This window comes from Gorilla gorilla, chromosome 19 (assembly GCF_029281585.2).
Source record: "Gorilla gorilla gorilla isolate KB3781 chromosome 19, NHGRI_mGorGor1-v2.1_pri, whole genome shotgun sequence".
Taxonomy (NCBI): Eukaryota; Metazoa; Chordata; class Mammalia; order Primates; family Hominidae; genus Gorilla; species Gorilla gorilla.
Genome location: NC_073243.2, coordinates 36,781,725 through 37,052,818, shown reverse-complemented (window position 1 = coordinate 37,052,818; position 271,094 = coordinate 36,781,725). Strand labels below are relative to the sequence as shown.

Genomic DNA, 271,094 nt, shown 5'->3' with positions numbered 1-271,094 from the left:
CAAAAATACTATGTAAAAAATATAGGTGGGCAACTTTCCCCTCTGGCCAAGATGAAGTAACAGGGAATCACTTTCTGCTCCCACCTGAAACAACAGAAGCCAGCAAAGCATATGAAACCACTGGGTCAGCAAGCTCCAAAAGCCAACCTTCCAGGCCATGGTTTCAGGGCTTCTGTGATCAATTCCTGCAGGATCTCAACTTTAAACCATTAAATACATCCTCTCTCTTTGCTTGAATGTACAATATAGATTTACAGTTTGCTAAGGGGTGCTTCCATAGGAGTTGTGATGTTGATGTCGTAGTTACTTTTGGCCAAAAGTGATACTGTCAAGCCCTGATAAAGTTCCTGGAATTGTAAACCTGGCATGACTGAAATCCTTCTGTTAAAATCAGTGGATTGTACACTCTGCTGACCAGAGAGTTATGAGAGGCACAATGGAAAGATAGCACATAAGCCAAAAATCAACAAAAAAAATTTATTGAACGCCCACTATGTGTCTGGTTATAGAGGTCAATAGGTCACATCTTCAAAGAGCTCAGAGACTAGTAGGGGTGTGGTCTAGTTGCAGGCTTCTAAATCAGTGATAAGGCCATGCCCATGCCAAACATCTCAATTTCCCATGCAAAAAAAAGATCAAGGTGTCACTTATCCTATGGACACCAGCTTGAGGGGCTCCAGGTGTAGACAGTGAGTCCTCCCAGCTCCATCCTGGTGAAGCTGCCGTCACTCCCTTTGCCCCACCCAAGATCATGCTTGTGGACCCAGGTGTAGCCAGCTCACACTAGGTGCCCCTGAGTGTGAGGAGCCAATGCATCTCTGGAATGTGGCTCAGTGAAAACATCTGTCTCCAATACAGCAGGTATTTATTTACACCAGTGCTTCTCAAACTTTAATATGCACACGAATCACTTGGGGAACTTGTTAAACTGCAGATTCTGATTCAAGAAGTCTGGGGTGGGGGCAGAAATTTTGCATTTCTAACAAGCTCCCAGGTGATGCCGACACTGCCGGTCTGCAAAACACACTTGAGTCCAGAGGCCTGACAAGACGCAGCATTGCAGAAGATGGCTGTAACCACAGAATCACACGAAGACATTCCCACGAGATGTACTAACAGCTCCCCAATTCCCTGAAATAATGCCTCCTTGGAAGTGAGGTAAACCCTCATTGGTTAAAAGGGTCCAATATATACATAAATACATTGCATACAGTGTAGAAGAATGAGAGACTTTCTAGGCAGATGAGGGAAGGCTTTCAGGAGGAGGTGATTTCTGAGCTGGGTATGAGAGTTTAGTGGATCTAGAGGGGGAAATGAGGAATAAGGAATGAGCCTCACAAGGCACATGGGGCCTAAAGCCACAGGGAACCTCTGAAAGGTTAAACTAGAAAGACATAATCGAGTATTTTAGAGCAACACTCTGGGCTGCCATGTGGGGAGTGCACTAGAGGGGAGCTAGGCCAGGCCAGGGGCAGCTGTGAATTGAATGCAGGCAATGATGAGGGGCTACACTAAGAGAGAGGCCGGGAAGCAGGACACACACAAACTGCAGATGATGCCATTGACTGGGACAGCGGGGGAGTGGAGAGATGGTGAGCTCAGGACCGCTGAATCTGGGAGGTGAAATGTCCAGGGACCTGAAGCTGGTGTTTGAGCTGCGGACGGATCTGGATCCCACAGGCCCAGGAGCAGGGACCAGGGCATGGGAGCAGGTGAGCCCCCCAAGAGAGGCTCCCAGAGAGGGTGGAGGTGAGTGTAGCACTGGGAAAGCCACACTAGTTTCTCCTTGGTTTTGAGTGCCCCTTCTCATCAGCAACTGCACCAGGTATCTGTTAAGAAAGGGATAGAAAATGACATGGTTGTTCATAACAGGCACTAAAAAGGGCAGCGATAAGAACATCAAGCTTTTAAGAATGTTCTAACCAATACCTGGACAAACATGGAGATAATAACCCTTCAAGCATTAAATTTTTTTTTTTTTTTTTGAGACAGGATCTCGCTCTGTCACCCAGGATGGAGAGCAGTGGCGCGATCTCTGCCACTGCAACCTCCATTTACCAGATTCATGTGATTCTTCTGCCTCAACTTCCTGAGTAGCTGAGATTACAGGCCTGCACTACAATGCCCAGCTAAGTTTGTTTTTTTGTTTGTTTTTTTAAATGTATTTTTAGTAGAGACAGGATTTCAGCACGTTGGCCAGGCTGGTCTCAAACTCCTGACCTCAAGTGATCCGCCTGCCTCAGCCTCCCAAGTGCTGAGATTAGAGCCATGAGCCACTGCTCCTGGCCTCAGAATCATTCATTTTAATTATTTCTTGAATTTTCTCCACATGTATTTAGTGAGCATGTTACTCTCCAAATTGCTAATTAAAAGAAATCAGTTAAAATAATGATTGTCATTTGCATTACTTTTTACATACACAATATCTTTTTATCCTCAAAAATTCTGAATAGAATTTTAGAAAAAATTATCTCCATTTATAGGTAAGAATACTGGCACTTGGAATGATCAAGTGACATGCCTGAGATAATACAGCTGTCAGTAGCAAATTTGAGATTCCTGCTGAGATTACCTGTTGCGTGATGACAGTTGCGTAAATATTCTGAAGTGACATAATTCTTCAAGGAAAAGGAAAATATTTAGAATTGACCAAAAAAGGCTATTAAGTAGCTAGTTCATCAATCATTTCATGGACTTTGTAAACAAAAATGAATCCTGAATAAAGCTGGGCCACCTTGGGGTTGGTCTCTGCTGAGCATTGTGTCCAAAAGAATCATGACTCCAACTCCAAAAAAGCCTTGCAACTTAATGTAAGAAGTCCCTTGGAGGCCGGGCACAGTGGCTCACACCTGTAACCCCAGCACTTTGGGAAGCCTAGCCGGGTGGATCACTTGAGGTCAGCAGCGTGGATCACTTGAGGTCAGCAGTTCGAGACCAGCCTGGCCAACATGGTGAAACTCCGTCTCTACTAAAAATACAGAAATTAGCTGGGTGTGGTGGTGGGCACCTGTAATCCCAGCTACTCGGGAGGCTGAGGCAAGAGAATCACTTGAACCCGGGAGGCGCAGGTTGCAATGAGCTGAGATCACACCACTGCACTGAAGCCTGGATGACAGAGTGAGACTCTGTCTCAAAAAATAAAATAAAATAAAATAAAAGTCAGGAGAAGCAGATGAGGAACCACATTGCACACATTACATGACACAGAGTGGAACGTTCTAAAATCTTTTTGTTTTGAGATGGAGTCTCCCTCTTTCGCCCAGGCTGTAGTGCAGTGGCATGATCTTGGCTCACTGCAACTTCCACCTCCTGGGTTCAAGGTTCAAGCAATTCTCCTGCCTCAGCCTCCTGAGGAGCTGGGATTACAGGCACATGCCACCACACCCAGCTAATTTTTGTATTTTTAGTGGAGATGGGGTTTCGCCATGTTGCCCAGGCTGGTCTTGAACTCCTGGCCTCAGGTGATCCACCCGCCTCAGCCTTCCAAAATGTTGGGATTACAGTTGTGAGCCACCACGTCCAGCCTCTAAAACCTTTTTCCAAAGTCTCTCTCATCTCAGTAACAGCCCCCCTTGCTGCTGCTTCGTTGGCTGTGCCCTCTGGATTCCATTTCTTTCCACAGTCACTCCATAACCTTTCTGATAGGAACCCTTTAGCCTCTCAGCTCCCTCTAAAGCTCTTCCACAGTCACCCCTGGTCAACACAGCGACAAGAACAGGAGGCAACACAGAACCTCCCAGACTGTTGGTGGGGAGGGGCCGTGTGTGTGAATTTTTGTTGTCCCTGATAAATGTACACTTTATACCCTCCAGTGGCTTCCATCTCCTTTCCATGAGCCACAAGGCCCTACTTATCCAGTCTCATCTCTGTTCCAGCCACACTGGCTGCCCTGTTTGTCCCCAAATACCCACCACTCTCCAGCCTCAGGACACTGGCACTTACTGTTCTTCTGCCTGGAACTTTTACCATAAATAACCAAGTGACCAGGTCTTTCCTTTCATTCAACTCTCTGCTCAGATAACTCCTATTAGTGAGGCTGTCCCTGAGCTCCTGGTCTAAAATAGCAACCTCCTTGCTCTCCATCCCTTCACCCTGCTGGATTTTCCTTCGGAGCACTTATCACCACTTCACAATGTCTGTTTATTTATTATTTACAACTCCCACAAGGAAGCAAGCTCCACATGGGGAAGAACTTTGTCTATTTTGCTCTCGGCTGATTCCTCATGCACAAAAAATATTTGTTAAATAAAATGAATGGATAGTTAGCTATTCATCAAAATTTTATTAGAAAGCTAATAAACCCTTAAATAAGAATGTGTTTTCCTTTGAACACTTGACGCTTGTTATTTGTGTAGTCACATGGTTTCTAAACATCTCTGTGTCCTAGATGCTCCTTTTGCTGCTGTTGTGGCCTCTGTGCCTCACATGTCGTGTGGCGTCTTCTGATCTCAGCCTATGTTACCCTTTTGTTGTATATAACAGCCTATGTTACGCTTTTGTTGTATATGAAGTCTAGGTTTTTTGGTCCAGTTTCCGATTCAAGCTACTTGGTCTCTTTGAATCCCCTCAGCCTTTGCTCCCAAGAATCTCCAGTGCAAGTGTTCTCAGACTGTGACCTAGTTGATGGCAGGTCATCAGCTTCCAGAAATGTCAACTGCCTGTGAATCCCTAGGGTACTGGCATCTTGAAATACTGAAGGCCCCAGAGCCCTTGCCTTGCCAGCACGTCTGATGTCTGTGAGCTTTGGGAACTAGCAGCACTGGGGGCTTCAGCACATGTGCCTCCCAGCATTAGGAGGGCATTCCTGGCGAGAAGGAAAATGGGCCTCAAAGCAACTGCATTTGAAGGCTGGCACCCATGAACACATTTCCTCCTCCAGAATGTCCCTGATGGCCTCTCTTACTGAGCACTCTCCCAGAAGCACCACCACAGATGTCAATAATAACTAAAAAGCAAAGCATCCTGCATGGTAAAGAATTTCGCCTTGCCCAAAGACAGGTCAGCCTTTGCCCTGAGCTGCTTTCTTTGTTTAGGGCAGGGCCTGGACCCACCAGATCTTAGGATGGAGCCAGTCACACCAGACAGGCCATTTATGTAACTGAGAGTAGAGGTTTTGGGTCACATGGTATCAGTTGACCTAGAGGCTAAGATCAGCTAGGTGGGCAATCAATCAATCAATCAGTCATGCATATGTCTTGGGGCCGCAACAAAACTCCTGAACACCGAGGCTCAAGTAAGCTTCCCTGGGTGGTAATATCCCTTATGTATTATCACTCTTGGGTACCAGGGAAATAATGTGTTCTAGGAATGACAGAAGATTCACTTTTGGAACCTTCCTAAACTCTGCCCTATGCATCTCTTCCTTTGGCTGATTTTAATCTGTATCCTAATCTGTATCCTTTTCCTGTGATAACTAGGAGCATAATAGCTCTTGGTGGGTTCTGAAGTCCTTCTAGTGAATTCTCAAATCTGAGAATGATTTAGGGAACCCACCCTCTAAACTTGCAGTTGGTGTCAGAAGTAAGGCCAATCTTAGGTACCATGTCCTTGAGCCTCACAGTTTGGCTAACTGTGGGTATATCCCCACACCATGAGAAGACTGGAGCTTCTGCTCCAATATGTTTCAATTCAGTACAATATGTAGCTTTCTCCTTGCATTTAACTTTCATTTGAATATATCTTTATATCACATTTAAAAGCTTTTGTGGGAAAAAGAGACTTTCAAAACTGGAAAAAAAACTTGTCTTTGGTACTTATATGATATTCGCATCAGTAATCCCAACATACTTTGAGAATACTGAATTTTGAAATTATTTCCCAGAGATGTATAAATTTTTCACCATAAGTCACCTGCCTGAGACCCCACAGCGTTCATGGCAAAACTAAGAACAGAACATGCAGTGCCTGATTTCTTAGTCTGCCCAATAGACCATGGTCAGGGCCGGGAGCACATTAAGCTTGAAACACGCTGGACAGCACACGATCCCCAGTGCAGGGCAGGTGGAGGGCTGATCCTGGAGGAGACAAGGCCACTTGTCTGCCTCAGGGAAATTACAAAAATGATAGCGGGGAAGCCACAGGTGATTCTAAACTCAAAGTGATTGCAGGGTAGTGAAATATGAGTCAGTTAGCAGCAGACATGAAAGTAGAAAGAAAAAATAGAAGGTGTAAAGAAGGATGGGAAGGTTCTTAGAAGATGTGAATATGGAGAAAAAGTGGGGTGGGCCTCCAATAGAAGAAAGGTAAGCATGAGAGCTGGAGAATAAGCCCAGCTCATTCCTGCTCTGGGAAAAACCAAGGATTTTGCTAAATTATTTCTCCCTTATCTTTTCAATCAGCCAACACTTAACTCTAGGGGACTTCAGCAAAAACTAATATTGCACATGAAGTGCTCTTCTTCAACCCAGGAAATTGAATTTTGATGAGAATAAATGAAATTTAAGCCTTAAAACTTTGATAAATATCTGAAGTCAAAGCAAACTCTTAGCGTAGAAATAATGTTCTTTTCCACCTTGAAGATGAAGGGCAGAAGGGGAGGGTGAGGGGAAATGCTCTGTCTATAACTGATGGAATGGAGAGGATTAGGAGACAAAGGCAGAGAGGACATCACCACCTTTACTCAGCAAGAAGCAAAGGGAGAGGAGAGACCCTAATCTTTGTAAAAAATAAATGAATAAATAAAGGGACATTTGGAAAAGGAAGAAAGAGGAGGACAATGGGGTGCAGGGACCCTCAGCTTAGCTGGGCTCACTCATCTCATGCCCAACAGCCATTCCTCCCTGATAGCCAAACTCTAATTGTATCCCAAACAATATGTTCAGCCCTAAATAATGACTTGTGATTGATCAAAGCCAATGATTACAATCCTGTTCCTGTTACCAGGCAGTTGATTTCCCAGCCTCCCTTTTAATGAGGAGTAGCTGTGTGACTCAGCTTGTGACAAAGAAATGTAAAAGGAAGCCTGCTAGGAGGTATCTGGGAAATTTTTTGCTTTTCTGTTCAAAGAGGCTGATATGGCTGATGCCACCTCTCTCTCTCTTCCTGCTTCAAACATAGGTCATGATGCCTGAAGCTGTGGCAGCCAGCTTGTAGCTATAAAGGACAAAACAAGAGTGTCACAGGGACACCAGCCATAATATCATCAAGCCACTAAATGGAGCCATCAGCTCCCACTCCAGATGCTCCCAATCCTAGTCAATGAGAAAAATTAGAACTTGTTTGCCTAAGCTACCCTTGGTTGTATCTGTTCTTCCTAGCAGCAGCTGAATGCAATCCCAATACAAAACTCATATTCTAAGAAAATGTTGCCTTTATGACTGGTAAAATCATATTTTGATTACCGCTGGAAAAAAAAACATAAAAAATGTTCTAGTGCTCACAGATCTCATCAAAGAGGCCTCTGATCCCTGGGGATACACAAATTGCCTTTCGAGAAGAACCAAACTAAGCCAGAGAAGCAACTACAGACAAGTAAGAAAGACAAGGCATTGACTGGAAGAAAAAGATCAACTCGAGAAAGCAAAAATATAGGAAAAAGACACCGGGCATAACAGCATCTCACTGGTAAAGGGAACATGGCAACAAGAAATCCATGGGTCAGTGAGAGAGAGAGAGAGAGAGAGAGAGAGAGAGTGGCCTTCACCCTTCATTCCAGACAGCACCAGCTGGAGCCAGTGAGCCACATGTCTGTGGGCATCGGGGGCTGCTGAGAAGTTGCCTCTCTGGCTTTTGGGATGACAAGCCCAGAGCTATAGCACAGACCAGTTGCTTCTGTAATAAGCATTTGTTAGATCACCCTAGACTTCCAGAAGCTGAACATAAATCGAAATCCACAGTCCTTGAAATCAAGAGTTATCCTCTGACTGAGAACGAGAATGGGGTGAAATCAACAAAAATGGAAAGGAAAATCAGGAAAAACAGGAGGCAAGCCAGCTGGGGACCCATGTCTTCCTCTATCTTCAGAAATCTTTACTCCTTTAGTCCTGAACAGCATGACTCATATTTTTTTAAATAATATTTTCTATTGTTTTAGTACCTTTTGATTGAAGACAGTGGTGTTACAACAAAGAAGTCATGAATTCATTTTTTCTCTGTGTGTGTGTCTCTCTCTCTCTCTCTTTCATCTTGCCAGTGTTGCCTAGACTGATCTCAAACTCCTGGCCTCAAGGGATCTGCCCACCTCAGTCTCCCAAAGGGCTGAGATTAAGGGTACAAGCCAGAACATCTGGCCTGCATGACTTATATTTGAAACTGAGTTCTACTTAAAGGAAATCCAATATGTAAAATTCCAAACCTACAAAACAAATTGAAAGATCAATAACTTTTTAAGTGGATAGTTCATTTTCCATACTGCAGGTTTTCTTCATAAAATGAGCTTTCCTAGTACATTTACTCCAAGATTTGAATTAAGCAGGAGTCTTGAGCAGCCTGGCCACATGTAGCCAAATAGCAAGTGCTTCCTGGTTCACAAAATGACCTGTTTGTCCTCACGACAACCTTATTTGATCTTTATGACAACCCTACGATTACGAGACGAATAGATACTCTTTCCAGAATGTGTTTTGTTCAAAGAACAAACATTCATTTAAAATATAGGCTTACTTTTAGCTGAGCATTAAATAAATGTGTTCATTGTAGAGAAGCAGAAAGAAAAAAAGAAATCCTCCATACCCCAAAGAAAACCAGCATGATTTTAAGCTTTTTTTTTTCAGTCTTTGTGCTGTGCACAGACATGGTAACACTCATTAGACAATTTTATTTTCAGACTTTTTTCACCTAACATTATAACATGAATATTTTCTCAGGATATTCAGCTACTCTTACTGTCATTTTTCATGATTGCACAGTATAATTTCCATAATTATTTCTAATAATTGAAATGCTTCTTTACCCATTTTGTTTTGAGTTACTCTGTCAGTGTCATTTAAGCAAAAATGTAAATGAATTATGCTACTAGAAAAGGTAATAAGCTAATCATTCTCCCTATTGTTGAGGTTTGCTTCCCACCAATTATTCTCTGATCAACATCTTTATGTATAACTCTTTTTCTATATCTCAGGTGAATTTTTTTAGAATAAATTACTGGAGATGGAGCTACTGGTCCAAAAGGAATAGATGTTTTAAGGTGCTGTTTGCAAAAGTGCTTCCCAAAATGACTGTACCAATCTACATTCTCAAAATATCCCTTTGACCACACTGTCATCAGCATGGAGTAAGCATTTTAGGAAACATTTGCTTATTTATAGGTAAAAATCATATTTTATTATTATATTAATATGCACAGTTTTATCTCTGAGTTTGAACACCTTTCCAGAAATGTATTAACCAGCTATAATTTGGTTTTTTGTAAAGGATGTGGTCCTAGAGCAGAAACAAACCTCATTTTACTGCTGAGGAAACAAAACCTGGAGGAATTTAAGCCATTTCCCCAAGGCTACACAATTACTAAACTGGCTAACTGAGGAATCCAACTCAGGCTTTTTGAAGCTGACCTAAGTAATTTCCCCTCCCCACCACCATCATACGGATTTTTTAATTCTTCAAACCTATCTGCAAGATTTAACAAAATAAGTACTTTTTAAAGTACACACTTCCAAGTCATAGCTTCTCTGCCAGTTTAGAACTCAGTAAACGAAGACCCAAGAACGCATATGGGCATCTGCTACAGACCTAAAGTCAGTGTCTAATTACAAAGATGACCTCTTTCTTTCTTTTTCCTTTTTTTTGGGGGGGGTGGGGTGCGGTGGTGGAGTTTCACTCTTGTTGCCCAGGCTGGAATGCAATGGTGCGATCTCGACTCACTGCAACTTCCACCTCCCAAGCTCAAATGATTCTCCTGCCTCAGCCTCCTGAGTAGCTGGGAGTACAGGCGCCCGCCACCACACCTGGCTAATTTTTGTATTTTTAGTAGAGACAGGGTTTTGCCATGTTGGTCAGGCTGGTCTCTATGTCCTAACCTCAGGTGATCCACCCGCCTCGGCCTCCCAAAGTGTTGGGATTACAGGCATGAGCCACCGTGCCTGGCAAAAGATGACCTCTTTCTAATCATGTGCTGCCTGACTGCTCTTAGGCTTAAGACTTTAGATGCTTGCACAATGGAGATTCATACCATGTTGAAATACAATGGGCAAGCTAGGAGCAAAATGGAAAAGAATTAGTTTCTAAACAGAACTGTTGGGAGTCAAGGGTTTCAAAGTCAGGCAGAATTATGATTTGCAATCAGCAAAAATAGATCAATCCTATCCATTACATATAGATCAAGGGGGAAGAAATTAGTGAATTATCCGTGAAAGTAAATACATTTAAGAAAGACCCAGATAGAGAAATAACCTACACTCTCAACGTTTAAAAGATGGATTACTTAAAAATGGAATATTGGGGCCAGGCATGGGGGCTCATGCCTGTAATCCCAACATCTTGGGAGGCTGAGACAGGAGGATTGCTTGAGCCCAGGATTTCAAGACCAGCCTGGGCAACATAGTGAGATCCTGTATCTACAAAAAACTTTAGGCCAGGCGTGGTGGCACACGCCTCTAATCCCAGCACTTTGGGAGGCCGAGGCAGGTGGATCACCTGAGGTCAGGAGTTTGTGACCAGGCTGACCAACATGGTGAAACCCCGTCTCTACTAAACAAAAAAAAATTAGCTGGGTGTGGTGGCACATGCCTGTAATCCGAGCTACTTGGGAGGCTGAGATAGGAGAATGGCTTGTACCTGGGAGGTGGAGGTTGCAGTGAGCCAAGATTGTGCCATTGCATTCCAGCCTGGGCAACAAGAGTGAAACTCCATCTCAGAAAAAAAAAAAAAATTTAAAAACTAGCCAGGTGTGGTGGTGCACCCCTGTAGTCCCAGCTACTCAGTACACAGTCTGAGGTGGGAGGATCACTTGAGCCCAGGAGATGAAGGTCAAAGTAGCTATGATCGTGCCATTGCACTCCAGCTTGGGCAATAGAGCAAGATTCTATTTCTAAAAAAAAAAAAAAAAAAAGAGAGAGAGAGAGAATATTGAATAGATGGTGCTGTTAACCATTTAAAAAAGAATAAATTACATTCTCCCATTTCATGTAGTATGCCAAAATCAGTTCTGGATAGATTTACGTTAAATATAAAAATGAACTATAAAAAAACAAATTTAAGAAAAGTGGAAATCGATAATCTGATTTCAAGCTGGGAAAGCTTAAAAACTGAAAAGGACTCCATAAAGGAAAGGGTTACAGAGAGAAGTTTAAGACTTCTGAAGAGTGTCAGAAGGAGGGAGAGAGGGAAAAAAATCTGGCAAAACAAATAAAATTGTCCAGCTCATCGTCCAAGTTAAGAGGCAAGTATCAAGCTAAGGAGACAATGACAATTAATAGGGCAGGAAGAGGATGAATATCTTTACTATGGAACTGTTCCTAATGAGAGGACCTAGCACCTGCAGGAAAACAGGATGCTCACACTCTCGTTGTGGGAAGGCACGACATATCCCATTACGCCCTTGGAGAAGTGCATTTGGGACAGTGCATACTAAAACAGACTCAAAAATAAGAGCTCATGCCCTTTGATCCAGTAATTCTACTTTTAAGAACGAATCAGAGGTCTACAAAAAGATTTTCACATAAAGATATTTATCACAGACTATGGTAGTGAAAATGTCTGAAAATTTAAAATGTCCCCAAATAAGAAAGTGGTTCAATAAAAATTAATCCATCCAGACTCATACCTTAAGGGAATATTTTATAAAAGGAAAAAGTTTGCTGGTATTTGCGGTGATAAAAGCAAGTGACAAAGCAATATAGGAAGCATGGCTAAAATTCTGTAAAATGAAAAGTACATAAGTAAACAGTGGTTATAACTGAATAGAATTCCATAGGATTTTTTAAATTTTCTTTTTTGTACTTTTTTTCCTAACTTTCTAAAAATATATATGGATATCTATACATGTCCTCATGCCCACGCACACTTTTCTCTCTCTCTGTGTGTGTGTGTGTGTGTAGGAGGAGAGTTGTGCAATAGCAGCCCCATGGACAGTGTTCTAGGCATCTCCCATGCCCCTGCTTTCCTACACACACATGTTAAAAACATCTTGTTGGAAACCTACAAAGGACTATAAAAATAGAGACTACACAGGTGGGTTACCAGCTAAGCTTTCTTAATGAGAAACTGGGAAGAAGTGAATAGCAAGTTTGATGAAATCATATCTTCAGAAAGCTATAAATATTACAGAAGACAGATAAGAACATAAACAACTGCAAGATCAAAGACTCTGTGGAACAAATTCACTAGGAGAGAAGGGAAAATTTATATACCGAATTCTTTTTTTTTAAGCCAGTTCCCTGTGAGTGTCCAGTTTAATGACTGTTTAAATTATATCTGCAATTTTCTGAGTGGTTCCCTTACTTTTCAAGTTTATAAACCAACACATCAACAATTCTCAGTCAATGGAAGAGCATTTCTCTGGGGAGCTATGAAAATATACCTTGCATTTTAAATGCAATAAAAAGCATGACTAAACATGCCTCTGTTCTTTATAACACAGAAGTACCACATCTGGTCATTAAAAAAATGCATTATACAGAGTTGTACGGATGCCAGATACTTATTACAGAGAACTGTTTTATCCATTTAGCCCAATTTTCCAGATGTTTTATTACTTGGAGACAGGAGAATTGTTGAAACTGATGATTGAAGCCCATTTATTTCCAGGGGCTCGACTGCAAACCATAGAAAGCATTTGAGGAACAAGTAATTTATGACAGGCCACAAGGCAATGCTTGAGGAAGGCTGTCATCTCAATGGGTCACAAATAATACCAACAAAGGACAAAACACCCTATTTTAGTAACCGCAGGCTTCATTTACAAAAATTGCCTCTTAGGCAAGCACTTAGTTGTCATTTCACATGCAAATGTGTATGCACGTAATTGGAGCAATTTTCATAACAGTAGGTCAAGTTGGCAGTGACATTGAAAATGGCCCAGGTTGGCTCTGATTGGAGGCCTGGTTGTCATTGTCTGCAAGCTGGCAAAATTCTCACCTGGATCAGTTGGAAGTCTTGTCCTCATAAAGACAACAGGATCAAGTTCAGCAGGGGCAGGTGCCGCTTCCCCATCCCTTCCCCAACTCCCCCACTCCCTGCTGCCCCCAAAGTCACAGCCCTAAGAGGCCCTGCCTGCACTGCAGAGCAGCAGTCTTGGGGCATTAGCAGAGCTGGCCTTGGCAGCCACAGTCATTGCTGCTAATTAGAAGGCACCTCACCATGGTCAATTCTCTCCCTCTGTCAATCAACCTGCTCAGAGCAGAAATAGGGACTAGAAAGGGGAGCAGAATCTTTTCTAGCTTCACTCTTCTGCAGCTAGAAGAGTGAACACACACACACACATAGAGAGAGAGAGAACACACACATATATATACAGGGAAAAGCTCTCAGGACATAATGGAGACATGTTCTTAGGCCACACTGAAAACTCATCTAAGTCAATCTGTCTAGCAGCAAGTGTTGGGGAATTTAGTTTTTCTATGTTGCTATTTTTGTAAATGCTGGTAGCCTCTGGCATTAGAGACAGTAGGGTCTATAGATCCTCTCCCTGACAACCTTGCTACCAGGTTGCGTATATTACAGTGAAAGGGAATCTGACACCACATTCTGCCAATATTTGTTAACAAGCAGGTATTAATTTAAAAATTATTGGCCGGGCACATTGGCTCACGTCTGTAATCCCAGCACTTTGGGAGGCCGAGGCGGGCAGATCACCTGAGGTCGGAAGTTCAAGACCAGCCTGACCAAAATGGAGAAACCCTGCTCTACTAAAATTACCAAAAAAACTATCCAGGCATGGCGGTGCATGCCTGTAACCCCAGCTATTCAGGAGACTGAGGCAGGAGAATCACTTGAACCCGGGAGGCAGAGGTTGTGGTAAGCTGAAATCATGCCATTGCACTCCAGCCTGGATGAGAAGAGCAAAACTCTGTCAAAAAAAAAAAAAAAAAAAAATTACCATACAGTCCATTCTTGTGAGTTTGGGAAAGGTCTCATTTGTCTCTGCAGGCATTACAACAATTCTTTGCCTGAGAGCTTCGCTCCAAGGAGGAACAAAATATTCTAACCACAGAATTAGTCAGTTTTCAAGTTCAGTCAGGAGACAGAGTCCACAGGGAAGTGGGAGAAGACAGGGTCAAGTGAATGTCCAGAAGTCAAGTGCTGCTGCAAAGGCTCGGGCTGGGCTTGCTGGGTTTGCTTGTGTGAGGGCAGCAGGGCTGGTACAGTCTTTGTAGTCAGCCACAGATTTCAACTTGCATTTCACTAACTGATCCAATCATTCCCTAACCCCGTGTCGTTAGATTTCAACAACAGTATTCAAATCTGTACTTCTGGAGTGCATCTTCTTGATTAGGGCACTTCAGAGTCACTAATCATCCCTAAGTGTGGATTCCTGATTAAGGGGTCCTCAAATACTAGCCACCATCACCCCATCACACTGTCTATAATAGATTATATTAACATAAATTACCACACAGGTTATATAACATCCACTGTCCACAAGGAGTAAGACTGGGAAGGGATAAATGGTTCTCAGGGGACAGACAACCTGTCCTATTGCTCCATAAAGTGATAGAGCCTGGCTCTTCAATATCCAGCCATAAAATGCCTTAATTGTGATCCATTTGGAGACTGGATTACCTGATAGGGACAAGAAACATTTACCTGGGAGAGGGCTTCAGGAGAGTTGCAGCCATATGCCTCTTCCAGCAGCTAGGTTTTTTATTTTGTTTTATTTTGTTTTTTTGTTTTTGTTTTGTGTGTGTGTGTGTGTGTGTGTGTGTGTGTGTGTGTGTTTCTCAGCACCTTTGTTCTTTGATTTTGAATTCTGCTTTTCTCTTTTCAGTTCTGTTTTTTTATAACTTGTTCATATATCTTCAGGACTGACGGTGGAGGAGGAAAAAGCAGTGCAGATTCAGGCTGCAACAGCAGAATCTAACTTTTTCTTTGCTATGTAAGAGAATTTCAGAGAGGTAGCCTGGCCCCCATGGCAAGAGAATAGGATGTGTAGTTAGGCCAAGTGGAGTTCAAATCCTGACTCTCAGACTTCCTAGTAGTGCCTCTCTGAGCTTCATATTCCTCATGTGTGAAACAAGACCAGTCCTATGTACCCTGCAGCGTTGTTATAAGGGTTTGAGATACTGTGTGTAAAGAATCTGCTATATAGCAAGGCTGTAAAAATAGTGGCTTTTATTAGCCCCCAGGGACCTCCTGCTATAAGCAGTGGACACATCAAGATACAAAGAAACACAAGTCATGATCAAGAATAGGTAACTATAGTGTAATTCATTAAATGTTCTGATGGTCTCCAATCTTGAGTGATTTAGTCTATGAAGGATTGTGTCTCCTTTTTTAAACTGTACACATATTCAAGTGCAGAAACTGAGACTAAACATTCATCTCTATGTTCATTAAACAATTGCATTTCCTTATTTGGATGCAAGTCCTCTGTCTATTTTTCTACAGAATGTTTATTGGTTTGTGCGGGCATTTTTTTCTTTTCTTTTCTTTTTTCTGAGACAGAGTGTCGCTCTTGTTGCACAGGCTGGAGTTCAACGGCACAATCTCGGCTCACCACAACCTCTGCCTCCCGGGTTCAAGCAAGTCTCCTCCCTAGTAGCTGGGATGACAGGAGCACACCACCACGCCCTATTAATTTTTTGTATTTTTAATAGAAATGGGATTTCACCATCTTAGCCAGGCTGGTTCCAAAGTGTGAGCACTTCGTATAGTAAATATACTATGCCATCACTAGCTGTGTTTGCCATGGTATTTTTTAAAGTTCAAAGAGTACCTTTAAATTTAGGTTTATTTTTTTGACACACAAAATTTAATTTAACTATTTTTTTTCAGTTATGAGCATTATTCAAATCTAAGCTAAAAGGGAGACAGTCCTCCTTCTACCACAGATTTGATAAATATGCACTTTCAATTTCTTCTAGGTTTTAAGTAACTTACCTCATCAATAAATCTGGAATTAATTTTGGGAGGACTGAGATAATTATCTAAATTGATTTTTCCCTAGGGAACTCATCAATTCTTCCTTTGCTATTTATTGAAAATCCTTCTCTTCCTCCCTGATCTGTCATGTCTCCTCCAGCATAAATTAAATTTTTACACTGAATAGGATCTATATCAGGATATCAATCCTACATCATCGATCTGTTTGCCTCTTCTTAAACCAGCACCATGCTGACTGTAGAATGTTGATAAGCAGAGCTGGGGATACAGGGTGCCAAGTGGCTGGCAGAGGAGAGAGGGAGGATTTCCAGGGAAGACAGTGTGGTCTTGGCGTAAAGACAGCAAAACGGAAGTTCAGGGCCTCATAAGACAATGAAAAGTCATATCTCAATTTGGCTGAACACTGGGGGAAATAATTAAGAGACTGGGGAGAAAAAGAACTAGAAGGTAGTGGGCGATGCAGAGACAGGCCAGGAGCCCCAGGTTAACAAGAACTTCCCATGTGCAATACCGTAAGTGATATAAAACTGTGGAAGACATGTTGATAGCAGCAGGAGGCAGACCAATCCTAGGCAGACAGGGGTGGGTCCCCAGTGAAACCTGACCTTCAAACCAAAGAGAGTTTGAAGCCTGAAAGCCAAGGTACTAGTCTTTCATAAATCCATGGACTGATTGAGAACCTCTCTTCCTGTTTGGTGCACTTTCCTCTGATTGATCCCCACCCTTCACCTATTTTACATATACCTACGCTTCCCTAATTGGTTTTTTTTGTACACTCTCATGCCCACCTGTGAGTGGTGCCTTTGTTTTAGCCTCTTTTTTTTTTTTTTTTTTTTTTTTTTTTTGCCTACTCACAAACCAGTCAGTACACACTCCTTATTCTGAGCCCATAAAAGCCCTGGACTCAGCCACGCTGAGAGAAACCATCAACTTCAGGTGGGGGACCACCCTCACGTCCCCTCTCTGCTGAGAGCTGTTTTATTGCTCAATAAAATTATTCTCCACCCTCCTCGCCCTTCAATTGTCAGCCCAATTTCATTCTTCTCAGAGGTGGAACAAGAACTCAAGACCCACCAAATGCAAATACACAGAAGGCTGTACTACTGTGGCCCTCTGCCCTCCGCCAGTGAAGGGCAGCTGCCTCATGCAACAGGAAGTAGCAGCAGGGCCAAGCCAGCCCCCAGATCTGCCAGCCAGGGTGGGGCAAGATGCTAACAGAACTGTTAACATGCTGTCAGTCAGGCTGTGGATGGCAAGACTAAAAGAGCTAATTAGCACTCTGTAACACCCCCTCTGGGACTTTGGGGTCATGGGTGCACCTGCCTGGGCGCCACTGCATTCCTCTTGTTTAGATGCTGGAGTCCACTGTGGGAGTGGTTTGCAACACGCCTGGTCCAGCCACAAGACCCACACAGAGCCTGCTCCTGTGCTGCTTGGAACAATTGGCTGGACCCTGCAATTGCTCACTCACACACCCCCTCCCACCAGGGGCCAAGCACATAGTCATGGTGGCTGCAGGATCTGCGCCAGAGTGCAGGCCGGGTGCAGCCCAGGAGGCCAAGTGGACAGAGCATCTCTGCAGCAATCCCAGGTCCCAGCAAGGCTGGCAGGAAGTCTCCTGACAGGAAGTCTTCAGCCAGCAAAGTGACCGAGAAAAGTCCTATATCAATATTATTGTTATCCTCAAGGGATAGGGTGGTACACAGAAAGACTGACGGTAAAAAAACAACTACAGTAAGGGACAACAATGCCACAAGAGTACTAGCAATAAAGTGTTCCAAGACCCATAAAAATAATAATCGTCTCCTCATTAATCTTATATATTCATCAGACCTTACGTCCACTGAACCCTTGAGTACTGGAAACAACCCAAACGTCCATCAACTAGTAAATGGATAAACAAATTCCACACACTGAGTACTACTCAGCAATAATAGGAATAAACTGTGGATACACACTACAACCTGGATGAATCTCAAAATAATTATGCTGAGTAAAAGAAACCAGACCAAAAAAAAAAAGCCATATGATACATTTGTATACAATTCTAGAAAATGCAAACTAACCTGTAGTGACAGAAAGCAGATCAGTACTTGTCTGGATGGAAGGTAGGGCCGGGGGCAGGGAGGGGAGAGAAGGGTGAAGCAGAGAGATTGCAAAAGGGCCTGAAGAAACAATGGGAGTGATGGGTATGTCCAATATCTGATTGTGGCAATGGTTCCACGGCCATGTATCTAAAACTTACCAAATTGTATACTTTAAGTATATGCAATTTATTGTATGTCAATCACACTCAATAAAACTGTACAAATAAATTTTATCTTATACTTGCTGATTCTTTTCTAATAGATCTGGGCCAGAACTCAAACACTGATATTTTTTCAAAGCTCTCAAGATGAGCCTGATGCACAGTGAGGTTAAAAATCCCAGGTCCCACGATACCTGAGATGCTTCCTGGGTGTCTGATTCTGTCTGTCTGCAATGGGAGGACTCCTTGGTGAATGCTAGGAAAGTATTCTCCTCACACGGAGACCGGCGCCTTGGTGAGAATAGGTGGCGGCCACTCGTTTGCTGTTGGTTATTCCTGCTTCTGTGCCTCACACTGGAATTTGGACTGATGAGGTCTGTGTGGTTTGTTCCTGCAAAGCTTGCAGTCTGATCCAGGCTTCTGCTATCCCAATATATCTGATGCTTGTTCTCAGGCAATATCCCCCACCCTGACCCCTCTCTAGCGTCATGACATCGTGAACTGTCAAAGTGGTCACCACATGCCCCTCATCCATCTCCCTGCCTGTGGTACACACTGCGAGCCCTTCAGGGAATGTACTCCTTGCTCCGATAGGGCAGCCCTCCAGGGAAGCCCACTGTCCCCTCAGCTAACCAGCATATCTTCAACAAAAAAGCAGTTATTTTTCCACTTGCTTCTGGAGGCTTCCAGCTGAGCTTTCTGGTCCTTTGCACACTGCACAGCTCTTCGTGCCAATATTGCCCAGAGCACTTCCACCAGTGCCAGCTGCCTGCCTGTAAGTCCTGGTGAGAAGTGAGCCCTCGCTCCATGCCCCAGAGTCAGGTCCACAGCCTCTGAAGCTACAGACCACACTGAATGCCTCTGACAGAGAGCAGAACCAAATTCCAATCCCTAACCCCCAAGAACATTCTCTCTCACGAAGACAAACTCCCCACCTCTCTCTAGACTTCTTTAAAAGGGAGGAGAGGGCAGGCTGACATGCCAACCGATAGCAATGCCCTCTTAGCAAACCCTGCACTGGGTAGCTAGTGCCATTTCTGCTTCCCTGAGAGATGTCCTTTCACACCTCCTTGTTCATATCCACACGTCAAATTAAGTCCCTTGTCTATTACATTTCCCAGTCCCCTCCCGGTTCAGCTTTCTCCATCATCTTTTATACAAGACAAATCATAGAGGGTGGAAGGAAGGTTAAGAAGGACTATTTTTAAGAGGGGTAGGAGACATGCAGTTGCCAACATGAACTTTGCCCCCAATCTGGAGACTTTGGATTTAGAAACCTTAGAAGGTTTGCTTCTTGTGGCATCAGAGCAGCCTTTGGTCACCAAAATGTTTCTAGATGGATTCAGATTTTTTTTTTCTTAGCATCTTGGTACTTGGTCTGCATTAACAGATCAAATGAATACCCAAATTATATAAATAGTATTCATTAATAGAAAAGGTAGAGAATTGGGGAACAAGAGTGTGGATTCCCACCAGATGGCACTGTTTAATAGATAAGGAAGAGAAAGTTGTTTTTGTGGCTAATTTTAGCAAAGCAGGGAGAAATGCTTGCTAGTTGCCAGAGCAAGCATAACTCCAAGCCCTCCAAGCAAGCAAGATTTAACTCCAAGCCCTCTTCTTGCCCTTCGGGACAGGCCAGTTTAGCTCCCCCTTGCCAAATGGCACTCAACCTCAGTTTTCACAATTGCAGTGACAGAATTCACAAATATTTCAGGTTGCTTATGGATATGTCATGAGAGTAGAAAAATGTGATCATCTAATTTCAGGAGCTCCGTCCCTGCCACAGAATGTTCCCACTTCTGCAGGAGTTAGGCAGCTTTGCTTGCTTGTCTGCCCAGGTCCTAGGCTGTCCACCCACCTCAACAAATTGTATCACTGTCCATGGGGATGCTGAAGTGGCTCACTAGGCATCCGTCCATCTCCCCTCCTCCCAGTGTGTCCTCCTGTAGAACAGAGGCTGGCAACTACACTTCCCAGACTTCCTTCCTGCTGGGGTTCCCTGTTCTTTAGTTTCCGCTCATTAGATGTGATTGCATGAGCCTTGAATTCAGAAGTGAGTTAGGTGGAGACTGAGACAGGGCATGAGGTATCCCTTTGCTGTGTAGACTGGAGCTGAAATGGTGTAATTCTAGAGTTAGCACCTATAGCAGAGGCTTCTCCATCCGGCATGCAGCTTCCTGGTCATGACAAGAGCAGTTACTCGAGGAATTTCAGCCAAGAGCCAAGTTCTTCAGCTCTCACAAGGATTCTGTGAGCCACTTGATACTCTGTAGTTAGTTAATTCCTCCTAAAGCTAGCTGGAGTGGATTCTGTTCTGTCAATCTACAATAATCAAAAGGGTCAGAATTTAGTTATACTCAAAGTGTGAGGATTAACCACCCAGAAACACCAACTCCAAAGGAATGGAGTTGGCATTCAGAAGTAGGGAAGTAAATATTTCATTTGTATACGTGGGAACAGAGGAATTTTCAGCAGAATTACAACATTATTATTCATGTGAGTCTGGCACATTCTTATAGCAATTTAATTGGCTATAGGCCATGTTTCTTTTTGAGAAGGGTACATTTGACATTTTTTAACAGAGGGTGTAATAATCATTGGTTGTTTGTCATTTGGTCTAAACAAACTAGAACAAAGGGGAAGTTAAATCTATAACAAGAGTCCAAGGTCATCAATTAAGAAGAAAGGAGGTTTTCAGCCAGGCGTGGTGGCTCAAGCCTGTAATCCCGGCACTTTGGGAGGCCGAGGTGGGCAGATCACAAGGTCAGGAGATCGAGACCAACCTGGCTAACACGGTGAAACCCCATCTCTACTAAAAATACGAAAAAATTAGCCAGGTGTGGTGGCAGGTGCCTGTAGTCCCAGCTGCTCAGGAGGCTGAGGCAGGAGAATGGCGTGAACCCGGGAGGCGGAGCTTGCAGTGAGCTGAGATCGTGCCACTGCACTCCAGTCTGGGAGACAGAGCAAGACTCTGTCTCAGAAAAAAAAAAAAAAAAAAAAAAGAAGGAGAAAGGAGGTTTTTATCTCAGATGCCATTTATTTATCTCTAGTCATTATACAGAACGAGAAAAATAAGAAAGCAAGCTAATCTATAATCTGAGAACAGAAGTTGTAAGCATATGTGATGCGGAGTACAGTCACATCTCTGTCAAGGCTTAAGGCATTTTTGGAGGTTCCAAAAAGCTTCTAAATTTTATTTATTTTCTCAGTTCTCTGTAACTAAGCATTGAATGACTGATAGATTATCTACCTATAAGTCTGAGCTAGAAATCTGATAAATTTCCTAAATTCCTCTTTTCCTCATTTCCCATAGCTAGCTGATCCACAGATATTGTGAGGATATTATCTAAATAAGTTGTGGTGAAGAAAAAATTATTTGGACACTTGTTAAAATGATAAGGAAGCCTTTATTCAGGACTATTCCAATAGGTGTCAAGACTATTGCAACATGGGAGTCAGATCAGGCTGAACTCTGAATATTGCAAAGACAGCTGGAGATTTATAAGCAACCAGCAGAGTGAGGGGGTCAGTGGATGGAAATTTATTAAAAGGAACCATCAAAGGTAAGAGGATTCTTGCTGAAGGCAGGCCAGGGTGATCAGACATCAAGGATGGGGATGAGAAATTTAATCAGGTATCAAGAGCAGTTAAATATCAAGGGTGGGGGATTCTTACTAAACTAATTATCTGGATTCTTGCTAGAACTGGGCTATGGAGGTCCAGGGAGAATGGGGGCCAAAGTCGAAGTCTAGTCCAGAAGAGGCTTAGTCAGGTCTCAGAGCCTGACTAAAGTTTGGTCAAGAGAGGGTCTTTGTCAGTTGATACATAAAAAAGTGCTCAGCACAGAGCAACAAGAGGCTCCACTAGTTCTCTTTCTCCTCCTCATTTTGCTATTATGTGAGGCCATTCTGTGAGGGAGGAGAAAGCTCGGTGGATTTAAGTAAATGAAGGTCACTGCCCCTGGAGCACACAATTGAGGGTGCAAGTGATGTGGTCAGAGAGGTGGTCAGATGCCAGATTCTGCCACACTGTGCAGGCCATATTAAGGATCCTATATTTTATTCTAAAGACAATGGGGAACAAGCCATTGAAATGTTTTAAGCAAGGAAGTGATATGACTGACTTCACATTTTACAAAGATGACTTTGTTAGCTGTGTTTCCACAGCTGACTGGGGTCGGGGGGTGAGGTGGTGGTATAAGCAGCAAGTGGAAAGATCTCTCCAGGCCAACACCTAAAGTTCTACTTCATTCTTGTATAATCTCTCAGAGGAAATTGAGTGGGGAGGGAATCTTATGAATAGCAGCAACAAAAAGAATGAAGCATGCCTAACAGGAAATGTGAAAGACCTAGGTAGAGTATAAGACTTTGGTGACAAGCATAAAATAACTTTATAAATTAACAGAAAGTATTTCTAAGTGGAAAGCCCCAATATGGCAAAGATGTCAGTTTTCTCTGAATTGATCTATAATGTGAATGCAATTCCTATCAATAGCAGTTTTTGTTTTTTGTTTTGGACCTTGTCAATCAAGTCTTTAATTTCATATGTAAGGAAAAATTATTGTTATTATTATTATTAATACAAGTAGAGGAGTTTATTTGGGCCAAGCTTGAGTAGTGCAACCCAGGAGCATAGATTCAAATTGCCCTGAATATACACTCTGATTACCAACAGTTACAAGTGCACTTTATTTCTTGTAAAGACAGTGTCTCACTATGTTGCCCAGGCTGGTCTCAAACTCCTGGCCTCAAGCAATTAATCTTCCCACCTCAGCTTCTGGACTGAAGTCGCAGTCCAAAGTGCTGGGACTTTAGGCATGAGCCACCATGCCCACATGTGAATTTTTAAAGGGCAAGAAGGGGCTGGGTGCAGTGGCTCACTCCTGTAATCCCAGCACTTTGGGAGCCAAGGTGGGCGGATCACTTCAGCCAGGAGTTCAAGACCAGCCTGGCCAACATTGTGAAACCCTGACTGTGGTAAAAATACAAAAATTAGCTGGGCGTGGTGGCACACGCCTGTGATTCCAGCTACTCGGGAGGCTGAGGCAGGGGTAGTGCCTGAACCTGGGAGGCGGAGGTTACAGTGAGCCGAGCTTGCACCACTGCACTCCAGCCTTCATGACAGATGAGATTCTCTCAAAAAAAAGGGGAGCGGTGCGGGAAGGTGCAAGAAGGGGCAGTTCCTAGTTGTTTATCCAGAATTTACATTAAAATAACATAAGCTATTGATTGGCTATACATTGTTCTCTGGTTTTTTGTTTGTTTTCTTTTGTTTTGTTTGAGACTGAGTCTCACTCTGTCGTCCAGGCTGGAGTGCAGTGGCGGGATCTCGGCTCACTGCAAACTCCACCTCCTGCGTTCATGCCATTCTCCTGCCTCAGCCTCCCGAGTAACTGGGATTACAGGCGCCCGCCACCACACCCCGTTAATTTTTGTATTTTTAGTAGAGACGGGGTTTCACCATGTTGGCCAGGATGGTCTCGATATCCTGACCTCGTGATCTACCCGCCTCAGCCTCCCAAAGTGCTGGGATTGCATGAGCCACCGCACCCAGCATACATTGTTCTTTGCATCACAAATTCCAGAAACATGAAGATAATGAATGAAGCAGCTAGAAAAAAACAAAATAACTTTAAACAATTGCCCCCAAGCATAAAGGGAGGCCAGTTACACATTTGCATGACTAAGTTCCAAACTCTTGCCTCTCTGGGCCTGCAGATTTCACATAGGTCAGACTGCTCTGAGATATTTTCATTTTCTCTGGTGGTAAAGGAGAGATATGGTAAATATCAATTTTACTCTCAGATTCTATTGGGGCAGGACAGCTGTATTGCATTCTATTAAAGAGTTTGCATTTCTTTTTTTCTTCTTTTTTTCTTTTTTTTTTTTTTTTTTTGGTACCACTCTCAGAGGTCCCTGCCAAGTTCAGCTCTCTTTGCCAACACCAGCAATTCAACAGTGCACCTTCATAACAGGTCTTTATTTAATCTTCTCCTTTCCTGTCTCGCTCTCCCCACTGTCACTGCTTCTTTTTGGAATTATTTTCCAAACAAACTACCTCAAATTAAGTCTTTTTTTATTATTATTTTTTATGCTTTATTCCAGTAGCTTTTGGGGTACAAGTGGTTTTTTGTTAAAAGGATTAATTATATAGCAGTGAATTCTGAGATTTTAGTGCACTGGTCACCTGAGTAGTGCACAATGTACCTAATGTGTAGGTTTTTTAGCTCCTTTCCCACCCTCCCCTTTCTGAGTCTGCACAGTCCATTATATCGCTCTGTATGTGGAAGGAAAAATTATTTAAAATAGGAAGAAATTTTAGAGATGAAACAATGTGTGTGCATGCTCTTCAAGATATCAAAGCATAACTCAAAATTATAATGATTTAAATAGTGCAGCCAGGAGCAGTGGCTCACGCCTGTAATCCCAGCACTTTGGGAGGCCAAGGCGGGTGGATCACCTGAGGTCAGGAGTTTGAGACCAGCCTGGCCAACATGGTGAAACCCCATCTCTACTAAAAATACAAAAAATTAGCTGGGCATGGTGGCAGACACCTGTAATCCCAGCTCCTTGGGAGGCTGAGGCAGAAGAATCACTTGAACCCGGAAGGCGGAGGTTGCAGTGAGCTGAGATCGTGCCATTGCACTCCAGCCTGGGCAACAAGAGTGAAACTCCATCTCATAAATAAATAAATAAATAGATAAATAAATAAATACCATGCAATATTGACTGCATAGCAAGTGGCCCAGAAAGAAATATGCAGACCAACAGAACAGTATAGAGCCTCATCAGAACTACACAGCTTTATGAAAATTTAGAAGAAACTATACAACATGTTTTAAATCAGTGAGGAATAGCCTATTCAATATATGACATTTTCATGATTGGCTAGCCATTTGGGAAAAAAAAAAAAAGCCTTACCTTAACTATGTACAAAAATAAACATCAGCTGGAATAAAGCATACAATTCAAAAACAAAACTATAAAAGCCTTGGGGAAAAAAAGGGAATTTTTATCATCGTTGAATGATCATGAATCCTAATCAGGACAAATCCCAAAACCATAAAAGGAAGACTGACAAATTTGATCTAAAAAAAAGTTAAAAGCTACCGTAAGACAACATACCACATAAATAAAGGTAAAAGAAAATTAACAGGAAGGGAGAAAATATTTGTAATATACAGCACAGATGGATACTCCATTTAAAAATCACCCATACAAATCACTAGAGAAAAGAAAACAACACAAAGGGCATAAAAAAGGTTCTCAGTAGAGGTTATAAAATGGTCATTTTATTCAATTTCACAAGTAATCAAAGAAGTGTAAATTAAAACAACTTACAAAATTGAAAAAGATTAATAATGTGGAATGAGGTTGTAGAGAAATGGATACTCATACACTGTTGCCGTTTTTGGAGGAAAAATTGGCACTGTCTACTAACATTGAATTGTACATATCTTAAGCCTTGGTAATTTGCTACACAGCAATAGATAAATAATCCTTGGGATATATAAACTGATACTTGGAAGTAGGATGCAGCCATAACAAACACCTTAAATATGGGAGTGATTTTGGAATCTGGCAGTGGACAGAAACTGGAATGACATTGAAGATAGGGTTAGTGAAAGCATGAGGTACCTTGAAAAGACTTTTAGTAGAGGTATAGGCTTGAAGAGACTCACTTTAAAAGAGTGAGGACAATATTATTGGAAACTGGAGAAATAGATCCTTCTTATGCCATGGCAGAAAGATTGGCAACACAGTAGCCAGCAGTAATGTAGAAAGTAGATGTGTCCACCTAAGAGAATTTGTTATCTAACTAAGGAGATTGCCAGCTAGTGTTCAGGGTGACTTCTAGCATGTGAGCAGAGCAAGATATGCTAAAGGGAGGACTGTTGGCCAGGCGCGGTGGCTCATGCCTATAATTCCAGCACTTTGGGAGGCCAAGGTGGTGGATCACTTGGGGTCAGGAGTTTGAGACCAGCCTGGCCATTTGAGACCAGCCTGGCCAACATGGTGAAGCCCTGTCTCTACTAAAAGTACAAAAATTAGCCGGGAGTGGTGGCCCACACCTGTAATCCTAGCTATCTGGGAGGCTGAGGCAGAAGAATCACTTGAACCCAGGAGGCGGAGGTTGCAGTGATCTGAGATTGCACTACTGCACTCCAGCCTGGTGACAGCGTGAGACTCCGTCTCAAAAACAAAAAAGTATGGCTTTCAGGCAGAAATCAAGTCCAGGCAACCCCAGGAAAACATGGTCTAAATAGGAAACCCAAGTTGTAATTATAAAATCCCTTAAGACCTCAGAAAAATCTATTGTGGTGTCTTAGAGTACCTTTCAATCAGACAAAATGTCCTCTAAATATTTTAACAGTATGACTGACAAATCCTCTCAAACAATAGAGCGTATCTTGAAGAGATGTGTGGAAGTGGCTTTTGTCTAATGGCATGAACTTCAGTAAGATTCACAAGGAACCAACACAGTCTTTAACAGCAGAAACACTGCCAGCATGAACTGAAAGGGATACTATCTTTCATGAAAAAGGAAGGATGACTCGCAAATCAGAACTGCCCACAAGGTGACATCAAGAGCCATAGGGAATTATTTTCAGTCTTTGAATCCGGATCAAGGAACTTCAACATTTGCCTGGCTGGATTTTGGAATTGCTACAGACTCGTTGTTGCTTCTCATTTTTCCCTTTTTGAACAGGAATGTTTACAGTGGTTATTTTACACCTGTCCACCACTGTATTTTTGTGTCGGGGAGGAGTGGGAGGCAGATAACTTGCCTTTAGTTCACAGGTCTTCACACTAAGAGGAACTGTACTTGAAGAACTTTAAGGAACTGTATCCTAGGAATCTCATCCACACCTGGATGTAATTTATATGCTAACATTCTGGATTTCAAGCTGCTTTTCTAAAGGGATGAGACTTTTGGGGTTCTTGGGAGAAAGGGAATGTGTTTTGCATGGAAGAAATAGAAATAATTTGTGGTCAGAAAGTATACTCCTCCCTTCAAAAGGTGGAAGCTAATTCCCCTCCCCTTGAATGCGGGAAAAATAAAAGCAAGGGAAAAATAACAGCAGGTACACATGTTAGGATTCCATTTTGGGGATATTTAGCACGCAGTGCACCCAGGTGGAAAAACTTGATTCAGATTCTGATTAGACTACTAGGTTGATGGTCTTTAATTAAAGGTTTGATTTTACCCTATAGAAAGTAAAAATCCAGTGATGCATTTTAAGCAATGGTGTTATGTGTTTAGAAAGGTACTCAGGGAAACCAGATACCATACAAATGAATTCAGTGGAAACACATTTGCTGTAAATCCATAGTGGTCCACTTTTTCATATTTCAGTCATCTAGGGAAACTTTGTTTCAGCTCCATGTTGTTTCAATTCCATGCGTTAGCTTTAATTAGCTGTGGTATCGTGAGCAAATCATTTAGTTCTTCGGGGCCCTGGAGCCTCAACATAGTCCTCTAAAATGGGGACAATAAAACCTACCTCTTAAGTTGTTTGGGGATAAAATAAGAGGATGATAATAATATGTCTGGCACCTTGTTGTTGGTGAATAAGTTGTAGTGATTATTGCTTAGACTAATGGTGCTCAACAAGGTGATATTTGGCAATATCTGGAGACATTTATGTTTTTTACCACTGAGGCTCAGGGGTTGGGGGTGGTGCTACTGACGACCAGTGAGTAGAGCCCAGTTGCTACTAAACATCATATAATGCACAGGACAGCTCCCCAGAACAAAAAACCATCTAGCCAAAAATGTCACTAGTGCTGAGGTTGAGAAACCCTGATTTAAAATGTAACCCAAGCTGGGTGTAGTGGTATAGGCCTGTAGTACTAACTATTCAGGAGGCTGAGACATGATTGCTTGAGCCCAAGCCCAAGTCCACCCTGAGTAACATAGTGAGACCCCATTTCTAAAAAATAAAATATAACCCAACCATGAGTATGTTAATATTGTTCCCGTGTTATAGCACCCTTTTAAATAATGAGTCAGAGTTAATAATGGGGTGCAATAAAAAAGAGATCTGATACCTTCACAAGATCTCAGGGCTTGGTGAATGTAACTCCAAATCTTCCTGAAACCACCCTCCATCACCCACAGTCATTCCCACCGATAATTTATCTCTTCCTAGTCTTCTAGCCTTCAATTTCCTTGCATCTGAGATCCACTCTTAAACTCTTCGGTGACTTACTTCTAAGGAATATAATGTGGTAGCAGTGATGCATGTCACTTACAAGATTACGCTATATAAAGGCATTGTGGCTTCCTCTTTGCTGTCTTTCTCAGATCATTTGGTTGGGAGAAGCCAGCTGCTATATTGTGGGTATGGCAAGTAACTCAGGCTTTCAGCCAGTAGCCAGCAAGAAACTGAGATCTGTTGCCAACAGCCATGTAAGTTAACTTAGAAGTAGATCCTCCGGGGCCGGGTTCGGTGGCTCACGCCTGCAGTCCCAGCACTTTGGGAGGCCGAGACGGGCAGATCATGAGATCAGGAGATCGAGACCATCCTGGCTAACACGGTGAAACCCCATCTCTACTAAAAATACAAAAAACTAGCCGGGCGTGGTGGCGGGCCCCTGTAGTCCCAGCTACTCCGGAGGCTGAGGCAGGAGAATGGCGTGAACCCGGGAGGCGGAGCTTGCAGTGAGCCGAGATGGCGCCACCGCGCCCCAGCCTGGGCGATAGAGCGAGACTCCGTCTCAAAAAAAACAGAACAAAACAAAAAAAAGAAGTAGATCCTCCAGCACTAGCCAAGCCTAAAGAAAAAAACCTTCAGACAACTGCAACTTCATGAGATAATCTAATCCAGAATCACCCAGCTAAGACTCCTAAATTCCTGAACCACAAGAACTGTGAGATATTTATCTTATTATTTATCTGTTGTTGTTTTAAGCTCCTAAATCTTGGAGTAATTTGTGACACAGCAATAGATAGCTAGTATGCAATGTGAAGTTGTAATTAAGTATATAGTAATTGCAACAACATAAATTGATGATTGAATCTTGGAAACATTATGCTGTGCTTCCATTGACAGTAAAAAGTGGCAGTAAAGATGGATACTGCAAATTATATTTGTCTTAATTATAAGAATAGGGGAGAATAGTGTGCCACTGAAGTTTTCTTTTATGGAAGAATTTTAAACATGCACCATGTAGGGGTGGAAAGATGTGATACCTTTCCTCATCCATCATGAGTCATGGCTGACACTCTTATAACAAAAGAGCAGATTAACACAAGGAAAGCATAACAGATTTATTTAATCAGTTTTACATGACATGGGAGCCTTCAGAATGAAGGCTCAAAGACCCAGGAAAAGCTGCCTATTTTGATGTTTAGGTTTGATGCAGAGCAGACAGCCAGGCAGAAATGCGATTGGGCAAAAAGGATATGACCAACCTAATGGTAATAGAGAGGAGAAACCTGGCAAGATGTGTCTGTTCAAATTCTTCTTGGCCTCTCTGTGTGGTATTCCTTCCTCCAGGATACGGTGCAGGGCCACTCTGGAACAAAAGTCTTGAGAGCCACTATCAGACAAGGTAGGTCAGAGAACCTCTTTATGGCTGGCTCCTACAGAAAGACACGGCAAGATTAGAGTAATATTTCTAGATTTTATGACTGGCTTTGGGGGCATAGGGGCTCTAGTTTCTTCTTTTTTTTTTTCTTTCTGAGACAGAGTCTTACTCTGTGGCACAGGCTGGAGTGCAGTGGTGCGATCTCGGCTCACTGCAACCTCTGCCTCCCAGGTTCAAGTGATTCTTGTGTCTCAGCCACCCAAGTAGCTGGGATTACAGGCATGTGCCAGCACATCCAGCTAATTTTTGTATTTTTAGTAGAGATGAGGTTTCACCATGTTGGCCAGGCTGGTCTCAAACTCCTGGCCTTAAGTGATCCAGCTGCCTTGGCCTCCCAAAGTGCTGGGATTACAGGCGTGAGCCACCATGCCCAACAGTGGCTCTAGTTTCTGTGACCCATTTTGAAAAAGAGGAATTCTAGTTTCTATGGCTTGCTCTGGGGAAGAAAGGGGAGCAGGAGAAAGAAAGGCAGGAGAAGGTTAGAAAGATCTTCTGACCCTCTTTTCTTCAGTTCCAAGTATTCAACATGCCAAAGTGCCACACTTTGGGGTCTCATTTTCTGAGGCCCAATAATCATTACATTTCTTTTCTTTTCTTTTTTTTTTTTTTTTTGAGATGGAGTCTTGTTCTTGTTGCCCAGGCTGGAGTGCAGAGGTGTGATCTCGGCTCACTAAAACTTCCACCTTCTGGTTTCAAGCGATTCTCCTGCCTCAGGCTCCTGAGTAGCTGAGATTACAGGCGCCCGCCACCACGCCCGACTAATTTTTGTATTTTTAATAGAGACGGGGGTTTCACTTTGGTGGCCAGGCTGGTCTCGAACTCCTGAACTTGTGATCCGCCCTCCTTCGCCTTCCAAAGTGCTGGGATTTCAGGCGTGAGCCGCCGCACCTGGCCTAATCATTACATTTCTTTGAAGTCTTTCCTTAAAGCTCTTCCACCCTCATTTTCAGAATACTTATATAGCAGATCTGTGGTTTTGGTCTGCCTAGCGTTTTCTCCTTCTGGTAAGAGAACACCTCTTCTCCCTTTGGCATCTCCAGTCCGTGTTCGTCATGTGACTTCACTGGCTCTTCCTTAGGGATGGGTTATGAAATCAAACTTGTCAGTTGGGATCCTTTATATCGGGACCGACACAGATGAGCCAAGACGTTCTCTCTCAGGATTTCTTGGGCATGCTCTGCCCCAGGGAGTTCTGATAGGAAGGCTTTATTGACCACAGCTGAAGTGCTGTTACAGAAAAGCCTAGACTTCGGAGCAAATAAACTCAGCTCTCATCTCGGTTATCTGGTGGTTGGGCTGAGAGGAGAAAGGTGCTCCCCAAGCTTGGCTTCTCCAGCTTCACCGAAGCCAGGGACCCACAGGAGAGCGCCCGCGTTGCCAGCGTGAGCGGCGACCCGGTGTCGGCCTGGCGTCCCGAGCCTGTGCACTGGGCCCTTTTCTTTTTCTTTTCTTTTTTTCTTTTTTTTGAGACGGAGTCTTGCTCTGTCACCCAGGCTGGAGTGCAGTGGTGCGATCTCGGCTCACTGCAACCTCCGCCTCCCGGGTTCAAGAGATTCTCCTGCCTCAGCCTCCCGAGCAGCTGGGACTACAGGCACCCGCCATCATGCTCGGCTAATTTTTGTATTTTTGTAGAGTCGGGGTTTCACCATGTTGGCCAGGCTGGTCTTGAACTCCTGACCTCAGGTGATCCGCCCGCCTCGGCCTCCCAAAGTGCTGGGGCTACAGGCGTGAGCCACCACGTACGGCCAGCACCGGGCATTTTTCTTACTTTAGCCATCCCGTGTTTGAGGTTGCTGTCTGGGCTCTGCTCCTACCCGAGGGCACCCCTGGAGGAAATTCTCGAGGTGACCTGGGCAGGGCGGGCTGGGCGAAGACTCGCCCGGGGCCTGGAGGCGGAGTCGGGGGCGGGGCGCGCAGTCATCTGACTCGGTGACTCACCCGCGCCCGCGCTTCCTCTGACCCGGGCCGGGCGGGAAGTCGGGTCCCGAGGCTCCGGCTCGGCAGACCGGGCGGAAAGCAGCCGAGCGGCCATGGAGCTGTGCGGGCTGGGGCTGCCCCGGCCGCCCATGCTGCTGGCGCTGCTGTTGGCGACACTGCTGGCGGCGATGTTGGCGCTCCTGACTCAGGTGGCGCTGGTGGTGCAGGTGGCGGAGGCGGCTCGGGCCCCGAGCGTCTCGGCCAAGCCGGGGCCGGCGCTGTGGCCCCTGCCGCTCTCGGTGAAGATGACCCCGAACCTGCTGCATCTCGCCCCGGAGAACTTCTACATCAGCCACAGCCCCAATTCCACGGCGGGCCCCTCCTGCACCCTGCTGGAGGAAGCGTTTCGACGGTGAGCGCTCCCTGCCCGGCCGGGAGTTGTCCTGGGGGAGGGGAGAGGCGGACCACCCCGGGGCGCTGTGCAGACGAGAAACCGCTCCGGAGCGGGCAGGCGATCTGCCCAGCGCCACATGGACTGAACCCACGCTCTTGCCCCCACCCTCCTACTGCTTCTTAAGGGACACCTTGGGTGCTCAGGAACCCTGGTTTGAGAGCCGGATAGTAAGTGGAAGAGGGAGTTTGCTCTGAGGCCTTGTTGGGCAAATGACATGGACGGAGGGGACACCGGAGCTGGGGAGGAAAGTGACAGCTCCTTATTTGAAGGACGTTCAAAGGGATAAGTTACCCGAAGGGCTTAGACAAGCTCTCTTGAGGGACCAGGAATTCCCCAAAGCTGACTGTCATTTATAGGCCAGTTTTGCCCCCTTACCTCTCCTCACATCTCCTGGTAACAACTCAAATGGCAGAAGTCCTCAGTTTCGAGCACTGCCTAAAACTGCCCTCTCTCCTAAAATCTCTTCCATATAAAATGTGACATGTTTGCATCTGACTACGTTTCTGCGGTCAGTGGTTAGGCAGTATCCAACTTTGTTTCTCAACACCAATCATGTTGCCTGCTCTCCCTGCTTCTTCTTTTACAGACCCCTAGATAGCGCCTCTGTCTCTCTCACTCTTTGGCTGCAGACAGGGTGAGTTTTGTCATGGGAGTCGGCCAATCACACCATAGACAAGGCAGGTTCCCCTGGGGAGATGTTTGAAGAAGCCACACACTGTCCCTTCAGTGTGAGACCTGTGTAGGTGGGACTGTCTTGAAGGCATATCGTGCCCTGCAGAATTGTAATTTGGTGCTAACTGTACTGCCTCCTGGCATTCCCCAAGCCTGTCGCTGTACCCAGTGGATACTGTAGAGCTTAAGTGTGCTTGCAGGACACTGAACAGGTGGGGAGGGAATGTAAAACTAACTGAATAATGTGTTCTGACCCCAGATAGGACAGGTGCCTAGGCTCAAGCTGCAGAGGCCCAAGATGCTGATGGCAGAAGTGGTTCATTCTCTACAATCAGAAGGCTCATGGTTTCCTTCTGTTTTGTACAACTAAATGGGTATTATCAGTCTCTATTTTAGACACACACACTAATGAGCCTTTGGTATCCAATCTGCTAAGGCCAGAGTGGGGTTAAGATGTAGAACCAAAGTGTTTGGTTGCATTGGGATATTCAGAAAGATTGCATGGAAAGTACATGAAGGTTGTCTCAGAAGATCATGATTAGGGTTGGAAATCTTTTTAAAAACAAACACCCTTATTATGTTTGCCTTGGAGTTCAGCTTGTAGAATTGGATTTTCCTTCTGTGTCATACTGCTAAGTAAAACAAGGACTTGGTAATACGCTGAACTGACTGTGACAAGAAAGCATGGGTGATGTAAGTTAACAATAGGTAGATAACCAGGACTTAAATCAGCTGAGATGGTTCGAAGGCAAGGCTTGGTATTTCAAGGCAGGTGCAGGTGATTACCTGAAGAGTTTGCCTAACTCATGGCCTCTGAGTGAAGCAGCCATTAATTATGCCTGGCATTATTAGGAAGCAGGTCATAAAATGTGTTGGGCCTTATGGCTAAGACTTGAAGGCATGCATGTGAGCATTCTAGGAACTCAGGAGGAGCAGCAGGTATCTCAGAGTAAAAGCACAGTGGAGTTGGAAAGATTTGGAAATATGGGAGTGTTCACAAAGTGCGACGTGGTCAGGAACACACAGTCTAGGCCCCAGATTGTTCAGAATCACATAGCCCCTGTCTCTGAAGAGCCCAGGTTGTATCACAAACCTTGCTTTGAAACAGTATGCTTTTTGCAGGCAGAGTCTGGCTGTTAGATGCATAGCTGCTTCTTTAGCTTCTAGAACAGCGTTCATCACATGCTAGTCACTCATTTTTAAAAATAAACAAATAGCTTCACTCCTTCATTTCCTGGAAGGCTAACCTAACCCACATACCTTTGACATACTGCCTCACAGCCCTTTGAGTTTTCTGTTAGAATTTTACTACCTAGAGTCAAGGTTCTAAGCCAGCTTCCAACTCTGATCTCAAAGCTGCCAGCAGCTTTAATTTCTTTTTTAAAAAATTTTTAATTAAGGAAAAAATACACATAACATAAAATTTACCATCTTAACCTTTTGTAAGTATGTATTTCGGTAGTCTTAATTTCCTTTTTAATCTGTCAGGGTTTTCCTATGAGAAGGGCCCTCAACACCTACATCCATTCCATTCTCTCATTGGTTAACTTCCATACACTTCCAAACATGTCAGAACTTTCCGACCTCTTCTGCGAAAAAGCATAAGACGTTCTTACACATAAGTAGCATATATAACCTTCTGGCTTACCAAAATCTGTAAAATATTATTTAAACAATTGCCCTGAAGCCTATCTGATCTTTTTTATTTAGTGCCTTTACATTTTTATTTAATATTCTGATTTTTGGATACCAAAAACAATTGCTGTGAAGCCTATCTGATCTTTTTTATTTAATGCCTTTACATAATTTTTATTTAATGCCTTTACAGAATTTTTATGTATTTAATATTTAATGCCTTTACAATATTTAATGGCTTTACAGAATTTTTATTTAATATTCTCTGATTTTTGGATACCAACAAAAGGTACTTTTTTGTATTTAATATTTAATGCCTTTACAATATTTAATGCCTTTACAGAATTTTTATTTAATATTCTCTGATTTTTGGATACCAATAAAAGGTACTTTTTTTTTTTTTGAGATGGAGTCTCGTTCTGTCACCCAGGCTGGAGTGCAGTGGTGCGATCTTGGCTCACTGCTGCGATCTTGGCTCACTGCTGCAACCTCGGCTCACTGCTGCAACCTCCTCCTCCCGGGTTCAAGCGATTCTCCTGCCTCAGCCTCCTGAGTAGCTGGGATTAGAGGCGCCTGCCACCATACCCAGCTGATTGTTTGTATTTTTAGTAGAGACTGTGTATTTTTAGTTTCACTATGTTGGCCAGGCTGGTCTTGAACTCCTGACCTCGTGATCCTCCCGCCTTGGCCTCCCAAAGTGCTGGGATTACAGGCATGAGCCACTGCGCCTGGCCAACAAAAAGTAAATTTTAAAGGCTCTGGTGAGACTGCTGGACCTTCTTTTGGGGCTTTATATGTAAGCTAGGATACTTTTGCAGGAAGGTAACAGGAACTCTGACTCAGTCTGGCTCAAACAATAGGAAAACTTATTTCACACATTAGGATGTCCCAAAGTAGAGATGAATTTAGGGCAAGTTGACTAAGTGGCTCAACAGTGTTACCGGGGATCCATATTCTTTCCGTCTCTGCTCTGTCCACTTTAGTGTAGTGGCAACTAGTCCAGCTCTCACATACAGAGAAATGAAGTTTTCTTGTGATTTGCTCAGAACTCTCCCTAACCCCCACATCCTATCACTGGTCAGAATTGGTTTTTCATTCCCAAGAGTGATGGATTACCATGATGGTTTCATTATTGGTTCTTAACAGGGGCTTCATGTGTCACTTCAGAGTGTGGGGAAGCATTTAAAATTCCCATGCCTGAATCCCATTCTCATAGATTCTGATTCTGAAGGCATGGACGTTGGGATTTTCAAAAAAACTTCCCAAGTGATTCTAATGTACAGCTTGGGGTGAGAATCTCTAGTTGGACTTACAATGGGCAGCATGGATTTGAGGAGTTAACTACAATGTTACTAGCACATCTGTTTTAAAAATTTGGCTAAAATCCTTTTAAAAGGTGTTTACATTTATTTCGCAAACAGATATCATGGCTATATTTTTGGTTTCTACAAGTGGCATCATGAACCTGCTGAATTCCAGGCTAGAACCCAGCTTCAGCAACTTCTTGTCTCAATCACCCTTCAGTCAGAGTGTGATGCTTTCCCCAACATATCTTCAGATGAGTCTTGTAAGTACCTATGCAATGTGAGTGTATTATATCCCAGGTGCTCGCTGATGGACTTAAGTGCCAAAAACTGACTCCATGCTAGGAACCACTGTGAGTTCTCAACCAGTGAGTTTATGATTCCTATTTTAAAAATAACCTTTAAAGTCTGATTATAAAAGTAGTATATAGTCTTTGTGGAAAATTTATTAAGTACAGTAAATGCAGAAGAAGAAATAAATCACTCATAATCCCAGCAGACAGAATTAATCACTGTCATTTTAGCTGTATTTTTTTGCAGAGTAAAACATGTAAACATTTTACATAGACATAAATACAAACATGATAAGCATTGACATGAAAATGGCAGTAATTCTGTACATGTGCTTCTTGTATTTTTGTTGTATTTTTATATCATGCTTTTTTGCAAAATACATTATAAATTAAACATGAATTTCACTAGTTTTCTGTGATATCATTTTCAATGGCTGAATAATGTTCTGTCACTATATGGATGAGCTGACTTGGCTAATCTCTTTTGGCCATCTAGGTAATTTCTTAACTTTTGTCTTTGAAAACATCTGTATCCATGATCTCTATTTATAATCTAATTTTACAGAAAGATAATGCAGAGCTGGGGGAGAGGGTGGGTACAGCAGTTTCATTTGTAATCTGCTGTACAATATAATCAACATTTAGCTGTATGATTTTTGTTCTCGTTGTTGCCTAAAACGTTATTCTCTAGGGCTTTTCCCAAATTGTTGTAGAACAAATAAGTGGGCGTGCCATTTCTGTAGGGTATACTGCCTGAGAATAATGTGGAATTGCACCAAGGAATCAAAGAAGGGCAGTATAAGGACATGTGTAATATAAGATTCGTGCAAGAAAGAGCAGACAGGGGAACTAAGTGTAAAGATAGAGGCCGGACGCTGTAGCTCATACCTGTAATCCCAGCACTTTGGGAGGCCGAGGTGGGTGGATCACTTAAGGCCAGGAGTTCAAGACCAGCCTGGCCAATATGCTGAAACTGCATCTCTACTAAAAAATACAAAAAGTTAGCCAAGCGTGTTGGTGCGTACCTGTAATCCCAGCTACTCGGGAGGCTGAGGCAGGAGAATCACTTGAACCCAGGAGGCAGAGGTTGCAGTGAGCTGGGATCATGCCGCTGCACTCCAGCCTGGGGGACAGAGTGAGACAGTCTCAAAAAAAAAAAAAAAAAAAAAAAAAAAAGATAGGATGCCACAAATTTAGAGAAAAGAGCAACTCCATTACCCCCAGACTGCCTCACAGTTAAGTACATGTCTTCATCCTGCTGGTTTAGATGAGATTTCTCAATAATACATCTCTTTGAAAGAAAGCTTTCTTCCTCTTCAATTCCGTAGCTGTTCTTAGAAGAGAAATAGGAAAATTCACCAACATCAGGTATCATTTCAATTGATACTCAGCACTCAGACACCATGTGAAGTAGGTTTTGCAACCTGAATTCAGATGGAAATGGTCATTACGTTGCCAAGGAATCTTTGCTGTCCATTGGCAATACAGATAACAGATGGTAAATTCCACAAAATGAAATGTATCGAGACTAGAGAGTCACAGCTTATCTTTCAGTCAGTTCTACAAACCCTCTTTATTCTGAAAGGGAAGTTTCTTGAGACAAGGTGATTGTGAAATTTTCAGCTGAAGAATAAACTAGTTTTTAGTCTTTAAACTAGTTGATGATGATGATAAAAGTAACACATATGAATGGAAATAACAAGATATCAAATGTCCAGAGTGGGAGGACTTGTTGGAGGAGGTGACACATGTTAAAGCACCACTATTTATTAAAAATAAAAATATGCATGCCCTGAGAAGTGGACTAGTTTTTACTGCAGATAAATGGACACATAAATCAAGGAGGTTTGATGAAGTTTGCCTGTAATGTGAAGAACTGTCAATAAAACTCAATGTCCATCAATAGAGGAATGGCTAAATACACCTTGTCAATCTATACTAAACAGTATGATCACAACAGTTAAGAATAAAGAAGCAGTATTACTGAGAACACACATGGAGAACTGACAAGATAAACTGCTGAGCTGAACAAAGGAAGCTGTATAATTATGTGTAGAGGTGGACCCTGTTTATATATCAACACACGTGCAGGAACACACGCAAAAAGCAATACTATATTTTCTCCTTCCGTGTACATCTATGTCAAGCCTAAGAAAATGCCCGATAAGTATTTCCTCTGAGGAAGGTAGAGGGAGTTGGGTGAGTATCTCAAAGGAGATTTTAGCCTTATCTATATTATATTGCTTTTAAACAGAATATATAGATATGTCATTTGTATATTCACCCTCCAAAACAAATGTATTTATGGTGCAAAAAGATACAGAATGGGCTAACTGAAAGGTCAATGATATAATTCCTTTCACACTTCAGGGAAGTGATCATTGTTAACACTAATAACTTGGTTGTGAAGTAAAAATGGAAATTCTGTAGCTATGTGTCCATATATTTAGAAAACCAAATTTCTAATTGTTATATGTATTTTCCACTGAGTTGAATTACAGTCCTGTTTAATATCAGCCAGTTGTCAGCTATTAGAAAATAATTGGTATCAAGTATATGCAATATATTAATGTTTTTTAGGTGACTGTGCTATTTCTGGAAGATCTCAAAACTAGAATGTGGCAAAAAAATGTTTTTAAACAGTGACCAATGGAGCAGTGAGCTCTAGGTAGCTGATTAAGAATTTGATACAGGCTGGGTACAGTAGCTGACACCTGTAATCCCAACACTTTGGGAGGCTGAGGCCGGTAGATGGCTTGAGCCCAGGAGTTCAAGACCAGCCTGGGCAACATGGCAAAACCCTGTCTCTACAAAAAAAAAAAAAAAAAAAAGAAAAGAAAAATTAGCCAGGCGTGGTGGCACATGCCTACAGTCCTAGCTGCTTGGGAGGTCGAGGCTGCAATGAACCGTGATTGTGCCACTCCACTCCAGCCTGGGCAGCACAGTGAGACTCTGTCTCAACAACAACACAAGAATTTGCTATAGATGTAGAGGAAACATAATTAGACTATGCTCATAAATAGCAATATAGTTCTTAGCCTGGCATTGGCTAACTCATCTAATGGAGTGTGGTTATCTAATGGAAAAGGCTGTCTTGTCAGAAGACTATCACCTGAGATGCTCACACTACTGATAGAGCACTTTTGCCTACCTGCAGCTAACTATTCTGTGAGCATCTGAATGGTGGTGATGGTAGAAGGTGATAAACCACCCCAGAGGACACAGTATTAAGTCATTAATCTCCAGCCCGTCAGTGTCTTTGCCGTGGCAAAGTCCAAAGCTGTTACACCCTTTAGCTTTCAATCTCTTTACCATCTGTGGGTTTACTATGTGGTTGATTCCACTCCAGACCTCTCTAAAAGACTAAATGACTATTGGGCCAACCTTAGAGTGTGCTTCAAAGATTGAAAGATTAGCCTCTCACCAGAAGCAGCTAACTGGAGTCCCATTCTGGATGATGTGAATTTTTAATTGAGTGGGACAAAGCTGAACTAAGCTAAAGGGATTTGGAGAGTAAGTCTTAAGGCAGATTTGGATGATACTGAGGGAAGGTGGGTACAGGGCAAGTAGAAAATTCTGAAGGCAAAAGAGTGGAGATACTCTCTGGCCTTAAGGGGAGTAGATTTGAGTGACACCTAGGGCATTACCAAGGATTAGGAACTGAGGAATGTTTGCACTTTCAACTAAACTCTTAGCTTAACTAGGACCCTACTCTGTTGAGGAGAAGTTGGAGAGACTAACTCTCTTGGGAAAATGAGGAAACATCGAGATGACACCCAAATTCCCGTTCTGAGTGACTCAAGTGACTGGATGGTGGTGCTGTGACTCACTGAAATGAGGAACACAGAAGACCAGCAGGTTGAAGTGTGCGGAGGAGGGAGGGAAGAGTTCTGTTGGGGCATGTGGAGTCGAAGGAATCTGCAGGACATCCAAATGGAGATGTACAGGAGGCAGTTAGAGAAATAGGTCATGTGCTTGGGAGAAAATAATAGTCCAGAAATATCAATGACATGTTTAGGAAACTTATTGTGTGTCATTGAGGGATTAACAAAACTGTGTGTGTGATTTTAAATCCTCAATACAGATACTTTACTTGTGAAAGAACCAGTGGCTGTCCTTAAGGCCAACAGAGTTTGGGGAGCATTACGAGGTAAGTTCCATGCAGTTTCATTGTTACTTTCCAGTAAAGGAAAATTTTCAGTTGGTGCTTTGTGAAATTAAGCACAGCAAAACTTTGCCGCCTTAGATCCTTTACAGAATGCTTTGTTGTGTAGTTCCAAAATGATTTCCATTGAACATGTACTACATAAAGCATGGGAGAGGTCAGCACAGTGGCTCATGCCTGTAATCCCAGCACTTCGAGAGGCTGAGGTAGGTGATGATTGCCTGAGCTCAGAAGTCTGAGACCAGCCTGGGCAACATGGTGCAACTCCATCTCTACAAAAAGTACACAAATTAGCCAGGCATAGTGGCGTGGACCTATAGTCCCAGCTACTCTGGAGGCTGAGGTGGGAGGATTGCTTGAGTCCAGGACATTGAGGCTGCAGCGAGCCTAGATCACACCACTGCATTCCAGGCTGGGCAACAGAGCAAGACCCCTGTCTCAAAAAAATACAAATAAATAAATACAGCATGGGAGAAAACTCATTTGACCTCTCAAAAAATGTTTGAAGGTTATTACATTCCTACAGTGCTGTAATTCATTGATGCTCTTGGGACTGTAATGTTTATAGCACTACACATGGCCCCAACCTGTCCTGATTAGGGAATTTTGTTTCAGCTATCACTTCTGTTGACTTCAGAAGCAGGCATCTCTCTTCCCTAATTTTAAATTCCTGTAGATTTAGAAACATAACTAAGTTTGTATAAGGAACAGTGTCAAAAGGCAAATATTATGCTATAGAGTTGGTTAGAGGCAGTGGGCAGGGAGTAACTTGAAAAGCTTCTCATGAGAATTTCAGGGTCTGAACTTCAAAGTTTGACCTCAGGACATTTGCTGTTCAAAAGTTTCTTTTACCTTTCTTTCTAGGCAGATAAGATACTGTACTGACTTCCAAATAGCAGAGTTTTTAGAAAGGGAATTTAAAAAAACATGAACTAACCAAATTTAGTCATTAAAATAAAGGCTTGGGGTTGATCATAGTCACTCACACCTGTAATCCCACCACTTTGGGAGGTTGAGGCAGGCAGATCACTTGAGGTCAGGAGTTCGAGACCAGACTGGCCAACATGGTGAAACCCCATCTCTACTAAAAATACAAAAAAAAAAATGAGCCAGGCATGGTGGCGCATGCCTGTAATCCCAACTACTTGGGAGGGTGAGGCAGGAGAATTGCTTGAACCTGGGAGAGGGAGGTTGCAGTGAGCTGAGCTGGCACCACTGCATTCCAGCCTGGGTGACAGAGCAAGACTCCATCTCAAAAAACAAAATAAATAAAGATTTGGAATCTGACTCAGAGTGTTACCTAAAATAATCATTGTTATGCTATATATTTTATACCATAAGATTATAATTTTATTCAAAATAGAATACGAAAATATCTAGATATTTACTACAAATGTAATTTTATTTATGTATAATATTAGTGATTTTAAGCTTTTATTAGTCCAATCTGCCTGTCTCATCTGTGTCTGCTAAGGAGAAGAGACGCTTTTTTTTTTTTTTTTTTTTTTGAGACAGAATCTCGCTCTGTTGCCCAGGCTGGAGTGCAGTGGTGAAATCTCAGCTCACTGCAAGCTCCGCCTCATGGGTTCATGCCATCCTCCTGCCTCAGCCTCCCGAGTAGCTGGTACTACAGGCGCCTGCCACCACGCCTGGCTAATTTTTTGTATTTTTAGTAGAGACAGGGTTTCACTGTGTTAGCCAGGATGGTCTCGATCTCCTGACCTCGTGATCCGCCTGCCTTGGCCTCCCGAAGTGCTGGGATTACAGGCATGAGCCACCGCGCCCAGCCAAGAGACGCTTATTGATGTTTGTTCTGATCCATACCAAAATAAAGAACTCTAGCAAGGCTGGGCACAGTGGCTCACGCCTCTAATCCCAGCACTTTGGGAGGCCGAGGCGGGTGGATCACTTGAGGTCAGGAGTTGGAGACCAGCCTGGTCAACACGGTGAAATCCCATCTCTACTAAAAATACAAAAATTAGCCGGGTGTGGTGGTGCACGCTTGTAGTCCCAGCTACTTGGGAGGCTGAGGCAGGAGAAGTACTTGAACCCAGTAGGCGGAGGTTACAATGAGCCGAGATCGCGCCACTGCACTCCGTCCTGGGTGACAGAGCAAGACTCTGTCTAAAAAGAAAAAAAGAAAAAAAAACCACTCTTGCGAGTATGCAGTGACTAGATTTCTAGTCCAAGAAGTCCGTATTTTCTGTTTACCATCAGACTTTCAGAGTAATGTACTCTAAACTGATCATTATTGAATGTAATGTCACTTAACAGAAACTTTCAGAGTTATTCTTCCCAGCATGAACCTGTACTTGATGAGGTTGGGGAGAGAGGAAGGCGTAGCAAAGATGACTGAACTGTTCTTAGGTTAAAAATTCCCTGGCTATATAGCCGTCAGCTAGAATGAGGAATCTGAATAAAGTCAAGGCCAGTTAGAAGAATTAGCCTGTCAACTAGTATATTAAGGGAATAATCCACTTGAGTAAAAAATGTTCAGAAGGTAGTCTTTGCAGCTATAAGTAAAATGCTGTATATTGTAAATTGGCCTTTATTTATAGTTTCATGGTTTTTCCAGCCATTTTTCCCTGTTACATTTAGATACCTTCTAAAAGTGACTATATTTGATTATAAAAATTCTTTCTCATTATGCCATAAATTTATTAAGGAACCAGTATTTTATTAAATTACTATTCTTCTTTTGTGTATATTGAAACAACCCCCAGGGTATGGGTACAATGAAGTAAAGCACTTTTATTAGATGAGTAGAGAAGTGCAATGGATTTTTTTTTTAATTTGGCTTTGATTTTAGAAATTATGGTAGAGGGTGTAGGTATAACAATATATTTTAGAGGATAGAGGTATAACACTATATTCAATTATATTTGCCTTACCTGGTTATGAGTCTGTTTGAATAATATAACTTTTGTCATCTCAATTTGTTAATTTATAAATTAATGCAATAAATTTTACTTTCCTCAGGTTTAGAGACCTTTAGCCAGTTAGTTTATCAAGATTCTTATGGAACTGTAAGTATGATTATTATATGTTATTAAAAATTGTTAGACAAATTACTAATAGAAAAAAATGTAACCTGTTTAGCTATTGCTTCCTGAAGATTTCACTTCCCCAGATATTTGTCTTAGCCGGTAAATGTAAATTTCATACATTTTTGTTGTTCTAAATTAATATTTTATGAAATGCTTGTATAAATGTAGTCTTCATTGAGTTCAAGACAACAGAAAATTCTAAAACTAAATCAAAATTTTATTTTGTCATAGTTCACCATCAATGAATCCACCATTATTGATTCTCCAAGGTTTTCTCACAGAGGAATTTTGATTGATACATCCAGACATTATCTGCCAGTTAAGATTATTCTTAAAACTCTGGTAAGTAATTACTTCATTCTAATCTATTGTCTGTTCTGAAGATGTCTCCTTTATGTTGTAACTTTATGTTGGTTACTATTGTGTAGGTTGGAACAGGGGAATTTGTATAAGCACTGGGCATTCTTTCCTCAGTTCCTAGGGAAGTGTATTTCCTCAGCTGTGACGTGGAGGTCCCCTTGAGAATCACCCTCCTGTTTTCAGTGCAAGAGCCACGTATAACATGTATTTAGCCAAGACTGTTAAGAGAAGGACAGTTTAAACACTGCCCATTGGCCCTTTACATATACTCCCATTTGTCAAATCATGTGTCTAGACTTTTGGTTAGGAATACATGGCCACCCAGGTGCGGTGGCTTACACTTGTAATCCCAACAGTTTGGGAGGCCGAGGCAGGTGGATCACCTGAGGTCAGGAGTTCGAGACCAGCCTGGCCAACATGGCCAAACCCCATCACTACTAAAAATACAAAAATTAGCCAGCCGTGGTAGCGTGCGCCTGTAATCCCAGCTGCTAGGGAGGCTGAGACAGGAGAATTGCTTGAACCCTCCCCAGGTGGAGGTTGCAGTGAGCCGAGGTCACACCACCGCACTCCAGCCTGGGCGACAGAACAAGACTCTGTCTCAAAAAAAAAAAAAAAAAAAAAGGAATACATGGCCACCACACCATACTTCTAGTTAGTGCCCTTTAAATTTTGTGACCTCCTCTTACTTTTTTGGTAAGTGGCATTAGAAAGGAGTCCGGGAGCTCCTTTATACCTAGGGAACTATTCCAAAGGAATATGGAACCTCAGGGGTGGTATGGGTTAGGAAGAAGGTTGACAATAACTGTTTTCTCCTATGGGCTTTTTTTTATTGGTTAATCCCCACCATCACCTGCCAATTTGTAGGGGTGGGGAGGTTTCCTCCCATGTTTTTTTGCACCTTCACTTGATCATTATGATGACACTATGCTATTTAAAAATTATTATTATTATTATTATTTTTTTTTTTTTGAAACGGAGTTTCGCTCTTGTTGCCCAGGCTGGAGTGCAATGGCACGATCTTGGCTCACCGCAACCTCCACCTGCCAGGTTCAAGCAATTCTCCTGCCTCAGCCTCCCAAGTAGCTGGGATTACAGGCATGCACCACCACGCCCGGCTAATTTTGCATTTTTAGTAGAGACGGGGTTTCTCCATGTTGAGGCTGGTCTCGAACTCCTGACCTCAGGTGATCCGCCTGCCTCGGCCTCCCAAAGTGCTGGGATTGCAGGTGTGAGCCACTGCGCCCAACCAAAAATTATTATTATTATTATTTTTTTTTTTTTCTTTTTAGTTGAAGTCTTGCTCTGTCGCCAGGCTGGAGGGCAGTGGCGCAATCTTGGCTCACTGCAACCTCCGCCTCCCGGATTCAAGCAATTCTCCTGCCTCGGCCTCCCGAGTAGCTGGGATTACAGGTGCACGCCACCACACCCAGCTAATTTTTGTATTTTTAGTAGAGACAGGGTTTCACCATGTTAGCCAGGATGTTCTCGATCTCCTGACCTTGTGATCTGCCTGCCTCAGCCTCCCAAAGTGCTGGGATTACAGGTGTGAGCCACCACGCCTGGCCTAAAAATTATTTTTACATTTACATTAATACTCTGAATTTTTTCTCCAAAAGACACTCTTGTCACTTTTTAGAAATAGATGCTTAGTGTAAAAAGTTTAAACAATATAAATGTGCATAAAATAGGCAGTCATCCCATAATTTCATTTGCCAAAGATTGACATACATTTTTATGTCCTACTTGTCTCATTTTAGACTTAAAAAATGAATATACTAGGTGGGGTACGGTGACTCATGACTGTAATCCCAGCACTTTGGGAGGTGGAGGCAGGTGGATCACTCAAGGTCAGGAGTTCGAGACCAGCCTGACCACCATGGTGAAACCCGTCTCTACTAAAAATACAAAAAATTAGCCCGGCGTGGTGGTGCACACCTGTAATTCCAGCTACTTGGGAGGCTGAGACACAAAATCGCTTGAACCTGAGAGAGGGAGGTTGGAGTGAGCCAAGATTATGCCACTGCGCTCCAGCCTGGGCAACAGAGCGAGATTCCATCTCAAAACAAACAAAATGAATATATTAACATATACAATGTGACTTTTTAAAAAACTTAAATGAGACTGTACTTTTGCTACCCCCCACCCCCCCTTTTTTTGTGTGTGAGACAGAGTCTCGCTGTGTTACCCAGGCTGGAGTGCAGTTGGCACAATCTCGGCTCACTGCTACCTCCGCCTCCTGAGTTCAAGCAATTCTCTTGCCTCTGTCTCTCGAGTAGCTGGGATTACAGTGCCCACCACCACACCCGGCTAATTTTTGTATTTTTAGTAGAGATGGAGTTTCACCATATTGGTCAGGCTGATCTTGAACTCCTGACCTCAAGTGATTTGCCTGCCTTGGCCTCCCAAAATGATGGGATTACAGATGTGAGCCACCACACCTGGCCTTTGCTACTCTTTTAACAGTTGAATATTTCATTTTATTTAGTCTCATGCTGATGGACATCTAAGTTAATTAACTATTATCATAAATACTACTGCAGTGTTCTTTTATACATATATATTTGTACACTTGCTAAGATTATTTCTGGAGGATAAATTCTTAGAAGTGAATTTCTGGGCTTAAGATGTATATATTTTATTTTTTGGTACATTTTAACTTTTGGTATATACTGTCAGGCTGCCTTCTAGACAGGTCGGTCATAGCCACATATGCTTGGCCAACAGTGCGGTACATCTTTGCCATGTTTGTTGCTGGTCTAATGATAAAATATATCTCCTTGTTTTAATGTGCACTTCCTTGCTTTTTAGTGAATATAACCGTTTTTTTTTTACATATTAATTATTTGTATATTTTATATTATAAACTGTAAGTTTCCTTTTTTTTGAGACAGTCTTGTTCTGTTGCGCAGACTGGAGTGCAGTGGCATGATCTTGGCTCACTATAATCTCTGCCTCCTGGGTTCAAGTGATTCTTGGACCTCAGCCTCCTGAGTAGCTGGGATTACAGGCATGCACCACCACACCCGGCTAATTTTTTGTATTTTTAGTAGAGACAGGGTTTTGCCATGTTGCCCAGGCTGGTCTCAAACTCCTGAGCTCAGGCAATCTGCCCACCTCGGCCTCTCAGAGTGCTAGGATTACAGGCATGAGCCACTGCGCCCAGCTGTAAGTTTATTTTCTATGTTTATTTTGTTGTCTAGAATGTGAATACCTTCTTTATTGGTTTAATGTTTTAATGTTATAGTTGTCTATAGATTGTGCCACTGATACTTTTATATTTGCTTATATATATCTTATTTTTAAAATTTAATTAATTTAAATTTTTTATATTTAAAAAAAATTTGTGTAGAGATAGGGTCTCACCATAATGCCTCAAACTCCTGGTGTCAAGTGATCCTTCCACCTTGGCCTCCCAAAGTGTTGGGATTATAGGCATGAGCCACCACACTCCACCTTATATTTATATTATATACTTACCCATCATATGTTGTTGTGAATTTTTTCTACATTTCTAAATTTGTTTTAATAACTGTGTTTATAATGCCTGTAGACATTTACATTTTATTTATTTATTTATTTATTTATTTATTGAGACAGAGTTTTGCTCTTGTTGCACAGGTTGGAGTGCAATGGTGCGGTCTCAGCTCACTGCAACCTCCACCTCTCGGATTCAAGTGATTCTTCTGCCTCAGCCTCCTAAGTAGCTGGGATTACAGGTGCCCGCCATCATGCCTGGCTAATTTTTATATTTTTAGTAGAGGCAGGGTTTTACCATGTTGGCCAGGCTGATCTTGAACTCCTGACCTCAGGTGATCTACCTTCCTCAGCTTCCCAAAGTGCTGGGATTACAGGCGTGAGCCCCCATGCCTGGCAAAATTTTTTTATTTTTATTTTTTAGCAAAGAACCCTGCTAACTTTTTTTTTTTTTTTTTTTTTAAGAGATGGGGTTTTGCCACATTTCCCAGGTTGGTCTTAAACTCCTGAGCTCAGGCGATCCACCTGCCTTGGCCTCTCAAAGTGCTGGGATTACAGGCATAAGCCACCCATGCCCAGCCACAAGTTCTTTAAAGGAGTAGTATATTTCAATGTTATCCTTTCTATCATTTTTGGCTTTGGGAAGTATGCTGAGAATCCTTCTCTACAACAAGGATATAAATATAAAAATAACCTCTTAAATTTTATTTTAGTATCATTATACTTTTTCTTATTAAATTCTTGATTCTATTAGAATTTACTTTAGTGTATCAAACCTATTAGGCATTTTAATTTTACTTCCCAAATGGTTAGCCAGTAATCCCCTCATTTCTGAGCAATCTACAATTCCCTATTGCTTTCAATGACAATTACTAAATACTAAATTCAGTTATAGTTATTAAATACTAAATTCCAATAAATACGGAAGTTACTTTCTGAAGTCATAATCTTTACTAGTTTATCTTCTTGGGCCAGTACATGTGGTTTTAATTTCTATAGCTTTAGCAGTTTTTATTTTTGTTTTTGTTTGTATTTTGAAGTCTTAAACTTAGGGAAAAGTTGTAAATAGTGTGCAAAGATCTCCTATATACTCTTTACCCAGATACTCCAATTTAAAATTTTTATTGTATTTATTAAATATTAAATTTATTTAAGCTATATATTTGCTTTATTCTCCCTCTCTAAAAATACGTTTTCTAAACCACATAGGCACATATGATGCATCAATACCCCCTTAATATTTCAGGATGAATTTCTTAAAAAAAGGACATTTAATAACTTCAGTACAACCATCAAAATCAGGAAATTGACATAATACTGCATCTAATATGCAGACCCCATTCAAATTTCGATTGTTCCAACAATGTCTTTTATAGGTTCCACATCCCATCCAAAATCAGGTGTTCCATTTACTTGTATGTCTCTTTGGCCACCATTAATCTGCAACTGACTATCTTTCCTTGTCTTTTAAGACCATGACATTTTTGAAGAGTATAGGCCAGTTGCTTTGTAGAGTATGCCTTAGCTTGTCCATTTTCCAGAAGATAATATTCAGTTATGCATTTTTGGCAGGAATAAAGCAGAAATGATGCTGTGTTCTTCTCAGTGCTTATCAGGTGACACAATGTCTTATTTATTTCATTTCTGGTATTGTTCACTTATAACTTGCCTAAGATGTCATCTGCCAGGTTTCTCCACTGTGATGTTAATTAAAAAGTATTTTGTACTTAACAAGTAATTAAGTATCTTGTAGGAAGAAATCTTGAGACCGTGTAAAATCCCATTCTTCATCCGGCGTTCACTCACTAGTTTTAGCATCCACAGATGGTTCTTGCCTAAATCAGTTATTACTAAGGTGGCTACCGAGTGGTGATGCTTCTAATTCCATCATTCCTTCTATCATTTATTACTTGGCATTTCAGTGTAAGATAGAGCAATTCCTTCTCTTTTATTTAAGTATTCATTATTTTTATCAGTGTGGACTCATGGGTTACTATGTTATTCAGGATTGTAATCTGTTACTTTCCCTGTTTTTTTGTTTGTTTGTTTGAGATGGAGTTTAACTCTTGTCGCCCAGGCTGGAGTGCAATGGTGCGGTCTGAGCTCACTGCAACCTCTGCCTCCCAGGTTCAAGCGATTCTCCTGCCTCAGCCTCCTGAGTAGCTGGGGTTACAGGCATCTGCCACCACGCCCAGCTAATTTTTCTATTTTTAGTAGAGATGGGGTTTTGCCATGTTGGCCAGCCTGGTCCCGAGCTCCTAGCCTCAGGTGGTCCACCCGGCTTGGCCTCCCAAAGTGCTGGGATTACAGGCGTGAGCAACTGTGCCCAGCCACTTTCCTTGTTTAATAGTCAAATTATCCCAGCTTTGGTCACTGGAAGTCCTTCAAGTTGCCTCTTATATCCCTTGCAGTTTCCCTTTAATTTTGGAGCACTTTCTTACTTTTTGGCACATGATGTTCCAGGCCTGTCTTCCCTGTCCCGGTCTTTTCTGTGTCCTCAGACTTTTCTTCAAGGAACGCTTTTAGTGGTGAACAACATTTTGAAACCAATATCTAGGCTCTAGGTGTGCTCATTGCTACTAGGATGTCATTGCTTGTAGACCCTCTGAGCAGAGAGAGCTAGAAAACGTGTGTACCTGTGTATGTATACATTTGCATGAATACACACACATCTTTCCCTATTTCTATATCTGTTTATATCAGGAGTTGGCAAACCATACCCCAAAGGCCAAATCCAGTTCACCATCTATTTTCACAAACATGGGGTTTTGGTCTCACTGTCACCCCCAGGCTGGAGTGCAGAGGTATGAGCTCAGCTTACTGCAGTCTCAACCTCCCAGGCTCAAGCAATCCTCCCACCTCAGCCTCCAGAATGGGTGGGACTATAGGCATGTGTCACGATGCCCAGCTAATTTCTTAAAAATTTTTTAGTAGAGATAGGGTCTCACTATGTCATGCAGGCTGGTCTCAAACTCCTGGGCCCAAGCGATCTTCCTGCCTCAGCCTCCCAAAGTACTGGGGTTACAGGTGTGAGCCACTGTGTCTGGCCTCACAAATAAAGTTTACAGGAATATAGCCACGTACGTTTGTTTACATATTGTCTCACTCTACAATTGCAGAGTGGAGTAGGTGTAACAAACTCTATGGCTTGCAAAGCCAAAATATTTACTGTCTAGCCCTTTATGTAAAATGTTTGCCAACCCCTGGTCTGTGTTAAAAACCATGAGTTTGTATTAATAAGCTCAATTCCAGTTAACACCTATATTTCTGGCTCCCTTCTCTAAGAGTGAAAACCCTCCTTTTATCCTCAATATATTTATCTGCACAATCCCCTTGTATGTAAAAGATGTCCTAACTCCATCAGCCAAATCCCTTCAGCCTTGATGAAGAGGGAGTCTTTAAGTTTTGATGATCTTGTTGGACAAATCTTCTCCCTTATTGTTTTTCATCTTTTAAAAATAGTGTTTATATTTTATATAAATATTATATTGGTTATTCCTCTAGAGTATATATAAAATTAATAACTCAATTTGCCCAAAAATTTCTCTGGGGGAATTGTATTGAGTTTGCAATGAAATTCTTGGTTGGGACTCAAATTTCAGAACTGTGGGAATTATAAGTCCTGGTACTTAAATGAATGCTCCATTTTTCCTTTGCTCTATTCCCAAACACAGTGGCAGCCAAGAACCATTTTGCATTCTTGGCAGACTGCTACATATTGGGAATCTTGCTCTCCTCCCATAGAGCAAAGTTACAACTCACCGTGTAGAATAAATACAACATCTCCAGAGGCTTTTTGTTTACTGATGTGTCATGTGAAGTATATATGATGAAGAATTTCTATTTCTTCTCATTCTTTCTTTGCTTAAAGATAAATTTTAGCTAGGTGTGGTGGCTCATGCCTGTAATCCTAGCACTTTGGGAGGCCGAGGCGGGTGGTTGGCTTGAGCCCAGGAGTTCCAGACCAGCCTGGGCAACATGGCAAAACCCTGTTTCGACAAAAAATACAAAAATTACCTGGGCATGGTGGTGGGCGCCTGTAATCCCAGCTACTCAGGAGGCTGAAGTGGGAGGATCACTTGAGACTGGGAGGTCAAGGCTGCAGTGAGCCAAGATCATGCCACTGTATTCCAGCCTGGGCAATGGAGTGAGACCCTGTCTCCAAAAAAAAAAAAAAAAAAAGAAAAATATTAGTTTTAAAGGAAGCAGACATATTGGAAGCAATTCCAAATGTAGATAGGTAATATGGATTGTATATGATATCTGCAGTATATAATTTTTAAATATGTTTGCTTGCAGGATGCCATGGCTTTTAATAAGTTTAATGTTCTTCACTGGCACATAGTTGATGACCAGTCTTTCCCATATCAGAGCATCACTTTTCCTGAGTTAAGCAATAAAGTGAGTAAATTGTATTGTACTCTGTCTACAAAAACGTTGGGTATAGTTTCACTACAAGTTTGTAGCTTAAATGTTTGTTCTTATGGATAGAATCAAAGTGTAAAAATCAGATGTTTATGGTTTTTAATTTTTTTTGGCTGTGACTTAGCATTTTACATCCATAAAACTTTTTTTGTTATTGTTATAACGGTTACTGTAATTGTTATTGTGAATATAAACAATCTCTGGGGAAGTGTAAATCAAAATTTAACAAGGTAGAAGCCCTGAATAATTCTCAAATTACATATGGTTAAGATAATATATTTATCAAGTTGTCCAACAGTGTATTTGTTTTAAACATAATTGTTTGGAAATCCATAAATGACTATTTTTCTCTCTGAGAAACTACATGAAGTAGGGAATTTTAGAGGTGAGAGTGTTTTCTTAGAAAATAATGGTAGTCTCAGTTAACAGTGTTCAAATTGACTGTATCATGGACCAGTGGATCTGGGAGGGACCCTCAGTGTCCCCTAGTTTAATACCCCTGTAATACAAAGAAGGTACCTGACATCCAGAGAAATGATGTGCCTTGTGTAAAGTTGTGGTTAGGAAGGGACAGAGCCAGGACTCTAAATTCTGTCCTCCGGCCATAATTCCAAAACTTTCTCCAGTGTTAGGTATGTAGGCTAAAATGTGCTAACAGCACTTGTGTTTTTGTTTCCTTTGTTTTACTTTTTATTATGGCAAATTTCAAACATACACAGATACAGAATTGTTTAATGAACTCCCATGTTCTCATCATGCCAGTTCAAACATGAATACATGGTCAACCTTGTATCACTTAAACTCCTGCAGACAAGCCCTGCCCCATCCTGTTGTTTTGAATAAAATCCATCATTGTATCTCACTGTAAAAAGGCCTGTTCTTTAAGAAAAAATAACCATAATACATGATTGCAGCTAAAAAATTAAGAGTAATCTAGACAGCTAATCAATACTCACATTTTGGGGGGAGGAGCCAAGATGGCCGAATAGGAACAGCTCCGGTCTACAGCTCCCAGCATGAGCGACACAGAAGACGGGTGATTTCTGCATTTCTATCTGAGGTACCGGGTTCATCTCACTAGGGAGTGCCAGACAGTGGGCACAGGACAGTGGGTGCAGCACACCGTGCGCGAGCCGAAGCAGGGCAAGGCGTTGCCTCACTCGGGAAGCGCAAGGGGTCAGGGAGTTCCCTTTCCTAGTCAAAGAAAGGGGTGACACACGGCACCTGGAAAATCGGGTCACTCCCACCCGAATACTGCGCTTTTCCAACAGGCATAGGAAACGGCACACCAGGATATTATATCCTGCACCTGGCTCGGAGGTTCCTACGCGCACGGAGTCTCGCTGATTGCTAGCACAGAAGTCTGAGATCAAACTGCAAGGTGGCAGCGAGGCTGGGGGAGGGGTGCCCGCCATTGCCCAGGCTTGCTTAGGTAAACAAAGCAGCCGGGAAGCTCCAACTGGGTGGAGCCCACCACAGCTCAAGGAGGTCTGCCTGCCTCTGTAGGCTCCACCTCTGGGGACAGGGCACAGACAAACAAAAAGACAGCAGTAACCTCTGCAGACTTAAATGTCCCTGTCGGACAGCTTTGAAGAGAGCAGTGGTTCTCCCAGCACGCAGCTGGAGATCTGAGAACGGGCAGACTGCCTCCTCAAGTGGGTCCCTGACCCCTGAGCAGCCTAACTGGGGGGCACCCCCGAGTAGGGGCAGACTGACACCTCACACGGCCGGGTACTCCTCTGAGACAAAACTTCCAGAGGAACGATCAGACAGCAGCATTCACGGTTCACGAAAAACCACTGTTCTGCAGACACCGCTGCTGATACCCAGGCAAACGGTCTGGAGTGGACCTCTAGCAAACTCCAACAGACCTGCAGCTGAGGGTCCTGTCTGTTAGAAGGAAAACTAACAAACAGAAAGGACATCCACACCAAAAACCCATCTGTACATCACCATCATCAAAGACCAAAAGTAGATAAAACCACAAAGATGGGGAAAAAACAGAGCAGAAAAACTGGAAACTCTAAAAAGCAGAGCACCTCTCCTCTTCCAAAGGATCGCAGTTCCTCACCAGCAATGGAACAAAGCTGGACGGAGAATGACTTTGACGAGTTGAGAGAAGAAGACTTCAGACGATCAAACTACGAGCTACAGGAGGAAATTCAAACCAAAGGCAAAGAAGTTAAAAACTTTGAAAAAAATTTAGATGAATGTATAACTAGAATAACCAATAGAGAGAAGTGCTTAAAGGAGCTGATGGAGCTGAAAGCCAAGGCTCGAGAACTACGTGAAGAATGCAGAAGCTTCAGGAGCCGATGTGATCAACTGGAAGAAAGGGTATCAGTGATGGAAGATAAAATGAGTGAAATGAAGCAAGAAGGGAAGTTTAGAGAAAAAAGAATAAAAAGAAACGAACAAAGCCTCCAAGAAATATGGGACTATGTGAAAAGACCAAATCTACATCTGATTGGTGTACCTGAAAGTGACGGGGAGAATGGAACCAAGTTGGAAAACATTCTGCAGGATATTATCCAGGAGAACTTGCCCAATCTAGCAAGGCAGGCCAACATTCAGATGCAGGAAATACAGAGAACGCCACAAACATACTCCTTGAGAAGAGCAACTCCAAGACACATCATTGTCAGATTCACCAAAGTTGAAATGAAGGAAAAAATGTTAAGGGCAGCCACAGAGAAAGGTCGGGTTACCCACAAAGGGAAGCCCATCAGACTAACAGCGGATCTCTCAGCAGAAACTCTACAAGCCAGAAGAGAGTGGGGGCCAATATTCAACACTCTTAAAGAAAAGAATTTTCAACCCAGAATTTCATATCCAGCCAAACTAAGCTTCATAAGTGAAGGAGAAATAAAATACTTTACAGACAAGCAAATGCTGAGAGATTTTGTCACCACCAGGCCTGCCCTGAAAGAGCTCCTGAAGGAAGCACTAAACATGGAAAGGAACAACCGGTACCAGCCGCTGCAAAATCATGCCAAAATGTAAAGACCATCGAGACTAGGAAGAAACTGCATCAACTAACGAGCAAAATAACCAGCTAACATCATAATGACAGGATCAGATTCACACATAACAATATTAACTTTAAATGTAAATGGACTAAATGCTCCAATTAAAAGACACAGACTGGCAAATTGGATAAAGAGTCAAGACCCATCAGTGTGTTGTATTCAGGAAACCCATCTCACATGTAGACACACACATAGGCTCAAAATAAAAGGATGGAGGAAGATCTACCAAGGAAATGGGAAACAAAAAAAGGCAGAGGTTGCAATCCTAGTCTCGGATAAAACTGACTTTAAACCAACAAAGACCAAAAGAGACAAAGAAGGCCATTACATAATGGTAAAGGGATCAATTCAACAAGAAGAGCTAACTATCCTAAATATATATGCACCCAATACAGGAGCACCCAGATTCATAAAGCAAGTCCTGAGTGACCTACAAAGAGACTTAGACTCCCACACATTAATAATGGGAGACTTTAACACCCTACTGTCAACATTAGACAGATCAGATCAATGAGGCAGAAAGTCAGCAAGGATACCCAGGAATTGAACTCAGCTCTGCCCCAAGCAAACCTAATAGACATCTACAGAACTCTCCACCCCAAATCAACAGAATATACATTTTTTTCAGCACCACACCACACCTATTCCAAAATTGACCACATAGTTGGAAGTAAAGCTCTCCTCAGCAAATGTAAAAGAACAGAAATTATAACAAACTATCTCTCAGACCACAGTGCAATCAAACTAGAACTCAGGATTAAGGAACTCACTCAAAACCGCTCAACTACATGGAAACTGAACAACCTGCTCCTGAGTGACTACTGGGTACATAACGAAATGAAGGCAGAAATAAAGATGTTCTTTGAAACCAACGAGAACAAAGACACAACATACCAGAATCTCTGGGACACATCCAAGCAGTGTGTAGAGGGAAATTTATAGCACTAAATGCCCACAAGAGAAAGCAGGAAAGATCCAAAATTGACACCCTAACATCACAATTAAAAGAACTAGAAAAGCAAGAGCAAACACATTCAAAAGCTAGCAGAAGGCAAGAAATAACTAAAATCAAAGCAGAACTGAAGGAAATAGAGACACAAAAAACCCTTCAAAAAATTAATGAATCCAGGAGCTGGTGTTTTGAAAGGATCAACAAAATTGATAGACCGCTAGCAAGACTAATAAAGAAAAAAAGAGAGAAGAATCAAATAGACACAATAAAAAATGATAAAGGGGGTATCACCACCAATCCCACAGAAATACAAACTACCATCAGAGAATACTACAAACACATCTACGCAAATAAACTAGAAAATCTAGAAGAAATGGATAAATTCCTCCACACATATACTCTCCCAAGACTAAACCAGAAAGAAGTTGAATCTCTGAATAGACCAATAACAGGAGCTGAAATTGTGGCAATAATCAATAGCTTACCAACCAAAGAGTCCAGGACCAGATGGATTCACAGCCAAATTCTACCAGAGGTATAAGGAGGAACTGGTACCATTCCTTCTGAAACTATTCCAATCAATAGAAAAAGAGGGAATCCTCCCTAACTCATTTTATGAGGCCAGCATCATCCTGATACCAAAGCCGGGCAGAGACACAACCAAAGAAGAGAATTTTAGACCAATATCCATGATGAACATTGATGCAAAAATCCTCAATAAAATACTGGCAAACCAAATCCAGCAGCACATCAAAAAGCTTATCCACCATGATCAAGTGGGCTTCATCCCTGGGATGCAAGGCTGGTTCAGTATACGCAAATCAATAAATGTAATCCAGCATATAAACAGAACCAAAGACAAAAACCACATGATTATCTCAATAGATGCAGAAAAGGCCTTTGACAAAATTCAACAACCCTTCATGCTAAAAACTCTCAATAAATTAGGTATTGATGGGACATATCTCAAAATAATAAGAGCTATCTATGAAAAACCCACAGCCAATATCATACTGAATGGGCAAAAACTAGAAGCATTCCCTTTGAAAACTGGCACAAGACAGGGATGCCCTCTCTCACCACTCCTATTCAACATAGTGTTGGAAGTTCTGGCCAGGGCAATCAGGCAGGAGAAGGAAATAAAGGGTATTCAATTAGGAAAAGAGGAAGTCAAATTGTCCCTGTTTGTAGATGACATGATTGTATATCTAGAAAACCCCATTGTCTCAGCCCAAAATCTCCTTAAGCTGATAAGCAAATTCAGCAAAGTCTCAGGATACAAAATCAATGTGCAAAAATCACAAGCATTCTTATACACCAATAACAGACAAACAGAGAGCCAAATCATGAGTGAACTCCCATTCACAATTGCTTCAAAGAGAATAAAATACCTAGAAATCCACCTTACAAAGGGATGTGAAGGACCTCTTCAAGGAGAACAACAAACCACTGCTCAATGAAATAAAAGAGGATACAAACGAATGGAAGAAAATTCCATGCTCATGGGTAGGAAGAATCAATATCATGAAAATGGCCATACTGCCCAAGATAATTTATAGATTCAATGCCATCCCCATCAAGCTACCAATGACTTTCTTCACAGAATTGGAAAAAACTACTTTAAAGTTCATATGGAACCAAAAAAGAGCCCACATCGCCAAGTCAATCCTAAGCCAAAAGAACAAAGCTGGAGGCATCATACTACCTGACTTCAAACTATACTACAAGGCTACAGTAACCCAAACAGCATGGTACTGGTACCAAAACAGAGATATAGATCAATGGAACAGAACAGAGCCCTCAGAAATAATGCCGCATATCTACAACTATCTGATGTTTGACAAACCTGAGAAAAACAAGCAATGGGGAAAGGATTCCCTATTTAATAAATGGTGCTGGGAAAACTGGCTAGCCATATGTAGAAAGCTGAAACTGGATCCCTTCCTTACACCTTATAAAAAATCAATTCAAGATGGATTAAAGACTTAAACTTTAGACCTAAAACCATAAAAACCCTAGAAGAAAACCTAGGCATTACCATTCAGGACATAGGCACGGGCAAGGACTTCATGTCTAAAACACCAAAAGCAATGGCAACAAAAGCCAAAATTGACAAATGGGATCTAATTAAACTAAAGAGCTTCTGCACAGCAAAAGAAACTACCATCAGAGTGAACAGGCAACCCACAATATGGGAGAAAATTTTCGCAACCTACTCATCTGACAAATGGCTAATATCCAGAATCTACAATGAACTCAAACGAATTTACAAGAAAAAAACAAACAACCCCATCAAAAAGTGGGCAAAGGACATGAACAGACACTTCTCAAAAGAAGACATTCATGCAGCCAAAAAACACATGAAAAAATGCTCACCATCACTGGCCATCAGAGAAATGCAAATCAAAACCACAATGAGATATCATCTCACACCAGTTAGAATGGCAATCATTAAAAAGTCAGGAAACAACAGGTGCTGGAGAGGATGTGGAGAAATAGGAAGACTTTTACACTGTTGGTGGGACTGTAAACTAGTTCAACCATTGTGGAAGTCAGTGTGGCAATTCCTCAGGGATCTAGAACTAGAAATACCATTTGACCCAGCCATCCCATTACTGGGTATATACCCAAAGGACTATAAATCATGCTGCTTTAAAGACACATGCACACGTATGTTTATTGCAACACTATTCACAATAGCAAAGACTTGGAACCAACCCAAATGTCCACCAATGATAGACTGGATTAAGAAAATGTGGCACATATACACCATGGAATACTATGCAGCCATAAAAAATGATGAGTTCATGTCCTTTGTAGGGACATGGATGAAATTGGAAATCATCATTCTCAGTAAACTATCACAAGAACAAAAAACCAAACACCGCATATTCTCACTCATAGGTGGGAATTGAACAATGAGAACACATGGACACAGGAAGGGGAACACCACGCTCTGGGGACTGTTGTGGGGAGGGGGGAGGGATAGCATTGGGAGATATACCTAATGCTAGATGACGAGTTAGTGGGTGCAGCGCACCAGCATGGCACATGTATACATATGTAACTAACCTGCACATTGTGCACATGTACCCTAAAACTTAAAGAATGATGATAATAAAAAAAAAGAAATGCTTTAAATTTAAAAAAAAATTCACATTTCTCCAAGTGTCTTTTCCTCTTATTTAAAAAATTATTTTAAAAAATTTGCAGTGGGATACAAATAAGCTCCATAATTGTGGTGAGTTAATATGTCTAGTAATTCTTTTTTGATCTACAGGTCCCCTCTTCCCACCTTTTTCTCCTGTAATTGTTGTTGAAGAAACTGAATCATGTGTCCTACAGTTTCCCACAGTCTGGGTTTTGCTGATTGCACCCCATAGTGTCAATTAACATGTCCCTGTATTTATTATAAACTGGTAGTTGAATCTAGTCTTGATAGAAATTTGATTTGCAGTGCTGGGAGACAAGACTGCTTTTCCGCAACTGAGCACTTATAGGCCATAGTTTGAGAAATGTGCTAAGGAACAGCTCACAACTTTAGTTACAAACAATATTGAGTTCTAATTTTTCAAGTGACCTATAAAGGGACTGAGGTAATCATTAAAAAAAACCAAGTCACTTATTCTAGAAACTATATGGGAATTTTTCAAGCTGATAGTAATTCAAGCTGATAGTCCTTTGAAGGACAACAGCTATGCTTTGTAATAAGGTGTGCATTTTGACTCTAAAATTGACAAGAGCAGTGTTTTTGGAAGTTTCACTTTGGAGACATTTGTTTTGTTGTATTCTTACATGGAAGTTGAAACAGCATGATAGTAGACACTCTTGAAACAGGAGGCACTGATGGAGACAGATATTTCTACCAGTAAATCTGCGGTTAGCCCAAAGTATACTGAGAATTTATTGCTAAAATATGGTAAACAAATGATTTGACAAAAGCCCCAAAATGGCTATCATCCTTTGAGTATGTGTGACTTAGTAGAAATTTTCTTTCTGAAATTTTCTACTCCTGAAACTATGGCACTATATTATTTTTAAATGAGTCATCTAATATCACATGAAACTAATACATTGTCATAGTGAAAAAATTAGCTGTCAAATATCAAATGCAAGCACAATTGTTAACAATTTCCAGGATCAAATCTACGTTGTACATTTTAACTTGAATAAATATGGCTTTTACAGGGAAGCTATTCTTTGTCTCATGTTTATACACCAAATGATGTCCGTATGGTGATTGAATATGCCAGATTACGAGGAATTCGAGTCCTGCCAGAATTTGATACCCCTGGGCATACACTATCTTGGGGAAAAGGTAAGGAGTTGTATTTTATTTCATTTTATCTTATTTTTTATTTTTTGAGATGGAGTCTTGCTCTGTCACCCAGGCTGGAGTGCAGTAGTACAATCTCGGCTCACTGCAACCTCCACCTCCCAGGATCAAGCGATTCTCCTGCCTCAGCCTCCTGAGTAGCTGAGACTACAGGCATGCGCCACCATGCCCAGCTAATTTTGTTTTTGTTTTGTTTTGTTTTTTGAGATGGAGTCTCACTCCGTTGCCCAGGCTGGAGTGCAGTGGCATGATTTTGGCTCACTACAACCTCTGCCTCCCAGATTCAAGCGATTCTCCTGCCTCAGCCTATTGAGTAGCTGGGACTACAGGCGCCCACCACCACGCTAATTTTTTGTATTTTTAGTAGAGACGGGGTTTCACCGTGTTAGCCAGGATGGTCTTGATCTCCCCTCCTCATGATCGGCCCGCCTCGGCCTCCCAAAGTGTTGGGATTATAGGCGTGAGCCGCTGCGCCTGGCCAGGAGTTGTATTTTATAAGTTGCAAAAGTGAATATTTGAGGTATTGCATTTCTTATTTTATGACCTAGTGTTTGCTCATTTTGTTCTTAATTGTGATTGGCCTATCAGTAACACTATTGACAGATACAATTCAATAACTACTCTGTGTCTATTGTGAGCAAGTCATTGTGATTAGGTACTGCCTAAAGTATAAAAAAGGGAATAAAAGAAAACAAAAAGTGATTACAAAAAGTAGAACATGATAAGTGAATTCAAGAAATGGTTTCATAGATGAGGTAACACTTAAAATGCTTTTGAGTGATCACAGAATATATTCATGTTTCTGGTAGAGGAAATGGCATAAGGAAATGTGTGCAAAAAGTGTAAGATATGCTTGACAAGTATGTAGCTGGAGTAGAGTGTAGCAGAGTAGGAGGCATTATAGGGTGGTGATTAAGAACTTTGGCTTTGGAGCCAGACAGCTTGGGTTTGAATCTTGCTTCTGCCATTATAAACTAGGTGACCTTGGGCAAGTTACAATATCTCATCTTCAGTTTTTCCATCTCTAAAATGAGAATTAGTAGTAGCTATCATGTAATTTTTTTGAGAATTAAATAATGTAAAGCACATAGCACAGTACCAAGCATTTATAATTGCTCAGTATTATTAGAGTAGACATGGGGAATAGTGAGAGGTAAATCTGGAAAAGCACATTAGCGGGCCTTTGGTGAGGAATGTGAACTTCATTAGGACACACTGGAAACCAGTGAAAATTTCTGAGCAGAGGAGTAACATGATGGGAACCACACTTTGGGAAAACCTTTGGGAAAGTGACAGATTGGAGTTCTGGACCAGGAGGGTGATAGTGGGAATGTAAAATAATGGACAGAACTGAGAGACATTCTGGAAATATCCATAGAATTTGGCAACTGATGGACTCCAGGAGAGAGGAGGTATATACTCTAGGATGACGATGGTACCCTTATTAGAATACGAAAATCAGGAGAAGCTAGAGAAGGGAGCTTAAGGACTGCAGATGTTGTTTTTTGTTAGCTTGTATTTGAAGTACAGCTAGGATATCCAGTTGTATCCAGCAGGGAATTTGAAATATGAATTGAAGCTCAAGAAAAGGGGTTGAGGCAAGCTGAAGATTTGGGAGTTACTAACATTTGACATAGATAAAATCTCAGATATAATGGGAAACAAAGAGGCAAAGAGACAGGATTCAGGAAACCCTTCTTATCTGGAAGAAATTACTAGCTCTTAGTAAACATGTTCATCTTTTGTGTATAAAATCTTGTAGCTTCAATAAAATGACATAGTAAAATCATGTGGAAAACCAGATCTTTATAATGAGTACACTTCTTTTAAAAAGAATCTTAATATTTTCTTCTAGGTCAGAAAGACCTCCTGACTCCGTGTTACAGTAGACAAAACAAGTTGGACTCTTTTGGACCTATAAACCCTACTCTGAATACAACATACAGCTTCCTTACTACATTTTTCAAAGAAATTAGTGAGGTGTTTCCAGATCGATTCATTCATTTGGGAGGAGATGAAGTGGAATTTAAATGTTGGTAAGATGATTCCTTAAAACCCCTTTAAAAAAAAAAAAAGAGAGAGAGAGAGGCTGGGTGTGGTGGCTCACGCCTGTAATCCCAGCACTTTGGGAGGCAGAGGCAGGCGGATCACCTGAGGTCAGCAGTTCAAGACCAGCCTGGCCAACATGGTGAAACCCTATCTCTACTAAAAATACAAAAATTAGCTGGGCGTGGTGGTGGGTACCTGTAATCCCAGCTCCTTGGGAGGCTGAGGCAGGAGAATCTCTTGAACCTGGGAGGAAGAGATTGCAGTGAGCTGAGATCATGCCACTGTACTCCAGACTGAGTGACAGAGTGAGACTCCAGCTCAAAAAAAAAAAAAATGGAATAAAAAACCTGTTGCATTGAAGTAGCTGTAGAGGGCTCCACACCATAAGTAAGACTTAAGAGTAACATGCCTGCTTGTAAGGGTTTAAACTGGGCAACATGACTCCTGAGATGGTAGATTTGTGTAGAATGTACATTTTGGTATGGCAAAGTAAAGCTTGAGGAAAAACAAGATGCAGAAGAAAATGGAGATTCAAAAAAAGACTACTGTGAAATGAGAACACCTTTAGTGAAAGAGGGCAATCAATGATTAAATAGGAAAGATTTTTCAAATAAAAATTCTCTCTGCAAATAGCTTTAGATGGAGGAGAAAGGTGGTAAGGTAAAGAAAGCCATTTTTAAAGGAAATCAGCTTCTTGAAAAAATTGTTTGCAATGGATAATTAAGATAACTTGTAATTAAGTTTTTAGGCTTCTTTTTACTACCTACAAACTTTAATAGTTTTAAGTCTGCACAACTGATGTTAGGCATGTATACTGCTCTAAATAATAAACTGAGCATATCAAACTTCTAATGAAATTTTAATCACTTTTTGCTTTAGGGAATCAAATCCAAAAATTCAAGATTTCATGAGGCAAAAAGGCTTTGGCACAGATTTTAAAAAACTAGAATCCTTCTACATTCAAAAGTAAGTTGTTTGAAAGCCTATTTCTGTATTAATGCTTTTTGTAAAAGTTTATTTAGTAATGTGCTTTATTTTTACATTTTCTCTACATCCTTTGCCTAAGTGTAGATGTGAAAAATCACTAAAAGAGGCAATACCCACTGCTTGCTTTAAATCAGTAACATGGTGACTCCAAGTATTTTCCAATAGCTGTTGAAATATAGGAAGGCAGTCATCTGTTCTAAAAACTCAGCTTGGGCTGGGCATGGTGGCTCACGCCTGTAATCCCGGCACTTTGGGAGGCCGAGGCAGGTGGATCACCGGAGGCCAGGAGTTCGAGACCAGCCTGGCCAACATTGTGACATCCCATCTCTACTAAAAATACAAAAATTAGCCAGGCATGGTGGCAGGTGCCTGTAGTCCCAGCTACTCAGGCGGCTGAGGGAGAATCTCCTAGGAGATGGAGGTTACAGTGAGCTAAGATCGCACCACTGCACTCCAGCCTGGGCAACAGAGTGAGAGTGTCTCAATCAATCAATCAATCAATCAATCCATCAATAAATATAAAACTCAGCTTGAAGCCCTGGCTACCCTGTGAAGTCTTCACTACCATCCAGCCCCTGGAATTCATTCCATTTTGTCAATTCCAGGAACATGTATTTTACTATATACCTGTGCTACCCAATACAGTAGCCATAGCCACAGGTGTCTGTCCATATGTAAATTAATTAAAATTAATGAAAGTTAAAAATTCAGCTACTCAGTTGCATTAGCCACATGTCAAGTGTTCAGTAGCCAGCTGAGGCTAGTGACTGCCATACTGAAAAGTGCATATATATATATACACATTTCCATCCCAGGAAGTTCTACTAGACCGTGCTGCTCTAGAGGGATTGGCAAACTTTTTCTGTAAAGGGTCAGAGAGTAAAGATTTTAGGCTTCATGGGCCACATACAATTGCCCATGGACCACATACAATTTTTTTTTAACTTAAAAAAAAAAACTCAAATTTTAAAACTTAAAAAAAAAATGCTTTACAAATATAAAAACCATTCTTAGCCCATGAGACATACAAAAACAGCCTGCAAGCTGTAGTTGCCAACCCTTATGCTGTACCATTTATTTGGCAAGCCCAGGTCCAGCCTTTGCCTGTTCAGCTTTTTGTGTGATGCATTTAAATGTTATTTATCTGCAGAGCACCTGGCATTATGTAAATATCTGTAAATATTTGTGGACTGATTGTCAGTAACTGTTACATGTAATTTATGTGATATGACAGGCTAGATCATGGTCCCTACCATTTTAAGACAGCCATAAAATTATAAGAGATTGCTGTTTGTACAATTTCCTGAGTTGCCTACCAACTCAATTTGAGGCCACTTCTTCCTATCTTAGGGGCATGTTTAACTCATTCATTCAGCAAATGATTATTAAACCCCCATACTATGTTAGGTTCTGTATCAAGTGCTAAAAAGGAGGAACTACTTGTGACACTTCCCAACTTGAGCTGCTTCTGCTATAAAGCTGTACTATACTAAAAGGCACCTCTCAAAACGCAAGAAATCCTTGGTAGAAAATGTACATGTTTTAAATATATTGTTAAGCTTGTGATCTAAAATAACTATAATTTTTTTGTAATACTAGGGTTTTGGATATTATTGCAACCATAAACAAGGGATCCATTGTCTGGCAGGAGGTTTTTGATGATAAAGCGAAGGTGAGCATTGTGAAGACTGCATCTGATCAATATAAGAGACTTAATTATTTTTCATGGGGCAACTGGGAATTTGCAAGTCTAACTACTAGTATTACCTTTCTAGTGTAGTTAGTGACCACTTTGGACCTCATAGTTCCAAGCTAGGTTTGGTAGAAATAAGACTAAAATGCAAGTCTCAGCCTTAGTTAACTGAACCTATGTGGTATCCATATATAAGCAAAAGTTAAATATTCAAACCTAAGGTTGATGAAACTTTTAAGTCCCTAAAATGAGTATCACATGGCACTAACTCTGAAGAAAAGAGGAAAAAGAAAATGCAGATTTTTTTTAAGGATCTTAGAAAATTATATTCCTAGTAATAATGCCTTAAACTTTCATCTACTGTTCTAGGCCTAATAATATGTGTTGCAATTTGTAATGTTAATAGCTTGCGCCGGGCACAATAGTTGAAGTATGGAAAGACAGCGCATATCCTGAGGAACTCAGTAGAGTCACAGCATCTGGCTTCCCTGTAATACTTTCTGCTCCTTGGTACTTAGATTTGATTAGCTATGGACAAGATTGGAGGAAATACTATAAAGTGGAACCTCTTGATTTTGGTGGTAAGTGAAGCAGTTGGTCCAAGTGTTGTGGGTTACTGTGAAGCTGATGGTAAGTGAAGCAACCATTGTTACCTTTGTTTTATGAGTTTTCTTCCCTAACCTCCCACCCCAGAAGTCCTTACCTAGATATTACCTACCAACTATCTTTTATGTTTGATCCTTGATTTTATGTGTTTTTTTAAGTTCAGTATCATTTTAAACTCTCAAGAAACCATACAGTTGCCTAAATTCAAGAACTTCAAAAGTATTATAGATCCCCTTAGATTTCATCTCCATTTTCAATGATGGCTCCTCACTCTCTACATTCTAAAGGTATTTGATTGCATTAACCTTACATGCCCTCTTCTGAACTGCTTCTCCAATGTGAGACACCTAAGCAAAGCTATAGTTTTAGTTCAGTGGATTTCAGGCTGTGTTGTCTTAGGATTCTGAGGAGTAGAATCCTTGGTGGATGGGACAGGAGGGAACATCTGAAGGGTGGAGCTTCAGGCTCTCAGATCCCCTTCATAAAAAACATTCTAGTTTGTCCAATTTTGTACATTAGCCTTTAGTGCAAAATCATTGAAAAAGGATTTTGCTGTTTAAAAAAGTTTCAACACCATAGGTCTATTAAGAATTGATAATTTTATATACAATGCATTTTATGAGGACCAAAAAGCGATAATTACTGATTTTTAAAAAGCATTAAGTGGCTGGGCACGGTGGCTGATGCCTGTAATCCCAGCACTTTGGGAGGCCGAGGCAGGTGGATCATGACGTCAGGAGTTCAAGACCAGCCTGCCTAAGATGGTGAAATTCTGTCTCTACTAAAAATACAAAAATTAGCTGGACGTGGTGGTGGGTACCTGTAATCCCAGCTATTCAGGAGGCTGAGGCAGAGAATTGCTTGAACCCAGGAGGTGGAGGTTGCAGTAAGCCAAGATTGCGCCACCACACTCCAGCCTGGGTGACCAAGCAAGACTCCATCTCAAAAAAAAAAAAAAAACACACACACATTAAGTATTCAATTTCTGTTTTAAATGCCAAGAGGTAGAAATTAAAGGTAGGCATGGTGGTCACAGTCCACTAAAAAACTAGTATTCCAACTTCTATTCCCTGGCACACTACTAAATAGGCAACCAGGGATTTAAAAAATGGTTTCTGGTGTCCAGATAAGTTTGCATAAAACCAAAATAAAACTCTTTAATACTGGCCCACTACATTAATCTATGGTGCTAACACGTGCTGTGAACCATGGGTCAGGGCTGGGGATAAAGTTTGCAACCATTTTTTTTGGGGGGTGGGGGAAGAGGAGGGGCCATCTTTTTTGTGCCACAACCATTAGCATCTCCCAAGGTCCTGCTAACCACGGGCGAGAAATGTTGCCCTAGGATAAAGATGGAGGAAACAAATCTTGATGAAATTAATATTGCCTCTGTGTATAAGCTTTGAACTTCTGAACTTAATTCAATGATTTTAATTTAGGTACTCAGGAACAGAAACAACTTTTCATTGGTGGAGAAGCTTGTCTATGGGGAGAATATGTGGATGCAACTAACCTCACTCCAAGATTATGGTATGGGATTTACCTGATAACATTTAAGAATTAAGGTGCCTTAGCTTTCCTTCTCTGTCTAAACACAAAAGTGCTAAACATAAATTTAAACTGCTTTGGGGGGGAATGTGTGATTTAAATTTTAGGCCTCGGGCAAGTGCTGTTGGTGAGAGACTCTGGAGTTCCAAAGATGTCAGAGATATGGATGACGCCTATGACAGACTGACAAGGCACCGCTGCAGGATGGTCGAGTAAGAAATCTATTAAGTCCAGTGTGATTTTTAACCTTCTTATTCAGTGTTAGTTTCTTTTGCTATAAATAGAAATGTATGTTATGTAACAAATAGTAATTAGAAGAAACCAGGAATTATTTTTTTGTAGGTAATAATACCTGTAAAGAAGATATATTCAGACTTGTGACTGTTTTATAGATACAAAAAATTTTGGTGTAACTTAGAACTCCATCTTGAGTTGCTTTAATTTTCTTCCCTTATTTTCAGTAACGCTGTGATTTAGTGATTCTAATTTAAGTTTCTAAGATGACATGAATATCAATCTAAATGAATATCAATCTAAAATATCTTTATGAATGATATCAATCTGAATGATATCAATATGATATCAATCTGAATGATATCAATCTAAATCTAAAATATCTTTATTCATATTATCTACAGACGTGGAATAGCTGCACAACCTCTTTATGCTGGATATTGTAACCATGAGAACATGTAAAAAATGGAGGAGAAAAAGGCCACAGCAATCTGTACTACAATCAACTTTATTTTGAAATCATGTAAAATATTAGACTGTTATTAGACTGTTTTTTGAATAAAATATTTTTATTGATTGAACCTTTGACCCTCTATCTTATTACATTTAGAGGCCTGGCATCTTTCTTGTGAGACAAGCTTAAGGACACAAAAGAAACACAACTCTGTGATACCACTCTTCTGAAGGCTACTTATAGTAGTAATAACTTCATAGATGAACAGCATGATTCAGGTACAGTGGCTTCAAAGCACATTTCTCATTATAATTTCTCATTATATAAATTAAAACGGGTGGCTCCAGTGCCATTATCAAAGCTTAAGTTATATCTTTTATCTAGTTCTCTGAATGTACTGAAACAGTACTTATTCGTCCAATAAATAAAGCAATAAAAATTGTTCTTACTGAAAATGAAGTAGCTAGGTGCTCCTTACTGAAAATGAAGTAGCTAGGTGCTCCTGAATTTCTCTCCAAAAACTAAAACATTTAGGTCAAACCACTTCTCCGGTTGAGCAGTGTATTTTGATCTTGAGGATTCATGGCTTGATAAGTAGATAGTTCTAAGGCAAAAGTAGCTGAGCCTGATGTTAGCGTTCGAAGCACAGTTGAATAACCCTAATCAAAATAATTTAAGTCATTTATATTATCAAATTTAAGGCTCAAGTTTCTCTTCCTGCTGATTATCTTTTGACTATTAGGGAAAAGTGATGTTGCCACTTTTGTGGCTTAGCCATATCACTTCCTTCAAACAGATGATTTAACTTTTTTCAGGGTAAGTTGGATATAAAAATATTGAGGACAGAAAGCAGAGTAGTGCAAGTGTGCTGCAGATGTATTTGTTAGATGATGGCTCTGCCCTTCCTACTACTCTGCTGGCAACCCAGGTGCCTGTCCTGGAGCAGAAGAGGCTGATGGGAGAAGAATGATAACTTGCCTTAAAACTGACAATGGTGGAAGTAAGATAAGAGAAGAATGATAACTTGCCTTAAAACTGACAATGGTGGAAGTAAGATAAATGCTTGGCAGGGAAAAAATGGTCATATAGGCTGGTACCACATTTTGGGACTGTAAATACCCCCTTGTAGTGCTATAATCCCTGGATTTCGCCAACAATTTAAATTCAAAGTCCTAACCATTCCTGCTGGTTGAAACTTAACATGTATTCTCTAAATCAAAGCCTTAATGTTTCTTTCAGGTTACTGATTGTCTATTCATTAGCATATAATATCCCCTGAATTAAGAAGAATATGTACTTTCCAGTTACAAAGTACCTACCATAATTTCTGCTAAGGGAACAAATCCAATAACAACTTTGTTGTCCTGGCGAGTCTGAATTTCCTGAATGTTTCCTCTTCTTTGTGCCAGATCTGCCAGGACAGGGCTGAGATAATCTCTAGCTACTGTAACCTCAAGATTCATCAGAGGCTCCAAAACTTGCTTATCAGCTTTCTTCAGAGCCTAAAGAAATTAAAGAATGTTAACTTATCTTTCATAAATAAAAACTTAAATACAGCCTAGAGCTCATACAAAAAGACATAAGCTTGCTTTAACTCTCTCTTTAAAGGTAACGTTTTATAAGACGTCAACAACTATAATATTTGCTTGTATAATAAGCATGATAACAGAATTTATAGATCTTTTGTATGGTATGATGCAAGGGGATGTTTATAAAAAATGCCTGTGAACATGTGGTCAGAGTCACAGAAAGTCCTCCCCTTTCAAAGATTCATTTGTTCATATTTAAACCTCATGTTTCTGTTCCTGATGTCTATAATTACAGTCCATGCCATGCCACATGCCAGAGACAGCAATAAAGGGGAGAGCTTAAAAAAAAGGAAAAATTTAGTGCAATAAGGTAGTAGAAACATTATGTAAAATCTTTTATTTAGAATCTTAGATTTCAAAGGCCAAGAACATGCATATATAAAGAATGTGGAAACTGAAAATGTCTTTCAGAATAAAATAATGGAATTGAAAAGGATGTAAAAATTAAGAGAAAAAAATCCTAAAACAAAGAAAAAGATTGAATTCTGCATATCTAACTAGGGCATACCATGCTCACAGAACTGTTCTTAGTCCTCTTTTCACAATCTTTTCCTGTCAATATTACCTATCTGGAGAGCTTCAAAAACGCCTTCAACATGGCTTCCTCAAAAACTTTAAATCCTATGCAGCCCATAGTTTGAGTGCTCTAGTCCTGTACTCCATTGGCCTGCTTTGGGATAGTGTCTGAATATCCAGCAGCTCTCCAACATGTCCCACACTGAGCTCATCATTTTCTTCTCCAAACACTTCTACGCACATCCCTTTTTCTGATGATGACATCAGTAGTCTTCAGTTCACCTTTGACTTCCTTTTCCCCAAGTAAGCTGTAAGATTTTTTTTGTTTTTCCCATTCCTATTGCTGGCATCCTAGGTCAAACTTAGTCCATTTCCTGTCCTCTACTATCTCTTCCCTATTCAAATCCCTTCTGTACTTTGATACTTCTCTCTTCAAAACCTTTAAATTATGCTCTACCATTCTCAGAACAAAGTTCAAACTCTTTAATGTAGTTTTTAAAGTTTTCTCTACAGTCTGAAACCATTTTACTTTTTCAACACACAACTCCCCTGCCTTCATCTGGTACTACAGTTAAAAGGACTCTTATCTGTGTCTGGAATGTCCCCCACCATGCTCACGTCCTCCAAAATCATCTCAGCTCAAATATAAATCTTTCCAAGAATCCTCCCCAATTCCCTGCTTCCTACTTTCATGGCATTCACCCATTTTATCTAATACTTTGGCTATATTTAATTCCCTTATGAAATCACAAGCTCCTTTAGGTAGAGTAAAATATAATCCTGTTTGTGTCCTTCTCAGTGCCTGGTGAACTATAAGCACAACACAGATGACTCAATAAATACATGAAGCAATTACAAGCAGAGAGAAGGAGATTCCCCATTAGAAGAAGCTTAACAAGGGTAGCAGTACTTCCATTAGGAGTGTTTTGTTTGAAGTAATGAATTAACACTAATGACTAAATGTAAGCCCCCATAAAGTTAATTCTTGTTCTCTGGCATAATCTTATTAAAAAGGCAAATGAACATGGAAATGCAGACTTTATTTTTAGAAGGCATATTACATTTTGAAGGACAGGCCAATATATTGAGGGCTTGGGGTCAATTTAGAAACTGCGTTATTTTTCAGATTACCTTAGTTTCAATATTAAAACCAATTTCCAGAGAAACTTTAAAAATTACTTGGGGATGGGCATGGTGGCTTACACCTGTAATCCTAGCACTTTGGGTTTGGGAGGCCGAGGTCGGCAGACTGCTTGAGCCCAGGAGTTCAAGACCAGCCTGGGCAACATAGTGAGACCTTGTCTCTTAAAAAAAAAAAAAAATTTTTAAAATTACTTGAGGGTGAATTTTCTCAACAATATCGTCATAACTACTTTGCAGGTAACATTTCCAACATACTCTTAGGTGAACAATATTTAAACTTTTTTCAAAGCTTTGTTTTTAATCAAAAAGCTTTTTAAGAAGTATAAATTTAAACTCATGTCGAAGAGATATCAAGTTTGGCTTTCTTAGGTAGGGGTTTGGAATACTTTAACTTTGTAATTTCGGATTCAAATAAAACTACAGAAAATTGGGTCTCAAACACAGTCCAAGTATTAAAAAATGGCTATAAAACCAAGTATAAATAATGCAAAAGCAATCACCTAAAAAATTAGGGTAGTTCAATGCTGAGAAGAATGCATGGAATCAGCATTCAGCATACCACACTCCTCAGAGTTAATCCAGTTCTGGTAGGTTAATGAGGCAGGAAGCGGAGGGTCCACGACACTTAAGGACAAACTCCCCAGATAACCACACCAAGAAGACCACATTGCTTGATGCTTTGAGAAGAGAAGGTGCTTAGCCTGAATCTGTTATTCAGTGGGACTTAACTGGTTTCAATGGTCCTTGATTAAAGCAATCTTTATAATTTAATATAAGTAGAGAAATATATGGAACTCTATAAGAATTTGCATGTCATCCTTGTGCAGGGCCATGCTAATCTTCTCTGTATCGTTCCAATTTTAGTATATGTGCTGCTGAAGCAAGCACTAAAGCAATCTTATTTGAATAACAATCTCCAAAACTGGAACCAATATTGGATCTTCAGTGTTCTTTAGATTACAGTCCATTTTGGGCCAAGCTAACCTCAAATCTGACTTCTACTCAAACCTACCATGCTTGCCTCTAATAGCTGTCTGTCAGGGATGGGGAAAGCAGAAATGTCACTTAAGGAAGCTTGCCTCTTTATCAGAGTATATTCCAATAGCAATCCATGTTACATAGTAATTTCTAAGATCCTCTTTGAAATAAAAACCTGGTGATTAAGAAATCAGAGATTCTCCATGATAAGAACTCTTGTTGACCACAAGGCTAAGGAAGCAAAGACACAAGATAAGGCTCTGTAAACACAGCTGTCTGCAAGATCAGTGGTACTATACTCAGAAGAGTCACCTTAAAGCCATAAGGATTAGGATAGTTCTATACCTTTTGCACGCATCTTGAGACACAGGCAGAAATCATAGTTGTGGAGGTGCCAGGATGAATTGTCAGGGAATGTAAAGTAATTGCTACATCCTGAATTGGGGATCCAAGCAATGGTCCTAGACAAGGGAAAAAAATTGTATCATACTCTGCTAGATGTGAAGTGAGAAGTAACTGAGAAGTGCAAAGGAATAGGGAGAAAACACTAACAAAGTTAGGAAAAAGACTGAAATAATCTGTAATATAAGGAGTGATTAAATGGTTGAGTGTGATACTAATGCTTACTCTCATTTGAGTGTCTTACCTTGGAGACATGCGCTGTGAATTCCATTTTCAATGGCCTCTTGGGAGACCTTCAAAAGGCCTTCATTGATACTTTCAGCATACTCAATCACAGGCATAACAGATGATGTTTCAATTGGCCTTGCTTCCACTTCTACAGTCACAAGATGCCTTTTGTCTCCTAAAGTTCTATCTAAGGTATCTGTAAACAAATTGAATATGGCACCTCAGAGATTAATTCTGGAAAGGTATCAAGGTACTATAAAAAGCAAAATTATCATCAACAAGCTCAGGGTCTCATACAAGATAAAGTGGGAGAGAATATTAACAATGGCACTAAATACAGTATAAAAATCAGAGTAAAGAGCTCTACCAACAAAGCATCTGATTCTATGTTGATCAATGTTAAAAACCTGCTCTGTATCACCTATTGTTTTAACATTAAGATATGTTGAGGCACATGTTACGAAGATTATACTTTTAAACTTTTCAAAATGTCTTGTAGGTGATTGAAATCCTCTTAGTTACAAACTTTTATATTAAAAAAATATATTAAATGATAAAACCTTTACAAATATAAAAGGTAAGCTAATGAAAATTAAACGACTTTAAATCCTGACAACCCACAAAATGTTTTATATTGTGTATTTTTCCAGCAATATTTTATGCACTTACTGTTTACTATTTCTTTCCCAAAAAACCAGTAAAGTGTTTTTGGTAAGATTGAAAACAGCATCTCTTATTTGCTAAAAACCAACAATCTCCAATATTTTACTATGTCTGTTACGAATCTCCAATATTTTACTAAAACAAAACTATGCCATATTTATGTGAGGGACCATGTAATGCAGTGATTCATGGCCCAAATTCAAAACTAAGAATTATAGTCTATAATTCTTCATAATTCCTTTTTATGCTCACGTTTTATACTGTGAAACATTTTCTATTTAAAATTATACAGGCTGGATGTGGTGGCTCACACCTGTAATCCCACCCAGCACTTTGGGAAGCCAAAGTGGGAGGATTACTTGAGGCCAGGAATTTGAGACTAGCCTGGGCAATATAGCAAGACTCTGTCTCTGTAAAAAATAATAAAAATTAGCTGAGTATGGTAGTGCACACCTGTAGTCCTAGCTACTTGGGAGACTGAGGCAGGAGGATTGCTGGAGCCCAGGAGTTCAAGGCTACAGTCAGCTAAGATCTTGCCATTGTATGCCAGCCTGCTCAACAGAGCAAGACATTGTCTCAATATATACATGTTTGTATATGAGTATATATATATTTATATACAAGCTAAAAATGAGCATTCATGAAACCTAAAACTACTAAAGAGAGTATTACCAATATTTAGATGCCTTCTGAAGCAACCACTATCATATGTTATCCTCATTATTTTCTTTAGTGTTATATCACATATGCATGTATTTCTAAGCAATAGTTTACTTCTGCTTCATTTTGAATTTGTTATGCCATATGTATACGGCAACTTTTTTGTTCCACGTGTTTGGGAGAGTCGTCTGCACTATTTTCCGACTCCAGCCCTACTCCCCAACATCTAACAGTCAGCACTTGGCATTCCACTATGAGGAAGACCCCTCCCTCTTCTTCCCTATTTACCTATGTATTATTATAAGTATGAACTTAGAAACTATTTTTTCCCAATGGTCTATACTTGGTATTCAAATTAATCCAGATTTGGCCAGCAGAGTCTCTTCAAGCTGGTTCCTGTGTCCTTATATACCCCCTCACCATCATTTTTTGACCATTTCCTCTCTCACACATAGCATGATATTCCATTATCCTTTTTTATGTTTTATTTCATTTTTAATTAACAATAATTGTATACATTTATGGGGTATGTGATGTTTCAATACATGTATACATCGTGGAATGATAAAAATCAGGCAAATTAACATATCTATCATGTCAAAAAACTTATTTCTTTGTACTGAGATTTAAAATATAAATTATTAACTACAGTCACTGTGCTGTGTAACAGATCATGAGAACCTATTTCTCCTGTCCAGCTGAAACTCCACACCCCACTTCATCAACATCTCTCCTTTCCCCAGCTTTCCAATCCTCAGCCTCTGGTAGCCATCATTCTACTCTTCTACAAGTTAGACTTTTAAAAGTTCCACATATGTGAGATCATGCCCATCGCACCTATTTTTGATAGTTTCTTGTTCCTTACTAACACAAGTGGCCCTTGAATAATGTGGGGGCTAGGCGTGCTAAACCCCCATGCAGTAAAAAATACATGCATAAATTTTGACTCCTCCGAAACTTTACTATAGAATACTGTTAACAGGAAGACTTACCAACAAATAAAGTCAATTAACACGTTATATGTATTTTATATTGTATTTTTACAATAAACTAGAAAAAAAAGTTACCAAGAAAATCATAAGAGAAAATATATTTACTATTTATTAAGTAAAAGTAGAACATCATAAAGGTCTTTATCCTCGTCATCTTTGCACTTAATAGCCTGAGGAGTAAGAAAAGGAGGGATTTGGCTTGCTGTCTGAGGGATGGCAAAGGCACGACAATAATCCACGTGTAAGTGTACCTGCATACATACTTTAAACCCATGTTGTTCAAGGGTCAACTGTACTTTCTATCCCCTCTCTTATTTCTTCAAAGATAGTATTTTATATTCTACATCTCATAATTCCAATAACTGAAGCCTTTGCTGGTATGACTACCTATTGTTTCTATTGCCTTTTTGCTCATTGTGCTTTTTCTCATGGTTTTCTGATTTAATTTTATTATGAGTTAATATTCTTTTATGTGTGGGGGTTTCTTTTTTTTTTTTTTTTTTTTTTTTTGAGATGGAGTCTCACTCTGTTGCCTGGGTTGGAGTGTAATGGCACAATCTCAGCTCACTGCAACTTCGCCTCTGGGATTCAAGCAATTCTCCTGCCTCATCCTCCTGAGTAGCTGGGATTATAGGCACTCACCACCATTCCCAGCTAGTTTTTGTATTTTTAGTAGAAACAGGGTCACCATATTGGCCAGGCTGGTCTCGAACTCCAGACTTCGTGATCTGCCCACCTCAGCTTCCCAAAGTGCTGGGATTACAGGCGTGAGCCACCAGGCCTGGCCATGTGTGGCATTTGAGGCCTGGGTTGATGATATCTTTGGAGAAGCCCTTTTTTCCAGGTTCCTTGGGATACTACCAAGCCATGAGCACTTTACACTAAAGAACTAAGTTCTTCTTGGTCTGGAGTTTTTCAGGGCACACTGGTTCTATGAACTTAGGCTAAAGACCTGTATCAGAAGCCTATGATTACAAATTCTCAGAAATCTTGTTCCCTTACCATACAGCCAGACAAGCAAGTTTCCTTGCCCTCTGCTTTTGTGGAAAGGACTTTTCCTAGTTAATTCTTTCCATGAGGATATGGCTCTCAAGCACTAGGTTAGAGACAATTACAGATTCTTCCAGAATAACTACAGCCTATAGTGCTGACTTATTTTCCCAGATTACTACTCCTGCTTCCTTTTTGACTTCTGGAAAATTCTATTACATTCTAGTCAGCTCAGACATTAAAAGTTGTTATTTTGAGTTCTCTAGCATTTTTAGTTTTTCCAGATAAACAGTCCAGAAAGAGAATGCCTCATGCTATTTGCTCCTGTATTCTGCTTAATTTTTCAAGTTTCAGTGAAATGTAACCATCAGGACTTCTCACAAACTAATGAGGAACTTGAAAGTACCTGGTTATCCTAAACGTCTTTTTTTTTTTTTTTTAAACAATTTCCCACAAACCTTTCCACATTTTCTTCTTGGGGGTGAGTAGCAATAATTGTTGTCATGTTTTTTGGCTTAAGGGAACCAAATTAAAATCATATGTAGAAAAATTGTGAGTTTTTACATTTGGGAATAGAAGTATAAAAACTATAGTTTCTCAAGATTACTATCAGCATAGAATAATCATATTCAGTAAGTACTGAAACTGACTTTCTACTTTTACTTTATAGAGTAAAAATAACACATTGACTTCAAATTCTTAGACTAGTTCTGATAGTGAGGACTGGGACAAGCCATCGACTTCAGTGGCTTACTCTATTCCATGACCACTGAAAAGGACACTTGGTTGATGAGTGGTCATCCAGGACATGTTATGGCTGATGATGAAATAGGGCTTTCTGTATTCAAAACAAAATCCTAAAAAAACAAAAAAACCCCACATACATAAAAACTGTCTCCTCTGATAGAAGACATTAGTGACTGTGAACACTGCTTTCAGCAACTAAATAGAGAAAGAAAGACAGAAAGAGAGAAAAATCAAATCCTAAATGTTTTACTTTTTACCTGTGGCACGAACTGAGTTTAGGATGGTCTCTCGATATGCCACCTGGAGAGGCCCGAGATAGGTCTCCAGTCCATATTCCCTCTTGATTCGATCATGAATAATCTCTATATGTAACTCCCCCATACCACACAGAACAGTCTGGTTACCAGAGGAATGAAATAAAAGATTACGGGTAAATTATATTTATTGCAGAATACTATATAAAAGTATGATGTTAATACGTACTTATTTTTGATTAATTACAGTTTCCTTTGTAATTCTTTTTGGCCGGGGGCTCTTACATCAAAACATTGCTTTTGACTTTTCTGACTGGAATAATGAATCAATAAACAATGAATTACCTGGCCATTCTCTCCTCCTTCTTTGATAGCTGAATTATCTGCTGGGCAAGTAGAATCTGGCTAAGACTAATGATGCCAACACTTAGCTAGATACCAACACTTCCCAACCGCAAAGCCAAATTTCTGGCCAATGGAAGATGAATATAATTGATGTGGACAGCTTCTGGGTGGTGCCTATAAGAGGAGGGTAAAGCCCCTTTTATTTTTTATTTATTTATTTTTTTTTGAGATGGAGTTTCGCTCTTGTTGCCCAGGCTGGAGTGCAATGGCATGATCTCGGCTCACCGCAACCTCCACCTCCCAGGTTCGAATGATTCTCCTGCCTCACCCTCCCAAGCAGCTGGGATTACAGGCATGTGCCACCACACCTGGCTAATTTTGTATTTTTAGTAGAGATGGGGTTTCTCCATGTTGGTCAGGCTGGTCTCGAACTCCTGACCTCAGGTAATCCACCCGCCTCGGCCTCCCAAAGAGGTGGGATTACAGGCGTGAGCCACCGCACCCGGCCAAAGCCCCTTTCTTAACGAAAATGTAGGCAACTGTCATGACACATCAGAATGAGGGCTATACCTTGTAAATGGGGGGAATAACCTTTCTAAAAAACCTTTCCCAACAACATGGGCATTTCCCAATCATCCAGGGCACTTTACAGCTTTGTAAGCAGTCAAAACCTTCAGACTAGCTTGAACCTTCATATGAGGGAGAAACTGACTTTTATCTTTTTTGAACCAATGAAGACTAAAGGTATTAGCTTATTAGCTTGAATCTATGGAAGGGACTGGAGACTAAAGGTCAACTACATGGACAGTATGATCAAGCCCCAATAATAATTCTGGCCACCAAAGGCTCGGGTGAGCTTCCCTGGTTGGCAGTACTCTGCCAAGAGGGTAACATGTCCCTGAGGATAAAGGAAGCATTGTAAATGTTTAAAACCCTCCCAGATTTTGCTCTAAGTGTCTCTTTGGCTGATCCTAATTTAAATCCTTTTGCTGTAATAAAACTGTAATCACAAATTTAAAAAAAAAATCACTTGGTATAGGACTGCTATACTTTAAGTTAAAAAGTGAACTATTTGGGGAAAATAGTTGTAAAATAATACAAATAAAATGACTTGTTTATAGGTATCTATACATATATACTTGCAAAACTATATTATGCTGCTGCATAACAGCACAGCAGAAGAACATATGTTTGGGTAAAAAGTGTGAAAGGCTATTCACCAAGTTTTCAGTGGTTATTCTGCAGAATGAGATGCAGGAACAGAGAAAGGGACTTAATTCTTTACTTGGTAGATTTGTGTATTATTTGCTTTTTTTTTTTTAAACGTAGTGCCAGTTTTTATTTTATTTCATTATTTATTTTTTTCAAGACAGGGTCTTGCTCTGTCACCCAGACTAAGAGTGCAGTGGTATGATCACAGCTCACTGTGGCCTTGACCTCCCAGGTTTAAGCAACCTTCCCACCTCAGCATCCTGAGTCGCTGGGACCACAGGTGTATGCCATCACGCCTGGCTAATTTTTAATTTTTTTTTTTTTTTTTTTTGTAGAGACAGGGTTTCCTTATGTTGCCCAGGCTGGTCTTGAACTCCTGGGCTCAAGCAATCCTCCCAAAGTGCTGGGATTACATTTCGATTATTTAAATAATAGGTTTTTTTAAAATAAAACATTTCTGTTTTAATTACTGTTATCATACTCTTCAGTATCAATTAAACTAAATTACTACCTCATTTGGCTGGCATTTTGGGAAAACAAAGTACTCCATGCTTTTCCAGGTTAACTAAATCAGTTTATCCTTTTTAAAGATAAATTTATAACCTTTTTAAGAAACTCCTTCTAAAATCTTATGTAAACATTACCCTGTCCTCCTAAAAAGAGGATGCAGAATGTAATTTAATTATTTCTTGATGAATCAAAACATCTGTTCTACTGTGCTATATTATACAGCACAGTTCTGCACCTACTTTAAAACTCCACTTCCTCTCACAGTGTTATATTGTAGTCTATCACTTCTCTCCCATTTTAGGTGTTTTACTGTCTTCAAAAGCACCTTCCAATCCTCCTTCTAGTATGCTTCTTTTATAAGCCTTAGCATAAAAGGCTCAAGGCTTTGTCTTGATTAAACCTTATTTCAAAATTTCACAAAAAGCTGTCTTCAGGAAGGGTAAAAAATGTTGGGAAATAGTTTATAAATGTGAAGTGTAATTATATAAGGAAAATTTGCTTATTTAGCTTGAAAAAAAGAAAGGTTTTTCTTTCAGGGCACAGACTTAATGTTTTAGACAGACAGACAGACACACACACACACACACACACACACACACACACACACACACACCCCCCCCCACACACACACACACACACTCTTATAGAAAGGCTTCTGGAGTTTAGTAATAATATACCTACTTGTCCAGAGTCAGGATCTAGCCTCACTTTCAAACTGGGATCTTCACGCTGAAGACATTTCAACGCATGTTCCAAATCTATGGGATAAACAACTGTTATCTTTACATTTCATTTTTTAAATAATTTATTATATGTTCTAGTGGGTAAAACAGATGGATAAGCAAACAAATTTTGAAAAAGAAATTTCGACCAGGTGTGGTGACTGACGTCTGTAATCCCAGCACTTTGGGAAGCCAAGACAGAATGATCGCTTGAGCCCAGGAGTTCGCGACCAGCCTGGGCAACATGGCGAAACCCCGTCTTTACAAAAAAAGAAAAAAAAAAAAAAGACAATTTCAAACAGCCATACATACTGCAGAGACAAAAACAAGCTGATATAATAATAATAATGGGAGGCTAGTTGAGATTGAGTGGTCTAGGAAGGCCTCTCCAGGATGACTTAAGTAAAGACAGAAATGAACAAACTATAAGCAAAATCCTGAAGAAAAGGAATCCCAGATAGAGGGAACGGCTATAGAAGGAACAATCTGCTGTTGGGAAAAAGAGCAAGAAGACTAGCAGCTAGAGATCAGTGGGCCAAAGGAAGAATAGCATCAGATGAGGAAGGAGATGTGTGGCAGGGATCATATCATGTAAGGTCTTGTAGGCCATGGTGAAAAGTTTGGGTTTGCACTGCGAAGCCACTGAAAGGTTTTAAGAGGAACAGTAACATCATCTGATTTTATTTTCCAAATATCAATTTAGGAGCTGACAAAAAAGTAAAATGCCTTCAGAAAAACTGGCAATAATGAAGTGCCAAAAGGAGACTAAAATTACATCATGAATAAACAGGTACTAGTATAACTCTATGATGAATTATCACAACCACTGAGAAAATAATGTATATTTTAGATGGCATTAAGTATGCCATCTAAAGTGATATTTTAATACACTCAATTAACTGATAAGTATACTCTCCCTCTATTTATAAAAGAAATATGTTAGAAGTTCCACAGACAAAGTGTAGCTAAAGAAAAGAGCTGAGCACTGGATTAATGAGCTAACCTTATCAGTCACACATTCAAAGTATCTTAGGTATACAAAGCAGGCCTTTTAGACCCACACTATCCAAATGGTAACCACTAGCCATTTGGGGATATTAATGTTATGAACTGCCAGATGCTCTAAATGTAAAATAAACACCAGGTTTCCGAGACTTACTGTGAAAAAAAGAATGTAAAATATCTCAGTAATATTAATAACTTAATATTGTAAATATTAGTAATTTTAATATTGATTATATATTGAAATAATATTTTGATATATTATGAAAATTTATTTCACCAGTTTGTTTGATGTGGCTATAAGAAAATTTTATATTACATATGTAGGTCACATTATATTTCTACTGGACAATACTGTTCTAGACCCTTGACATCCCAAAGTGGGCTCCAAGGACCAGCAACACTGGTAATGCCTGGAGTCTGAGAGAAATGCAGAATCTTAGGTTCTGGACCTACTGAGTCAGAGTCTACATTTTAACAAGAATCCCAAGAGATGTGTATGCACGTTCAAAGTTAAGAGGCATTATTGTAGATAATATTTTAAGCACATACAGATACTCAAACAGAGTACATGCGTATGACACTAAGTGACTTTTGGAATAAAAATAACTTTTACTGTAAAATAAATTCATTTTAAAATATTTGTGATGTTAGCATTGTAACAGGTATCGAGGGTTATAACTGGACCATGGGGTAAGTACAATAAAAGCACAAAAAAGAAACATGTAGATCTGCTTGAAAGAAGTCTAAGTAAGGGAGCTTTGGTAAATCCCTTCCTCTTGGGGGCTTAGGACCCCTGAGCTAATGCCCATTAATGAGACTTTGGATACCAAACTTTTTCTCCTAAAGTAGTTAAAGGCTTGAGTTCTTAGATGCAAAACTGGCTGGTGCAATTTAACTGCAAGCCCACAATTTGAATTTAGGTGCTCATGCTGCATCTGAAATATAAAATGACTCTCAAATATATTTCAAAGAATCCATGGGTTATTTTGTTTGGGCAGCCCCTGCTCTTAAGTGCCTGGCCACTCCTGATACAACCAGCTTGGTTAACTTTGATATACTTAGGCAGCCAGATGCATCATCACCTGATCCTTTTCCACTAGAATAAAAACTATACCTAACTGTCCTCAGGGCATTTAAAGTAACTGAAAAATTGCTGTTAGGCCCATTTTAACTTAAATGCTATTCCTTCAGCAAGTGGACACAAAAAGGCTCAGTTTCAGTTTCCTTCAGTACTGGGGGCTGTCTTACATCTATACTCAGATTTCTTTCATGTGAACTCCATCTGGGGAGGTGAGCAACTGTAACCTCTACTGGGCTAGGGATCTTCCTTCTTTCTCCCTACAGGGTCCTCAGGAAGACAAGGGGAGGCAATAGAGATTGCTTTTGTTCTCCCATAATCTGTGAGTCCAACTTGTTTTCAAAGGAAAGAGGGCTTCTAATGCCACTTCTAGAACCAGAAGGTCTGTCCTTAAACAAACAGTCTAAGATAGGAATTCAGTGAGAGCCTCATAAAGTGTGATGCTTGAGGTGAGACTTAAAGAAAGGGTAAACATTTTCCAGGCAGGTTAAGTTCATGGGCTACTATTATAATGCAAGAGAGAACAGAAGAAAAGAAATAGCGATGCAAAAAAGAGCGCGGTACCTTCAAGAAATCACAATTATTTTACTGTGGGAGCATAAGATGTGGCTAGGTACTACAGTTTTATTCTAATTTGGGTTAAAGAAGAGGGTCAAAATGAAGGCGGAAGTTTCAAGAAATGAAGCCAGGCAAGAAGCCTGTGGCAGAGACTACTAGCAGCCTTCCACTCTACTCTGCTGCTGCCTACTTAAAAGGCTGCTTTTACCAGACTTCCTTGCAACAGGCTGCCATATGTCTCAGTGCTGGCCAATGACATAGAAGAAATCTTAAGAGAAAAGGGGTATATCTTCTTCCTTCCCTTTACTCCTTTCTGTTGTCAGGAACTCCAAGGTGATGCCCAAGGCTCCAGGAGCTATGCACTCAGGCAGGACAAAAAGATTAGAGCCTGGATCCCTGATAACATTGTGGAGCCACTCTAATCCCTGACTACCAATTCAAGGCTTCTGTTAGGAGACAGAGAGAAATAAATTTTTGTCCTATTAAAGCAATTGTTATTTGGGGGTTTTCTGCTATATGTAACCAAATCTAATTGGAAATTATAATTGGAATCATGGGTTTTACATACCACACTAAAGAGTTTGGGTGTGTGCTAGAAGTAATGAGAAGCCACTGAAAAAAATCTGAACTAAAATGCTAAAGAACAAAGTAACTAACAAAAGGTCAAACAAGATTATCCACAGTATATATATCTTCATTGAGTTCTAGAGGTTGAGGTAGAAAACAAGGTAAAACAGCATTTTTATACATGATGATGACAAACTGAATTGGTTATGAATCAGTTACTGTCTAATCTAATATACTAGAAGGGCAGTTCTAAGGCCAATTACTTAGAATCCCATAGATAGCACTACAAGAGTAAGGAAGAATATAATATGAGAAGAATGGCCAAGAAATAAGAAGAGAAAAAAATGAAGGCATTTGTAAAAATCAAAACATCTTAAATAAAAAATAAGATCAACCACAAGAAATGTTTACCAATATATTCAGATAAAATTTACCTCAATCACATAAGAAATCTCTTGAGAGTATATTGCAACTATGTTATATAAATTATCAGCACACTAATTAGTTGACACACTAAGACCATTTATACCTGGCTGCTTAGACAGTGATGGGGGTTCTATGGTACAGAAGAAAACAGGTTCTGGAATCTCCACTCCAGCCAATAAAAGTCTCTCTGCTTCATTGTTTTGTCTGTGCTGCTTTTCTCCCTCCCGTTCGGCTCTACGAGCTGCAGCTAATGCACTGGACTTGGATGAGACAATGGTGTCTCCAGTGGCAGTCTGCAAGCAAACAAGATGACTTGGAATAAAAGTGGCATTTAGCAAGCGCTCATCTTCCACCAAGAACCACAATATAAGAAAACTTGTTTGTGGCCCTTTCTTTTCATCAGAACTTAAAAGAGAAATAAAATTCAAAAAGCTCATTAATAACTTTGCATAAGTAAAGCTAATTTAACTTGCATAAGAATTCTATCCAAAATACTATTGTAATAAATTCTAACAAACAATAAAACACACACACATACACATCCAAAATCATTTGGCAAAACAAATGTACCTTCCTAAATTTTCAATCATGACAAGACAGGTTAGGGAGAAGTCCATTAGAGTGTTCTACCACCCATAAGAATTTATTCCTTTTTTATAGAAAATCTCCTATTAACTAAAATATATAATTAACCAGAATACCCTTAACTGTGCAGATTTCTGGCTTCCATGTAGAGCCCAATTATCTTTTAAAAACTGTAATTTCACTTTTAAACTTTTATATTGTGAAGTTCTGTGCCAGTTTCCTTCTCTGTAAAAACAATCCTACTGAAGCAATAGTCCGAATGTATTTGTAGAGCTTCTTCAAATACATACAAGGAGCTCCTGCCTTCAGGGAGATAGAGGGGACATTCCAATGCCAGAAGTCCAGTAACCAGCCTATAGGAATTTTCTACTGAAGGATCTTCAAACTTGAAACTAGTCATGAAGAGTTAAAATGTTTAAAATAACAATGTTTACTACATAAAGGTCAATGAGAAAATATTTGATTTAATCCATATAAATGAAATATCCTTAGTTTTAACCCATGAAAAATAAATACAACATCAAGTATTTTCATCGATTCATCCTACAATTATCTATGGAGTGTCTACTATATGCAAGCACTGATCTATGGACTGTAGAGCATTGAACAAAAAAGACAAAAATCCTTGCTCTCATGGAGGCTTTACTAACAAAACATTATAACCTGATCAGTTATAAGTCTAGGTTAAATTTTTTGCAATGCTCAAGATAGGAATAAACCCAATGGGAACAAAACAATATTTTATATAAACTTAAAACACACATATATGTATATACATATATATCCATAAACAGTATGTTATTTTACTTGGATTTGAACTTTATATGAATACAATCCATCCTGTCTGTGGTGTTCCGTAATTTACTTTTCTTCCTAGTAAATGTATGAGATTCAGCTATGTTGACAAATATGCCACAATATTCTTTATTCTACTATTGATGGACATTTGGATTGTTTATGGGTTTTTGATATTACAAGTTGCTTACTTGTAATTAAACATTTAAGCTGTTATTTCCTAGAGAAATCATTTGGTCACTTACATGTTTAAGCCCAACAGTCAAAGCAATGTTACCAGCAGTCAATGAAGGGATTTCTACATGTTGGTCAGCAAACGGCAAAAGCAGACGACTTATTCTCTCCCTGTAAAATCACGATTTTATGTTAGTAAAAGTATTTTTAAAGAAGTGCATACAGTTTTATAAAATAATCTAAGCTTCTACTTACGTGCAGTTTCCATTAATATTATGAATGGCCAACTGGGGTTTTATAGTGCCTGAGTAAATGCGCATAAAAACCAGTGGTCCTCGCTGCTTGTCATGGAGAACTTTAAATGCCAATGCACATAAGTCATCCTTATACCACTGCCTATAAAATAAACATTCCAAAAAGGCCTATAAAATACACTTCCCATAACTGCAGAAACTTAACCTTAATGTCCCCAAAGATCTATTTTATCTTCTAGTAGAGCTACTTAGAGCCACTAAATAATGTCTTTGTTAAGTAACTCTCTTCTTCCACTGACTAAATTACTCAATGGAGATCTTACCATTAATTCCTCAAAACTAAAAATAACGGATTCTCTTCCAAATATTACTTCTATTTGTGAATAATTTCATTGCCAAGAGCTCTCTCCATGAAGGCTATACCTGGGAATATCACACCACTTATCAAGAAATCTGCACAGCGTAAATAAATAGGTACTTTCCAATTATTGCTTTTACGCTCTCCTTCCACTTTCTGTTCATTACATAACCATAAAAATCTATACTATAAACTTGAAATTGTTCACATAACCAACACTCTTAACAGAATGATGTTCTTAAACTGGTAATCACTGGTAAGTTTTAGAATTGAGTTCTCCTGCAATTGCCAAATTTTGCGCATCTAAGGAGAGCTCCATATTTTCATTAGTTTCAAAGGAATTCCTGACTTAAAGTAGTTTAAACACTTCTATGACAGAACTTCTCCAATCTTATTCCCATTCCCTCCAATTTTTAACTTTAATACATACTAATATAGAGCTTACTATACCAGGCACTGTTCTTTGTGCTTTACTAATCATTTAATTCTTATAAGAACACCATGAGATAGGTCCTATTCTTTGCATTTTATAGATGAGATGTTAAGGAACTTGGAAAAGCTAGGATTTAAATCCAATAGTACAAAGCCTGTGCTCTTCACCATCATGCCTCTCCAATTTAGAGATATGAAAAGTTATTAATGTCAGGATTAAGATAATTAAAGTCCATTTCTCTGCCATTTTACACATTGCTTACTCAGATTTTAAAGGACTTGTTACTTAAGTACAAAGCTTTTAGTGACAATAGGAGTAAAACAATGACCTTTCTTTATAGCCACAAAATATTTTGAGCTTGTGAAAAATCCTGAAATCCAGATCAATATAAATATAACTATAGAATATTTAACAAACATCCCCAGGATATCACTTTTCTAAGACTAAGATGGCAGGGTCAACACTTACACTTTTACACAGTGAAAAGACATACCTCTTAGCTCTATGTGTAAGACATCTCTTTTTACAAGAGGTGAAAAATGTTCAAGCAAAAATTACTATGGTTCCTTATTACATCATTTGCAATAACACCACTATTATTCAAAAATGGTGATTTAACTACTTTTCATAAAAGTATTTGCCTACTTGTTTCTTCAAAGCTATAGAATTTTAATATATGTGATTTCATACTTACAGAAATTCATAGTTACGCTCTTCAGGTGAAGGTAAGTACATAGTAACAGCATCTAACAAGGGCTGTATCCCTTTGTTTTTCAGGGCACTTCCACAAAGCACAGGCACTGCTGTCTGAGCTAGTGTCACTCTATGTATTGCAGTCTGTAGCTACAGAGCAGAGATACAAATGAGCATTTATTTTGTGTACTGGTCTTGGCCAGAAGCTCAAAATTAGAGGTTTTCTCTAACCAGCCATGTAACCAGCACTCCTCATCACACCTTCATCATTTTGTTGGCTTAGTTTTTAACACTCATCACTATCTGGATGTTAGATATTTATTAGTTTATCTGTCTCCTATTCGCTAGAATGTAAAATCCATATGAGCATTACCCCTGGAAATACTGCTAAATCCCCAGCAACAAGAAAAGTGGTTAAAACAGGTGCTTAAAAATATTTCTTGAATAAATGAATATACTTCTGATTTAACCTTGATAGTCTAACAGAGGAACTGATCATAAATAAAATATGTAAATCTGAGTTACCATTTCTTCAAATAAATTAAATCCATATTAAACAAAATCCAAGGGAAAAATGAGAAATCCAAGTAGGAAAATTTTTAGAAAGATTTCAAAAAACAAGAAAAGCTTGAGTGTGTTTGCAAGCTATTATTGGTGGGTCAATTCTACTTTAGATTGTGAGCTCTTTGAAAACATAAATCATGTTATGTGAAGATAGGGTACAATAAATATCACATTTAAACTCTCAAAAATAAAGTTTCAAAATTGACATTTCATTCAAAAGAAAAAATCCTTTTTTTCATTCTAACTTATGAGTGGCTCAAAAACATGTTTCAGCTCTTGTGTTTTTAGTTCTTTTAATGACTACTAAGTGAATTTGCTAGGCTCATCTTTGGCTCATTTTACAGATTATTACTTAGAAACACTTTGCTTGGCAACTCTTACGTTTCATAAAGAAAAATAAACAGTAAATTTGCCAAATTCATGGGGAAAGTCCCTGGCAGAACAAAACAGAGTTTCCTTCAAGAAATCTGTCATAATTCAGTTACTATCAATATTTTAATTGCCTCTTCTCTGGCTTACTGTATGTCAAAAGACAAAAACAAAGAACTGTAATAAGTTTCCATGAAAAATTTAAAAAGTTTCAGAAAATAATGTTCTCAGAAAAATGGTAATTGTAGTAGCCTGAAACAACAGTAAATTTTAATATAAACTTTCTGTGATTTCCCTAAACATCCTTAGAGGAATTATCAGAATGAAAAGACTACAGAGAATGAGTAGTTAACTGATGCGGACTCAATAGAAGTTAAACAGACTCAATTTTTAATTTTGTAAAGTATATATGAAAGTAATAAATCACTGCCATTAAGTATTGTATTAGTAGTGACTTTAACTTAATGTTCTCCTAACTTTAAACTTACCACTTTCTAATAATATGCAAAGTTTAAAAAAAAATGCACACACATCAAAGGCAGAGAAATCAAACTACATCCAATTAGTAAAATTTTGCGAAAGCCATTGAATAATAAAATTTACCTTTTCAGCTGGTAACAAATCAAAATTCTCACTAAATTCTTCTAAAACCAAGTCAGCAAATTCATCATCCAAATCTGCAACCTATAAAGAAAGGTTTTAGAGTTCTATAACTTGCATTTACTTTCATTAACTATTAATTTGTCCAAACACCATAAACAGACAATATTCAAATATTTCAAGACAGCTACCTTACCTAGGCCAAGCAACTCTTCACTTCTTCTAAAGAGATAAAGAAAAATGTTTTTCTTTGAAAGGAAAAGAAATGGAAAACTAAAGATACTATTAAGAGTTTCCTAAATTCACAGAAAGCCAGAGCCTGATAAAGCATCTTAATTAAATGCTATCAGTGTGCTCAAAAGAAATCAAAGAAAATGTGCAACTTACAATGATAGCACATACAATGGATTGGCCTTTCTTAGATAAATTTGGAGGTTTTAGTTTATAAAAAAGTTTCATCTGGTTTTCCTCTAATATTCTGAATGTTCACCAGATCTCCCAAGACAATCAAACTAAGAGAATTAATGTTGCTGTAATCCCGCACTGAAGAAATACATTTATGTTAGGGAAGGGAGGTGTAGGCAATATTTCAATAATAAAAATGCAATTGTCTATTTCACATTCTTTTCATAACCATCCGACTATACGAAATGGGATCATTCAGCTGACAAATAATAAAACAGCTTCAAAAGCGTATAACAGTACAAGGGAGCAAAACGTTCAAACTTGGTAAAAAAAAAAAAAAAAAAAAAAAAAAACTACACTGTTAACAGGATTAAGTATAGCAGAAATGTACCTAACCATCCTTCTGGAAAGCACTATATGTGATGGTTAAGCTCAGCTTCTGGAATCAGACTACCTAGAAATGGTTCCACCACTTACCCACTTGTTCAAATTTTGGTTAAGTTATTTCACCTCTCTGCCTTAGTAACTCACAAAGATGATAGTAGTATCTACTTCTTGAGGCTGTTATAAAGATTAAATAATCAATTCAAATTATGCTTTAAGAATATATACTAGTGTATAATAAGTATAAGCTATTATTACTGTGCACCTTCAATATTGGAAGTTGATTCTATTCCACACTAATCTTATCCACTAATTTAAAGGAAAATTTTAAATTATGGCAAAATATAAACAACATAAAGTTTACCATTGTGCACTTTCTTTTTTGATACGGAGTCTGGCTCTGTCACCTAGGCTGGAGTGCAATGGTGCGATCTCGGCTCACTGCAACCTCTGCTTCCTGGGTTCAAGCGATTCTCCTGCTTCAGCCTCCTGAGTAGCTAGGATTACAGGCGCGCGCCACCATGCCCAGCTAATTTTTTTATATTTTTAGTAGAGACAGAGTTTCACCATGTTGGTCAGGCTGGTCTCGAACTCCTGACCTCGTGATCTGCCCACCTCAGCCTCCCAAAGTGCTGGGATTACAGGCCTGAGCCACCACGCCCAGCCCACTGTACTCTTGCACAGTTCAGTAGTGTTAAGTACTTTCACATTATTGCACAATAAATCTCCAGAACTCTTTTCAACTTGCAAAACAAACTCCATACACATTAATTAAACAACACTCTATTCTCTCTGCCCTTCCCCAGCCCATGGCAACTGCCACTCTACTTTCTGTCTCTGAATCTGATTACTCTGGGTCCATGGATTTGGGTTGCTTCTACCTTTTGGCTATTGTGAAGAATGCTGCTAAGAACATGTGTGTGCAAATATCTCTTTGAGACTCTTTTCAATTCTTTTGAGAATATACCCAAAAAGTGGAACTGTTGGGTAATATAGTAACTCCATATTTAATTTTTTGAGGAATCGCCATATTGTTTTCCACAGTGGCCGCAACATTTACATTCCTACCAACAGTGCGCAAAGTTATAATTCTCCACACCTTTGCCAACACCTATTTTCTGTATTTGACAGTAGGCATCCTAATGGGTGTGAAGTAGTCTTATTCTGTGAATTTTATACATACTTATGTAGTTCTTATAATTAGCATATTATTAGCTACTGACAGTCTCAGATTCTTTCTGAGATTTCTGTCACATACTATCACATCCTAGAAGACCATGAGACATGGGCAAGTGTGTGTTGGCTCCTCAACTAGATTACAAGATCCTTCTTAAGTTTATTCTTATAGCTCTTCTGTATTAAAACAACACAAAAAAACTCAAAGAGGAATGAATTATTAATAAACGTCAATTCCACTTTTATATCTTCTATGCTCCCCAAATTAAAAAAGCAGTATAACAAAGCGGGTAAGAGCTTTAGCTCTAAACTGAGATTAACCTGGGTTCAGATTCTAGCTCAGCCACTTTATTAGCTGTGTGACAACTTATTTAAGCATTTGAGCTGCTGTTTCCCCATCTGTAAAATAGGGACAATATAAGGTTCTTGTGAGGGTTTAATTAAAAAGTATATGTAAAGCACTTAACCTAGCACACAGTAGGCCCTCATTAACTCAATAACAAAAATAACAATTATTATGTTAATGATAAAGTTGCAATGATTACTACATACAGTCAGGCATCAGTTAGTGACAAGGATAAGTTCTGAGAAATGTGGTGTTAGGTGATTTCGTCATTCTACCAACATCATAGAGTGTACTTACATAAACCTAGACGGCATAGCCTGCTTTTACACCAAGGCTATGGCCTATTACTCGTAGGCTACAAATCCGTACAGCATGTTACTGTACTGAATACTGTAGGCAACTGTAACACAATGGTAAGTATTTGTGTATCTCAACATAGAAAAGGTACAGGAAAAATATAGTATTATAATCTTATGGCACTGTCAACATTCATGTGGTCTGTTGTTGACTAAAATGTCATCATGAAGTACATGACTATACTTAAAAAAAAAAAACTACGTACAAAAGATAAGTGAAAAAAAAATTAATGCTGAATAAATTTATTTGGACCAATTCAATTTACAAGTGAAAAATCAAGGGCTCTTATTCAAACGTTTTTCTCTACCATAATATTCAAGAAATTAAGGTATGTTTTATTTATTGCCGTATATACTAACAATATAATATAAAATTACAAATATTAACAATCTTGCTATTTTGAAGATTATAATTTTGAAGGTGGATGAGGCCCAGAGCTATATACCAACTATAAAATTGACGGTTTTAAAATTTTCTAAATAATTTGACATCTGGTGAAAAGTAAAGTAAAAGACATGCATATTCTTTGACCTAGCAATGCTACTCCTTAGTTTAATCCTAAAGAAACTATTGCCCATGTGCACAAGTAGATACAAAAATGTTCATAGCCACATTGTTTGTAACAGCAAAAAAGAGAAACAACCTCAAAGCCCATCCACAGAAGAATACCCAATAAAGTGTGGTAAAATCATATATTATAACAATATACAAGATTGAAATGAATAGACTATAACTACACATATTTGCAACATGGATAAAGTTCCAACAATGTTGAGCAATGTCATAAAATACAAACAGTAACATTTCATTTATGTAAAGTTCAAAACATGTAAACCTAAGTTCTTTAAGGATTTATGGTAAACTAAAGAAAACCAAATGAGGCCTGGCGCAGTGGCTCACGCTGGTAATCCTAGCACTTTGGGAGGCTGAGGTGGGCGATCACCTGAGGTCAGGGGTTCGAGACCAGCCTGGCCAACATGATGAAACCTCATCTCTACCAAAAAATAAAAATAAAAAAATTAGCTTGGAGTGGTGGTGCGTGCCTGTAATCCCAGCTACCCAGGAGGCTGAGGCAGGAGAATCACTGGAACCTGGGAGGTAGAGGCTGCAGTGAGCTGAGATCGTGCCACTGCACTCCAGCCTAGGCCACAGAGCAAGACTCCGTCTCAACGAAAAGCAAATGAAAGAGAAATATTGAAATAATAATTTGGGGGACAGGTAGATGATTAGTGGGAGAGAAAGACAAACAAAAAATGGCACATAGCATTTACACTGTATTAGGTATTATAAGTAATTTAGAAATGATTTAAAGTATAGAGGAAGACATGAATAGGTTATATGCAAATACTACATCATTTTATATCAGGGACTTGAGCATCTGCAGATTTTGGTATCCACAGGAGGTCCTGCAACCAATCCCCGAGAGATGCTAAAGTATGACTATATTTTAAGATAAGTGGTGCACACATTGGTGTTCATTTTATCATTCATTATACTTTACTTGTTCAATTAAGGCATTCCTTGCTTCAGTTGTTTCCTTCAGCAATTCAGGATCATTCATTTCCAAGAGGGGCTTTCTCTCAAAGTCTTTTCCATCATTTGAATTGCAATTCCAAAGAAGTTTTTCTTTCGTTACTACATCCACCACTCCTTTGAAAGTTTTGGCTTCACCAATTGGTAACTGTAAGTCAGAGTGAGATTAACATTATTAAATGATCACTCACTGAAAACTACATTGATGACAAGTCTTTTCTAATTGTACCATTTTCCCCAAAATGTCTATTATCACCATTACTATAATCTGTGGCTATTTCTATTTATACCGCAACTTCTTCAAAAATGATGAGATAGCTTTGGAAATGTATATTGTCACAAAATAAATTAATGAGGAAACTGAGAAGAAGCTGATGCTATTAACCAATTTACCTGTAAAAGCAAAGGCTTTGCCTTTAACTTCTCTCTGATGCTTTCAACTGCATACTTAAAGCTGTAGAAAGCAAAATAATTATAGTTAAAAACATGGTTAAAAATTCTTTACCAAAGGTATCAAGAGAGGAAAAAAAACTCTTTCAGGTTTTAAGAATGTTTTCTAAAATTTTAACTCACTTTATTCTCCTTAACGCTATTTAACAGTTTTCCATAGGAAAACGTCTGGAATAAACTTTTATGTCAATTTCAGTATCAGTAATTACCCTAATCCAGCCACAGAGCTGTTTAGGGTATTATTATTGTGAGCTTCGCATAACTATACTTTGCAATTAACACTAAATGAATTGATCAAGGTAACAAGGATAATAAAGTGCAGTTGGGATTCCAATGCAAGATTTGTGATAAGCCAAGGATTCTTTCTTCTACAACTAGGTTTACTACCATACAAGGCTACCAGCTTTCTTCCAAGAGCCTGCCTAGTCTTCGGCATTCTTCACATCATATGCTACGCTATTCATTTCTATGCTAACACTGCAGCTGGCTACCTATAGAACACATGCCATCTTTGGCACACAAGCTGATTTATACATACACGCAGGTCATTCTGGTCCCACTGTTTTTCAGAACCTGCCTATTTTCCAGTCATATCCCTCCCCATTGCCAAAGGCACTGCCTGACAATAAATAAGTACTTCCATCTACCACAAGGAACTCCAAGCAGAAAAGGGTCAGAACTTGAGGCTAGTACATTTTAAAGGTTGCTGGGCTATTACTAATCAAGACAAGGTTCTTTAAACAAACAGCCTCAGAATTACTATAGAGAGGGAGATAAACACAAAGCATATTAATTACTGTGTAGTTTTAGGGGAGGTATAGATTATGTTTCATTTTTGCCATTCTCCCGTCACAGGCCACAATCTCTCCCTATCACATTTGTTCTAGAATTTTTAATATTCTTGATTCTCTCCCTTTCACATTTTCTCCAAATCTTTCAAATATTCTTGATTCTCTGAATTACATTCCCAGGACAATGCATCCACCACTCTGTAAGTCTCTGACCATGACCAATACATCTCAGCATTAACTCTCTTCTGCCCCTACATGCAGGTCTTACAGCATCTACATTCTCTTCTTCCGATTCTTTATTGACAGTATCTTACCCAGTAGCTAAGAAAATCAGAGAATATGGAAGAACACCTTCAAATGCAGGAAACAGTTCTCTTTTCTCTGTCTTTAGCGATGATGGGAAGCGCCATACCTTCAGCAATATAGGGACTATACTACAGTTCTAAAGAGAATCAATGGAATCATCAAGAAGCCACTTTGATCTCAGAAATATGATTCAGTCTCTTGATACTAGAAACAGGATGATTCACCATCTATCAGCTATTAGTCCCAAATTGTTATATAACCTATGGATTAGCTGCTTTGAATTTTTTTATGGGAATAAACTGGGATTCCATGGAATATTTATACCCTATAATACAATAGGAAAAAAATAGCTATTCCTAAATTTAAGTTATAGTTCATTAAAAGCTCAAATTGTAGTTTCACCCTGATAAGCCAATGAAACACATTTCAAATACCTTGCTCCAGTTTTGTCCATCTTGTTTAAAAAACAGATTCGAGGTATATTGTGTTTATCAGCTTGCCTCCATACTGTGAGAGTCTGGGCCTAAAGCAAATATGAGGAAAAAAATACATACTGAACAAAAGTAACTATGTTACTAGACCTGGAATGAAGAGATCCAAAAATCTACTGTCAGATAAATTGGGCCCTATTCTAGCAGAGAATTAGTGCAACTGCACTTATATTTTTAGGGTCACTCTTTAGCTATCAAGTTAACACAGCTGGGAATGTGATGAAGTGTGAAGGGGAGTGTGCTTCAAACCACTTGAGAATACTCTGGGTGAACTAGGTGGCCACACAAAGAGAATTAACACCTCAGGAGGTACTGAGAATCATGGAAAGTGAACTTAACTGAGAATCAGGAGACCTGCTTTTTGTTTGGCTTCACTTTTCCTAGTAAATGTCATATGACACTGAACTCATTTAATGTCAGGTTTCTGATCTATGAAATAGGAATTTTGCCTTAATTATTTCAGACACTTGTTTTGAGGTAAAAGAAATATAGGAGTGTACTATAAAGAAGCCAGTTTATTTTTTAGGTAAAATTTATATACAATAAAATACAGATATTAAGTGTACAGCTCAATGCGTTTTGGTAAAAGTACGTTTGTGTAACTACTACCCCACTTAGAACATAGAACATTCTATTACTCCTGAAATTTTTCTCATCCCTGTCTCCTATAAGCAACCTGTCCTGATTTCTGTCACCATAGCTTCAGTGTCTTATTCTTGAACCTCATACAAAATAGCATGGCTTCTTTGGCTCAACGTGTTTTTAACATTCATCCACATTGTTAGATATTTCCGTTCTTTTTAATTATACATACGTACCAGCTGGTTTTCCTATCCACCTGTGGATGTGTACTTGGATTGTTTCTAGTTTGGAGCTCTTATGAATTTAGCTGCTATAAACATTCTGAACATGTCTTTGGTGGACAAATGTCTTCATTCTCTTGAATAAAGATACAGGAGGAGAACTGCTTGAGTATATGTAAACTTTATAAGAAAATTCCACCAGGTGCGGTGGCTCATGCCTGTAATCCCAGCACTGTGGGAGGCTGAGGCAGGTGGATCACTTGAGGTCAGAAGTTCAAGACCAGCCTGGCCAACATGGTGAAACTCTGTCTCTACTAAAAATACAAAAATCAGCCAGGTGTGGTGGTGCACGCCTGTAGTCCCAGATACTCGGGAAGCTGAGGCACAAGAATCGCTTGAACCCGGGAGACAGAGGTTACAGTGAGCCAAGACTGCACCACTGCATTCCAGCCTGGGTGACAAAGTGAGACTCCTGTCTCAAAATAAAATAAAATTAAATTAAATTAAGAAACTTCCAAATAGTCTTCCAAAGTAGTTGCATTATTTTGCAGTCTTTTTAATTTTTTTTGAGACAGGGTCTCACTCTGTTGCCCAGGCTGGAATGCAGTGGTGCAATCAAGGCTCACTGCAGCCCCAACCTCCCTGCTGGGCTCAAGCAATTCTCCCATCTCAGCCTCTGGAGTAGCTGGGATGACAAGCGCACGCCACCACACCCAGCTAATTTTTTTTGTATTTTATAAAGATGGGGTTTCGCCATGTTGCTCAGGCTGGTCTCTAATTCCTGGGCTCAAGCGAACCCACCTGCCTCAGCCTCCCAAAGTGCTGGGATTACAGGTGTGAGCCACCATGCCTGGCCTCTATTTTGCAGTCTTATCAACAATGTGTAAGATTTCTAGTTGCTCCACATCCTCACCAACATTTGCTATCACTCTTTTTAATTATAAGCATCCTTTTGGGTGTGAAATTGAATCTGTGATTTTAATTTGCATTTTCCTGAGGACTAATGAGATTATACATCTTTTCACGTGCTTACTAGTCATTCACATGTGTTCTTTTGTGAAGTGTCCATTCAAATTTTTTGTCCATTTTCTTCTGGGTTATGATTGATTTACAGTTCTTCATATAGTCTGGATACAAATCCATGGTTATAGATACGTACTATAAATACTTCAATATTTATTTCCCAAGAACAATCATATTCTCTTATATAACCAATACTATTATTGCATTCAGGAAATTTAATATTTGTATAATATGTTTATCTAACATTACAAGTATCTTCTCATAGTCTATTCCTTGTGTTTTTAATTTTTTTGTTTTAATGAACAGCTGTAATTTTGATAAAGTTCCAGGAATCAACTTTTGTTATTTATGTTTCATGCTTCTTATGTCCTCTAAGAAATTTTTACCTACCCCAAGGCTGTAAAGATATTTTTCTTCTAGAAGCTATGTACACATAACTTAACACTGTGATCCACTCCAAATTAATTTTTGTGTATGATGAGGTATGTGTGTGAGGCGTGGAGGGTGAATATCATAAATTTTCAAAGAACAAAAACATATTGCAAATCAAAACAAAAAACTCCCACCATTCCACCTGCCAGCTAAAAGCCCATCCATTGTTTAAAACAAATGCCTTCTCCTTCATGAATTCAGAAACTTCCTATTCAAGCACATTTCAATCTTGTAAGTAATGCAATCTGTTTGAATGATTAAACGTCAAATTTATCTAAAGTTATAACAACAGAAAAATGGAACTATTAGGAAATAAAGTGACCCAGAAAGAAACAGAAATAACAGTGTATAATCAATCTCACACCACAGTGTCTTCTGCCAGAATCCATGAAACTATGGCAGGCTAACTTGTTAGCTCGAAAGTAAGGTAGAATCTCTGATCCCTCAAAGTTCTTGACACTAGCTTTCATATTTCTCCTGTTACTATGAAATATCTGAGATTACATATAGATTACATCTCAATATAAATTCTGATTTCCTTTTACCATTATTTGATTTATGTGAACTTACCAAATAGCTGGTTACAGTTAACTAAATTTGATAAATTCTACTTTTAAAAAATCATGCTGTTCTAATTCCCTTTACTTTGGCAATATTATTTACCTCTACACCAGCAGAGGCATCAAATACAGCCACTGCACCATCCAACACTCTTAGGCACCGCTCAACCTCCAAGGTAAAGTCCACATGACCTAAGAAAAAGATAAGACGTATAATGCCTTCTTTTTAACAAAACCATCATATGATCCAGCAATCTCATATCTCACTCCTGGGTGTGTGTGTGTGTGTGTGTGTGTGTGTGTGTATATGTATATATATAAAGGTATTGAAAGCAGAGTCTCAGAGCTATTTGCACACCCTCCATAGCAGCACTGGTAGACAAAAGGTGGAAACAACCCAAATGTCCACTGATGTATGAATGGATAAACAAAATGTGATATACACATACAATGGAATACTACACAGAATAAAAAAGAAAATATTGTAGCACATTGTCACATGCTACAATATGAGAAAATTTGAGGGCTTTATGCTAATGAGATAAGCCAATCACAAGAGGACAAATACAGTATGATTCCACTTACATAAGGCATCTAAGCTAGTCAAATACATAGGTATACAAAGTAGACAGTGGTTAGCAGGGGTGGAGGGAGGGGGCAAAAGGGAATTGTTGTCCAATGAATACAGTTTCATTTCTGCAAGATAAAAAAGTTCTGGACATCTGTTTCACAGCAATGTGATTATACTTAACACTACTAAACTGTACACTTAAAAATGGTTGAGATGGTAAATTTTGCAACACGTTTTTTTACCACAATAAAAAGCAAAACAAAAACCCCATAAAAACAAAAAAACTCCAAATGACGCAGCATCTCTGTGTTACTGGAATCGTACCATACCTGGTGTATCAATTAGATTGACTCTATAACCTTTCCAATCAAATGTAACAGCAGCTGATTGAATAGTAATGCCTCTTTCTCGCTCTTGGGCCATGAAATCTGTCACTGTGTCTCCATCATCAACATCTAGCCAGGAAAAAGATGATACAGTTTAGTCTTAATAGCAAGTGTATTTTATTCGTGCTCAGTATCTACCTGACACAGTTTAATCTGCCTTAAGAAAAATCTTTGCTAAAATATTTGGTTTAATAGAGCCTTTACTCTTTCACTAAGTAAATCCTCATGGTAGAAAAAGTTTTTCAGCTAGATTAGTAATTTTGCCATAAAAGGAATTTTTCATCAAGATGAAAATCTTTTAAGTTTACTGAACTTATTTTACTTACTTACTTCTTTTATTTCTTACATAGCTTAACTATCATAACCCTCTTTTTATCTGATGTCCCTCCCTCCTGATCCCTTGATAGGAGGCAGAGTGGTACAGTGAAAGAACACAGACAGACATAGCTTTAAATCCCAACTTTACCACTTAGCACTCTATGATCTTGAGGCAAACTACTTAACCTAGTTTGTAAAATAAGGCTAGTAAAGCCATCCTTGCTGGGTTGTTATTATAAGGATGAAAGGAGACAATATATATAAAGTACCTAGTCTAGTAGATGATAAATGATAGCCACACGGAATGAGGTAGAGAAGAAAATTTGAAAGGAGCCGGGCACATTCCTCAGCCCTGGGCTCAAAACAAACAAGCCCAGTACAAACACATCCCATCTTCCCATCTCACCACATATCGCCATATATCTCTCAAACTTCCTGAGCCCAGTACAAACACATCCCATCTTCCCATCTCACCACATATCGCCATATATCTCTCAAACTTCCTGAGCCCAGTACAAACACCACCAGGAAAGTCTCCGATAAAGGGACAGCCATTCAAAGTTTTACTGAAAAAGCAGGAACCAGAAGAATTCCTTTGTTCCCCTGTAACTCTCAGGCTATAAAAAGCAAACACTCGCATTGTTCAGGGCCCTCTTGTATGCTGTGGAATGGAAGGACCAGGTTAGAACTTGTAGTAAAGATCCTTGCCGCTTGGCTTTGACTCTGGACTCTGGTGGTCTTCTTTAAGGAACAAATGGTCTAGGCATAACAAATTCATCCAATATTAAATTATCCTTTACAAACCCATCTCATTACTAAATTTTCCAAAGAGAAGGGATTTAGTTGTACAAGCGCAAGTAGTCTCATACAACTTCTACAGTATAAAGTCACAAAAAAACTATCCTGAACTTTATCCAAAAAGTTCACTGAAATTATTGTGCAGTAAAATTCTGTAGTTGAATTAAGCATATTATTCTAATTAAATTTATAGACAGTAAAAGAAATAAACAGTTGATCTTTACCATTATCATGGCCTTATACTACCATTTATTTCAGCATTAAACCCCTAAAATGGTAGCGAGTTGCCCCATATATGTGTATGTGCATATGTATAAATATGTATACACACACATAATCTAAACACAAGGAGGAAATAGCAAGAAAAATGTATTTGACAGCAACTCAAATATAACTCTATGTTAATATCTATAACTGTATTAGTGTCAGTTATTCCCAACATCACTGCCAAAGAAAATAATATCATTAAGGATACAGACCAAATAACTAACTATAAGTTCTAAATGAGACAGTAAGTTTTAAAAACACTTACACAGTAGTAAGCATTTTCACAATTATAAAGATCTTTATTTCACATTATCTTTATGATTATTCATATGACTAATAAAGTCAACCTTGGATCAGCAAGTTCTACAACAATCTGGATAGTTTTTAGGCTATGGTCTGAACTAGAAAAGAACTTCAAAAGATAGCCGTACAAAAACACATGGACAATCACTGCAGTCTTGCACTCAGAAAGCCCATCCTTAGGGGAAGAAGGAGAGCCCCACATCAAGGGAGCACCCCGTGAAACAAAAGAATCTGAACAGTAGCCCTTAAGTGCCAGATCTTCACTCTGACATGGTCTACCCAAATAAGAAGGAACCAGAAAAACAATTCTGGTAACATAACAAAACAAGGCTCTTTAATCCCCCCTACCAAAAATCACACTAGCTCACCAGCAATGAATCCAAACCAAGACAAAATCTAAATTGCCAGAAAAAAGAGTTCAGAAGGTCAATTATTAAGCTACTCAAGGAGGCACCAGAGAAAGGTGAATACCAACTTAAAAAAACTGTTTAAATATTACAGGATATGAACGGAAAAATCTCCAGAGAAACAGCCAGCATAAATAAACAATCACAACTTCTGGAAATGAAGGACACACTTAGACAAATGCAAAATACACTGGAAAGTCTCAGTAATAGAATTAAGTAAGTAGAAGAAACAACTTCAAAGGCCAGGTGTGGTGGCTCACACCTGTAATCCCAGCACTTTGGGAGGCTGAGGCAGGCAGATCACTTGTGGTCAGGAGTTCAAGACCAGCATGGCCAACATGGTGAAACCCTGTCTCTACAAAAATACAAAAATTAGTCAAGCATGATGGTGGGTGTCTATAATCCCAGCTACTCAAGAGGCTGAGGTGGGAGAATCGCTTGAACCTGGGAGGTGGAGGTTGCAGTGAGCCGAGATTGTACCACTGCACCTTAGCCTGGGTGACAGAGCAAGACTCCGTCTCAAAAAGAGAAGAAACAACTTCAGAGTTCAAAGACAAGGCTTTTGAATTAACCCAACCTGACAAACACAAAGAAAAAATAATTTTAAAAAAATGAACAAAGCCTCTAAGAAGTTTGGGATTATGTGAAATGAGCAAACCTAAGAATAACTGGCATTCCCAAGAAAGAAGAGAAATCCAAAAGTCTGGAAAATGTTTTTAAGGAAATAATCAAGGAAAACTTCCCTGGCCTTGCTAGAGATCTAGACATCCAAATACCAGAAGCTCAAAGAACACCTGGGAAATTCATCACAAAAAGATCATCGTTTAGGCACAGAGTCATCAGGTTATCTAAAGTCAAGACAGGAAACAATTTTAAGAGCTGTGGGGAAAAAACATCAGGTAACCTATAAACAAAAACCTATCAGATTAACAGCAGACTTCTTAGCAGAAACCCTACCAGCTAGTAGGAATTTGGGTCCTACTTTAGCCTCCTTAAACAAAACAATTATCAACCAAGAAGTTTGTATCCAGAGAAACTAAGCTTCATAAATGAAGGAAAGATATAGTCTTTTTCAGACAACCAAATGCTGAGAGAACTCACCACTAGCAAGCCAGCACTACAAGAACTACTAAAAGCAGCTCTAAATCCTGAAACAAATCCTCAAAATACACCAAAATAGAACCTCCTTAAAGCATAAATCTCACAGGACCTATAAAACAATAATACAATGAAAAAAAAAAGGTATTCAGGCAACAAATAGTGACAATAGTACCTCACATCTGAATACTAACATTGAATGTAAATGACCTAAATGTTACACTTAAAAGATAAAGAATGGTAGAATGGATAAGAGTTCACCAAGTACCTGCTGTCTTCAAGAGACTCACCTAACACATAAAGACTCACATAAACTTAAGGTAAAGGGGGGAAAAAGATATTCCAATGCTAATGGACACCAAAAGTGAGCAGGAATAACTGTTCTTATATCAGACAAAACAATCTTTAAAGAAGCAGCAGTTAAAAAAGACAAAGAGGGATATTATACAATGATAAAAAGACTAGTCCAACAGGAAAATATCGCAATCCTAAATATATATGCACATAACATTGCAGCTCCCAAATTTATAAAATAATTACTACTAGACCTAAGAAATGAGATAGCAACACAATAATAGTGGGGGACTTTAATACTCTACTGACAGCACTAGACAGGTCATCAAGACAAAAGGTCAACAAAGAAACAATGGACTGGCCAGGCGCAGTGGCTCATGCATGTCATCCCAGCACTTTGGAAGGCTGAGGCAGGCGGATTACCTGAGGTCACGAGTTCAAGACCAGCCTGGCCAACATAAAAATACAAAAATTAGCCAGGCATGATGGTGGGCACCTATAATCCCAGCTACTTGAGAGGCTGAGGTAGGGGAATTGCTTGAACCCGGGAGGTGGAGGTTGCAATGAGCCAAGATCGCACCATTTCACTCCAGGCTAGACGACACAGCCAGACTCCATCTCAAAAAAGGGACAATGGATTTAAACTATATCCTAGAACAAAAAGACTTAATAAATATTTACAGAACATTCTTCCCAAAAACTGAAGAATATATATTCTATTCATCAGCATGTAGAACATTCTCCAAGACAGACCACATGACAGGCTACAAAACAAGTCTCAATAAAGTTAAGAAAATCAAAATTATATCAGGCACTTTCTCATATCATAGTGGAATAAAACTGGAAATCAACTCCAAAAGGAACCCTCAAAACCATGCAAATACATGGAAATTAAATAACCTGCCCCTGAATGATCACTGGGTCAACAATGAAATCAAGATGGAAATTTAAAAAGTAAAACAAAAAGCTGGTTCTTTGAAAAGATAAATAAAATTGATAGACCATTAGTAAGATTAACCAAGAACAGAAAATATCCAAATAAGCTCAATTAGAAACAAAACAGGAGATACTATAACTGATACCACAGAAATACAAAAGATCATTCAAAGCTACTATGAACACCTTTACGCGCATAAACTAGAAAACCTAGAGGAGATGGATAAATTCCTGGAAATATGCAATCCTCCTAGATTAAACCAGGAAGAAACAGAAACTGAACAGAACAATAACAGTGAGAAGGAAATGGTAATTAACAAGCTGCCAACAAAAAAAGTCTAGGACCAGATGGATTCGCAGCTAAATTCTATCAGACATTCAAAGAATTGGCACCAGTTCTATTGATGCTATTCTACAGATAGAGGGAATCCTCCCTAAATCATTCTATGAAGCCAGTATCACCGTAATACCAAAAGCAAGAAAAGATACAACAAAAAAAGGAAAACTACAGACCAATATCCCTAATGAACACAGAAGCAAAAATCCTCAACAAAATACTAGCTAACTGAATCCAACAGCATACCAAAAAGATAATCCACCATGATCAGGTAGGTTTCATACCAGGAATGCAGGGATAGTTTAACATCTGCAAGTCAATAAATGTGATATATCACATAAACAGAATTCAAAACAAAAATCACACGATCATCTCAATAGACTCAGAAAAAGCATTTGACAAAATCCAGCATCCCTCTATGATTAAAACCCTCCTCAAAACTGGCATAGAAGGGACATACCTTAAAGTAATGAAAGCTAACTATGACAAACCCACAGCCAACATTATACATATATGTGTATATACATATACACATACATGCACACCACATTTTCTTTGAAAATGCATATCAAAAGCACAATGCAATACCACCTTACTCCTGCAAGAATGGCCACAATCAAAAAATAACAGATGTTGGAGTGGATGTGGGGTGGACATATACACCACATTTTCTTTATCCACTCATTGATTGGCATTTGGGCCGGTTCCATATTTTTGCGAATTGTGATGTTATAAACATGCGTGGTCAAGTATCTTTTTCGTATAATTATTTCTTTTCCTCTGGGTAGATACCAAATAGTGGGATTGCTGGATCAAATGGTAGTTCTACTTTTAGTTTTTAAAGGAATCTCTACACTGTTTTGCACAGTGGTTGTACTAGCTTACATTCCCACTAACAGTGTAAAGTGTGTGTGTATATGTATATATATATATACACACACACATATACACACACATATACACACCATGGAATACTACTCAGTCATAAAAAAGAACGAAGTAATGGCATTTGCAGCAACCTGGATGGAACTGGAGACCACTATTCTCGGATGGAATTGGAGGCCAGGATTCTAAGTGTAGTAACTCAGGAATGGAAAACCGACATCATTTGTTCTCACTCATAAGTGGGATCTAAGCTATGAGGATGCAAAGGCATTAGAATGATACAATGAACTTAGGGGACTCAGGAGAAAGGGCAGGAGGGGAGTGAGGGATAAAAGACTACACATTGGGTACAGTGTACACTACTTGGGTAATGGGTGCACCAAAATCTCAGAAACCACTGCTAAAGAACTTATGTAACCAACCACCTGTTCTCCAAAAGCCTATTGAAATAAAAAGTAAAATAAAATAAGCCTTATGGGAGAAAACTGTTAACCTAGTTGCTTTTTAGAATATAAAGTCTAAGATTATCTTTAATTATAAATATAATAAACCAGTTATGATAAAGACATAAAATTAAGGGCAATCACAAAGAAAATGTGTGTGTATATAAAAGAGAGAGAGAACATTCTACGTGGGTTCTATTTTTATATATTCAGTTTCTTGGCATCATAAGATTGTGTACATGTCTAGTTTACCTTGAGAGCAAGGTCTTGATATTCCCCTTTTTAACTGTAAATAAGTTATTGCCATGACTTTTGTAGGTGATTTTTCAGCTTAGTGACTATAATTACTGTAAAGCTTGATTTCCTTCTTGTTATAATAAACTGCATTGGTTTGAAATAAATAAGTAAAAACACATGGAATATTATTCAACCTTATAAAAGGAATCTTCACTTGAGCCCAGTTTGAGACCAGCCTGAGCAACATACTGAGGCCCTGTCTCTACCAAAAATACAAAAGTTAGCCAAGTGTGGTGGCACCTGCCTGTAGTCCCAGCTACTCAGGAAGCTGAGGCAGGAGGATCTCTTGTGCCCAAGAGTTCAAGGCTGCAGTGAGCTGTGACTGGGCCACTGCACTCCAGCCTGGGCAACAGAGCCAGATCCTATGTCTCTAAGAAAAAAAAAAAAATTAAAAAATTAAAAAGGAATCTTGACACATGCTACAACATGGATGAACCTTGAGGACACTGTGCTATGAGAAATAAACCAGTCATAGAAAGACAAATACTTACGATTCCATTTATATGAGGTACCTAGAGTAGTCAAAGTCATGAAGAAAAAGTAGAAGGGTGGTTGCAAGGGACTGGGGAGAGGGGAAAATGGGAGTTGTTTAATGGGTATAGAATTTCAATTTTGAAAGATGAAAATGTTTTGAAGATTGGTTGCACAATAATGTGAATATACTTAACACTACCAAAATAGTTCACACTTAGAAATAGTTAAGACGGTAAATTTTATGGTTTTTTAACTACAATTTAAAAGACAAAAGATAACTTGGTTAAGGATTAACAAAATCCTCTTTGATGTGAAAATTTAACTTCTGGTTACTTTTTTTGGTTCTTTTCTTCTAGAAACCAGATAACAGAGGTATGTCAACTACATTCCTAGGCAATATAACTTATGGAAAAAATAACTTCTGATTGGTAAACTAAATCTGAATTGCGAAGAACTATAAATGAATTATATATATAAGTACCTTATGGAGATACCGAACTCTGGGCTTCCCTGTGTATGGCATATACCTTAGGTGACACCTGGAAGCTATGCCTATGAAGTTATAACAAGAGACATTCATTCCTATGGGGCATGAATCTTCTAAGCTAGGGTGGCTCCTATGAATCTTGTCACCTTGCATCTTATCTATTACTCTGGAGCAGCCAAAGAAGATAGCTCCCAGATAGCTACGGGGACTGCTATAAGGACTCTACTAGAAAGAAACACCTAATGCTGGTCTGTTGGTAAGCTATGGTTCCTGTCCTGTAGCATTCTGAGTAGACGAGTGTCCAGTGGGGCCTATGATAGTCTTATAAGTCTGAATATTTAGTTGAATCTAAGAAGACCCTTTGGTGGGTATTGCAACTATCTTATCTTTAAATTGTGGTTTAGACATCAGTAGCTCTATGCCATATTCAAGGTGTGTAGGTTGACTTGTTAACCAAAATATTTTCCAATGATGCTTTTGCTAATGGGGGGGTGGGAAGAGGAGGAATCCATCCTAACCTCCCAGTGATCTTGTATATCCGGAATAGTACAATATTCTTTCTGTGGTGGTAGTTTTGCCTGCATCAATATGAGCCATAATTCCAATATTACGGATTCTGTTTAAAAGGAAAAAATAAGGTAAACTTTACTAAAATTGTAAAACCAAAGTATATATGCTATCCAAATTTCAAAGCTGGTATCTCTATAATTTATAAAACTGTGTAAAAACTAGAAAAATGGAAAACATTTAGAGTATATCCACATTACTCTGATAAGATAGCTAAGTAACAAAAGGGCTAACTACAACCTACAATTTTGAGACTATCTTATATTCATTCTATGAAAAGTGTGCTGTTGTTACATTAAAAATTTTTAGCATTAAATTGAGAAAAAATAGCTAAGATACATTATCAACATCTACTTAAAATTGGCTAGGGCAGAAAGTCATTGAAATTACAGCATTCACTCCTGTCCATCAGAAAAAACCTGTAAATTTTCGTGACAGTCTATGGAAAAGCATGATATAATGATAGTACTTACTTAGCTATGGGAGGATTGATGATGGAATGAAGGGATTTGATATCATTTCCTATTAAGCCTAATGAAAAGAAAGTTAAAATTGAACTGTTACATTTATGAAATTTTCCTTTAATTTATAAATGAAAGACTTTAAAATAACTTTAAGCAAATACTGTAATTCCAAATAAAGTAAAACTCAAGCTAAATAAATCTAAAATAAACTAAAATTTATTTCCTTGCAATGTATAAGGAAAGCTATGGATGACAATAAAACAAGGTAAAAGTTTTAAACATCAAGTTCTAGATCCTATCCTCAGAAAAATACAGATTCACCCCAATCTCTGCCACCTACTTCACTTCCATTTACAAAATTGTAGAATTAGAATAAATGCTCATAATAATAATCTTAAGGCAATGATCCTGAATCAAAGAAAAAATTTTAAATGCACAGTCCTATAAACCTGCCTTTTCCAGGGTTTGAAGAGCTAAGAGTGATCCTCATGTCAGTTGATAATGAATTATTATACAATTTGGAACTTGCCTTCCTCAGCAATCCCAGGACACAATACCTTTAAAGACAGCCTGGGAGGTTTCACTGAATAGAAGCTATAACAATTTAATACTTTTGAAAGGCCAAGCAGTATTTCTTAAATAAAAAAGTCCATATGGCTTATTCTATGCTTAATATATAGTTTACTAATATTAAGAAGTAATTTCTAAAGAAACAAGGCAGTTACATTTGTAAATTTAATTAAAACCTTCCTGTTATTTAAACCATTTCTCCCATGTTTCTATAATACAAAAAGGAGAATTTTATATTATTTTTGAAACTTCATGGTGTTTTGAAGATCAAAAGATAATCTATACTACTACAGTTAAATTCATATTAGCCAAATTCAGAGACCTAGATACACACCAATAACATAGCCCATTAAATCTGCCCTTGTAAGTCAACAGCCAATCAGTATTTTTATTCTATTATTCTCACATGACAAACACAGTAATGAGAACAGCAACAGAATTAAACCAGTTTCATAGAGTCTACCATACACTTGCTTATTTCAAACACAGAAAGGACATTCAAAAGTAAGTCAACTCCTCCACCTTCCAGCTTCTGATGCCATATATCTAACCTAAACAATCCCAAATACTTAGCCAAACTACTTATAACAATCCTCAAAATAAATTATTCTAGTAAATCTCTCTTGACAGAAAACACTTGCATAAAAAACAGAAATAAACTAGAAAAAAAAATTCACAAGAGCACTCTACAATTACACTCACATGTTAAACTTCCAAACTAGCTACTAAAGCCACCAACCTTTCCTTTGCTCAGTTCATCAGCGTGTTCCTCAGATAAGGAGCACAACTCTACTAGTATTTCCTTCTGGCACCTATCTGAACACTCCCGCCCCTAATAATCTCAAGGAAATAGCCAAGAAGTAAAAAATGGTTACAGAGCCCTAATAAGGGAGATTCTTGCAAACAAGAGAGAGAAAAGAGATAAAGCAAACAGCTTAGATAAAATTAGAAGACGCTAACATTTGTACCTGGTAGAGAACTGCAATTTCTTCCAAGCGGCACATGTGGCTTTAATCTTCTTAAACTTGCTCTTATTTTATAGCAGCATATATTCTAGTAAAGAGAAAAAGAAACTTGACTTTAATTTTATTTTAGCATCACTTATTACAGTGTTAATATTGTAATTATGCTTTGTCAGAAGATAAAATATTTTGTATAGCTTTAAAGTAGTCCTAATTTATTAACTCCAATTCTTTTAAAAAGTGACAATCCAAATATATCCTAGGGGAAAGAATAAGGATAAAATTAATACTGATTTGCTATTCTGAGCTGACCTTAAAACAATGGTTTTCCTCAACCTGCAGCATTAGCATGGGCTGAGGGCTTGTTTGAAAAACATGCTTAGGCTCCACTCCAGACAAGAGAATTAGAAACTCTTGGGGATGGAGCCAAACAATCTGTTTAAACTAGCTCTCCAGGTGATTCTAATAGCTACAGATTGAGAACCACAACCCTAAAGTTCCGAAAGTCAGAAGCTGAGAGAGTCAGAAAGGTTAAATAAGGTATCTCACCCAGGATACACCTTGGTTTTCCTCTACATCTGCTGAAAGGTCTGTAGGGGGCAATGAACTCTAAAACCATTAGTTGTTTTCAGGATTTATTACAGTTACACATTAGAATCATCTGGAAAGCTTCTTGAAGACATGGGGGTGGGGAGAGAAAATGAGAACTGGAGGAACCGGGCAGTGGCATTTAAAAAAAATTCCCAGGGTGTCTCCAATGTAGCATTCAACTGAGAATCACTGAGTTAGAGCAGATCTGCTTAAAGCCAAGCCTACCTCCTCTACCTTAGCTGCTAACCTAACCTTCTCATGTTCTCATGTAAAGGCTGAATATTCTCCACCTCGGTTTATGCCCAGACCACTGGATACACATTTAATAGCTGCCAATGTAGTTGGAATTGTTAGTGTATGTAATGATTTAAGGCCACCACAATCTGCTTTTTGTTTCATGAACTGCATATCTGTGCAATCTATATTATTTCTACATTAGTTACCAAGTTTCTGGCAATAATATGCTACTATCCTCAGAAAATAATTCCACCGCATAATGACTAGGATAAGACCCAGTGTCTATCACAGCGTGCATAGTCTGAAAGTGTCAGCAATAAAAGCACTGAAGAAAAACTGGGTAACTCCTTGGGCCACTTAATGAGATCACAAATGGAATACAGAAATATATCTTCTTCAAAATGCTGCTCAGGTGATTTTTAAAGTAGCAAAAAAAAAATTGTAGATGAATGGTAAGGCTTCTTAGCAACAACAACAAAAAAACTGTAGACGAATGGTAAGGCTTCTTAAGGGTTACAGGTTCTTCCATACAGCAGTCATACCCTATCCACAGGGGTTATATTCCAAGACCCCCAGTGGATGCCTGAAACCTCAGAGAGTACAGAACCTAATTACTGTCAATCAGAACATGGTTCTGGTCATGTCTTCTGCCCACAAATTGAATACCTTTTCCATCTTAACTAAGCTCTTATCGTGTTATGTGACCATAATTTTTGCAGTTTGAAGTGCAACAGTAAAACTAGCAAAAATGTCTTTTTCTTTCTTCACAATTTCATGGATAGAAGATTCATTCCTACCATAGATCTTAGCAACCTCAGCATATGATCTGTTTTTTTCCTTATTAAGCCAAGAATTTTCACCTTTTCACTTAAAGGGAGCACTTTATGGCTTCTCTTTGGCACATCCAAATTGCCAGCATCACTACTCTTGTGCTCTGGGACCATGATTAAGTAAAATAAAGGTTACTTGAACACAAGCACTGCAGCATCACAACAGTGAATCTGATAACCCAGATGGCTACTGACTCATGGGTGGGGAGTGTATACAATGTGGATATGCTGGGCAAAGGGATGACTCACCTCCCAGGTGGGATTAAGTGGGATGGCATGAGATTTCATCACAGTACTCAGAATGGCATACAATTTAAAACTTATGAATTATTTCTGGAATTTCCCATTTAATTTTCAGACCACAGTTGACTCTGAGCAACTGAAACAGCTAACAGCAAAACCATGAATAAGGGGAAACTATTGTACTCCCTGTTAAGTCACTGAAGATAAAAAGAAACAACCCAAACAAGCTTTAAAGTAACCTCTCACTTAGCTATAGATAAAAAGGGTATTATTATGTTTGAGGTTTAATATCTTTAAGTATACTGAAGATGTGATAGTTTAGAAAATAATTTATAGTGTTTCGAAGAGGATTCAGGAGTCAGACCAGAGCTAAAGACTAAAACAATGTTCCTGAGACAAATATCAGATTGCCGAAGAAGTTGGCTTCTAACAGCTCTGCAGAAGACAGCCAAAAGTAGTTGTATCAACCATTGTATAATTATGTTGTACTTTGATATTAAGAGAAACTTTATTTCATAAAAGTCTCAATCCGTGGATACTTAATATTACAAAGCACATTATTTGTTAGTAGTTTAAAGATGTGCATTAAGTGATGACATTCTTAGACATAAAACCCTACCCCTCCTTCAAAAACAACTGGCATTTTAGTACTCCATGAGACCAGGATTTAGCTACAGCTGTTCTTTTACTTTTAAATTAAGGTAATTTCCTCTTATATTTCTTAATAAATTAAGGTAATTACTTTCAAATTAGTTTAGCTTGAAGATTTCCAAAGGTTATGACTCAACTAAGTTTGGAATCAACAGCTGATGAGATATACTGGGCATTTTAGGCAGTAAAGGAGCTGAGGTTGTTAAAGGACATTTAATTTTATAAGAAATGCTTACATTAATATACACACTGGGTATTGTCTGATGACTCATTGCAAATATCCTCAAGTTGGTCAACATCTTGATCCTCCAAACTGTTACTGTCTGAAAAAATAAATATACAAAATCATAAAACTAAACTTACGTATTACATGTCAGCAATGCATATGTAAGTTAGACATACGTAATATGTATGGTAAAATGTATTACTTTTAAAAAGTCGGAACAATATTTTTAGCTACCAAAAATTCAATGCATCATTCAGAAAATGAAAATTCTGATTAAATATGAGAAATATGGTTTTTAGGTTTAAAATGTCCCTTATTTGTCAATGTAATGTTTAAAGAAAGATATGGCGATACAGTAGAAATCAACTTATTGAAATTACAAAACACTGTATCAACCAAAATGCATTGTTATGTAAATGTATAGAATTAAGCATAAAAAACTAAGCATCCACATATTAACTTGGTAATTTCTAATTGGCAGTAAAATTTATTGATTCATTTGTATACTCTGATTTTCCTACCATACCAAGTAAAAACTAAATCATGTAAAAAATATATAAAAGCAAGTCATCTTCCTCTCTGATTATAGAAACTAAGCATCTTTAGTTTAAAAACATTTGCTAAATATTCACTATGTTTCAAGTACAATATCAAAGCTATTAGAAATATAAGGACGCAGCTGAGACTGGGGATGCTGGGGAGACAGACAGACCATGTTAAACCAAGCTTGTCCAACCCGTGGCCTGCAGGCCACATGCGGCCCACGATAGCTTTATATGCAGCCCAACATAAATTCGTAAACTTTCTTAAAATATTATGAGTTTTTTTTAATTTTTTTTAGCTCATCAGCTATTGTTAGTTATCATTAGTGTATTTTATGTGTGGCCAAAGACAATTCTTCCAGTGTTGCCCAGGGAAACCAAAAGATTAGACACCCCTGTGTTAAACCATTGTGATCCATGTTATTAAGATATGTGAAACCTCATTACTACTCCTAAGTCTGTTCTTTTCTGGATCTTAGCTAAGAAACATTCACTACTCTTATTTAGAAAGTCATCTAATACTTACATTTGATTTCCTAAATATATTTGAATCTGTTCCCTTTGTTGTTGTTGTTTTTTTTTTTTTTTTTGAGACAGGGTCTTGCCCTGTCACCAAGCCTGGAGTGCAGTGGCTTGATCTCAGCTCCCTGCAACCTCTGCCTCCTGGGTTCAAGCGATTCTCCTGCCTCAGCCTCCCGAGTAGCTGGAACTACAGGCATGTGCCACCACGCCTGGCTACTTTTTGTATTTTTAGTAGAGACGGGGTTTCGCCATGTTAGCCAGACTGGTCGTGAACTCCTGACCTCAAGTGATCTACCCACCTCGGCCTCCCAAAGTGCTGGGATTACAGGCGTGAGCCACCATGCCTGGCCTTGAATCCATTCCCTTTTCATTGGTAATGCCAAAGTTCAGGGCCTCATAGTCTCTCCACAGTTATGACTGTAATAGACATTTAATAGACATTTTCCTCTTCTTTAACTCAGTGGTTGTCAATAAAAAGATAATTTGCACAACCCAGCCCTCCCCCGCCCAAGCCAATTATTCGTTCCCATTTATTCAACAAGAATTTACTGTGTGTCTGCCTACCCACTGCTTTCTAGATATCAGTGTTAATGCAGTGAACAGAAGACAACAATCTCTCTGCCCTCATACTGCCTCTACTGTAGTCAGGGGATACAGACAACAAACAAAAGTAACGAATACAATACATAGTCTCTCCCATGATGATAGGGTGCTGCAGAGAAGAATGAAGCAGGAAAGAGGAATTGGGACAGTTAGAACTGTAAGTAAAGAGATCAAGGAAGGCCTCATTCAAACAGTGACATTTAAGCAAAGACCTGAAGTAGATGAGGGAGGAAATTCGGGGGATTGAGGGACAGCGGGGAGGGGCGCATTAAAGGCAAAGTGATTATATAACGTACTGTACCTAAAATATACAAATGCTAGTTACTATTTCTGGTTTTAAAGAGAATGATGAGATCACCTTAGAAAATGGAGCCTTAAAAAACTGCTTCAAAGGCCGGGCTCGGTGGCTCACGCCTGTAATTCCAGCACTTTGGGAGGCCGAGGCAGGTGGATCACCTGAAGTCAGGAGTTCGAAACCAGCCCGACCAACATGGTGAAACCCCGTCTCTACTAAAAATACAAAAATATTAGCTGGGTGTGGTGGCGAGCGCCTATAATTCCAGCTACTTGGGAGGCTGAACCAGGAGAATCGCTTGAACCCGGGAGGCAGAGGTTGCAGCGAGACGAGATGGCGCAATTGCACTCCAGCCTGTGCGACAAGCGACAAGATTGAAACTCCGTCTCAAAAAAACAAAAACTGCCTCAAAGCCGGGCGCTGTGGCTCAAGCCTGTAATCCCAACACTGTGGGAGGCCGAGGCGGGTGGATCGCTTGTACCCGGGAGTTCGAGACCAGCCTGGGCAACACGGTGAAACCTCATCTCTACAAAAAATACAAAAATTAGCCAGGCTTCGTGGCGCGAGCCTGTAGCTCGCTACTTTTGAGGCTGAGGTCGGAGGATCGCTTGATCCCGGGAGGTCGAGGCTGCGGTGAGCCGAGCTCGCGCCCCTGCACTCCAGCCTGGGCGACTGGGCGAGATGCCGTCTCAAAATACCCATAAAAACAAAAGCAAAAACAAAATACTGCCTCAAATACAAGCACTAAGAATTAATGAAAGTATTCTTTTGGTACAGTTCTTTTTGTTCATCAACTGAATCACGCTGCAAGCTGTGAAGTAATTAAGGGAACTTCTGCAACTATGCAGTAAAAGGGTAAACCTGGCAGTGTATTTAAGTAGACGTACTTTCTGGTAGTGAATTACTTCTTGACACTAGGGGGCCACTAAATACAAGTCCACTCAGCATTTGATTCGCTGCACCAAAATGCCTCAGAAATTTCTGGAATCAGTCCTGTACCTCCAAAAAACCAGAATGTTATCTTCTTCTTTTCTAACAGCTGCAAAGGCCCAGTAGTTCCATTTTTCTGTACACTAAGTTTTCATTCCTCAGTATCCTTCACAATCATGCACACATTACACAGAGTGACCGGAACAAAGATGAGTCGCCTTCGCCGAATGATAGAGAAAAACTTCCATACTGAGCGAACACCGAGGGGAGTCCGGAGGCCCTGTTGTCCTCCTCCGTGGCTGGCTGTGTCCGTCGCAGCCTGAAAGGTCAGCGGTACCCAGCGCTGTGACAGGGTCACAGGCGCGCGATGTCTCACAGCTCGAAGCAGTACTCACCTGGCATTAGGCCGCGTGCCGCAGGCCAGCTCTCACCGCTGGGCTGTTGAAGCAGGAGGCGTGAGCCGCGCCAAAGTCTGCAACGGCCTCAAGTCTCGACGCCAGCCTAGGGAAAAGGCAATGTATCTAAACGAAAAGAAAATAGGCTTTCTCCGCTCTACCGCCTCGGGCAGCCACACCTCCACACTTCCGGCGGTGTACCGGCCAAATGCCGCCTGCCAGCAACTTCCGTCCTCCTAGCTAAAAGCGGAAAACAGAGGCTCGGAACCGCTGCGTGGTTCTTGCTCTTCACTCGGCCGTTTTAAAGGGTGACCCTTTCCTGTCCCGGCCTGCGTGGCGTGGGCTTGTGGGTCTTTGAGACCCGAAAATTGAGAGGGTTTTCGCACTCCAGGGGCTGCTCCTGGCGGCTCTGCGGCCGTCACCATGGTAAGGAGGATGCCTCGGACGCTCGCGACACACAGCGTCTGAGTTAGTGGGACCTGAGGACTCTGGGGCGCTGGGGTAGGGGGTGAGCGGTGGTAGGCGGAAATGAGAACTGCCAAGAGAAAAGGATGGTAGACCCGTGGGGTGGGCTCTGAGGAGTGGAAACAACTTCACATTCGAGACACAGACGGTATTTGCCAGAACACAAGCTTTGGAGCAAGATTTTACTCTGTCCTGTTTTCTTTTTTCTTTTTGATCCACCGCTAAGAGTCCTAAAAATTCCTGATTTCACCACAAGCGTGGTTATCAGCCCCAGAGCCTAATGGGAATATGGTTGTGCCTTGTACAATCTTAGATGTCAATCCCGCCCCCTTCATTTTACTGCTGAGGAAACTGAAGGCGTCCTTGCCAAAGACCAGACAGCTAATGAATTGCGAAGCCGGGCTTAACGGCCCAGATCTAACTGCCGGGTCCTTTCTCTTTCTGTTACGTCTCTATAATCTGCGTTTCTTTGCAAAAATGGCATTCCATACACCCTTCATGTGATTGCTGCAAAGTTTATGTGATAGCAGTTGGGACACCTTGTTGGTTGTTACTTAACATTGTTCTCTGTGCTGGACTTGGCTTTGTATCATTTTTATTTTTGCAGCCTTAAAATACGAATAGACTCACGCCTGGCCGCGTGTTTAAAACGTGTCTAAAATGCAAAAAGCATCCCATACATTGCTGGTGAAAAGAAAAATAATGCACTTTTGGAAAACGGTCTGGCAGTAAACACACGTCCACATGAAGACTTGCATGCAGTTGTTTATTGCAGATTTATTCGTAATCACCCAAAACTGGGAACAACCCTGATACCTATCATCTGGTCAGCGGGTAAACAGTGGTGTATCCATACAATAGCATACTACTCAACAATAAAAAGGATTGAAGTACCTATACCTGCAGCAAACTGGGTGAATCCCAAAAGCAAGAAACCAGATTCAAAAGGCTATGTACTACTGTTGATCCCTGTTTCATTCTGGGAAAGGCGAAACTATAGGGATAGGTATCAAACTGAGGGTTGGGAAAGAGGATTGACTTAAAAGTGACATAGGGAATTTTAGGGGGAAATGGAAATTCTCTGTATTTTGATTGTGGTGGTTACAGAACTGTGTAGTTAGGAAAAACTTAGAACTGTATACCTAAAAAGGACAGGTTTTACTGTGTGTAAATTATGCTTCAATAAAACTGACTTAAATGTTTTAAATGTGAAATGAAGGTGTTATTAAAAAAGCAAATTATGTCAAGGAAAAAAGATACTGTAATCAGTTCATCCCTTTTGTGGTCCAGTAGATTTTGGACCATTCCCTAATGAGATTATTAGAGATGTAAGCCCTGATGCCTCATATCATTCGAGACCAAAATTTAACTTACATCATGTGAATAGACTTAATGGTGCAAGAATCATTTAAGTAAGTGAACATTTGGATGAAACAGGGTCTTTGTGCTGTGTAAAAGAAAGCATTTTAGAATAATTGTCAGTACTTTAAAAAATTAAAATAATATTTCTTCCATCATTATAGCCACAGAATGAATATATTGAATTACACCGTAAACGCTATGGATACCGTTTGGATTACCATGAGAAAAAGAGAAAGAAGGAAAGTCGAGAGGCTCATGAACGTTCAAAGAAGGCAAAGAAAATGATTGGTCTGAAGGCTAAGCTTTACCATAAACAGCGTCATGCTGAGAAAATACAAATGAAAAAGACGTAAGTGGTCTCATTTATTTGTCATAACAAGTTAACATCTTTTGAGTAATCATTATTAAAACAGATAATCTTGAATCTTTTCTCCTTCTTGGTAGTATCAAGATGCATGAAAAGAGAAACACCAAACAAAAGAATGATGAAAAGACACCACAGGGAGCAGTACCTGCCTATCTGCTGGACAGAGAGGGACAATCTCGAGCTAAAGTACTTTCCAATATGATTAAACAGAAACGAAAAGAGAAGGCGGTAAGCAATAACAATTGAAGTCTTTGTTTTGTTTAGGAGAATTACTTCAATTCAAATTTGAGGTTCTTGTTTCTTGGTTTAATTTCAAACATGAAGTACAGCTATTATTCCCATTATTTAGATGTTGAAGTCTTTGTAAATTTAATAATAAAAAACCTGCTTTCTCATCATAAGGTTTTAAAATTTAAGTTTTAAAAAAAATTTATTAGAATGCCATATGAAATTAAAAAGCTGGTAAGGAGTGAATTTCAAATTCAATATTTGTCTTCCTGTTTGAAAACCCACAGTGCTATGCAGTCATAAAGAAAAATACAAATGCTTCTTATTTGTGCTGCCCTGTAGTGCCAAACTTGGTTAAAAAGTAGAATGGTGGAAAACTCCCTGAGTTGTCACAAAAAATGTGGCTTTTTAAAACACCTATAAATAGATTAGCAGAAATCCAGATAAAAGAATATGCAGTATTTATATTTAAAGAATTATTTTTACTGCCTTACACTACTTCAGTTTTTTCATAGAATTTGCACTCAAGGGAGGCATAAAACATCTGGTGCGGATTTTGTCTTGCTAGTGATCTACAGATCCATCTCGGGAAGAAATACAGAGACATATTAAGAGGTGGAAACACTCTTCCAGTGTTATGCTATTAAACATTAGTAAACACATATACTGCTTATAGAAGTCACCATCAGCTGGGCACGGTGACTCACGCCTGTAATCCCAGCACTTTGGGAAGCCAAGGCAGGTGGATCACCTGAGGTCAGGAGTTCAAGACCAGCCTGACCAATGTGGTGAAACCCCACCTCTACTAAAAATACAAAAATTAGCTGGGTGTGGTGGTGTGTGTCTGTAGTCCCAGCTACTCGGGAGGCTAAGACAGGAGAATTGCTTGTACCCAGGAGGCAGAGGCTGCACAGTGAGCCAAGATTGTACCACTGCACTCCAGCCTGAGCAACAGAGCGAGACTCCGTCTGAAAAAAAAAAAAAAAAAAACCACCACCACATTACAGGTGGTATTTTCTCACCCATAACACAGCATTAAGATTTTTAGCTTAAGCCAACCATTTATTTAACATATCCACGATATATAAACTTGTTCTGTTTAATTTGCAGCTTACGAGACAATACAGACCTCTAGAAGACAGTTGAGCCAAAAATGTGTTGATGGTCAAGCAAAAAAAAAAATAGATCTACTACTTTGTACAACTAAAACATATTTGACTTATTCTCATTGTCCTTTAATAACAATATAAACTTTTAACTGTGGCATATTTTTAGGGAAAATGGGAAGTCCCTCTGCCTAAAGTACGTGCCCAGGGAGAAACAGAAGTATTAAAAGTTATTCGAACAGGAAAGAGAAAGAAGAAGGCATGGAAGAGAATGGTTACTAAAGTGTGCTTTGTTGGAGATGGCTTTACAAGAAAACCACCTAAATATGAAAGATTCATCAGGCCAATGGTAAGTCCTTGGAAGAGTGTAATGACCGAAATATTAGTTCACTTTGTTAAATCGGATAAAGAACATTATCATTTCCTGAAATTCTTTAAATTGATGTGGAACAGGTTGAAAGATATTTTTATGCAATTTTTGTTATTTTAAGTTATTGATAGAAGTTATTTAGTACTTTTTCCACTAGTCAAAAATCTTTAGCCCAGTGCGGTGGCTCACACCTGTAATCCCAGCACTTTGGGAGGTTGAGGTGGGTGGATCACCTGAAGTTAGGAGTTCAAGACCAGCCTGGCCAACGTAGTGAAACCCTATCTATACTAAAAAATACAAAAAATAAGCTGGGCGTGGTGGCGGGCGCCTGTAATCCCAGCTACTAGGGAGGCTGAGGCAGGAGAATCACTTGAACCTGGGAGGCGGAGGTTGCAGTGAGCTGAGATCACGCCATTGCACTCCAGCCTGGGCAAGAAGAGCAAAAATCCGTCTCAAAAAAAAAAAAAAAATCTTTTCAGCTTCGTGAGAGATTTGAAAAAGTAGTATCATAAGACATTGTCAGTGAATTCTGACTTTTAAACATGACATTAGAATCTTCATTTTCCACAGTCATATTTTCCTCATTGAACTAGTGATCTACAATATGCCTGATATTGTCTAGGTCTCAAAACACTTCCTGTCTTTGACAGCAGTTCGAAAACTTGAGTAGGACTGTTTTATAAGAGTCAATTCCAGTTTGATAAGGAAAGTATCTAAATGCTCTTGAAAATCATTGAAAAGCTGGGCGCGGTGGCTCACGCCTGTAATCCCAGCACTTTGGGAGGCCGATGCAGGCAGATCACGAGGTCAGGAGATCAAGACCATCCTGGCTAACACTGTGAAACCCCATCTCTACTAAAAAAAAAAATACAAGAAATTAGCCGGGCATGGTAGCGGGCACCTGTAGTCCCAGCTACCTGGGAGGCTGAGGCAGGAGAATGGCGTGAACCTGGGAGGCAGAGCTTGCAGTGAGTGGTGATCATGCCACTGCACTCCAGCCTGGGGGACAGAGCAAGATTCTGTCTCAAAAAAAAGAAAAAAAGAAAAAGAAAATATTTGAAAAAAGGAAGATAATTTAATATAGCTTAATTTCTGTTGAAGGCAGCAATAGTAATGTGACCCCAAACTTCCCCAACCCTGGGTAGAAACATAGTTGAAGATATATTTTTGCAAAATCCCTTCAAAGAGACTGAACTGTTCTCCCAGTTAGATACACAGCCTCAAAAAAACAAAGTATCAGAGAGAGGAAAGTTGCAACATGCCAAAATCCTAGTGTTCAACCTGAGTAATTTTTTTTTTTTTTTTTTTTTTGAGATGGAGTCTCCCTCTGTAGCCCAGGCGGGAGTGCAGTGGCACGATATCGGCTCACTGCAAGCTCCGCCTCCCGGGTTCTCGCCATTCTCCTGCCTCAGCCTCCCGAGTAGCTGGGACTATAGGCGCCTGCTACCACGCCCAGCTACTTTTTTTGTATTTTTGTGTAGAGACGGGGTTTCACCGTGTTAGCCAGGATGGTCTCGATCTCCGTGATCCACCCGCCTTAGCCTCCCAAAGTGTTGGAATTACAGGCATGAGCCACCGCGCCCGGCCAAGGTGAGTAATTTTTAATAGATTAAAATATTGGCAAATAGCCTGTTTCTGTAAATAAAGTTTTAATGGAACACAGTCATGCCTGTTCATTTACATATTGCATAACCCCTACCCCTAGAATTGAGCAGTTGCAACAGAGGCCATATGGCCTGGCAAAGCCTAAAATGTTTACCTATTGGGTTCTTTACACAAAATGTTTCCCCACCCCGGATTATATCATGGACTCGACTTGTTTTGGTTTCATATTCATATTCTGAATATATTTTGGTAGCCTTAACAGTTCTACAGGGAGAGAATATACAAGTCAGGCTATTCTAGGTTTTCTGTAGTTTCACAGATTTGTCATTATAATCAGATGGCATCCTGAATGGTGTCAGTTTCTTACAAGCTTGATTAATGAGTCTGTTACTAAGAAACTGATTTAGTGATTTTTCCCCCCATCCCCATGCACACAAAAATCAAGACTGCAAAATGTTGTGACGTTTAAAGTACTACACCCTAAAAGACCTTATTAGGTGACTGGGTGACTCCATAACCAGTTTCTGTAACAAAGACTCCTCTGGGCCTCCTCCAGTCTCATATTACCATCAACCTAAAGAAAGCTGACAATCCACTCCTTTTTTCATCATGGAAAGTAGCTGAGGTATATAAAGACTTGGAATCAGGATATTAAGGTTTGAGTCTGTTTACCACTCACCATTTAATCTGGAAACAAGTCATTTAACCTGCTGATCCTTGTTACATCATTCGAAAACAGAGGAGAGGGGATGTGTTTGCTGTGAGGTTATTGTGTTTAAGTGAGCCAGTTGTGAGCTAGCATAGTGGCCTGGTATATATAAAGTCCTTAGTAAGTCTAAGTGTAGATGACTAGACAGTAAAAATCTGAGTATGTTGCTAGGTAGCTATTACAGGGTGAAAAAAAAAAAACTTTCCAGAGGCTAGCTGTGGTGGCCTGTAATCCCAACACTTTGGGAGGCTGAGGTGGGTGGATACGTTGAGAGCCCAGGAGTCCAAGACCAGCAGGCAACATGGCGAAACCCCATCTCTACCAAAAAAAAAAAAAAAAAAAAAAAAAAAAAAAATTTAGCTAGGCATGGTGGCGCGTGCCTGTAGTCCCAGCTACTCGGGAGCCTGAGGTGGGAGGATGTCTTGAGCCCAAGAAGTCCAAGCTGCAGTGAGCCAAGATCACGCCACTGCACTCTGGCGTGGGCAACTGGGCAAGACCCTGTCTCAAAAAGAAATTCTTAAGTATTTGTGTGGGTGTTTTCCCCACATATTTATACTGTAACCATCAGCTTTTTACTCTGTAAAACATATTTTATTAGCTTCTTTAAGGTGACATTATTCAACCATAGTTTTTTGGAGATGGTTGAAAAAGATAAGCGAAAACGACCACTACTCATCACTGTTAACATTTTGGACGTAAACATTCTTATGTTGTGTTTGACTTACTAGGGCTTGCGTTTCAAGAAAGCCCATGTAACACATCCTGAACTGAAAGCCACCTTTTGCCTACCAATACTTGGTGTAAAGAAGAATCCCTCATCCCCACTGTATACAACTTTGGGTGTTATTACCAAAGGTACTGTCATTGAAGTAAATGTGAGCGAATTGGGCCTTGTGACGCAAGGAGGCAAAGTTATTTGGGGTAAGTAAATTTTTGAATACAGGGCTGCTGTGTTCTGCAGTACTAATAGAAATACTATTCAAGTTGATGTATTAATAAAATATACAGCAAATTTTTTTAATGCAGTAGAGCTAAAACATTGTAAATCAGATGTAAATATTTAGTAAAAAATACTTTATAGAAAAAGTAGTTATAAATACAATTGTTTTAAAATTTAGCTTACTGGTTTTAGTTACATAAGGTGTAATACATTCTGCTAGATTTATTTTGATCCTTTTTAGCCAGGCATGGCAGCTCATGCATGTAAATCCCAGCACTTTGGGAGGCTGAGGCGGGTGGATCACCTGAAGTCAGGAGTTTGAGACCAGCCTGGCCAACATGGCAAAACCCCATCTCTACTAAAAACACAAAAAAATCAGCCGGGTGTGGTGGCGAGCACCTCTAATCCCAGCCACTTGGGAGGCTGAGGCAGGAGAATCACTTGAACTCAGGAGGCGGAGCTTGCAGTGAGCTGAGATTGTGCCACTGCACTCCAGACTGGGAGACAGAGCAAATCTCCATCTCAAAAAAAATTTTTTTAACCTTTTTAATAAAAATTATTATAAGGGAAGCAGATGCAAAGTTATAACTAAGAAATATTGTAAGAAAATAGAATAAATTAACCATGAGCAGAGGAAGGGAGGCATATATCAAACATATTTTAAAAGTGAGGTCAGCTTACGTGAAGTATTAGCCAATGACTAAAGATGTCTTCCATAAGAAAAAATTTCTTTTGCCGCAACTTTATATTATGTAAATACTTCTTATATTTACATGCTAACATTAAGAGAAAATACCTATTAAATTTAAAGAAATAGAACTGTCTGTCCCACATAGGTAAACTGATCATTGAAACTGCCAGGAGCGGTGGCTCAGCCTGTAATTCCAGCACTTTGGGAGGCTGAGGCGGACAGATCATCTGCAGTCAGGAGTTCAAGACCAGCCTGGCCAACATGGTGAAACCCCATCTCTACTAAAAATACAAAAATTAGCCAGGTGTTGTGGCCCACACTTGTAATCCCAGCTGCTCCGGTGGCTGAGGCAGGAGAATTGCTTGAACCTGGGAGGTGGAGCTTGCAGTGAGCTGAGATCGTGCCATTGCACTCCAGCCTGGATGACAGAGCGAGACTCTGTCTCAAAAAGTAATAATAATAATTGAAAGTGATTTAACACAGTTTAGTTCGTTCTGTTAATTCCCATTAACAGGTCTCAGAAATCATGTAGAAGCTTCCAGGCTTTAAAAAGCCCCCTTGCTATCTGGGCAGAGTGGCTGACACCTATAATCCCAGCACTTGGGGAGGCCGAGGCAGGAGGTTCACTTGAGACTGGAGTTGGAGACCAGCCTGGCCAACATGACAAAACCCCGTCTCTACTAAAAATACAAAAAAATTAGCCAGGTGTGGTTGCGGGTGCCTGTAATTCTAGCTACTCGGGAGGCTGAGGCAGGAGAATCACATGAACCTGGAGCTTGCAGTGAGCTGAGATCATGCCACTGCACTCCGGCCTGGGAGACAGAGCAAGCCTCCATCTCAAAAATAAGTAAAATAAAAATATTTTGATCCTTTTTAATAAAAATTCTTTATTACAAGGGAAGCAGATGCAAAGTTATAACTAAAAAAAATTGTAAAAAAAAAACAATAAATTAACCATGAGCCGAGGGAGGCATACAACATATAATCACACTAGATCAGTAATAATTAAAACAGAAATGTGTCATGCAGTAATTTTAAACGCCCTCATTTGCTTAGTTTTCTACCTTTAGTACCCAGATCCAATTTCTTTGAAAGGGAAGAATACACGCTACAACTTCTTCAATCATTGGTTTATACTTCATGTCAGCTGACCTCAGTTTTAAAATATGTTGTTACCTTGACTTGAAACTCATTTGAAACTTGATACATTTTCCAGGAAGGATTATGTGAAAAAGTGACAATGCTCAGATCAATCCACAAAAGCCTGTTAATGCAATGTACTAATAACATGGAGCTGGCAATTATTTGCAAAAACACATTTGTATGAAAATTGTATTCAGAACTCAAATTTGTCCTTAAATGATTGAATTTTGTAAAATCTCATTTATCCTTTATGGTTCATTTCTTATTTATTGAAAGTGGTAATTAGAAATATTTTAGGCATGGCTGGGCGCAGTGGCTCACACCTATAATCACAGCACTTTGGGAGGCCAAGGCAGGCAGATCATTTGAGCTCAGGAGTTCGAGCCCAGCTTGGGCAACATGGCAAAACCACATCTCTACAAAATACAAAAACAAAAAAATTAGCCAGGCAGTGGCGTGTGCCTGTGCTCCCAGCTACTCGGAAGACTGAGTGAGGAGAATTGCTTGAGCCCAGGAGGCAGAGGTTGCAGTGAGCCAAGATCACGCCACCACACTGCAGCCTGGGGAATAAGAGTGAAACGCTGTATTAAGACAAAAAGAAAAAAAAAGGCAAAAGTTATATTCTTTAAAATTAATTTTTATTAGCTAACAACCCTCCCTTTTCCCTTTTTTGGTTTTGTTTTCCTTAGGAAAATATGCCCAGGTTACCAACAATCCTGAAAATGATGGATGTATAAATGCAGTCTTACTGGTTTGATAGCAATTTCATATATAATTATTGAGGACTACACACCAATTGAAGAAACTGCCATTACTGTGATGTTTCTGAATACTACCAAACAGCCATACATGTCTGCAATGAAGACATTTATTAAATTGTAAACATTAAAGTGGTCCAGTTTTATAAATGGTCTTTATTTTGAAATATGCTTTGACCCCATGTTCATAAAACTGAATGATTGAAAAAAAGCAAATATACAAATATCCTACTTCATCAATATCTGCATTTGTGAGTGGGTATTCAGCAATTTCCTGAAAAACCACCAGTGTTCATTGAAAATGCCTTTCAAAAAGGTTAATACACAATTATGTGTCTGAGAATTCAACTTAAGTATCTTCTACCTCGTTAATCATTAATCCTAAAAAAGGCAGCATTAATACAGATGTTAAGTTTATAGTGTTTGTTTACACTAGAAGTATGTGAGAAGACACTAAAAGTTCAGAAATCTTAGAGAAATCTTTTCACCTGTGAAATCCAGTACAGCAAAGGTCTAGGGAATTCACATTCTAAACATTTTTTTCATCTCATTTACCATGTATAATAATACCTACTTGGCACTATTTTCTACTTGAATCATGAAAATGAAAAAAATATACTAAAGTCTTTCTTTATACTCTCTTAGCATTTTCTGTATTCTAAACAATATATTTATACTTTCAGAATAGTATTAAGAATTAGTTTAAGTAACTCCAGCTAAGTTTTAAAAGGAAAAAGAAGACTGCACTGATTCCCTGAGGAGAAATTTATTTGCAGTTACTTAGATGATGTAAAAAGGTAAGGATTTAGGGTTGTAACTTGGTGAAAGCACTTTTGTGATCTGTTATATGTTGTGGTTTTAAGGATGGCAGTATGTTACATTAATCTATAATCACCACATTGTTTTAAATTGTTTATTTTTTTTTAAAGAAGTCTGTCTTCAGAGTACAACCAATGTGATTAATTGTGCCTTTAACAAAGTCATTCAATGTCTAAACAAATTCAGTATCTGAAACATCTTCATGAGGAAAACTGAAGGAAAAGAATTTAAAAACACAGACCAGGAAACAATCACAAAATATAGGTTTAATTACTACTTTTAAACTTAAAAAAAAAAAAAACCCCAAGAAAACAAACATAGGTACTCCAGTAGGACTTGCTACTCTGAATAATGTAACATTTTTTCTAAGTTCTATAAATATACTGGAAGTTTTAGAACACATACAGACGCTTAGGAAAAGAAAGGCTAGTTCCTTGGAAATGACGATCCAGGATGATACAATCACTTGATGACAGAAGGTAAGCCTTTCTTACAATTAGATTTTAGCAGATAATTTTGCCACTAATATAAATGGGTGATGTGTGGATCACAAGTTCTAGAAGGCGAATAAAAATATTGACTCCAGGTAATTTCTGGATACTACAAAAATGAAGTTTGCTTGTTTTTTTTTGGAACCAAAAATACTATCTTGTAAGGTACAAAGAAAGCTTGATATTAAGTATGAAAACATAAGCATAACATTTGTAACTAATCACACCCATGAAAGACTAGATGACACCTGAAACATTTTTCAAAATACTGTAACACAGATGAGTAATATTAGTATAAATTTTTTATTTACATTAAGATCTGTTTCAGTTTGCTGGTGTGACCAAACCTTAGAAGGTAATCCCAAGGGATAAAGCAGAACATAAGAGCAGATATTTAGGTATTAGTACAGGCTCAATTTGATGCAATCATAAACCTTCAAGATTTCTAGTCACTGAAACCCCACTGTAGGTAGTGTTCTGGAGTCTGCTATAAGTAAATCTTTAATGACTAGATGTTTTCCTTACCATCTACACTGAATGGAAATACCATGAATATAGACACATTTTAAGTAGAAGACTGACATTCTAAATCATGCTGTTTGATTTTATAAAAAATCATAATAGACCCTCTCACCTTTAAAAGTAGAGGAGCTTTATAATAAATTCTTAAATATACTAATTTCTGTGACGTCTAGCAATTGAATAATTTAAACTTGAAAGAACTAAAATACTGCTAATAACCATCTGCTTTATATTACACAAGGAAATATACACGTATGTACATAAAAAGTGAACTCCCTTCACAAATAAGTTCACAAAGGACTATATGTAATGTGACTGGACATTCAACAACTAGACTAGCCGGTTGAAATCACATTTTCAGTCCTCTGTGAAATTTTTTCTAATGCCTTGCAAAAACTACAGATAACTGATTAAGTTCATGTAGGTTCCTTATTGAAGATAAATTGTGGTATAAATTCTATACTCAAGTTACTGAACATGAGAGTTAGGTTTTTCCAAGTGATCTAACTTTTCCCTCTATAATCTATAAACCCCAAAATAACAATTTCTGTCAGAGATAATCTGTAACACAAGTGTTCTTGTGTGCTGAACAAAAAAATTCTAAATTGTTTACAATTCACTTACTATTTAACCCAAACAAGTTTAACAAGAATAAGTTTATACTGTTAGCCCCCAATGGTCATATATAATTAATAAACATTTTTTGTAAACTCAACTATATTCACACATCAAGAGTTGAGCCAGTGAGCTCAATCTTTAAAAAACTACATTTGTCTAAAGAAAGTCTTTTAGTGCTCACTTCGGCAGCACATATACTAAAATTAGAACAATACAGGGAAAATTAGCATGGCCCCTGTGCAAGGATGACACAAATTAATGAAGCGTTTCCATGTTTAAAATAATTTGAAAAGAAAGTATTTTAAACAAACCCAAGTAAAAATAAAATATCTACAAGTGTTGTTTTCAAATCTAAGAAATGAAACATGTAAAGATTAAGAATTTACTGAATCTTAACAGAATATTTCCCTTTGTGATATTGCCAGAAGTTTCTCATAAAATGTATAAAACAGCATAAATGTTTGGTAGATTCACTAATAGTAGTCATACTTTTTTTTTTTACTTAGTATTAGCATTTGTTGAAAAAATAAATGGCCAAAGTGCTTTAATTTTCATTTAGAATGAAATAATCTGGCTTACCTTTGACTAATTAAAGAAAATATAGGGTAATACAATTGTTCAAAATCTAACACAAATAGGAGCATTTACTATTTTTGTCTGCTTTAAGACTTTAACTTAACTAATTAGATCGAAAATACCAACATCCCCAAACAAAATTTACTGACCTGACATCAGCTTACTATAGACTGAATAAACTTTCAACATCAGTCCTTAGCTACCTCAAATAATGACACAAAGTCTTAATGTTTCTTTTGCATAAGGATCAAGCTATTTTTAAAACAATTTAAATGGTCTCAAAACATTCTCCAACTTAAGTGCAAATTTGAGTACACATAATATTTCCAAAGAGTAGAACTGTTTTTAGATTATCTTTGGATTCTAATAACCATTTTGTCCATTTTTAAATAAATTGCAAAAAATAACAGTTCAGTGTTTTTTTTCTTCAAATTTTCCTAGGCCTTTGCTATGGCAACACAATATACACTTAACAGGCCAGCTTGCAACCAGTACTCAGTACAAATCAAAGGATGATTGAAGCCTCAAATATGATTGAAGCCCTTGTAACCACAGCTCCCCCAAAGGCAGTTTACCCCTGCCATATAGGTCTAACATTGGGGGCAGTTTTACCCCTGCCATATAGGTCTAACATTGTGGGGTGCACCTCCAAACCTACCCAAAAATGGACATCAAGGGCATAAGCCGGCAGGCAGGAAGATCTGTTGATTGGAGAATCACTCCATGAGTTACAGAAGTAGATGAAAGCTGTGGGGGAATATAAATAAGACTGTAGAATTAGGGAGGTGGCAAGATTTAAGGAGATGCCTTAGGAAGGAGCCTCATACTTCTGAAATATAGATGTTAACTGGGTTGGGATAAAAGTAAAATCTCCAGCTTAATTTATCTATCTGATCAGGACCAGAAGTCCAAATTAAACCATGTCTCTAAAGTATAGTTGTGATTTTTACCTGATTAAAGGTGAAAGTGAAGTCTAAACTTCTAGGCATCTGCACATATGCAGACAAAAAAAATTACAGCAAACTAATACTTAAAATGAAATTTTAAATAATTAGTCCCCACATGCCACAGTTAAATCCCTGACAGTACTGTTAACATCAGATGATAGAATGAATTAGAAACAGATTTTATGTGTACCTTTCCATACATAGTGAAGTCAAAGGAAAAAACTGCATCTATATCTAGGATTAAGAGGCCAAAACCAAAATATATTCATGAACCTTTGACCATAAGTTTCTGTTTTTGTGCTCTCATTTACTTGAAGTTATATTTTTTCTAATTTATTGACACTTATTTTTGTTTAGGCATGCCTACATTTTAAAAAATTGGTGATTAGTTTTGAAATTTAAAACTTCTAGAACCCTCACCAAGTTTTACTATTAAAACCCTTAGTATAAAAGATTTCTGTGATCCTTATAAGTAATGGAAATCCTACTACTTTCACAGCTTTTTAATTCTATTTTTGAAATAATGGTCAGATGTACCACCTGATAAAGAAAATATAATATGATCTGGTTTCCCAAAATTGAAACATGGTTAATAAAAATAAAAAATTGCATTTACCAAAAATAGCCTGAAAAATTAAAAACAATGGTGAATTCTACGTTCTAAAGGGAAGCAAAAAACTGCATAGTAAATAAGTTCAAATTGAAATTTTGGAAATTTTTTTCCTGTGCCCCATGCTGTTTATTAATTACCATATTTTAAAAACAACAACTATGTTACAAAGAAGAGGATTTATCATCCACTTTTCTTCTTCCTTCAGGTCAGCTTAGCTTTCTTCTTAGCAGGTCCTTTATGCCCTTTGGCCTTTCTTCTTAAATTCCGCCTGTCTACCACAGGCACTTCCACTTCTATTTCCTCTGAGCTGCTATCCACAGCTTTTTCTGCCAATTGCGTAAACTGATCCAGTTGCTCGGAAGATGCTTCAGACTGCTCCTCTGACTGATTCTTCTGTCCTGCATTCTGTGAAAATGGCACGTCTTCAAGTTCAACCTCTATCAAAGAACTCTGAGGAAGAGCAGTAGATGTTTCCTGGGGCTCAGATACCCCCTCCTCACCCTGGTCTTCCAATGAGGAAGTAGTATTAGGAGACAAATTCTCAGAGACCGGTTCTTCGGAAAATTCAGCTATCACAGAGTTTGGAAAACCACCATCAGATCGTTCTTCATTTGACATAGTAGCAACATTGTCTGAACTCCCAAGATGTGCTTTCTTTCTTGGAAGTAGGGACAGTTTCTCTTCCATGTGCCCCTTTTCATCAGATGTGCCTTCATCCATCAACATTTCTGAGTCAGGTATACGTGGGGTCTGAAAATTAAAAACCTGGTCAACAAATAAACTTGTACTACAGTTCTAAAAATAAATTCTCAGGCTCTAATATGCAGTGACACTGAACTACAATTTAATTCGGTATTCATTACTCAAAATCGAGTATTTTTTTGAATTTCTGTTCTGCTAAATGTGTATATATTCTGAATACAACTCAATTTCTTCAAAATTGTGTCACATGGTAATTTTAATACTAAGTTATTACTTTGAGGATATAATGAAATATTTATTTCATAATTAAGACACATTAAGCTTCATATCAAGATTCTTTAAAACCATGAATCAACTCAGTTTTTTTAGTTTCCTGGTGTTACTGGAGCCAGAACCAAAAATACCTTGGGACTTCACTGTGCCACCACACTTAAGTTTGACTACGATTTCATTAGATAAGTTAGGGCAATGGAAGTTTTATTCTTTTACTTAGGTGAGACACTAATAATGCCATACAACAGTTTTTTAGCCATAAGTTGTAATATTCAAAAGTAACAAAATTAAATTTCTTTTAAAATACTCCAACAAGTTTTTTCCCCCACTAACCTAATCTGTCTGCCTAATTAAAACAAATATAAATTACTGTTTTGGTCACAGTCTATGTAACCAATATAGGTACTCAAATATTTGGTAAATAATGCTTTATCCAATTTTCTAAGCATTTCCTAACTATAAAGTATTAAAAGTAATAAAACTCATTTTGTTACCACATATCAGATATGAATAAGGTTATTATTTGAATTTATAAAATATTACTGATTTTCTTATAATATCAAATCTAGTATAAAAGTTAATCTTCCTAAAGCACTGCACATGTAAAGGTGGAAGCAAATATATATACCATGCACCCTCCTCGCTAATGTCACCAACATTGGTAAGCTTTATTAAAAAATAGCTCATTGCCCCCTTACCTTATCTGGTGCATCTACCTCAGGGGGTTTTGAAGATTCTACCACCAGTGGAACAAGATTTGTAGAGTCTTCACTGGAATTAAAAGGCTGCAATTTTAATTCTTCATCTAAAACTTCACTAGTGGAGTCTTCCTCTTCTGTTATAAGTGAGGTCTTAAGAGAATCGTCCATTATCTCACCATTCATAGGCTCTAATTCAGATTCCTACACCATGAGGAGAGGGGGAAAAAGTAAGGACATGATTACAAACTAACTTATTTGTCATGCATGACGGGTCCCTTCTCCAGTGCCTACCTATCCTACACCAAGACTCAAATTTACATCATAGGACATGGGTTAAAGAACAGTCTTACTGGGGGAAGGAGGAAACTCATAAGGCAGTATCAGCAAAATAAAATAATCCTGAGTACCCCGTACTCCCACTGCTCTTAAGGAAAGATGGGGCAGGACCAGGATGCTCTGTGGACACACAGTGTGGGTCGGAGATTCAATGAAAAGACCCTACCCACTTCTTGTTCCTCCTTCTTAGAGGGCAATCATGGAAAGAACTTTTTCAGGAAAAAGGCACCAGACAGAGTATAGACTTGATGGTAGCTCTTTACATAACACCAGCTGTTCAGCATCTGGAATCTTTGCGGCCTATGGGAAATCACAGTTTTCTCTGCCAGAGGTAGGAAGCACTACCAGTCTTATGGGAATTTCAGTTTGGGTGCTGCATCTTGCTGGGAGGAGAGAGCCCTAGTCTCAGTCAACACCAGGGTCATTTCTGAACAGTCCTGCTCCTTGCATATCATTAAAGTATGGAAATGCTATTTGATAACATGAACTCTCCAATTTCTAAAATTCTCCCAATGTTTATCCATTTACTTCTATTTAATATCAAGTATTTCTAATCCTGACATTCTAATAATTAAGAGGAATTTTATTACCATTATTAAAATTATAAAACTGATGCACTCAAGTGTTCACAAATAGATTTGACTTTGTGTAGGACCCCTAAAAGCATATCAAGGAAATTTTTCCAAAAGAGAAATCACGGATTTTAATTTTTCTATAGTAAAAAATTTATTAAATTGTTCTAAAATAAAAATTGTCTATAAAATATCTATTTTATTATATCAGATGATACATAGAATAGAGTTCACACAGAAGGTAATATAAAGCTCATAAAAATGACCAGAGTGGGAGAGATATATAAATCTAGAGTTACTGGTCATTCCCATATATAAAACAGTTGAAGTCATAAGATTGGATGTATGTTCAAAAAAGAGAAAATGAACCAAAGTTCAGAAAATCAAGGACTCTTCCTAGAGTGTCCACAATAAGGGGGAAAAGGCAAGTAGGAGAAGAGTCAAAAAATAAAAATAATACTTCAGAGACAGAAAAACCAAGAAACCAGCATGGCCAATATGGTGAAACCCCCTCTCTACTAAAAATATAAAAATTAGCCAGGCATGGCGGCACTCGCCTGCAGTCCCAGCTACTTGGGAGGCTGAGGCAGAAGAATAGCTTGAACCCAGGATGCGTGTAGCAGTGAGCCAGAGAGATCATGCCACTGCAGTCCAGCCAAGGGAGACAGAGCAAGACTCCGTCTCAAAAAAAAAAAAAAAAAAAAAACACAAGAAACCAAAGTGCAATAGTGTTATAAAGTGAAGAGACTAGAGAACTTCAGGAAGAGAGGGTAATCAACCCAGGCTAAAAAAAAAAAAAAAAAAAAAAAAAAATTAGGCCTGGCCACGGTGGCTCACACCTGTAATCCCAGCACTTTGGGAGGCCGAGGTGGGCAGATCACAAGGTCAGGAGATCGAGACCATCCTGGCTAACATGGTGAAACTCCGTCTCTACTAAAAAATACAAAAAATTAGCCGGGCGTGGTGGCAGGCGCCTGTAGTCCCAGCTACTCGGGAGGCTGAGGCAGGAGAATGGCGTGAACCCGGGAGGCGGAGTTTGCAGTGAGCTGAGATCGCGCCACTGCACTCCAGCCTGGGCAACAGAGCAAGACTCCGTCTCAAAAAAAAAAAAAAAGAAAATGATAGTTGTCACTGTCACTGGTATATGTCTTACTGATGAAACAGGTTACATGAAGTATGTACAATATAATCTTAACTTTTTAAAAGTGAAAAAAAGGCCAGGCGCCGTGGCTCACGCCTATAATCCCAGCACTTTGGAAGCCAAGGCAGGTGGATCACAAGGTCAGGAGTTCAAGACCAGCCTGGCCAAGATGGTGAAACCCCATCTCTACTAAAAATACAAAAATTAGCTGGGCGTGGTGGCAGGCGCCTGTAATCCCAGGTACTCGGGAGGCTGAGGCAGAGAATTGCTTGAACCTGGGAGGTGGAGGTTGCAGTTAAGCCTAGATTGCACCACTGCATTCCAGCCTGGGCAACAGAGCGAAACTACGTCTCAAAAGAAAAAAAAGAAAAACCCCACAAATACGTATTTCCATAAACATCTAGATGCATACAAATCCTGTTTTTAAAAAATATGTGCTTTTCTTTAACTTCCTATATGTGCTTTTTTTCATTTTCCCAATTTTCTACAATAAAAGTACCATTTAAAAATACAGTTTCCAGCCAGGCGCAGTGGTTTATGCCTGTAATCCCAGCACATTGGGAGGTGGAGGGGAGAGGATCACTTGAGGTCCAGAGTTCAAGACCGGACTGGCCAACATTGGCAAAAACCCCATCTCTACTGAAAATACAAAAATTAGCCTGGCATGGTGGCACATGCCTAATTCAAGCTACTCGGGAGGCTAAGGCATGAGAATCGCTTAAACTCAGGAGGTGGAGGTTGTAGTGAGCTGAGTTCGTGCCACTGCACTCCAGCCTGCGTGACAGAGAATCTGTCTCAAAACACACACACACGTATGTATATATATAGTTTCCTATCAAATAGTGGGATAAGGACATGAATAGATAATTCTCAAAAGAAGATATACAAATGGCCAACAAACATGGAAAAATGCTCAACATCACTAATTGTGATGGCTAATACTGTCAACTTGATTGGATTGAAGGATGCAAGGTATTGTTCCTGGGTGTGTCTATAAGGAGATAAACATTTGAGTCAGTGGACTGGGAGAGGCAGACCCACCCTCAATCCGGGTGGGCACCATCTAATCAGCTGCCAGCACGGCCAGAATAAAAAGCAGGCAGAAGAACGTGGAGAGATTAGACCAGCTTAGCCTCCCAGCCTACATCTTTCTCCTCCTGTGCTGGATGATTCCTGCCCTCAAACATCAGACTCCAGGTTCTTCAGCTTCAGGACTCAGACTGGCTTCCTTGCTCCTCAGCTTGCAGACAGCCTATTGTGGGACCTTGTGATCGTGCAAGTTAATATTCCTTAATAAACTCCCCTTTATATATACATCTGTCCTATTAGTTCCATTCCTCTAGAGAACCCTAACAGGCTTTGGTACCAGGAGTGGTTCTAGAGGAACAGAATATTAAGGATGGAGTTCTTTCGTAGGTTTTGGGGTTTCTGAAGTTGGCTCCTTAATATGATCAGACACCAAAATGCTAAGGACTCTACTTCTAATAGTATGGAGAACACTGATAGTCTTTGGCATGAACTGTTTAGAGTTATGCAAAATAAATGCATTTGACACTCCTGATACACCGCTCGTGAGAGGGAAGAAGTTTGGTGACTCTAAACATAATACCTTTGACCATATGGAGAACCAAGGAACATAATGAAGTTAGTTGGCTGCTCCTAAGTTCACTGGACAAAGTGATGAAAGACAATGATGAACTCAGGGATTCTAACTCCTGGCTTCAAAAGCAGATACTCGCTTTAAAAGCCCCAAGTGAGAGTCTTATCTCCTGTAGACAAAGAGCTGAAATTGTGGAAAATCAGACACAACCTCTAATCATGTGAGTGGCTGACCTGCAACGAAAGGTGCATGCACAGCCTTGCCAGGTGTCTACTCTTAAAGTGAGGGCCCTGATTGGAAAAGAATGGGACCCTGCAACTTGGAATGGGGACATGTGGGAGGACCCTGATGATGCTGGGGACACAGAGCTTGTAAACTCTGATGAGCCTTTTTGCCGGAAGAAACAGCTTCGCCATCCCCAGTAGTGGTAACATCACCTCAGGAGAGGAGAACCAGCCCTGTTTGCTTCTAGACCTATAACTGGACTAAAGTCCCAGTGGCCTCCTAGAGATGAAGTTCAGAGTGTGACCCACAAGGAGGTGTGCTACACTTGAAAAGAACTGCTTGAGTTTTCTAATTTATATAAGCAGGAATCTGGAGAACAGGTGTGGGAATGGATGTTAAGGGTGTGGGATGATGGTGGAAGGAACATAGAGTTGGATCAGGCTGAATTTATTGATTCAGGCCCACTAAGTAGGGACTCTGCATTTAATGTTGCTGCTCAGGGAGTTTAAAAAGGTTCTAATAGCTTGATTGCTTGGTTAGCTGAAATACGGATTAAAAGATGGCTCACTCTGAGCGAGCTGGAAATGCTGATCTCCCTTGGTTTAATGTAGAGGAAGACATCCAAAGGCTTAGGGAGATTGGGATGGTGGAGTGGATTAGTCACTTTAGACCTACTCATCCCAAGTGGGAGGGTCCAGAAGATATACCCTTGACCGATGCTTTGCGAAAGAGATTTTTGAGGGCAGCACGTTAATCTTCAAAGAGCTCTATGATTCCTCTTCTCTGTATGCCAGATCTAACAGTGGGAACTGCAGTCACTCAACTACAAAATTTAGAACGGGAATAATTGGATCCTGAGGTGGCAGAGGCCAAGTGGGAGCACTCAACCATCAAATGCAAGGTGGGCGAGCTACCATAATGGACCGCAGAGGCAAAGCAGCAATCAGAATAATCTGACTTGTGTACAGCTTTTGCACTGGCTAATTAATCACAGTGTTCCCAGAAGTGGAATTGATAGGAAGCCTACTGAATTCCTACTTAATTCATATAAGTGGAAAACTTCCAGGTCGAGTGGACAAAAGACTCATCTGAATTATAAAAAAAGAGAGAGAATCACAGCCCCTCAATTTCCAGACTTGAGCCACTTTATAGACCCAGAACCCCTTGAATGAAGCCCCTTGAGGAAGGACCCCACTACAGTAGAGACAGTAACTGTGCACTGGGGAAAGGGAAATGATCAGACATTTCAGGGACTACTGGACACTGGCTCTGAGCTGACGTTGATTCCGGGGGACCCAAAACGTCATTGTGGTCCTCCAGTTAAAGTAGGGGCTTATGAAGATCAGGTAATCTAATGAAGTTTTAGCTCAGGTCTGACTTACAGTCGGTCCAGTGGGTCCCCGGACTCATCCTGTGGTCATTTCCCCAGTGCCAGAATGCATTAATTGGCATAGGCATACTTAACAGCTGGCAGAGCCCCCACAATGGCTCCCTGACTGGTGGGGTGAGGGCTATTATGGTGGGACAGGCCAAATGGAAACCATTACAGTTGCCTCTACCTAGAAAAATAGTCAATCAGGCTGAGGGCGGTGGCTCATGCCTGTAATCCCAGCACTTTGGGAGGCCAAGGTGGGCGGATCACCTGAGGTCGGGAGTTCGAGACCAGCCTGACCAACATGGAGAAACCCCGTCTCTACTAAAAATACAAAATTAGCCAGGCATGGTGGCACATGCCTGTAATCCCAGCTACTAAGGAGGCTGAGACAGGAGAATCGCTTGAACCTGCGAGGCAGAGGTTGCGGTGAGCCAAGATCGTGCCATTGCACTCCAGCCTGGGCAACAGGAGCGAAACTCCATCTCAAAAAAAAAAAAAGAAAGAAAAATAGTCCATCAAACACAATATCGCATCCCTGGAGGCACTGCAGAGATTAGTGCCACCATCAAGGACGGTGCAGGGGTGGTGATTCCCATCACATCCCGGTTCAACTCTCTCATTTGGTCTGTGCAGAAGACGGATCTTGGAGAATTACAGTGGATTATCATAAACTTAACCAAGCGGTGACTCCAATTGCAGCTGCTGCACCAGATGTGGTTTCACTGCTTGAGGAAATTAACATATCTCCTGGTATCTGGTATGTAGCCAATGATTTGCCAAATGCCTTTTTCTCCATTCCTGTCCATAAGGCCCACCAGAAGCAATTTGCGTTCGGCTGGCAAGGCCAGCAATACACCTTTACTGTCCTACCTCAGGGGTATATCAACTCTCCAGATTTGTGTCATAACCTTGTTCAAAGAGACCTTGATCGCTTTTCACTTCCACAAGTTATCACACTGGCCCATAACATTGATGACATTATGCTGATTGGATCCAGTGAGCAAGAAGTAGCAATCACACTGGACTTATTGATGAGACATTTGCATGCCAGAGGATGGGAAATAAATCCGACTACAATTCAGGGACCTTCTACCTCAGTAAAGTTTCTAGGGGTCCAGTGGTGTGGGGCCTGCTGAGATATTCCTTCTAAGGTAAAGGATAGGATGCTGCATTTGGCCCCTACTACAACCAAGAAAGAGGCACAGCACAAGTTGGCCTATTTGGATTTTGGAGGCAACAAATTCCTCATTTGGTTGTGTTACTCCAGCCCATTTATCGAGTGACCCAAAAGGCTGCCAGTTTTGAGTGGGTTCCAGAACAGGAGAAGGCTCTGTGACAGATCCAGGCTGCTGTGGAAGCTGCTCTGCCACTTGGGCCATATGATCCAGCAGATCTAATGGTGCTTGAGGTGTCAGTGGCAGGCAGGGATGCTGTGAGAAGCCTTTGGCAGGCCCCCCATAGGTGAATCACAGCGGAGGCCTCTAGGATTTTGGAGCAAGGCCCTGCCATCTTCTTCAGATAACTACTCTCCTTTAGAGAGACAAGTGCTGTTTGGAGCCTTTGGCAGGCCCCCATAGGTGAATCGCAGTGGAGGCCTCTAAGATTTTGGAGCAAGGCCCTGCCATCTTCTGCAGATAACTGCTCTCCTTTTGAGAAACGGTTCTTGGCCTGTTACTGGGCTTTGGTAGAAACTGAATGCTTGATTATGGGTCATCAAGTCACCATGTGACCTGAACTGCCTATCATGAACTGGGTGCTTTCTGACCCATCTAGTCATAAAGTGGGTCATGCACTGCAGCATTCCATCATCAAATTGAAGTGGTATATATGTGATTGGGCTTGAGCAGGTCTTGAAGACACAAGTAAGTTACGTGAGGAAGTGGCTCAAACGACCATGGTCTCCACTGCTGCCACCCTGGCCTTCTTTTCCCTAGCCTGCACCGATGGCCTTATGGGGAGTTCCCTATAATCAGCTGACAGAGGAAGAGAAGACTAGGGACTGGTTCAAAGATGGTTCTGCATGATATGCAGGCACCACCCAAAAGTGGACAGCTACAGCCCTATAGCCCCTTTCCTGAAGGACACTGGTGAAGGAAAACCTTCCCAGTGGGCAGAACTTCGAGCAGTGCACCTGGTTGTGCACTTTCCAAGGAAGTAGTAATAGACAGATGTGTGATAATACTGATTCATGGACTGTAGCCAATGGTTTGGATGACAGTCAGGGACTTGAAAGAAGCATGATTGGAAAATTGGTGACAAATTTGGGGAAGAGGTATGTGGACGGACCTCTCTGAGTGGTGAAAAACTGAAGATATTTGTATCCCATGTGAGTACTCACCAAAGGGTGACCTCAGCAGAGGAGGATTTTAATAATCAAGTGGATAGGATGACTTGTTCTGTGGACACCACACAGCCTCCTTACCCAGCTGCCCCTGTCACCACCCAATGGGTCCATGAACAAAGTGGCCATGGTGACAGGGATGGAGGTTACGCATGGGCTTAGCAACATGGACTTCCACTCACCAAGGCTGACCTGGCTAAGGCCACTGCTGAGTGCCCAACTTGCCAGCAGCACAGACAAACACTAAGCCCTTAATATGACACCAGTCCTTGGGGTGATCAGACAGCTAATTGGTGGCAGGTTGATTACACTGGACCTCTTCTATCATGGAAAGAGCAGAGGTTTGTCCTCACTGGAATAGACACCTACTCTGAATATGAGTTTGCCTCTCCTGCACGCAATGCTTCTGCCAAGACTACCACCCGTGGACTCGCGGAAGGCCTTATCCATCATCATGCTACTCCACACAGCATTGCCTCTGAACAAGGCACTCACTTCACGGCTAAAGCAGTGTGGCAGTGGGCTCATGCTCATGGAATTCACTATTCTTACCATGTTCCCCATCATCTTGAAGCAGCTGGATTGACAGAATGGTGGAATGTCCTTTTGAAGTCACAATTACAACGCCAACTAGGTGACAATACTTAGCAGGGCTGCGGCAAAGGTCTCCAGCAGGCTGTGTAGGCTCTGATAAGCATCCAGTATATGGTACTGTTTCTCCCATAGCCAGGATTCACAGGTCCAGGAATCCAAGGGTAAAAGTGGAAATGGCATCACTCACCATCACCCCTAGTGATCCACTAGAAAAATTTTTGCTTCCTGTCCCCATGTCATTACATTCTGCTGGCCTAGTGGTATTAGTTCCAGAGAGACGAACGCTGCCACCAGGAGACACAACAATGATTCCATTAAACTGGAAGTTAAGATTGCCACTTGGACACTTTGGGCTCCTCCTACCTTTAAGTCAACAGGCTAAGGAGGGAGTTACAGTGTTGGCTGGGGTGACTGACCCAGATTATCAAGATGAAATCAGTCTACTACTCCACAATGGAGGTAAGGAAGAGTATGCATGGAATATAGGAGATCCCTTGGGGTGTCTCTTAGTAGTACAATGCCCTGTGATTAAGGTCAATGGGAAACTACAACAGCCCAATCCAGGCAAGACTACAAATGGCCCAGACCCTTCAGGAATGAAGGTTTGGGTTACTCCACTAGGAAAAAAAAACATGACCCACTAAGGTGCCTGCTGAAGGCAAAGGGAATACAGAATGAGTAGCAGAAGAAGGTAGTCATCAACACCAGCTTCGACCATGTGACCAGCTGCAGAAACGAGGACTGTAATTATCATGAGTATTTCTTATTTTGTTAAGAACATGTTTGTGCATGTATACATTTGTACTAAGAAAATATCTTCATTTTATTTCCCTTTTCCTTTATCATGTGACATAAGATTTATTGACATCATATCAGCAAATAAGTGTTTATGTAATATTATTTGGGTTGGGGGTTTCCACTTGTACGAATGACAGTTGTATTATGTTAGGCATAATTATTACCTTACTATTGTCTTTATTTGAAGATTATGTATGATCTCAGGAAGTGTGTATGGGTTCAGGCTGACAAGGGGTAGACTTGTAATGGTTAATACTGAGTGTCAACTTGATTGGATTGAAGGATGCAAAGTATTGATCCTGGGTGTGGCTGTAAGGGTGGTGTTATCAAAAGAAATTAACATTTGAGTCAGTGGAATGGAAGAGGCAAACCCACCCTCAATCCAGGTGGGCACCATCTAATCAGCTGCCAGCATGGCCAGAATAAAAAGCAGGCAGAAGAACATGCAGAGATTAGACTGGCTTAGCCTCCCAGCCTACATCTTTCTCCTGTGCTGGATGCTTCCTGCCCTCAAACATCAGACTCCAGGCTCTTTAGCTTTGGGACTCGGACTGGCTTCCTTGCTTCCTTGCTCCCTTGCTCCCCACCTTGCAGATGGCCTACTGTGGGACTCTGATCATGTGAGTTAAAACCCCTTAATAAACTCCCCTTTATATACATCTATCCTATTAGTTCTGTCCCTCTAGAGAACCCTAATACACTAATTATCAAGGAAATGCAAATAAAAACCACAATTTGATACCATCTTACCCCTGTAAGTATGGCCACAATAAAAAATAGATGCTGGAGTGGATATGGTGAAAAGGGAACACTTTTACACTACTGGTAGGAACACAAACTAGTACAACCACTATGGAAAACAGTGTGGAGATTCCTTAAAGTACTAAAAGTAGAACTACCATTTGATCGAGCAATCCCACTACTGGCTATCTACCCAGAAAAAAAGAAGTCATATGAAAAAGACACTTGCACATGCATGTTTATAGCAGCACAATTTGCAACTGCAAAAAACATGGAACCAAGCTAAATGCCCATCAACCAGTGAGTAGATAAAGAAAATGTGGTATATATAGGCCAGGCACAGTGGCTCACCCCTGTAATCCCAGCACTTTCGGAGGCTGAGGTGGGTGGATCATGAAGTCAAGAGATCGAGACCATCCTGGCCAACATGGTGAAACCCCGTCTCTACTACAAATACAAAAATTAACTGGGTGTGGTGGCGTGTGCCTGTAATCCCAGCTACTCGGGAGGCTGAGGCAGGAGAATCACTTGAACCAGGGAGTTGGAGGTTGCAGTGAGCAGAGATCGTGCCACTGCACTCCAGCCTGGCGACAGATCAAGAGTCCATCTCAAAAAAAAAAAAAAGTGGTATATATAGACCATGGAATACTACTCAGCCACAAAAATGAATGAAATAATGGCATTCACAGCAACCTGCATGGAGTTGGAGACCATTATTCTAAGTAGAGTAACTCAAGAATGGAAAAGCAAACATCGTTATGTTCTCACTCATAAGTGGGAGCTAAGCTATGAGGATGCAAAGGCATAAGAGTGTTATCATGGACTCTGGGGATTTGGGGGAAAGGGTAGGAGGCGGGTGAGGGATAAAAAACTACACATTGGATACAGTATACACTGCTTGGGTGATGGGTGCACCAAAATCTCAGAAATCACCACTAATGAATTTATCCATGTAACCAAACACCCATCTGCTCCCCAAAAACTACTGAAATATTACAAAAATAGGCTGGGCACGGTGGCTCAAGCCTATAATCCCAGCACTTTGGAAGGCCAAGGCGGGCGGATCACAGGGTCAGGAGATCAAGACAATACTGGCTAACACGGTGAAACCCCGTCTCTACTAAAAATAGAAAAAAATAGCGGGGCGTGGTGGCAGGCGCCTGTAGTCCCAGCTACTCAGGAGGCTGAGGCAGGAGAATGGCGTGAACCCAGGAGGCAGAGCTTGCAGTGAGCCGAGATTGTGCCACTGCACTCCAGGCTGGGTGACAGAGCGAGACTCCATCTCAAAAAAAAAAAAAAAAAAGAAATATTACAAGAATAAACATAAAAATATCATTTCATGAGGCCGGGTATGGTGGGTCATGCCTGTAATCCCAGCACGTTGGGAGGCCGAGAGGAGCGGATCAGGAGTTCAAGACCAGCCTGGCAAACATGATGAAACCCTGTCTCGGCGGATCATGAAGTCAGGAGATCAAGACCAACCTGGCTAACACGGTGAAACCCCGTCTCTGCTAAAAATACAAAAAATTAGCGGGGCGTGGTGGCGGGCACCTGTACTCCCAGCTACTCAGGAGGCTGAGGCAGGAGAATGGCGTGAACCCAGGAGGCGGAGCTTGCAGTGAGCCGAGATTGTGCCACTGCACTCCAGGCTGGGCAACAGAGTGAGACTCCGTCTCAAAAAAAAAAAAAAGAAATATTACGAAAATAAACATAAAAATATCATTTCATGAGGCCGGGTATGGTGGGTCATGCCTGTAATCCCAGCACTTTGGGAGGCCGAGAGGAGCGGATCAGGAGTTCAAGACCAGCCTGGCAAACATGGTGAAACCCCGTCTTGGCGGATCACGAGGTCAGGAGATCAACACCATCCTGGCTAAAACGGTAAAACCCCGTCTCTACAAAAAATACAAAAAAATTAGCCGGGCGTTGTGGCATGCGCCTGTAGTCCCAGCTACTCAGGAGGCTGAGGAAGGAGAATGGCCTGAACCCGGGAGGCAGAGCTTGCAGTGAGCCGAGATCGCGCCACTGCACTCCAGCCTGGGCGACAGAGCAAGACTCCGTCTCAAAAAAAAAAAAAAAAAAACACACAAAAATTAGCCGGGTGTGTTGGTGTACCTGTAATCCTAGCTACTCGGGAGGCAGAGGCAGGAGAATTGCTTAAACCCAGGAGATGGAGGCTGCAGTGAGCTGACATAACATGTGTCATTTCATGAAATAGAGGAAGCAGAAGCTAAATCAGAGTAACTTAAGAAAACAAAATTAGCTGGGCACGGTGGCTCACGCCTGTAATCCCAGCACTTTGGGAAGCTGAGGCGGGCAGATCACCTGAGGTAAGGAGTTTGAGACCAGCCTGGCCAAAGTGGTGAAACCCCGTCTCTACTAAAAATACAAAAATTAGCTGGGCATGGTGGGGGGAACCTGTAATCCCAACCACTTGGAAGACTGAGGCAGAAGAATCACTTGAACCCAGGAAGCAGAGGTTGCAGTGAGCCAAGATCACGCCACTGCACTCTAGCCTGGGTGCAAAGAGCAAAACTCCGTCTCAAAAAGAAAAAGAAAACAAAATTGGTAATATAATTTCACTTATTCACCTGCCTGCTAGACTTGGCAAACAGCTGAAAGATTTTTTCAAGAAACTTATGAACATATGAAAGAAGAAATAGAGAATCTGTGGAAAGGAAAAGATTGAAGATACTAAAGAGAAAAATGGAAATGGATAGAGGAAAGAAAAAAGAAGCTGGGGATAAATACTTTAAAGCTGCAGAAATCAACCCAGATGAAGAGTTTACTTAGTTACCAAGGGTTTATATATTTTTTTCTAGTGTTTAAAAAACATGAATTTAGTTATTTTTCCAGAACTTTGTGAGATCAATAGTCATCAAATTTTTTTTTCTGGATTAGTAATTCCTATCCCTCTAACTAAAATGGGGGTGCCACTGAAGGTTTATTGCACCTGAAAGCATTTTAACTGGTTCTATAAGGTAGATCTTATATCATTTGTGTATGTAAGTGTGTTTAATTCCACAAATTAACTTATATTTTAAATGCACCGAAAGATCTTACTAAACATCCCTATTTTATCTTCGATATAATTCAAACTTTTATAAGCTCAAACTTTTATAAACACAATCATATTTGTAATTTTATCCTCTCCCCAACTCTAGTACCTGACCTTGCTTAATATATATGATTTTTAACACTAAACGCAATTTCTAACACTCTAAAATATATCACTATACTTTTCTAACAATATGTGATTAAGAAAGGTAAAATTTAGTTTACTTTTTTTCATTTTGCTGAATAAGTGATCTCATACCTTTTCACCATCTTGCTTCTCTTGCTGTGGCTGGGTTTCCAGTGCTGGCCGTGCATCTCTATCACTGCTTTCATCCTCAAATTCAATCCCTCTCTGTTCAGGTTCTTCTTCCAGGAATTCTTCTGAGCTCTCTGATGGGCGTGCAGTAGACTCCAATCTAAAAAACAAAAGAAAACCATTCTGACTTGTTTTATTAAGGATAAATATAAAATCTCAGAAGTCCTTTCTTAAAGTAACATTTTAGAGAATCAACTATGTTGTCAACAACTTCAGATTTTACAAGTCTAAAACCAATCTCTTCATCCTCTTATAATATTACCATCTTCTCAATTATGTAAACTAGACCCTTCTTCTTTTATTCTATCCATATCTCAATGGATCTTTTTTTTTTTTCGAGGTAAAGTCTCGCTCTGTTGCCCAGGCTGGAGTGCAATGGCGCGATCTCGGCTCACTGCAACCTCTACCTCCCAGGTTCAAGCAATTCTCCTGCCTCAGCCCCCGAGCAGCTGAGACTACAGGCACCTGCTATCACGCTCAGCTAATTTTTTGTATTTTTAGTAAAGACAGGGTTTCACCATGTTAGCCAGGATGGTCTCCACCTCGTGACCTCGTGATCTGCCCGCCTCGGCCTCCCAAAGTGCTGGGATTACAGGTGTGAGCCACAGCGCCCAGCCTGAATCTTTTTTTTTTTTTTAAACCTCATTTATACTGAAGGACCATGGATCTTATTCTATTAGAATGAGCATATATCCCAGTTTACCTGGAGCAGTCCCAGTTTACAGACTTTTGTTCGTAATTATGGATACTGGCATAATTATTAATAATGCTCCTTTCATTCTCAAAAATGTCACCTTGGACAACACACTATATGGTTTAGTTCTAACTCCAAAACTGCCTTTCAAATGTATTCCTGACTTTCTATGCCCATTTTCACAGCTCTGCTTCAGGCCCCAGTTCTCTCTGGACCACTGTACTTCTTCCCAATTCAGCTTCAGACTTGTAGTACATCTTCATCAAGGCTTTCAAAGAGCTGGCTTTCTAATGCACATTATCTACACCTGTATTAGCCCAGCTCAGAAACATCTGGTGGTTCTCTATAAGCTCGGTGAATAAAGTGTACCTTCTTTGAAAGCCTAACATATTTGTTTGTTTTTGTTTTTGAGACAGGGTCTCCCTCTGTCACCTACGCTGGAGTGCAGTGGTGTAATCTTGGCTCACTGCAACCTCCGCCTCCTGGGTTCAAATGTTTCTCTTGCCTCAGCCTCCTAAGTAGCTGGGATTACAGAAGTGTACTACCACGCCCGGCTAATTTTTGTATTTTTAGTAGTGACAGGGTTTTGCCATGTTGTCCAGGCTGGTTTCGAACTCCTGACCTCAGGTGATCCACCTGCCTCGGCCTCCCAAAGTGCTGGGATTACAGGCATGAGCCACCGTGCCCAGCCTAGACCCTTATAATTTTATTTACCTTATTCATCAGTTATCCTTAGTAACATTCCTCCTAGCTTTGTGCCTTTGCTCGTGTTAGTGCTTTAGTCGAAATCTGTAGATACAATAGCCACGAGACACACTTGACTATTTTACATTTAAATTAAAATTAAATGAAACAATTGAGTTCTTTAGTTGCACTAGCCATACTTCAAGTGTCCAATGGGCACACTGGCTAATGGCTATCATACTGGGCAGTGTAAATACAAAATATTTCCATCACTGCAGAAAGTTCTATTTCTCAGCCTTGGTGTAGATAAGGGGTCAGCAAACCTTTCCTTTAGGCATCGTGGGCTATATGGTCTCTGTTCCAACCACTCAACTCTGCCGTTCCAATGCAAACATAACTAAAAATATATAAGCTTAATAATATATAAAAATATATATGCTTAATAAACAATAAAAATATATAAGCTTAATGAGCATGGGTGTCTTACAATAAAATTTTATTCACAAAACCAGGTGGCAGGCCAGATTTGGCCTACAGGCCATAGTCAGTGGACCTTTACACTAGAAAGTCTTCTCTCCCAGCTCTGCTTGTTGAGTTTCTACTTATCTTTGAAGCCCAGGCCCAAATGCCAAATCTCTCCGTTCCCTCAATTAGAATCCAACACTCTTTCCTCTGTATCCACAGCATTCTGCACTTTCCATTACTGTTCTATCACAATCCGCCTTACGGTGCGCTCTTAACTGTGTACATATCTCTCTTTACCCCTAGGCAGTCAATCCTTTGAGGGCAAAGATGATGTTTTGTTCTTCGTATGTTTCAGCAGTCAAGCGTAAACTCCTACTGTTCTGTTTATGAAAAGCAAACAAAATTCCACAACAATTCTGGGAGGTTCAATTTAAAATATATTGTTACCCTTCTAAAAAGGGTACTATATCAAAATATTGCTCAGTGAGAAAACCAGTTTTCTAAACTCATATTTTAATTACTAGATTTAAATATTTCCTTATATCTATCTTTAACATTACAAATTTTCACCAAAACAAAACATTTACATACTTTATTACCCAAATTTAAAATTATTTGTATAACGATTAGCACAGCTACAGAATTCTCTACTTGACTAAAATAATTTGACAGTTAAAATGGCAAAGTTATGAATTAACTAAATGGTTGACTCAGGAACAGTTGGCAGAACTGTTAGGGCAGAAATCTTATTTTATTATAAAAGTTAGAGTCTTGTTTTAAGATTCAAAGAAAGAGGATAAAGCTGAGACTCAAGTGTTCTGTTGATTCAGTTGGCAACTAAATTCCTGAAGGAATTCACTGTACTATTTATGGTTATCACTAATTTATATCCAATAGCCCAGTAAAATGAATCAATAAAGTAAAATTGAGGGTATTTTAAAACTGACTAGAGCCCTGTTCACGTCGACTGCCCAGAGTCCGCGAATCCTCTGCTCCAAGACCGTCCGGACTGCCCCGACCCCAGCTTTCTCTCCTTTGAAAACACTAAGAATAATGTCACTGCATCAGTTTTTACTAGAGCCAATCAACTGTCGTGCCTGAAACAGGGATCGTACCCAGATTGCCCTCAGTGTCAATAATCACGAAGTGCACATCTATAAGAAGAATGGGCGCCAGTGTGTGAAAGCTCACGAACTCAAGGAGCACAATGGACACATCACAGATATTGACTGGGCTCCCAAGAGTGACCACATCGTCATTTGTGGGGCAGACCACAATGCCTATGCCTGCAGTCAGAAAGATGGTGTCTGGAAGCCAACGCTGATGATCCTGAGAATTAATCGCACAGCTACTTTTGTGAAGTGGTCCGCCCTAGAGAACAAATTTGCTGTGGGAAGTGAAGCACGACTCATTTCAGTTTGTTACTTTGAGTCTGAAAATGACTGGTGGGTGAGCAAGCACATTAAAAAGCTGATTCGCTCCACAGTCCTCAGCTTGGATTGGCATCCCAACAATGTTTTGCTGGCAGCAGGATCATGTGACTTCAAACACAGAGTGTTTTCTTCCTACATTAAAGAAGTGGATGAAAAGCTGGCCAGCATGCCCTGGGACAGCAAGATGCTTTTTGGGCAGCTGATGTCAGAGTTTGGTGGCAGTGGCACTGGTGGCTGGGTCCACGGGGTCAGCTTCTCCGCCAGTGGGAGCCACCTGGCCTGGGCCAGCCACGACAGCACCATGTCTGCTGCTGATGCCTCAAAAAGTGTGCATGTCTCAATCTGAAGACGGAGTTCCAGCTGCTCCTGAGTGTGTCATCTGTCTCAGACAACAGCGCCGTGGCTGCTGGCCATGACTGCTGACCAATGCTCTTGAACTACGATGACCGTGGCTGCCTGACCTTTGTCTCCAAGTTAGACATTCCAAAACAGAGCATCCAACGCAACATGTCTGCCATGGAATGCTTCTGCAACATGGACAAGAGGGCCATGACTGAGGGCTGCAACATGGCTTTGAAGATGCTGCACCAGAATAGCATCACTCAAGTCTCTATTTATGAGGTGGACGAGAAAGATTGTCGCAAATATTGCACTACTGGCATCAATGGAGAGCCATGACAATTTGGGATTTCAAGGATAATTTGAAGCTGAGTGAGCCTCCGCCATCCAGCATGACAAACTATGGCTGACTGCAGCTGTGCCGTGGCACGATGGCTAGGAAGCCAGCCCCAAGGAAACACTGAAAACACGTATCACGCCAATATCATGTGGTTTTGTTTGAATATAAAATTGGTGAAAGTGTTGGTTTTTTAAAAGCAATGTTTTTGTTTTTGTTTGGTTTTTTTTGCAATTTTATTCCATTCTTGACCAAAGCTTCTCTTTTAAGTAGTTTATTATGGAAAATTGTCACAGTAACTTAAAAGACAGGGAGATATGTAAACTGTCCACTAGAAAATTAAATAAAAGAGTTGAATGTGGGGGGGGAAAAAACTGACTAAATCTCAGCATTACTTAAAACCATACCATCAAATTCAGCATGGTGATAATGACTAATTTGGGATAATATAATCACTAGCATAGTCTCCTGGATTTTCACACATGAAGTGAGTTTATGCCAGTCTCTTATTAGCAGCTTCTCCCCATAGCATTGTCAAGGTAACACTTAGCACTGATAAACAACTAATAATCTTGTACAATAATTCAAATATAAATAATTCAAATACAAACTCCTACACCAAAGTCATCTGCTACACAAACAATGTAATCGCCTCTACCTTAAATGCTAAATACCAAAAAGTATATTAAAAGTATATTAAAAGTATACCAAAAGTATAATAAACAATATAAAATAGTATATATTATATATAAAATATTAAATATTGATAATATAAAAGTATAAACAAAAAATAAAAGTACAAATAAAAAATGAGAGTAAAATCAACAATTATTTACTTGTTTATTGAAGCTGTAAGTGAAGTCTGGGAGGTCTTTTCATCTTCACCTTGAGAACTGCTAAATTCAGAATCCTGAAACCGCTTTCCAATCTTTGGCCGCTTTAGATTACCACTTCGAGTATGAGTGGAAACAGATGTTTTATCATGACCTGAGGAGAAAAACAGCAAAACTGCACTTAATTGATTATATATTAAAAGGACTACCTATTAAAATACACAGAAATGCAAGAACTACACTAGTTTACACATATCCTCCACATTACACAGGTTCACCCTCCCCTCACTTATGTCAGGCTAAGAAAATTATTTTATAATTTACATCTTTTTCTAAATTATGTAACTTTGTCAAGTTATATGAACTGTGTAAGTCATTCCTCACGTTCCATGTTACCTTGGGCTTTGCAAAGTGTTTTTGTATTTCACTTGCATTCCCTCCCAATAATCTTGGAAAATAAACAACGTAGACATTACCATCCCTATTTTATAGCTAAGGAAACAAGGAAGAGAGAGGTACAATAGCTTACTCAGTGTTCACATAGCAAAATCAGTGGCAGTGGTGGCATGAGAACCCAGATCTAGATTTTAGAGCTGGTTAAGTCTTCACTTTCTCAGGGTGACACACCACACACACATGCATGCGCGCACACACACACACACACACACAGCCCTAATTTGAAGTGTCTCAAATACTTACTGATATATCAGTTGAATTTCTTACCTTCAGAAGTGCTTGCAAAGGCATCTTTTAGAGAATCAATCTAAAAAAGAGAGAGATTCAAACCCAAAGTTTTAGACTATTTTTTCTCCCTATGGATCTATTTCACTTATAGTTTCAAAGAAAAACTTGTAAAATGTTTTCCAAATAGCACTTTTTGTTAACAACATTTACTTTAAAAATAAAAAGGTTATAGTTCAGCTTCAGTTTAAAAGACTGAGAACATATGCAAGTCATCTAATATGTCATAGTGTGTCCACTAGTGTCTCCTAGTTCTGTCCTCAGCCACCTTCTCTGCTCAGTCCACATGCTCTCCCTTCACTATGCTCACTTCAGTATCTGCTTATTGATGAATTCAAATATGAGACTTAAGCCTCCAAACTTTCTTCCTGATTTCCAAAGCTTTATTTCCAATGAAATATCTCCCAGTGGATGTCCCATCCAATTTCACACTCAATCATTCCCAAAATGAACTTTATCTTTCCCCAATATTATTCCCTATCTTGCTTAATGACAGTTCAGTCAGTCATTCTAGCCAGAAAACAGTGAGTCAGTAATGACTTCTTCCTAACTCACATTTCAATCAATCACAAAGCCTTTCAATTTTAACTGAAGAATCTCTCAAAACTGTCCTGTCCTTTGTACTACCATTGCTTTAGTTTATGTCTTTAGTCTCTTGAACCAACTATTCCAACAGCCTCCTCACTCATATCCCTCATTCTAATCACATCCCATCTACACCCCTCCACCCTGATGACAAAGTGATACTTTCGAATCACAAATTGTACCATTTTTTTGATTAAAAAAAAGAGGAAAAAACTTTTAATGGCCAACCACTGCTTAGAATACAAATTCTCAACCTATTCAATACCAAATACCTCTTTCATATCAAACATGCCATTTCCTTTACACCTCTGTAACTTTTTTACATGCTATCCTCTGGAATGCCCTAAGAAAATTCCCACCCACCCTTTAAAAGTCATCATCTCCTATGTACCTCCAATTACTTGCTATAGTAAAGCAATTATTATGCTATAGTATATTATATATTTCCAACAATGGACCATCTAGTTCTCCCATGTCTAAGAACCATATCTTTATATGTCCAATGCTTGCCATAGTAACTACTTTATTCATCCATTACATGCTTACTAAAACTCCACAATATAGTGGGCACACAGCCTTCAATTTATAGAACAAAAGCAAGGGAGCAATTGTGATAAATCATATGACAAAAATCTTGCTTCAACCAACTTGTAGTCCAACAAGAAAAGGTTAAAATGTAGATAAAGATGAATAAATAAAAGGTGCAAAAAGTGTAAGATAAATAATAGGAAAAAGCAGGTAACAACACCATCATCACCTAAAGAATAAATCATGTAGCTGAAATAAACTAAACTATTTGTGGCTACTAACAAAAAGAGATATAAATAGTTTAATATGATAAACATTTCCTTCAACTATTTAAAACATTAAAGTAATATGAAGAATATGAATTTCTAAAATCTTAAATAGGTTAGATTCTAAAATCTAATTTATGCTGTCAACTGTATGATACAGTACCACTGTCATATATTCTCACTCAAATGACACATTTAAAATTATTTGGCTTAGTATTAAAGTAAATCATTGCTCTCGTTACATTTATAGGAAGAGTAGATTTTCTACTTTCCTTGATTTTATAACTGGCCAATACTAAATGAATCTGTGTATCTCTCAGGAATTTGGACTGCAGTAGAATAGGAGCTTATTCTCAAGTCTCAATTTCCAAAAGTAGGAAAAAAAATCCCAAGAATCTAACTCCTTACATATAGTGTTATTCTTAAAAATGTTTACAAATTTTCCACTCAAATAGTCAACTCTCATGCTAATTAAGACAGAAAATAAGCACAAATAATTCCCTAAAGCAGTTGTTTCTAACACTCACCAAAAATAAACTTAGATACACACGTACAACGTACGTAGTGTTTCTAACACTCACCAAAAATAAACTTAGATACACACATACAAAAATGACTGTAATAAATGCCATCCCCCAAAACCCCAGACTTCTAGAGTCCCATCAATGGGCCATATTTTAAGCAATATCAAGTACCACAAAACATCAGTTCTAGAAAAGGACCTGGTAAGTCCTGTGGAGTTTGGTAATGGGACCTGTCCTTCTACTTTCAGGATACCTAATATTTGCAAAGTGCATTACATTCTACAAAGACCTAGCATATACAGCCTCAAACTTTACAACATAACAACTTCATAGTCTTTCACCTACTAATTCCACTTCTGGAAATTTGTATGTTAAGATAAGTAATTACATATACACAAGGATTCATATATAAATGTGTTTGCTCCTGGGTCATTTAAAAATGTTAAAAATTTAAGGATCCTATGTTAAGGAAACAAATAATGATAGTTACATAAAATAGATAATAGAATAGTGTGCTGCTATTTAACAATCACATTTTAATGATTTAATGCCATAGAAAATGCTTCCAATATTACATTAATGGAGAACAGCAGTTAGAAGCAATCCAAGAGAACAAAAATAAAAATACAATATATACAGATACATGCTTTATAATACGCGATATTAAATATATATGCAAAAATTTTAACAGTGGCTATATCTGAATAGTGGGATTATAGATTTTTATTTTCTTCTATATTATTTTATGTTCATTCTAAATTACCTTTAATTAGCTCATACTTTTAACATCATTAAAATTATTTTTCAAAGAAAATTAAAGTCCTTAGTAATATTAACAGAAGATGCCAGGAAAACTAACACAGTAGAAATTACATAGCTTTGTTGAATGAACTATGACATTTAAAACTCAAATATAACCTGTATCTATTTTTTAAAAACACAAAAATTATTATTTACAACAATAAACATATAGACAGTGTACCTACAGTTAGCTGCATCTCACTAGACTGATTGTCTTCAGTTCTTGCTTCGTATTCTGGAACAGATGCAGGACCATATTCTCCAGACATAGGTCTTTTAGGTTCATTTTGAGAAACTGCTGCGTATAGAAGAATTTTAAAAACTGTAACCGAATCAGTATTTGGTTTTAACTCTAACATTGTACTGATTTTCCTAAAAGCTCTGAAGAGCAGCCTGGACAGAAAGGTCACGAAAATCTAGGTTTGAGATGTTCTCTTCACCAATATCCTATAATGCAACATTGCCATTATATACAATGTTAAATAGTTATTTTAAGTATTTAGTAGCTTTGGGGAGAAGTGCATGAGATTAAGGGGTACTTTGGACCCCCTGGTGCCTATTCTATGCCGTTTGAGTAATCTACGTTTATTTCTTACCCACCAATTCCTACTGGGCTGTTCTAGGTCTCCTTGTTACTAAGGACTCAAAAGTTAATACATTACCAAAATTCAAACCTTAGACAAGAGAGTCTGTTACTAGAACAATCACATTATAATACACCACCACTCTGGACTCTAAGACACAACCATTATTAGCCTCTGCTTTTTAAACTGGACTTATGGGCCAGCAAGGACAGGCTACCAAAAATAAATAAACTGAACTTATGTTCAAACTGAAAACACTCTTACCTGGAATTTGAAGTGCTTCTCTTTGTAATGCTCTGGTGACTGGTATTCGCTGGTACCAGTGTCCAACACCTTCAACTTCCCAAAGGAGTTCATGGTCTCCTGGATACTTCTCAAAGTATTGCTTGCAAGCTGAAAAACACATTTAGAATTTTCTAGAAATCCCAAATATCCACTGTTTTGAAAAACAGGAGTTGAAAAGTAAGCTTCCCAACTCACTTAACGGGGCTAGCATAACCTTGATACCAAAACACCAGCAACACAACTCAAGTATACAGTAGTTTCACTTATAAATAAAAATTCTAAATAAAAATCCCAAATAAAAGTTTTAACACGACTGAACAATAAAAATCCTTTAAAAATGTGCTTCGCTTTTTTTTGGAGACGGAGTCTTGCTATGTCGCCCAGGCTGGAGTGCAGTGGTGCGATCTCGGCTCACTGCAACCTCTGCCTCCTAGGTTCAAGCAATTCTCCTGCCTCAGTCTCCTGAGTAGCTGGGATTACAGGCACCCACCGCCATGCCTGGCCAATTTTTGTAAAAAAAGTGCTTTGCTTTTAAAGAAAAAAATGATTAAATGTTACGGAGGGACATAGAAAAACTGAATAAAAAGATTGTCAGACTCAAGAGTGTAAAAATACCAGTTCTCATCAAATTGATCTATAAATTCCATGCAATTCCAAACAAATCTCAACACAACTTATTTTTTAATGAAACTTAACAAAACTTGATCCCAAATTCAAAAATGAAAGAACAAAGGATAAGAAAATATTCAGTATGTACAACTATTATACATGAATTTAAAAGCTCCAAAAAAAAAAAAAAAGAAATAATATTCAGGTCAATTCTGAAGAAGAAAAATAAGGATAGAGACTTGTCCAAGTAGATACCAAGTATTTGAAACAAGTACCAAGTATTTGAAACCAAGCATTTAAAACCATAGTAATTGAAATAACCTAGTATTGACAGAAGGATATATAAACGGACTGGGAGTGGGAGGGAGAAGGAGAAGAAAAATACCAAAAAACAAACAAACAAAAAATCCACAAATAAGTCACAAAGAAACTCCACTAGGAAGGAACCACACGTACACTACAACTTGCCAAATGACAGAAAAGGCATTACACTTCAGCAAAGAATGGATAAACTACTAAAATAATGGTGCTGAAATAAAAATCCATATAAAAAAGCAATAAAGTCACATCCTGACCTCACATCAACATAAATTCTAAACAAATTCTAAGACCTAATGTGAAAAACAAAATGTTTAAAAGAAAACATAGGAGAATACCTCTAGGACATTAGGGTTCAGATGGATTCCTTACAAAAGACAAAAAAATCACAGTCCATGATGAAAAATTATGATCTATTAAGATTTAAAGCCTAGTATATCAGGACTGTGCAACAGAACTTTCTGTGATGATAGACATGTCCTGTTACCAGCACTGTCCAATACAGTAGCCACTAGCCCCATGTGACTACTGAGGAACTGAACTTAAACTTATATTTAAATTAGTGACTACTGTATTGAACTGCACCATTCTACATGAAAATGATACCAGAAAGACACAGATTAGGAGATACTTAGAGTAAAACAAACAATTAGTACTCAGAATATATAAAGAATTTCTGAAATTGAATTCAAAAGACAAAGTTATCCCAAAGAAAAACTGACAGAGACTATGAACAGGAATTTCACACCTAATGAAATCTGAGTGGTCAATAAACAAAGATAAAGATGATAAACCTCACTAGCTGCCAAGGAAAGATAAGATATGATTTTCACACCTGCGGGATATGACAAGCACCAAGAAGAATAAGGGAAATGGAAACACACACTCTGCTGGTGGGATAATAATTTTGCAACAGTAAAGTTGAAGAGACTTTTATGATCCAATTCTACTTCTAGGTATAAACCCTAACTCCTTATACAGATGCTCCCTGACTTACACTGGGGTTACATTCTGATAAACCCATCATAAATTGAAAATACCACTAAGTCAAAAATGCATTCACTACACCTAACCTATCAAACATCATAGCTTAGCCTCACTTACCTTAAATGTGTTCTGAACACTTACAGTTCAGAACACAGCCTTCAGCCTATAGCCGGGCAAAATCATCTAACACAAAGCCTATTTTATGATAAATTGTTGAATATTTCACATACTTTATTGAATACAGTACTCTGTAGAGTATTGGTTGGTTGCCCTTGCGATCACCTGGCTGACTGGGAGTTGTGATTGGCAGCCACTGCCCAGCTTCATAAGAGAGTATCATACCACATATCATTAGCAAAGGAAAAGATAAAAATTCAAATGACCGTTTCTACGGAATGAGTATCACTTTTGTACCATCATAAAATCAAAAGCCAAACCATCATAAGTCAAGGGCCATCTGTACATATGCAAAAAACATTTGTAACATTCATTACAGGACTACTTTTAAACTAGGATGACCGGACACAACCTAAGTGCCCAACAGTAGGGAAATGTATGAATAAACTGTAATATGTATGTAATAAAAATACTGTGTAGTATTTAAAACAAATGAATTATGGCTACCTAAATCAACATTGATAACTCTTTTAAAAATGCTCAGTAAAAATGTGGGCCAGTAAATGAACAAAATGATGCCACGTATAAAAAGTTTAAAAACACACTAAACAAGGCTAGGCACAGTGGCTCACGCCTGTAATCCCAGCATTTTGGGAGGCCAAGGTAGGCAGATCATGAGATTAGGAGTTCAAGACCAGCCTGACCAACATGGTGAAACCCCATCTCTACTAAAAATACAGAAAATTAGCCGGCCATGGTGGCTACTCAGGAGGCTGAGGCAGGAGAATCACTTGAACCCAGGAGGAGGAGGTACAGCCACAGTGGAAAACAGTTTGACAGTTCCTCAAAAAATGAAACACAGAATTACCGTATGACCCACCAATTTCATCCTCAGGTATATATTCAAAAGAAATGAAAGCAGAGACTCAAACAGGTATCTGTACACCAACATTCATTGAAGCATTATTCACAATAGCCAAAAGGTAGAAACAACCTAACTGTCCATCAATAGATGAATGCCAAAACAAAATACTGTATATTCAAACAAAAGAATACTATCCAGCCATAAAAAGGAATGGAATTTTGATACTGTATATGCTACAACATGATGGACCTCAAAGACATTATGTTTAGTGAAGTAAGCCAGACACAGAAAAACAAATATTGTATGATTCCATTTAGATGAGGTAGCTAGCATGGGCAAATTCATAGGGACAGAAAGCAGAAAACAGGTTACCTACCAGAAGATGGGGGTAGGGGAAAAGGGGAGTTAATTGTTTAATGCGGAGAAAGTTGATGTTGCAGATGATTGAAAAGCTTTGGATATAGACAGTGGTGATGGGTACAAAACACCGTGCATAAGAGCCACTGAACTGTTCACCTACAAATAAGGTATTATGTATAATTTTTTACAACAAAAAATGGTTTAAAAACTAAGAAAGCACACTAAATAATATTTTATAATGTTTACAGACATAAATATGAAACCATAAGTAGGAAAATAAACACTAACTTCAAGAGTGCAATTATCTCTGGGGAGGAAAGGAGAAAGCAGAGTGGTATTAGGGAAGGGTTCAAAGAGAACATCAATTGTATCTTTTATTACAATCAATAAATATTGTATTTAGTTCTCCCTTAAACTAAAACAAATATGGCAAAATCTTCACATTTGTTCAATCTAGACTTGGTACAGAAATTAGGACACTAGTCTATCATTTTTTTCCCTGTATATTTGAAAATATTTCTCATATGTTCTGGGTTTAGCTTCCAAAACTAAAAGGAAGGAAGAAGCTGGAGAAAACCAACACAACAGGCCACAAAACAAAACAAAAAGACATGGCTAATAAACCAACTGTTGAGATAAAATAGAACACTGATAAATACTTCCAAAAGGAAAGAAAAAAGGAGAAAGAACAAATGGGACAAATAAAGAATAAACAGTAGGATGGGAGATGTAAACTAAATAATTTCAAAACTTACTTGCAAAAAATGCACATGGACTAAAGAAAATGAAAAGGCCATGAGAAAGAATTAACAACACACACATATAACAACTCATATCCAGGATACATAAAGAACTCATAACTCGTCCGGGTATGGTGGCTCACACCTGTAATCTCAGCACTTTGGGAGGCCGAGGTGGGCGGATCACGAGGTCAGGAGATCGAGACCATCCTGGCTAACACAGTGAAACCCCATCTCTACTAAAAAAATACAAAAAATTAGCCAGGTGTGGTGGCAGGCGCCTGTAGTCCAAACTGCTTGGGAGGCTGAGACAGGAGAATGGCGTGAACATGGGAGGCGGAGCTTGCAGTGAGCCGAGACTGTGCCACTGCACTCCAGCCTGGGTGGCAGAGCAAGACTCCGTCTCGAAAAAAAAACAGAACTCATAACTCAGTAAGAAGGCAAGCAATTCAATACAACATAAGCAAAAGATGTGAACAAACACTTTACTTGTTCTACCCTTTTTTAGGGTAGATGATTATCCAGTAATCACATGAAGAGATACTCAAAAATCTTTAGTCTTCAGGAAAACGTAAATTGTAACCACATAATGAGTGGTTTCCACTTACTACTAGGAATGATTAAAATTAAAGAGATTGACAAAACCAAGTGTTGGTGAGTACACAGAGCAACCAGAACTTCCACATACTTATACTAACGGGAATGCGAAATGACATAACTACTTAGAAAATAGTTTTGCAACTTCTCAAAGTTAAACACAATCATAAAACCCAGTAATGACACTCTTAGGTATTCGCTACAAAGAAATGAAAACAAACGTCCATCATACAAAGACATTTTCATGCAGCTTTATTCATAATAGCCAAGAAAGGAAAAAACCCAAATGTCTATCAACAGGCAAATAAATTGTAGTATAATCAAAGGGAGGAATACTCAGCAAAATAATAAAAAATTTAAAAAGGAATGAAGTACTGAGACATGCAACATCAATGAGCCTCAAAAATAAGATGCCGGACATAGAAGTATAGATACCATGTATTTCCATTTTTCATGAAACTCTAGAAAAATCTAAGTGGTACTGACAGAAAGCACATCAGTGCTTGCCTGGAGTGAGAGTTTGGAAGGGAAGGAAGCCGGGAGACTGGTGCACAAAGGGAACTTTTGGAAACAAAGTTATTATCTATCTAGGTTGCGTCTACAGTAGCAAGGGTCCATATGTTTGTCAGAAGTCATCAAAATGTACACTTAAAAACCGGTACATGTAGGCTGGGCGCAGTGGCTCACGCCTGTAATCCTACCACTTTGGGAGTCCGAGGCGGGTGGATCACGAGGTCGGGAGATCGAAACCATCCTGGCTAACACAGTGAAACCCTGTCTCTACTAAAAATACAAAAAAATTAGCCGGGCGTGGTGGCGGGCACCTGTAGGCCCAGCTACTCGGGAGGCTGAGGCAGGAGAATGGTGTGAACCCGGGAGGCAGAGCTTGCAGTGAGCCGAGTTTGTGCCACTGCACTCCAGAGCCTGGGTAACACAGCGAGACTCCGTCTCAAAAAAAAAAAACAAAAACAAAAACAAAAAAACCAGTACATGTTATTGTATGTAAATTATAACTTAATAGATATTTGCCCTTTTTTTTTTTTTGAAACAGGATCTGGCTCTTTCCCTGAATCTGGAGTGCAGTGGCTCACTGCAGCCTTGAACTCCTGTACTCAAGTGATCCTCCTGCCTCAGCCTCTCAAGTAACTGGGACTACAGGCGCACACCACTAGGCCTGGCTTTTTTTTTTTTTCCTTGAGACAGAGTCTCGCCCTGTCACCCAGGTTGAAGTGCAGTGGCACAATTTTGGCTCACCACAAATTCTGCCTCCAAGGCTCAAGCAAAATCTGGTGACTCAGCCTTCTGAGTAGCTGGGATTACAGACATGTGCCACCATGCCCAGCTAATTTTTGCATTTTTAATGGAGATGGAATTTCACCATGTTGGCCAGGCTAGTCTTGAACTCTTGGCCTCAAGTGATCTGCCCTCCTCAGCCTCCCAAAGTGCTAGGGCTTTATAGGAAGATAGAAATTAGCTGATAATCATCTGTAAATAATTTGGTATTCAATTTATTTATCATTAGAATCACAGAAGAGAGTAAGTACTAAGGGATTCTGCCTGCAGTGGATGTCTTTGCATCTCTCCTCAAATTCAGTAAAGCAGTAATTAGGGGGTAATGCATTTTAGGACCATCCAAGGACACACAATGCCCATCCCACTCTCATGTATGGATTTAGAGAGAAAATATGATTCAAGATGGGCATCTAATTCTGTACTTGGTTCCTGTTTTCTGGATTGCTTTTGGTATTAAAGAAGGTGCGGAAGATTTGGAATAAAAATATATTTTCAGTGGAAATAAATGTCAACTGTTAGACTGAAATCAATAGTAAATTATACTTTATAAGAGTTTCTAGGTTAATTACTATGCAGCATTAAATCTTACTTCATTGAGTAGTTGTATACCTTTACACAAATTCAAAAACAAACCCACTAATGGTTTTAAATCACCAAGTGATATGTCCATAAAATGGAATACGGCATTGACAATAAATGGAACTATACGAATCCATATGGATGAATCTCACAAATATAAAGATGAGTAAAGAAAGCAAACTGTAGAATTCATACAGTATGTATTTATAGTTTTTAAATATATAAAGCAACCTGACATATTGTTTGAGAATACACACGTATGTATTACAAGTCTAAGAAATGTATGAGAAAAATAAAGCCAAGTTAGGTACAGTACTCATCCCAGGGAAGGGGAGTGAGTCTAATTGGGTAGAAGTACATAGAAGGCTTCGACCATATTGGCAACAAGCCATTTCTCATGGATGGTACATGCTGACATAGTACATGAGTATTTGATATCTTATTTTTATTTCTTTTTATTTTTTTGAGGTAAGCTCTCAATTTGTCACCCAGGCTGAAGTGCAGTAGTGCAATCTCGGCTCACTGCAGTTTCGACCTCCTGGGCTCAAGCAATTCTCCCACTTCAGCCCCTCAAGTAACCGGGACTACAGGCACAAGCCACCACACCCAGCTAATTTTTTGTAATTTTTGTAGCGATGGGGTTTTACCATGTTGTCCAGGCTGGTCTCGAATTCCTGAGCTCAAGCAATCCACCCACCTCGGGCTCCTAAAGTGCTAGAATTACAGGCGTGAACCACCATGCCCAGCCAATGCCTTACTTTTTAAGCTTTTTTCTTTTTTTAATTGAGGTGAGGTCTCACTATGTTGCCCAGACTGGTCTCAAACTCCTGGACTCAAGCAGTCCTCCCACCTCAGCCTTTGGAGTAACTGAGATAACAGGCATATGCCACCATTCCCAGCTTCTTTATTTCTTTTTGTATGTCTGAAATTTATTTTTTGTTAATTTTAAAAGCTACCATAAACAAGCCCCCCAAAATGGTCAAAGGATCTGAACAGATTTCTCCAAAGAAGATATACAAATGACCATTAAGCACATGAAAAGATGTTCAACATCAAAGCAAAGCAAAACTATGAGATGCCCCTGCACATCCACTAGGATGCCTGTAATAAAATATACAGATAACAAATGTTGGTGAGGATGTGGAGGGCTGTAATAAAATACACAGATAATAACAAATGTTGGTGAGGATGAAGATGTGGAGAAATTGTAACCCTCATATAATATTGCTTATGGGAATGTAAAATGCAGCAATCACTTTAGAACAAGTTGTGATACAGCCATACAATGGAATATTAATTGTCATAAAAAGAAATGAAGTACTAATTTATGTACAACATGAATGAACCTTAAAAACATGCTAAGTGAAAGAAGCCAGACACAAAAAGCCACATGCTGTATGATTCCATTTATATGAAAAATGTCCAGAATGAGTAAATCTACAGAGACAGAAAACAGATTAGTGGTTGCTACAGGATGAAGCGGAAATGGACGGTGACTGCGAATTGGTACAGGGTTTCTTTTTGGAGTGATAAGAATGCTCTGGAACTGCTGGCTATGATTGAACAACTATGAATATACTGAAAACCACTGAATTGTATACTTTTAACAGGGCAAATATTATGGCATATGTTGTTTTTTTTTGGTTTTGGATTTTTTTTTAGATGGAGTCCTGCTCTGTCACCCAGGCTGGAATGCAGTGGCATGATCTTGGCTCACTGCAACCTCCGCCTCCCAGATTCAAGCAATTCTCCTGCCTCAGCCTCCCAAGTAGCTGGGATCACCATCACGTGCCACCACGCCCAGTTAATTGTTTATTTTTAGTAAAGATAGTTTCATCATGTTGGCCAGGCTGGTCTCGAACTCCTGACCTCAGGCGATCCGCCCGCCTCAGCCTCCCAAAGTGCTGGGATTACAAGTGTGAGCCACTGTGCCCGGCAATTGTATGGTATATGAATTATATTTATAGTTTTTTAAGACTGCCAAACCCCGAGAAAACAAATACGTAAGGGCACATTTGCCAAAGTAAGTTCTAGAGAGCCTAAGGTTCCAAATTTATGTGATACTGATATATACACATTTACCGTATTTTGAAGAAACAAGTCGGAAGTGACACAAAGACAAGTTTATTATTTTTTAACTTAGTCCATTTACCTGTGTACATGAGAGAAGACAGTGGATACCGCAAGCCAAGCGCATCTTCGGTAAAGGAATCAACAAAGTCCTCCAGCATGTGAAGCCCAAAATCTTTACCTCTGTATTTCTTTCTTAGAAACATTGTATCAAGAACTGGCAATTGGTAACTTTGGGTAAGAAAAGAGGCACATATGCTTCCTGCAGTAATAAGAACAGAAACCCAATAATTTCTCACATTAAAAAATATACATACATTTAGTGACATGAGTTAACAGTCTTTCTAAAAAAAGTTTTCTATATCAAGAAACGTTAAATATATAAATGTTATAATATAGTGTTTTTCAGCTACTATTAGACATTATAATGTATAATGTGATAATGAAAGGAGCTATATATTTTATGTTTGCTAGTAGTATCATCAAATATAGGACAAATAGCTCAGTACCATATTCTAAAATATATACTTCACTATATGTATTATATATATACCATCACTGTCTATAGACTTATGCAACTCTAAAACTCATCAACTATTAAAATTTCAAATTTGAAGAGTATTTGAAGACTATCATTCCAACCTTAGTACCTGAATATCCTTTTTTTTTCCTTTGAGGATGTCTCTGATCTGTATTTTTTTAAACATTCATATTTTCCCTCTACATTTTTCCTAATGAGTACCATTTCATTTTTATCTACTTGATGATAGTAAAGAAGTGAATTAGTTCTCCAAATTTTTAAGGACTATAAATTGGGGCAAATTGGAAACATCTGTCTTAGACATGGATAAAATTTCCTGTAGATACAATGCTAAATACCTTTTGTATGTTTAAAGTTAAACAGGAGAAAAAATTTGTAGTTTCTATATATCTCTCTCCTTATTATACAGCTATGCTGATTTGTCTTTTAAGAACCCTGCTCTATATCTGGGTTTTGACCATTCCAATAGATGTATTAACTCCTTTAATATATCAAGGTAGTTTACAAGTTGAGGGAACGTGGTGGTGTGTCATACTTCCTGTTAATTTTAGAATTCATAGTTATCAGTCATTATTCTATCATTTTTGCCTCAAATAATCTATTATTCTCAGATTATTCATATGATTTTGGATAACTCCAATAATGTAGTTCAAACAAGAAACAAAATGTCAAACATCTCACAAATTGTCTTACCAATCATATCATTTAATGAGTTGATCAATATAACAACTTTTTTCAGTTCAACCAAGTAATATGAACTATTTATGACTGAATTGGATTACTTACACAACTTTCTGGAACAATCTCCGAGACTACCGACTAATTTAAATTTAGAATAGGTAATGCATATGGTAATATACTTAGATATTTTTATTTTTTTTCTTTTTTCTTTTTTTTTGAGATGGAATTTCACTCTTGTTGCCCAGGCTGGAGGGCAATGGCGCGATTTCAGCTCACTGCAACCTCCACCTCCTGAGTTCAAGCAATTCTCCTGCCTCAGCCTCCCAAGTAGCTGGGATTACAGGCGCCCACCACCACACCTGGCTAATTTTTGTATTTTTAGTAGAGACAGGGGTTTCACCATGTTGACTAGGCTGGTCTTGAACTCCTGACCTCAGGTGATCTGCCCCACCTCAGCCTCCCAAAGTGCTAGCATGAGCCACTGCACCCAGCCAATATACTTAGATCTTAATTGCTGACATTTAGTTAGGCTATTTCTAAGGGTCTAGATTTCTTGTACAAATCTAACAAGTAATCTTGTCAGAGGCGTTTGAACTAGCACAACTCCATCTTAAATAGGAACTGGGTAAAATGAGGCTGAGACCTACTGGGTTGCATTCCCAGACAGCTAAGGCATTCTAAGTCACAGGATGAGACAGGAGGTTGGCACAAGATGCAGGTCATAAACACCCTGCTGATAAAACAGGTTGCAGTAAAGAAGCTGGCTAAAATCCACCAAAACCAAGATGGCAATGAGAGTGACCTCTGGTTGTCCTCACTGCTACACTCCCATTAGCACCGTGACAGTTTACAAATGCCATGGCAACATCAGGAAGTTACCCAATATGGTCTGAAAAGGGGAGGCACGAATAATCCACCCCTTGTTTAGCATATCATCAAGAAATAATCATAAAAATGGGCAACCAGCAGCCCTTGGGGCTGCTCTGTGAAGCAGCCATTCTTTTATTCCTTTACTTTCCTAATAAACTTGCTTTCACTTTATGGACTCGCCGTGAATTCTTTCTTGTGCAAGACCCAAAAACCCTCTCTTGGACCCCTTTCCGGTAACAGTCTCATCAACAAGCTAACGCAACCATTATGTTTTTAATGCCTTGAAATTGAAGGGTTTTCAGAGTAACAATAGCAGTGATCATGAAATTAACACACATTATAAGTAGTGGTAGTCAAGTTTGAAGTACAAAGCAAAAATGAATGAGAAGAGAAAGCACTGTCTAGTTCTAGTTCTCAATACAAAGTCTGAGGATCTATGGTTGTTCATTACTCTACATGCTTCAGGCTCCTTACAAAAGAACACTACTGAAATGCAGAAAGTTTCTCATAAATTGATTTTTTTTTTCTATTTTCACAGAAACATTCCTTCTAGTAAAGGGAAATTCCAGTATCTCAGACTAGTGTTAAAATGGCCAGTTTATGGAACAAGCAGTGTGTTCACAACATTTAAATTTCTTCTACTATTTACTTGCCATGTACATGTTCCTTTCAGAAAATCATACTGGTTCTCTTCCTTCACCTACACTTTACATATTAATACTTCTGCTCTCCAGGGTCTGACTCATACAAATGCAATCAAATAAAAAGCACAAAAACTTTCCATATTATCAGGGACTTTTAAGATCCACCAAAAGCTGTGGATTTACCTAGTAAAGCAAAAACTATAACCTGCTGTCTTAGGTAAAGTTTTCATTAAATTTACTAGCTCAGATTACATTTAATTTAGCATTGCACATGTCAGATTTTTTATATTCCTCAAAATTCCACATTTAGTCTTCTCTTTTCTATGTGCTCTGAGTATTGTTATTCACCCCCCAAGACTTCTGCCATTTATCCAAATGCTGATGACTACTAATGTCTATCTTTAACCTCTATAAAGCATGAGACTTCAAAATCAAGAATGAAAGAGCTCATCTGAATGTAAATAAAACAAAATCTACTTGATCATCTCAATAGCTGGAGAAAAAGGATTTGACAAAACCCAACCTTTCATGATAAAAATACTCAACTTCCTCAACCTAATACAGGGCATCTACAAAAAAACCACAATTAACATGATAATGGTGAACCACTGGATATTTCCTCCTAAGATCAGGAAAAAGACAAGGATATTTACTCTCACCACTTGCATTTGACATTGTACTAGAGGATCTAGCTAGAATAATTATGCAAGAAAAAGAAAGAAAAGGCATTCAAGATCAGGAAGCTAAATGCAAAACAGTCTCTATTTGCAGGTAACATGATCTTACATATAGAAAATCCTAAGGAATCCACTTAAAAAACAAAACTATTAAAACTAATAAGTTCAGCAAGGTTGCAGGATACAAGATCAATATATAAAAATCATTTGTATTTCCATACATTAGCAATGAACAACCCAAAAAATGGAACTAAGAAAACAATTCATTCATAATAGCATCAAAAAAACAATAAATTTAACAACAGACATACAAAACTTGTACAATAGAGATTACAAACGTTGTTAAAAGAAATTAGAGAACACCTAAAATAAATGGAAAGACATCTCATGTTCATGGATCTAAAAACTTAATAGGCTAAGATGTCCATATTTCCCAATACAACCTACAGACTCAAAATCCTAGCGAATTGTTTTGCAAAAAATTGTCAAGTTCATCCCAAACACACAGGAAAATAAGGAGCCCAAATAGCCAAAATAATCTTGACAAAGAACTTGTCAAGACTGATTCACACTTCCAAATTTCAACTTACTACAAAGCTAGAGTAATCAGGACAGTATGTTACTGGCATGGGAACACATACACAGATCGAAGAAATAGAACTGAGGGTCCAGAAATAAACTTTCGTATTTATGGTCAATTGATTTTCAACAGGGTGCCAAGACAATTCTATGGGGGGAAATTATATATTTAACAAAATGCTGCTAGTACAACTAGATATCCAAATGCAAAATAATGATGTCAGGTACCTTCCTAGAATCATATACAAATTTTAACTGCAAATGGATTCTAAACCTAAATATAAGATCTAAAACTACTCAAATTCTTAGAAGAAAACATAGGTGCAAGCCTTTGTCACCTTGGGTTAGGCAGAGCCTTCTTAGATATAACACCAAAAGCACAAGTGACAAAAGAAAAAGTAGATAAATTAGACCTCATCAAAATTAAAAACTTCTGGGCTTCAAAGAACATCATCAAGAAAGTAAGACAACTCACAGAATGGGAGAAAACATTTCCAAAGTATGTATCTGACAAGGGTCTTGTATCTAACACATATGAAGGGCTCTTACAACTCAAAAAGAAAAAAAAAGACAACCCAGACTGAAACTAGATTAGTGGTTTCAAGGGACTGTGGGGTAAAGGAAATGGGAAGTGATTGCCAATTAGTACAGGGATTCTTTCTGAGGTGATGAAAATGTTCAGGAATTAGATAGTGGTGATAGCTGTATAGATATATGAAAACACTAAAAGTTACTGAATTCTACACCGTAAAAAAGTTAATTCTATGGTCTATGAATTATAACCGGATGAATCTCAAAATGTGCTGAAAGAACCCAGACCCCGCCCCCACCACCCAACTGCCAAAAAGAGTATATACTGTATGTCCTTATTTATATAAAATCCTAGAAAAAGCAAACTCATCTACACTAATAGGCAGCAAAGTGTTTCCTCGGGAACAAATGGGAGAGAGGAATAGATTACAAAAGGGCAAAGACAAGATTACAGATACGTTTATTATCTTGATTGTGGTGACGGTTTCATAGCTATATATATATATATGTCAAAGCACAATTTTAAACTTTAAATATGGGCAGGTTTTCGTATGTCAGTTATATCACAATAAGGCTGGGAAAAATGTTTTTAAAACAACCCAATTAAAAATGGCAAACGATGGCTAGGCGCGGAGGCTCACGCCTGTAATCTCAACGCTTTGGGAGGCCAAGGTGGGCGGATCACCTGTGGTCAGGAGTTCAAGACCAGCCTGGCCAACATGGCAAAACCCGTCTCCACTAAAAATACAAAAATTAGCTGGGCGTGGTGGCACACACCTATAACCCCAGCTACTCAAGAGGCTGAGGCAGGAGAATCACTTGAACCCAGGAGGCAGAGGTTGCAGTGAGCTGAGATTGCACCACTGCACTCCAGCCTGGGTGACAGAGCAAAACTCGTCTCAAAGAAAAAAAAAAAAAGGCAAATTATTTGAAATATTTCTATTCAAAGAAGATACACAAATGGCCAATAAGCATGCGAAAAGATGCTCAACATTCTTAGCCACTAGGAAAATGCAAATCAAAATTACAATGGCATGGCTACTTCGTATCTGCTAGGTGAACTATAATCAACATGACAAATAGCAAGTGTTGGCTAAGATGTGAAGAAACTGCAACCCTCACACATTGCTGGTGGGAATGTAACATGGTACAGTCTCTATGGAAGACAGTTTGGCAGTTTCTCAAAAGGCGAAACAGAGTTACCATATGACCCAGCAATTCCACAACTACATACACACTCCAGGAGACTTGAAGACATGTCCAAACAACAACTTGTATACAATTGTTCATATCAGCATTATTCAAAATAGCAACAATGACAAAAAACAGAAACAACCCCAAACTGTTATTTATCAACTGATAACAAAACTGGTGTATCTATACAAGGTAATACTATTTGGTCATAAAAAGGAATGAGGTGCTGATACATGGTACAATATGAATAAAACTTAAAAACGTTATGCTAAACAAAAGACGCCAGACACAAAAAGTCACATATTATTCATATAAAATAGATTAGTGGTTGTTGAGGGCTGGGGCCTAGGAGTGAGGAGGAAATGGGGAGAGACTGCTAATGAATAGAGTTTCTTTAGCGGAGGGATGAAAATTATCTAAAATTAGCTGTGGTAACGGTTTCATAATTCTGTGAATGTATTTTTAAAAACTGAATTGTATCCTTTTTTTTTTTTTTTTTTTTTTGAGGCAGAGTCTCATTCTGTTGCCCAGGCTGGAGTGCACTGGGCCGTCTTGGCTCAATGCAACCTCCGCCTCCTGGGTTCAAGCAATTCTCATGCCTCAGACTCCCTAGTAGCTGGGATTACAGGTGTGCAGCACCACACACAGTTAATTTTTTGTATTTTTAGTAGAGATGGGGTTTCACTGTGTTGGCCAGGCTGGCCTCAAACTCCTAACCTCAGGTGATCCACCCACCTCTGCCTCCCAAAGTGCTGGGATTACAGGCATTAGCCACCGCACCCAGTCTGAATTGTATATTTTAAATGGGTGAATTGTATGGTATATGAATATCTCAGGTAGTTGTTAAAAATGTAAAAACAAAATATCAACTTACAAGTGACTCCAATAAACCATTTATAATCAGATTTTGCAGACAGCCCCAAAACCTACTCTACCTAGTTTACCAATTTTTTTAGTAAACCTCGCCCCTACTCGCCCACTCTAGGAACTCATGTTTGACTCTTCCTTCACAGCCCACGTACAATCCATCAGAAATCCTGCAGGAATAACTTCATAACTAATCTCAAACATGATCACTTCTTACCACCTCTACCCCATCTCCCTTGTCTAAGCTACCGTCACCTCTCACCAGGGCTTCTACAACAGCCTCTTAGCTAGCTGAACTCAACCCTGCCATCTCTGCAGCACCCAGAACCCCTGCACCCAGTTTCCCACAGAGCAGCCAGATTTGCCTTTTTAAAAGACAAACCAGATGTTACTCCTATACCCAAAACCCTTCAATAGTTTCCCATCACCTCCAGAAAAAAATTCAAATTCTTTCTTTGGCCTAAAAAACCTTTCAGGATACAGTCCCTGCCTCTCTCCTAATCCATATCAATCACTATACTCTGGCCACACTGCTCTTACTATTTCTGAAGTATCCCAAACTTGTTTCTGTCTCAGGGCTTCTGCATTTTCAGCTCTTTGCCTGAAAATTTCTTCTCCTGATCTCACTATTCCATCACTTCATCAGACAGACTTCCCCTAACTATTCCGTTTAAAATAGTACCTGCTGTCCCACACGTTCTATTCTTTTAATTTACTTTGGTTGTCTTCACAGCATCTGACAGCATTTCATCTACTTGTCCATTCATTGCTATGTCTCCTTCTAAAATCTAAGTTCTAAGAGGACAGAGCTTACAAAATATCTATGACTATCTCTCAATTTCTTCCTCTTGCTCTTTCTCACACTTCCCCCGCCTCCCTTTCCCTATCTATATGCACTTAAGATCAACTTTTTAATAAATGAATAAATTTCAGCGACACCATTCAGGTCTATGTATTGAATTCAAGAACAGATATTCTGCCACAACTGAGTAGCTGCTTCTTCTCATAGAATCACCATTCATTCTTTGTCCACCCAGGAATATGCCTTCTCTCCCCTTAAAACTTAACACCTCATGAAGCCATCAGTGTGTGACTGTCTCCATTGAAGACATACATAAAGTGAATTTCAGATTCAGATTATCAGATTCAGATTATTCAGAAATTCAGATTATCCTCAGACGAGTGAACCTGTCATATACCACTAGGTATTCTCATTACAGTCTTCATGCTCTATAAATTAGTTAAGGCAATGCTAGCTGCCGTAACAAACCAAACCTGGAATGTTTAACATAATAAAAGTTCCTTTTTTGCTCAAATTAACAGTTACACGTTCCTGGGAAGTGGATGGTTTCCTCCTCACAATCATGCAGGAACTGTTTCAGTTACCTACTGCTGCCTAAAAACCAGCCCAAAACATATTGGCTTAGAACTAAAATTTATTTCCTATTTATCACAACTCTCATAGGGCATCAGCTAGGGCACTGGGATGGCAGAAGATCCAACGGCCTCACTCCCACAGTGGGACAGTCTGTAGTGGCTGCAGGTGGAAGAAACAGCTGGGCTTGTCAGCCAGAGTCTCAGTTCTCTTCAATGGAGCTGCTGGGGTCTCTTCACCTCAGAGTAGTCTCCAGGTCATTGTATTTCTTACATGGTGACTAGCTTCTAAGAGTGCCAAAGTGGAACCTGCCAGCCTTCTTAAGGCTGAGCACAGTGTTATGCATTCTCCTGGTTAAAGCAAGTTATAGGGCCAGCCCAGATTCAAACAGGCTACACAAGGATGTAAATACTGGGAAGTGTGGTCCACCAGGGCCACCAAGTTCCTTTTATCCTGTGGCTTCCTCATCCCTTACATCTTCAAAGTCCTCTGTATAGATGAGGAAAAGGAATGCATCTTAACCACTTTGATGCAAAGTCACATGCATCATCTTTTTCATTATTTTGTAGAGAACTAGTCACAGCCCCATGTAGTTGTAACAGTGACTGGAAAATAGAATCCCTGACTGGGCAGCTCTGGCCAATGATTAGAATATAGAAAATGAACCACAAATATTTTATGGACAGCTAGCAGCCTCAGCTAACTTTCCTCTTATCTCTCAGCAGATCAACATTTCCTTGTTAACTCTCAGGTCATCAGTGGTCACATCTCAGGAGATACTACCTTTTGCCAGGATACTCCCTCCAGTAATGTTTGGTTACTTTAGGCTGTTTTCAGTGTCATTTCCTCATACCAATATTCACAAATACACTCACTTTATACAACAGTTTTGACTGATCTCATCCACGCTGTAAAATTACTTTAAGTATTCTGGGGCCCACATAAATATCCATACCTCTTCCATGTGCTCCAACTTACATTTCTATGTTATGTCTACTTATATATGCCTTAGGGACACATATGCCCATGTCAAAATTGAACTAAAGTATTATCAAACTACTCCTCTTCTTCTATTCCCAATCTTAATTAACAGCCTCCCACCAATACCTAAGCACCCAAGCCAAAGCCATTCAGATTCATCACTAGTTCCTCCACCTCCCCCCCCCCCCACACACACACACACTATGGAGTCACCACACTCTGTCCACCTGAAACTCTCCCTCAGATGTTCCCTTCTCCACTCCTACTGGTGCTTTCCTAGTTCTGGTCCTTCATTCACCTGAACTACTAAAACAGTTCTTTTAATTGACTTCCCTGACTTTAAAATACAATTTTCCAAGTGCTCCAAATAGTATGTCCCTAAAATATTTAATCATGTTACTTCTACATAAAATTATTTGATAGCTTCCTGGCCAATAAAATGCCACACTTCTTAGTAGGACACTTAAGATCCTTTGCAATGGGACCTCCATCTTCACTTCTCCTACTTGTTAGTCCCACCACCTTATTCAGGATGTAATTCCAAATATGCCCTAAACTTTCATGACTCTCTGCCTTCTGCATATATTTATATTCCATTCATGTTTACCAAGAATATTCTTTCCCTTCCCCCTTCTCTTACTGACAAACTACTTACCCTTCAAAACTACTTTTAAATATCACTTTCCCAGTCACACCTCCCTCCAGGCAAAATTAACTACTCACTTTCAAAGACTGCTATTGTTGATACCTCAAATATATTACTTACAAAACTGAACTATGATTATCTAATAATACAGCTTATCGACTATGATGTTGTGGGTTTTACTGTCTCATCCACTAGATTTTTGGTGCTTTGAGAACTGAACCCATGACAAATCATCTTTGTGTTTCCACTAAAGTCAACTCTATCTCTCGAATAAACAGAACCCTTATTGGCAAGCATGTGGTTTTTCAGATAGCTAGAACTTCACCTAAACAAAGCAGCCATCTCGTTTCCCAATGATACATTTCAGGTAGCCACAGAGTAGGACTGGACTCTCACATGCCTTTGCACATTTCCCAAAGACAAGAATCACACCTAGACAGACTCAAGTCCTTAAAATATAATCACACTCTCCCAACAAAAAATTCAGCTGGGTTTCACTTTTAGCTACACTATCAATCCTTATAATTTTACATCACAATGTTTGTTATTCCTTAAAATAACCTTAAAAGGCCCAGAAATCTGAATTTTAGTGAACACGAAGTGAGTAATCTGTCCAAAAAAGTAGGGAAGATCATGGATATAGCCCCTAGTAAAAGGTCTGGAAGCCACAAGGAAAGCTGACTAGTAAATGTGGACAAGAAAAAATGCTTCCATTACAAATCACCTCAAATGAAGATTACAAAAACCAGAAATACACTTCCTGGTAGTGGTCATAAATCCCTTCAGTAGTGGGCTAAACTGACTTATAGTAGTTGTTGACTAGATTGTTCTTCCCCAAAATATTAAGTCTTCAAATTGGATCAAGGCAATTGACAGTTGAAGCCAAATAACAATGAGTACTTCAAAAATAGCGACTAATGATAGTGACCTCAATTGTGTTCTCTGAGCTTACCTACACTAAAATATGGTATGCTATTTACACAAATTTGCATCTTTATATACTTCTTGATATAGGCCAAAAGTCACAAAACTTCCACTGAATTAACCAGTGATTTGTATTATTTTAGTAACTGTATGAGACTTTTTCATTAATCTTCTAATTAGCATAGCCCTTTAACAGATAGTCCTGATCATTCCAGGCTGAGAAGGATTTATAAAGTTCAGCTAGTTTTGTGGTAGATAGTGATTACACTTCGGACATGGCCTCATTTTTTTAAATGTATACTTCTTGTTTTTAATCAAAGTTATCCATAACATTGTTTAGAATACAATAGTCATATAAGACTTAAGAAAAAAAAAAGCAGCTCTGTGACCACTTTCCTGATACACACACATACACACACACACACACACACACAAACACACTTTCTACACCCCAAAAGCAACCATTTTGAAGTCATTTAGCTGATATTTTCGGTATTTACTTCTACTTCTCTAAGTAACTTACTATACCTCTTGATTTCTATTTCTTGATTTTTCCATTTTAGGCATAGATAGCTAGAACTTGAAAGGTGAGAATTTAGCTCTTAAATACATTCACACACCCCAATCTCAACTCCAACATAAACACACTTCCCATACAAAAAACCCCAACACCCCTAAACAGTAATTTGTGATTTGTTAGATCAATTTTCAGTATTTACATTATGACTATATAAATGCTTTTGACAACTGAGCCATATAGTATACGATGAATTTTTATCTTTATTCTTACACTTTTTGATTTCCCTTAATAATATTTATTACTCTCTCTCTTATCCTCCAAAGTCTCCAGTAACTATGTAAATCTTATCCCAATAAGTTCAAATACATCAGGTATTCTATGAACTCTATCTTCTTAAATCAACGTCCCAGAGCTTTGTGATCTGCTCCAATCTAGATCAGTCAATCTTTAGAAAAAGAAATGTCCCAAAGAGCGTTCTGCAATGATGGAAAAGTTCTGTATCTACTGTGTCCAATGCAGTAGCCACTAGTCACATGTGGCCATTGAGCTCTTAAAATGTGGCTAGCATGACTAAGAAACTGAATTTTAAAATTTAACTTCAACAGCCACATAAAGTGGTTTTAACAAAGAGCAGCTCCACAACTGACATAGCTGTGATGTTGGATCTGCTGTGATGTTGGATCTCCTTTCTTTTCTCTCTTAGTTTCCTGATCCCATCTTTCCTTCTTGATTTTATCTTAGGAGAGCACAAACTCTACTCACTTTCAGAAAAGGGGTATATAAAAGGTAAATTGTTTTAAGACTGACAGTCTAGAAATTTCCTTCTTTCACTCTCACTCTTTATTAATTTGACGGGGCACAGAATACACTGGAAATCACTTTACCCTTGGTATCTTAAAGGCATTATTCCACTTCTAGTATTCATGTTGCTGTTGAGAACTCTAGTAACGTTTTGATTCTTGATCTTTTGTCTAAATCATTCTCTCACTTTATGGAGGCTTTCAAAATCTTTTCTCTATTCCAGATGCTCTGAAATTTCACAATAATCTTGGTATGAGTGTATCTTAATTCATTGTGATGGATGCTCAATGGGCCCTTTCAATCTGGAAATGTGTGTTCTACAGTTCTGAGAAATGTTCGTGAATTATTTTATTGGTGATTTTTTCTCCTCCAATTTGTTCTCTCCTCCTGAAACATGTATTATTTAAATAATCCCTCTAATTTTACCATCTCTTCCTATTTACCATCATTTAGGTTTGTTTTTTGTTGTTTCTGCACTCCTTTCTGATCAACCTCCTCAACTCTATCTTCCTTGTATTGGATTTGTTTTAGTTTCTAAGAGCTCTGTGAACACTCTTGTTCTTATTTCATAAATGCAATGACTAACTTTTCCAAAAATTTTAAGGGCCACATTTTTTGCAGTCTTCTCCTCCAAATCTCTTTTACTGTCTTTTGCTTTAATCACCATTTTTCACATCAGTGGCCTTCCTTACCTATGACTATCTGTTCATAATTAAGAATGAGATATTAAAAAGCTAATTAGAAGCTCTGTGTGTATGGTGGGGCTTGCTGGCAATGGACCTCACAGCAGGATGATATGGCTGGAGCCTTTCCTAGGGGAACCATTTATATTGGTATTTTTAGTTTCTTTTTTCTTTTGGCCTAGTCAAACTCCTCAAAGGAGACATTTTTGCTCATGTAGCCATAAAATAACTTTGAAATACCATATATTCACACATCCTTGTGATATCTAAAAATTTTCATCTAAGTTTCAATCAATAATTACAGAAGATGTTATTTCTGACATATTGTTGACTTTTAAAAAACTATTTTAAAAACAACTGTAGACTTATAGAAAAGTCACAAAAACATTACAGAGAGCTCCCATATACCCTTCACCCTAATGTTAACATCCTACATAGCCAAAATACTATTATCAAAACCAGGAAATTAACATTGCTATAATACTGCTAGCTAAACTACAGACTTTATTCAAATTTCACACATTATTCCACTAATGTTCTTTTCTGTTTCAGAATCCAATCCAGAATTCCTTCCTGCATTTAGTTTAATATATCCCTAAACTCTGGTCTTTGATAATTCCTCCATCTCCCCTTGTCACTCATAACCTTGACACTATGGGAGATTGTCAGTTACTTTATAGAATAACTCTCCTAATTTGGCTTTGTCTAATGTTTTCTCATGAATGAACCGAGATCATAAATTTTGGGCAAAAATGCTACAGAATGATACTGTGTCCTCAGTACATCATATATCATGGGATACATGATGTTGATATGTCTTATTACTAGTGATGTTAACCATAATCTGTTGGTTAACATGGTACCTGCCAGGTTTCTCTGTGTAAATTTACCATTTTTCCCTTTGCAGTTAATAAATAACATTGACTTAAAGAAAAACAAAACTATTACATCCTTCTTTTATATGTATCAAATGGACTCTAGAAACTATAATCAATGTGATAACTGTTACCATCCATTGAACAAACTATTCCTTAACACAGTTTTACACTGTTCCTTCTTCTCCTTGCACTAATATTTCTATGATATTTATTCCACAGAATGTTATCCTGATGTAATATTTTTATGCATGGAAGTTTACTGATTATCCAATCATTTTTCTCTACAAGAATATATCTGTATATAAATTCTAAAAATATCTCGTGATCCTAATGTTCTAAGTATTGATCCAAAAGAAATTTGGAATTATTATAATTATTATATTAGTATACAACAAATCAAAACACATATATCAGGAAAACTAATTACTAAACAAAAAAAACAAAATATTATTTTAAACACAACTGTTAATGAAATAGATGGAGCTTATCTTTTTTTTTTTTTTTTTTTTTTTTGAGATGGAGTCTCTGTCACCCAGGCTGGAGTGCAATGGTGCAATCTCGGATCACTGCAACCTCCATCTCCCGGGTTGAAGCGATTCTCCCACCTCAGCCTCCTGAGTAGCTGGAATTACAGGAACCCGCCATCGTGCCCGGCTAATTTTTGTATTTTTTTTTGTACAGACGGAGTTTCACCATGTCGTCTAGGCTCATCTTGAACTCCTGACCTCGGGTGATCTGCCCGCCTTGGCCTCCCAAAGTGCTGGAATTACAGATGGGAGCCACCATGCCTGGCCTGGAGTGTATCATTTTTTAATTGGTTTATGAGTTCATGAATTACTTACTAGCAGAATGAGACAAAGTTCGGCATTAATCTTATTCCTATTTTTTTATTTTTATAGATATAAGTGCTTAAGAACCTTGTTCAAATAAGAAGGAACCAGAAAACCCTTCGTTATAGCAATGTAAGTGTCCTTAGTTATGTGCCACATATCACACGGTGATCTATTATAAAAAATTATCTTTAATAATCTGGCATTATTAAACACAACTCAATTAAATCCTCTTTCATTTTTGTTGAAAACAAACAGAAACCACCTGACTTACAAAAGAATATCATCTAATTATATCTAGTCACTTTTACACTACTACAAAACTATTTAGAGGCCTCTCCCTGCCTTCTTTTTTCTTTTTTTAAAGTGGGACTTCCAGACCTTTTTACAACTCCAGATTAGCAAGATAAAGGTTAGATGAAAGATATACCTTCATTTTGTAAAATGGGAGAAGGAAGATAATTTATTGCCTAACACAAATGTTGCCACCATACCTGAAAGTCTTCATGTGCCCCCAGGAGCATGTCTTTTCCCAGAGCAAGGCTGGGGTAACTGTCCAGCTGTGCTGCATTAGGGAAGGAACTTTCAGCCAATCCTTTTCTAAAGCTCCACCTCCCAGAAGTAGCTAGTGTTATAATGACTGAACTTTTTAAAGGTTCTAAAATATAAATGTGGTGCTTCCTGCCTTGGGCAATGGCATCTTAGGATTCAGTTACTACATAATCTACCCTTTTCCCAGATTATAAAGTTTTGTTGCTGTTACACTCCCCTCTTATTCACTTCGTCATGTGGGATTTGTGCTGTTTAAAAATGTCTTTGGTGTCATTCTGGTGGTGTTGCAAGAGAGAGTAGAGGCTGAGGCACGTGTTCAACCCACCCTCTTTAACCAATGCATTAGCACTATAGCCACACCCTGCCTACCACTAGCAATATAAACTCCTCAACATGCCATCCAAATTTTCACTATAAAATTCTGAGAAAAGTTTGCAAGAGTACATGTATGACTTATACAGACTTTGAATACAAAGTTCTATGCCTGAGGTCAATGAATTCTGAATGGTGTCCTGAATAAACTAAAAATATTACATAACACTTAGTATAGCAATTATTGTAAAACTCAGTATAGAACAATTTTTTTCTTCTTTTACGCTCCCTTCTGTGTCATAAAAAGGCTTTCTCTGCAGTTTTCATCCTTTTATAAACTATTTTTGCAGGTAAGTTTTTGTTACACATGAAGTACTCATACGGAACGACTATAAAATATCTGATTTTGCAACCATGAACATTTTCTATTATCTTTCATCAAGTGCTTTCCTTTAAGTCTTTAGTGCCATACCATAAGACAAAGGTATTTGTGGATTTAGCATCTATGGTTTCTTGTGAATGCAAGGCACCACGCAGGTCCAAGATAGGCAATAATTTGTCATTTTCCTATGACACAGATCTAATCTCTATTTGTTGCTAAGCCCGTGTTTTATGAATTAAGTTATATAAACACAGGTACAAAGAAAAGTAATAGCAAGATTTCCTTCCTTAAATAGAAAACTAAAATACTTGAGAGGCTGAGGCAGGTGGATCAATTGAGCCTAGGAGGTTGAGGCTGTAGTGAGCCATGATTGCTCAACTGCACTCCAGCCTGGGCAACAGAGCAAGACCCTGGCTCAAAAAAATTATTAAACGATCCTCTAAAAGAAGCCTGGCAGGTGTGGTGACTCACGCCTATAATCCCAGCACTTTGGGAGCCCAAGACAGGCGGATCATCTGAGGTCAGGAGATCGAGACCAGCTTGACCAACATGGTGAAACCCCATCTGTATGAAAAATACAAAATTAGCCGGGCGTAATGGCACGTGCCTGTAACCCCAGCTACTCAGAAGGCTGAGGCAAAAGAACCGCTTGAACCCAGGAGGCAGAGGTTGAAGTTAGCCGAGATCGCGCCACTGTACTCCAGCCAGCCTGGTGACAGAGTGAGACTCCATCTCAAAAAAAAAAGAAATATGGGGAATAAAATACAGATCACTTAATGATTTATTCCCTAAGGTGGTAGCATTTTGAATGTTCTACCAAAAGTAATTACTGTATCAACTTTGTTAATCTAATGGTCATTAGGAAAAAGTAAACAGCACAATATTAGAAAAATTAAATAATTCCATTTACCTAGATAAGAATCCCCCTCACACAACAACATAAAAAGAGAGGAAAGAGAAGCCCTTGATGATGGGGAACTTGCAACTTGACTTTAAGATTACAGATTACTATAAAACTACCTATAATATAGGAAAAGAAAGAAGTAAACTATAACTCTTCAATGTCGAACATTATGTGCTCAATAAATACCTTTTATTACTAGTCATGATCTGTTGCTACAAGCCTAAAAAACTGACAGGGATAATGAAAACCAAACTTGATAAGTAAAGGGACTGTTAACTATGGATCCTGTGAAGATGTGCTCTAATCCCACTAAGCAATAATGACAACTACAGAAAAAAATACTAACTATCCCAGTGGATTGTGGGGAAGGTGCCAATAGACACAGGAGATTATGAGAAATACAATGCAACAGTGTTTACTATTAGGAACTATCATTAAATAATTCCTAGCCTTAGAAATGTTATTCAAAAAAACTGCATATATCCCAGTTCACTATAGATCATGTACCTGTCACCATGACTATACATCACATATCTATTTTTTTTTAAACAGGGAATACATAATTTTTACAGTCTGTATTTAAGGAATAACAAGATAATGCCCAAACTTGAAACTATAATGTCTGAAAATTAACCTACGAAGAATAAATCATAAAAGCATTTGACCCAAAATACTGATATATAAATGAGTAGCTGAAGAGTTTTGCATTTTCATAATTTCACCTATTGAGAAATAATCTTTATTCCTATACAGCATAATGTCTCAGGGTCATACATTGGGGCTTTGATGACAAAACACTACCTGCATTTACTCTTATTGAACCTTCTCTTCTCAAGACTCCAAGAAATAAATCTTCCTTTACTATCTAAAATAGTCTTTCAACTTAACAACCTTTCTCTTAAATTCAACTTTTCTTTTGAAAGCCAGACCTGAGACCAAGCATTTCTGCCCACAGACAGTCCCCACTTCTAACCACAGAATTCAGAAAACTTTAGAGCCAAAAGAAGTCTCAATGATCATCTGTGGTCAAGCCTAATTCCCTTATTTAAAGGAGAAAAGTAAAAGCCAAAAAAAGACTGCTACACAACTTACAAGTTAATAGCAATACTATAACAAAACCCAAAATCTCTTTGATACTAATATTTGATTTTGTCTTAAGATAATTTCTGAGTTGTACAGTAGACTAAATAGCGAAGTTTCTAAAGAATAGATTGACTTGTCTGAAAAAGCTGTCCCAGTTATTTCATTAATAATTTCTTCAAACTCAAACTCATCAGCAGTCTTGAGGTATGCAAATGAAAAAGAATAGAGAGTAACTAAGGTACAGATTGAATAACCCTTACCCAAAATGCTGAGAACCAGAAGTGACTGGATTTCAGATTTTGGGGGGAATTTTGGAATATTTGCATTTTCCTTACTTGTTGGGCAACCCAAATCCAAACATCCAAAATCTGAAATGCCCCAACAAGCATTTCCTTTGAGGATCTTGTTGGCGCTCAAAATGTTTCAAATTTTGGAGCATTGTGGATTTCAAATTTTCAGATTGGAGATACTCAATCTGTGTATTTTCAAATTTCTTATGAATCCTTTCACTGTCCTCGACTTGTGAGGAGTGTGGTATACGTCAAGTTATAAATCATTTTGCTTTGTTCTGCTTCCTCCTTAGAGCTTAAGCACAGATTTGAACCAGCCATCATAACCAAAAACATTATGAGACACGGACAGATCTCAAGAATTAACCATGACTTGAAATCAGTGACAATACCTTCAATCTCACTCTATGTTCTTTTTCAAAAATATCTGATGAAAGAATCAATTACGTTAAGTAAACAACTGTTGGTCAAGGAAGTAAAAACTTATTTTACCAATAAATTAAGATAAATTCAGGAATCACAGGTAACTATTTTCTGAAGCTTTCCTTCAACTGCAAAATAAACACTAATTTAAAAATTTTTTTTACTTCATTTGAAAGACTAGGTTTGAAACATTTGGTGCTTTTGCAGAATTGTTTGAAAATATAAAACACCATATAAATAATGAGAAAAAAATGAAATACACCTTAAAGAAATGAGCTCACTACATTAAGATAACAGTAGAAAAAAACAACAAAAAAACCGCAAATATCTTTATAAGAAAACTATCTACCTAACCCAAAAAACAAACAAACTGTAAGTCTCTCACAGTGATCTATTTCAGGCAAAGAAGAATTTATATAGTTTCTTGAATTTCATTGTACTGTAAGAGAATTTGACCTCATAAACAAAGTCTCCTTTTTCTATCAAGGCTATTCTATGTCCTAATAGCCCCATAAACTTATTTGCTATTTTAAAAATCATAAATAATAAATGATTTCACAAGACTTTCATTCAACTACAAATCTTAATAAAGATTTTATCTTTTTGCTACTAGTGTAGAAAAAAGTATTACATATATGTATCAGTATATATATGAAATATGTTTATATAAATACATACTTTGTATGTTTATATACTTTATAAATATAACCTTTATTTTATATACACACGTATCAGAAATACTTCCATCACAAGGTGTTTAGTATTTGTTCTGGACAATTTCTCTAAAATATTTAAATTATGTTTAGGTTTCCTTTGTAGAAAAAACACTTCCAGCCTGAATTAAATGGCTACTGATTCAAAGGCTAGTATAAGCCCACTTAACTCCATTGTTATCTGGTACAACGGGGAAAGAACTAAAATAGTAAAGATGTAAGACAATTAGAGACATATGGAAGGTACTAAAAGTGGCAGATACAGTAGCACCTGGAAACTCGATGTTATAAAATAGTTAACTACCAGAACAAGCAGAAATAGAGGCTAGGTGCCAGAGAAGGAGCCTCAACATGCATAATAAGAAGAGCACACTCCCGCAGTTAAATACTGATCAGAAACACTAAATAGGAAGGCTGTGCCTTTGTGTGTCTTTCATAGAAAGAAGCCCTCAATATAAAAGTATAAACTAGTTGTGCTCCAAATGTCTATCAGGTAGGAAATTCCCCTGGAGCCAGTATTAGAAACAAAAAGCCTCCAATTCCCACAGGAATTGCCTTATATAAAATAAATCACAAAGCAATTAATTCACACCCCAACTGCAAACATTAAAACATTTAAAAACAACAAAGTGATGTCTTCTCTGCAATGCACACTAAATTTCCATTGAACACTCTTTCTCCTCATGTATAATCAGTATTTTTCTGAAGTTACAAAAATTACTGGTTCTATTTCAAATTTATACAAGAACAGAGACAATAAAGGGCACCCAAAGTATTTACCTAAAGAAAAACCATTTTAAACTGCACATCAGTTTTTTATTCTTGGGAAAAAATGACCTTCCTTTTATGGACTATAAGCACCAATTCTCATCACAAATGTGTACTAATTATGGGATCAAGGTATCAGTCACAACTGTTCATTAGATCAGCAGTGAATTTGGTAGGATCTTTAGACTGGATGTGACCAGAAGAACTAAGTTTGGAAAATCTGAAATGGAAATAAAAAGAATCTAAGTGTATTCTCTGTGAAAGGTCTTTTGGTCAAGGTACAAAACAAGGCAGACTTTGTTCTTTGATGGTCACAAGGTGTGGGTTGTATGTGCACACAGAGTAAGTAGGTTAGAGCTTCCTGGCTCCAGCTGCTCTAGGGAGCTGAATGAATGGGAGTACAGGTAAAGCAGGTATGAGGTTGCACTATTTTTTAAGGATAGGGTATAGTTGGCTCTTACAATCAGAAACCCAAACTTTAGAGTAACAATTTCAAAGCTGTTTGTATTTACTAAATATATTAAAGCATTTTGTTTTTCTTGGTAATTAGCTAAGTTGCTCTTTCATATGTCAGGCTGAATGAGGTGTGCTATGCATTTGGGCCACAGGTAGACTGGGGTTTTAGAAGGAACCTGTAACAGTAACAGCAACAGGAATCAAAGTAAACAACAACTTTTGGAAATGTGAGGGCTAGAAGATAGACAAATATGAGGTTCAACGTACAACTGAGTCTCCATATATGTGGAGAAATCTTCCTTGGGATCAAATGTTTATTTTTATTTTGTTTTTTCAAAACACTTTCCCAACAATCCTCACTGTCATAGGATGGTAGAATCAAAGTACTCCCAAGAAATACTAATTAAAATCACCTCAATTTGCATGCTAGAGATTAATTTAACAGAGATATTGATACAATTGGAGGGGTCTAAAATGGAGATTTCCATAATACACAGTTTAAATAACTTTTAAAGACTCACCTGTAGGCTTAACTGAATAAAACCCAATGGCCTCTCCTTTCTTCCACAGAATCTTAGCATAATCAGTACTGCTATGACACAGGAATGGGATCTCATTTCTCTCCATTTCCTGTTTTCTATAAATAATTCGATTCAGAACATACAGAACCACTCTCTCCCCAAGAGTGCTCACCTACAAAGAGAGTCAAACACCAGGCACAGCAGTTATAATATGCATCAATCACAAGATGCTATTTACTTTGCTCCCTGCTCCCATACCTCATACTGGAATTCAAAGCACTTCAAATGCATTCAAAACAATTTGCAAAACATTTTATTACCACAGAGATGAGACTAATCATTCACATAGATTACAATCCATTTCCACACACACATATTATGCATAGAATACTGCCTTTCAACAAAATTCTAAATCGGGCAAAAAACAGGTCCCCAATGTACCAATCCCGAGCATGTCTTTCAGCACTCACCATCTTCTTTCTGCTTCCAGCTGCCCAGATCCAGGGTCTTACCAACCCTAATCACAGCCCTCACTATAGTAAACTACTTCAACTGCTTTTCAGTCTCCACATTTAAAAAAAAAAAAAAGGGCAGCTTAGTGTTATCCCCTGAACACTTTAAGAACAATTACATCATTTGGTGAGGGAAGCCATAATTACGCTCTTGGGAAAGAAATGTGTCTCATCCTTTCCTGGTAAAATGTTCATTTAATAGCCCTATCTTTGCTGTCAACAAAGACAGGGATACCAAAGAAGTCTAATAAAAACATACTTAGGGCAGTAATAGAACAGAAACAGAGTCTCACTTCCTACACACAGGGCTACATGGTCACAGGACCGCACCAACACTCAGAACTTTCTGATATCAAATAGTGAGGTTTCCTGATACACAGGCCAGTACGGGGACTCATGCCTGTAATCCCAGCACTTTGGGAAGCTGAGGTGGGTGGATCGCTTGAGCTCAGGAGTTTGAGACCAGCCTGGGCAACATGGCGAAACCCACCCATCTCTACAAAAAATACAAACATTAGCCAGGTATGGCTGAGCACACCTGTAGTCCCAGCTACTCGGGAGGCTAAAGGGGGAAGATCACTTGAGCGCAAAAGGTTGAGGTTGCAGTGAGCTGTGACTGCACCACTACACTCCAGCCTGGGCGACAGAGTGAGACTGTGCCTCAAAAAAAAAAAAAAAAAAAAAAAAATTCTGTACATAAGCCTATATTCCCCCAGGTCTCTTAAAACAAGTTCAGGCTCTAATTAGTTTAGTGGATAGAGAAAAGATTGACCATATACATACACTACTCTCAAAAATAACCCTGGCAGGGGATCTCACATAACAAACATAGGAAATAGCAGCTGACTAGCAATAGCTTCCAAGGCAACCCATTCCTTCCTTGAACCCACAGTTCTGACCAACAACAATTCTTCCTTACTCAGAGCTGAAATCTATTTCTCAAAGACTATATTTTGATATTCTGCAGCCACATAGCCTATAAATATTTGAAGACAGAGCCATGATGTTCCCCTAAATTTCACGGCAACGTTAAACATGGTTATAAATGAAGGAAAAGGCTAATGTAACACAATTTGGGGTACTCTTGCCATTTCAGTCCTCTCTCTTGAAATTGCTCCAGATCCGTAACATCTCTCTTCATGTTTGGGATGTGGATTTCATGAAGATATTTTGAAGGTGCTGCTGAGACAATGGGGCTTTTCTATATAAACAAAGTTTTTATTAGCTTTTTTGCTTATCTGGATTTTACTGTTAATTAACTAAAGCCCAATACTTTTTCATACGTACTGTCGTTTCAGTTTGGTGTTCATGGTGTACAGTTAATTTTTTGAACCTATAGGTATTACATTTCTCCCTATTTAATTTTATTATGTTAGATCTTTCTCTGTTTTTTAATTCTGCCCTTCACAGATTAGCTCCTCCATTCAGCACAGTGACATGCAGAATTGATAAGCATGCCTCTAAGTCACTGACAAAATGAAGGACACAATGGACAAAGTCTTGCAGCATACTACTGAGGACCTCCCGTCCATATAATTGAGCATCAGTTTCCAGGTACAGAGAGGTTTATAAAAATAAAGTCAACTTGCTCCAAGTTAAGTGTTTGTTAAGTACAAAAAGGGTTACACCCTTCTGTAACTTTACCAACCAATTTTTCCTTACTGACCAGGATTTGACTGGAATAGCAGTCCCCCTTCACTGATTTCTCTATTTAAGAGGGAACGTAGGCCAGGAGTGGTGGCTCACACCTGTAATCCCAGCACTGTGGGAGGCCAAGGCAGGTGGATCACTTGTGGTCAAGAGTTCAAAACCAGCCTGGCCAACATGGCGAAACTGCATCTCTACTAAAAATACAAAAATTAGCTGGGCAAGGTGGCACACGCCTGTAGTCCCAGCTACTCGGAAGGCTAAGGCAGGAGAATTGCTCGAACCCGGGAGGCAGAGGTTGCAGTGAGCCGAGATCACGCCACTGCACTCCAGTCTGGGCGTCAGTAAGCCTGTGTCAAAAAAAAAAAAAAAAAAAAAAAAGAGGGAATGTTGTCCCTAAGGTAACTAAGGCTGAAAGAGTCCACATAGTTGTAGTCTTATTTTTGGTTTTGACTCCTCCTCTTTTCCCAATCCATATCTGGAGGTTTCATAGTTTCTCCACTTGAACAGCAAAAGCTACAACATACCATCATATTAAGATTTTCCCTTCTCCTTCTCCATCCTTTAGCCTTCGTATCTATAATATGCCAAACCTCAGTCATGTTAAAACACATCAGAATGCTTATTTTCTTGACATACATACTTCTTTTCACTATCAGAACTGTTCCTGAGAACATATTATACTCCTTTATTGCTATCTACTCCTCCAATTTTACAGCTTTATGCAGGGATTTAATTCCCTCCTCCCCTTCAGTTTTTGTTCAAAGTTTCTTATCAGACTGGCAGATAACCAGGTACACACATTCTCCTAGCCTTCAGCGGATGGGCCTACCACTTTGGGAATCTTAAGGCACACTGAAGAATTAATGCAATATCCAAAAGTTACTAATACTTAATAATACTAAGTGCATTATTCTCTTATCCTCCCATCTCTTTCAAAGTTCCCAACTCAAAGGGAAGAAATAAAAACACCCTAGTAACCTGCAAGTTTCTTCAGTTTCTTTTTTTCCCGCTGCCACTGCCCCTTTAAGCAAGCATCAAGTTTTGCTTTTCTGTGAATTGGAGTAACAGGATCAAAATTTCTTGATATGCTTTCCTTGTTTCTTCTGACTGGTTCAACTGCCCACAAAAAAATGAACAGTAGCTGGAACCCTGCGAACCTGACAAGTTTTTACAGAGTTGGCCTATCCTAGAAGTGTTCTAAAGGAAGAATATCAAGACACATATATATTTCTGTTAAATTCATTCTCCTGTTGGCTGGGCGTGGTGGCTCATGTCTGTAATCCTAGCACTTTGGGAGGCTGAGGCGGGTGGATCACTTGAAGTCGGGAGTTCGAGACCAGCCTGACCAACATGGAGAAACGTCGTCGCTACTAAAAATACAAAATTAGCCGGGCATGGTGGCGTATGTCTGTAATCCCAGCTACTCGGGAGACAGAGGCAGGAGAATCGCTTGAACCCAGGAAGCTGAGGTTGTGGTGAGCAGAGATAGCACCCCACTCCAGCCTAGGTGACAAGAGCGAAACTCCATCCCAAAAAAAAAAAAAAAAAAAAAATCATGATCCTCATTAAGGGTCTCTTTCTTTTAGGATTAATTAACAAGACACTCTATACTTAATTAATGAATAGTACTGCTTCTCCAAAAAGTCAGTATTCTTTTTAAGTAAGCAAAGTCTAACGCACTTCTACCAAGTCAGTTTCCTATTTCTCCAATATTATTATAAATCTCACTCTTCCAGCCACCAAAGATTTCATCTTTTTTTTATTATGCCCTGCCTCCTCAAATATGTTACATCTTGGTTTCTATGGATTTTCCATATCCTGTCCTATTTATCCTCCAATAACTAGAGCACCAGAGATGTCTCTTAAACCCTTTCATCTCTAGCATGAAAACCAGCTTCCTTCCTGCAACATTCTTCAGCTGGCTGCCTTCTACTATAACCCTGCCGAGGCTGGAAGCTTGCTCTCTCCTGAACCTGGTCATTCCACTGTTAGGAACACTATATAGACCACCTGAAGAGGCCCTACTAATAAACAAGTTTCCTGGTTAGTCTCTCCTAGAGACAGAAGCTAAACAATCACACAAAGGGAACTAGCTTTTCCTCTATCAAATAAGAAAATCAGAAGCTAACGTGCATAAAGGTAGCCAAAGCTCAACTAACCCACAGGTATTCATTCTTCCTCACCCAATCTCAGATACTTATAGAATCACATAAAAATGGAGGAAGCCCAACCCGAATGCTGGCTTCATCGTAAGAATGAAATTCTAGGGTTTAATATAACCTGATTATTTTTAAATGGGGAAGAGCTCAAAAACTATCACTGTTTACAGGAAACACTGTGAAATGGCCTCAAAAGAAACACTCAAAATTAGAGGATCTTGTTACCTGCTTAAGCCCCTCTCTTGAAGGAACAGATGTTTTCACAATATCATCAATAGCCCACCACTGATCAGCAAGGTAAAGTGCCACAGCTAAAATAGAATAAATAATCATTAACACTTGAGTTTTAAAGTACACTTTTAGACTTAATAAGGCCATATTGTACTATAAAGTATCCATATACTTTATATTTAAGAGTATCTATATAAACCTTACCAAATAGTAATATTGTACTTTGTAGCCTCATTTATACCATTTTTATTTCATTGATATGGTTTGGCTGCATCCCCACCCAAATCTCATCTTGAACTGTAATCCCCACAATTCCTACATGTAGAGGGAGGGACCTGGTGAGAGGTGATTCGATCATGGGTCGGGGTGGGGGGGTCCCATTATCACAAGATCTGATGGTTTCATAATGTTTGTTCCTCCTTCACACACGTGCGCACACACTCTCTCTTGCCTGCAACCATGTAAGACGTGCCTGCTTCCCCTTCTGCCATGATTGCAAGTTTCCTGTGGCCTCCCCAGCCATGCGGAACTGTGAGTCAATTTTTTTTTTTTTTTTTTGAGATGGAGTTTCACTCTTATTGTCCAGGCTAGAGTGCAATGGTGTGATCTCAGCTGACTACAACCTCCACCTCCTGAGTTCAAGCGATTCTCCTGCCTCAACCTCCAAAGTAGCTGGGATTACAGGCATGTGCCACCACGCCCAGCTAATTTTGTATTTTTAGTAGAGACAGGGTTTCACCATGTTGGTCAGGCTGGTCTCAAACTTCTGACCTCAGGTGATCCACCCACCTCAACCTCCCAAAGTGCTAGGATTACAGGCATGAGCCACCGTGCCTGGCTATGAGAGTCAATTAAATCTCTTTCTATTATAAATTACCCAGTCTCAAGAAGTTCTTTATAGCAGTGTGACAGCAGACATTCACCCATCAAACATGTAGCTACAAGCAATTAAGAATTACATTTTAATAAAATTACAATTTGAAACACTTTAAAAAAAAAACCAAATTTCTTCATGTAGCTACCTTTTAAATAAATTTCTAACAGTTTGGAGAAAAATTCCTTAATTTATAAAAATTAAGCAAAAAGAGACCTGTCAGTGAATCTTCAGGTGCAAAGAGAGCAAGAATTTTCTGGGTCTGATCTCCACCATAAAGAGGTACAAAGCCTACATTTGACAGGCTAATAGGAATCTGAAATGACAAATTAATAAAGATTAGTGAACAGTCTGTTAAGAAAATACATTAAAAAAATCAATCTTTTACCAAAGTAGTAAACATTTCCTACGTTAATTTTAATTTATTTTATAGGAGACATTATTTCTAGTCTCTAAAGAAAGAGTAAATCAGATAGACTTCCCTTTTGGAATAATTTTATTGTCTTAGGGAAAATATGAAAAGTTGTTTCATAAATATTATTATGTATCTAGCCACACATCTGAATAAAAACTAAAGCTATAATATGGCCCATAAAGTCATTAAAAAAACAACTATAATTTATCATCTGTTATTTAGCCTACTTGAGGAAGATATTCCATTATCTAGTTAAAAAAAAAAAAAAAAAAAGCAGGCCGGGGGCAGTGGCTCACGCCTGTAATCCCAGCACTCTGGGGAGGCCAAGGCAGGCGGATCACAAGGTCAGGAGATCGAGACCATCCTGGCTAACACAGTGAAACCCCATCTTTACTAAAAATATCAAAAATTAGCCGGGCATGGTGGTGGGCGCCTGTAGTCCTAGCTACTCGGGAGGCTGAGGCAGGAGAATGGCGTGAACCCAGGAGGCAGAGGTTGCAGTGAGCCAAGATCGCGCCAATGCACTCCAGCCTGGGCGACAGAGCGAGACTCCATCTCAAAAAAAAAAAAAAAAAAAAAAAGCAGTCAAGGAAATTAATTTTTCTGGGAAGATACATGCTACTAATATGCTTTAACATTTTTTTGCCTTCATTTAATCCAACACTTATTCCCTATTTAGAGATAACATTACAATTCAGAGAATTATAAAAATACTGGTGCTGGGGAAGACTTTAAAAAATTCTTTAAGTCATCTCCAGAAGAAAAATCTAAGGCCTAGAGAGGTTAAGGAATTTGTCCACCACAGTTCACAGTGAAACTCTAATGGTTCCAAGTCTAATGATCTTTCTATCACAAAATATTATAATTTACTGACTAGAAAATTTGATTTTACTTTTTTAGAAAAAGGAAGAAAAGATTCATGGCACAAAAAATATGTAATTTAGTGTTTTGCTGATTTTTTAATTAAAAAATTTTCTAAACTCACAAATTCCAAATCTAAAGTAAATCTGAAGCTGCTCAAATATAGTAAACAGTCTTAGCAAAACTGGTGGTATTCTCACATATAATTTTAAAGCCATAAAGTCAAATAGCAATAACCTGTGGAGTTTCTCTTTTTAAAAACTGATCAACCAATATTTATCCATTTTACTGAATAGATTTCTGTAAAGATTTCAAAAATTAATGATTAACACTTAAAATGATTTTTTAAAAAAGGATATTTATTTCATGTATAAACTGAACTGAAAAGATTGATGACAATCACTGCAGAACACCTTACCGTAATATTGAGAAGAGAAAAACACTCTGGATTTTCAGGGTCCCCACACCTTAAATCTGACATGTAATCTTCAGCAGAATTTTCCAATTCCTCATGGCTGCAATTTTCCAGCATATCCACAGGGAATGCCATCCTCTTTAACAAACAACATGGAACAAACAATTCAGAATATGAAACGCCATCTTCCTTTACTCACAGAAAATAAATTTTACTACAATGTTGCCATATTTTGTTATAACAAGATTTTTCTGTTTCACTATGCCCACAGAATACAACTTGAACCTGCTGATTTAACCATGCATGTCAAAAAGAAAACTTTCAAACATTATTCATTTGTATTAAAAACAGGCAATGAAATAAATTAACAGATATGTCCTTACATAATAAATATGGTCACATAGGCATAAGACATATTTATATGTACATACACACAAAAATACACATATAAATATACTCTCATAAACCACTCAACATAAAAGTCACTGTAAAAGGACACGAGAACTTTTTGGAATAATGAAAATGTTCTACAATCAGACTGTGATGATAGCTGCACAACCCTATAAATTTCAAAAAAAAAAAATCTAAAAAAAAATCACTGCGGGCACAGTGGCTCACGCCTGTAATCCCAGCACTTTGGGGGGCCAAGGCAGGTGGATCATGAGGTCAGGAGTTCAAGACCAGCCTGGCCAAGATGGTGAAACCCCGTCTCTACTAAAAATACAAAAATTAGCCAGGCATGGTGGCAGATGCCTGTAATCCCAGCTACTGGGGAGGCTGAGGCAGGAGAATTGCTTGAACCCGGGAGGCAGAGGTTGCAGTGAGCCAAGATCGCACCACTGCGCTCCAGTCTGGGTGAAAGAGTGAGACTCTATCACAAAAAAAAAAAAAAAATCACTGAATTGTACGGTTTGCAATAGATGAATATTATGGTATATTATAAATTATAATTCTCATATATATAGCTTTTTTCTTTTTTTTTTTTTTTTTGAGATAGAGTTTTGCTCTGTCACCCAGGCTTAAGTGCATTGGTGCAATCATTGTTCTATGTAACCTTGAACTCTTGGGCTCAAGCAATTCTTCTGCCTTGACCTCCCAAAGTGCTGGGATTACAGACACTAAGCCACTGTGCCAGGCCTATCTCGCTGGGTTTTTTGTTGTTGTTATTTGTTTTTTAAGCCAGATTTTAATGGGGAAACACTAAAGGTTTTAACACTAAGGATTTGAAAAACAAGGACTCCACTACTATATAACATTATGTAGGCAATGATCAATCCAATTAGACAAGAGAAAGCAATTAGAGGCATAATAACTGGGGTGGGAGTAGGGTAGAAGCGAAGCTATTGCTATCTCTATTATTTGCAAATAATATACTTAACTGAAAAATTCAAAAGAATCCATGAAAAAACTATTCCAAGCAACAAGAAAATTTAGTAAAATAGGACATAAAACTAGCATACATAAAGACACCAGTCTTCATACATACAACGTAACAGTAAGAAGAAATAAGGGGGGCGGGGGCGGCAAAGTAAAAATAGAAAAAAAAAGTATAAATAGAGATGAAGACCTCATTTACAACAGCAAAAATCAAAATAGGCTTAAATTCAACAACAGAAACAGTACAAAATCTATATAAGGAAAACTACAAAACATTCCTGAAAGTGAACAAGACAAAAGAGAAACCATGTTCTTGGAAAGAAAGCTTCAGCATCATAAAGGTACCAGATCTCCCTAAGATAATCTATTAATTTAATGCAATCCTAATGAAATACCTTTAAGGTTTTATTTTTTCCTGAGGCAAGAAAAGTTGATTATAAAATTAATTTGAAAGAACAGACAAGCAAAAATAGCTAGAAGAATGCACCCTGTCGGAGATTAAAACATCTTATAAAACTTCAATAATTAAAACAATGTGATACAGGCATGTGAATCAACAAATGGAACAAGATATAGAAATACACATACCTATGGAAATTGAGTATGTAATAATGGAGACATCTCATTTGGTGGGGAAAAGACTTTTTTAATAGGTAGTATTATTTCATTGGTCTATCTTATTTTTAAATGAGACATTAATTTTGCTCATTTTGAACTTCTTATATTTGAAATCATTCAGTATGCTCTTTACTGTGTTAACTCTCTTCACTCAACATTACTTCTGTGAGAAACATGAACACTGTTGCATCTATCAGTTAATTTACCCATTATACTGCTGATGTACATTTGGCTATTTCCAATATTTGGCAATTATGAATAAAGCTGCTATAAGCACTCCTGCATGAGCTTTCTGGTAGACTTACGTAGTCATTGTTGTTAGGTCTATATACCCAGGCTAACCAATGTTACTGAAAGTGAGACAACCCTACTGCATCCTGATGTGATGCAACAAGAAAATCAGACCTAAATCTAATCAAGCCATTAGAGAAATATGTTAAATGATGCCTTAAGTATGCAGTCAACCAAGTTTAGAATAACTCAGTTTCTTCCAAATATATGACATGGAGTTTATAGAAAAAAAGTAAGATGGAAAGAAAATATAAATTAAAAGTAACTTAAGAGACATGTCAATGCACTGCAGAGAGTATCCGGATTTATTTACTCTTGAAAATTTCCATGACAAGGCCAGGCACAGTGGCTCATGCCTGTAATCCCAGCACTTTGGGAGGCCGAGGAGGGTAGATGTAGATCACTTGAGCTCAGAAGATCGAGACCAGCCTGGGCCACACAGTGAGACCTTGGCTCTACAAAAATATGAAAATTAGCCGGGTATGGTGGTATGCACCTGTAGTACCAGCTACTCAGGAGGCTGAGGTGAGAGAATTACCTGAGCCCAGGAGTTCAATGACGCAGTGAGGTATGATCATGCCAGCCTGGGTAACACAGTGGGACCTTGTCTCAAAAACAAAAACAAAAAAACAAAAAAAGAAAAGAAAAATTTCCATGATAAAAAATTAAATAGGGAGGCTGAGGCAGGAGAATGGCGTGAACCCGGGAGGCGGAGCTTGCAGTGAGCCGAGATCGCGCCACTGCAGTCCAGCCTGGGTGACAGAGCGAGACTCCGTCTCAAAAAAAAAAAAAAAAAAAAAAAAAAAAAATTAAATAAAAAATAAACTTACGGGCCAGGCACAGTGGCTCACGCCTGTAATCCCAACATTCTGGGAGGCTGAGGCAGGCGGATCACAAGGTCAGGAGATGGAGACCATCCTGGCTAACACAGTGAAACCCCGTCTCTACTAAAAGTACAAAAAATTAGCTGGCTGGTGGTACATGCCTGTAGTCCCAGCTATTCGGAGGCTGAGGCAGGAGAATTGCTTGAACCCGGGAGGTGGACTGTACGGTGAGCCAAGATCGCACCACTGCACTCCAGCCTGGGTGACAGAGTGAGACTCCGTCTCAAAAAAATAAAAACAAAAAATAAACTTATGATCTAAATCAAATACTAAGCTATTAGTTCTTAAAGGAAGTATAAAGTTAGTATAGAATATCTTGTTTTAAAAGTTACCTAGTTGGCATTTACCCAATAACCTCTTCAATTTTTATTTAAAACAGTTTTATAAAGGGGAAGGCAGAAGATCAACTAAAAGTTACTTTCCTCTTTGAAATGACCTTCAAACTTATTTTATCACAAAAGTATTAGAAGGCAAGAAACTGAAAATCTAACGGAAATACCAGAGAAACACCAAAAAAAGAGATAGGATTGACATACACTGTAACAGTTAACAACTGAGTATGTTTTTCTGAATTTTCAAGATATGGTGATGATAAGAGGAACTATTTTTACCCTAATCTGAAATTTAGGTCCTAAGGACTTTAAAACTTGATGTACATGCCGGGTGCGGTGGTTCACGCCTGTAATCCCAGCACTTTGGGAGGCTGAGGTGGTTGGATCACGAGGTCAGGAGATCGAGACCATCCTGGCTAACACAGTGAAACCCCATCTCTACTAAAAACACAAAAAATTAGCCGGGCGTGGTAGTGAGTGTCTGTAGTCCCAGCTACTCAGGAGGCTGAGGCAGGAGAATTGCTTGAACCTGTGAGGCAGAGGTTGCAGTGAGCCGAGATTGTGCCACTGCACTCCAGCCTGGGTGACAGAGCGAGACTCTGTCTCAAAAAATACAAATAAATAAATAAATAAAACTTGATGTACATATGGTTGGGAGCCTAATTTTATATAAATATGTACATTTCTACATCAAATTGATTTTTAAAAATCAAAACTTAAAAACAGCACAAATTCATTTCAACTGTTAGTAAATGTAAATGTCTAAATTAAAGAGAAGGTAAGAAAAACTTGTGAAATGATTTGGAAGTAATACCACAAGATTTGCAGCCAACTTTTCAAAAGCCTATGAATTTCAAGAGAGATCAACCAGGAGCTTATGCAAGTAAGATGTTATAGGTAGAAAAGGATCACAAAATAAAACAGTAGCTCTATTGTGAAGGAAGCTTCTTTGTTAGCTTGGGCAAATCTTTGTATTTCTATCAAATTCAATATGTAAAAGCAAACTAAGGAAATATAACATTATGTTCTATAGTCAGATTTAACAATTCCAATGAAGATTAAAATTGTAGATGAAATTATAAACACGAAACAAATGGTCAGTAGTGGATAGAAGTAGTATGACTAGGAAAACAACGTAATAACTGTTTTTCTTCTCTTATAGACAAGACTCCTAATATCAAATATCCAAATTGTATCAAAGACTCAAACATCCAAGTAAAGCACTAAGACATTTATTATACCATATCATTGACTAGATGAGGCTCAAGAGGATTAATGTCATAGTATTCTCCTTAAATCAATTCAAAAGATTCACTTGAATATTAGCTACCAAAACAAAGTATGGATGAAACACATTTAAATTTTCATTTACTAAGAGCAATTGTAATCTAAAGAATGAAATGCAAATTTGTATTTGAAGACTGCTGCCAGAAACTTTGTCTATAAAAGCATAATCACAACCACATAAAAATAATATGGCAGCATAAAGAATACAAAATGGACATAAGAGTTTGATAGAACAGCAAGTTCAAGTTCACAAGTGATTTCTTTTTCACATACTGTTACTATGATACTATGGTTCTTAGAAGATTTTAAATGCTAATTTCATATTTAAAATTCTAAATACACGTTATTTTAGATTGATCACTGAAAAGGAGAAAATTCTATTAAATAAGCAAACTAGGTCATCTAAATAAAGAATCCAAAGTCATAACACAGAATCACAGAACTTTAGGGTAGCAAACAGTCTTAGAAGTCTTGGCCTCAGCCTCCCAAGTAGCTAAGACCACAAGCACACACCATCGCACCCAGCTAGTCTGTATTTTTTATAGAGATGAGGTCTCCCCAGGTTGCCCAGGCTGGTCTCAAACTCCTGGGTTCAAGCGATCCTTCCGCCTCAGCCTCCAGTGTGATTATGTGATTACAGGTGTGAGCTACTGTGCGTGGCCCTAAGAGGCTTTAGATAAGAGTGGTATACAGGCCCACCCTACTACGTCATGGCAGGGGTGAGACTGGTACACAGGACAGGTGTCCCTAAGTCCACTGATCTTTCCTCTATCCCAGTGTTGTCCAAACCTCAGTAATTTGCATACCACCATCAACATTTTTCTGAGTGTCAAGTGCCTGTATCACTATATAATATTTTTCTCAATTCACTTAAAAAAACAAAAAACCAAAACGCATTCTTCTCATCCCATCCCTGCTCCCCTTTTATAATTGTGGTAAAATATACATAACAAAATTTACCATTTTAACCATTTTTAAGTATACAGTTCAGTATACTCACAATGTTGTGCAACCAGCACCACTATCCATTTCCAGAACTTTTTCATCACCCCAAACATGGTCTGTACCCATTAAACATTAACTGTCCATTCCTTCTCCCCACTACCCCCTGGTAACCTCTATTTTACTTCCTTTCTACGAATTGGACTATTCTAGGAACATTTTAAGTGAAAGTATAGAATAACTGTCCTTTTGTGTCACATTTATGTCACTGTACATAATGGTCACAAAGTTCATCCACGTTGTAGCATGTATCAGAATCTCAACTCATTTTTTTAGAAACATTTTATTAACCCTAAACTATTAAGACTTGCATGTGGGTACAATAATAAAGGGGAAAATATTAAGACCTATGAAACCACCAATTTGATAAATTAGATTATACATTTTCCTAATCAGCATTAAATTTCCTATAATTTAAATGTTCACCTGAATATAATCTAAAAATATCTACCAAATTGCCAGTAGTATGTCAGCACATTAGAAAACACAGCACTATACAAAAACACACTACTACAGATCAAAGGCAAGTAGAATATCACTAAAGTGTGAAAACAGAAATTAGTGATTCTTCATTCTCTTTTTCAAGTAAGGTTTTTTAACAGAAAAAATGACTTCTCGGCTTATTTTTATTACTGTCAAAGATTTTTTTTCATATACAAAATGTTACTTAAATACAAAACAACTCTGTGTCTCAGAGTCTGACAATTTAGATACCCTCAAATTTGCATACAGAAGAGCACCACGGGAGAAACCCCTTAGTTAGATGTTGTGATTTCTGAACACGGTTTAAAAACAACTGCATCCATCACAGCTTTTAATATGAAAAAAACTGGAAAATACTTCCCTAATTCCAAAGGCCCAGACACACACACACCTATACCTCTCTTCTAAAATATTTTTATGTTTGCAAATCTGTTCTGAAATCCATTACTTTTGTTTCCAGTCATTCTCAGTGCTAAATTTTATTCGAATTTAAAGGAAGATGAAAGAATTAGAAATTATTATTACAAATCAGTAACAGCAGCAGGTAACATTTACTGAGAAATATCCCTTTATCAGGCTTTAGAGAGACTGTCACATTTACTATATAACAAGGAACTCCTATCTGCCCCATTTGATAGACGAAGAAACAGTTTTGGAGTTCAAGAGACTTGACTAACATCATACCACTAGTGAGGCTAGAGAAATATGAACCTAGGCAATCAGATATACTTTTAAATATAATTATTTTTATTAAATATGCAAAATCAAATATAGTATTTGTCATGGTTACATAACATTTTCTTTTGTAAAATATAATGATTATATTATTAAATATTCTATTCACATATTACACAAGAAAGAGCACTAGAATTGGAATTCTGTGACCTTGGCTCTGGGGTCGGCTCTGCCGCTAACTAGCTTTATGACCATAGGCAAGTTACTTACCCTCTTTAGGCTTCTGTACTCTCATTGGTAACGTGATGCAACTGGACAGGATAATCCTAAAGACCTTTTCACCTCTAAATGCTTGGAATTGTTTTTTTGTTTGTTTTTGAGTCTTGGTTAATTTAAGACTATGTAAATTGCTAGCCTAACAGCGGTTCTGCTACTACAGTTTAGAGAGGCAGCGGAAGGGTGGTAAAGCTCCAGAGAGAAATATAGGTTGCTATGATAAATCCCTTGCTTCTCTCTCTTTTTTGTTGTTTTTAAGCTTCTGTTCTATGTTACATAACTGTAAAGCTGTCAGATCAAATTCTGTCAAGTACTTTATGCTCTGTCCATGAGATAAACCAAAAGGCCTAACTAGATTCTACATGAATGAGAAAGCTTAATGTAGCCTTAAGTGAACTCATCAAAAAACTGACACAGAATGGACAGCGAAGTGTAAAAAGTGTCCAAACTAATTTACAAATTAAGCGAATGGTATGCTCATTAATCCAGGGTAAGCTGTATAAAAACATAATACCAAGACCTCTTATATAAGAGATCTAAGATCATGAGCATCTGCTATATTTTATCTACCTTTTAATAATTCCTTTTTCCCAAAAAAATTATGTATTTGACAGAATGGATAACCTTAAGAAAAGCATGAAAAGAGTTAGAAAACAAATTTATATTATTGTGATTTTTTCCCTATTTATTGTTGATTACTGGATGCCAACTATATTCTGAAAAGATGGGAACATATTCTACATGTTCAGCTCGTAAGTTATTTCATGATTCTTACAGATTACTGCTATTATTTGGGGGCTTTGTGGAGAGAGGCAGACCCAAAAAGAAGTACGTACACTATAGAGCTGAAAGAATTCTCAGGGAAAAAAATAATTATCTCAACCAATCCAATTCATGATCCTACCTCTCACAATTGTCTCTCCAACACCGAGAATAGGTTAGGTATCCAGGCAACATAATCAGCAATGCTCTCAACCTTATTTCTGAACCTTATTATGATTCCTCTCTTGATTCCTCCCCTTTTCTGTTTTCTAACATCATTTCCTTCCCTAATTAACCTGGGCCCTGTACTACATCAGCTCAACTAATCCCTTTACCTTACCTTTTCTTCTATCGCTCCTGCCCTACACAAGGTCCTAAACGCTAGATTCCTCTAACCACTCATCTTTTTCTACTATGAGAGCCGAGTTTTTGAATATGACAAAATAACTGCTACAACTATCAAAATCTCAGATGGGCCTCAACACTGTTCAGCAATCCTTTTCTGTTTTCTGGGAAAGTAAAAACATGTAATTATGTATGGGTTAGGACTGCCTATAAATTAGGTAATGGAGCAGGAAGTTGAATGGGATTCATATCTGTTGGCTCTTCTTATTTCAAGCAGGAAGCAAAACCATCTTTTGAAGTTATAACCACTAATCCGATAGTGGACTATGTGCCAGGTTCTATTCCGAACACTTCACGTGTATCACCTGATGTAACTTTTATCTAAAACCCATGAGGTGGGTGTTTTAGTTCTCTTCACTTGGCCGAAAAGGAAACAAAGACACAAAGTAGCTGAGTAACTTGTTCAAGGCCACACTACTAGTAAGCAGCAGAGCTAGTATTTGAACTCGGCAGTCCGACTCCGATGTCTGTTTTTTTCCATCACATTGGTATGTCTGAAAGCACAGCATCTCAGGCAGCCCTAATATGGTTAAAGATTGCTTAATATATGTCAGGGGAAGTGTTCCAAGTATTCTTTCCAACTCAAGGTTTAATTCTCTCTTCATGTACAGGAAAATACTCCTAGATAAGAAATCATTTAAGCATGAAGGTACTGCGTATTTGGTATGTTTTAGGCCTTCAAAAGCAAAATCCAGCTATATTGCAAAGGATTTTGAGAGTGTGTGAAAGCTGGTATAAAATACTGGTTAAGGGAGTGTGTTCTTGAGCCAAACTAACAGGATTACTAGCTATGTAACCATGGGCAAATTACCTGAACATACAGAACACATAGAGGAAAATTCCTTCGGGTTGAGAAAGGAATAAACTGCTGCAACTAATAACTAGAAATCAATCAAAACTTTTGCATCTAAAAAGAAAAAACTCAGAGGCAAATTATAACCAGTATGACTTATACAATCTAATACCTTAATACAGACGAATAATGCAGTGTTTTTTTTTAAAAGCTAAGATGCAAATAAATAAGCAAAGGTCATGAATAGAAAATTCATAAAACAGGAAAAACAAACCACTTCTTTTTTTGAAAAAATGCCTACTTGCATTAGTTTTTTGCTTTGTTTTTGTTTGTTGTTAGAGACAGAATCTCACTCTGTCACCCAGGCTGAAGTGCAGTGGCACGAACATAGCTCACTATAGCCTCAAACTTCTGGGCTCAACAATCCTCCTACATCAGCCTCCTGAATGGCTAAGAATACAGGCACATGCCACCACACCCAGCTAAGTTTTTTAAAAGATTAATATGTCTGTACAGCAAAGTCTGGAAGGATACATTATAGTGTTAACAGTAATTACTCCTGGTAAGGTGAAGGAAGAAGAGAGAGGGCCCCAAGGCAGGAAACACAAGAGAAGAAAGTCAATTCCCCTTAGGGCCTCCTTCCTCCAGTAGCTCACTTCGTAGTGCAGTCTCTCTTGGATACTGCCTATCTTGTGATAGGCAAAATTTGGGTTACATGCCTCCATCCTAATTCCAAGGGAGACAGAATATCAATTTTTAGTGTTCCACCCTGGGGAGCCAAAGCAGGACTCATAAGGCTGAAATGAAACTCATAAAGTTATTTCAAAGGTGCTCAACAGTTGGAACACAAAATACATACTGAATTATCACACCCAGGAATGGATGATAAATCATTATCTTACTATCTATATTCTATGAACAGGAAATAGAGAATGCTACTTACTTGCCTCAAAACATTTGCAAAAGCCTAACAATAAATTAATAGATATTTAAGAGAGAAAGAAATAGAAATGGGCTTGTAATTGAAGCTTCCACATGATCCTACTACATACTGTAGTACAGTAAAGTAATACATTTGCCTGTGGAATGTGTCAGCAACTCTGGTACTTCACAACCCAGACTACTAAATACTCTATAAATCAGCAGTGTACAAAGCTCAGGAAAGAAAAAATAAGCACTTAAATTAATAAATCATAAAATTGTGTCCATTTCAACATTGACAATATAAAATTTCTTACATTATACCTGGCTTCTCTACCACGTATCTGACTATACAGGGACTTTAGTACAATTAACAGGGATTGGACATAGTAAACCTCCAGGATACAACCAATTTTTAGAAACACGAGTCTAACTATATGTTCACTGTTGTAGATATTTTTAACATAAAATATCACAGAGATTTGTCTCATTTAGAACAATGAAGACTGATGTTTTCATTTTAAAGGAAACACGTCTAACTCACAACAAAAGCAAAAAGAAACCAAAACTTGGCACTTAATTTTGGCATACCATTTGCGAAATATCCTGAGTCACAATCCCCATCACTACCCGACCAAACTCCCTAGTATTTTCACTAGACAACTAAGAAATATAACCATGGGCTGCCATTATATAGCAGAGTATCTCAGCAATTTGGAAAAATGGCAGCCCCTGAACCACAGGCTCTCCAATTCTGTGCTTTTGGGCCTCTCCAACTCTGCACTTGGAGCTATGGCCTCATTAACCTGCTTGTGCCACTCTCTTGCAAACTCAGGTGGGCTTATTTACCCAGATTCAGTACAATTCTTACCTCTCATTGGCAGCAGGCCCATGGGAAGAAGGCACAAGAGATAGTAGTCTTATCTAACTTCAAAGCATATTTACTAAATAAATGAATGACTAAATAAAAGTTTGTATAAATAAACCAAACACTGGTGCTAGGAGGAAGAGCTGCTACAGATGAACAAGAACATGCTGCTAGATAAAAAGTAACAGATGTCCTTTCAACAGGCAGGTAGTGGGGAAGACCCTCAAAAAGAATATGCTGAATGGATGACTGAAAGTACACCAAGAACGGCAAGTAGTTAGATTTACCAAGAGAGTTAAGGTATATAAAGGCAAATGGTGGTGGAAGTACTAGGAAAATAAACTAAGGACAGAACATAGCAGGCCAAGAATCCCAGATTAAAGAATTTAGACTTCACTTGGTATACAAGCAGCAGGCCATTAAGGGACCTTGGGCAGGGAAGAGACATTCAAGGCTATTCTTTAAGACAAATTACCTGACAGCTACATATAGGTTGGATTGGTAGGAAGAACTGAAGGGAGACAAGTTGAGGTGCTGTTATGGTAAGTACCTTGTGCATAAATCTTTTAATATACTTATCACATAACAATACATAATACATAATAATGTGGTTCATTTTTCTTCATCTGTCTCTCCTACCAGGCTCAGACCTCCAGAGAGAAAGAATCTACTTTTTCAGCACATGTAAAAAGTGAGGATGAGCCAAATGATCACTGATAGCCTTTCTCATTAATAACATACAGGTCTACAATGGATTACTTTCCTTCCAAGCACTTATAGCTTACCTGGAGATGGAAGCTAGGAAGAAAGGTCTTAATTTACAAAAGGATAATAACCTCAAAATGTCATTTACAATCATTTTTTTAAACTCAGAATGTATTTTCTGATGATAATAACAAGAGAACCACCATTTACTGATTGCTTATCTTGCACCTCGCATTGTGTTGAAACACTCTACACATCTCATTCCTCGAAATGATCCTATGAATCAGGTATTCCTATACACGCATTCTGAATGAGGAGCCTCAGATGTGGAGAGGTTAAGTAAGCTGTCCAAGTTCACACAGCTGGGAAGTGGCCAAGTCCAGCTCTGAGCCTAGGCAATCTGTCTCCAGAGGGGTTTAACCTGGTGGCCAGGTTTAAAGGTCAAGACAACAGGCCAACATAATCCATGATGTATCTAAGTGTAATAAAATTATAGAATATAACAACCAGATTATTCAGTCTCTGCTTAGGAGTTAAATGTTTTTAAACCTTGCAATATAGTTTCTTCGGACTTTCTATATCTAATCACTGTGACCCATCTTCTTCAGAATTTTTTTTTTTTTTTTTTTTTTTTTTTGAGACAGAGTCTTGCTCTGCTGCCCGGGCTGCAGTGCAGTGGTGCCATCTCGGCTCACTGCAAGCTCCGCCTCCCGGGTTCACGCCATTCTCCTGCCTCAGCCTCCCGAGTAGCTAGGACTACAGGCACCTGCCACCACACCCGGCTAATCTTCTTCAGAATTTTTAAATGGTTACTACGCAATAAAAATGAAGCCAAGTGTTTTAAAGCTGAAGTTAAAAAAAAAATACGAAACATAAAAACTGATGAAGTAAAATGCCTACCCAATATATCTTTTATTTTTAATTTTTGTGGGTACATAGCAGTGTATATATTTATGGGATACATGAGATATTTCAATCCAGGAAACAATGCATAATAATCACACCAGGGTAAATAATCATATATAGGTCAGGCGCAGTGGCTCACACCTGTAATCCCAGCACTTTGGGAGGCCAAGATGGGCGGATCACCTGAGGTTAGGAGTTCAAAACCAGCTTGGCTAACATGGTGAAACCTCGTCTCTACTAAAAATACAAAAAATTAGCCAGGTATGGTGGCGGATGCCTGTAGTCTTAACTACTCAATAGGCTGAGGCAGGAGAACTGCTTGAACCTAGGAGGCGGAGGTTGCAGTGAGCCAAGACACCACCGCACTCCAGCCTGGGTGACACAGCGAGACTCCATCTCAAAAATAATAATAATAATAATAATCACATCCATCACCTGAAGCATTTATCCTTTGTGTTACAAACAACCCAATCACATTTGTTATTTTTAAATGTAGAATAAATTGTTGACTATCATCACACTGTTGAGCTGTCAAGTGCTAGATCTTCTTCATTCAATCTAACTATGTTTTTGTACCCACTGACCAGACTCACTTCCTCCCACCACCCACTACCCTCCCCAGCCTCTGGTGACCATCACTCTACTCTCTATCTCCATGAATTTAATTGTTCTAATTGTTTTAGCTCCCATAAATGAGAGCATGCAAAGTTCGTCTTTTTGTGTCTGGCTTATTCTACTTAACATAATGATCTCAAGTTCCATCCATGATGTTGCAAATAATAGGATCTCATTCCTTTTTATGTCTGAATAGTACTCCATTGTGCATATGTACCATATTTTCTTTATCCATTCATTCGATGATTGACATTCAAGTTGCTTTCAAATCTTAGCTATTATGAATAGTGCTGCAATAAACATGGGAGTGCAGAAATCTCTTTGATATACTGATTTCTTTCTTTCTTTTGGGTATATACCAAGCAGTGGGATTGCTGGATTATATGGTAGCTCTATTTCTAAATTGTGAGGAACCTTTAAACTGTTCTCCATAGTGGTTATACTAATTTACATTCCCACCAACAGTGTACGAGGGTTCCATTTTCTCCACATCCTCACCAGCATTCGTTACTGCCTGTCTTTTGGATGAAAGCCATTTTAACTGGGGTGAGATGATATCTCACTGTAGTTTGTTTTTTGTTGGCTTTTGCTTTTGTTTTTGAGACAGGGTCTGCTCTGTTGTCCAGGCTGGAATGTGGTGGCACAATCCCAGCTCACTGCAGCCTCCATATCCTAGGCTCAAGAGATCCTCCCACCTCAGCCTCCCCAGTAGCTGGGACGACAGGTATGCACCACCATGTTCAGCTAATTTTTTGGTATTTTTTGTAGAGATGGGTTTTTCACCATGTTGCCCAGGCTGGTCTCGAATTCCTGAGCTCGAACAATCTGCCCACCTTGGCCACCCAAAGCGCTGGGATTATAGGCATGAGCCACTGTGCCTGGCCTTATTGTAGTTTTGATTTCCATTCTGCTGATGATCAATGATGTTGAGTACCTTTTCATATACCAGTTTGCCATTTGTATGTCTTTTTTTAGGAAATATCTACTCAGACCTTTGGCTCATTTTTTAATCAGATTATTACATGTTTTCAACTATCGAGTTGTCTGAGCTCCTTATATATTCTGGTTATTAATTCCTTGTCAGATAGACAGTTTGCAGATATCTTCTCCCATTCTGTGGGTTGTCTCTTCACTTTGTTGTTTCCTTTGCTATGCAGAAGCTTTTTAACTTGACATGATCCCACTTATCCATTTCTGCTTTGATTGCCTGTCTTGTGGGGTATTGCTCATGCAATCTTTGCCCACGCCTATGCCCTGGAGAGTTTTCCCAATGTTTTATGTTAATGGTTTCATAGTCTGAGGTCTTAGATTTCAGTTTTTAATCCATTTTGGTTTGGTTTTTGTATAAGGCAAGAGATACAGGTCTAGTTTCATTCTTCTGCATATGGATATCCAGTATTCCCAGCACCATTTATTAACGAGATTTTCCTTTCCCCAGTGTATGTTCATGTTACCTTTGTCAAAAATGAGTTCACTGTAGATGCACAGATTTATTTCTGGGTTCTCTATTTTGTTCCATTGGTCTGTATGTCTGTTTTTACGCTGGTACCATGCTGTTTTGATTATTACAGCTCTGTAGTATAATTTGAGGTCAGATAATGTGATTTCTCCAGTTGTGTTCTTTTTACTCAGGATAGCTTTGGCTATTATGGGGTCTTTTGTGGTTCCATATACATTTTAGGATTTTTTTTTCTATTTCTGTGAAGAATGTCATTGGTATTTTAATAGAAATTGCATTGAATCTGTAGATTGCTTTAGGTAATATGAACATGTTGACAATATTGATTCTTCCAATATATGGACATGAAATATCTTTCCGTTTTTTATGTACTCTTCAATTTCTTGCATCGATGTTTTATAGTTTTCATTGTAGACATCTTTTACTTCCTTGGTTAAGTTTATTCCTAGGTATTTTATTTTATTTGTCCAAATATTTCTTTAATGAGTTACTCCAAAATAGAGCTAGGGGAAAAATAAAATTCACTACATTGCACTATAGTTTTTTAATCATCCATTGCTGAAGGACAGAGACAAATAAAAAGACCTTGAGATTTAGATGATACTAGATTAAATATGAACCATAACCAAGGTTTTTTTTAAGGTTAAATAAATTTTCCATCTAGGGAGAGAAAAACATCCCTACATTTTTCATGGATCAGACAGTATCTGCAGTGTTTTATTCCCTTCCAAGGGGCACATTTTAAGAAAAAAAAAAAAAAGGCCAGGTGCAGTGGCTCATGCCTGTAATCCCAGTGCTTTTGGAGGCCGAGGCGGGCAGATCACAGGGTCAGGAGATCGAGACCATCCTGACTAACACGGTGAAACCCCATCTCTACTAAAAATACAAAAAATTAGCCGGGTGTGGTGGCGGGCACCTGTAGTCCCAGCTACTCGGGAGGCTGAGGCAGGAGAATGGTGTGAACCCCGGAGCCGGAAGTTGCAGTGAGCCGAGATAGTGCCACTGCACTCCAGCCTGGGCCACAGAGTGAGACTCCACCTCAAAAAAAAAAAAAAAAAAAAACAAATCACACTGCAAAACTGGAATGCTTCCAACGGAGAAGGCCAAGAGGGCAAAGGATCTCAAAACCATGGTACACCAGATAAGGAACTGAAATTGGGAGAAATAATTCTCACTGGGGAAGGGAAGCAAGAAAGCTACCCTTGGCTGGGCATGGTGGCTCACACCTGTAATCCTAGCACTTTGGGAGGCCAAGGTGGGCAGAGCCAATGAACTCACAAGTTCAAGACCAGCCTGGGCAACACGGTGAAACCCGTCTCTACAAAAAATACAAAAAATTACGGGCCATGGTGGTACGCACCTGTAGTCCCAGCTACTCAGGGGGCTGAGGGAGAATGGCTTGAGTCCGGGAGGCAGAGGTTGCAGGGAGGTAGAGGCTGCAGTGAGTCAAGACTAGACTGCACCACTGCACTCCAGCCTGGGTGACAGAGCCAGACCTTGCTGCAAAAAAAAAAAAAAAAAACCCTTAAAATAGTTGAAGAATCAATACGCTGATGGAAAGTTTAGAAGTTTAGACTTATTCTGTATATCTTTAAAGGGTAAAAGAACTGAGACTTTCCAACAATAAATTCTACCCAAAAATGAATTAATTACAGTGCATGAAAACATGACCAGCCAACAAACTAGTCAAAGAATACTGTTAGTTACAGTTGGTATGTTTCCAACTAGAGACAGGAGAAACTTCTCTCTGCCCATTGTAAGTACTGTCACAGGCACAAGAACTTCCCTTGGGTCTATCCAAGCCAGTATGCCATTTTCTCCATCCATAGATGCTACTCGGATACAAAAAAATTAGTATTCTCCAAACAAAATTTATTCAGAATCACTTCTATTTCCTCTTTCATGGTTTGAAATTAATTTCAAGTATTTTTAGATATGTATTATATTCTAAAGCCAAATATCAAGATGTCTACAATTTGGGTACTTCATGGAATACTACAGTCAAAAAAAAAAAGAACAAGGCCAGGCGCGGTGGCTCACGCCTATAATCCCAGTACTTTGGGAAGCCAAGGCAGGCAGATCACGAGATCAGGAGTTTGAGACCAGCCTGACCAACATAGTGAAACTCCGTCTCTACTAAAAATACAAAAAAATTAGCTGGGCGTGGTGGTAGGTGCCTGTAATCTCAGCTACTTTGGAGGCTGAGGCAAGAGAATTGCTTGAAGCTGGGAGGCCAAAGTTGTAGTGAGCCCAGATCACGCCACTGCACTCCAGCCTGGGTGACAGTGCGAGACTCCGTCTCAAAAAAACAAAAAAACAAACAAAAACATCGTGTCCTTTGCAGCAACATGGATGCATGCTGATGGAGGCTATTATCCTAAAGGAATTAACAAAGTAAGAAAAACCGAATACCACATGTTCTCACTTATAAATGGGAGCTAAACGCTGGGTACACATGGACACAATGAGGGGAAAAACAGACACCAGGGCTTACGTGAAGGTAGAGGGTGGGAGGAGTGTAAGGGTCAAAAAGCTACCTATCAGGTACTATGCACACTACCTCAGTGACTAAATCATTTGTACACCAAACCCCAGCAACACGCAATTCACCCATTTAACAAATCTGCACATGTCCTCCCGAACCTAAAATCAAAGTTGAAAAATTAAAAAGTAAAAAAAAATTTGGGTACTTTTTTGCTAAATTTAGCTATATTTTCCACTCATGAGTATAAATAATACAGAACAACGCCATATCTAAAATTAGAAGACAGCCTCTTAGTTTGGGATCCATAAAAGCTATAGAGGTGGCTAACATTAATTATTTTCAATTTTTAAAAACAAAACAAGACTGTGCATGGTGGCTCACACCTGTAATCCCAACACTTTGGGAGGCCAAGGCATGTGGATCACCTGAGATCAGGAGTTCAAGATGGGCCTGGCCAACATGGTGAAACCCGTCTCTATTAAAAATATAAAAAATTAGCCAGGCATGGTAGCACACGCCTGTAGTCTCAGCTACTCAAGAGGCTGAGGCAGGAGAATTGCTTGAACCCGGGAGGCGGAGGGTGCAGTGAGCTGAGACAGTGCCATTGCACTCCAGCCTGGGTGACAGAGCAAGATTCCATCTCAAAAATACAAAAACCAAAAAACATACATTTCCCCTACATTAATACACAAACTAACAAAAAATGAAGGTTTTCTCTTTTTTTTTTTTTTTTTTTTTGAGACAGAGTCTTGCTCTGTCACCCAGGCTGGAGTGCCGTGGCACAATCTCAGCTCACTGCAACCTCCACCTCCTGGATTCAAGCAATTCTCCTGCCTCAGCCTCCTGAGTAGCTGGGATTACAGGCACATGCCATCAAGCCTGGCTAATTTTTGTATTTTTAGTAGAGACGGGGTTTCACCATGTTGGTCAGGCTGGTCTCAAACTCCTGACCTCGTGATCCACCTGCCTTGGCCTCCCATAGTGCTGGGATTACAGGCGTGAGCCACCGCGCCCGGCGAAGGTTTTCTTAATTTTTAACATTTCTATCAACTCAACTTGTGGTTATACTATATCTCATGTAAATCAAAAGCTCTGATTGATGAGTGATAGATACGTCACGATTTTTTTATATAAAGAAGCGAATAACTGCTTTGAAATGTACCTCAGCTGAGCATGGTAGCTCATGCCTATAATCCCAGCACTTTGGGAGGCTGAGGTAGAAGGACTGCTTGAGGCCAGGAGATCAAGACTAGCCTGGGCAACAAAGCGAGACCCCATCGCTATTAGAAAAGAAAAGAACCTCAACGAAGTGTCATACATGGTACATGGGGTGGGTGTAGAGAGATAATAAAAGGGAGAAAAGGTAAGAAGATGAGGATCACTGAACTAGATACTAAAAGCTATCCTAATTCCACTGATAATATTAGTAGCTCACCATTAATACATTATCACATTGAGGTAATTCTGTCAACATTTTGAGATACATTCTGTAATAACCACTCTTTTACAGATGAGGAAACTGAGGCCAGGAGAGATTCAGTATCTTAATAAAAGGCAGCTAGAAACAGCAAAGTCAGGATTCAAACCTATGCCTATGGGCTTAAACTGTAGAACTGCACTGAGTAGTAACTACTGTTGATGGAAGTATCAGAATAAATTAATCAGGTATATCACAAGCCAATCGAAACTTGAAAGCACTGGTATACATGTATAAAAGCTTTTAGACTACAAAATTCTTTATTAATATGGTTTAGTACTTTATCTTTCATTGCATAACAATAAGTCAAACTCACTGACTTTTTCTCCACTTCTATGAATTACTAAATTGGCTTCTGTCCTTATCACTATATTAATACTACTACTCATAAGATCTCCAATAACCCTCCAAGTCCCAAATTCAATTGATTATTTTCATTCTTACTCCTCTTGACCTTATGACAGACTACACCAAACTGACCACCTTCTGTCACTTAAAAGTTTCTGTCTTTCCTTGACACTCAGGACAATCTGACTTTCTGGAGAGGGATCTAGGCCGATAATACAGATTTGGGAGCTACCAGTGTATATATGTGGTAAATGGAGCCACTAGACAGGATAAGATTTCTAAGTAAGAGCAAGTGGAATAGCCAAGGCTTATAGTTAGGTGAAATATTCTTCTTCTCTCTCTTCTTCTTAGTTTCTTTCAGCAACTGACCCCTCTCCTCTGCACAATCCATAAATGCAGGGATCCCTCCAAATGCAATGTAGCACTAAAAAAAAAAAAAAAAAAAAAAGTCTAGGCCGGACGCAGTGGCTCATGCCTGCAATCCCAGAACTTTAGGAGGTCGAGGCAGGCGGATCACGAGGTCAGGAGTTTGAGACCAGCCTGGCCAACATGGTGAAACCCCGTATCTACTAAAAAGTACAAAAATTTGCCAGGCATAGTGGCGTGCATCTGTAATCCCAGCTACTCAGGGGGCTGAGACAGGAGAATCCCTTGAACCCAGGAGGCAGAGGTTGCGGTGAGCTGAGATTGCACCACTCACTCCATCCTGGGTGACAGAGTAAGGCTCCTTTTCAAAAATAAAAACAGTCTAATAAATGGATTTGTTCCCAATTCATATTTTCAAAAACTGTGTGCATTTAGACTTCAAGGAACATTTTAACATTTTAATTCATAATATTTCATCTAACTATAAGCCTTGGTTATTCCACTTGCTCTTACTTAGAAATCTTACCCTGTCTACTGGCTCCATTTACCAAATATATACACTGGTAGCTCCCAAATCTCTATTATCTGCCTAGATCTTTGATTCACATTTGCAACAGTTCACGCAATACCTCTACCTGGATTCTCCCTCAGGAAACCCAAAACTAAATAACGTATATCCAAAGTTGACCAGACATAGTGGCTCCCAGCACTTTGGGAGACCAAGGCAGGCAGATCACTTGAGGTCAGCAGTTCAAGACCAGCTTGGTAAAACCCCATTTCTACTAAAAATACAAAAATCAGCCAGGCGTGCTGATGGGCACCTGTAATCCCAGCTACTAGGGAAGCTGAGGAAGGAGAATCACTTGAACCTAGAAGGCAGAAGTTGCAGTGAGCCAAAAAAAAGTTAACTTCTCTCCCTCTACAATCCTCTCTTCTTCCTCTCCTCACATTGTATGTTAATAAAGCAACCACCTACCCAGTTGTATGCTAAAACTTATTGAAGTCATCCTTTCCCTTAACACAACTCTTCATTGATATTAACAAAATTGGGTGATATTATCATTATGCACATGTCAGCCAATGAGCTTTATATACTACTTCAAGTCATTTCAATAAGCTTGCAAGGCATATCTCATAGTCATTTTATAGCTAAAGAGGCCAAGCCTAAGTAACTATCCCTCACTTACACAACCATGGCAACAGAGCCCTGGTGCCCTGACTTAAATCCAGTCTGTGTGACACCAAAGCACATCTCTTTCCACCTCAAATACTGCCTTTCTACTTCAGCAGATGTGGCTCAACTCTAGCCCCTCCTCTGTCACCTCCATAGCCACAGCTTTGCTTCAAGGCTTTGCCAAGATTATCATAAAAGCTCGTATCTTTTCTCCACTCCAATCCAGCATTTAAACTGCTATTGGAATGCTCTTCCTAAAAAGAGAGAGAGAACCCCATTCTGTTCATTCCTTCCTTTGAAAACCCATTCATTATTGGTTCCCCATCACCATGGAGCAAAACTCACACACATCCATTCACAATCAGGCCCCAACCCATCATGGGACCTGGGCCAGATCAACTGACTTCCCTGTTTTCAGAACAGGACCAGTTATAACTCTATGCTTTAGCATTTGCTGGGACTGTCTCTTGTCATATCCCACATCCCCAAAAGCTTCTGACAAGTTCTCACTCATCCATTGTTCAAGACCAAGTTCAACTGTCACCGCCTCTCTAAAGCCCTTCCAGAGTCACTCAGACAGAATTAATGCAGTCCTCCTCGGCATGCCCCATATCACTTTGTTCAGTTCACTCACAGGACAGAATTATCTGCTTAATGTTTGTCTCATCTTTAAGACTGAATTTCTAGATTACTTTGCACATTCATGTTTTTGTACCCAGCCTAACAGTACACATTACAAGGACTACTGGAACGAATTTTCCAAATTAAACTAATTCTATACCTGAGAAGTTACAAATAAAGTGTGACAACATGCAACTTGGCACTTTTTTAAAAATGCAATTTGCTAAATTTGTTCCCAACTCGTATTTTCAAAAATCTTTGTACAGTTAGACCTTAAGGAATTGTTAACATTGTAATCCACAATACTTCGCTAAACTATAGACTCCGTGACACTAGGGCCTGTTTGTGACCTTCAACACACAACAGACACTCAATGTCTGTGGAATAAATGAAAGCTATCTTTGTTTAGTCTAAAACTAGCATCTTATTGGAACAGCTAGTAACCAAAACTGTATTCATTTAAAAAAAAAAAAAAAAACAAAAAGGCGGGGGTGGGAGGAATCTAGGTACTCACAAACTTTCTAGCCTAAAAAATAGGTTAGCATAGATGAGTAGTCCCCTATACAGAGCATGTAAACGTTAAGGTATCACATACCAACCCTAAAACTCCATGAGTCTAATAAGCATTCTAGGATATCTCTGATAAATTATTAGTTTTTCCCTTATTATCTTTAAATCATCACACCTTTTCCTTAATAAATTCTACCTTAAGTGATTTTCTTGTTATCATTGAAACAATTGTGAAATATTCCTACTACCACTGAGGCATACCAAATTTAGAACTTAAATTTCAGAGCTAAATATAGAAAAAATAATGGCATGTGAAGAGACTATCATCTTAAATACAATAATCACACAATTCCTTTTTTCACTTAGAATCATAAAATCTTAGGGGAAGGAACATACAAGTTTTGTTTAACTTCCTACCCAAACAACAATCCTTTATACAGAATCCTTGACAGATATTGTGGGAACCACTACATGAATACTCAACTCTCTTATGTTGTACTTACCTTTAAAAAGTAAATCTTACTGAATTTTTAGGCAGATGACTGAACATAATATGCTTAAGGCTTAAAACGGAGTATTTAGGTAGGAGCTAATAGAGAAAAATATTCGATTTTTCTTTTCAATTTCTCAACCATTGGTAAATAATGCTCAAAATCTCAAGCAACTTCAAAGACAAAAGCACACCAAGATCACTTCCAAACTGGAGTCAATACAATCTTACCAATTCAGTGAACTTCTCTGACTTGTATAATAACAGAATCAATGTAAAAGTTTAAGAGTTGTGTTTGACTCAGCACTGTTATTTGCTAGAAAAAAAAAAAAAAATCTCATTCCCCATAGGCCTAGGATAGGTCCAGACAGGTCACCTGCAATCTCTAGCAGACAATCTTTGCTTACTTAAATTCCCTAAACCAAGACTCATCTCTAAATGTCCAAGGTTCTTCTCACCTCCATAATTCTCCCTATAGAATAAACATATCTATAATGGGAAGCACGATATTTTTGCCAGGGATGGTACACGATATGTAATCACTTGTTTGAAGACAAAATTAGTGGGAGAGTCTTCAACAAAACAGAAAATAAGAAGTTTAATTTAATAAGGAGAATGGCATGGAAACTTTACCTCAAAAGCACTTATTTTGTTTTCTCCAAATCAAAATCCTTTGTTGGATATATATTCCATCTTGGTGTTTCACTGTTGTTGCCCAGGCTGCAGTGCAAGGGCACGATCTCGGCTCACCGCAACCTCTGCCTCCTGGTTTCAAGTGATTCTCGTGCCTCAGCCTCCCGAGTAGCTGGGATTACAGGCATGTGCCACCACACGCGGCTAATTTTGTATTTTTAGTAGAGACGGGGTTTCACCATGTTGGCCAGGCTGGTCTTGAACTCCTGACCTCGTGATCCACCCGCTCTGGCCTCCCAAAGTGTTGGGATTACAGGTGTGAGCCACCGCACCCGGCCTATATCCCATGTTTATTAAATAAATACCACTTGTAATGACATGAATACTATCTCAAAGGTCAGACTAATTTGAAGCCTTTTAGAACCTAAAATCCACAGGTAAAACACCTTAATTTATGGTCACTCATGTGGAAGGTCAATGTTGCTACTCACATAAGCTATTTCTAAGTTCCCCAAACAGATCCCCATCATTAACTTAGAGAAAAGTCCACTATAATAGCTACAAGATTTCTGTGAAAGACGATCATATTTTATCTTTGTTTGCGCTTCAAGTGTTAGGACAAACGGACTTTTCCCAGGTGCCTCTCGCCATCTCATTCCTTGCCTTTCCTCCAAAACAAGCAAAACTAAAACACTAAAAATTTTAGTCTGGTCCATACTAGTCATTAAATCTTTCCTCTTGTAAACACTTTATAGTACGATAAGGGACGTAGTTTGCAAAGATCATCTGTACATCCTGTGTAAAAAATAAAAACGCATGGCACACCAAACCCAGATCCACTTCGGTGAATTCCCTCCAGGGCCCAAATGTGTGCATTATGCAACAGCCAGCACTCCCGATTGTAATCCCTGTCTGTGATGCAATGACAAAATATAAATGGCTTGGGTATAATCTGCTCAGTTCATAAGTAGTAATTCGCGAGAAGCCAATGAATTAAAAGAATTCCCAAATTCTCAGGAACCTTGAAAATGACAAATTGTGTCACAGTTCTGTTAGAATCACAATGAAAACTTTCCCTTCTGGAAATTTTTTAGAAATATGTCCCTCCGGTCCCAACCCCCCAAAAAACCCGTACACACGTTTTAATTTACGTTAGGAACGGCTCTCCCAGCGGGGGAAGGTGACCTGCATCAGGTGGTTATCTTCGAATCCACCCGATACGATACCCACGCCGCTTCCCAGACGCTGAAAAGCCAGTGAGATGCTTCATCCTTTCTCCCCAAGGACAGTCATGGGAGTCAGTGTAATCCAGACCCCCGAGCCATAAACCACCCAGGGTTCAAGGCTTCACCTCCTGAGGCACAGGCCTCTTGAAAAATGGCATAATGGAGAGCTGAGAACACAATTAGGACAAAACTGCAACGACCAGCATTCCAGAGGAGGGAGAATCATACAATATCTGTTCCAAAAGTAGTTACAGGTAAAGGAAGGCGGTCAGAGCATCTCTGGAGGCCACCTGGTCGGGTGAACCGAGTCTAAACGCTGAAGTTCCACACCTCCCCGAGTCCGCGTCTCCCCAAGCCAAAGCAATCAGCTCGCACGCCAAGCATCCAGGTGGGGAGAGGGCGAGGGGAGAGGGCGGCAAGCCGCAGCTGCGAACCGGCCCGCGGCGGAGGCGAGCGGAGAAGACCGGCATTCCCTCACACAAAATGGTGGCGCCAAGGCGGAGGCCGGCGCACCTGGGGGCGCCACACGCCCTACGAGATCCCCGCAGACCGCTGCCAGCTGGACGCGAGCCCCGGGTCCAGGCGGCCCGCACTGGCCTGCGCCAGGCCCAGCCCGCAGGGGCCGCCCACAGCCGGTGGCCCGCGTCGCCGCTCGGTGTCCGCGGGTCTGGTGCTGGCGGGGGCGCGGGGCCCGGCGCGGCCGTCTCGGCCTCACCCAGCGGTCCGCGCCGGGGATAGGGAGCGCACTCACCTCAGACGCGCACCGGGAGCCGCTGGAAGAGCCCGGGAAAGGAGGCGGAGCCGCGCGAATGAATGGAGCCGGCGGCTGCTCGCTGGCGACCTCCGGCCGGTCCCGGGCCGCACAGCTCGCGGCTGCCAGGGCGAGTGCGGCTGCCTCCCGCTCGCCCCGGACGCCCGGCTCCTCGTCGCGGGTCGGCCGCGGCCCACCGTGCCCTCCGACGACGTGACGCACTAGCGCCGCAGCGCCTCCAGCCTTCGCTTCCGCTCCGCGCCCGCGCCCACCGCGAATCCCCCCGCCCGCCAGCGCGGAGCGGCGCCTCCTCGGAGCCTGGGACGCCGCCCTGCCTCCCTCCAGCCCCGGCTTTCAGGCGCCGGCCCGGCAGGTGCGGGCTTGGCCAGCCCGGGGGCGTCACGCGGCCCCCGCCTCGCCACCCGCGGCCCCGCCTCGCCACCCGCGCCCCCTCTCTCCGCCCCGGCCGCCGTCACCCGGCAGCGCGACGCCCAGCTCAGGGCGATGGCCTGGTATTAAAGAGTGACCTTGGCTTAGATATAAAAATAGATGCGGTTAAGCCGCGGGGGCTGCAACGCTGATTTTGCGTATTCCTTTAATGCCGACCTTCGCAGGATTCTGTTCGCATAGTCCAGTGGAGTTCTCCAGCCCCGCGTAGGCCCTCCTGAAATTTACCCAGAGTGGGCGCGGCCATCCCGGCCTCGGGACAGGGGTGCAGAGGGCACGGGCGAGGACCGCCGGCCTCCGCCCCGCCACTTTCATCCTAAACCTACTGCCACTTAGGTGCATGCAAGGAAGAATCGTGGGCTGCTTTCACAGTCTACAGAAGTCCTAGAGCCCGGACTTTCATCTGGAGATGTCAGGGAAATACCAAATTCCTGCGCTGACCTTTTCTCTTTCACCGTTTAACCGGTACAGACTAACCCTGACCCAGAAAGACAGCAGGGTTCCATCCGGCTTTCCTCCCCTGCCTCTCCCAGCTCTATTCTACCGTCTTATGGCCTCTGGCGCCTTTGCTAATTACACACTCCTACTGAAAATTAGCCCTCCAGCATTTAAAACATGATAAATTGTCTTTAAGGTAATGCGTATTGTAGTCTAAATATATTTAATAAGTGTATTGAGAAACAATATTGTATCTAAGTATTAATGTCAAGACTTTCTTTTACTCACCATCCTAGAACCGTAGCATTATGTTCAGCTCATCCAGAAAAGTTGGAAATTGCTTCTTTCATTCCTGGGAAATATTTAGCAATCACAATACCAACTTTCACGAATTTACTAATGATTAGCAAAATTAGCAAGATCAAAAAATACTTCAAAGAATGCTTGTTGATATAGATATATTTGACTCTGATTTTTTAAAAAAGGCTTTTCTGCCATATAAGAATCTGTCGTTTCATTTGTATAATATTTAATTAGCCAAAATCTTTACTATTACACATCATTTACCATTTTAATGAAACTTAATGAATTAGATTTAATAGAGCAGGAATTTTGGGTAGTTGGGTTCTACCCATAGCCAGTGATGAATGAAATTATATGACTTGTATTTACATTTCTAGAGGTATGTGTAAGTAGGAGTCCCCAGGGTAATCCCAAACAATTGCCATTTGGGGAAGCTTTGGCTACCAGACTATGCCCTACAGATGTTGAAGCCTCAGGCCTTAGTGTAAAGCTAACCAATACAACTTGTTGATAATATTTGAAATGCCTGGGTGTGATTGACTCTTAGCTATTGTTTTAGAAGTATGCGGGTATTTGTGCCTGGGTCAGGGAGGCCTGGCTCCCAGATGTCTGGCTATTCTGGTAGGAGACAGAACTACGTTCACCCAGACCTATAAAAGAAAAGGTCCAATTTTTTTTTTTTTGTTTTGAGACAGGGTTTCACTCCCACAGCCTAGGCAGGCTGGAATGCAATGGCGCGATCTCGACTCACTGCAACCACCGCCTCCCAAGCTCAAGCGATTCTCCGGCGTCAGCCTCCGGAAGAGCTGGGACAGAGGTGCACACCAACGCACCCCGCTAATTTTTGTAGAGACGGAGTTTCGCCATGCTGCCCAGGCTGGTCCTGAACTTCTGAGCTCAAGCGATCCGCCCGCCTCGGCCTCCCAAAGTGCTGGGATTACAGGCGTGAGCCACTGCGCCAGGCCTGATTCTCTTTTCCCTACTTGCAAATGACACTATTTTTGAGAGTTTTTGGTTTTTTCTTTTTAAATCACCATTGACTTCCCTCTTTGGCTGAGATAAATTTTGCTTATCTTAGTGGGCAAAGAACAACAACTAAAAACATGAGCCTTTGTCAGATTAGTATATGCTGAAAATTGTTACCACAATATTTTGAAATATGCTTTGAGGCTTTTTTCTGAACCGTTTTTAGAGTAAAAGGATTATTGCTTTGGTTTTTGTTTTTGCAGTGCTTGCTTTAATTATTACTTTGTTATTAGCAAAGGAAACATGTTAAGAGTTCGTTCTGATTGTATTTTTCCTCTATGTTTAAAGAGGAGTGGAACCATCTTAAGTAAAAGAAGCTTGCCACAACCCTGGATTTTGGAGGTTACTAATACACATGACCCAGAAAAGAGCTCTTTAGTTGCACTGGGGAAGAGGAATTCTTAATAGCTAAAATCATAACTGATGTTTTTGACAGCTAACAAATTGCCAGGCACTCTACAGACTTCTTTATGGAAATTAATTCACTTAATCCTCTTACCATCCTTGCAGGTATACACTGTTACCTCCAGTTTACCTAAGAGGAGTCTTGAGGCACACAGAGCAACTAAGCAATTTGCCCATGGTCACACAGATAGTAATCCTAGCATGTTGGCTCAAGAGCACACTCCCTTAACCAGAATTCCATACTGCCTTAAATGTGCACAAAATCCTATACCATATGGATAGATTTTGCTTTTGAAGCCCTAAAACATACTAAATGTCCTATACTTTCAAGTTTAAATAATTTCTTAGATCTAGTATTTTCCCAGACAGGAAGGAAGAATTAAAACTAGTTACAAGTTTACAAGTTAGAAAGAAAACTTGTAAAAACTTCCTCTGGTATATACTAAGCAAAATTTTATAATCTGTTAGTTTTTGAAAAGCACATTTTTCATTTTTACATCATTTAAGTGTAATTGCTCTCCAAGTCCTGCCCCCCAGTTCCAGGGCATAATTACAAGTTTTCGTTCTGTTTATTTAGAGCGTGGAAAAGACACATTTCCTTAGAAAGATTTATCATCATCTTTGACCCTCCAATAAGACATAAATGTGTTGGGAACAGGCCCCCCCCAAAATCTCGCCATAAACTGGCCCCAAAACTGGCCATAAACAAAATCTTTGCACCACTGTGACATGTTTGTGATGGCCGTGATGCCCACGCTGGAAGGTTGTGGGTTTACCGGAATGAGGGCAAGGAACACCTGGCCCACCCAGGGCGGAAAACCGCTTAAAGGCGTTCTTAAACCACAAATGATAGCATGAGCGACCTGTGCCTGGACATGCCCCTGCTACAGAAAACTAGCCAGAGCCCATCCCTTTATTTCAGCCCATCCCTTGTTTCCTGTAAGGAATACTTTTAGTTAATCTATAATCTATAGAAACAATGCTTATCACTGGCTTGCTGTCAATAAATATGTGGGTAAATCTCTGTTTGAGGCTCTCAGCTCTGAAGGCTGTAAGACCCCTGATTTACCACTCCACACCTCTGTATTTCTGTGTGTGTCTTTAATTCCTCTAGCGCCCCTGGGCCAGGGTCTCCCCAGCTGAGCTGGTCTCAGCATAAATGGGTAGATTTAGAATCCATCATATGTTTTAAATACATAAAATCACAGGGATAATTTTTTTTTTTGAGACTGAGTCTCACTGTGACGCCCAGGCTGGAGTGCAGTAGTGTGATCTCTGCTCACTGCAATCTCCGCCTCTTAGGTTCAAGCAATTCTCCTGCCTCAGCCTCCTGAGTAGCTGGGATTACAGGCACGCACCACTATGCCCGGCTAATTTTTTGTATTTTTAGTAGAGATGGTGTGTCACCATGTTGGTCAGGCTGGTCTCGAACTCCTGACCTTGTGATCCACCCGCCTTGGCCTCCCAAAGTGCTGGGATTACAAGCGTGAGCCACAGGAGAACATTTTAATAACTGAGGTAGCCCAGGGATTTCTAGATTGAAACTATTAGCCAGTCAGCTAACTAGTTAGCTAATAATATCAGCCATGGCAATGTAGAAAGACAATCTTCCCTGCAGGCACTAAAAGATGAAAAAGGACAACTATCCTAGAATGCTTGATTTCTTCCTTTGGTATTTAAGAAAACATGTCACAGGAATGCTTTCAGAATTAAAAGCAGTGTTTTGACTGAGTTTTATTGGTCAAACACTACTATAACTGCAGATTTCAAATTCCTGAGTGATACTGTGCCCTGGGGGGAAAAAAGAACCTGAAGAAAAGAGAAATAAGTTTGAGAAGCCCAGTTGCATTTGTCTTGCTGCTTGATTTGCTTTAATGTGTGGTAGAAGGACAGAGAATTTGGTAAGTTTAGTTTAGGTTTAAAAGAAATAAAATGTACAATTTTTCATATTGTTAATGAAAAATCACATACATATTTACATCCATGGTAGGTACTGCAAGTTGCTTAATTAATATCCATTCTCTTCTTTCTTTAGGACAAACCCAATTTTGTTCATGGTGGCAATGTGCCCCACTAAAACTGTTTTCCTCCCTCAGACTCCTCTAGTAGCTGGGATAGCCATATGGTCATTTTGGCCAACGAGTTGTAAGCAGAAGATTATTAGATGTGTCTTCCAAGAAAGCTTTTATTTTCTGATAAAAGAGGGTGGGCTCAATCGGCATATACCTTTATCTTTTGTCAAACATTTGTACTTTTTCCTTCTTCCTGTTTGGAAGGAAGACTTAGGTCTGGGAGCAGAGCAGCCATCTTGGAACCATGAGCTGATCATGAGAATGAAATCCATGTATTAATATGCTAGAGCCAAGAGACGGGAACCTGGGACAATGGTGATGTTATATGGCTGCTACACCAATTCCAGGCTGCTCACCTCCAGTCTTCTCTGTTACTTACCAACAATCCTAACTAATTCTCAAAGTTAAACACTGTCACTTTCATATAGCTAGAAAAAAAGAATGCTTCTAGAGTATGTTTACTATACCATATCTATTTACCATCCTTTGGCCGGCCATGGTGGCTCATGCCTGTAATCCCAGTACTTTGGGAGGCTGAGGCAGTCGGATCATTCGAGGTCAAGAGTTCGAGACCAGCCTGGCCAATATGTTGAAACCCTGTCTCTACTAAAAATACAAAAATTAACTGGGCGTGGTGGCAGGCACCTGTAATCCCAGCTCCTTGGGAGGCTGAGGGAGGAGAATTGCTTGAACCTGGGAGGCGGAGGTTGCAGTGAGCCAAGACTGCACCACTGCACTCCAGCCTGGGCGATAGAGCAAGACTCAGTCTCAAAAAAAAAGAAAAAAAGAAAACCAAATACCACATATTCTCACTTACAAGTGGAAGCTAACCATTAGGTACTCATGGACATAAAAATGGCAATAATAGAAACTGGGGACTTGTTGGGGGAGAGAGAGAGGGAGCAAGGGTTGAAAAACTAACTATTGGGTACAATACTCAGTACCTGAGTGACAGAATCATTTGTACCCCATACTTCAGTATCATGCAATTTACCCATGTAATGAACCTGCACATATACCCTCTGAATCTAAAATAAAATTTGAAAAAGAAAAACAAATACACAGAAAAGTATAATTAAATTTCGCATTTTTAGTTAAAACAAGTAGAAGAATCAGGATGTAGAGAGGGATTCTTTTTTTTCTTTTTTTTTTTTTTGAGACAGCATTTCACTCTTCTTGCCCAGGCTGGAATGCAATGGCACGATCTCTGCTCACCGCAACCTCTACCTCTCGGGTTCAAGCGATTCTCGTGCCTCAGCCTCTCAAGTAGCTGAGATTAGAGGCATGTACCATCACGCCCGGCTAATATTGTATTTTTAGTAGAGACGGGGTTTCTCCATGTTGGTCAATCTGGTCTCAAACTCCTGACCTTAGGTGATCCGCCCGCCTCGGCCTCCCAAAATGCTGGGATTACAGGTGTGAGCCACCGCGCCCGGCCCATAGAGAGGGATTCTAAAATTAAAATATTTGGTCCGTGTTTTATAGGCAGCAACCTGGCATATATATCAAAAGTAATGAAAATATGGATATGTTTCCCATAATACCACTCCTGGAAACTTATCCAAAGAAATACTTAAGAAAAAAAAGTTATGTGCATGTCACTGAATGATGTCACTGAAACTTTTTTTTTTTTTTAAAAAGCCAAAATGTACAAATACAAAAATGTCTAGGCTTGGTGTGGTGGCTTACACCTGTAATCCCAGCACTTTGGGAGGCCAACGCTGGCAGATCACTTGAGGTCAGGAGTTTGAGACCATCCTGGCCAACAGGGTGAAACCCCGTCTCATACAAAAATTAGCTGGGTATGGTGGCAGGCACCTGTAATCCCAGATACTCAGGAGGCTGAGGCAGGAGAATCACTTGTGCCTGGTAGGCAGAGGTTGCAGTGAGCCAAGATCACACCACTGCACTCCAGCCTGGTCAACAGAGTAAGACTCTCTCAAAAAAAAAAAAAAAAAAAAAAGGATATTTAATAATAGGTATATTGCTATTCATCAAAGAAATACAAAATTTTCACCTATATTATTGCAGACAACAGGGGGCATTTTATAAAATTACTAATAGCAACTTGCAAAGCATATTGGAACATCTATACACTGTAACAGTTTGGCAGAAAGTGGAACACTTGTCTGGATGCAATGTATCATGATCATCATTGTCATTGTTGCTGGATTTCATTTATCAAACGTTTATATGCTAGACATTGTACTAAATATCATACTTAAGTTATCTTATTTAATGCCCACAATATCTGCTTGATGTAGATACTATGATCCTCATTTAACACATGAGGAAACTGAAGCTTAGAGAAGTGAAGAAATTAATCCAAGGCTATGGAACAGGAATTGGACTCTTCTTCTGAAATACTCTAGATTTTGGAGACTAGACTCTAGACTTAACTATACTGTTTTTCAATCAGTATATATCTAGCTTCTAGAAAATATTTATATTAACACTCTCTCACCCAATATTTATGCATTTATTAATTCAACACGTCCTTTGAAATGTCTGCTATGCCAGGCATCATACTAGATATACCCTGTGATGTGATCATGTAACAATGGAACAGGCAGAGCCAACAAGAAGTTGACCTATGAAACCATGGCTTGTAGCAGAGTGTTGGGTACCAAGAAATGAAGCTGCAGAAATAGGCAGGACCTGTTATTCTTAAAAAAATCCTGTTCAACCATGGTAAGGAGTATGGACCCAGGCCCAAAGGTAATGGAAATCCATTTGTATTAGTTTGTTTTCACACTGCTGATAAAGACATACCCAAGACTGGGCATTTTACAAAAGAAAGAGGTTTAATGGACTTACAGTTCCACGTGGCTAGGGAGGCCTCACAGTCATGGTGGAAGGCAAGGAGGAGCATGTCATATCTTACATGGATGGCAGCAGACAAAGAGAGAGCTTGTGCAGAGAAACTCCCCTCTTTAAAACCATCAGATCTTGTGAGACGCATTCACTATCACGAGAACAGCACAGGAAAGACCTGCGCTGTTAATCACTAATTTGATCACTTCTCACCTGGTTTCTCCCACAACATGTGGGAATTGTGGGAGTTACAATTCAAGATGAGATTTGGGTGGGGACACAGCCAAACCGTATCACCATTTAAGGAGTTTAAATTTCAGAGTGACAGGACCATATTTGCATTAGTAAAGAGATGACAGTCTGATCTAGAAGTGACAGTGAGGATGAAGAGAAGTAAATAGATTCTAGAGCTCAAAGGTGGAAAGTAGAATCAACAGGGTCTGGCAAAACAAGCAATATAATAGAGAAGGCAAGCAAGACCATCAGGTTCCTGACTTGAGCCACTGGATAAATAATGGTGTTATTTACTCAAATAGCAATCACTGCAGATAAGGATTTGAGGAGTAAAATTATGAGTTCCATTTTGTCTATGTTGAGTTTTTATGTGCTTGTAAGACATCCAAGTGGGGACATCTAAAATAGTGAGATCTTCAGGACTTCAGGGGAAATATGTAGACTTAAGGTATATTGATCAGGAGATATCAGCATAGGCATGGTAATTGAAGCCTTGGAATGAGTGAGCTTGCTCAGAGAGAATGGCGGGGAAAAGCATAGGTCCAGCCAAAATCTTATAGGGACCACAGAAGATCCTGCAGGAGAAACAGCATGGTCAGAGAGACAAGGGAGAGTGTGATAGCACAGAAGCCAAGAGACAGAGGTGAGTCGGCAGTGGAGTTAAATGCTCCCTTCAGAATTCATCCAAAGAAATAACTAAGGATAAGCCCAAAGACTTGCCTACAAGACTATTTCAATACTGTCTGTAATGGGAAAATATTGGTAGTGGGGAAAGGAAGGGGGAATCCAACAGTAAGATAGTTGTTAAATAAATGTTGGTACATCCATACAATGGAATGTTGTGTAATCTTAAAATCGCATTTCTGAAGAATATTTAATGACATGGGAAAATGTTAAGTAGAAAAAGCATCTGTTTAAAAATTATGATCCCACTTTTGCTTTTAAAATTATGCTTAATCATACAGATATATTCACAGAATATTTAGACCATAATGATATGCAATATATAAAAATGTTAACACCAAAAGTTGGAAATGGATTGGAAACAGGCAAGACTGGGTAGTGGAATTATTGGATGGGTGGTTTGTATTTTGTTGATTATATTTTTCTCATTTTCCATGCTGAACATATAGTCCTTTTACACTAAGAAAAATCTTAATAGGTTTTTGGTTAAGAAACTTATAACACATAACACACAATATGCAGTGATTAAATTTTTGTTTTGGTTTGTTTTGTTTTTTTGAGACAGGGTCTTACTCTGTCACCCAGGCTAGAGTGCAGTGGCACGATCACAGCCCACTGCAGCCTTGACCTCCTAGGCTCAAGCTATCCTCCCACCTCAGCCTCCTGAGCAGCTGGGACCACAGGCATGCGCCACCATGCCCGGCTAATTTTTATTTTTTGTAGAGACAGGGTCTCCCTGTGCTGCCCAGGCTAGTCTCAAACTTCTAGGCTCAAGGGATCCTCCTACCTTAGCCTCCCAAAGTGATGGAATTACAGGTGTGAGCCACCATGCCCAGCCCAGTGATCAAATATTATACTTTACTTTATAGAAAGATGCAGGATAAGGACTTGGTAGAAGAACTGTCAAAGATAAAGCTGGGGCCGGGTGTGGTGGCTCACGCCTGTAATCCCAGAACTTTGGCCGGCCTAGGTGGGTGGATCACTGAGGTCAGGAATTCGAGACCAGCCTAGCCAACATGGTGAAACCCCGTCTCTACTAAAAATACAAAAAGTTAGCTGGGCGTGGTGGCTCACGCCTATAATCCCAGCTACTCAGGAGGCTGAGGCAGGAGAATCACTTGAACCTGGGAGGCAGAGGTTGCAGTAAGCTGAGATCGCACCATTGCATTGCAGCCTGGGCAACAAGAGCAAAACTCCATCTCAAAAAAAAAAAAAAGATAAAGCTGGACACTAGTTGAAGACAGCAAAGACAGATTTTATTCAGTAATTAACTGTGGTAGGGGAAACAGCTAAGTTCAACTGTGAGTTGCACAGAGGTGTCTTGGAAAATGGGGGAGTAGGGAAGAGGAAGCCTGGCCCCTGTAGCGTCACAGAAGTGAAACATTACAAAAAGTGGGGAAGTGAGGTAGGGTCAATATCCATGTAATTAGGCCATCTGATTCTGCCAACTGGCATTTATCCAAGTTAGGCTTCTACCCTCCCTCAGAGTCTGGGAGACAGAGGCCTTATCCTTCTTCATAACATCAAAGGAATGGGTTTTCAGGGCCTTGACAAAGACACTCCTGAGCTGTAGAAGATACACATCCATCTCAAAGGGACAAAGGGAGTTTTTTCAAATAAATGCTCTGAGAAAGGGATGTGAAGGGCCCATGACCGGGTGTTGCTGGAACAAATGGTAAATTCTTTTGGCAGCCTTGAGCTTTGCTAGACTGGAACTCAAGGTGGGCCAGGTCATCCCAGGCACATGGCCTTAGGATGCTAAAGCAATGTCAGCCTTTGATCAAGTCTCTTAGAGCAGGGGTTTAGATGGAGATGTTTGTGCCAAATATGCAGTTCTCAAGACCTAAGGTATCCGTGATCAAAGGGTGGGGACAGATCCAAGACAGGCGGAGCAGGTCCTTTTCCTGCCCAGCTGGGTAAAGGCCTCTGCCCTGTTAATCATGGAATAAATGAGTCCCTGGACTTTAATGTTTGCCCAGTGCCCCCTACAGAATCAGTTCACGGATGAAGGGACATCCTGGGAACACATGCCATATTGTCCTTGTTCTGAGGCCTCCACACACAGCAGGGCCTCACACAAGGTCACGCACACACCAGAGAGGGCACAAGAAAAGGTTGAAAACCTGCCCAGGTTCTGCATGCCAAGCCAAGTGCCCTAACTCTAGGCTTCATCACCCGGAGGAAGAGGTGCCATTTTCTAATCTGCCTGCCCATTGGAAGTACCTTTTCTTTTATATATATATATATATATATTTTTTTTTTTTTATTATACTTTAAGTTCTAGGGTACGTGTGCACAATGTGCAGGTTTGTTACATATATATACATGTGCCATGTTGGTGTGCTGCACCCATTAACTTGTCATTCACATTAGGTATTATCTCCTAATGCTATCCCTCCCCCCTCCCCCAACCCCACAACAGGCCCCAGTGTGTGATGTTCCCCTCAGAGGAAGTACCTTTTCTAATCAGAACAAAGTGTCCTTCTATGCTAATGTGACCCTAACTGCATTAGGTTTGACACTGGCAGAAAGATTCAAGATAATTTGGGATCATCTTTTATAGGGCCTTATAACAAGACATAATTCATTATAATTGAAAATTAATTTCAGTACATTATTTTGGTTTTTGGTGGAATAGTCTATACTTTGAGGACTTGTTATACACTCAGTTAGTCAAAACATATGTAGTATTTATACCTGTAAGTGTTTGCTAAATGTAGAGAGCCATTATCATCCCACCTCCCTACCTCCATTCATCCTCCTGCCCCTCCCATTCCCCCACCCCTCTACCACCAGCTTAATTTACTAATTTAGAAAAATATTGCAAAGCAGAAAGCAACGACGTTACTGCTTGGCTTTCTTTATGTCAGTTTAGTTGCCCAATTGAGGAATTTGATTAACAGCTAAATTCTGTACTGTAGATAATGCTGGAACTAAAAATGCTTTCAAAGTAAAAATTTGCATATGGAAGCAATCAATGTTGTAATAAAAAATATATATATAAAGCAAAGACTATTCCAACTTCAAAAAACAAAAATCAATCAGACAAACAAAACCTGTGAAACTGAATACTCCAACTTGACAAGGATGACTTAAAAAAAGATCAGGCAAAACATTTGAATTCTTTTATATTGGAAAGGAGCCAAAATGAGAGACAGGAACAAAGATGAACTTTCAGCTCAAACAAAGACACAACCCACTGGGAAAGGCATGTTCTGCCAAGGCTTAGAGAAGGGACTCTCTTTTTCTTCCCCCATATCAAGGCTGACACAATACACAAAGTCTCTCAATTTTTCATCCTGGCCTTGATCTGAAAATGCTACAGCGAAATGGATTAGTGCTGGGGTGGGGATGGAGTGGAACTAGGCCTTCAGTGTGGGGCAGGCTTCCTTGGGCTCTCCAGTTTGCCCTGGTTCTCAAGCTTCAGTATCAAAAATGCAGAGACCTGGGTCTTCTCTCTCGCTGCCTGGGCAACACAGGGAGACCCTGTCTCTACAAAAAATAAAAAAAATTAGCCAGGCATGGTGGTGCATGCCTGTGGTCCCAGCTGCTCAGGAGGCCGAGGTGGGAGGTTAGCTTGAGCCCGGGAGGTCAAGGCTGCAGTGGGCTGTGATCGTGCCACTGCACTCTAGCCTGGGTGACAGAGTAAGACCCTGTCTCAAAAAACAAACAAAACAAACCAAAACAAAAATGTATTCACTGCATATTATGTGTTATGTGTCATAAGTTTCTTAACCAAAAACCTATTAAGATTTTTCTTAGTGTAAAAGGACTATAAGTTCAGCATGGAAAATGAGAAAAATATAATCAACAAAATATAAACCACCCATCCAATAATTCCACTACCCAGTCTTGCCTCTTTCTAATCCATTTCCAACTTTTGGTGTTAACATTTTTATATATTGCATATCATTATTGGTAGTGAGATTCCAATCCAGGAAATCAGGAATGGGACCAAAGAATTTTAAAATAAGCAATACAGGTCTATCTTTATCAAAACTCTTTATAGCTGGTGAGAAACTGAGACAACAAAACGTAGTATGTCTATGGTGTAGAGAGAAAATGTTGATTAAATTGTTCATCAACTCTCATAGTTCGTTTGCAGATTCTTTAGAGTTTTCTATGTACAAGATCATGACACCTCAAATAGAAATTTACTTTCTCCTTTCCAATCTTGATTGCTTTTATTTCTTTTGCTTGCCTGATTGCCCTGGCTAGAACATCCAGTACAATGTTGAATAGAAATGATGAGAGAAAACATCCTTGTTTTGTTCCTGATCTTAGGGGAAAAGCTTTCAGTCTTTAATCATTAAGTATGACGTTGGATGTGGGTTTTTCACAGATGCCGTTTACTGGTTTTTGTCAAATTTTTTTTCTGTGTCAATTAAGATTATCTTGTGATTTTATTTTACTCTGTTAATTTGGTGCCTTCCACTGATTAACTTTATTTATTTATTTATTTTTTGAGACCAAGTCTCACTCTGTTGCCCAGGCTGGGGTGCAGTGGCACGATCTCTGCCTCCCGGGTTCAAGCTATTCTCATGCCTCAGACTACCTAGTAGCTGGGGCTACAGGCGTGAGGCACCATGCCTGGCTAATTTTTGTATTTTTAGTAGAGGCGGGGTTTCACCATGTTTGCCAGGCTGGTCTCGAACTCCTGACCTCAGGTGATCCACCCTCCTCGGCCTCCCAAAGTGCTGGGATTACAAGTATGAGCCACCATGCCCAGCCTGATTCACTTTCATATGTTGAACAAACCTTGCATTTGTGGGATAAATTGATTGGTCATGGCATGTCATCCTTTTTATATGATGCTGGCTTTGATTTTCCAGTATTGAGGAATTTTGCACCCGTGTTCATAAGGGATATTGGTCTGTAGTTTTCTTTCCTTGTGATATCTTTGGCTTTGTTATCAGAGCAATACTGACCTCATAGAATAATTTAGGAAGTATCCCCTCTTCTATTTTTTGACAGCATTTAAGAAGGACTAGTGTTAATTCCTCTTTAAAGGTTTGGCAGAATCCAGCAGTAAAGCCATCTGTGCTTGGGCTTCCTTTGTGGGTAGTTTTGGATTACTAATTCTTTTTACTTGTTATAGGTCTACTCAGATTTTCTTGAGCCCATTTTTACAGTTTGTGTATTTTTAGGAATTTGTCTATTTCATCTCAGTTATCTAATTTGTTGGCATGCTAGTCATAGTATTCTCTTACATCCTTGTTATTTCTGTAAGATCAACAGTAATGTCTCCTCTTCCACTCCTGATTTGAGAAATTTGAGTCTTCTCTCTTTTTGTTTTATCAGTCTATCTAAAGACTTGTCATATTTTGTTGATCTTTTCAAAGAACGAATTTTTGGCTTAGTTGACCTTCTCTATTGTTTATCTATTATCTATTTATTTCCATTCTTTTTTTTTTTTTTTTTTCTCGAGACGGAGTCTTGCTCTGTCACCCAGGCTGGAGTGCAGTGGCGCAGTCTCAGCTCACTGCAAGCTCCACCTCCCAGGTTCACACCATTCTCCTGCCTCGGCCTCCCAAGCAGCTGGGACTACAGGCGCCCACCACCACGCCTGGCTAATTTTTTGTATTTTTAGTAGAGACGGGGTTTCACCGTGTTAGCCAGGATGGTCTCGATCTCCTGACCTTGTGTTCCGCCCGCCTCGGCCTCCCAAAGTGCTGGGATTACAGGCTTGAGCCACCGAGCCTGGCCTTATTTCCATTTTTTATTTACTTCCTTCTTCATGCTTTGGATTTAGTTTGCTCTTCTTTTTCTAGTTTCTTAAGGTAAAAGGCTAGGTTACTGATTTGAGACCTTTCTTCTTTTCCAATGAAGATGTTTACCGGTATACATTTCCCTCTGAACACTAGTTTTGCTGCATCCTCTAAGTTTTAGTATGTTGTGTGCTTGTTTTAATTCACTTCAAAGTATTTTTGAATTGCTGTTGGGATTTCTTCTTTGATCCACTGTTTACTTAGGAGCATGTTGTTTAATTTTTACAAATTTGTTAATTTTTCAAATTTTCTTATGTTATTATTTCTAATTTCATTCCATTGACAAAGACGTACCTTATATAATTTTCATCTTTTAAAATTCATTGAGACTTGTTTTATGGCCTAAAATATGGTCTATCCTGGAGAGTGTTCCGTGCGCCCTTGAGAGCAATGTGTATTGGGCTGCTTTGCAATGGAGTGTCCTATATATGTCTGTCAGGCCTGGTTGATAAACAGTATTGTTCAAGTCATCTATTTCCTCACTAATTTTCTGTCTAGTTGTTTTACTCATTATTGAAAGTGTGGTATTTAAGTTTGACTATCATTGAATTGTCCATTTCTACTTTCAGTTCCGTCAGGTTTTGCTTCATGTATTTTGGGGCTCAGTTTTAGGTAATTATGTGTGTATAATTGTTACATCTTCCTGATGGATTGACCCTTCTATCATAAAAAATGCCCTATATCTAGTAATTTTTTTGCATTAATGTCTACTTTGATCCTACTATAGCTACTGTAGTTCTCTTTTGCTGTGTGCATGGTATCATTTTCCATCTTTTTAATTTCAACTTATTTCTTTGATGAATAACTTTTTATATGCTTATTGACCACTTGAATATCCTCTTTTGTAAAGTGCCTCTTCATGTCTTTGTCCGTTTTTTATTTTCATTTTTGTCTCTATCTTATTGATTTGTAGCAGTTTTTCATACGTTATAGATACAAGGCCTTTGTAGAATGTACTATTGCAAATGTTTTTTCTGCTTTGTAGAGTCTCTTTTCACTTTTTTCTTTTTTTATTTAAAGTTAATAATTTTTATTCAAGGAATTCCATATTGTGATTTCTTCCACTGTCCATCAACTTCACTTTAGATCCTCTAAAGAGCTGGAGTCAAAAGATTTATCTTCAAGTTAGCCCTTTTTAATAAAACTGATGCTTATTTTAATCCATTTGTCCTGTCAGCCCATAATTCTTTTATTTTGGCTTCTGTTATCTCCTTTTAATATGGATATACTGATGAAGACTTCAAAATTCACCAAGAATCTTTGGGATCTAATTTCTTCAACCAATTTACTTTAAGGTCCTTTTTACTGTAGGTGGTGGATCTGCCTGGTTCTCAATTTGACACCCTTCTATTAACATGAATGAGTTCAAATCATATTTATTCCTAAGTGATCACACTTAAGAATAGTACAGATGTGTGGAATATGCCAATACCTTTAACTCCAGACATCATCAAGATAAAGCCTTTAAAACAAAAAGCCATCGTATGTATCAAGTCAATATTAAATTGGAATGCAAAATTCATACTGCTGAGGATTTCCCTCATATCCCATGCTGTTTAACTACCTCTTCTACAGTCCTAGAATCAATTTTTTTTATTAAGAGACAGGGTCTGGGCCGGGCGCGGTGGCTCATGCCTGTAATCCCAGCACTTTGGGAGGCTGAGGAGGGCGGATCACGAGGTCAGGAGATCGAGACCATCCTGGCTAACACGGTGAAACCCCGTCTCTACTAAAAAATACAAAAAATTAGCCAGGCGTGGTGGCGGGCGCCTGTAGTCCCAGTTACTCGGGAGGCTGAGGCAGGAGAATGGCGTGAACCCAGGAGGTGGAGCTTGCAGTGAGCCGAGATCGCACCACTGCACTCAGCCTGGGTGACAGAGCGAGACTCCGTCTCAAAAAAAAAAAAAAAGAGACAGGGTCTGTCTTAATAAAAAAAAAAAGCCTGTTACCCAGGCTGGAGTACAGTGGTGCCATCAAAGCTCAGTGCAGCCTTCAACTCCTGTGCTCAATCCTCTTGCCTCAGCCTCCCCTTCCTGAGTAGCTGCAACCACAGACACATGCCCCAGTACTCAGCTAATTTTTAAATTTTTGTGGAGATGAGGTATTTGTTACTTTCTTGCCCAGGCTGGCCTTGAACTGCTGGCTTTAAGCAATACTCCCACCTTGGTGTGGGGATTGCAAGCTTGAGCCACTGTGCCTGGCCTGGAACCAACCTTTATGGCTATCAATATTCCCATCAGTTAACTGTCTCAGGTATCATAATATCCCTTATATGTATCAAAACTCATACTGAACAATGAGTTCTGGGTTGCAAAAGAGAATTTATTTTTGCACCTATCCATAAGCCTTTGTACACAAGTTAAACAAAAACATACATGTCACGCACGTCCGTGTAAAGAGACCACCAAACAGGCTTTGTGTGAGCAACAAGGCTGTTTATTTCACCTGGGTGCAGGCGGGCTGAGTCTGAAAAGAGAGTCAGCGAAGGGAGATAGGGGTGGGGGCCGTTTTACAGGATTTGGGTAGGTAGTGGAAAATTACAGTCAAAGGGTTGTTCTCTGGCGGGCTGGGGCGGGGGTCACAAGGTGCTCAGTGGGGGAGCATCTGAGCCAGGAGAAGGAATTTCACAAGGTAATGTCATCAGTTAAGGCAGGAACCAGCCATTTTCACTTCTTTTGTGATTCTTCAGTTACTTCAGGCCATCTGGATATACGTGCAGGTCACAACGGATATGATGGTTTAGCTTGGGCTCAGAGGCCTGACATTCCTGTCTTCTTATATTAATAAGAAAAATAAAACAAAAGTGTTGGGGTGGCAAAAATTTTTGGGGGGTGGTATGGAGAGATAATGGGTGATGTTTCTCAGGGCTGCTTCTAGCGGGATTAGGGGTGGCGTGGGAACCTAGAGTGGGAGAGATTAAGCTGAAGGAAGATTTTGTGGCAAGGGGCGATATTGTGGGGTTGTTAAAAGGAGCATTTGTCGAATAGAATGATTAGTGATGGCCTGGATGTGGTTTTGTATGAATTGAGAAACTAAACAGAAGACACAAGGTCTGAATTAAGAGAAAGAGAAAAACAGGTATTAAAGGACTAAGAATTGGGAGGACACAGGACATCCAATCAGAGAGTGCCCAAGGGGGTTCAGCGTAATTACTTGCTTCGTTGGTGAGTTTTTGGGCTCTATCCTTGACAAAGTTTTTTTATGTTGTCATACACAAGGCCAGACTGATTTAGGTGAAAACAACACTCTTCATTTAAAAATATACAGAATCCCTTTTTTTTTTTTTTTTTTTTATAGCAGTGAGTAAGTCGAGGCCTCGGCGATTTTGGAGGAAAGAGAAATGCAAAGCCAGCAATTGTTTGTTAAAGAAGGATTAGAAACAGCTAGGAAAGAGTGAGTGAGATTGACAGTGTGGTGGAGACAGCTGGGGGAGGTATTGTATTTTTAGTAGAAATAGGGTTTTACCATGTTGGCCAGGTAGGTCTCAAACTCCTGACCTCAAGTGATCTGCCCACCTCGGCCTCCCAAAGTGCTGGGATTACAGGCATGAGCCACCATGCCCAGCCAAATTTTTGCTTATTTGGGCTGTTTTTTTTTTTTTTTTTAACATAGCATTATGGCAATGACTGACTAATACATTAGATATTGCCTACTTCTTCTCCAAAGTGGTTGTCCTAACTTTTACTCAAATCAGCACTATGTTAACATTCCCTTTGCTTTACATCCTCCCTTTGTCAGACTTTTAAACTTTTGAGTCGGATAGATGTACAGTATCTTCTTAGTGTGGTTTGAATGTGCATTTTCATAATTACAATAAAATTGAGAATATTTTCGTATGTTTATTGACCATTTGAGTTTATGTTCCTATTTATTGACTGTTGATTTCTTATATATATTCTTCCGTACATTTGAAAGATTCAAGAACAAGTTTAAGAAAGAAAGAAAAGCAAAATACAGAATAATAGATATAAGGACACACGTGTGTGTGTGTGTGCTCATGTATATTCAATACATATATATCAATATGTGTTTTTATATGAATAATTTGTTTTTGTTTTTTAGGCAAAGTCTCACTCTGTCACCCAGGTTGGAGTGCAGGTAATTTTTATTTTTTGAGACAGAGTCTCACTCTGTCGCCCAGGCTGGAGTGAAGTGGCATGATCTTGGCTCACTGCAACCTCCACCTCCCTGGTTCAAGCAATTCTCCTGCCTCAGCCTCCTCAGTTGCTGGGATTACAGGCACACATTACCACGCCCAGCTAATTTTTGTATTTTTAGTAGAGATGGGGGTTCACCATGTTGGCCAGGCTGGTCTCGAACTCCTGACCTCAAGTGATCCACCCACCTCGGCCTCCCAAAGTGCTGAGATTACAGGCATGAGCCTGTATAGCGTGTGTGTATGTATATATATATTTTGTTTTTGTTTTGTTTTGTTTTGTTTTGTTTTTTGAGACGGAGTTTCGCTGTTGTTGCCCAGGCTGGAGTGCAATGGCGTGATCTCGGCTCATTGCAGCCTCCGCCTCCCGGGTTCGTGCGATTCTCCTGCCTCAGCCTCCCAAGTAGCTGGTACAGGCATGTGCCACCACGCCCGGTTAATTTTGTATTTTTAGTAGAGATGGGGTTTCTCCATGTTGGTCAGGCTGGTCTCAAACTCCCGGCCTCAGGTGATCCGCCCGTCTTGGCCTCCCAAAGTGCTGGGATTACAGGCATGAGCCACCGCGCCTGGCCCATAGTATATATTTTTTTAAATTAAACAATAAAGTTGAAGAATTATTAAAGGACATTTGTAGTAAACTGTAAAAGCAAACTGACAAAACTTGTAATTTGTTAAAAAAAAAAAAAAAAGGTGAAAAAGTGAAGTAAGAATAATGTTCCTGATGTGGGTGTGGGGAGATGCTTAACATTGCTAGAATTTTGGTGGAAATGAGTAGGACCCAGAGAGTCAGCCAGATGGCCAAGTGAGATTGGATCTCAAGTGAACTCCTGCAAAGTCTTTGATCTCCCTGTGGTAAAGGATTAATGGCCCATGAAGCATAAGTCAATGAACTAGATCAGTAAAACTTCAACCCTGCTGCATGCTAATATTACCTGAGAAACTTCTAAAGTAAGGATCTAGGGCAGGGTGCAGTTCCACATGCCTGTAACCCCAGAACTTTGGGAGGCCAAGGCAGAAAGATTGTTTGAGCCAAGGAGTTCGAGACCATCCTTGGCAACACAGTGAGACCCCCGGTATCCACCAGAAAAAAAAAAAAAATTAGCCAGGTTTGGTGGCACATGCCTGTAGTCCCAGCATTCAGGAGGCTGAGGCAGGAAGATGGCATGACCCCAAGACTTTGAGGCTGCAGTGAGCTATGATCGCACCACTGCACTCCAGCCTGGGTGACAGAGGGATACCCTATCTCAAATAAATAAATAAATAAATATCTTGGCTGGACGCCATGGCTCACTCCTGTAATCCCAGCACTTTGGGAGGCTGAGGCAGGCATATCACCTGAGGTCGGGAGTTCAAGACCAGCCTGGTCAACATGGTGAAAGCCATCTCTACTAAAAAGAAAAGAAAATTGGCCTGGTGCAGTGGCTCATGCCTGTAATCCTAGCACTTTGGGAGGCTGAGGCGGGTGGATCGCCTTAGGTCAGGAGTTCGAGTACAGCATGGCCAAGATGGCGAAACCCTGTCTCTACCAAAAATACAAAAATTAGCCAAGCGTGGTGGTGGGCGCCTATAATCCCAGCTACTCAGGAGGTTTAGCAGGAGAATCGCTTGAACCCGGTGTGGCAGGGCAGAGGTTGCAGTGAGCGGAGATCGTGCCACTGCACTCCAGCCTGGGCGACAGATTGAGACTCCATCTCAAAAAAAAATTAGCTGAGCGTGGTGGCAGGCGCCTATAATCTCATCTACTCAGGAGGCTAAGTCAGGAGAATCACTTGAACCCCGGAGGCAGAGGTTGCAGTAAGCCAAGACCGCGCCATTGGCCGGGCGCGGTGGCTCACGCCTGTAATCCCAGCACTTTGGGAGGCCGAGGCGGGCAGATCACGAGGTCAGGAGATCAAGACCATCCTGGCTAACATGGTGAAACCCTGTCTCTACTAAAAATACAAAAAATTAGCCGGGCGTGGTGGCGGGCGCCTGTAGTCCCAGCTACTCCGGAGGCTGAGGCAGCAGAATGGTGTGAACCCGGGAGGCAGAGGTTGCAGTGAGCCGAGATGGTACCACTGCACTCCAGCCTGGGCGACAGAGCGAGACTCGGTCTCAAAAAAAAAAAAAAGATCGCGCCATTTACTCCAGCCTGGGCGATAAGAGTGAGACTCCGTTTCAGAAAAAAAGCTTAGGATGTACCTCAGAATAATTGATCCAAAATCTTTCTTTCTTTTTTTTTCTTTTTTTGAGGCGGAGTTTCACTCTTGTTGCCCAGGCTGGAATGCAATGGCGCGATCTCGGCTCACTGTAACCTCCACCTCTGAGGTTGAAGCAATTCTCCTGCCTCAGCCTCCCGAGTAGCTGGGGTTACAGGCGTGTGCCACCATGCCCAGCTAATTTTTTTTTTCCCCCAAGATGGAGTCTTGCTCTGTCCCCCAGGCTGGAGTGCAGTGTTGAGATCTCAGCTCACTGCAACCCCTGCCTCCAGGTTCAAGCAATTCTCCTGCCTCAGCCTCCTGAGTAGCTGGGATTACAGACGCCCGCCACCATGCTCAGCTAATTTTTGTATTTTTAGTAGAGATGGGGTTTCACCATGTTGGCCAGGCTGGTCTCGAACTCTTGACCTTGTGATCCTCCCGCCTCGACCTCTCAAAGTGCTGGGATTACAGGCGTGAGCCCCCACACTCGGCCCTAACTTTGTATTTTTAGTAGAGACAGGATTTCACCATGTTGGCCAGTCTGGTCTCAAACTCGTGACCTTAGGTGATGCCTCGGCTTTCCAAAGAGCTGGGATTATAGGCGTGAGCCACCATGCCCGGAGTGATCCAAAATCTTAATTGAGATTTTGCAGAAGTCGTGGCTCTGGAAACAGTATTTTAAAAAAAATTGTCCAGGTGATTACTATGGGCAGACAAGGTTGAAATTCCACAATATAGATGCCAATATGTAAGACATCAAACAACACTGTTCGGGAAAATAAGATTTTTTTTGGCATGCAGTTATTATGAGGTTTTAAACTTTAAGTGTAATGAAATTAGGACAAAGTTGTAGATTTCTGTTAGGTGACATCAACAGAGGGTAAAAGGAAATTATAACTTAAAAAATATTTCTATCTCAAAATAAAGTTTCTTTGAATGACTTTCATTCAATGATTATTTATTGAGAATCAATGACATGCAAAGCCTCGTGCTAGAGCTGTGGGATTTTTAAAAAATGGCTGGGAAATGGCTCTTACCCTCAAAGTTGTTTCAGTCTAGTTAAGATATTAAGAATTAGAGATAAAACAGGGCAGAAATAAATGCCAAAGTGGAAGAAACGAAGTGTATGGGAACACTGAGGAGATTAACACTGGTGAAGAGGGTGGGAATGGGGAGTCTTCATGGAGAAACCAGGATTTGAACGCAGTTTGAAGAATGAGAAGCATTTCAGAAGGTGGAGAAGTTGGGAAGGAGCAGAGTCCCAGTCTGGGGAACAGTAGGAGCCACTGTTGATACTTGGAGAGGTATCCATCCAATCTATCCATCTCTCTGTCTCTGTGTCTCTCTCTCTGTTCCTCTCTCTATATAGTGTGTATGTAAATTATATACATACATATATAATACATGTTACATATCTGTATACATAAAATAAAATCTTGAGATCCTCAATTCACCATGCCAAAGGGAAAGTAAAGCTTGGGACCTGAGTCACACAAAAACTGCTTTCCTTTAGTTCACAGATAGCTGTAATTTCACATGCTTACTTTGTCTTATGTAAACTGTAGATGTGAGCACAAGTCAAATGTGTAATTGCCTTTTCCCTGACTCCTTTTTTTTCACATGTAAAATGTAGATTCACTGGGCGCTTAAAAAAAAAAAGGCCTCACAAGAATATGACCGCTTGCCTCATTACCTACCCTCTGCCGCTTCTTCCCCTTTCCTCCTTCCCTTCCTGCTCACTATTTCCCCTTTAAATATTGAAGTCCTCCGAACCCTCTTTTGAGGGTTTCCTCTTCTTTTCATATCCTTTGCTCATGTTTCTATTGGGTTATTTTTATTTATCGTTTTGCAAGACAAAGCACAGGACACAGATCCTACTGTGACTTGTGTTTCTTCTTCCTGGGTGTGTCCTCAACCTTGACAAAATAAACCTCTAAATCAATTATTTGCCTCAGTCACTTTTTGGTTTACACATATACATATGGGTTATATACATATACATATGTACATGTATATACACATCACATAGGAATAAACTAAGCAATTGTTTGGGTATATAATTACATATATATTTGATATATTTATGGAGGACCTATCTAATGTCTCTAATATACTGTGTCTATTTATTTATACATTCACAATATGTTTGTGTGTTGTGGGGGTGTGGGGTATGTTTACTCTTTTCCCCCCCTTTTTGAGACAGTCTCACACTGCCGCCCAGGCTGGAGTGCAGTGGCTCCACTGCAGCTCACTGCAGCCTCAACCTTCCCAAGTTCAGGTGATCCTCCTGCCTCAGCCTCCCAAGTTGCTGGGACTACAGGCATGCACCACTACATCTGGCTAATTTTGCTATTTTCTTCTTCTTCTTTTTTTTTTTTTTTTAGAGAGATGGGGTTTTGCCATGTTGCCCAGCCTGGTCTCAAACTCCTGAGCTCAAGTGATCGTCTCCTCCCACTTCAGCCTCCCAAAGTGCGGAAATTACAGGCAAGAGCTGCACCCAGCCATGTTTACTCTCTAATGTGTGTTGTTTTTATTCAAAAACTGCAGTGCTCCCTTGCCTGAAACCTTTTGCAGACTTCCCATCACTTACCGGGTTAAGTGCAAGCTCTTTGCCTGTTGCGCCAAGCCTATGTGGTCAGGGCTCTGTTTGCCTCTGTCTCCAGCCTTCTCTTGAGCCACTCTGGCCACTTTTCAGAGGGATCTACAGTGGGGCAACGAAAGAAAGAATGCTCCTCCTGAGCACCTTCTTCCAAAGTGGAGTCCTTTCAGCAGTTGTTTTCAAGATTAATATGTCAACATGACTACTGTTACAGGGATAATGAAAAGACCTTAGGTGAAGCAGCATGAAAGCAAGACTGTGACCATGCAGAGAGGGAGCCAAAGGGCAATGCCTGCTTTATGGGCTCCCTCCCACACTACCTAGAGACAGAGCCACCTCCTCCCAGACTGACTTCCCCATGTTTGGACTTGGCTTTGATGCTGCTGTAGTCATACTGAGAACTTTATAAACTGCCCCTAGGTCCTTGAACAAGCCCAGCTGTTTTACATCTCTGTGACTGTACTCATTTTCATCCCTCAAGCTTGAATGCCCTTACCTACCATGGTCTGCTAGGCAAACTCTAATCATCTTTCAAAACTCAGCCCATGCAACAATGTTTTTTTCCATGTGGAGACCACAGTGAGATATTCCCCACCCAGTGATTTAGAAATAAGATTGCCACAAAATAACACAAGCAAACCACATATATCATAAACGCGATTAGCCCTCTGGAGGGGAAAACCAAGCAATTGTGTATAAATATGTAAAGAATTTAGAAATTCTCTAATTTCAAAAAAAAAAAAAGGAGAAAGTGGTGTTGGATACTCTCAAGGACAGAATATGGAAAGAACTCCAATGTAATAAACAGAAAACCATTAATTAATTGTATTTGCCTTGATTACAGCAAGATCATGTGAAGAAAAGGGTCTGGTAAACCCAGGAAACACAGAGTTAGGGTGGGGATGGGGGTAGATGGGTACACATCATTAATTTCCACTGCGATATATTAGCCTAGCATATGAAATCAATTATAATTTATCTTCTACTGGTAGAAATTAAGATGGTTTTCAATAGTTAGCCATAATAAACAATGCTCAATGAGCATTTCATTCATGTCTCCTTGTGCTCATGAGCTCATATTTTCTTTCCTGAGATGGAGTTTCACTCTTGTCACCCAGGCTGGAGTACAATGGCGCGATCTCGGCTCACTGCAACTTCTACCTCCCCGGTTCAAGCGACTGTCTTATCTCAGCCTCCCAAGTAGCTGGGATTACAGGCGCGTCACCACACCCAGCTAAGTTTTGTATTTTTAGTAGGGACGGAGTTTCACCATATTGCCCAGGTTAGTCTCAAACTCCTGACCTCAGGTGATTCGTCTGCCTCAGCCTCCTAAAGTGCTGGGATTCGAGGCGTGAGCCACTGTGCCCAGCCTCATATTTTCTTTTTTTTCTCTTCTTTAAAATCAAGACAGGGTCTTGCTCTGTCTCTCAGGCTGAAGTACAGTGGGGTGATCATGGCTCACTGCAGCCTTAACCTCCTGGGCTCAAGTGATCTTCCCACCTTGGCCTCCCAAAGTGGAGATTATAAGCATGGGATTGTAAGCGTGAGCCACTGTGTCTGGCCTAGCTCATATTTTCCCAGGGTATGTGTTCAGGAGTGGGATTACTGATTAATAAAGTGTGAACCTATTCATCTTTATTAGATAAGGTCAAATTGTTCTTTAAAGTGGTTGCAGCAGTTTATGCGGTCACCAACAGTGTAACAGTGTTCTTGTCACAGAAATGAAAGACACCTGAGGAAAATCTAAGCAGAGAGGCTTTTTGTGGTTGACCTAGAGTGATGCATGAAGTAGGTATTCAGAGTAACATTTTGCATTATAGTGAGAAACAATCTGAATTTTAGTAGTAAATTGTTTTACCAATTGTACATTTATGTAATAAATTAATAAAATGCTGTAAGTTTAAAAAACAAACAAAAACAAAAAACAGAAACAAAAACAAAAAAATAGCATTCTTGTTGTTCTGTATTCTTACCAACACTTGGTATTGTCAGACTTAAATGTTTGATAATTGGATGCAATGGAAATGCTATCTCATTATTGTTCTACTTTGCATTTCTTTGGTTAGTACTGAGATTTCACATCTTTTTATATGGCTATGGCCACTTGAATTTCCTCTTATTTTCATTTCCTTTGCCCACTTTTGTACTGGATTATTTTTATTCTATTTATTGTTCTGTGGGAATTCCATATGTCTATGTATGTATTGTGAGAGAGAGAGAGAGAGAGAGTGTGTGTGTGTGTGTGTGTGTGTGTGTGTGTGTCTGTGTGTGTGTTGGGTTTATTCTCCTGGTTCATAGCTTGCTTATTCATTAAAAAAAAAAAACCTCTCTGTTCCTCAATTTTCTCATCTGTAAATGTGTATGTAAATTATATACATTATTAAACAATGTATGTAATGTCCTATAACAGTACCTAGCATATTAGTAAACACAATATAAACATTTGTTTGTATTATTATCAGCATCTTTGGATGAAGTTTTAATTATTTTTAAAGTATCTTTTAATAAATAGAGAAATTAAAATTTTAATGCCTACATTTATAAATGTTTTCCTCTATAGCTTATGCTTTTTATATCTAACACTGGCTTTTTATATTTACTCTATGCTTTGCCCATTCTCTTTTTTTTTTTTTTTTTTGAGATGAAGTCTCACTCTTTTTTCCCCAGGCTGAAGTGCAATGGCACGATCTCGGCTCACTGCAACCTCCGCCTCCTAGGTTCCAGCGATTCTCCTGCCTCAGCCTCCCGAGTAGTTGGGATAACAGGCACCTGCCACCACACCTGACTAATTTTTATATTTTTAGCAGAGATGGAGTTTCACCATGTCGGCCAGGCTGGTCTCAAACTCCCGACCTCAGGTGATCCGCTTGCCTCAACCTCCCAAAGTGCTGGGATTACAGGCATGAGCCACCGCGCCCGGCCAATGCTTTGCGCATTCACGAAGTGTTTTCACTAATTGAAAACTTTCCCATCAAACACTCTAGAATCTATTATAATTGGGAGAATATGGAGAATACCTAAATCATTTCCTAAGTGTTTTAAAGGATGATGATTGCTTTTCTAGATATCATCATGAATACCAAAGCCATGCTTTTGTTCACTGAGTTTAACTCCCTAAAACAAGGGTTTTTAAAATCATGATGTCTTGTTGAACACATACTGATGGTTCTTGTACGGTATTCAAATTTTAAATTTCTATTTCTGTATGTGCTTTTTTTCTTAGAGACAGGGTCTTGCTCTATCACCCAGACTGGAGTGCAGTGGTGCAGTTATAGCTCACAGCAGCCTCAAACTCTTTGGCTCAAGTGATCTCCCTGCCTTAGCCTTCTGCATAGGTAGGACTACAGGCACACACCATCACACTTGGCTAATTAGAAAAAAAAAGTTTTTATAGAGACAGGGTCTTGCTATATTTCCCAGGCTGGTCTTGAACCCTTGGGCTCACGTGATACCCCCTGCCTTGACCTCCTGAGTAGCTGGGCCACCAAGCCCCACCTTTTTGTTTCTGTTATTTTCTTCCCCCATTTTTTCCCAGCATTGCAAATGCCCCCATCTTTTCAAATGCTGATATTTTACATATATACCAGAATTATTCTTCTTTTACTCTTGTAAATCTTACTAGACTTCAACAAATATATAAATACTTTAACAAAGACCACGTCTGTTCAGTGAGCTGAGTTGATTTGCTGTTCTGTGAAATAAAACCTTACACATCACATTAGCTATGTATTGTAGTCATCTTGCAATGTCACTCTTAGTGATGAAAATCACTTCCAGAACCCTCAGTGGTGGATTATTTCCTTCTGTTCTATTGAAGACATTATAATACTTGTTGGGAAAACTTCATGGCTACAAAAGTGGTAGCAGTCACTATTCAGTGGAATTGTTGGCAGATACAGAGCAACCCTGTTGAAACACAGAGAGATCAAGACAGGCTATAAGCCACAAAACTTCACAGGACAACTTTGATACCTGAAATAAATGCTGTGGAAGTTCCAAAGCTCCTTCCTGAAGAGAAGTCCTGCTTTGCCTAGATACCTCAGGGATTTGTCTCTAGAGCTCCAGTGGTTTCTGCTTAGCCATAAATTTTAAGAATTTTAGCTTTCATGATTAGTTGTCTACTTTGCCACCTTCTTGGGATTTACAAAGAAAAATGCTTGCACACCAAACCCTCCTCAGAGACTATATATGGAATTTTCTGTCATTCAATTTATATCAGAAATTTAGCCCAAATAATATATATTCCAGGAAGATTACTGTATTAGTCCATTCTCACATTGCTATAAAGAAAATCTGAGACTGGGGAATTTATAAACAAAAGAGGTTTAATTGGCTCATGGTTCTGCAGGCTGTGCAAGAAGCATGCAGCATCTACTTCTGGAGAGGCCTCAGGGAGCTTTTACTCCTGGCAGAAGGCAAAAGAAGAGCAGGTGTCTTACATGGCAGAAGCAGAAGCAAGAGGGTAAAGGGGGAGGTGCTACTCACTTTTAAACAACCATATCTCATAAGAACTCACTCACTGTTGCAAGGACAGTACCAAGGGAATGGTGCTAAGCCATTCATGCAAAATTCCCCCGCATGATCCAATCACCTCCCAACAGGCCCCACCTCCAACACTGGGGATCACCTCTCCCACCAGGCCCTGCCTCAGATATTGGGGATTACAATTTTTTTTTTTTTTTTTTGAGATGGAGTCTTGCTCTGTCATCCAGGCTGGAGTGCAGTGGCACAATCCCAGCTCACTGCAACCTCTGCCTCCTGGGTTCAAGCAATTCTCCTGCCTCAGCCTCCCAAGTAGCTGAGATTACAGGTGCATGCCACCAAGCCGGGTTAATTTTTGTATTTTTAGTAGAGATGGGGGTTGGTCAGGCTGGTCTCGAACTCCCGACCTCAGGTGATCCACCCACCTTGGCCTCCCAAAGTGCTGGGATGACAGGCGTGAGCCACCATGCCTGGCCCCTTGAAAAGAGTTTTAAAGGAACTGATATATTTATTTCTTTCCAATTGTGAGACCCATATAATAGAATACATTTACCTTGTTTCCCTGGCCAGGAAGTTCATCTCCCAATTTAAATTTCAACCATAGCTTCTGTGTTAATGTTTGTCATTAGCACATGTGGGTTCTATTTTCACCTTGGTCCTGACTTTCTATCCCTATTTTCTTGTCTTACATTATGTCCCAGATGTCTGTCTGTGATCTGAGTGACCACCGGACCTGATCACTCTTCAGATATTCAGAATCACTTACTGTCTTCTCAACATCTCAATTAGGATGTCTACAAGAATCTCAAACTCAAAATGTCTAAAACTGCACCAATTCCCCACCTAAAAACAAATGAACAAACAAAACCCAGCTCTCTTCTTCCTCTGCTTTTCCCAACCCCAAAGAATGTTAATACCATCCGATAGCCCAAGTCAGAATTTTTTTTTTTTTGAGATGAGGTCTCACTCTTGTCCCCCAGGCTGGAGTGAGCACGATGGTGCGATCTCGGCTCACTGCAACCTTTGCCTCCCAGCTTTAAGCAATTCTCCTGCCTCAGCCTCCCAAGTAGCTGGGATTACAGGCACCTGCAACCATGCCTGGCTAATTTTTGTATTTTTAGTAGAGATGGGGTTTCACCATGATGTTCAGGCTGGTCTTGAACTCCTGACCTCAGGTGATCCACCCGCCTCATCCTCCCAAAATGCTGGGATTACAGGTGTGAGCCACCACACCCAGCCAATAATTCTTTTTATTTTATATATTTATTTATTTATTTTTATTTTATTATTATTATACTTTAAGTTTTAGGGTACATGTGCACAATATGCAGGTTAGTTACATATGTATACATGTGCCATGCTGGTGTGCTGCACCCATTAACTCATCATTTAGCATTAGGTATATCTCCTAAAGCTATCCCTCCCCACTCCCCAAGAATTCTTAGTCATCCTTAATCCTTCTCTTTTTCTCATGCTCTGGGTCTGTCAGGATTTGCTAGGTTATGCTGCAGTAACAAACAGCCCCAACTCTCAATGGCTTAACACAACAGAAGTTTATTTCTCATCCTAACTACTGAGTTAGAGCAGATGCTCTGCTCCACTCTCAAACCAACTGTAGGATCCAGGATGATGGAGCAGCCACATCTGCAACATTTTTGTTTACCACAAGAGTCAGAAAAGAGTTCCAAAGGGTTTCCTGTTGGCAATTTGATGCTTAGCCTAGAAGTGACACATATTACCTCTGCTAGAGCTGTTAATAACTGGATCAACCACCCAACCACAGGAGGTCAGAAAGTATAACACTACCAGGTGCCCAATAGAAAAATTAATAAGCAGCATTATTGACTACTACACTCAGGATGGACTCCCCAGAAGCAGACCCTAAGATGAAGATTCATGTGAGAGCAATTTATTAGGAAGTGTTTTGAGGAAAAAACAATAAGGAATCAGGGAAGAGAGACAGGGAAGGAAGGAAGCCAAGCAAGTGTTCAAGAGCAAACAAAATCCCATAGAGGATAAGGTAGGCTCAATCCCACAGAGCAATTCTGGAGACAGTCATACCTCAGAGCGGTCTGGACTGGGGCAAGGAAGCTGGGGACTTTAAACTTCTGTACCAGGAGTCATTTGTAGGGCCCTTGCCAGGGAGATGTAAACCCTAGGCATTTCTGGATCTCCTTGCAGACAGATATTGGCTGTTGGAAGTGAAAACATGGCATGAAATTGGTAAAGGGATCCAAAAGCACAAAAGTGGAGCATTAATACACTTCTGTTACACAAACCCCAATCCTATAAATCACATTATCCTACTAGCTCTATATCCCATACATTTCCTAAATCATCCATTTTTCTCTATTCTCTAATTGTCCCTCCCTCAAGTACCCCTTGAGCCTGTCATCCTTGGTCTTCTGCCCTATTGCAACCAGGATACTGAACTGCACTTTTGATATCTCTAATCTACTCTTCACACTGTAGTCAGATTGTTCTTTCTGATCCAAGTGGCTTTTCCCTGGTGATATCTCAAATTCATCACGCCTGCTTTCTATTCAGTATACAATCCCCATTAAGCAGATGAGAAAATGGAGGCACAGAGAAGTTAAGTAACTTGCCAATAGTCATTCAGTTAGTAACTGGCAGAGCCAGACTACGAGTCTAGTATCCATTAACCCCAAAGCCTTTCCTATTGTATTTCACTGATCCTGGATTGTGATTAATCTGCCCACTTTGTGCTGATTACTACCAGTTCTATAAGCGTCACATACAATTTGTTTAAAACCAAATTTATCATCTTACTTACCTCCCTCACCAAATGCCTCTGCTCCTGAGATTCCAATGTCAAAAATGGCCGTGCCATCCTTTGGTGTTACGCTTGACTCTTCCTTCTTCTTTCTCTATTGTTTGAAGTTATTTCCACAGTTATTGTACTTCTGACTCCTAATGCCCATTGCTGCAGGTAGGGCTGGCTTTATATGCCCTAAGCTGTGGTATACAGAGTACCCAACAAGTACCCATATGTGGGAGGTCCTGGAGCTGTGCCCAAAGAGGGCTCATTAGCAGTAGATAGCATTCCAACAATACTCTGCGCCAAGAAATGAGATCAGAATCCAGGGAATGAAGCCAAACTTGGCTAGTCTGTTGCCAAGCTGGAAGTTCTTGGACACGGTTATAAGCAAAGGGAAAGAAGCCAGTAGAGAGGGAGAGATTGACTGATGATGAAACTGAGAGAAGCAGTAATGGATGGGGCAGGGTCCTGGGGGAGGCGATCAAAAGGATCGCCATATGTCTCCTTGGGAGTTGGCTGGTTCTGATGATTGGGGTCTTGGGGAGAGGGAGTTATGTGCATGGCATATACTAGGTGCTCAAAATAGTACTGAGAGGCCTTAATGAAAATATCTGTCCTTGAAGATCAAGACCATCCTGGGCAACATGGTGAAACTCCGTGTCTACTAAAAATATAAAAAATAGCTGGATGTGGTGGTGGGCGCCTGTAATCTCAGCTACTCGGGAGTCAGAGCCAGGAGAATGGCTTGAACACAGGAGGCGGAGGTTACAGTGAGCCAAGATCATGCTACTGCACTCCAGCCTGGTGACAGAGGAAGACTGTCTCAAAAAAAAAAAAAAAAGAAAAGAAAAGGAAATATCTGTCCTCTATTCCTGGAGGCAACTATTTTGAACTAACTTAGCTTAAAAAAAAAAAAACAAAAAAAAAAAAACAAAAAACCCTGACATTTACTTTCATATTTCTAAGTAGTATACTTATATTATTTCTTGACTTATCAACTTGAAACTACTAATTTCCTATTAGGTGGATGGATCACTTTGTCTGTTATATTACTACCCTCTACTTCTCCTCCTCTTTTCCCAGTTTAAAAAAATCTTGGATAAATCAGTAGTCCGTGTAATATGTAAATATGTAATGTCAATGTTACTATGGTTTGGTGATGATCCTATTCGTTGTATATTTTATCTTGTACAAATTTTTATTTTTTCTGGAATTAATAGTTTAAGACATTATGTATTCCATGTACCTATCTTTAATGTTTCCTGAAGTGGTCCATCTGCTCTGTCAATTTTTGAGGGTTTTTTTCCCCCACCATGCTGAAGCATATTAGGTAATTGATCGTTTCCATATTTTCTTGGAGTCTTCCCTCTCACAGTGCCTTTCCCACTGCTGCAGCCTGGACCAGGTGCTGCAAAGCCCCAGTGCACAAGCTGTCACCCTGAGATCTTCTGTACTACCACACTGTTTCTTTTCTGTTGAGGCTCCTTTTTCTGGATCCAGTGAATTCTTTTCCTTGGTTTGGTCCACCCACATACTTGATTCATGGTTTGGCTGGGTAATTTTAGGGGCAGTACTCCACTATCTTCCACTATCCAGTTGTGTTTAGAAGTCTTATGGCACTCTGCTTCTTGTTAATTTTGTTATTTTAGAGGTGAGAGCGCTTTCTTAGAAAATAATGGTAGTCTCGCCGGGCACGGTGGCTCACGCCTGTAATGCCAGCACTTTGGGAGGCCGAGGCGGATGGATCACGAGGTCAGGAGATCGAGACCATCCTGGCTAACACGGTGAAACCCCGTCTCTACTAAAAACACAAAAAATTAGCCGGGCGTGGTCGCGGGCGCCTGTAGTCCCAGCTATTCGGGAGGCTGAGGCAGGAGAATGGCGTGAACCCGGGAGGCGGAGCTTGCAGTGAGCCGAGATCGCGCCACTACACTCCAGCCTGGGTGACAGAGCGAAACACCGTCTCAAAAAAAAAAAAAAAAAAAAAAGAAAAAAAAAGAAAAAGAAAAAGAAAAAAAAAGAAAAGAAAATAATGGTAGTCTCAGTTGACAATGTTCAAATTGACTGTATTATGGACCAGTGGAGCTGGGAGGGACCCTCAGTGTCCCCTAGTTTAATACCCCTGTAATACAAACAAGGTACCTGACATCCAGAGAAACGATGCGCCTTGTGTAAAGTTGTAGTTAGGACGGGACAGAGCCAGGACTCTAAATTCTGTCCTCCGGCCATAATTCCAAAACTTTCTCCAATGTTATGTATGTAGGCTAAAATGCTAAAAAAAAAAAAAAAAAAAAAAAAAGCATTTGCGTTTTTGTTTCCTTTCGTTTTACTTTTTATTATGGCAAATTTCAAACATATACAGATACAGAATAGTTTAATGAATTCCCATGTTCTCATCACGCAGATTCAAACATGAATACATGGCCAATTTTGTATCACTTAAACTCCTGCAGACAAGCCCTGCCCCATCCTGCTGTTTTGAATAAAATCCATCATGATATCTCACTGTAAAAAGGCCTGTTCTTTGCGAAAAAATAACCATAATATGATTGGTTGCTCTGCAGAGTTTTACAATTGCCTTTTTATTCCTGATGTCCTGAAATATTCACGATGTTAGACACTTAGAAGGGCCTTTCAATGTGGAGAGTCTGCATCCCTCTAGGAAATTTTCTTGTATTTTGCCTTGAAAATATTTCTGTCTTTCCTTTTTTTCTTTTCTCTTTCTATAATTCTTGATCTTCTGGATTGATCCTCTACATTCATCTCCTTTCTGTTCTGTTTTTTATTTTTTATTCTTTGGATACGGAGTCTCCCTCTGTCACCCAGGCCAGAGTGCAGTGGCATGATCTCAGCTTACTGCAACCTCCGCCTCCCAGGTTCAAGTGATTCTCCTGCCTCAGCTTACTGAGTAGCTGGGATTACATATGTGTGCAACCACGCCCGGCTAATTTTTGTATTTTTAGTAGAGACGGGGCTTCACCATGCTGGCCAGGCTGGTCTCGAACTCTTGAACTCTAGCGATCTGCCCATCTCGGCCTCCCAAACTGCTGGGATTACAGGCATGAGCCACTGCGCCCAGCCCTGTTCTGTTTCTTTATCTCTATTTTTTCCCCATTTACTGGAAGATAAACGGCTTCCCAGCTCTTTGACTAAAATGTTCAATTTCAGCTTCCCTAAGTTTAAATTTCCAAGTGTTCTTTCTTGGCTTTATTTTTTATTTTTTATTTTAGACTGAGTCTCACTCTGTTGCCCAGGCTGGAGTGCAGTGGTGTGATCTCAGGTCACTGCAAGCTCTGCCTCCTGCATTCAAGTGATTCTCCTGCCTCAGACTCCCGAGTAGCTGGGACTACAGGCACCCACCACTATGCCCAGCTAATTTTTGTATTTTCAGTAGAGACAGGGTTTCACCATGATGGCCAGACTGCTCTCGAACTCCTGACCTCAGGTGATCTGCCTGCCTCGGCCTCCTAAAGTGCTGGGATTACAGGCGTGAGGCACCATATCCTTGGTTTACGGATGCAAAAACTTCTGTTATTTTCCCAATGGTATTATTTGCTTATAGGTTTTGTTTTCTTTTGTTCTTATTTGCTTCCATCAGGTTAATTTTTCTGCTTGTTTTGTTCTCTCTCTTCGTATTGGGATTTTATCAATTTTTTTGTTTCTAATATGCAATATGCAGCATCCAGATGCCATTTAAATATCAATATGAATTGTGACCTAAAAAATAGGAAGAAAAAAAAGAAAAGATACTGAATGATCAAGTTCAAAGAGGTGTAATAAGAGTAATACACACGTGGGAAGAATCCTATGCAATGCCATTAAAATAACTTTTGAGCCATGCAGAAAGACAATTACAATATCTTAAGAAAGCCACAAAGGTAACATCTAAACAAGGAGCAAATAACAAGTTATAACCTATGTGAAGTAAAGTTAAAATGAAATAGCAGATTCAAATCAGACAGAAGAAGAGCTAATGTGTGACTTCAATCCAGAGAATGTGTAAGCCCACGACCAGTCCTTTTAAGGTAGAAAGCCCTATTTATAGGCTCATAATGTCTCAGTAGTGATTTATGAAAAAATCAAATTCTGAGTCTCAGCTAAAAAAATCTCTCTGGTTGATGTATAACTTCAGTAGGCTGAGATAAGGACCTCAATGTGCTTAGGTATAATTGTGTTTTTTTGTTTTTTTAATTAAAAAAATTTATTATTATTATTTGAGTTGGACTGTCACTCTGTCACCCATGCTGGAGTGCAGTGGCGTGATCTTGGCTCACTCCAAACTCCGCTTCCCAGATTCAAGCCATTCTCCTGTCTCAGCCTCCTGAGTAGCTAGAACTACCAGCATGTGCCACCACACCTGGCTAATTTTTGTATTTTTAGTAGAGACAGGGTTTCGCCATATTGGTCAGACTGGTCTTGAACTCCTGACTTCAGGTGATCCACCTATCTTGGCCTCCCAAAGTGCCAGGATTACAGGCATGAGCTACTGCGCCTGGCCAGGTATAATTGTTTTATGGATATCATTTGACTCTGGAAAAATTAGAATTTAGCATTAAAAATAAAGTATATGGCCGGGCATGCTGGCTCATACCTGTAATCCCAGCACTTTGGGAGGCTGAGGTGGGTGGATCACCTGAAGTCAGGAGTTCAAGACCAGTCTGACCAATATGGTGAAACCCTGTCTCTACTAAAAATACAAAAATTAGGCGTGGTGGCACGTGCTTAGTCCCAGCTACTCAGGAGGCTGAGACAGGAGAATGGCTTGAATCTGGGAAGCGGAGTTTGCAGTGAGCCAAGATCACGCCACTGCACTCCAGTATGGGTGACAGAGTGAGAGTCCATCTCAAATACAAAAATACAAAAATTAGCCAGGTCTGGTGGCGCATGCCTGTAATCCCAGCTACTCGGGAGGCTGAGGCAGGAGAATAGCTTGAACCCGGGAGGCAGAGATTGTAGTGAGCCAAGATCCTGTCACTGCACTCCAGCCTGGGACAGAGCTAGACTCCGTCTCAAAAAAAACAAAAAGTATATTACATCTATAATATTAATATTCTTATGTTAAGATTAAAAATACATTATTAGGCTGGGCACGGTGGCTCACGCCTGTAATCCCAGCACTTTGGGAGGCCAAGGCGGGCGGATCACGAGGTCAGGAGATCGAGACCATCCTGGTTAACACAGTGAAACCCTGTCTCTATTAAAAATACAAAAATTAGCCACGGGTGGTGGCGGGCACCTGTAGTCCCAGCTATTCCGGAGTCTGAGGCAGGAGAATGGCATGAACCTGGGAGGTGGAGCTTGCAGCGAGCCGAGACCACGCCACTGCACTCCAGCCTGGGTGACAGGGCGAAACTCCGTCTCAAAAAAGAAAAAAGACATCAGTTTTTTATTGTTGTATAACTAATTACCACAAACCCAGTGGCTTAAGCGTATTATTGCATAGTTTCTGTGGATGAGGAGTCTAGGCTGGGTCTTCTGCTCAGGCCCTTATAAAGCTGTGCTCGAGTTACTGGCTGTATTTTGATCTAGAGGCTCAACTGAGGGAAAATTCACTTCCCAGCTCATTCAGGTTGTTAGCAGAAATCAATTCCTTGCTGTTTTGCAGCTGAGGACCCTGGCTTTTTGCTGGCTGTTGGCTGGAGGCCTGTATCAGGTTCTAGAGGCATCCACAGGTTCCTGGAAGAGTCCGCAGTTCCTTACCACACAGGCTTCTCCAACATGCCTGCTTATTCCATCAGGCCCACAAGGAGCATTTCACTTCTGTCTGCTGAAACAGAGTCTCATATAACATAACATAACATAACATAACATAACATAACATAACATAACATAACAAACGTAACGTAACGTAACGTAACGTAACATAATCACAGGAGTGACATCCCATCATCTTTTCCATATAATACAACCTGATCAAGGGACTGACATCCCATCACCAGTCCTGCCAACACTCAAGGGCAGGGAGTGTGGCAAAGCATGAATACCAAGAGATAAGGAATCATGGGCACTTACCTTACAGTCTGTCTGCTAAAAAGAATGATCTGTATATGTTTGGTACTTAAAGTCCCTGTAGTGTTTAAGAAAATTTGGCAAATTGGAGTATCTAAGAGACCAGCTTTGTGGTCCCAATTTAGAATGAATGAGTAATTGATTTAGATTTGGAATTTTGAGTTGAGTTGTAAGAGAGTTTTAATAAGTTTAGAAATTATATTGGACCATTTAAAACAACTTAACATCCACCACACTTATATGTTTACTGTCTTACAAATATTAGAATTTCTAAGTCCTTGAAAGGGTAGCAGCAGCCAGTCTCCAAAGACGGCCACCATCAATGCATGTTCTTAGTGTATGTGCATTCTGCTCCTGATAACAAGAAGAGGAGTTTCCTTCTCCTCTCTCCTCTGGGCTGACCTTGTAACTGGCCCTGATCAAGAGAATGTGGCAGAAGGGACATTCTGGTCATTAAGCCCAGGCCCTGCAAGGACTGATAGCTTCTACTTTCTGCCTCTTACAATGCTCTTTCTTGGAACCTAGCTGTTATGCCATGATAAAATAAATGATATACCTGATCGCAGAATATATAATGCACTCTTTTTATTTATTTATTTATTTATTTTGAGACAGAGTCTTGCTCTGTCACCCAAGCTGGAGTGCAGTGGTGTGATCTTGGGCTCACTGCAACCTCTGCCTCCCGGATTCAAGTGACTCTCCTGCCTCAGCCTCACCAGTAGCTGGAACTACAGGCCCACGCCAGAATGCCCAGCTAATTTTTGTGCTTTTAGGAGAGACAGGGTTTCACCACGTTGGCCAGACTGGTCTTGAACTCCTAACCTCAAGTAATCTGCCCGCCTCCGTCTCTTAAGTGTTGGGATCACAGGCGTGAGCCACCACACTCGGCCATATAATGAATTCTTAAAACTCAATAACAGGAAGACAAACAACCTGGTTAAAATAAATGGGCAAATTTTTCAACAGACATTACTAAAGAAGATATAGGAATGGATAAAAAGCATATGAAAAGATGCTTGGCCAGTCATGGTAGTACACGTCTGTAATCCCAGCTACTCGGGAGGCTGAGGCAGAATTGCTTGAACCCAGGAGATCCCAGTAAGCTGAGATCGCACCGATGCACTCCAGCCTGGGCAACAGAGTGAGACTTCATCTAAAAAAAATAAAAAAATAAAAAAAAGAAGAAAAGAAAAGGTGCTTAACATCATCAGTTATTAGGGAAATGCAAATTTGCAAATTAAAACCACAATGAGCTGCCTACCATTTCACACCTACTAGAATGGCTTTAGTTGAAAAGACAGACAATAACTAGTGTTCATGAAGATGCAGAGAAAATGGAACCTTCCTTCATGGCTGAGACAAAGTAAAAATGTTGTAGCTACTTTGGATAAAAGTTTGCCAGTTTCTTAAAAAGTTAAACATGTGTACTAAACATGGCTTTTTATTCTGATGTTTTGACATCAGGGGCCTTACAGATCCTGTGTAGACTGCAACTCCCAGGGCTAGCCAACACCTAGAAATAGCAAACAACTCATCTTCCATGTGCAAACCAACGAATCCTAAGCCTATTTCCTAATTACCTCCTCAGTTGAGCTCTCACACATCTTGCCACTATTCCCCTGCCCTAATCACCTCAGGGCTGGGTGCCAGATAATTACAAATATTCTCTATGCCCCAGAGTTCAGTTCAAATTGGCCAATCCTAAACCTGCTTACCTGGCCTCACCTGTTCCTGGGAAACCAGAATAAAGGCTCTTGCTCCCGCTGTCCCGACTGACCCTGCTGCTCCCCCATGTGGCCTGGCATGGTGGAGCACACACTCTCCTGTCCTGGGAACTGTCTCTGTCTTTTCAAGAGCAGTCATCTCCTGATCTGTTGGCCTCTCCATACCTGGATAAAAATAAAATCAACATTTTAAAGCAATATGTTTACCATATGATCCAGCAATTTCATTCTTAGGTATTTACCCCAGTGAAATGAAAACATATTTCTATACAAAAATCTGTACATGAATGTTCATAGCAGCATTATACGTAATAACTACAAAGTGGAAATCACCCACATATCCATCCAATGATGAATAGAGAAACAAAATGTGTTCTATCCATACAATGGAATACTTATTCAGAAATGAAAGGACTGAACTATTTATAAATGCTAAAACATAGATGAACATGAAAATAATTATGAGTGAAAGGAACCAGGCACAAAAGACCACACATTGTATGATCACTTTTATAGAAATGTTCAGAAAAGACAAATCTATGGAGAAAAAAGAGTACATTTGTGATGGCCTTGGAGCTGCAGTGGGAACAGGGGTTGACTGCTAACGAGCATGATGGTTCTCTTTAGGATTATACAAATATTCATAAATATTCTAAAACTGGATTGCAGTGATGAACAGTCTGTAAGTTTGTTAACCATCATTGAATTGTACACTTAAAATAGGTGAGTTTCTTTTTTTTTTTTAAGATTTTCTTTTTAATTATACTTTAAGTTCTGGGGTACATGTGCAGAATGTGCAGGTTTGTTACATAGCTACATGTGTGCCATGGTGGTTTGCTGCACCCAACAACCTGTAATTTTTTTTTTTTTTTTTGAGATGGAGTCTCACTCTGTTGCCCAGGCTGGAGTGCAGTGGCACAACCTCGGCTCAACAGCAATCTCCACCTCCCGGGTTCAAGTGATTCTCCTGCCTCGGCCTCCCGAGTAGCTGGGATTACAGGCACACACCACCACACCCAGCTAATTTCTGTATTTTTAGTAAAGACGGGGTTTCACCATATTGGTGAGGCTGGTCTTGAACTCCTGACCTCATGATTCGCCCGCCTTGGCCTCCCAAAGTGCTGGGATTACAGGCATGAGCCACCATGCCCGGCCAACCTGTAATCTACATTAGGCATTTCTCCTAACGCTATCCACCCCCTAGCCTCCCATCCCCCAGCAGGCCCTGGTGTGTGATGCCCACTCCCGTGTCCATGTGTTCTCATTGTTCAACTCCCACTTATGAGTGAAAACCTGCGGTGTTTGGTTTTCTGTTCCTGTTAGTTTGCTGAGAATGATGGTTTCCACCTTCATCCATGGCCCTGCAAAGGACATGAACTCATCCTTTTTTATGGCTGCATAGTATTCCATGGTGTGTATGTGCCACATTTTCTTTATCCAGTCTATCATTGATAGGCATTTGGGTTGATTCCAAGTCTTTGCTATTGTGAACTGTGCCACAATAAACATATGTGTGCATGTGTCTTTACAGTAGAATAATTTATAATCCTTTGGGTATATACCCAGTAATGGGATTGCTGGGTCAAATGGTATTTCTAGTTCTAGATCCTTGAGTAATCACCACACTGTCTTCCACAATGGTTGAACTAATTTATACTCCCACCAACAGTGTAAAAACATTCCTATTTCTCCACATCCTCTCTAGCATCTGTTGTTTCCTGACTTTCTAATGATTGCCATTCTAACTGGAGTGAGATGGTATCTCATTGTGGTTTTGATTTGCATTTCTCTAATGACCAGTGATGATGAGGTATTTTTCATATGTTTGTTGGCTGCATAAATGTCTTTTTAGAGAAGTGTCTGTTCATATCCTTCGCCCACTTTTTGATGGGGTTGTTTGTTTTCTTCTTGTGAATTTGTTTAAGTTCTTCGTCGATTCTGGATATTAGCCCTTTGTCAGATGGATAGATTGTAAAAATTTTCTCCCATTCTGTAGGTTGCCTGTTCACTCTGATGATAGTTTCTTTTGCTGTGCAGAAGCTCTTAAATTAGATCCCGTTTGTCAATTTTGGCTTTTGTTGCTATTGCTTTTGGTGTTTTAGCCATGAAGCCTTTGCCCACGCCTATGTGCTGAATGGTATTGCCCAGGTTTTCTTCTAGGATTTTCTTTTCTTTTTTTTTTGAGACCGAGTTTCGCTCTTGTTGCCCAGGCTGGAGTGCAGTGGCGCAATCTTGGCTCACCGCAGCCTCCACCTCCCAGGTTCAAGCGATTCTCCTGGCTCAGCCTCCCACCTCCTGAGTAGCTGGGATTACAGGCATGTGGCACCATGCCCAGCTAATTTTTCTGTATTTTTAGTAGAGACGGGGTTTCTCCATGTTGGTCAGGCTGGTCTCGAACTCCCGACCTCAGGTGATCTGCCCACCTTGGCCTCCCAAAGTGCTGGGATTACAGGCATGAGCCACCGCGCCCGGCCCCTCTTCTTGGGTTTTCATGGTTTTAGGCCTTGTGCTTAAGTCTTTAATCCATCTTGAGTTAATTTTTGTATAAGATGTAAGGAAGGGATCCAGTTTCAGGTTTCTGCATATGGCTAGCCAGTTTTCCCAACAGCATTTATTAAATAGGGAATCCTTTCCCTATTGGTTGTTTCTGTCAGGTTTGTCAAAGATCAGATGGTTGTAGATGTGTGATGTTTTCTCTGAGGCCCCTGTTCTATTCCATTGGTCTATATATCTGCTTTGGTACCAGTACCATGCTATTTTTGTTACTGCAGACCTTTTTTTTTTTTTGAGACAGAGTCTCGCTCTGTCGCCCAGGCTGGAGTGCAGTGGCGTGATCTTGGCTCACTGCAAGCTCCGCCTCCTGGGTTCACGCCATTCTCCTGCCTCAGCCTCCCGAGTAGCTGGGACTACAGGCGCCCGACACAACACCCGGCTACTTTTTTTATATTTTTAGTAGAGACAGGGTTTCACCGTGTTAGCCAGGATGGTCTTGATCTCCTGACCTCATGATCCGCCCACCTCGGCCTCCCAAAGTGCTGGGATTACAGGCATGAGCCACTGTGCCCGGCCTTACTGTAGCCTTATAGTATAGTTTGAAGTCAGGTAGCATGATGCCTCCAGCTTTGATCTTTTTGCTTAGGATTTTCTTGGCTATGCAGGCTCTTTTTTGGTTCTATATGAAATTTAAAGTAGTTTTCTCTAATTCTGTGAAGACAGTCAGTGGTCGCTTGATGGGGATAGCATTGAATCTATAAATTACTTTGGGCAGTATGGCCATTTTCATGATATTGATTCTTCCTATCCATGAGCATGGAATGTTTTTCCATTTGTTTGTGTCCTCTCTTATTTCCTTGAGCAGTGGTTTGTAATTCTCCTTGAAGAGTTCCTTCACATCTTACAAGGGAAGAGTTACATCCCTTGTAAGTTGTATTCCTAGGTATTTTATTCTCTTTGTAGCAATTGTGAATGGGACTTCACTCATAATTTGGCTCTCTGTTTGTCTGTTATTGGGGTATAGGAATTCTTGTGGTTTTTGCACATTGATTTTGTATCCTGAGACTTTGCTGAAGTTGCTTATCAGCTTAAGGAGATTTTGGGCGGAGATAATGGGATTTTCTAAATACACAATCATGTCATCTGCAAACAAAGACAATTTGACTTCCTCTTTCCTAATTGAATCCCCTTTATTTCTTTCTCTTGCCTGATTGCCTTGGCCAGAACTTCCAACACTATGTTGAATGAGTGGTGAGAGAGGGCATCCCTGTCTTGTGCCAGTTTTCAAAGGGAATGATTCCAGTTTTTGCCCACTCAGTGTGATATTGGCTGTGGGTTTGTCATAAATAGCTCTTATTATTTTGAGATACGTTCCATCAATACCTAGTTTATTGAGAGTTTTTAGCATGAAGGGCTGTTGAATTTTGTCGAAGGCCTTTTCTGCATCTATTGAGATAATCATGTGGTTTTTGTCATTGGTTCTGTTTATGTGATGGATTACATTTATTGATTTGTGTATGTTGAACCAGCCTTGCATCCCAAGTATGAAGCCAACTTGATTGTGGTGGATAAGCTTTTTGATGTGCTGCTGGATTTGGTTTGCTTGTTTTTTTTTTTTGAAGATTTTTGCATCAATGTTCATCAGGGATATTGGCCTGAAATTTTCTTTTTTTGTTACGTCTCTGCCAGGTTTCAGTATCAGGATGATGCTAGCCTCATAAAATGAGTTAAGGAGGATTTCCTCTTTTTGTATTGTTTGGAATAGTTTCAAAAGGAATGGTACCAGCTCCTCTTTGTATCTCTGATAGAATTTGCACTGTGAATCTGTCTTGACCTGGCCTTTTTTTGGTTGGTAGGCTATTAATTACTGCCTCAATTTCAGAACTTGTTATTAGTGTATTCAGGGATTTGATTTCTTCCTGGTTTAGACTTGGGAGAGTGTATGCGTCCAGGAATGTATCCATTTCTTCTAGATTTTCTAGTTTATTTGCATAGAGGTGTTTATAGTATTCTCTGATGGTAGTTTGTATTTCTGTGGGATCAGTGGTGATATCCCCTTTATCATTTTTTATTGCATCTATTTGATTCTTCTCTCTTTTCTTCTTTATTAGTCTGACTGCTAAGACCAGCTCAGTCAGGGAGACCCTAACCCAGCGGTGCTAGAGGAATTAAAGACACACACACAGAAATATAGAGGTGTGAAGTGGGAAATCAGGGGTCTCACAGCCTTCAGAGCTGAGAGCCCCCAAACAGAGATTTACCCACGTATTTATTAACAGCAAGCCAGTCATTAGCATTGTTTCTATAGATCTTAAATTAACTAAAAGTATCCCTTATGGGAAATGAAGGGATGGGCCGAATTAAAGGAATACGTTGGGCTAGTTAACTGCAGCAGGAGCATGTCCTTAAAGCACAGCTCACTCATGCTATTGTTTGTGGCTTAAGAATGCCTTTAAGTGGCTTTCCGCCCTGGGTGGGCGAAGTGTTCCTTGCCCTCATTCCAGTAAATCTTACAGCGTGGGCGTTATGGCCATCATGAACATGTTACAGTGCGGCAGAGATCTTGTTTATGGCCAGTTTTGGGGCCAGTTTATGGCCAGATTTTGGGGGGCTTGTTCCCAACATCTGACTAGTGAGCTATCTATTTTGTTGATCTTTTTGAAAAACCAGCTCCTGGATTCATTGATTTTTTGAAGGATTTTTCATGTCTCTATCTCCTTCAGTTCTGCTATGATCTTAGTTATTTCTTGCCTTCTGCTAGCTTTTGAATGTGTTTGCTCTTGCTTCTCTAGTTCTTTTAACTGTGATGTTAGGGTATCAATTTTAGATCTTTCCTGTTTCTCTTGTGGGCATTTAGTGCTATAAATTTCCTTCTACACACTGCTTCAAATGTGTCCCAGGATTCTGGTAAATGTGTCCCAGAGATTCTGGTATGTTGTGTCTTTGTTCTCATTGATTTCAAGAACATCTTTATTTCTGTTTTAATTTCACTAGTTACCCAGTAGTCATTCAGGAGCAGGTTGTTCAATTTCCATGTAGTTGTGTGGTTTTGATTGAGTTTCCTAATCCTGAGTTCTAATTTGATTGCACTGTGGTCTGAGAGACTGTTTGTTATGATTTCCATTCTTTTGCATTTGCTGAGGAGGGTTTTACTTCCAGTTATGTGGTTAATTTTAGAATAAGTGTGATGTGGTGCTGAGAAGAATGTATATTCTGTTGATATGGGGTGGAGAGTTCTGTAGATGTCTATTAGGTCTGCTTGGTCCAGAGCTGAGTTCAAGTCCTGGATATCTTTGTTAATTTTCTGTCTCACTGATCTGTCTAATATTGACAGTGGGGTGTTAAAATCTCCCACTATTACTGTGTGGGAGTCCAAGTCTCTTTGTATGTCTCTAAGAACTTGCTTTATGAATCTGGGTGCTCCTGTATTGGGTGCATATATATTTAGGTTAGTTAGCTCTTCTTGTTGCATTGATCCCTTTAGCATTATGTAATGGCCTTCTTTGTCTCTTTTGATCTTTGTTGGTTTAAAGTCTGTTTTATCAGAGACTAGGATTGTAACCCCTGCTTTTTTTGCTTTCCATTTGCTTGGTAAATATTCCTCCATCCCTTTATTTTGAGCCATGTGTGTCTTTGCATGTGAGATGGGTCTCCTGAATACAGCACACCGATGGGTCTTGACTCTTTATCCAATTTGCCAGTCTGTGTCTTTTAATTGGGGCATTTAGCCCATTTACATTTAAGGTTAATATTGTTATGTGTGAATTTGATCCTGCCATTATGATGCTAACTGGTTATTTTGCCCGTTGGTTGATGCAGTTTCTTCATAGCATCGATGATCTTTACAATTTGGTATGTTTTTGCAGTGGCTGGTACCGGTTGTTCCTTTCCATGTTTAGTGCTTCCTTCAGGAGCTCTTGTAAGGCAGGCCTGGTGGTGACAAAATCTCTCAGCATTTGCTTGTCTGTAAAGGATTTTATTTCTCCTTTGCTTATGAAGGTTAGTTTGGCTGGATATGAAATTCTGGGTTGAAAATTCTTTTCTTTAAGAATGTTGAATATTGGCCCCCACTCTCTTCTGGCTTTGTAGGGTTTCTGTTGACAGATCCACTGTTAGTCTGATGGGCTTTCCTTTGTGGGTAACACGACCTTTCTCTCTGGCTGCCCTTAACATTTTTTCCTTCATTTTAACCTTGGTGAATCTGATGATTATTTGTCTTGGGGTTGCTCTTCTTGAGGAGTATCTTTGTGGTGTTTTCTGTATTTCCTGAATTTGAATGTTGGCCTGCCTTGCTAGGTTGGGGAAGTTCTTCTGGATAATATCCTGAAGCGTGTTTCCATTCTCCTCGTCACTTTCAGGTACACCAATCAAATGTAGATTTGGTCTTTTCACATAGTCCCATATTTCTTGGAGGCTTTGTGTGTTTCTTTTCACTCTATCTTCTCTAATCTTGTCTTCTTTCTTTATTTCATTGAGTTGATCTTCAATCTCTGATATCCTTTCTTCCACTTGATCGATTTGGCTATTGATACTTGTGTATGCTTCACAAAGTTCTCGTGCTGTGTTTTTCAGCTCTATCAGGTCATTTATGTTCTTCTCTAAACTGATTATTCTAGTTAGCAATTCCTCTAACCTTTTTTCAAGGTTCTTAGCTTCCCTGCATTGGGTTAGAAACATGCTCCTTTAGCTTGGAGGAGTTTGTTATTACCCACCTTCTGAAGCCTACTTCTGTCAATTCGTCAAACTCATTCTCCATCCAATTTTGTTCCCTTGCTAGCAAGGAGTTGTGATTCTTTGGAGGAGAAGAGATGTTCTGGTTTTTGGAATTTTCAGCCTTTTTGTGCTGGTTTCTCCCCATCTTCGTGGATTTATCTACCTTTGGTCTTTGATGTTGGTGACCTTTGGATGGGGTCTCTGAGTGGATGTCCTTTTTGTTGATGTTGATACTATTCCTTTTGTTAGTTTTCCTTCTAACAGTCAGGCCCCTCTGCTTCAGGTCTGCTGGAGTTTGCTGGAGGTCCTCTTCAGACCCTGTTTTCCTGGGTATCACCATCAGAGGCTGCAGAACAGCAAAGATTGCTGCCTGCTCTTTCCTCTGGGAGCTTCATCCCAGAGGGGCACCTGCCAGATGCCAGCCAGAGCTCTCCTGTATGAGGTGTCCATAGGCCCCTACTGGGAGATGACTCCCAGTCAGGATACATGGCGGTCAGGGACCAACTTGAGGAGGAAGTCTGTCCCTTATCAGAGCTCAAACGCTGTGCTGGGAGATCTGCTGCTCTCTTCAGAGCTGTCAGGCAGGGATGTTTAAGTCTGCTGAAGCTGTGCCCACAGCTGCTCCTTCCCCCAGGTGCTCTGTCCCAGGGAGATGGGAGTTTTATCTATAAGCCCCTGACTGGGGCTGCTGCCTTTTTTTCAGAGATGCCCTGCCCAGAGAGGAGGAATCTAGAGAGGCAGCCTGGCTGCAGCGGCCTTGCTGAGCTGTGGTGGGCTCCACCCAGTTCAAACTCCCTGTGGCTTTGTTTACACTGTGAGGGTAAAGCCACCCACTCAAGTCTCAGCAATGGTGGATGCCCCTCCCCCAACCAAGCTCAAGTGTCCCAGGTCGACCTCAGACTGCTGTGCTAGCAGTGAGAATTTCAAGCCAGTGGATCTTAGCTTGCTGGGCTCTGTTGGGGTGAAACCCGCCACGCCAGACCACTTGGCTCTCTGGCTTCTGCCCCCTTTCCAGGGGAGTGAATGGTTCTGTCTCACTGGCATTCCAGGTTGCACTGGGGTATGAAAAAAAAAACTCCTGTAGCTAGCTTGGTGTCTGCCCAAATGGCCACCCAGTTTTGTGCTTGAAACCCAGGGCCCTGGTGGTGTAGGCACTGGAGGGAATCTCCTGCTCTGCCAGTTGCGATGACCATGGGAAAAGCACATTATCTGGGCCGGAGTGCACCATTCTTCCCAGTACAGTCTCTCACGGCTTCCCTTGGCTGGGGGAGGGAAATCCCCCGACCCCTTGCACTTCCCAGGTGAGGCGATGCCCCACCCTGCTTCAGCTTGCCCTCTGTGGGCTGGACCCACTGTCCAACCAGTCCCAGTGAGATGAACTGGGTACCTCAGTTGGAAATGCAGAAATCACCTGCCTTCTGTGTCGATCTCACTGGGAGATGCAGACTGGAGCTGTTCCTATTCAGTCATCTTGCCAGCAAATCAAAACAAGTGAGTTTTATGGTATGTAAATTATACCCCCAGCAAAGCTGTTTAAAAAAATAAATAATTCCAGAACAAAGAAGTTAGTGCCTTGCTGCTGCCCAGGGAGTAAATACAATGCTTTAGCAGAAATGTCAGGGCACTGTTGAATTTTCCTACATCTATCAGATCATGTCAGATAGAAGTTCTGAGGGACGCCCAAGAAACCATCCTGATTAGACTACACAAAGTCTGTGCAGACACAGTGAATTCTCCTTACCTTGGGGCCATCCAGCCTTAATGCTTTGTTGTACGTATGTGTAGAGGAAGACGTGTGCTTCGGTGGCAAATTATAGCATACTTTTCTACATGTCAGATTCTAATTCCTTGGGAGTTATTGTACAACACTGTATCTTATAGGTAGCAGATACAAATGCAAAATGGTTTTTGTCTATAGACATGCAAATTCTGTCCTGTCCAGCAGAAGTGCAACTGACTTCTTTCCCCCACTGTGGAGGAAGTGAGTGTTGCCTGCATTTGCACATTCATTGCAATATTCCAACTAAATAAATGTGTCTGCTCTTTGGCTTTTCCTTTTTTTAAGTTTATTTTTTATTTATTTTATTTTTTTAAGACAGAGTCTCACTCTGTTGCCCAGGCTGGAGTGTAGTGGTGCGATCTCGGCTTACTGCAACCTCCGCCTCCCAGGTTCAAGTGATTCTCCCTCCTCAGCCTCCTGAGTAGCTAGCTGGGACTACAGCCATCCGTCACCATGCCTGGCTAATTTTCGTATTTTTAGTAGAGATGGGGGTTTCACCATATTGGCCAGGCTGGTCTCAAACTCCTGACCTTGTGATCTGCCCACCTCAGCCTCCTAAAGTGCTGAGATTACAGGTGTGAGCCACTGCGCCTGGCCTTTTTATTTTTTATTAGAAGAGATAGGGTCTCACTATGTTGCCCAGGCTGGACTCAAACTGCTGGCCTTAAGTGATTCTCCTACTGCTGCATCCTAAAGTGCTGGGACTACAGGTGTGAGCCACAGCACCCAGCCTGACTTCTCCTTTGAAACGATTTTCATTTTAGTATATGTGCTGCCAAAGCGAGCACATGAACCAGTTTTAATACTAGACTGATTCCGGAATTCTGAGTAAAGCAAAATCTTTAACATGTTCATTTTTTTTCTGAATAAGAATAATGATTTTATCTTTTTATGTAAATTATTTTTAACACATTGGTTTTTAATTTTTTTTTAAAGAGCAGTTTTAGGTTCACAACAAAATTGAGCAAAAAAGACAGAGAGCCCCTATAACCCCCTGCAACCCCTCTTCAGCTATCCCCACTACTGACATCTGGCACCAGAGTTTTACAATTTGTTATAATTTATTAGAACTGATGTGCTTACACTGACACATCATTATTATCCAAAGTCCACTTAATGTTTTTAAATATCAATAAGTTTTTTGTCATCTTCATAAAATCTCAAGGTAACCTTTCTAGGAATCATTCTATCGATCTATGGTCTAGATTAAATCCCCTAAATAAGCAAATTCAGCCTGCCCTTTCAGAATTCTGCCTTGACAGTTTATTTCTGCCTGGGTGTGCTGCATGTTATAATAGAATGGCAATCTCCATCCACAGAGAAGCCAGTGGGAATCCTTAGAGAGCCAGAGGGTAATGTTCCTCTTTCAACTCTCTGTATCAAGCATGCACATATTCTTGTGCTTTATTTCATAAAAGAATTAAAATGAATTGAACTGAATCTAATTTCACAATTCACTTGGTTGCTTGCACCAGAAGCCTGTAATCATTTTAGACTCTCTCTTTCCTTCTCTTATTTTTTCGTCTTCAACAAATCTCCATCAGGGACTTACTGCCTATGTACCTAACCTGGGCAGTAAGGTCTGCACTACCAGACCCTGGAGAGAAAATAATGCGTGCAGTCCCACTCATGTGGAGCTTGTGATAGATAGATAGGGGATACAACAATCACATAATCACACAAAGATATCATGAAAACATACTGTGAAAGATACCCATAGGTCTGGTTTGGTGGTTCATGCCTGTAATCCTAACATATTGGGAGGCCGAGGCGGGTGGATTGCTTGAGCCCAGGAGTTTGAGATCAGCCTAGGTATCAAGGCAAAACCCCTCTACAAAAAATACAAAAATTAGCCAGGCATGGTGGTGTGTGCCTGTAGTCCCAGCTACTTGGGAGGCTGAGGTGGGAGGATTGCTTGAGCCCAGGAGGTTGAGGTTGCCTTGAGCTGTGATTGTGCCATTGTACTCCAGCCTGGGCAACAAAGTGAGACCCTGACTCAAAAAAAAAAAAAAAAAAGAAAGAAAGAAAAAAAAAAGAAACCCATGACTTAAAGCAGGGTCCCTGATTTAGGGGAGTAGGGTGGGGGGTCAGGGAAGGCTTCTCTAAAGAAATGACATTTGGGCTGGAACCTGAAGAATGAATGAAGGTGGCCAAGGTGTGTGTGTGTGTGTGTGTGTGTGTGTGTGTGTGTGGTGTATGCACAGAATGGGTGTGGCAGTTAAGTAGATCTGACCAGAGGGCAGCTAGGGGAAATTCTGTGAGGAGGGAAAGAGCATTCTGGTTGCTGCAAGGTCACCATGGCTAGAGTTGGGGCAGAGAATAGAGAAGTGAGGCTGGCGAACTAGACAGAGGTCAGTCACTGGAGGTCTATTTTTTTTGTTTTTTTTGTTTTTTTTCTTTTTTGAGATGGAGTCTTGCTCTGTCTCCCAGGCTGGAGTGCAATGGCGCAATCTCAGCTCACTGCAACCTCCACCTCCCAGGTTCAAGCGATTCTCCTGCCTCAGCCTCATGAGTAGCTGGGACTACAGGCATGTGCCACCACGCCTGGCTAATTTTTGTATTTTTTAGTACAGACAGGGTTTTGCCATGTTGGGCAGGCTGGTCTTGAACTCCTGACCACAGGTGATCCACCTGCCTTGGCCTCCCAAAGTGCTGGGATTACAGGCATGAGCCACACTTTGGTCTATTTTAAGAGCAAAAGGAGGCCATTAAAATATTTGTATACTTTATAAAATACTCCAAATTTGAAAAGATCATTTTATGGAGTATGGTTGGGTGATTGTGGCAGTGGAGTTTGAAGGAAATGGAGGGACACAGGAGATATTCAGAGAATAAAATAGAAAAGAGTAGGTGATGGGCTAAATGTGGGAGGAAATACTGGAGAGGGGTGAGTGAAGGTGAGTCCTAGGTTAGCAGCTTGAACCACCAGGTGGGACCTCTCACTGAAGCTGGAAACACCAGAGGAGGCTATATTCTCTCATTCCCTGTTTTAGTCTCAGCAAATCCCTCTAGCTTATCTCATTGGGTTTGGTTCCTTGCTTGAAGGCAGTGAGTGGTCAGTCTCCTGTCCCTAGAAAATGACCAGCATACTCCCAAGACAAATGAAGATTTTTCAAAATAAAAGCCAGGAGAGGGGGCTGTCTTGTGCAACATCTCTTTCAGGTCCAACTACACAAATGCCCCTGAACAAAGACACATTTAAAACTGGCCAGCTTCTTGAAATGGGGAATGGAAAATGCTGAGAGAAAGAAAAAACATTGAGTTGGAAAAAATAAGTAAGAGGAAAGTGGAATTTGTAGTTCAGGAACTTAGAAGGCGAGAAAAGTCATCTCTTGATGATAATTCCCAACAGGTCACATCCAATTAATCACCAAATTCTATTGATTCTGCTTTCTTAATAATTTTTGAGTTTCTTAATAATTTGTGAATTGACCCTGTCACCCCTAGTTTCACTGCATGAAGTTATACAGACAAGACAGGAAGTTTCCTGACTTCTAGCTGTGAAGACTTCATTTCACCATCTCTGTCCAGAGTGGGTGACCACATTCTCACAGCTTCTTTACCTGAATTTCTGTAAAACCAGTCATATCAGGATGGTGTTTGGCTGTAGGTAGCAGAAAAACCCAAACATAGTAGCTTAACCAAAGAGAAATGAACAGTACAGAGCAGGAGGCAGTAGCTTGAAAAAGTTACCAAGGATCCAGGTACACCCCCAAAGCTGCATTCCAGGTAGGAAGATGAAGTGAGAAGGGAAGATGGTTTCTGATCAGGAAAGTAGAACATTTCTAGAAATTCCCAGTAGACTTGCACTTTTGCCAGAACTGTTGTCACAGCTACCTTAACAGCAAGGGAACATAGGGAATATAAATACTAAGCAGTGGATTTTTTTTCCAGTGGTTGTTTTGTTTTTTACTATAAGGAAGATGGGGAGAATGAATAAGCGCTAGGTCAATGATAGTATCTACACACAAGGCCCTTCAGGATTTGGCCCTTGACTCTTTCTAAAACTATCCCCCTTCTTTCTCCTTCAGGCCCCATTGCTCCAGGCATACCTGCAAGTCTCTAAATTTATCATGCTGTCACAAGTCCACACAGCTCTGCACACGTTTGTTTGTTTGTTTGTTTGTTTTTTCCTGGATTGCTGTTTTTCTTTCCTTCCAAACTAGATCCTAGTTTTCTTTCAGACATCAACAGCAGTGTAATTTCTTCTCACAAGTCTTTCTGGTCTCCTCTTCTCTTTTCCTATAGTTTCTCCAGTTTATCTCTATCTTAGGTGGCACTTCTCATGCCATACTCTGATAATTGGTTTGCTGGGTCACGAGCTGCTCAAGAGTAGAGACTGTATTTCACTCAATGCTACTCACAACAGTGTGAGTCATTAGGAAATGTTTGCTGAACGAATAAATCCAGCCCTATGTTCACTTTCCTTAGCGGCTGCTGTGATTGGAATGTGTCCCGCAAAGTCCATGTGTTGAGAACATAATCTCTAATGCAACAGTGTTGGGAGGTGGGCCTTCCTAAGGGGTGATTAGATCTTGAGGCCTTCTGGCCTCATGGATGGATTAATGTTGCCATCTCAGGAGTGGGTGAGTCATGATGAGAGTGGGTTTGTTATATAAGCGAGTTCAGCTGTCTTGTTTGCTTGCTTTCTCTAGCACATGCTCTCTTGCCCTTCCACTTCCTGCCAATGGGATGACCAGAATGAAGGCCCTCACCAAATGCAGCCCCTGGATCTTGGACTTCCCAGCCCTTAGAATCATGAACCAAATAAAGTTCTACTGTTTATAAATTATGCAGTTTGTGGTATTCTGTTATAGCAAAAATGGACTAAGACAGTGACCTAGTCACATCCATCTTCCTCACCTTTACTTTCACTCACTGCAAATTAGACATGAAGTTACACAGACGAGACAGGAATGTTTTTGACTCCACACTATAGCTTGGTGCATTGGTTTTCTAGAGCTGCCATAACAAAGTACCACAGACAGGGTAGCTTAAACAACAGAAATTCATTTTCTCATAGTTCTGGAGACTGGAAGTCCAATGTCAAAGTGTCAGCAGGGTTGGTTTCTTTTGTCTCTCTCCTTGGCTTGCAGATGACTGCCTTCTTGCTGTGTTCTCATGTGGCCTTTCCTCTGTATGCACACATGTCTTGTGTGTCTCCTTGTGTGTCCAGATGTCCTCTTCTTATAAAGACACATGCACTTTGGATTAGGGCCCACCCATAGGACCTCATCCTAATTTAATCACCTTGTTTAATTTAATCATCATATCTTCAGTACAGTCCTATCCTGAGACACTGTGGGTTAGGATTCCAACATGATTTTTTGGGGGGAGGGGCACAATTCAGTCCATAAAACTTAGTCTTCTCCATTGTGCTGATTCCCACAAAGGACCCAGTGAGTGGCAGGCTCCATTGGGAAACTCATTCCAAGTCCTGGCCTTGCCCTAAAGTAGGGGAATTTGGAATTATTGCTCCTTTCTAGAGTAGATCAGTGTAAAGAGGGGCCCACGAGATGTACTGAACAACGCCAACCCTTGTGGGAAGCCCCAGAGGACAGCCAGGACACTGGAGAAGGAGACATGGCAAATGCTTCACCATTATCTTTTAAGGATCTTTGGAGTAGCTGAGAGCATCAACCTCCTTTTCTACAGAATATTTTCCAAACCGAGAGGAAAGTAAAATTTTCTTGATTCTCCCTTCCTTTCCTAACCTTGTCTATCTGGCACTGGTGGAAATTGCAAAAGATAATAAGGTAAACAAAACACAAAGAGGCAGAAATATAGTTTGCACCATGGACTCTTGCATAAGTGAAAAGCGGGCAAAGAGTGTGCCTTGTTCATTTGCAGAGACTTTGCAGCCTGTTATAAACCGAATGTTTGTGTCCCCCTATCCCCAAATTCATATATTGAAGCCCTAACCTTCAGGATTTAGAGTAACAAAGTAATTTAGGTTAAATGAGGTCTTAAGGGAGGGCTCTGATTCAATAGGATTGGTGTCTTTATAAAAAGAGACACTAAGAAGAGTTTTTCCTCTGGCTCTCTCCATTCACATACCCAGGAAAGGCCGTATGAGGACATAGTGAGAAGGTGGCAGGAAGAGACCCATCGCCAGAAACCAAATTGACCAGAACCTTGATCTTGGACTTCTAGCCGCAGAATGATGAGAAAATAACTTGCTACTGTTTTAGCCACCCAGCCTAAGATTTTTGTTATTGGCAACCTAAGTAAAATAAGACACAGCTTTGGGGTATGCTTTCTACATAGTGAGTAGTCAATGAATGTCAAATGTGTAGATATATAATGATTTGTTTATAAAAAAGAGTTCTGTTAAAAATAACTATCTGAAGATTGTGACTATGGGTGATTTTCATTTGGTTACTTACTTTTCCATATAATCTGAACTCTTTACAGTATAGGTATATTACACTGTAAAGTTTTTTAGAAAGCAATTTTAAAAGCCTTATCTCATACATAGCTAGATGGCTTAATACTCACGACACAGTAGGATGTAGTCACGGGTCACAGAGACAATGTTCTGGATCTTAGAGCAGCAGACACATCCCTTGTGGGCTGCGCATGATGTCTCCTAACAAGGCAAAGCCATCTGTTAGGGTGAATTTTCTGAAAGTCTGCTTATATATGCTAGGATGGATGTCACAGGTGTGAGCTCTGTAAGGCTGGGGACAGTGTCTGGTTTTGCTCATCATTATATTCTCAGTACCTAGGACAGTGGCACATAGCAGCTAATTTTTTCTGTTAAAAGAAAATAAAAACCATCATTCAATGATTAACTACTCAGAGTAATAAATATTCGATGAACAATCAAATGAATGACTGAAGGGCATCCCAGACATAAAGTGATTATTTCTTTTGAAATTTCAGAGTGAATATATCTGACAAGAATCAAGTTACAGGAGGTCGAGGTGGGGAAATGAAGGAGGGCCCGGGTGGCATGCAGAGGAATAAACCACTGCTTGAACCCCACTTTCTGAATTGCTGAGCTACTGTCCCTTGTTCTCTTCAGTACACTGTTGCCAATTGTTGGGAGCGCCTAAAATTCGGAATTAATGAACCTATCTGGTTATGGAGATCCTGGCTTGTTGGGAATTAAGTTCAAGAAGGCTTAAGATTTCAATATAATTTGTGTGCTAGGGACCTCTTGTGGTAACTCTGTGTACTTTATCTTTCAGCACCTAGAAATAGACACGCATGCGTGCGCGCACATCCCCCCCCCCACTTCAAAGTGAAAGAATTATTATTATTTGGAAATATTTTTAAAATGTTATTTTTAACATGTTAAATGTTAAAAATGTAAAAATACAAATATTCAATAAATGTCTAAAATTTTTCAATATCTCTTGTAAAGAGATTTAGGCGGGGCATGATGGCTGTAATCCCAGTACTTAGGGATGCCAAAGCAGGAAGATCAAGACCAGGAATTTAACACCAGCCTGGGCAACAAAGTGAGACCCTGTCTATACAAACAAACAAATGAACAAAACACAAAACAAAACTGGTGTGGTGGTGGTGACACGCATCTGTGGTCTCAGCTACTTTGGAGGATGAGGCAGGAGGATTGCTCAAGCCCAGGAGTTTGAGGCTGCAATGAGCTATGATCATTCCACTGTACTCCAGCCTGGGCAAAGGGGCAAGACCTCATCTCTCTCTAAAAGAAAAATAAATTTAAATTAAAGGATGTGTTTGTCTTAAAGAATTTTAAAAAGGACTAGTCCCAGTGTCAAGATGAAGAAAACAGGCATTCCTGTATGTTTGGTAGGAGTGTATATGGACACAACAATGAGTACAACCACTTATTGGGGAAAAAATTAGGCCTTACAATTTCTTTAAAATGTTCATATTTCCTGACCCAGTAATTCCACTTCTAGGAAATTTTCCAGTAGGAAAGATAGAAAATACAGATAGGTTTTGCATATTAGGATTGTCATCAAGTTATACAGTAGAAAAAACAAGCCAAAAAAAGAAGATAGTTCAGTAAATTATATATTCATATAAAGTGATATTACTTACTTAAAATTGTGGTTTCAATTAATATTTATTGACATGGAAGAATACTTTTTTTGAGATGGAGATTCACTCTTGTCACCATGGCTGGAGTGCAATAGAGCCATCTTGGCTCACTGCAACCTCCGCCTCTCGGGTTCAAGTGATTCTCCTGCCTCAGCCTCCCGAATAGATGGAATTACAGGCGCCCGCCACCAGGTCTGGCTAATTTTTTGTATTTTTAGTAGAGACGGGGTTTCACTATGTTGGCCATGCTGGTCTCGAACTCCTGACCTTGTGATCTGCCCGCCTTGGCCTCTCAAAGTGCTGGAATTACAGGAGTGAGCCACTGCGCCCAGCCGACATGGCAGAACACTTATATGTGAAGGGAGTAAAGCAGAACATAGATCAATTACAACTGTAATTTATATATATACATGACAGATGGAAGAAAGGAAAGAAAGAGAAGGAAGCAAGGTTGGAAGGAAGAGAGGGAAGGAAGGAGGAAAGACATGAAAGAAGAAAGAAAGATGAAGCTGGAATGCTAACAGGTATTATTTTTGTGGGGAAGTGTATTGAGCCATTTTCTATTTCCTTCCTTAAACTTCTCCGCATTTACCAAAATTTAGACAATAAATATTCCATCAAAAAAATTAAACAAGTAATATATAGTCTTATTATAAAACATTAGCTTGGATTTTACATTTTTAAACTTAGAGCCATACTATTTATAGATATTGTTCTAAAACTAGCTTTTCTCATTGTATCTTTTGGAGATAGTTCTATCTCAGGCTTTACAGTTCAGACTCACTCAAATAAATATATTTTTTTTTATTCTGAGAAACTTTTAGTTGTTTTTGTTTTGTTTTAAGACAGGGTCTCACTCTGTCGCCCAGGCTGGAATGCAGTGGAAGAATCTGGGCTCACTGCAACCTCCAGCCTCCTGGGATCAAGCAAACCTCCCGCCTCAGCCTCCCGAGTAGCTGGGACTACAGGCTCGAGCCACCAATGCCTGGCTAATTTTTGTATTTTTTTTTGTAGAGACTGGGTTTTGCCATGTTGCCCAGGCTGGTCTCCAACTCCTGAGCTCAAAGCAATACACCCGCCTTGGCCTCCCAAAATGCTGAGATTACAGGCATGAGCCACCGCGCCTGGCATATTAATTTTTATTTAGAAAAAAAGATCATTATTTTAAACTGAAAATGTATTTGTTGCCATCAGTTTATTTTCGGACACATCCTTTCAGGGGAAATATCTTATTTCCACCAAAGAGGATAACAGAAGTGTGATGAGGTCAGCCATTTCCTCTCTCACGAGAATACAAGCTTATCTCTTAGAAAAAGCTGCCCTGCTGAGGGAGAATTGGAGATGAAGGCCTGCAGTGCAGGGTGCTCATGGCCACCTTTTGCCCATGATTTGGTAACCCTCGTTCAGGCTCACCTCCCTGAGGCTTGCAGGTAAGAATTCAGCAGGTAAATGAGTTCTTTAAAGGAGAAAGTTGTATAAACCTAAAGCAGCATGGTTGTAACAGAATGTACCTTTCTGTTGTAACTTGTAACAACAACATGGTTGTAATAAAATGTACATTTTTTCTCTTTTTCAAAAGCAATCTCAAAAGCTCACATAAAATATACATTATTTAATATATTTTCTTTTTTTTTCCTTTTTTTTTTTTTCCGAGATGGAGTCTTGCTCTGTTGCCCAGGCTGGAGTGCAGTGGCATGATCTCGGCTCACTGCAAACTCTACCTCCCGGGTTCACGCCATTCTCCTGCCTCAGCGTCCCAAGTAGCTGGGACTACAGGCGCCCGCCACCACACCTGGCTAATTTTTCTGTATTTAATGTATTTTCTGTGGAAAACTGGAAGTTGGAGTCCCTTTCAAAAAATTAGGTTTTTTTTTTTGTTTTTTTTTTTTTTTTTTTTTTTTTTTTGAGACAGAGTCTCACTCTGTTGCCTAGGCTGGAGTGCAATGGCATGATCTCTGCTTACTGCAACCTCTGCCTCCTGGTTTCAAGTGATTCACCTGCCTCAGCCTCCTGAGTAGCTTAGCAGAGGCTTACCACCATGCCCAGCTAATTTTTGTATTTTTAGTAGAGCTGGAGTTTCACCGTGTTGGTCAGGCTGGTCTTGAACTCCTGACCTCAGGTGATCCGCCCAGCTCAGCCTCCCAAAGTTCTGGGATTAGAGGTGTGAGCCACTGCGCCTGGCCAAAATTAATTAGTTTTTTTTTTTAAGTGAAAACTACACACACACACACACACGGTAAAATATGAAAGCAGTCCAAAAACCACTGTTCCTCTTACCTCAGATCCCTAGGTCTCCTTTCTCTCTCTCCAGAAGAAACTGTTAGCAGTTACAGATGTACTCCACTAGCATATTATTTGCATAAAAATAGTGAGTCCAAATCCGTCTCTGACCCCCTTTACTAAAACACAAGTGGGAATGTACTATATACATACTCTCCAATGCCATGGGATTTTAACAAAATATAACAGTATATCTAGTAGACTTTTAAAAAAACACATAATGGGACTTCAGAAGAATTAAAAAAATAAATTGGGAATATTTACATTACTGGCAATATGATAAATATTTTGAAAACTATTTCTGCTATAATAATATAAATGCTACATAAAATACAATTTTTAAAAACACATGTGGCTGAGCTAGTAAAAAGTGAGGGACCAGCTCTTTGGGAGGCCGAGGCAGGCGGATCACGAGGTCAGGAGATCGCGACCATCCTGGCTAACACGGTGAAACCCCGTCTCTACTAAAAATACAAAAAATTAGCCGGGTGCGGTGGCGGGTGCCTGTAGTCCCAGCTACTCGGGAGGCTGAGGCAGGAGAATGGCGTGAACCCGGGAGGCGGAGCTTGCAGTGAGCCGAGATCGCGCCACTGCACTCCAGCCTG

At 39.8% G+C, this 271,094-nt stretch overlaps 4 protein-coding genes, 3 non-coding genes and 1 pseudogene across 23 annotated transcripts; 4 read left to right on the top strand and 4 right to left on the bottom strand.

Annotated features, from left to right (window-relative positions):
* The first annotated feature begins 31,550 nt into the window (after window positions 1-31,550).
* HEXB (hexosaminidase subunit beta) lies at window positions 31,551-67,916 on the top strand. 2 transcript variants are annotated; one of them, XR_008673310.2, is made up of 15 exons: window positions 31,723-32,149; window positions 35,920-36,065; window positions 40,180-40,245; window positions 43,240-43,286; window positions 43,539-43,649; window positions 51,444-51,545; window positions 59,739-59,868; window positions 61,742-61,922; window positions 62,815-62,901; window positions 64,522-64,594; window positions 65,022-65,196; window positions 66,661-66,751; window positions 66,877-66,981; window positions 67,408-67,526; window positions 67,614-67,916. XR_008673310.2 is itself a non-coding variant. In XM_031003293.3 (14 exons), exons 1-14 carry the CDS (start codon window positions 31,851-31,853, stop codon window positions 67,463-67,465), a joined length of 1,671 nt encoding a protein of 556 aa, XP_030859153.2. In that variant the 5' UTR covers window positions 31,551-31,850; the 3' UTR covers window positions 67,466-67,584. The 2 variants fall into 2 exon arrangements, 1 of the variants encoding a protein (XP_030859153.2); XM_031003293.3 differs by lacking the exon at window positions 67,614-67,916 and having other exon boundaries at window positions 31,551-32,149; window positions 67,408-67,584.
* Window positions 50,738-114,269, bottom strand: GFM2 (GTP dependent ribosome recycling factor mitochondrial 2). 3 transcript variants are annotated; one of them, XR_010131747.1, is made up of 22 exons: window positions 113,854-114,055; window positions 110,577-110,663; window positions 107,795-107,879; window positions 106,266-106,323; window positions 105,744-105,841; window positions 97,825-97,950; window positions 97,028-97,116; window positions 94,050-94,138; window positions 92,462-92,522; window positions 92,037-92,216; window positions 87,871-87,951; window positions 86,336-86,484; window positions 84,852-84,992; window positions 84,668-84,767; window positions 83,146-83,335; window positions 79,368-79,444; window positions 76,623-76,761; window positions 72,330-72,509; window positions 72,029-72,144; window positions 68,777-68,959; window positions 67,936-68,116; window positions 50,738-51,299 (listed from the first exon to the last, which is right to left on the bottom strand). XR_010131747.1 is itself a non-coding variant. In XM_031003286.3 (21 exons), exons 2-21 carry the CDS (start codon window positions 110,637-110,639, stop codon window positions 67,988-67,990), a joined length of 2,334 nt encoding a protein of 777 aa, XP_030859146.3. In that variant the 5' UTR covers window positions 110,640-110,663; window positions 113,854-114,269; the 3' UTR covers window positions 67,496-67,987. The 3 variants fall into 3 exon arrangements, 2 of the variants coding, with proteins under 2 accessions (XP_030859146.3, XP_055223798.2); XM_031003286.3 differs by lacking the exon at window positions 50,738-51,299 and having other exon boundaries at window positions 67,496-68,116; window positions 113,854-114,269; XM_055367823.2 differs by lacking the exons at window positions 50,738-51,299; window positions 76,623-76,761 and having other exon boundaries at window positions 67,554-68,116; window positions 79,364-79,444.
* LOC115931381 (U6 spliceosomal RNA) lies at window positions 71,488-71,593 on the bottom strand. The gene has a single exon (XR_004067881.1). It is a non-coding gene; the product is annotated as a U6 spliceosomal RNA (small nuclear RNA).
* On the top strand, window positions 112,267-123,747 carry NSA2 (NSA2 ribosome biogenesis factor). Of its 2 annotated transcripts, none has more exons than XM_031003294.2 (6): window positions 112,267-112,390; window positions 115,842-116,029; window positions 116,125-116,275; window positions 117,551-117,730; window positions 120,794-120,986; window positions 123,529-123,747. In XM_031003294.2, exons 1-6 carry the CDS (start codon window positions 112,355-112,357, stop codon window positions 123,594-123,596), a joined length of 816 nt encoding a protein of 271 aa, XP_030859154.1. In that variant the 5' UTR covers window positions 112,267-112,354; the 3' UTR covers window positions 123,597-123,747. The 2 variants fall into 2 exon arrangements, with proteins under 2 accessions (XP_030859154.1, XP_030859155.1); XM_031003295.2 differs by lacking the exon at window positions 112,267-112,390 and adding an exon at window positions 114,143-114,279.
* A 749-nt stretch (window positions 123,748-124,496) lies between these two features.
* Window positions 124,497-215,606, bottom strand: FAM169A (family with sequence similarity 169 member A). Of its 13 annotated transcripts, none has more exons than XM_055367824.2 (14): window positions 213,073-215,606; window positions 204,352-204,491; window positions 188,336-188,470; window positions 186,858-186,957; window positions 185,762-185,847; window positions 181,216-181,387; window positions 160,672-160,851; window positions 152,034-152,162; window positions 151,371-151,483; window positions 148,464-148,503; window positions 147,744-147,894; window positions 142,899-143,055; window positions 129,857-130,060; window positions 124,497-128,933 (listed from the first exon to the last, which is right to left on the bottom strand). In XM_055367824.2, the coding sequence occupies exons 3-14, from the start codon at window positions 188,465-188,467 to the stop codon at window positions 128,385-128,387; spliced, it is 2,013 nt and encodes a 670-aa protein (XP_055223799.1). In that variant the 5' UTR covers window positions 188,468-188,470; window positions 204,352-204,491; window positions 213,073-215,606; the 3' UTR covers window positions 124,497-128,384. The 13 variants fall into 13 exon arrangements, with proteins under 13 accessions (XP_055223799.1, XP_055223801.1, XP_055223800.1 ...); XM_055367826.2 differs by having other exon boundaries at window positions 213,679-215,606; XM_055367825.2 differs by lacking the exon at window positions 213,073-215,606 and adding an exon at window positions 212,235-212,938.
* LOC115931390 (U6 spliceosomal RNA) lies at window positions 126,221-126,325 on the top strand. Its single transcript, XR_004067889.1, has one exon. It is a non-coding gene; the product is annotated as a U6 spliceosomal RNA (small nuclear RNA).
* On the top strand, window positions 145,758-146,980 carry LOC109023777 (actin-related protein 2/3 complex subunit 1A-like; annotated as a pseudogene).
* A 13,917-nt stretch (window positions 215,607-229,523) lies between the features above and the next one.
* On the bottom strand, window positions 229,524-229,648 carry LOC115931337 (small nucleolar RNA SNORA40). The gene has a single exon (XR_004067844.3). It is a non-coding gene; the product is annotated as a small nucleolar RNA SNORA40 (small nucleolar RNA).
* Between the last annotated feature and the right edge of the window lie 41,446 nt (window positions 229,649-271,094).

Excerpts from the sequence above, each read along its gene's own strand:
- HEXB (XM_031003293.3), top strand. The coding sequence starts at position 31,851 with ATGGAGCTGTGCGGGCTGGGGCTGCCCCGGCCGCCCATGCTGCTGGCG. Across the intron at positions 43,287-43,538 it reads ATCAAGATTCTTATGGAACT|TTCACCATCAATGAATCCAC; the intron begins GTAAGTATGATT and ends ATTTTGTCATAG. Across the intron at positions 66,752-66,876 it reads AACCTCACTCCAAGATTATG|GCCTCGGGCAAGTGCTGTTG; the intron begins GTATGGGATTTA and ends TTTAAATTTTAG.
- NSA2 (XM_031003294.2), top strand. The coding sequence starts at position 112,355 with ATGAAGCAGGAAAGAGGAATTGGGACAGTTAGAACT. Across the intron at positions 112,391-115,841 it reads GAATTGGGACAGTTAGAACT|CCACAGAATGAATATATTGA; the intron begins GTAAGTAAAGAG and ends CCATCATTATAG. Across the intron at positions 116,030-116,124 it reads AAAATACAAATGAAAAAGAC|TATCAAGATGCATGAAAAGA; the intron begins GTAAGTGGTCTC and ends CCTTCTTGGTAG.
- GFM2 (XM_031003286.3), bottom strand. The coding sequence starts at position 110,639 with ATGTTGACCAACTTGAGGATATTTGCAATGAGTCATCAGACAATACCC. Across the intron at positions 107,880-110,576 it reads TACCCAGTGTGTATATTAAT|AATATATGCTGCTATAAAAT; the intron begins GTAAGCATTTCT and ends TCTCTTTACTAG. Across the intron at positions 94,139-97,027 it reads ATGCCTCTGCTGGTGTAGAG|GCCCAGACTCTCACAGTATG; the intron begins GTAAATAATATT and ends TATTTGCTTTAG.
- FAM169A (XM_031003287.3), bottom strand. The coding sequence starts at position 213,861 with ATGCACCTAAGTGGCAGTAGGTTTAGGATGAAAGTGGCGGGGCGGAGG. Across the intron at positions 148,504-151,370 it reads CTAGTGAGATGCAGCTAACT|ATTGATTCTCTAAAAGATGC; the intron begins GTAGGTACACTG and ends TCTCTTTTTTAG. Across the intron at positions 143,056-147,743 it reads CTTACAGCTTCAATAAACAA|ATTGGAGTCTACTGCACGCC; the intron begins GTAAATAATTGT and ends TTTGTTTTTTAG.